Source organism: Lepus europaeus, chromosome 11, assembly GCF_033115175.1.
Source record: "Lepus europaeus isolate LE1 chromosome 11, mLepTim1.pri, whole genome shotgun sequence".
Lineage (NCBI taxonomy): Eukaryota > Metazoa > Chordata > Mammalia > Lagomorpha > Leporidae > Lepus > Lepus europaeus.
The window spans coordinates 104,109,085-104,388,438 of NC_084837.1; the positions used below are offsets into that span (position 1 = coordinate 104,109,085).

Sequence of the window (279,354 nt, forward strand, 5' to 3'; positions counted from 1 at the left end):
AAAGGCTCCTGGATGTCACCGACACATGCTCCCCCCCCCCCCCCCAGCCAGCCTCTGTGCTCCGAGAACCTGCACCTGTGCACGGGCCGGGGGTGTGGACCCAGGCTGGAGTGTGCGTCCGGATCCTGCCTCGGATGTGCGGGTGTGTCTACACGCAAACACACACCGGGGCACCAGGTCACTCATGGCGTTGGGATCATGTAAACAGGCACAGGAATGTGCACGCCTGCTCAGTCACGGGATCACCACATCACAGAACCAGGTTGGGAAAGACACGTAAATACACAGCCACACACGCTGCACCCCCTCCCCCCGCCAGACCCAAAGCCAGACGACAGTTTGTATCTGTTACACACATGGCACTTAGCACACGCTCACATAGGTCACCCAGACTGAGGTTAGCTTGTGAATACACACACACACACACACACTACTGCATTGGGATGTAGCCACATACAACCTCATTCTCCAGTGGCTCCAAGACATTTGCCAGCTGGTATCCACTGTACTGATGCCATTCCTCTACCCCCAGTAGACGGACTTCTGGCTGGCTTTCTTGGGTCCATGCTAAGCCTCTGTTTAAATACAGAGCTCCACGCACACACACACACATACACATGCATGCCTTCCGGGTCTCACTGGCAGGAGAAAACAGGAAAATTGTAGGCCATCCATAGGGCATCACGGTGTCTGCATTTCTTGGCCAGCTACTACCAGACAGACCCTCAGGATGAGCTGTGCAGGAGGGTCTCAGGGATAAGCCCTCACCCAGCTATGAACTGCGCTGTGAATTCTGTCCCTAGGAGGGCTGCAGGCTCCTCTGGGGCTCCGTCGGCCCCAGGCCTCCTGAGCACAGCGGGTAGCCCTTTCCTGGGTCTCTGCCTTGCAGCTTGCTCCATGGATAGAAGGGAGGTGTCTGGCCCTGTCCACAGCAGGCAGCTTCCCCCAGGACCCAGGAAAAACTCAGAAAAGCAGAGAGCAACCCGGGGCTGAGAGGCTGCACAACAATGCAGCCTTCTAACTGATCCCCAGGGCAGCAGGCCATGGAGAAGCCGTGAGTGCCCCGTGTCTGGGAGGAGGCAAACAGGGGCAGGGCAATCATCAGTCCCGGATGCTGTGGGGGAATGTGCATATTTAATTCAGCTCTTCTGTCAGACCCTGTACCCAGGGCTTGGAGTCCAGTGGCAAGTAACATAAAAGGCTGGCTTCAAAGGGAAGCCAGGCACACACGATTGGGTCTTGCCCAGGGAATGGAGTTGAGGCTGGCACGGAGTGTGAAATGGCATAATGGGTCTCTCTCTTTTAAAAAAAAATGTATTTATGTATTTGAAAGGCAAAGTGACAGAGAGGGAGGGAGGGAAAGAACGAGAGAAAGAGAGAGAGAGAGAGAGAGAGGTGGAGGGAAAGAAGTAGAGAGAGAGAGAGGTGGAGGGAAAGAAGTAGAGAGAGAGAGAGAGAGAGAGAGAGACCTTCCATCTGCTGGTCCCCACAAATGACAGCCAAAGCCCAGGCTGGACCAAGCTGAAGCCAAGAGCCAGAAACTCTATCCAGGTCTCCCATCTTATGGCAGGGGCCCAAGCACTTGGGCCAACTTTCCTGCCTTCTCAGGCACATTAGTAGGGAGCTGGATCAGAAGCAGAGCAGCTGGGACTCAACTGGTACTCCAATCTGGGATGCCAGTGTTGCAAGCAGTGGCTTAGCCTGCTGTGCCACAACACCGACCCCAGGGGCCTCTGTTTTCCACACTGGAATGTTGACGTCAGGGACTGGAGTGGGCTGTTTAACACTGTGGCAGCTTGCAGGTCGCCTGTTGGAGAAATGATGGATTTGCTGGCCTGCAAGGCCTCTGTCCACTCTGATGCCTGGACTGCCCCTCTGGACTCATGACTTTCTCACTGCACCGCCCTTCCCAAGGTGAGTGGTCACTCCCCAGCTCACTCTGCACAGTGGGCACCCAGGGCCTGCGCCAAAGCTATGCTCAGGTCTGTGGGGAGGACAGTGGCTGAGCCCCACTCAAGGTCCCCAGGAACAAGAGTGTGTGATGGATGTGCTTTGGCTAAGGCGTCCAGCAGAGGTCAGCCTCCTTCATGGCTCCTGGCTTTCTAGGGGTGAAGCAAAGTCTCCGGTTATTTTCCTCTTCCCTGTGGGGAAAAAAAAGTCCCCTGGATCTTACTAAACCTCATTCTTGTTCGGGTCTTTCTGAAGGGATAAGGGTGAGGATCTCAAGCTGAGAGGGATTTGCATGCTTGTCCCCGCCCCCAATTTAGCTGCCTTCCCAGTAAGATGGGGAAGCCATCTTACTCTCCCAACTTCTGGTGCCAGCAGCAAACACCTACCAGAAAACACAGTATTTCTCTGTAGAAAACAGGACCCAGGGTTAATTACAGAAAAAGGGGTGCTGTGAGGCCACTTCTGATGTCTTTGTTTTTGTCTTAGCACGGTGTTGGATGGTGCCATCTGGGGCACTGGGACAGTTCGTGGGCATTGTGGCACTGTGGATTAAGGGGCCACTTGAGATGCCCGTGTCCCATATCAGAGTGCCTGCTCAGTGTTTCAGCTGCTCTGAGCTTCTGATTCATTTCCTGCTAATGTGCCTGGGAGGCAGGAGATGATGGCCCAAGTACTAGGATTCCTGCTACCCATGTGGGAGACACAGTTGGAGTTCGAGTTCCTGGCCTTGTCCTGGCCTAGCCCTGACTGTAAAAGGGCATTAGGGGAAAGTGAACCAGGCAATAGAAGATTCTCACTCTCTCTCTCCTTTCCTCTCCCTCCCTTTCTCCCTCTGCCTGTCACTCTGCCTTTCAAATAAATAAATAAACCTTTTTAAGAAATCATGGAAAATGGAATTAAAAGATGAGTTTGGGGCTGGCATGTGTGGTGGAGCAGATAAAGCCACCACCTGTGGTATCAGCATCCCAAATGGACACCAGTTTGTATCCAGGCTGCTCCACTTCTGATCCAGCTCCCTGCTAATGTGCCTGGCTCAAGTGCTTGGGGGCCTTTCCACCCACATGGGAGACCTGAAGGCAGCTCCTGGCTTCCACCTGGCATCTAGGCATCTCTTTCTGTAACTCTGACTTTCAAATAAATCTTTAAAAAGATGAGTTTACTTTGATGCAAAAAAAAAAAAAATCCATGCATGCAAGGACTGTTTAAAAAGTTTGTGGACAGGCCGGTGCCATGGCTCATTAGGCTAATCCTCCGTCTTGCGGCGCTGGCACACCAGGTTCTAGTCCCGGTCAGGGCACCGGATTCTGTCCCGGTTGCCCCTCTTCCAGGCCAGCTCTCTGCTATGGCCCGGGAGTGCAGTGGAGGATGGCCCAAGTCCTTGGGCCCTGCACCCGCATGGGAGACCAGGAGAAGCACCTGGCTCTTGCCTTGGGATCAGCTCGGTGTGCCGGCCGCAGCGCGCCGGCGGCAGCCATTGGAGGGTGAACCAATGGCAAAGGAAGACCTTTCTCTCTGTCTCTCTCTCTCTCACTGTCCACTCTGCCTGTCAAAAAAAAAAAAAAAGAAAAAAAAAAGTTTGTGGACAAAGCATATTATTAAAAAAACCATGCATGGATTTCAGCATTTTTACACCAAAATTAACATACGTATTTAAATATGTATTTATTCATGTGAAAGGCAGAGTGACAGACAGAGAAGGAGAGAGAGCGAGGTCTTCATCTACTGGTTCACTTCCCAGATGGCCTCACTGACTGGAGCTGGGTTGGGCTGAAGCCGAGAACCTGGAACTCCATCTGGGTCTCCCTGTGAATGTCAGGGACCCAAGTGCTTGGGCCTCCATCATCTGCTGCCTTTCCAGGCACGTTGTTGTGAAGCTGGATTGGAAGTCTCTTCCCAAGTGGGACGCAGGCATTGCAACTCAGGCCTAACACCCTGCACCATGACACCCTTCCCTAAACCTATCTCACAATCCCATCTGCCCCTGGACTTTTACAGAAGTGCCCTACTACAGTGGCTGGGGGCCTGGGCTCTGGGTTACAACCCAGATTCAAAGCCTGTTACCAGCTGGGCGTGACTTGGGGCCTAGATGTCTTCTCCTGTTAAGTAGAGCTGGAAATAATCTCCACTGGGGCTGATGTGAGGGTTAAATGCGCTAACACGTGCAAAAAAGCCCCCCAAATGCCTTCGCATGCAGCAAGTGGTGACTGCTGGTGAATTCTCAGTAAATATTTGTTGGGTTTTCATTTTGTTTGGATTCAGGATAAACTTGTGAGAAAGCGAGGTCTTCCTGACCCTCTTTCCGCGGTAAGTGGCGGGAGGCGGGGATGGGGCTGGGGTGGACGGAAGGCACCCAGTGGTTTAAGGCTTGAGCCGGGGCAGGCTAATGTCGTTCCCGCGGTCGCCAGCAGGCGGCGCGCAACTTCCCATTCCGTGCCGGCCCCTGCCCGGGAAGCGGGAGCGAATTTCCACACCCTTGAGAGCACCTACCGTGTACAAGGCACCCGCCAGGCGCTGCGGGACACCTCGGCGACAGCACTGCGGGGAAGGTGGGAGTGCGCGGAGCGCGACGAGCATAGGTGGAGACCGCTGTTCCGAGTGCTCTGGTGCTGTCGCTGTAACCACGCTAGGGTTCGGATCCCGGGGGGCGCACCTGCTGCCTAGATCCAGGCTGCGGGCTGTTCCCTGCCTGCAACCCCCAGTCGTTGGCGACCTACGCTAGAGAGGGGCGGCCGTGTGCTTTGCTTCTGTGCGCCCAGGGATGCTGCCCCCAGCAGGTACCCCGTCCCACTGACCTGCGGGAGTCCCTGGGCTGAGGGGTTCTGTACAAGTGGCCCCTTTCACGGCAGTTTGGAGATGAGAACCCTACCCCGTCTCCCTGGCCCTATGCACACTCTAGAAGAGGTAAAGTCCCAACCCCACCTTGACAGGGGCGAGCACACCGCGAGGCCCCGGGCCGTGAGCAGGAGGCTCCTGATTCCACTTTGCAACCACCACGTGTCTCCTTGTCCACTGCCCGCCGGCAGCCGCAGAGGAAAGAGCTATTTCGGGAGCCCTGGGGTGTCCATAGGTCGGCATGCTTGTGTCTATGTACCTGTACCTGTATGACTGCTTTCCCGGAGATTTTAAAGTGTCACAGCTCCCTACGGTCCATCATTGCTGCTAATTAAAATCCGATTTTCCCTCGGCTCAGGATTGCCAGAGTAGGAAAGATGTGTGTGTGTGTGTGTGGGTGTGTGGGTGGGTGGGTGGAATGGGAGGTAGTTTCAACCTTGCCCCAGGCGACAGCTAGCTGGGGCAGAGGGATCTGGAGAGGGTGGCACTGGCTGGGCTCCCTTCACACCCAAGGGGGTCCAGCGTCAGAGCTGGGTGCAGGCAGCTCACCCCCACTGGCTTGGGTGGCTGGCTCCTTGCTTCCTGGAGGTTCTTGAGAGAATCCAGCCATGTGATGCTGGCCTCTCACTACTTCTTGGACTTTCTGAAGCCCAAATGTCAACCCCTCAACCCATGCAGGCCGTTTGGGGAAACTGAGTCCCCCAGTGAACCTCTGCCAGGACCTGGTGCTGGAGGCATTGCTGGATTTTTGTCTCATTTAACCTTCACACGCATCCACGGATGCTCACATTCTCCTCCTCCAGAACTTCCTGGAATGGAGATCTGGCCTTGGCAGAGGGAGAGACAGGGTAGCTACTGAAAGCTGAGGTCCCCTTCCCCTGGGTCTTGGTCTGAGGAGCCACGGTGAGACCCTGGGAAAGGCAGAGCTGGAAGGCCTCACTTTTCCCATCTATAAAATGGGTGTGAATATGTTTGCTCAGTCCCCAACAGAAGCCACAGGGACCTAGAGAGGTCCTGGGAAATGGGCTGGCTGGGAGGTGTGTGTGTGGGGTCTTCCTTATCTTTCCCTTCCCTGAGGACACTCACGTTGTAATAAAGAGGGACATTTGTCCGGGCTGCCAGCGGCCCTCTGGGGAGAGGAATTGCCTCCATCCACTCCTGTTTCTTAGGACACTGCGGCTGAGAGCAGTGAACTGAGAGTGACCCACTTGAGGCCATCTAATGAGTGAGGGGGAGAAGGAGCCTGGGCAGGGATGGTGGTCTGGCCTGATCTTCCCACCTAGAGCCCTGGTCCAGACACTTCCCCATGCCCGCATCTATCTCCTTGTCCCATAAGAGTGAGGCAGTTTAGAAGTTGGCACTTGGCCCACTTTAGGGACATAGCTAGGGGCTGGCGCTGTGGCATAATATGTTGGGCCTTTGTCTGCACCACCAGCATCCTATATTGGTGCCAGTTTGAGTCCTGGCTGCTCCACTTCCAATTCAGCTCCCTGCTGATGGCCTGGGAAAGCCTTCAAGTAGAAGATGGCTCAGGTGCTTGGGTCCCTCCACTCACATGGGAGACCTGGAAGAGGTCCTGGCTTCAGATCAGCCCAGCTGCAGCCATTGTGGCCATTTGGGGAGTGAACCAGCAGATGGAAGACCTCTCTCTGTCTCTCCCTCTCTTTGTCTATAACTCTGCTTCTCAAATAAATACATGTTTTTTAAAAGGGAGGGGAGACAAAGCAAGCTCAAAGAGCTGACCCCCTGCCCAGTGCAGGGAGTAGGGGCCAGGCCCCAGCATGGGGTGGCCATGTAGACCTGGGAAGTGGCTGAGAAGACAAAGATACAGGTCACTGTGGGATTTAGCACTGTGGGGCAGGTGCTGATGCCAGGGTGGGCCCCCAGTATGGTTTTCAAGGTTTCCCCAGGCCCAGGGTCTGGCTTTCTGTTCCCGCTCCTCTCTCTTCTTTGGAAAGTCTCCCTCGGCGGCCCCATCCACCTTCCCTGACCCCACTCATCTTAGAGATTGAGTGGGCGCCAAGGTGCCATCCCCAACTCCTGCAAAAGGAACGCTAATGAGCCCCAGATAATTCACACCCATCCAACACGATCAGGAGAAACTGGGTTCTGTCTCGCAGCGGCGCTGGAGAGGCCAGGCACACAGCTCTGCCATTGGAAGGAGCAGCTCTGTCCTGGTCGGGAATGACTGAGACTGGCTAGCTCAGCGCATTAGAGAAGCAGCTTAGATCTTGGGAGTTCGATCAGCAAAGGTGTAGCGCCGCCATGGTGCTGGACGGGGCTGCTCATCTCGAAAAGCCCCTCCCTCACCCTGCTGCCGAGGCTGTGACCCCAAACTATTTTCAGGGGCCTTACTCTTGGGCAGCCCCTCCCACTGGTGTCCCCGACGTACACTCGTCAGCGCTCACACAGTGATCTCCATTTTAGGGGATTAAAAATCAGAAGTTTTCTAAAGGCGAGGATTGCCTGAGGAAGGAGTCCAGGGCTCCCTCCCCTTCCGCCGGCCTCACCTGCAGAGGCTGGACTCCCGCGGGGACGGTGGGAGCTGTCCGTCCCGTGGTGCTGAAACACCGGCTGCCTGGGCAGAGGTCACCCACGGAAGTTCAGCCACGCGCCGGCTGACCACGGAGAGAAGTCGTCCAAGCCATCACCATCTGGCCCCCAAACCTTAGGAGCCCACTCAAAGGACTTTTGCCCCCTCAACCCATCTCTACAGCATGCCCAGTGGTCTTTTTTGATCATACTGGAAGCCCTCCTAGGACTTCCTACATCACTGAAGGTGAAACCTAAAGTTCTTGCCCTAGCCAGTGTGCTTCCTGCCCCCAGTGATCCACAGTGGTCTCTGCCTGCTTCTCCCACCTTAAACACCAACAGGATGGCAGTGATGGCTGAGAACCGGCTTCTTGCTGGTTTACTTTGAATATAGAGATGCTACGATTTGCTGCAGGATTGGAGGTAGGATGTGGGGGGAACAGTGGTGTCAGGGATTGTGGTGGAGCATGTAGGGTGATCAGCTGGAAGGCTGGAGTTTCTGTCCCCTTAACTGGGGAAAGTTGAAGGAGGAACAGAGTTTCTGGGGAGAGCAGGTTGGTTCTGGACGTGTTAAGTTTGACAGGCCTATTAGACAACTGAGGGTGAAGATCAGGCAAACTGAATGCATTGGCCTGGCATTCAGCGGAGAGGTCCTGGCTGTCAGCCTACATGAGGGGTCTTCCACAAGTTCATGGAAAATGCGTGTATGGAAAAACTATGCGTGGATTTCAAAAATTTTTGCACCAAATACACATCATTTAATTCTGTTTCGCAGGAACTATGAGACAAGATGAGGTCTAAGGGCTGAACACTTGGGCAATTTGATTTTAGGAGAGAAAGATGGGGAGAATCAGTCAAGACACTGGGAATCTTTGAGTAGGAGGAGAACAGAGAAAATGATGTCCTTCAGGCCAGAAAGAAAGAGCTGCTGTTGTTGTTTTAAAGATTTATTTATTTGAAAGGCAGAGCTACACACACACACACACACACTCAATCTGTCCATCCACTGATTCATTCCCCAAACATCCAGGATTGGACCAGGCAAAAGCCAGAAGCCAGGCACCCTGTCAGGTCTCCCACATGGGTGGCAGGGACCCAAGTACCTGAACCATCTTCTGCTCCTCTCCCAGGTGCATTAGTAGGGAGCTGAAGCAGAAGTGGAACAGAGGAGTCTTGAGCTGGTGCCCATACAGAATGCAGACACTGCAGGCAGTACAACCCACTGCACCACAACACCAGCTTCTAGAATGAGCTTTTTAAAAAGATTTATTTATTTATTTGAAAGTCAGAGTTACACAAAGAGGAAAGGCAGAGAGAGAGAGAGAGAGAGAGAGAGAGAGAGAGAGAGAGAGAGAGAGAGGTCTTCCATCCACTGGTTCACTCTCCAATTAGCCGCAATGGCCAGAGCTGTGCCGATCCGAAGCCAGGAGCCAGGAGCTTCTTCCCGGTCTCCCATGCAGGTGCAGGGGCCCAAGGACCTGGGCCATCTTCTACTGCTTTCCCAGGCCACAGCAGAGAGCTGGATTGGAAGTGGGATGCTGGCACTTCAGGCCAAGGTGTTAACCCATGCGCCACAGCACCAGCCCCTTCTAGAAGGAGTTTTAAGAAGGCAGGAGAAGGCCGGCGCCGTGGCTCAACAGGCTAATCCTCTGCCTTGTGGTGCCGGCACACCGGGTTCTAGTCCCGGTCGGGGCACTGATCCTGTCCCGGTTGCCCCTCTTCCAGGCCAGCTCTCTGCTGTGGCCTGGGAGTGCAGTGGAGGACGGCCCAAGTGTTTGGGCTCTGCACCCCATGGGAGACCAGGAGAAGCACCTGGCTCCTGCCATCGGAACAGCACGGTGCGCCAGCCGCAACGCGCTGCCGCGGCGGCCATTGGAGGGTGAACCAACGGCAAAAGGAAGACCTTTCTCTCTGTCTCTCTCTCACTGTCCACTCTGCCTGTCAAAAAAAAAAAAAAAAAAAAAAAGAAGGCAGGAGAAGATCACAGGTGTCCAACATGCTGACAGGGCTTAAGATGAGGACTGAAACTTGACCTCAGGATATGGCCTCATAGAGGGCTTTCTTTTGTTGTTAAAGAAATGGGATGAGGAGGGAGTGACCATAGAGAGCAGAGAAATGGTAGCTGGTATTATGTGACAAACTCAGGCCAACTGAGAAAGAGAAAAATGATCTGGGAGCTAGTGGGGAGGCCAAAAAGAACCCCAAAAGGTGGCAAAGGGCTGGCTAAGCATTTCTAATCGGGCCAGTGTCCATTGGTAGTTCCAGCCCTTGATCTTCTGCATGCTTCAAAAATCTGATTTAAAAACCTCTGGCCGGCGCCGTGGCTCAACAGGCTAATCCTCCGCCTTGCGGCGCCGGCACACCAGGTTCTAGTCCAGGTTGTGGCACCGGATTCTATCCCGGTTGCCCCTCTTCCAGGCCAGCTCTCTGCTATGGCCCGGGAAGGCAGTGGAGGATGGCCCAAGTCCTTGGGCCCTGCATCTGCATGGGAGACCAGGAGAAGCACCTGGCTCCTGGCTTTGGATCAGCGAGATGCGCGGGCCACAGCGGCCATTGGAGGGTGAACCAACGGCAAAAAGGAAAACCTTTCTCTCTGTCTCTCTCTCTCTCTCACTATCCACTCTGCCTGTCAAAAAAAAATTAATTAATTAAAAAAAAATAAAAACCTCTGTGCACAAAAATAAGATGTTGAGGATGCATAAGTCCAGGAGGGTTTACCTTTTCTATTTTTTCATTCCAGCTCAAGGCCTGGCTGGGGAGATGTTTGACATTTGCCTTCTGGGGTCACAGTGTCCTAGTCCCTTAGCCTAATTGGATCCAGCCGGCAACTCCAGAGCACAGGAGCTGGTTGGACAAGGGAGGCCAGGTGTGAACCCCCTGCTCTGTGCATGGGCCACACACGGCTCCGAGGCCCTCAGAGCACACTAGACCCTTCTCACCTTACTTTTCAGTTGACAGGGGCCAGCACTGTGGTGTAGCAGATAAAGCCACCATCTGCCCTGTCAGCATCTCATATGGGCACCAGTTCGAGTCCCAGCTGCTCCACTTCCAATCCAGCTCTCTGCTATGGCCCGGGAAAGCAGTAGAAGATGGCACAAGTGCTTGGACCTCTGTACTGAAAGAAGCTCCAGGCTCCTGGCTTCGGATTGGAGCAGCTCCAGCTGGTGCAACCATTTGGAGAGTGAACCAGCAGATAAAAGATCTCTCTCTGTGCCTCTGCCTCTGTGTAATTCTGCCTTCCAAATAAATAAATAAATCTAAAAAAAAAAAAGTTTTCAGTTGAGAAAGACGGAACTGCCCTTAACTCAGCCTGGCTCAGCTTGGCCGGCCTTGGATGCAGGAAGTGGCAAGCTTTCCTCTCAGGGACCCTGGACGCATCGAGAGGGCCACTTCCCCGACAGTCAGCGAGGACACCCCAGTCCCGGGAGCAGAGGCAATGGTGGCGAGATCACCGTCTAGTGGAGGACACCATGTTCCCCAGTCTCAAGGGCGAACCTCGCAGTCGGAAGTGCCAGAAGCCCTCAGAAAGGAAGCAGTTTGAGGACAAGGAATGGATTTGCTCGCGTTCCTGTGGCTGCGGCCTCGGCATCTGGACTTTTTGTGGCTACGCTGCGCCCCCTCTCGGCGTACTGACGAAACTGCAGGACGGTGCAGCTCCTAGACCTCACAGTTGGCGGTATAAAAGGGGGTTTTTGAGAGAGGCTCCAGGGAGCTGCCACTCCTTTGTCTCTGTCTCCAGTAGGCACCGCAGAAGAGGTGATCATCTAAGGAAAAGGGGGAGAGAGAAAATGGCATTTCCAGCCCAAGCAAAGGCATGGGGACAGGAAGCAGGTCTGAGAGAGTGTCACCAGGGGCTGGATGTGGCTGGGGTGAACGTGTGAGAACGGAGGGGGTCAGAGCCTGCGGTTCCGTGTCGTACAGTTGACGTGCAGGCTGCCGGCAGCAGGGAGAGTCCGTGAAGGACCGAGGCATGATGGGAAGCTGCAGGGTAGAGACAGCAGCCGGGGTGGCGGGGAGAAGGACTGGAGGTTTGTGGCAAAGCCTGCAGACCACCCCCTTCCCACACAGCTGCCCAGATGAGGACTGCATTTCCAGCCTCTCTTGGCACTGGGTGTGGCCATGTGAGTAAGTTCTGGGGGTGTCTGGAGGAGAAACACCATTATCTTGTCTTGCCTCCTCCCCCCAGCTGCAGTGGAATGTGGGGGCCAGACCTGGGGCTCCCAGTTTAGTCTGGCTGGGTGGAGGTGGGCAGGGCTGGGGCCATCTTTGTAGCCTGCCTCTCCCGAGCCTGTTGCCTGCCCATTCTCCAAGTGATGGCGATGGGGTCATCTCTGCCATGGTCCTGTTAGCTTCATCTTGGAGGAGCTCTTTCTGTGGGCCAGCTCCATGCTTGGGCAGCAGGGAAAGGCCGATCGTATCCACATAGTGAAAACATTAACAGCCAACATCTGCTGAAGACTCACTGCGGGCAGGCACCGTGGGTGGTCAGGTTCATTATCTCTTAACCTCCACGCTGTCTTGCCCCTGAGACCACGCGGGGGTGACGACAGCAGGAAGGTTCTGGAAGCTGGGAGTCTTTACTGAACAGAACTAATGAGGCTGTTCAGACCCCTGCCTCACCCCCAGCCCTCCCTGTCCCAGATGAGGGACCAGACACGTGAAGCAAATGGCTCAGGGTCACACAGATGGAAAGTAGCGGGGGGGGGGTGGTGGTGGTGACAATTCCAGGTCTTCACTGTGCTCAGAAGAAGAAGGGTGGGGGTCAGTGGGGGCTGTGGTGCAGTGGGTTAAAGCCCTGGCCTAAAGCGCCAGCATCTCATTTGGGCACCGGTTCGAATCCTGGCTGCTCCTCTTTTTTTCCAGCTCTCTGCTATGGTCTGGGAAAGCAGTAGAAGATGGCCTGAGTGCTTGGGCCTCTGCACCCACATGGAAGATGCAGAAGAATCTCCTGGCTCCTGGCTTTGGATCGGCGCAGCTCTGGCTATTGCAGCCATTTGGGGAGTGAACCAGCGGATGGAAGACCTCTCTCTCTCTCTTTCTCTCTCTCTAACTCTGTATTTCATATTTCAAATAAATAAAAATAAATCTTAAAAAATGAAGTGGGTGACTCTGTGAACCTCATCCCAGCCAGAGAACTACAAAGTGACTCGAGCTGGGCTGCCTGGGTTTATCTGTGCGTCTCAGCTGGCTTTTCTGCAGAAAATGAGTGATGAGGGGCCGGCACTGTGGCGCAGTGGGTTCAGCCGCTGTCTGCTCTGCTAGCATTCCGTAGGAGCTCTGGTTCAAGTCCCAGCTGCTCCACTTCCCATCCAGCTCCCTGCTAATGTACCTGGGAAAGCAGCAAAAGATGGCCTGAGTGCTTGGGCCCCTGCCACCCACAAGGAAGACCAGAATGGAGTTCCTAGCTCCTGGCTTTGGCCCCAGCTGTTGTAGCCATTTGGGGAATGAACACAGGGATAGAAGTTCTCTCTCTCTCTCTTGCTTGCACTCTCTCTCTGTGTGTGTGTGTGTGTGTGTGTGAGTCTGCCTTCCATGTACATATAAAATCTTAAAAAAGAAAGAGAGAAAATGGATGATGAGAGTGTATCCTTCACGGAATTTCTTGAAGATTAAATGAGATACTGCACAGACAGCATGGAGTATTACGGCTATTATTACGGCTGAGCCTCTCCTCTGGCCATGCTAGGGAGCATGAGCAGGTGGGGAGCGAAGCCAGGCCTGAGTGTTTTCTGCCTCACACTCATGCCAGAGAGAGAGCAGAGGGCAGAGGGCAGAGGAGGGGCTGCGTGCCCGCCTGGGCTGGCAGGCAATTTACCGGAGGAGCTCATTTGGTGGAGTTAATTAAAGATGGCCATTAGGGGTCATCGCCATGGTGACAATTAGGCCAGGAAGGAGCCTCATGAAGACACAGTTTTAATAAGGCCAGTGGTTCCCAACCTGAGATCCACGGGAAGGAGGGGTGTGCAGGCTGCTTCCCTTCCTCCCTGCACTGCCTTTCAGGTTCGTTTCTAGAGTCCCTGTTGAAGCATCAGCAGGCAACAGGTTTCTTCTTCCTGCGCTGCTCCTGTTTCTGGATGGATGCCAGCTTGGCAGGGGCATGGAGAGGGAGGAGAAGGTGCAAGCGATGTGGTCGGAGTAGGAGGTGAGGGAGGCAGCTTTATTTACAAGGGGGCTGGAGGTCTTTTCTGGAACTTGGATGTGTCACTTCTGACGCCCGATCTGCTTCCCAGGCTGAGTGGGGGGCACGGTGAGGATGGAGCCGAGACAGCATCAGTCCTGCCTCTTCTGAGCGCAAGGGGAAAGGAGGCGGCTCAAGGCCTCTCAGAGACTTGAAGCAGGACTGTTTGCTCTTACTGCCTTTGTAATATATGCTTCCCGAGAAAAACTAGACATCCCAGAAAAGCACAAAAGGAAGAGACACAAAAGACTTAACATTTTATTTAAAATATTTATTTGAAAAGCAGAGAGAGAGAGAGAGAGAGAGAGAATCTTCCATCTACTGGTTCACTGCTCAAATGGCCAAAGCAGCCAAGGCCAGGCCAAAGCCAAGAGCCAGGAACCCTAGCCTGGCCTCCCATGTGGATGGCAGAGACCCAAGTACTTGGGCCACTGCCTGCTGCCTTTCCAGGTACGTTAATTAGCAGGGAGCTGGATCAGAAGCAGAAGCAGGACTCAATCCCAGACCCTCCGATATGGGAGGCAAGTGTCCCAAGTGACAGCTTAACCCCCTGTGCCACACACCTGCCCTGATTTTACCCACAGGGAACTGGACTGAGGAAAAGGGGACGTATTTATTAGTAAAATATCAAACAAAACCAAGTTAAAGTTGGACATAATGTGACATTTTTCTATACAGTAAAATGCAGTATATATTTTTCTCTGTAGAAATAGAGGTCAGCTGATGCTGCGGCTCAATAGGCTAATCCTCCGCCTGCAGCGCCAGCACATCAGGTTCTAGTCCTGGTCGGGGCGCCGGATTCTTTCCCGGTTGCCTCTCTTCCAGGCCAGCTCTCTGCTATGGCCTGGGAGTGCAGTGGAGGATGGTCCAAGTGCTTGGGCCCTGCACCCCATGGGAGACCAGGAGAAGCACCTGGCTCCTGCCTTCGGATCAGTACCATGCACCGGCCGCAGCGTGGCGGCCATTGGAGGGTGAACCAATGGCAAAGGAAGACCTTTCTCTCTGTCTCTCTCTCACTGTCCACTCTGCCTGTCAAAAAAAAAAAAAAAAAAAAAAAAAAAAAAAAAAAAAGAAGGAAAGAAAGAAAGAAAGAGAGGTCATATTGTACCTATGATTTTGAAATCTGAGTTCATCACTTTGAGATAACAAGATATCTTGAATGCTTTTCCAGGATGTTACACTTTGTTTCTTTTATTTTGTCTTAATTTTGAGAGTGAGAGAGAGAGAGAGAGAGAGAGAGGAGAGAGATTACTCTCATCTACTAGTTCACTCCCAAAATTCCTACCGTGGCCAGAACTGGCCAGGGCTGGATCCAGGATCCAGGGACTCCCACTTGGGTGACAGGAGCCAGTGACTTGGGCCATCAACACTGCTTCCCAGGGGGTGTGTTGGCAGGAAACTGGGGTCACGAGCCAGAGCTTGGAAGCAAACCCAAGCACCCCAGTGTGGGCATGTGGGTTTTTACCGCTAAGTGCCCACCCACCCCCTTCCTGGCTTTTTAAAAAGCAGTTTGTAAAAATATTCAAAGCACACAATGGAAAGACAGGAAAAGCAATGGTCCTACCTGGGTCAACCAGACTCTTGGTTCCTGACCCCAGATGTAACTATTAACATCAGCTTCTTTTGCATTTGTCCAGAGATATTCTTTATTTAATTTAATTAATTTATTTGTTTGAGAGAGGCGGGGGGGGGGGAGAGAGAGAGAGAGAGAGAGAGAGAGAGAGAGAGAGGTCTTCTATCTGCTGGTTCACTCCACAAATGGCTGCAACAGCCAGAGCTGGGCCAATCCGAAGCCAGGAGCCAGGAGCTTCCTCCAGGTCTCCCACGTGGGTGCAGGGGCCCAAGCACTTTGGCCATCTTCCACTGCTTTTCCAGGCCACAGCAGAGAGCTGGACTGGAAGTGGAGCAGTTGGGACTAGAACTGGCGCCCATATGGGATACTGGTGCTTTAGGTACTGTGCCACAGCACCGTCCCCCCCTTAAGATCTTATTAATTCAGAGATATTCTTGATGGAGACAAGCACACATATCCCCATCTATCCATTCTGTGCAACAAAGTTGGCCACTGTGCACCCTCTTCTGCACTTCACAATATATCTTGGAGTCGGTTCCCTATCAGCACAGCAGACTGCAGTAGCTGGGAGTCTTTGGATATGAACAAGAGGTGGCCCTACCCCTTAGGGGACCCACAGGGGTGCATATCCTGCCGTGCCCATCACTGTCGTAGTGATCCGCTTGTACAGGCACTTGAGAAATGTGTCTGGATCCATGAATAGGTAAGTGTGAGTCAGAAGTCCCTTCAGTCCACACCCTGGAGGGACCCTGGTGAGCAGAGGGCCCTGCTCATCTGCAACAGGCGTATGAGTGAGACAGAGCTCAATGTTGTAACTTCAAGTCACTGGGACCCGGACTGGATAATTCCAAGCTCCTTCCAGATGTGCATAACAGGTGTGGTTCTGTCCAGCTGGCTTCTCTGCAGCTGGGTCCACTCTGGGTTGACCCAGGGGTTACTCAACCTCAAATTCTTGTGTAGACCTAGGTTCATAGACTTTCTATTACACCCACTTGGAGCCCCTCGTGCACTTCACAGAGGTAGGGAGAAACTACAGCAGGAGGAAGTCCGCTGCTGTCCCTTCTGAGATCTAGCTTCCAAGGGGATGCATTTGGCACAGCGGCTAAAGTCCACACGGGGGACGCCTGCATCCTGCCTCAGAGTACCTGGTTCGAGTACTAGTTACTCTACCTGTGGCCAATTTCATGCAAATGTGCACCCCCTGGGAGGCAGCAGAAGATGGCTCAAGTACTTGGGTCCCTGCCACCCATGTGGCCAGGGAATGGAAGATCTCTCTGTCTCTCTGCCTTTCAAATGAAGAATGAATAAGGGTCAGAAGCATGAAAGGTCATGTAGGCACCAACAGTAAGAGAAAGGAGAGCCCTTGAGGCCGGCGCTGTGGCGCAGCAGGTTAATGCTCTAGCCCAAGAGCCGGCATCCCATATGGGCGCTTGTTCGAGACCCAGCTGCTCCACTTCCAATTCAGCTCTCTGCTATGGCCTGGGAAAGTAGTAGAAGGTGGTCCAAGTCCTTGGGTCCCTGCACCTGTGTGGGAGACCCAGAAGAAGCTCCTGGCTCCTGGCTTCAGATTGGCACAGCTCCGGCCATTGTGGCCATCTAGGGTGTGAACCAGTGGATGGAAGACCTCTCTCTCTCTCTCTGCCTCTCCTTCTCTCTCTGTGTAATTCTGACTTTCAAATAAATAAATAAATCTTTTTTTTAAAAGAGAGAGCCCTTGCTCACTGGGGTTCCCTCTTTCTGAAAGGAACTCAGGCTGTGGTGCAGCTCAACCCCAGCCACTCAGACCATTCTACCTGGCAGTTGAGCCTCTGTCTTCCCCACAGAGACACTTATCTCACAGGCTGAAGATGCAGAGACAACACATCTGTGGACATGGTAGCATCAGGGCTCTGCGAGGTCACCAGAGACCCAGGGCGTCCATCCCGGTCCTCCATGCTCTCTCTGTCCTTGGAAGCAGTACCCTCAGCAGCACAAGGTCGCTGTCAGTAAGTGCTCTGGTAACCCGCGAACCTCTGTTCACCACGAGGGGGCGCCACCCTTGGACGGGCATAGACCAGCCATTCTCAATCGCCTTGGGCCCAGTGCCCCATTTCCATAGAAAGTATCACTATTCTAATTTCTAATGTAATTTGTAGAAAGTAGAACCTGCTTACACCTATAATTGCAGAAGTGTCATACTATGCCCTAACTATAAAGGAAAAACAGAAAGGAAATATGTAATATAATAAAATATCAGGTATTTCAAAATACATGCTCAAGCACAGTATTTTTTAATTTATTTTTTATTTTTATTTTTTGACAGGCAGAGTGGACAGTGAGAGAGAGAGAGACAGAGAGAAAGGTCTTCCTTTGCCATTGGTTCACCCTCCAATGGCCGCCGTGGCCGGCGCGCTGCGGCCAGTGCACCACGCTGATCCGATGGCAGGAGCCAGGTGCTTCTCCTGGTCTCCCATGGGGTGCAGGGCCCAAGGACTTGGACCATCCTCCTCTGCACTCCCGGGCCACAGCAGAGAGCTGGCCTGGAAGAGGGGCAACCGGGACAGAATCCGGCGCCCCGACCGGGACTAGAACCTGGTGTGCCGGCGCCACAAGGCGGAGGATTAGCCTGTTGAGCCATGGCCCTGGCTGCGTTTGGCATTCTATGAGTCTGCTGTGTGCTGGACCATCTTCTACTGCTTTCCCAGGCCATAGCAGAGAGCTGGATCAGAAGAGGAGCAGCTGGGACTAGAAATGGCACCCATATGGTCTGCTGGCACTTCAGGCCAGGGCTTTAACCCACTGCGCCATAGCACCGGCCCCAACCAACTCTTTGATATGGACTGCCAGTGTCACTGCAATGGGTGGCACCCACTGTGCCACATTCCTGGATGCTGGGGTCAGATTTTTTATCTAATTTCTGTCTGTCCAATGGAAGCTTTTTTGAAAAAGATTTATGTATTTATTTGAAAGGCAGAGTAACAGAGAGATAGAGGCAGAGACAGAGAGAGAGAAAGGACTTCCATCCACTGGTTCACTCCCCAAATGGCTGCAATGGCCAGAGCTGGGGAGATCCGTGGCTAGAGCCAGGAGTGTCTTCTGGATTGAAGAGGAGCAGCTGGGACTTGAACCAATGCCCACATGTGATGCCAGTACTGCAAGTGGCAGCTTCACCTGCTACTCCACAGTGCTGGCCCCTCCAGTGGAAATTTTTAAAAAGATTACTTTTTATTTGAAAGGCAGAGTGACAGTGTGGGGGAAGAGACACGGAGAGAGATTATCTATCTGTTGGTTCACTCCCCTAAATGGCCACAACGGCCAGCCAGGACTGCATCAGATCAGAGCCAGGAGCCCAGAACTCCATCCAGGTTTCCCGTGTGGGTGGCAGGGGTCCAAGCACTTGAGCCATTATCTGCCTCCCTGGGTGCATGAGCAGGAAGCTGGATCAGAAGGGTGGAAAAGCCAGGACTCCAACTGGCACTTGGGTATGGGATACCGGAGTCCCGAGCAGCAGCCTAACCCACTGCGTCACAACGCCCACCCTCAGTGGAACATTTGAAAGACATGTGGGGCTCAGGGTGAAGTTTTGTTATGCGTGACTGCCAAGAACTCCAGTCCCCACCTCTGCTCACACAGCTGCCACAATGCCCCCATTGTTATGACAACCAAAACTGTCCCACAAAAACTGCGACAGCAGCAGGGATGTAGGAGTAGCAAGGACACTGCTACTCTCCAAAAACCTCTGGTCCCTGTCCAACCAGAAGTGCTCTGATGGGCCTGGGGGGTGGTGGCTGCCTGAACAAAACTGGGGTTCTACTAGGAGGAGGGAACGGAGTGGGAAGCTTCCCACAGCGTCCACTCCAGGCCCCAAGCTCTGCTGTTTCTCATAGGGTTCATGGTCTCTCCTGGGATCTCTCTCTCTCTCTCTCTCTCTGTGTGTGTGTGTGTGCACCATTGTGCCAAAGGCATAGAAAATACATCCTCGGCCAGAGAGAGGAGGCTGAGACAGGCCAGCGCAGTCCTGGGCCTGCCGGGAGGGAACAGCCTCTTCCTCCTCAGGTTTTCTCAGGACGATGACCTGAGACCTGCCCCACCCTTCCCACCTCACAAAAGCCTCCTGTTGAGCTACTCATCTTTTTTTTTAAATGATTTATTTGTAGGAACTCTTTACGCATTCTAGGTATTTCTCATTCATTTATAATATGGGTGTTTTCTCCCACCTGTCATGTTTAACTTCGCATAAGGCATATTCATGTAGTTTTTTTCAGAGATGCTGTTAAAGTTTTTAAGTTTTTAACATTTATTAATTTTTTTGAGTGAGAGAGAGAGCAAGAGAGTGCTTCCACTTGCTCGTTCGTTCCCTGAATGACTGCAACAGCTGGAACTGCTCCAGGCTAACATCAGGAGCTTGGAACTCCATCCAGGTCTCCCATGTGGGGAGCAGAGTCCCAAGCACTTAAGGCACTGTCCACTACTTTCTCAGGCCCATTAGCAGGAAGCTGGATCAGAAGCGGAGCAGCTAGGACTCACAGTGGTGCTCCACTATGGGATGCTGGCATCGCAAATGGGAGCTTAGCCTGCTGCACCACAACACCAGCCCCAAACCCAGGTACGCCGAGGCGGGATGTGGGATGTGGATGTCTTGACCACTGTGGCTGAAATGCCCACCCTTCTGTGTGTTTTAATTCTGATGTGATCTACTCTGGAAATCCATGCTTCTTCGTGGACATCTGGACTCGGGGCTGGGTGAGCTGGTGGTTCTACAGGGGTGGCGTGGAGGAAGCCTGCAGGGAGGAGGGGCTCCCGAGCCACCTCAGTGCCAGCTGTCAGCCCTGGAAATGCAGAGAGGAAGCCCCACAGGGTGCCCCTGCCCCCAACACTCACACAGAACAAAGTGCACTCTGTGAATTAAGGGGCAATCGGCTGGTTGGCAGAAGTTACGTTCTGTAGGCATCTAATTAAACATTTCTTCATCTGGACTTTGCAGGTTTTTTTTTTTTTTTTTTTTTTTTTTTTTGTGACCAGCAGAGTGGACAGTGAGAGAGAGAGAGACAGAGAGAAAGGTCTTCCTTTGCCGTTGGTTCACCCTCCAAATGGCCGCTGCGGCTGGCGCTGCACCGATCCAAAGCCAGGAGCCAGGTGCTTCCTCCTGGTCTGCCATGTGGGTGCAGGGCCCAAGCACCTGGGCCATCCTCCACTGCCTTCCTGGGCCACAGCAGAGAGCTGGCCTGGAAGAGGAACTACCGGGACAGAATCCGGCGCCCCAACCGGGACTAGAACCTGGGGTGCTGGTGCTGCAGGCGGAGGATTAGCCAAGTGAACCACAGTGCAGGCCTGCAATTTTCTTTACATCCCATGTGGTTGCTGGTTTGAGTCCTGGCGGCTCCACTTCCAATCCATGTTAATGCACCTGGGAAAGTATAGGAGATGGCCCAAGTGCATGGGCCCCTGTACCCACATGGGAAACCTGGAAGAATCTCCTGGCTCCTGGCTTCGGATTGGCCCAGCTCCGGCCATTGCAGCCATTTGTGGAGTGAACCACAGATGGAAGACCTCTCTCTCTCTCTAACTCTTTCAAACAAATAAATAAATCTTTTTTAAAAATCTTGGGGCCGGCGTTGTGGTGTAGTGGGTAGAACCACTACCTACAGTGCCATCATCCCATATGGGTGCTGGTTCGAGTGCCGGCTGCTCCAATTCCTATCCAGCTCTCTGCTATGGCCTGGGGAAGCAGTATAGGATGGCTCAAGTCCTTGGCCCCTGCACCTGCATGGGAGACTCAGAGGAAGTTCCTGGCTCCTGGCTTTGGATCGGCCCAGCTCTGGCTGTTGTGACCATTTGTGGAATGAACCAGCAGATGGAAGACCTCTCTCTGCCTCTGCGTCTCTATAACTCTGCCTTTCAAATAAATAAACCTAAAAAAAAATCTGGAAACCAAACTTGGGTCTTCCATGCTCTTTATATTTTTGTAGCTTCAGGAAAGCCCGTCACAGCCCTGTGTCTGTCACCCCTGCTGGAGACCCAGGTCTCAGTGCACCTGCCTCCCTCCTGTCTCTTTCTCAAGGCCAGGGTTCCAGTTCTCTCTCTTTCTACAACTCTTCCTAAGCAGTGCAGCTACAGTGACTCTAGTCTGGTTTTTCTTATACAGGTTTTACAATTTAAAAAAAAATTATTTTTTATTTTATTTGAAAGGTGGAGTTAGAGAGAGAGAGAGAGAGAGAATCTTCCATCCATTGGTTCACTCCTCAAGTGGCTGTAATGACAGGAGCTGGCCCAGGCAGAAACCAGGAGTCGGGAACTCTCCTCTCCTGTCTTCTAAAGTCACCAATGATGGCGACCTGAACACCTCTCTGGGAGCACATCTGACCGTGAGGACCCTTGTGGGGCTCCCTGGTGTCCCGTCCCCTGCCGGGCCACCCCCTGCACCCCGGGGTCCCCCGGCCGCGTGCACCTGAGCCTCAAGGCTCCGGGGTCCGCGGGGCCCGGCGCGGCGCGAGGCGGGGAGCGCTTGGCAGATGGAGCTGCGTGGGAGGCGGGGATCGCTTTGACGCAGCGACCCCTCGTGGTAGGCCTCGGGAGTGCGGCGGGGAAGGAATCCTGGGGAGAGGGGAGGTGGGCGACAGAAGTGGTCCTCCCGGCTTCCTGCATCCCTTTCTTTCTCCTGTGCTTCCACTGCAGACCCGACCTTACCTGGCAGAGCCCAGCCCAGTGATGGACAGCTTTGGCCCTTGGCCTGGTGAGTGTGTGCATGTATTTACCAATGTATTTATTTGAAAGGCAGAATTACAGAGAGAGAATCTTCCATCCCCTGGTTCAGTCCCCAAATAGCCTCAGTGGCCAGTGCTGTGCTAGGTGGAAGCAGGGAGCCAGGGACTTCATTCAGGTCTCCCACGAGGGTGCAGGGGCCCAAGCACTTGAGCCATCTTCCGCTGCTTTGCCAGGCCACTAGCAGGGAGCTGGATCAGAAGTGGAGCAACCAGGACTTGGACCAGTGCCCATTTGGGATGCTGGTGCAGCAGGCATTGGCTTTACCAGCCATGCCAGCCCCGAGCTAGGAGTACTTGAAATTAACTGCCATATTTGAAGCCTGCATATTTATTATTGAAAACCCACAGATTAGGGGTGGCCATCTAGCTAGTGTGGTGCTTGGGATACTGGTTGGTAACCGACTCCAGCTTCCAGCTGATGGAGACCCTAGGAAGCAGTGGCGATGACTCAGTAACCTGAATCCTGCCACCCACTCAGGAGATCTGGATTGAGTTCCCAGCTGCAGACTGACCCAGCTCCGGATGTCCTGGGGATTTGATGAGTGAACCAGTGGATGGGAGCACTCTTTCTCTGCCTCTTAAATAAATACATAAAACGCTCATTTCTATATATTAATTTTTAAAGATTTACTTTGTTTATTTGAAAGGCAAACTGAGGTCAGGGCTGGTGCTGTGGTGTAGTGGATAAAGCCACTGCCTGCAGTGCTGCCATCTCATATGGGCACGGGTTCAAGTCCCAGCTGCTCCACTTCCAATTCAGCTCTCTGCTAATGGCCTGGAAAAGCAGTAGAAGATGGCCCAAGTCCTTGGACCCCTCCCTGCACCTCCATGGGAAGACCTGGAGGAAGCTCCTGGCTCCTGGCTTTGGATCAGCTCAGCTCCGGCTATTGCAGCCATTTGGGGAGTGAAGCAGTGGATGGAAGACCTCTCTCTCTCTTTCTCTCTCTCTGCCTCTCCTCTCTCTGTGTAACTCTGACTTTCAAATAAATAAATAAATATCTAAAAAAGAGAGAGAGAAGAGGGCAGACAGAGGAAAAGAGAGCTCTTCCATCCACTGGTTCACTCCCCAAATGGCCACAGTGGTCGGGACAGGGCCGGGTTGAGGCCAGGAAGCAGGAATTCCATCCAGGTCACCCACATGAGTAGCAGGGGTCCAAGCACTTGGACCATCCTCCTCCGCCTTCCTAGGCGCAGCAGCAGGGAGCTGGATCAGAAGCAGGGCAGCCAGGACTTGAACCAGTACTACAATATGGGATGCTGGTGTCATAGGCAGCTATACCACAATGCAATTATATATTAATTTTAATGTATTATATAATTGTATATTGTATTATTGATATATATTGTATTATTGTGTATTAATTTTTAAAAGATTTTATTTATTTATTTGAAAGGCAGAGTTACAGAGAGGCAGAGGGGGAGAGAGAGAGAGACAGAGAGAGAGGTCTGCAGGTTCAAGGCTGGAGCTGAGCCAATCTGAAGCCAGGAGCCAGGAACTTCTTCTGGGACTCCCATGCAGATGCAGGGGCCCAAGGACTTGGGCCATCTTCTATTGCTTTCCCAGGCCATAGCAGAGAACTGGATCAGAAGTGGAGCAGCTGAGACTTGAGCTGGTGCCCATATGGGATGCTGGCACTGCAGGCGGAAGCTTTATCCACTACATTGCAACGTCAGTCACTTATTTTTAAAAAGTCAACATATTCAGGCACAAAAGGAAAGATACTGTATGATGCACTAGTGTGATATAATCTAGAATAGACAAACTCCTGGAGACTAAGTAGAACACGGGTTACCTGGATCTAGGGACTGGGGAATACGACTTATTGCTTTATAGATACAGACTTCCTGTTAGGGATAATGAAAAAGACCAGGAAAATAGCAGTGATGGTTATAAAATAATATGAACCTACTTGATGTCACTGAATTGTACACTCATAATGTTTAAGATAGCGAGGCCAGCGCTGTGGCTCACTTGGCTAATCCTCCGCCTGTAGCGCCGGCATCCCATATGGGCGCGGGGTTCTAGTCCCAATTGCTCCTCTTCCAGTCCAGCTCTCTACTGTGGCCCCAGGAAGGCAGTGGAGGATGGCCCAGGCACCCCTGCACCCACATGGGAGACCAGGATGAAGTGCCTGGCTCCTGGCTTCGGATTGGCGCAGCGCCGGCCATGGCGGCCATTTGGGGGGTGAACCAACAGAAGGAAGACCTTTCTCTCTGTCTCTCTCTCTCACTGTCTATAACTCTACCTGTCAAATAAATAAAAAAAATTTTTAAAAATGTTTAAGATAACACCAATAAAAAGGAAGAATGATCAATATGATAAATTTTACTTTTTAAAAAATATATATATCCAAAATAAATAAATCAACAGAGGGCCAGCACTGTTGTGCAACAATGTTGTGCAAGCAAGTTGCTTGCAATGTCAGCATTCCATATCAGAGCAACGGTTTGGGTCCTGGCTGCTCTGCCTCTGATCCAGGTTCTTGCTAATGCGCCCAGCAAGGCAACCGATGATGGCCCAAGTACATGCATCCCTGCCACCTTGTGGGAGACCTGGATGGAGTTACAAGCTCCTGGCTTTGACCTGGCCCAGCCCTGGCTATTGTGGCCATTTGGAAAAGGAACCCAAGGATGGAAGACCTCTCTCTTTGTCTCTGTCTCTGTCTCTCTGTCTCTCTCTCATGTGCTGCCTTTCAAATAAATAAATAAGTAAATAAATAAATATTTTTTTAAAGAATCAGCAGGTTAGAATTAAAATCATTTGCTGAGGGGGAGGGGTATCTGACAGGGTTAAAGAATTGCATTGCCTGGTGATAAGAGGGTTGGAGATGAGTTTTACCGTGGCTGATTGCTTTGACTTCTGGACAGCTGATGCATCTGCCTGCCCCCTCCCTGGGCTGAATCTGCCTGACCCTCCAGCCCCGGGGATACCTGGTATGTTTCTCCTCGGGCCCATGGTTTGTTTCTCCCTTTTTTATTTTGTCTGAGTCTTTGTGAGGTATTGTGTCTTTGGGTTTCCAGTACACACGTGTCTCTTTGTCTATGCCCTGTGGAGTATATTTTTGTGTCTGTCTCCAGTGTGGTGTGGGAGGATCAAATGAGATGATACGTGTCAGTCTCCCATCACGATGCCTGTAAGGGTCCAGCGGCTATCACCTGCTGTATGCTTGCTCGTGGTGTCTCTGAGTCTCTGTAGATCTGCCCATGTGGAGTCTTGGCATCTGATGCACTCCCTCCCTCCCTCCCTCCCTTCCTCTCTTCCTCCCTTCCTTCCGCTTTATTTATTTGAAAGGCAGAGGTACAGAGGGGCAGAGGCAGAGAGAGAGAGAAGTCTTCTATCTGCTGGTTCACTCCCCAAATGGCCGCAGCATCTGGAGCTGGGCCAATGCGAAGCCAGGAGCCAGGAACTTCTTCCAGGTCTCCCACGAGGGTGCAGGGGCCCAAGGACTTGGGCCATCTTCTACTGCTTTCCCAGGCCACAGCAGAGAGCTGGATCAGAAGTAGAGCTTTTGGGACTTGAACTCGCGTATGTATAGGATGCTGGCACTGCAGGCAGCGGCTTTACCCCTAGGTCACAGCGCCGGCCCTGTGCACCTGTTTCTATATGTGTCTACTTGTCCTTGATTCTTCTCCTGCTGGTCACCTCCCTGGCTCTCAGTTCTGCTACTTGCAAAGTGGGCACAGTCACTCCAGTTGGAGCCCCTGCCCACCTCCCTCTGAACAGCCCAAAGCAGCCTGACTGCAATGCAAGCCCCAGGCTGGCAGGGCTCAGTGCTCAGAGCTGCGCGGGCACAGGTGGGAGGTGGGCTGGGGCAGGGCACCGGCATGGGGCTGACAGCAGACAGAGTCCAGGGCTTAGCTCCAGTGGGCGTTCACACACCCAGGGCCTGGCAGGCCTTGCCGAGGTGCCTGAGAAAGAGGGCAGTGACCTGGGCTTGCTCGTGCTGGGGGCCTTTCCTCTGCCTCTCTTAGGGGTCTCTCTGACTCCCTGCTCTGAGACCCCTGCTTTGTGGGAGGTGAGACAGGTGCGGGCTTGGGGGATGGGTGGGGACTTCTCAGTCTGGGTCAAGTGTGTGGGGTGGGGAAAAAAGCTGGGGATTCAGAGCCAGTCTCTGGGCCACAGGGAGCCCTGACCTGGGGTTGTGCACAAGGCCTCTCGGGTGCTTTTGGGGTCCCGGTTCCCGTCTGTGTGGCCCAGCGCTGCTCTGAAATGCTCCCTGCAGACTTCTGAGCTGGCAAGAAACCAGGGCAATCCCTCCCCAGCCTGGAGCTCACAGCCACTGATGGACTTCCTGACGGGGTAGAGTCGGAAGCATGGACAGGAGGCTGGTGTGGGTCCTGTGCGTGTGTGGCTCCTGTTCTCCCAGTGTAAATGAGCTGTGTCTTCGGAGAGGAAGCCAAGCCAGGGAAGCTTGGGACACCCCAGCCCACACTGCAGTGCCTGTGTTCGAGTCCCAGTGCCAGCTCCCTGCTAATGTGGACCTGGGGAGGCAGCAGGTGATGGCTCAAGTACTTGGGTCCTTCCCACCCATGTGGGATTGTGCTCCTGGCACTTGGCTTTAGCCCAGCCCAACCCTGGCTGTTGTAGACATTTGGAGAGTGAACCAGTAGCTAGGAGATCTCTCTCTATCTATCTCTATGCCTTTCAAGAAAGTAAAAAACAAAAAAGCAGAAAAAACAAACAAACAAAAAACACCACCCACAGAAAAGCCCAGAACAGGTGGCTAAATACAATGTGGTACCTGGACTAGATCCAAGAACAAAGGATTTTTCTAGAAAAGCTAATGTGTCTAACAAAGTCTGAGGTTCAGTCCAGTGTTGCAGCAATGTTAACTCCTCACTTGTTACAAAGATTGTTGGAAGCCTTATAAGGCTACTTTTGAAGGTTTGAGGAGGGTAGTGCTGTGGTGTAGCAAAGGAAGTCCATCAGTGACTGGGAGCCCCCTCACAGAGCTCCGGGCCGGGGAGGGATTGCCCTGGTTTCTTGCCAGCTTGGAAGTCTGCAGGAAGCATTTCAGAGCAGTGCTGGGCCACACGGACGGGAACCAGGACCCCAAAAGCACCCAAGAGACCTTGCAGCCTCTACCTGCAGCACCCATATCCCATATGGGTGCCAGTTCGAGACCTGATTGCTCCATTTCCCATCCAGCTCTCTGCTGATGGCCTGGGAAAGCAGTGGAAGATGGCCCAAGTGCTTGGGCCCCTGTACCCACGTGGGAGACCCAGAGGAAGCTCCTGGCTTCAAATCTGCCCAGCTCCAGCTATTGCGGCCATTTGGGGAGTAAAACAGCGGATAGAAGACCTCTGTCTCTCCCTCTCTCTGTGTCTGTAACTTAGCCTCTCAAATAAGTAAATAAATCTTTACAAATAATTTTAAAAAGTTAGAGGAATACAGAATTAAAAGGTAAGTTACTTTGGTACAAAAAACTTTGAAATCTTGGCCGGCGCCGTGGCTTAACAGGCTAATCCTCCACCTTGCGGCACCAGCACACCGGGTTCTAGTCCCGGTTGGGGCACTGGATTCTATCCTGGTTGCCCCTCTTCCAGGCCAGCTCTCTGCTATGGCCCGGGAAGGCAGTGGAGGATGGCCCAAGTGCTTGGGCCCTGCACCCCATGGGAGACCAGGAGAAGAACCTGGCTCCTGGCTTCGGATCAGTGCTATGCGCCGGCCGCAGTGGCCATTGGAGGGTGAACCAACAGCAAAAAGGAAGACCTTTCTCTCTGTCTCTCTCTCTCACTATCCACTCTACCTGTCAAAAAATAAAAATAAAAAAACAACAAAAAAAGCACTTTGAAATCCATGCATTTCAAGGGGCCTACAAAAAATTCATGGAAAAGCATGAATTTCAACACTTTTTTTTCCAGGAAAATATATGAATCTTTTCAATCCATTTTCCCTCCACACTTTTTGAAGTAGCCTGAGACCACTTTGGGGTACAACAAATGTAGAATTAGTGATGGTTCCTGGCACGGGGCCTAAGGAACATAATCGCCAGTTAGTGGATCATTCAGGTCAGGGCCTTGGTCCCCACCACCTCCAATGTCCACCCACTGGGGTCCTGCATCCAGAGCTGCTGAGGCAGGCTCCGCTGGGCAACCAGCCCTCCCCTCGTGCAGCCAGCAGGTAAGGACACGGGACAGCCAGAGGGAGCTGCTTCTTTTCCTTCTTTTTTATTTGACAGGTAGGGTTACAGACAGTGAGAGAGAGAGACAGAGAGAAAGGTCTTCCTTCCGTTGGTTCACTCCCCAAATGGCCGCTACGGCCGGCACTGCGCCGATCCAAAGCCAGGAGCCAGGTGCTTCTTCCTGGTCTCCCATGGGGTGCAGGGCCCAAGCACTTGGGCCATCCTCCACTGCCTTCCTGGGGCCACAGTAGAGAGCTGGACTGGAAGAGGAGCAACTGGGACTAGAACCCAGCGCCCATATGGGATGCCGGCACTGCAGGTGGAGGATTAACCAAGTGAGCCACGGCGCCAGCCCCTAGAGGGAGCTGTTTCTAAGCCTTCAGGCTGCACCCCATGTCTGGAAACCAGCGGAGGCTCCCTCAGCCCCCAGCTCCTGTGGCTGCGGTCCTGCAGTGGAAGAAAGAAGTATTTTAGCCACAATCGCCCTCTCCCTCCAATGCTGCCCTTGGCTGGGCTCCTCTGAGCCTCTCTGAGCCCCCGGCCAGATCTCACAGCACAGCGGCTCAGTCTGGGAGCGGGGAGGTGGGGTGGTGGATGGGGGCCCAGCTGGCCACCGCTCCCACCCCCACCCCGGGGAGGACGCCTGGGTGGGCGGCCCGTGAGCGTGAGCACTGGCTTCCCGGGGCCTCCCGGGGTGCTGAGCAGCGTGGCAACTTCCGAAGGCCCCTTTGTTCGTCCCTTTATCCAGAAGCGCGGCTGCAATTGTGCCCGCACAAAGCCCCTGCAGGATCTGACTTCCCACCCCTGCCTGTGGCCTGGCTGCGAGAGGGTTTCCCAGGCCCCCCGGATGGCAGCCTCCTGCCCCCACCTAGGCAGCTGGGGACCCAGAGCCTCTGCTTCTGGGCCCAAGATCTATTCATGGGCCCGCACAAGCTCCCCGCCACCCCCACCCCCCGCCGGGGCCCAGCCATTGACACAGGCGGGGGCTCGCTGCTCTTCGGTGGCATGCGGCAAGTAGTTCCCAGGCTCAATGCCACGGGCAGTGAGGGGACTCCAGGACGCTGCCAAGTGTGTCATCCCCACCTGCTCAGTGCACTTGCACAGGGCCGGGGGCTGCACGGGGCTGCTCCGAGAGGCAGCTGGAGAGCGGGGTGAGGGGTCAGGCTCAGCTCACCCACCCTCCCAGAGGACCTGTCGCAGCCCAGCGCCAGGCGAGGGACGGATCCTTTCCTTCCTCCCTGCTTCCTCCTTGTGCCTTTCAGCCTGGCCCCGGGCCCGCACTCCTGCAGGCTGCCCCATCTCCCAGACAGCCGGGGCTTCAAGGAATCAAGCAGCTTTCTCAAGGCTTCCCAGCTCATACGTGCAATTTGCGCTCTTACCCTGTGCTGTTAAACCCACACGCGTAGCCACGCTTCAGGAAGGAGGGCAGGGGAGGCCCGCCAGGGGCTGCAGCACGTGGCCCAGGCTGCCTCCTGTCTGCTCAGACTTCCCAGACACCAGGCATCTCCAGGCGCCCGGCCTCCGTTGGCCCCCTGCGAGCAGCCACCTGTGCTCTGTGGCAAGGGCTCAGGAACGAGCCCCCGAAGCCCTCTGCCCCGGCTGTGTCTCTTGCCTCCCACCTGCCTGTACCCGCTATGAGCAGTGGAAGGGGCTCCTCCTGGGCTCATCCTCACACCCTGGGAGCACCAACAACGGCTCCTCTGTGGCCAGCCCAGTGGCTCTCACCTGGCCTGTGTTCCTCTGGGCTGGGGAGGCGGGGCCCTGAGGTTTAAGGGCCTTTTCCTGGAATCCAGACCCATGTCCCCAGGCCAGGGGCCAAACTGGGGACATCAGGTGTCTAGGGAGGGCCAACCTCCAACAAGCCAGGAGTCCTTGAGGTTTCCCAAGAGCAAACTGACTTCCCTAGCGGGTACCTGTCAGCTCAGCTAAAGCTTCCTTCTCCTCGGCCCTGCCTCCCTTCTCCACGTCCTCCTGTTTCCTCCTCCTCCTCTTCTTTCCTTCCTTCCTCCTCTCCCTCTTTCACATCCTCCTCTTTCCTCCTCCTCTTCTTTCTTTCCTTCCTCCTCTCCCTCTTTCACTTCCTCCACTGCACCTCCTCCTCCTCCACCTCCAGCTGTTTCCACCTGTCCAGGCTCGCACAGGGCGCACAGCCTCCCTGTCATCCACCCAGAGGGCTCACAAATCACCACGCTCACCCCCAGGAAGGCCTTGGGCTCCCTCTGCTCCGAGCCCATTGTTTTATAGATGAGCCCAGGGAGCGTGTGCAGCTGGCTCCAGGTCCCTTCTCCCAGGGCACGGAAGTGCTGGACAGCCACTCGTCCCTGGGAATCCTGGGAATGTGCATCCTCCCAGCTGCCACTCACTGAGCACCTCCTGGACTGGGTCCTGAGCTCTAGAATTGGGGATGCTGTTCCTTTTGTTTTGCATCGAGGGACTGAAACATGGAGAAGGTAGAAGAACACAGGAGTCCAGCCAGCCAGATCTGCACAGCCCCGACCCCTGCTCACTTGCTCCAGCTGAGAACTCACTGAGGCTGCTCTGTGCGATGTCACACTGTCCCTCTGCCAGCCCAGACCTCGCTGCTGCCCGAGGTGATGCCACCAGTTCAGCACGGGACCCTGTTCTGCTTACTCAACCTCTACAAATCAGGGCAAGAGAGAGTCGTGGGGGAATGGCGGGCGGGGGTCCTGGAGCACCCACCCTCTCATCTGTCTGCCCCCCCAGGAGTCCGCCATCTGAGATGTCACGTGACTTCAGCTGGGCCAGCAGCTGAAGAGGGCTCAGAGCTGGTGGCGGGGGTGCTGTCTGGAAGCTGGGGCACCTCCGTCCCAGGTCAGCCCCTGCCTGATGCCATCTGCTGAGCCCGCAGGTCCTGATGGGGCGCTGGTGGGCAGCCGAGCTGGGCTACAGCACAGCCACTGAGTTGGAAGACAGGACCCTTCCCAGAAGCCCTTGCTCGTTTTGCTGGGTGGTAGCCATGCCCAGACTTCTTGCACCCCAGTAACCTGGCCCCACTGCACCCCCTCCTCCCTCTGATCATCTGCCCCACAGCGCCCCCTCCTGCTCCTCCCTCCTTCCCGTACTCTGAGCTCAGCTTGCCCGCAGCCCGCTGGCTGCCATCGGCGGCCATGGCGGCCATCGGAGGGTGAACCAACGGCAAAGGAAGGCCTTTCTCTCTGTCTCTCTCTCTCACTGTCCACTCTGCCTGTCAAAAAAAAAAAAAAAAAAAAACTACTGTTGGGGACGCCCACATCCCATTTTGGATTTGGATGGTCAGTTCGAGTCCTGGCTCCTCCACTTCCAATCCATTTCTCTGCAAATGCGCCTAGGAAGGCAGCAGCAGATGGCCCAAGTACCTGGGTCCTTGCTATCCATGTGGGAGACCCGGATGGAGCTCCTGGTTCCTGTCCCAGCCCTGGCTGCTGCAGGCATTTGGGGAGTGGACCAGAAAATGAAAGGTATCTCTCTTACCCCACCTCCGGCCCTGTGCCTTTAAATAAATAAATAAATAAATTGTTTTTAAAAAAGAACTGCTGTCATTTAATCAATGTAATGAGTGTGTCTTGCGTGCCAGACACAGTGCAAAAATGCCGTCCACGCAATACCACAGTGACTGCACGTGACCCCTTGTACGCTGTTACTAACAATTACTGACTGTGAGGGATGAAGACGAAATGGGCTCCTAAGCTTTCCACGGGTGAAGAAAGCCTCCCAGAGAAGTGCGGCACCTCCCTGCCAGGCGTGGGGCTGAGTCCTCCATGGCCTGCACTGCCCCTGGGCAAAAGCCAGTGGAATGAGCTGCCGGGGTCTGCAGGGAGGGGCAGGGACCACCCGGGAAGCTTCTCTCGCTGCAGCTGGAGGGCGGCACCAGGTCCCTGATCCCAGCAGGAGGGCTGTGTGAGCCTCTAGTGTGACCCTGGCTCCTGGGCTGGCTGCTCCGATGGCTCAGACACGTCCAGGTGTGAATGTGCTTTGAAAAGGCAGAGTTTCACATGGACAGAAAGCACTCTTTCATATCAATAAAAACACACTCCTTTGTCCATTGTCCAGAGGGTCCCTGAGCGGCCCCAGGCGCTGGCCAGGCTGGTGGCTAGAGCTGGTGGGCTCAGAGGGCAATGACATCGTGGTGGGGGTGACCAGGAGCTAGGAAGCTGCCCACCTGAGCCAAGGCAGCTGCGGCTGCCCAGGCTCTGTCCACATGCTGTGCCAGGGAGGAGGGGGCGGGGGAAGAGGGAGGGCACTGCTGGTACAGGTACAGCTGGCCAGAGGAGCAAGACTGCAGTCAGAGGCCTGGGGAGAGGTCTCGGGCTCCCAGATTCTAGTCCTTTTTCCCAGAGGCTGATCTACCTTCCTTCTACCTGGGCACAGGTAGGTGGAGCCAGGGGCGGAGCTAACACAGCGAGGGGTGGGGTCATCAGCAGACAGGGCTTGAAAAGGACTGGGAAGGAGGGAGTGAGCGGGTACAGAAGCTGAGCGTGTCATTCAGGGAGTCCACAGACCCAGGCACTCTGATAGGGGGTGCAGGCATCCCACGCAGTGGCTTGGCTCACTGGGCCACAACGCCCACTGCTACCATCCATCGCTTTTGATGGAGTTGGAGATCAGTTCCAGGAGGACGGGGATGCTGGTTTGATTCCCCGGTGTGTCCTAAGCACCTGGAATGACTGAAGGAAGATACGAATGCAAGAATGACTCCCACCAGGTGAGGTGGGATCCCAACCTCCACCCAGCAGCCAGGGCTCCTGCAGGGAAAGGCGGAGTCTCGGGTGTGTGGTTCAGTGGGACCATGGGGACAGGGAAAACAGACGGGGTTGGTGCCTGTGACCCACAGAGGTGCTTCTGGACGTAGTCTGGGCAGCCTGGGGGCTCCAGGTCCCGACTGCCTCCCACAGTCCCCAGGCAGCACTTGGTAGCATTGGCAGCTGGGCTGCCTGGAGGTGGTGGGGGGATTTGTGGGAGTGCCCTGCAGCTTGCCGGGCTGTCTCCCTGGGAGAGGCAGGGCATGGGTTCTGGGCCCTTTGGAGGCTCCTGGCAGCCATGGGCCAGTCTTTGGGTTGTCATGAACACTGAGAGGAAGGAAGGACCTGGCAGCATCTTTATTCTTCTATTTTTAGAATTTATTTACTTTATGTTTTTTTGAAAGGCATAGAGACAGAGAGAAGGGAGAAAGAGATTGAGAGAGATTGAGAGAGAGAGAGAGAGAGAGAGAGAGATCTTCATCTGCTCGTTCACTCTCCAAATGCCTGTAACAGCAGGAACTGGGCCAGGTGAAACCCAGGAGGCAGGAACACAATCTGGGTCCCCCATGTGGGTGGCAGGGACCTAAGTACTCGAGCCATCACCTGCTGTCTCCAGGGTGTGCGTTAGCGGGAAGCTGGAATTGGAAGCAGCGTCGGGATACAAACCCACGCGCACTCTAATGTAGCAAGTGGGTGTTCCAACTGGCGGCTTTAACAATTAGATCAAAGGCCCACCTTGTGGTTTTGACAAATGAATGGTAGCATCTCTTTCTCACAGGTGCATGGAAACTGTAATTGAAAAATGTATCTGGTTGTCCAGAGATACTTTTATTTTTAGCAGAATTGGAAGCAAAGTTGAGGCTTGAACACAGGCACTCTGATACGGTAGGTGGGCATCCAAGTGGCTTTTTAAAAAAGATTTATTTATTTATTTATTTGGAAGAGAGGAAAGACAGAGAGATAGAGATCTTCCATTTGCTGGTTCATCCCCAAATGACTGCAACAGCCAGAGTTGGACCAAGCTGAAACCAGGAACAGGAGCCAGGAGCTTCATCCGGGTCTCCCATGTGGGTGGCAGGGGCCACTTGAGCTATCTTCCACTGCTTTCCAGACACATTAGCAGGGAGCTAGACCGGACGTGGAGCAGCCAGGACTGAACCAGCGCCCATGTGGAACGCCAGTGTTGCAGGCTGCAGGTTAGCTTACTGTGCCACAGCTCCAGCCCCCCAAGTGCTGTCTTAACTGCTGAGCCTAAGGTCCATCTCCCACAGCATCTGTAAAGGGCAAGCGGCAGGGGCAGGTGGTTTAAAATCCAGCCTGTGCCCAATCTACGAGCCTTGCGAGGACCATGCCTGCCCCCAGGGGGCGCCCTTTCCTCATTTTCACAAAGGACTTGCTGGGCAGCCCAGCGCTGAGGGGACCGGGACTCTGTCAGAAGACAGGGTGGCCCTGCATCCCCTTCAACCTACCCTGGACCCAGGATAGGGTGCACAGAGCACTTTCCCGGGATAGGGTGCAGAGCAGGTGTCTGAAGCCAGCAGAGCCCTGGGTTGTACTCTGCCACCTGCCCCGTGATCTGAGTGTCACTTGGTGAGGTGGCGTCCCTCAGGCCCTCCTCTCCACCTTCCAATCCCAGCTCCCGTGTGAGGGACTCCCCTCCTGTCCACCAGCTCTGCTCTTGGAAAGGAGGACTCAGACAATAATGTGTTTTTAAAAAAGGATTTACTTACTTATTTGAGAGGCTGAATTATAGACAGAGAGGGAAAGACAGGTTCCCTCCCCAAATGGCTATAATGGCTGGAGCTGTGCCGATCTGAAGCCAGGAGTCAGGAGCTTCTTCCTGACCTCCTATGCAGGTTCAGGGTCTCAAACACTTGGGCCATCTTCTACTGCTCTCCCAGGCCATAGCAGAGAGCTGGATCGGAAGTAGAACAGCTAGGTCTTGAACTGGTGCCCACATGGGATGCTGGCACTGCAGGTGGAAGCCCAACCTGCTACACCACAGCACCGGCCCCAGTAGTAATGTGATCTCCTTCACGTTTGCCATTTCCTGGGCTAAGCAGAGTGTCAGAGAGTGACAGGCTAAAAACTGCTGCTTAGTGTGGTTCCAGGGTGGGGACGTCAAAGCAGGCCCAACCTGCTCTGGGTGCCTAAAATGCAATCAGTCAGTGCTGGAGGTGGCCACAGGAAAGTGGGGGGAGGTGGGAACTCTGCATTTAAAGGGACAGAGGCTGGAGGAGGCAGAGGGCAGGGAGGAGCCACGAGAAGTCAGCGTGGCAATTTTGAATCCAAGTCCACACTGGGGTTCTGTGGCTAGGGTCTCCTCGGCCCCACCCCCCAGGTCCCAAGGATTAGCATTCAATCCAATTTAGCAGCAGCGTGCCCTCAGGGCAGGAGCTGGAGCAGAGGAGGCTGGGATGGGTCACGCAGGCAGGTATCAGTCTGGCAGGAGGGGCTGTGCTAGCCGGGATTCCCTTGATGGTACTCCCGGACCAAGGCTGGGCGGGAGAGACCGGAAACCTCCTGGCAAGCTGGGTCTCAAGCCCTGGGTTGTTCTGAAGCTCATTCCAGCTCACATTTCTTCTGTTCAGACACAACTGAGTCACTCATGTTGATGGCGCTGGTGGCACCAGGCCCACCACAGTCTGGACTGAGGGCGGTTCGGACTTCTGGGGCTCCTCCCATACCAGTAAGGACCCCGCTGTGCTGCCAGGGCCCTCTCCTGGGACCCAGCGGTGCCACAGCTGCCACTTCTGAGCTGGGTAGCCGTGCTGTCCTCCGAGGCCAAGTGTGGCCGGGGTGGGCAAAGGCCAGATCCCGAGCCCCGGAAGCCGCTGAAGCCACAGGCAGCCTTCATCTTCATCGCCTGACCTTTTCGCCCCCTGAGGATCAGTAAATTAATCCACTAAAGAAGCTGGGTTGTTTTTATCTGCCTCCCAACACTGTGGCACGGCCCATCCTGCTTTGTGTACCCTTGGCGCTGAGAGACCAGAGCAGACTAAATCCACACAGGGGTCAGAGGGAGGGCCTGGCAATTAACCCCGAGTCCCCTGCAGGGTGGAGCTGGGGTCAGTGGGGTGGGGAGGCAGCTGCCTTCCGGGAGGAGGCCCCCAGGGGCACCCACAGGTGGAATTCCAGCCAGGCCTGTCAGGGGGCGGAGAGGGGCTGGGCAGGTCTGGGGTGGGGCTCCCCCTCCCGATCACGCCCAGGCCTCTGCGAAGCTTTTCCACTTCCAGGGGTGGGACCCCTGCCCCCCACGGGGTCTGAAGCAGCAGTGGTGCCCCCTCCCCACTCGATTTTCGGAGAATAACCTGTGATCATTTCTTCTTCTTCCTGGCAACTAATGGACTCCTTCAATAGCAAAAAATTGCGGCCTGTAATTAAGATCTTGCTTTTTAAATGATTAATCCTTGTAACCCCTTTGAGCGGAATCCCGCTTTCTACTCTCCACACATTGAAATGCAGATCGCTGGCGAGGGAGGGAGGTGCTCCCAAGCCACGGGGAGGAGTAATTAAACCTTCCCAGCTGTCACTCGCCAGCCAGCCGTGGTGGCCTGTCCAGACGCCTAGGAGCGCACAGGGCCCCTGCTCCGTGGTGGCGCCAGACTCGCCAGCGGCCTGGCTGGGGGGCACCGGCCCGTCTGCCTCCAGGCCTGACCCTTGCCCTCACGGGGCAGCCCGAGGCTGGCTCCTGGAAACTCCTAGGAAAGCCGACAGCTTTTTTGCTGGGCGCTGGGAGAGGGCTTTGGGGCCTGAAGGGAGCCCCAGCTCCACAGAGGCGCCCATTCACAAGGGCAGGCCGAGGCACCTAGGTGGGTTTTACACTTTCCCACGGTTGAGGAAGTCATGGGAAGCCTTGCACACACACACAGGCACACACACACGCATGCATATGCACACACAATTCTCTGAGTTAAACCTTTGCAAACAAGCACTCCCAGTTATCAGAAGTGTTTCCCAAGCCTTCACCCATTTGAGGTGATTTCAAGAAGGTTGTGAACATTGAAAGTAGAAGACCAGTTCCTTTTGGTGCAGACTGATTTTGAAATCCATGCCTGGTTTCTAGCTGCACGAACTTCTTGAAGATCCCTCAAAGGCACTGACTTTATTTTTTTTTTTCCACAAAAAGAAAAAAAAAACAACCTTGTCTTTATAAAACTAAAGCAATATTCTCTCTTCCTGTCCCTATTTATTTGTGTATTTGAGAGGCAAACAGAGAGAAATGTGCATTCACTCTCCAAATGCCCACCACGACCAGGCCCTGGGCAGGACAGGTGTCAAATCCAGGAGCCGGGAACTCAGTCCAGCCTCCCACAGGGGTAACAGGAACTCAGCCACGTGCGCCATCACTGCTGCCTCCCAGGGTTTGCATCAGCAGGGAGCTGGGGTCAGGAGCAGAGCCGGGAGCCAAACCAGGTCACGGGCATCCTAACTGGCATCTTAGCCACTAGGCCAGACGTCAACCCCCAATTATCTTTCAGTTGCTTTTTTTCATGAACATTTCAAAGTCCCTTGTATGTGTGGTGGTGAGGATTGGAGAAGAGACTTGGGTGAACAGAGCTGCCACACATGGGCAGCTGCGTGGATCCCTGCACAGATGTGCTGGGCTGGCAGGGGTCCTGGGCTGGGGTCAGGACCAGACAGCCAGCCTGCTACACACAGGAATCCTCTCTGGATCCACAAGGGAGACCTGATTTCCAAAAACAACACGTGTTACGTCCAGGCCTTAGCAGTTGGTAACCCCTCTCTTGTTCAGATCTTTTATGTATTTATGTATTTATTTATTTTTTACTTATTTGACAGGTAGAGTTAGACAGTGAGAGAGAGAGACAGAGAGAAAGGTCTTCCTTCCATTGGTTCACCCCCCAAATGGCCGCTACGACCAGCATGCTGCGCTGATTCGAAGCCAGGAGCCAGGTGCTTCCTCCTGGTCTCCCGTGTGGGTACAGGGCCCAAGCACCTGGGCCATCCTCTACTGCCTTCCCGGGCCACAGCAGAGAGCTGGACTGGAAGAGGAGCAACCGGGACAGAACCAGCGCCCCAACTGGGACTAGAACCTGGAGTACCGGTGCCACAGGCGGAGGATTAGCCTAGTGAGCCGCGGCGCCGGCCGTATTTATGTATTTATTTGAAAGTAAGAGTTACAGAGAGGGAGAGTCAGAATCTTCTATCCGATGGTTCACTCCCCAGTGCAGCCAGGACTGGGCCAGAGCCAAAGCAAGGAACCAGGAGCTTCATCCAGCTCTCCCACATGGATACAGGGGCCCAAGGACTGGGCCATCTTCTACTGCTTTCCCAGGTGCATCAGCAGAGAGTTGGATCAGAAGTGGAGCAGCTGGGACTCGAACCGGTGCCCCAAGGGATGCTGGCATCCCAGGCGACAGCTTAACCTGCTGTGCCACAGCGCCGGGCTCCCCTAGTTTAGGTCTTACAAGCCACAGATGATGGGTGGACAATGGCACCTGTCCCACAGCAGGAGATGTGGCTCGAGAAGCAAAGTCACGGATGCATTTATTTGCGCTTGGGCCCAGCCAGCCTCCCTCTGGGAATTTTTCCTGCTGACACACTCACGCTGCGACCCCCAACTTGCGCCAGGCTATTTGCTGCAGCGGCATTTGTGAAAGCAAAAGGTTGGAAACAACCCAAACGAGTCCCCAGGGAGGTGAGTTAAGACCATCCCACATCACTGCGCGAGAGAATGAGAGGCTCCCCGTGCGCCCGAGAGCCTGGGACACTGCGGCACGGAGAGGAAAATTCTGTCCAGGGCAGTCTGCCACCTTCCGGTCAAGGTAAGGGAAAGGGTCACGTGGCCTTCGGCTTCTTTATGTGCCTGGAGGCTCTGAGAGGAGGTGCACACGCTGATCACGGCCATGATCCTTTCGGGAGTGGTGAGGCCCAAAGACACCAGGGACGGTTTATTTTTGTACCAGATGAAAATGCCAGCTGTTTGAAGCCACCAGTACAAGTGATCCCACGTGCCCTGTTTGATCTCGTACACACTCGCACAAGCCCCTGCCAATGTCGCCTACTCCCAGCAGAAGAGGTCCCTGTTCGCTCAGGTGTGCAGGCCCAGCAAGCCGGGGGTGGGGTGTGTGACAATGCACCTGCTGCCCCTTTTCCTTCCCCAGAGACACCCCAGCTTCTTCATCCTCACATTTACCCGTCCTTGTGTTAGGGCTCATGCGGTAGCACAGGTGTGGTTCTGGGCTCCACGTGTTTTCTTAAATACCTATTTATCTGTTTGTTTATTTGCAAAACAGAGCCACAGAGAGAGTGGGAGAAACAGAGAGAAAGAGATAATTTTCCATAGGCTCATTCATGCCCCAAATGGCCACAACAGCCAACTCTGGGCCAGGACAAAGCCAGGAGCCTGGAATTCCATCCTGGTCTCCCACATGGGTGGTGGATCCTTGAGCATCTTCCGCTACTTTCCCAGGTGCATTAGCTGGGAGCTGGATGGGAAGCAGAGCAGGAGGGACTTGAATCGGCACTCCCATATGGATGGGAAGCCGATGCTGCAAGGGGCAGGGTTACCCCTCTCTTCGTCTTACGTGTTCACAGTAACAGGCAGGTTCGAGACTTCTGTATAGCACGTGTGCATGGACACCCACACACACACTATGCACTTGTCTGCACACGTGCGTCCCTGGGCACACACACTCACACTGGCTTTGCCTGGGCCACTTTGCCCGTCATTGAAGCCTGAGCCACCACAGGAGCAGAGGCCTGAGAAGCAGTGGGCAGCACCAGGTACAGAGGCAGGGGGAGGAGAGGACAGCATCGGCTCCTCCATCCCTGGACCCTGGCCTCACACAGGCGGGCAGCAAGGTCCATACCTCTCGACCCAGGACCCAGGACCCAGGACTCAGGGAGGCAGCCCATCTTGCACAGGCCCACCCTGGCTCAGACCACAGCTGTGATCCCGCCTTGGCGGGGTCAGGCATTGTCCCAGCATACAGCTTTAACCTTGGCACCAAGACATCCACGGGGCAGAGCCAGGACCACACTCAGGTGGGCCGGCTGCCTCTGCATCCCAAGGATGGGGCTTCCTCTGGGCTTTCGGGGTCTCCAGGGTGTTTGTGCATAAACACAGCCTGTCAGGGGTCGGGAGTGGCATGCACAATGGTGCCCGGGGAGCTTGAGCCCTGCTCACTGGTGGTCTGGTGCCGCCTGGCAGGTTTCCGGATGAGTTGCCCAGGGAGCCAGAGGTTGGGGGGCAGGGATCCTCAGGAAATACCTTTGCTGTCCAAGCCCCCTCCCCATCTGCCACCGTGGGGTATGCGATCTCCTGGGGCTCAGGCACTTCACCGTCACCATGATTTAGGAAGCAGCAGCCAAGTGCATTAGGGCCCTGCCCTGGGTCTTCAAGCCTATTGTGGCTTTGCCCCACAGTGGCTCTGAGCAGCCCGGCCCCTTCCTTCTCGGAACATAAAGAGCAGGAACATGGGCCCTGGCCTGTCCTCCCGTGTCCAGATGGGCTCGCACAGGAGCAGCCATGTTCGTCTCATGCAGCCCAGACTCCCCATGGCTCAGCTAGGTCGGCCTCTGCAGGACTTGAACCCCATGGTCTCTCAATGCCTATGCCCTTGACAATACATCAGGGGAAAGAACTGGGGGACCCTAACCCATTACATCCCGTAGCTGTTGGGGGGCCCTGGGCCATGTGACACCACCAAGGTCCTGGGAAGGGAACCTGAGTGACACAGGGGATTTCCATGGCTCCCAGATTACACCTGCATGCTACCAGGCAGGCTTGGAGGAGGGACGAATGGCTCCTTTCCATCCTGTGTGCCCGCGCCCCGCTCCCCAGCCCAGCCCAGACCCTGCCCGCGCTCCCTGAGCCTGTTCACAGAGTCGCCCGTTCAGGTTGCCAAAGGCATCCCCAGCCGGTTCTGCAAAACCGAGCAGAAAGGAGACGCATCTGCCACCCTCCCCCCGCCCCCAGCAGACGGCTTTATCCAACTGTAATGGATGTTTCACAGCCGTCTGTGGGGTGCAAAGCGGCAAATACTCAGCGCAGGCTGCCTCTTTATGTCAGAAGTGTAGGAGCCTCCTGGGCACACTTCACTCGGAAGCCTCGGGTGGACCTGCAGCTCCTGGAGCACGCTATGCTAATACGGTGTCAGCCCAGGCCCCTCCTGCAAATGGACAGGTGGCAGTGGGCGGGGACAGCTGCTGGGACAGGATAGCCCAGGGCTCTCCCAGAGAAGGGGCGCTCCAGGCAGTCAGGTTGGTGGCCGCCCAGCTGAACCCAGACTCAGTTGGCTGAGGCCAAGGTGGGGAAGGAGCTTGGAGCCCAGCAGGGGTTCTCAGCCTGGGATCCACAGCCCCTGGGAGGAGGGATATGTGAGCCTGTGAAATCCCAGGCCCACCTGTGCACAGGTCACAGTGCCAGACTCATCCAGTTGCCCATTTTGCAGAGGGGAAGGCTGAGGCCCACAAAGCAGGCATGTCTGCCCAGGTTCACAGGGTGAGTTGGGGCTGGACATGGGCTTCTACGTCCCACTCTGAGGATCCCTGTGCTCTGCCAGAGGCTGCACCACTGTGGGCGTACAGAGGCCAGGCAGGTGCCTGCCAGGGGACATCTGGGTTCTTGGAGGATGGTCCAGCCGACAAGGGAACACGCCATCCCCTGCCGGGGGCTCAGCGGCACGGCTGCAGCTTGGTGTCGCCAGGTCTTCAGGAGTTTTTCTTAGAGGTGAAATTCGCCAATCCTAAAATGCTGATTCACAGTTTAAAGCCAAAGGGCGGGGGCACACCTGGCCCCGGGACTGCTGAGTTTGCAACTTCGTAATTGCCTCACTGAGGTCCCACCCTCTGGTTTGCAGGCCAGGGAGCTTGAAAGTGGCGCGGCCGCTGTCCAGCTCCTTCCTCCAGTTCCCTTACCCGGAAGTCCAAAGAGCTGCAAGGCGGGGCTGGTGCCCAGGAGGCCACGCCAGTTCTCCTTGGCACCCGGGAGCAGCCCTGCCTCCCTCTGCCTGCGCCTTCTGCTTTTCCCTGTCGGTCCCAGCTGAGATGTCCCCTCTGCAGCGACTGTCATCGCTCTGCTGTTGTCCTGGCTGGAGGCAGGAGTGACAGGTTAAGGACAGTCTGTTTGGGGCCCTGTGTGCCCTGCCCTCCCCCTTGGGGCTTGGCATTGCTCCCTCCAGAGAGTGTGAGATGAGGGCGAGGAGACCAAGAAAGGGGCAGCCCCAGAGTGCGAGCCGGAGAGACAGACAGGAGACAGATGAAGAGGGGAGGAGGGAAGAGAGGCCTGGGGCGGAGGGAGGAGAGGAAGAGAGAGAAGGTAAGATCGGACAGACAGAAGTCGCCCTGCTTATCTCTGCACTTGCTGTCTGAGGTTTCAGTTCCACGGCCCAAAACTACTAAATAGAAAGTTCCAGAAATAATTGTTAAACTACATGGTGTTCTGAGTAGTGCCGGGGACGTGAACCGTCCCTTTGTCGAGCGCAGCCACGCGGTGTACCCTCCTCCGGCCCGTTGTGTGCCCAACCCCCATAGTCACTTGTAGGCACCTTGGTTATCAGATTGACTGTGGAAGTAGTGCGGGGCTTGTGTTCAGATCACCTTGTTCTGCTGAGTGACGGCCTCAGAGCGCAAGAGCAGTGGCGCTGGCCATTTGGATATGCCGAGGAAAAGCTGTAATGTGTCATCCTTTTAGGGAAAAGCTGAAAATCCCCCCCCTTATTTTTTATTAAAAAGTTGATTTTCGGGGCCAGCTCTGTGGTATAAAGGGTAAATCAGCTGCCTGCAGTGCCGGCATCCCATATGGGCGTGGGTTCGAGTACCCACCTGCTGCTCCATTTCTGATCCAGCTCTCTGCTGTGGCTTGGGAAAGCAGTAGAAGATGGCCCAAGTCTTTGAGCTCCTGCACTCACATGGGAGACCCAGAAGAAGCTCCTGGCTCCTGGCTTCGGATCGGCACAGCTCTGGCCATTGTGGCCAATTGGGGAGTGAACCAGTGGATGGAAGACCTCTCTTTCTCTCTCTCTCTCTCTGCCTCTCTTCTCTCCGTGTAACTCTGACTTTCAAATAAATAAATAAATCTTTAAAAAATGAAGTTGATTTTCTAGTTTTCCTTCTCAGTTTACTTTTCAGAAGGGATCTTATTTTTTTAAAGATTTATTTATTTATTTGAAAGTCAGAGTTACAGAGGGAGGGAGGGAGGGAGGGAGAGAGGTCTTCCATTCTCTGGTTTACTCCTCAGATGGCTGCAACAGCTTGGGCTGGGCCAGGCTGAAGCCAGGAACCAGGATCTTCTTCCAGGTCTTCCACATGGGTAGCAGGGGCCCAAGCTCTTGGACCATCTTCAACTACTTTCCCAGGAGCATCAGCAGGGAGCTAGACTGGAAGTGGAGGGGCCAGAACTTGTACTGGCGTCCACATGGGTTGCCAGTGCTACAAGTGGCGGTTTTACCCACTGCACCACAACAGGGACCCCTGAGGTGAAAGCTCTTGACTGAATAAGGAAAGAAAAGACTTGCATGCTGAGGTTGCTAAGATCGCCAGGAGGAATAAATCTTCCAGCCTTGGCATGGTGCAGAAGGAAAAATTCACACAAGTATTGCCGTTGCATCCAAACTGCAAGAGTTACGGCTGCAGTGTGTGCTAAGTGATTCCTTGAGATGGGAAAGGCATTAAGTCTGCATGCTTGTATAGGAGAAAGCAGTACATACAGCGGGCTTGGTGCTGTCCTCTGGGGCCTTGGAACTGATCCCCCATGGATAATGGGGTGACTACTGTGTAGAAGGGAAGGTCGGAGCACCAGAGGGGAGATAGAAGGGGCTGGGGGGGGACAGGGAAGAGAGAGAGGCAGAGACACAGAGAGAAACAAGACTGACACAGGCGAAGAGATGTGGTGTGAGGGAAGGAGAGGGAGAAGGCAAACCAAAACCAGGTGAGGGGCTAAGGTTGTGGTGCAGAAGGTTAAGCCGCTGCCTGCAAGCTGGCGTCCATGGGAGTGCCAGTTCAAATCCCAGCTGCTCTGCTTCAGAGCCAGCTTCCTGCCAATGCTCCTGGGAAAGCAGTGGCAATTGGAGACCTGGATAGAGTTTTGGGCTCCTGGCTTTGATCTGGCCCAACCCTTACCATTGCGGCCATTTGGGGGAGTGATCCAGTGAATGGAAGATATTTTGTCAAAAGAAAATGTTTTAAAGACGCCACTACTTTTGAAGAGGATAAATGAAAAACTGCTGAGCTGTACCAGCATAGGAGGGGGACAAGTGAAAACTCCTCCCCTGCAGTACCCCCAAGCACACACTAGGGGGCAGCACTTACAATACTATAGGCTCCCTTATCCTTTCCTCCCCGTGGCTGGGGACATGGAGCCATTGGTTGGCATTCGTGTCAGCTCCGCTTTCTGGACCCCACAGCAGCACCTCAGGAACATAAGGAAAGAGCAGGCCCTTCATGAAGCAGCTTTTCACAGTTATCCACAGGTACGCACGTGCACGCACACAGCTCGATCCAACTTCCAGGGATGGCTCCAGGTGTGTCCAGGGCATCCACTGAGTGGCCTTTCATTGCAGGTGGCGGCTGTTGGTACCAGAGAGGCAGGAACACATACTGGGCACTGGCGTGCTGCTCATAAGGTAGACGCGGAAGAAGCTCCTGGCTCCTGGCCTCGGATCTGCACAGCTCTGGCTGTTGCGGCCAAATGGAGAGTGAACCAGCAGATGGAGGACCTCTCCCTCTCTCTCTGCCTCTGCTCTCTCTGTGTAACTCTGACTTTCAAATAAATAAATCTTAAAAAAAATTCTGTACAAGGGTGGATGATGTGGTACAGTGGTTAAGCCACTGCTTGGGACACCCACATTGCATACCGGAGTGCCTGGTATTGAGTTCCAACTCCGCTTCCCATCCAGACTCTTGCTAATGTGCCTGGGAGGTAACATATGATGGTCCAAATACATGGGTCCTTGCCATTCATATGGGAGACCCAGATGCCATTCCTGGATCCTAGCTTCTGCCTGGCCCTGCCTTGGCTGTTGCAGGCATTTGGGGTGAGAATCAGTGGATGGAAGATATCTTTTTGTCTCTCTCTTTGTGTGTCACTCTGCCTTTCAAATAAATGAATCTTCTTTTTAAAATAAAAATAAATAGGGGCCAGCATTGTGTCACAACAGGTTAAGCCATCACGTGTGATGCCAACATCCCCTATGAGCACCAGTTTGAGTTCTGGCTGCTCCACTTCAGATCCAGCTCCCTGCCAATGTGCCAGCGGAATATCTGAAAAAGGTGGCCCAAGTGTTTGACCCTTGCCACACATATGGAAGACCCAGACGGAGCTCCAGGCTCCTGGCTTTGGCCTAGTCTAACCCTGGTTGTTGTGGCCATTTGGGGAGTGAACCAGCAGACAAAAGATCTGTCTTTCCTTCTCTCTGCAACTCTGTGTTAAAAACAAAAACAAATTCTAACCAATCTGAAATACAATAAATGGAAATACTATACAAGTGCATTTGAATATGTACTCTTTCTGGCATGCCCTGTATTAGGCAGCCGTTATACATTTATCCATGCACAGAGCTGTATACACATGCCGTGTATTCTAATTCGCTAGGCCATTTAAGTGTTCACCAAGGGTAATTTGGACTAAACAGTCATCTCTCGGTACCCAAGGGGAACTGGTTCCAGTTGGCCCTCCCCCACCAGATACCAATATCTCAAATGCCCTATAAAAATGGCCAAGTGTTTACACAGAACCTAGGCACATTTTCCAGAATATTCTATTTCCAGACTATTCTAAATCATTTCTAAGTTAGTGGTAATATCTGGCATGGCATAAGTGCTATGTAAGCAGTTGTCATAAGTTGTTCAGAGAGCAATGAAAAGAAAAATCTCTCTCCATGTTCAGGCCAGTGCAATGATTTTCTTCGAGTATTTTTGATCTGTGGTTGGTTGAATTCGTGGAGGCGAGGGCTAGCTGTACTGGAAGTTCACCTTGCCTACTGAGCACTTGTTTCTAACGCCCACAGGAGATCAGACCTGGCTGTACCTGATCCCACGTCTGTGCCACACACTACGCTGGGCATAGCTTGTGAGCGTGTTTTCCGGTTGGGGGAGTCCTATACGCACAGGCTGGGTCTGTGTGGTGACACATGCCATTTGGGAGGTGAAATTGACACCCAGAGGGCTTCATGGAGGAGGGCACACTGGAGCAAGTTATCCAAGTGGGCCTAGAGGTGGCTGTGGGCTCTGCAGGCCGGGCTCAATCTGTCGTGTCGCCTAACGTCCTCAGTGATGCTGGTCAACCAGCAGCTGCCATTTCTCTGTCATCCTTGCCGGCAGAGCCTGACTTTGTTCCTAGCCACAGCCCCAGCCCCCACTGGGGGTCATGGTTGCGGGAGGTTGAGGTCATTTGCCGAGGTCTCAGTGGTGGGATTGGGCACTGAAGTGTGTCATGCCATTATCTACCGCAGCCTAACAAACTTGGTCACAACTGACATCAACCATCATTGATCCTGCTCCATGGATCTGTAGCTGGGGCAGGACTCCGTGTGACTGCTGGGCTCTGTTCCCTGAGAGTCAGCCGGGGCTGTTTGACCAGGGCTGGAGGATTTGGTCTGAGGACTCGCTCGCCTGGCTGCCAGGCTGGTGCTGCCTCCCAGCTGGGGACCAGGGGCCTCGGCTCCTCCTTGTCTGGGCCTCCTCAGGCCGGGCAACCTGACTTCCAAGAGCTCAGCAGCTGAAGCTGACTGATGTCTAAGGTCTGGGCCTGGAAACCAACACAATGCCCGTTTTATCATATTCTGTTGATCCAGTTGTCACCGAGGTCGGGTAGGAGGGAGGGCTATGTCAAAGGGTTCAAACTGCTGGAGCCAATGGGACGAGGGGAGAAGCCTGCCGTGGGCCATTGCTGGGAAAGCTTCCTTTGCTATCAAAAAGAGATGTAAACATAACCGAGTCACAATTGAGAGACCACATAGGAAGCGAGACCACCCCAAGAAGAGCGAGATGATCAGCCACCTGCCCCCTGGTGAATCTGTTCATCAAATTCAGAGAAAGGAGATAACGCGTACAATGCCTCTCCCGGTTGTTGCCTCTGGGATCATTACAAAGCACGCCCAAATTGCATCTAATGGTGTGATTTTACTTAAAGCCCGGTAGGATCCCTCTGTTTGATGGGAAAACTCGATACGGTCAAGAGGTCAATTCTTCCCAGATTAAAGTGGATATTTGACGCGATAGCGTTGAGACTGGGGATGAGAAGGAGGTTGTAAGTTTCGCCTGGAGGAATTAATGCGAAAAATCAAACAAGAACATTTTGAGAGAGCATAAATACTTTCACAGGACACAAAACTGTGTATACAGGGGTGTCTCGTCACCTGAGTATTAATAAGAGATTGTAAGCAACTTGAATGTCTTTCAACAGAGAAGCAGTTACATAAGTGTGAGCAGATGTCCTGCCATGGTTTGGATCTTAGTATGGGTGCCTCCTGCAAGGTTCTTGTGTTAAAGACTTGGTCCCCAAAGTCTTACAAAAAAGACTTACCTATTTATCTGAATAGCCAGAGCCATGGAGAGGGAGAGGAAGGGGAGGGGAGGGGGAGGGGGAGGGGAAGAGGGAGAGGGAGAGGGAGAGGGAGATACCTTCCATCTGCTGGTTCACTCCCCCAGATGGCCACAATGGCTGGAGCTGAGCCAGGCTGAAGCCAGGAGCCAAGAGCTTCCTCCAGGTCTCCCATGTGGGTGGCAGGGACACAAGCACATGGGACATCTGCTGTCTTTTCCAGGTCATCAGCAAGGATGCTGGATTGGGAGTGGAGCAGTTGGACCTGAACCCATATGGGATGCTGGTGCTATAGGCGGTGGCTTCACCTGCTGATCCACAGTGCCAGCCCTGTCCCCAAATCTTACATCAGTGGTACTAGGAGGGTAGAAGTTTAATCCAATTGTGGTGTTAGAGGTGGGGCCTTTGACAGGTGATGAGGTTCTATTATGTTGTTAGGGTAGATATATCCTTGAGCAAATCACGGTGACTTTATAAGAGGCATAGAGCTGGTGTTGTGTTGAAGCAGGTAAAGCTGCCACCTGCAATGCTGGCATCCCATATGGACACTGGTTCCAGTATGGCTGCTCCACTTCCAATCTAGCTCCCTGCTAATAGCATGGGAAAAGCAGCAGAAGATAGCCCAAGTGCTTGGGCCCCTGCACCCACATGGGAGACCAGGAAGAAGCTCTTAACTCCTGGCTTCGGGCTGGCCCTGCCCTGGCTGTTGTAGCCATTTGGGAAGTGAACCAGTGAGTGGATGATCTCTGTCTATCTCTCTGTAATTCTGACTTTCGCCCTCTCTATCTGTAAGTCTGAATTTCAAATAAATAAATAAATAAATCTACAAAAAGAAAGACATAGACAAGCACGCCATATGGTCATGTGATGTTCTGTGTCACCCCCAGTGCTCTGCCAGCAAGAATCTAAGCACCAGAGGCCAAACCAATGGGTCTACCTGATCTTGGATGTGACTCTCCAGAACTCTGAGCCAAAAATAAACCTCTTTCCTTCACATGTAGCCTGTCCTGGGTATTTGGTTATAGTCAAGAAAAGCCTACTAAGGCACAGCATTTCTGCTAACCAGAGATCAAAGTCAACAGCAAGAGGAGGTTGGAGCCATGACACTCACAGGGAAGCAAAGCTGAATGGATCCATATCTGGAACCTGCAATGTTCCTGGGGTATTCTTTCTTTGTAGTGTGAATCAATAGTGTGGGTGTCCCCCCACCCAAGGTTCAGTGGGTCCACTTAGGACTTAGGCCATTTTTGTTGAGGTTCTCTGGCAGTTACTGATAATGATTTATGTGAGGTGGTTTGAAAAGAGTGAATGAATGCATGTCAGTGTATCTTCTTCTGGGCACGCCACAGCTAATAAAGTTCTTCCATCTTGCATCCTTTGCTCTACTCGCTCTGGAAAAGCCTCTGAGCTGGGCCATATTTTGAGGAAGCTGCAGATTCCGTGCCCTCCAGGTGCTCAGAGCCTATAAGGGAACCAACAAAAGCAAACACAGAAATGAAATGGCTCATGCAATTGGAAAATACAGGGATGGGGTGGTGGGGTCCCTGTCACCAGCAGCCTCTCTTTCACTGTGTCTCAGGTCTCCTCTTGGGGCGTCCCACTTATGTTTTCCTGCATGCAGTAGGAGAACATGGATTTTGTCAACCATCAGGCTTAAATCATTCCACCGGAGCAAGCTTAGAAGACTCCAATCAGCCTCCTGTCTCCATATGCAAAATCCCAGGGAAGGAGACTGATGGACCCAGCTTGTGTCATGTGCCCCTGGAGCACCACTCATTATGGCTGGGGGATGGAATCTCACACTTGGTCAAATGTGTGTGATGTATGGGTGTTTATACATATCATTTAAGACAAACATATAGAAAGATCGATCAATAGAGAGCTGCATAACAATATTACTACAAACTCGGCAGCATAAGACGCACATATTTGTTATCTCTCCGTTCCTGTGGGGCAAGAGAGCCAGAAGTGCTTAGCTGGTCCCTCGACAAGTCTGCAATGCAGATGTAGTCAGGGCCAGATCCTCATCTGGGAGCAGCCCTGGACGGATCCACTCCCAAGCTCATGCAACCCTCGGCAGAACCCAGTTCCTTGCACTTACAGCACTTGGGGCTCACTTTCTGTGCTTGCTGACAGCTCCGCTCAGTTTGCAGAGGCTGCTCTCAGCTGGGTCCCCCCACGGCTACCTAGCGCAGGGGAAAACTCCAGTGAGACAGGTGCTCCGCTCCCCATGTGACGTAGTCGCAGAGTTGTGGACACAGAAGCACACACATCCCATCACCTTTGCTGTATTCCATGGGTAGAAGTGAGTCACAGGTCATGCCAAGAGAAGCCAAAAAGAGATGGGGTTCTACCAGGGTATGGATGCCAGGAAGCAGGGCTCATGTGGGCACCTTAACAGCACACCACATAGAAGATATGCCCTGTCTATTGAATAGTTTAATACATCATATATATTATGTATATGTCTATTGAATACTTATATATAGACACATATACATATAATATTTGTGTCTTTCAAATAGTTTATAGGATATATGTAAATATATATGAGGGTTTTGCAAAAAGTTCAGGGAAAATGGAGTAAAAGTAAATTTATTTTTGGTACAAATGCTTTTTATTTATTTATTTTTTTTTTGACAGGCAGAGTGGACAGTGAGAGAGAGAGAGATAGAGAGAAAGGTCTTCCTTTTGCCGTTGGTTCACCCTCCAATGGCCGCCGCGGTAGTGCACTGCAGCCGGCGCACCGCGCTGTTCCAATGGCAGGAGCCAGGTGCTTCTCCTGGTCTCCCATGGGGTGCAGGGCCCAAGCACTTGGGCCATCCTCCACTGCACTCCCAGGCCATAGCAGAGAGCTGGCCTGGAAGAGGGGCAACCGGGACAGAATCCGGCGCCCCAACCGGGACTAGAACCCGGTGTGCCGGCGCCGCAAGGCGGAGGATTAGCCTAGTGAGCCGCGGCGCCGGCCCGCTTTTTAATTTTTTTAAAGATTTACTTATTTATTTACTTGAAAGGCAGAGTTGCAGAGAGGTAGAGGCAGAAGCAGAGAGAGGGTCTTCCATCTGCTGGTTCACTCCCCAAATGGCTGCAACAGTGGAGCTGGGCCAGGCTGAAGCTAGGAGAAAGAGCTTCTTCTGGGTCTCCCACATGGGTGCAGGGGCCCAAAGACTTAGACCATCTTCCACTACTTTTCCAGGGTGCATTGGCAGGGAGCTGGATTGGAAGTAGAGCAGCCAGGACTCAAACCAGTGCCCATATGGGATTCTGGTCCTGCAGGCAGTGGCTTTACCTGTTATGCCACAGTGTCAGCCCCTTTAATTTTTTTTTAAGATTTATTTTATTTATTTGAAAAACAGAGTTACAGAGAGAGGTAGAGACAGGAGAGAGAGGTCTTCTATCCACTGGTTCACTCCCAGATGGCCACAACCGTTGGAGCTGCGGTGATCTGAAGCCAGGATCCAGGAGCTTCTTCTGGGTCTCCCACATGGATGCAGGGGCCCAAGGACTTGGGCCATCCTCCACTGCTATCCCAGGCCATAGCAGAGAGCTGGTTTGGAAGAGGAGCAGCCGGGGACTAGAACCAGTGCCATATGGGATACCGACGCTTCAGGCCAGGGCTTTAACCCGCTACACCACAGCACCAGCCCTGCCCCTTTAATTTTTAATTTAAAAAATTTTAGTTAGTTTTTAACAGATTCAACATAGTTCATAGATACAATTCTAAGAATATAATGAGATCGCCTTTCCTTCTTTCCCCTCTCTCACCCTTCTTTGCCTTCCTGTTTTTTTCTTTCACCTTTTTTTTTTTAATTTTTGAGATAACAGATATTTAAAAATTTTTTTTTAAGATCTATTTATTTGTTTGAAAGTCACAGTTACACACAGAGAGAAGGAGAGGCAGAGAGAGAGAGAGAATTTTCCATCTGCTGGTTCACAATTAGGGAATTGACCGCAACGGCCGGAGCTGTGCCGATCCGAAGCCAGGAGCCAGGAGCTTCTTCCAGGTCTCCCACACAGGTGCAGGAGCCCAAGAACTTGGGCCATCTTCCACTGCTCTCCCAGGCCATAGCAGAGAGCTGGATCGGAAGTGGAGCAGCCAGGACTTGAACCGGATGCCAGCACTACAGGCTTTACCCGCTACACTACAGCGCTGGCCCCTGCAGGTTGCGGTTTTATCCACTATGGCACAGACAGCCACTTCAGTAAATTTTTATAATATTCACAGATCTATAAACTGTAGTAGTATAACAGAAATCTACAAATATAGATTTTATAAATCTATATACAGTTCTGTAAAACTATAGTAATTTTAAAAAATGTTATATTACTCATGGGAGACCAGGAGATGCACCTGGATCCTGCCATCGGATCAGCGCGGTGCGCCGGCCGCAGCGCGCTACCGCGGCGGCCATTGGAGGGTGAACCAACGGCAAAAGGGAAGACCTTTCTCTCTGTCTCTCTCTCACTGTCCACTCTGCCTGTCAAAAATAAAAAAAAAAAAATAAAAAAAAAATCTAAAAAAAATGTTATATTACTAAAACAGTAATAACAGTTATATTACTATAACAATAAAAAATTTATTTTATTTATTTGAAAGAGTTACAGAGAGAGGTAGAGACAGAGAGAGAGAGAGGTGTTCCATCCACTAGTTCACTTCCCAAATGGCTGCCATGTCTGGAGCTGGGCCAATCCGAAGCCCAGAATCAGGAACTTCTTTTGGGTCTCCCATGTGGGTGCAGGGGCCCAAGCACTTGGGCCGTCTTCTGCTGCTTTTCCAGGCGCATTAGCAGGGAACTGGATCAGAAGTGGAGCAGCTAGGACTTGAACCGGGTCTATATGGGATGTTGGCTGCAGGCAAGGGCTTTAACCCACTGCACCACAGCAACAGCCTCATAGTATAACATTCTTAACCATTGGTTTGACAAAGGTATGAAACTCCATTTGCAGCAATGTGATACACACAGTCCTTTGAGGGGGACTTTATTTTCCTTTTGTTTTTTAATTTTAGCTCCCACATACAAGGGAGAACATGCAGTATTTATCTCTCCGTGTCTGGCTTAGTTCATTCAACATTATATCCTCCATTGCATCCATTTTGATGCAAATGGTAGAATTTCTTTTTTTTTTTTTATTTGACAGCTAGAGTTAGTTAGTGAGAGAGAGAGAGACAGAGAGAAAAGTCTTCCTTCTGTTGGTTCACCCCCCAATGGCTGCTGTGGCCAGTGCGCTGTGGCCGTCACACCGCGCTGATCCGAAGGCAGGAGCCAGGTGCTTCTCCTGGTCTCCCATGGGGTGCAGGGCCCAAGCACTTGGACCATCCTCCACTGCACTCCCAGGCCATAGCAGAGAGCTGGCCTGGAAGAGGGGCAACCGGGATAGAATCCGGCGCCCCAACCGGAACTAGAACCTGGGGTGCCGGCGCCACAGGCAGAGGATTAGCCTATTGAGCCGTAGTGCCAGCCAAGGTAGTATAGACTCTTTAATGATATTGATTCTTCCAATCCATGAGCAAGGTATATCTTTCCATTTTTTTTGTGTCCTTGATTATTTCTTTCAACAATATTTGATAATTTTCATTGTAGAGCTCCTTCACTCCTTTGGTTAAATATATTCCTAAATATTTGGGGATTTTTTGTGACTATTGTGAATGGGATTTCTTGCTTGATTTCTCTTGCAGTGAGTTTATTAGAATATAAAAAAGCTGGCCGGAGCCGCGGCTCTCTAGGCTAATCCTCCGCCTTGCGGCGCCGGCACACTGGGTTCTAGTCCCGGTCAGGGCACCGATCCTGTCCCGGTTGCCCCTCTTCCAGGCCAGCTCTCTGCTGTGGCCAGGGAGTGCAGTGGAGGATGGCCCAAGTGCTTGGGCCCTGCACCCCATGGGAGACCAGGAGAAGCACCTGGCTCCTGCCATCGGATCAGCGCGGTGCGCCGGCCGCAGCGCGCTTACCGCGGCGGCCATTGGAGGGTGAACCAACGGCAAAAAGGAAGACCTTTCTCTCTATCTCTCTCTCTCACTGTCCACTCTGCCTGTCAAAAACTAAAAAAAAAAAAAAAAAAAAAAAAAAAAAAGAATATAAAAAAGCTACTGGTTTTTGTATGTTTATTGTGTAACCTGCAACTTCACTAAATTGATTTGTCAGTTTTAACAGCTTTTTGGTGGACTGTTTTGGTTTTTCCAAGTACATGATGTCATCTGCAAACATAGATAATTTGACTTTCTCTTTTCCAATGTTGATGTCCTTTATTTCTTTCTCCTCCCTAACTGCTCTTGCTAAAACTTCCAGTACTGTATAGAATAAGAGTGGTGACAGTGGACATCTTGTCTTGTTCCAGATCTGAGTAGAAATGCTTTCAGCTTTTACCCCTACAGAGTGATATTGGCGGTCAGTTTGTGATGTATAGTCTTTACAATTTTGAGGTATGTTTCTTCTATACCTAATTTGTGGAGGCTTTTTATCATGAAGTGGTGTCGAATCTTACCAAATGCTTTCTCTGCATCTGTTGAGATGACCACATAGTCTTTGTTGTTCATCCTGTGGTTGTGATTTATGATGTTATTGATTTGCAAATGTTGAATCACCCTTGCATTTCTGGAAGAAACCCCACTTGAAAATGATGTCGGATCTTTTCGATGTGGTTTTGGATTCAGTTTGCCAGTATTTTGTTGAGTATCTTTGCATCTATGCTCATTAAGCATATAGGTCTAAGACCTATTTTAATATTTTATCTTTGCAAAAATTGTAATTAAAGATGTTATTTAGGGGATGGCACTGTAGCGTAGCAGGTAAAGCCACCACCTGCAGTGCTGGCATCCCATCTGGGCGCCGGATCAAGTACCAGCTGCTCCACTTCCAGAGAGTACCAGCTCTCTGTTATGTCCTGGGAAGGCAGTAGAAGATGGCCCAAGTCCTTGGGCCTCTGCACCCATGTGGGAGACCTGGAAGAGGCTCCTGACTCCTGGCTTCAGATCAGTCATTTGGGGAGTGAACCAGTGGATGGAAGACCTCTCTTTCCACCTCTCCCTCTGTCTGTAATGGCCTGTCAAATAAACAAATAAAATTTTTTGTAAAAAAGAAAAAAGATGCCATTTTTAAAACATAAAAAAAAAGATATAGGTCTGTGGTTTTCTTTTCATGTCATGTCTTTCTTTAATTTTGGTGTCAAAATGACGCTGGCCTCATAAAAAGAGTTTGGCAGAGTCCACCCTGTTCAGCATTTTGGGATAGTTTGAAAGTATTTGTGTTCGTTCCTCTATACATGTTTTGTGGAATGCGGTATTAAAACCATGAGGTCTTTTCCTTGATGGAAGAATTTTAATTACTGCTTCGATCTCGTTGCTTGTTATAGGTCTGTTTACATTGTCTCTATCTTTTTATTTAATCTTGGTAGTTTAGATGTACCCAGGAATTTATACATTTCTTTGAGGTTTTCCAATTTATAAGTATATACTTTTTCATGTGAGTTTCTTATGATCCTTTGTATTTCAGAGTTGTTGATTGTAATGTCTCCTTTAAAAAAAAAAAAAAAACATTTATTGGGGCCGGCGCTGTGGCTCACTTGGTTAATCCTCCACCTGCGGTGCTGGCATCCCATATGGGCTCCGGGTTCTAGTCCCAGTTGCTCCTCTTCCAGTCCAGCTCTCTGCTATGGCCCCGGAAGGCAGTGGAGGATGGCCCAAGTGCTTGGGCCACTGCACCCGCATGGGAGACCAGGAAGAAGCGCCTGGTTCCTGGCTTTGGATTGGGGTAGCTCCAGCTGTAGCGGCATTTGGGGGGTGAACCAACAGAGGAAGACCTTTCTCTCTGACTCTCTCTCTCTCACTGTCCATCTGTCAAATAAATAAAAAAAATCTTAAAAAAAGTTTTACCTTTAAAAAAAAAGATTTATTTATTTATTGAGAGGCAGACAGAGAGAGAGAGAGGTCTTCCATCCTCTGGTTCACTCTCCAAATGGCTGAAACAGCCGGAGCTGCGGCCAATCCAAAACCAGGAGCCTGGAGCTTCTTCTGGGTCTCCAAGCACTCAGGCCATCTTCTACTGCTTTCCCAGGTCATAGTAGGGAGTTGGATCTGAAGTGGAGCAACCGGGACTCGAACTGGTGCCCATATGGGATGCCAGCACTGCAGATGGCGGCTTTACTCTACCCACAGCGCCAGCCCCATGTAATATCTCCTTTCTCATCTTTAATTTAATGAGGTTTTTCTCTTTTTTTCTTTGTTAGTCTGGCTAGAGGTTTATCTATTTTGTTTATTTTTTATTTTTTGTTTTGTTGATCTTTTGTATGGTTCTTTAGTTTCAATTTCATTTATTTCTGCTTGGACTCACATTATTTCTCACCTCCGACTTCAAGATGTATCATCAAATCTTTTTTTTTTTTTTAGAGTTTTTTTTTTAACAGGCAGAGTGGACAGTGAGAGAGACAAAAGGTCTTCCTTTATCCGTTGGTTCACCCCCCAATGGCCGCTGTGGCCAGTGTGCTGCGCTGATCTGAAGACAGGAGCCAGGTGCTTCTCCTGGTCTCCCATGGGGTGCAGGGCCCAAGGACTTGGACCATCCTCCACTGCACTGCCAGGCCACAGCAGAGAGCTGGCCTGGAAGAGGGGCAACCGGGACAGAATTCTGGCGCCCCAACCGGGACTAGAACCCGGGGTGCTGGTGCCGCAGGCGGAGGATTAGCCTATTGAGCCATGGGACCAGCCCGAATCATCAAATCTTTAATTTGAAACAGTTCATTTTAAATGTAAGCACTTAATGCCATAAACTTCCCTCTTAATACTGCTTTTGCTGTATCTGACAGGCTTTTTTTTTTTTTTAAGATTTATTTATTTATTTGAAAGGCAGAGCTACAGAGAGGCAGAAAGAGAGAGAGAAAAAAAGAGAGAGAGAGAGAGAGGTCTTCCATCTGCTGGTTTACTCCCCAAATGGCCACAATGGCAGGAGCTGAGGCAATCCAAAGCCAGGAGCCAGGAGCCTCCTTGGGTCTCCCACAAGGGTTTAGGGGCCCAAGCACCTGGGTCATCTTCTACTGCCCTCCCAGGTCACAGCAGAGAGCTGGATTGGAAAAGGAGCAACCAGGTCTTGAACTGGCACCCATATGGGATGCCGACATTGCAGGCGGTGGCTTCACCCACTACGCCACAGTGCTGGTCCCTCTCACAGGCTTTGGTATGCTGTTTTAATTTACTTCAAGAAAGATTTTTATTTCCTTTTTTTTTAAAAAATATTTATTTATTTATTTGGAAAGCAGAGTTACAGAGGGACAGAGGCAGAGACAGAGAGAGAGATCCTCCATGTGCCAATTGACTCCCTAAATGGTCGCAAAGGCTGGAGCTGGGCCAATCCAAAGCTAGGAGCCAGGAGCTTCCTCTGGGTCTCTCATGTGGAGGCAGGGACCCAAGCATTTGGACCATCTTCTACTGCTTTCCCAGGTACATTAGCAGAGAGCTGAATATGAAGTGGAGCAGCTAGGACTCGAACTGGCACCCATATGGGATGCTGGTGCCACAGGCAAAGGATTAACCTACTGCACCACAGCGCCACCCTTCATTTCCTTTTTAATCTCTTCAGTGACCCATTGATCATTCAGTAGCGTGTTGTTTAATTTCTAAGTATTTATGAGTGTGCTGTTGTTTTTCTTGATGTTGAGTTCTAGTTTTATTCCTACATAGTCCGAGAAGATACACAGGATGATTTCAATCTTTTAAAATTTACTGACACTTGATTTGTGGCCCAATATGTGGTGTGTCCTAGAAAATGTTCCATGTGCTGATGAGAAGAATGTGTGTTCTGTAGCTGTCGGGTGAACCATCCCGCCAATGTCTGCTAGGTCCAATTAGAGTAACAGCAGACTTCTCAGCAGAAACTCTACAGGCCAGAAGACAGTGGGATGACATGTTCATGGTCGTAAAAGAAAAGAGCTTCCTACCAAGAATATTATATCCAGGGAAGCTATCCTTTAAAAGTGAAGGAGAGGGGCCAGTGCTGTGGTGCGGTAGGTTAATCCTCTGCCTGTGATGCCAGCATCCCTTATGGGCACCAGTTCAAGTCCTGGCTGCTCCACTTCTGATCCAGCTCTCTACTGATGGCCTGGGAAATAAGAAAAAGATGGCCCAGGTCCTTGGGCCCCTGCACCCATGTGGGAGACCTGAAGAAGCCCCTGGCTTCAGCCGTTTGGGGAGAGTATCAGCAGATGGAAGACCTTTCTCTCCGTCTCTCCATCTCTCTGTCTATAACTCTACCTCTCAAATAAATAAATAAAAAATCTTTAAAAAAAAGTGAAGGATAAAAAAAGTATTTTTCAGATAAGCAAAGACAGAGAATTCACCACCATCAGACTGCCTTACAAGAAAATCCTGAAGGGAGTCCTGCATTAGAAGTGAGCATCATAAAATTGCATGACACTGGGACCAGTCCTGTGGTCCAGCAAGTAAAGTCACCACTTGCAGCACTGGTATCCCATACGGGCACCATTTCAAGTCCTGGATGTGCCACTTCCAATCCAGCTCCCTGCTAATCTGCCTGGAAAAGCAGTGGAAGTTGGCCCATATGCTTGGGCCCCTGTACCCACATGGGAGCTTTAGAAGAAGCTCCTGGCTCCTGGCTTCCCAGCCCTGGCCGTTGCTGCCATTTGGGGAGTGAACCAGTGGATGGAAGATCTCACTCTCTGTTTCTCCCCCTCTATCTGTAACTCTGACTTTCAAATAAGTAAACTTAAAAAAGAAGAGAAAAGAAAAGAAAATTTGACACCACCAAATTCACGAACAGAGCAGGTATATCAGTGTCCAATCAATAAAAGGACAGGTGTTGGTTCTTATCTATTAATCCTAATCTTGAATGTAAATGGATTAAATTCTCCAGCCAAAAGACTTAGGTTGGCTGATTGGATAAAAAACTACAGCCTTTACTATATGCTGCCTACAAGAAACTCACTTCACAAAGATACACACAGACTGAAAGTAAAGGGCTGGAAAAAGATATACCAGGCATGTGGAAACCCAAAACAAGCAGGAGTAGCTATCCTGGTATCAGATATAACAGACTTTAAATCAAAAACTGTAAAAAAGAGACAAAGAAGGACATATCTTGATAAAAGGTTTAATTCAGCAAGAAAATATAACATCATAAATATTTATGCACCCACACAAGACCGCCTAGATATATACAGCAAACACTATTAGACCTAAAGGGAGAGACAGACTCCAATACAACGATAGTGGGTGACTTCAACACCCCGCTCTCATCAATGGTGCACAAATTTTTTTGACAACATGCATTTTTCATAATACACAATTTCTATGAGTTGTGATTTGTTCTAGACAAATCCTGTAGTAGCCTCCCATCAAATGTGGCATGCTAGTTAGCATCTGTTGCCCAGTAGCTGTGTGCTAATTACCCGCTTTAATACTCAAAACCCTGAGATAGATACTATTTTCCAAGTTTTAGAGATTAGAAAACCGAGACTCAGGGAAGCCAAGTGAACTGCCCAAGATCAGATGCCTAAATATTGGCATAGAGAGATTTAAGTGTATCTGACTGTAACTCATCCACTGCTTCTCCTCCATCAAGGTGCTAACAGATAAAGCAAGACCCCCCCCCCCCAGATGTTGCCTGGTGAAGCCAGCTGTCTGTAGGCTTATACATGAGTGACATCTCCTCCCGTACCTGCCACTCTGGGCCACTGCCCATGACACAAGTGCCATTGAGCCCAAGTAAACAGCTTTCACTCCCTGTCTTCCTCCCCACCCCCCATATTGTTCTTTGGTTCCATTCAGATGGGTGCTGTACTCAGCAGGCCTCCCTCATCTGACTCGTTCCCACCAGCCTTAGTAGAACCTGGGTGGGTCCCTGCTGTGCCCTTGGCCTCCAGCCTCACCACTTCTGAGTTAGATGCACTGTCACCTCCACGAAGTTGGTCCTTCCACCCCCAGTCCTTTGCCTGAATCATTCCCATGGGTTCTTCAGGATTCAGCTTCAGCCTCTGGAAAGCTGGTCTGGGTCTTCTCCTGTTTGTCCCTTCAAGGGCTCCCTGGAGGTTTTCCCCACAGGACAGCTCAGGCCTTCCGCGCAGTCAACTGTGTGGCCTCGGGCAAGTGCCTCAATGTCTCTGAGCTTCAGTTTCTTCCTGAAGTGACACGGGGATGCTAACTGCATCCACCTCCTAGGGCTGTGACTGAATAAATCAATTTGACTTGAAAGTGGCAAAGCATGCGTGGAGCCTGGCACAGTCTTCCGTCTTCACCTACCCTGACCAGTTACTCTGTCACCGATACTGGTCTCCCCCCACCCCACCCTCTGCCCTGGGAAGGGCTGTAGAATCTTCTGGTCCAGTTGCCTGGGCCCCTCACACCTGAGCATCCTGGCACCAGGCCGGCAGAGGACACGAGGGAACTCTCTGGCCGCCATCCCCTAATGGTAATGGATTCTGGCTTCTTCTCCCAGTTAGGGGGTGAGGGCTGTGGCTGCTCTCCCTCCCCAGAATCTTTCTCTCTCTCTCTCTCTCTCTCTCTTTCTCTTTCTCTCTCTCTTTCTCTTTCTCTCTCTCTCTCTTTCTCCAGGTGCCTCCTGCCAGCTTCCAGCAGGAGCAGCTCCCAGCAGCCTGGCCATGGAGCTGTGGGCAGGCACTGGAGGTGGGGGCAAGAGGAGGGGAACCAGGCAGCGGCTCCAACAAGCCCCTCAGGTACGGTAGGAGGCGGCCAGATAGGAAAGGGCCCCATGATCTGAGACACAGAGGTGCTGGGGGTGCCACCCCCCGGGGCATGGGCACGATCCTCAAGTGCTAACAGGGGCCCGGGGAGGTAAGGAGGCGCTCTCTGGGCAGCCCAGCAGGCAGAAGCGGGTCCCATGCTGTTCTGACCTTTGTTCCAACACTTGACCCTTCTTGGGGCTGGCAGTCCCACACTGAGCGTGCTCAAGGTCCCCAGGACCCTCCTTGGCCATCTGAGTCCTCCGCACCTTGATGCTTCATTCAGGACTGGGTGGGGCAGCCAGCGCCCCGTGTGCGGGCTGGAAGGAGGAACAGAGCCCCGTGCCAAGGGGGCGGAGGGATCGGAGCTGGGTTCAGATCTCTTGCTCACCCAGAGCTGTGTGGTCTTCAGCCACCTGGCTCCTCTGAACCTCAGTGTTCCTGTTTGTGCAATGGGCCACTCGGTGCCTGCCTCCCCTGGGTTGCTGTCAGTGAGCCGCTGCATACAAAGGGTGGCACAGTGACAGGTGCCTGCACGCGGGCGCAGAAACTGGGAATAACCTTCTCTGGAGTCTGCGTGTCCCTGGGTGTTGCATGGTGCAACTCTGGCACCCTCCAGGTCCCCTGATGCCTGCCTCCAAACTGCTCAAGGCTCAGCCTGTGCCCCAAGGGGACCAGTACTGGGGACAGACAACTGTCCACTTGAGAGGACCTGGAGGCCGCCTCTTCTGCCCAGCTCTCTCTCTGGGGGTCCTCTTCATCTCAGCCAGCCTAAAAGGACATCCAGAGCACCAAAAAAAAAAAAAAAAAAGCTGGAATTTTCTGGAATTTTGGGGGGAAAGCCCCACACTGGTGAAGGGAGGACTCCTGAGGCCTGGGTGCCCCATTTCCCTGGGCCAGTCCCTGGGATGTTCCCAGGCAGAAGGCCTGTGGGTTCCCACATTACCACATGAATGGGCCACAGGCTAGCAAATTGAAGTAATTATGGAGAGACAAAGGGGGAAGAACGCTGTCCCCCCCCTCCTGCCCCCCAGTGGCGGCTCCCACTGGGAGCTTTGTGAGTGGTAGTGTGGGGGGGTGTTGTGGGCCGGTTGCTCAGGGCTGATTAGAAACCTCCTGGCCTTCTCAAGAGCCCTAAGTGATTGGTCCCGTTAATCTGATTACAATTTGCCGAGCCCCTCCAGCCGCTCTGAAGGGCTGTTCTTGAGCACACACTCGCACACGCACACAAGCACGCACATGCTCTCACAGCACCCACGTGGGCCTGCTGGGGGCGGCCACCACTTCCTCACCATGCCTCACCCCTACAGAAACCTCTGGCTTGTCCCAGCTGCTGCCCCAGGCCCCACTCTCCACACCTCAAACCTCAGACACCCAGGGCCGACGCAGCCCAACACACAGCAGGGTGGTTGCACATACAGCACCCCCATTCTTCTGGGGGTGGCTCGGGCGTGGCCGTAATCCTGGGGCTCCTTGGGCCACAGCTCCCAGGGGGGATTAGGCACAGCAGGCGGCCTGGACGCCACCAGGCACAGGCTGCTCCCCGCTTGGGAACTCAGCTCAGCCCTCCACACGCTGTCTGCAGCGCCTAACCCCTGGGCTGAGCCTCAGTGGCTCCTTTTCCCATACTTGCTCCTGGCTGGAACCAGCCTGGCCTGGCCTTTCACCCCAAGTGCAGCACCCCTGGGTGGTAGCTCCGGCTCAGGGGTGGGTGGGCTCAAGGCTGGAGTCACTGCAAACGCAGAGGCCCCGAGGGTTAGCCAGCCACCCCCTACCCTGGAGGTGAGGGTTGGGACACATGACAGGGATGCGGAACATGTTATGGGGGTCCCCTGCATGACTCCCCAGCCTGGCCGTATTCTCTAGTTAGGATGCCCCCCCCCCTTTCCTAAAACCATCTGCGGCCAGGAGCCGGGGGCAGGGAACATGGAATGAGCCTCACCCTAGCACCATCCTTGGGAATGCCTGTGACCTTGAATGCCTTACTTAGCCTCTCTGGGTGTTTCCTCACCTGCCTGGGAGGGTAAGTGACTTGGGGCGGTCAGTGCCCACTGCGTGGCTGCTGTCACCATAAGGGAGTTGGGAACAAGAGGCGGGCCAGGGCACAGCCACCAAACACACAGGGCTGGGGGGGGGGGGCAATCTCTGGGTGGCGGCCACTCCAGGGTTTGCAAGGCAGTCCAAGTGCGAGCTCCTCCGCCCCAGTTGCCAACAGCTGGAAGAGCTGTCTGACACAACGCGGGTCCCCCAGGGAGGGACTGGGCCGGACTCTGGGTGCAGCCCGGATACTGCCCGGAGGCGGGGCGACTGCGGGACCCCTGCCCTCACCGCCCCTGCGGCGTCCACGCCAGGGTCCGGGTCACGTGGTCGGGGAGGGCCCTGGCTCGCCGCTCCCGACCCCCGCCCGGAGCCTCGAGACCTGGCCTTGGCGCGCAGACAGCGGCGGCCTTGGGGCGCCTCGCGCCGGGCGGGGTGGGATCGGCCGACATCAAAGCCGCCGCCCGCGCCCCGCCGCGCCCCTCCTCCTTTGTCACAATGTTTTTCAATCCGGCGGAGCAAACTGTCCAATTAGAGCCGCGGCCTCCGGCTCCATCTCTGCCGACGTTTAATTAACAAGCTCCTCTTGGCAGCTGCTGACAAGTTCCAGAAACAGGTCGTAAAGGGTTTTTGTCTTTCCCCAGCATGGAAAATGAGGGGTGTTCCACCGCGGGGACATGAAAAGGTTGCATTTCGACGCCCCGCCCCGCTGGGCGGGACTCGCGAGGGGCGGGGTAGGAGGGGCGTGGTCTGAAGCGGCGGCCCCGCCCCCCTAGGCAACCCTGCTTCCCAGGAGCCTTTGCTCCGCCGAAGCTCCCGGTTCCGGGCCCGTTCTCGCCTCGCCAGTCCTGCCCGCGGCGCCCGGGGCCAGAAGGGCGCGAAGCTCATCCCGCGCATCCCAGGTGGCCGCGGCTCTGGGCGGCCAGCCGGGCACAGGCTGCCTCTCCGCCGGCCACACCTGCTAGGGTTGTGTGGGTTCTGCTTGTCGGGTTTGCCCCAAGACTGTGCGACCCCTGGGGGCGGGGACCACGTGGGCAGGGCGAGGAAGGAGAGAAAGGGCCGGAGGACGGGACACGGGCCCGAAGGAACCCACCCCGCGGAGCGTGGCTGAGTGGAGGGCACAGCCGTGCTGGCAGCCGTCTCAGGAGGGGCTGGGTGGTTCTGGAACAGTTACTGTGAGCTGCGGGGGCGCCAGATTCAGCACCCTGGGAGGGTCAGGAGGCCAGGCCCCTGGGGTCATTTTCTCCCTGTTGGAGCAGTCACACGCGTTTTACAACGGGGATGTTTATTCACGGAGGCGGCCACCTCCAAGGCACTGAGCAGCATGGGGGGTGCCAGCATGGGGGGTGCCAGCCCGGGGAGTGGCGGCTGCTGGTTCAGTTGTCTCCGGCCAGAGCGCAGGTGCACACAGGCCTGCTTTTCTCGGCAGTGTGGCCACCAAGGCCCCAGGCGGAACTGCCCTGCCGCAGCCACATCTTGGCTTGGATGCCCCCTTGGTTGGCCGCCGAGCCCTCCTTCCCCACCTGGGATCATACAGGGGGCAGAGGGGAGGCGCTCTGGGCCCCGTCAGCAGACGGGGTGCTGCCCACTTGGTCTTGAGTCCCCCGCTAGGTCAGCGTAGCCTGGAACAGTCGAGCCTGCAAGGAGAAGCCGACAGCACCGGGTCACTGCCAGGGTCTGGCAGCCTCGGTGTTCTGTGGGCTCTCCTGGGTGGGAAGGGACTAGCCACAGCCTCGCTTTCCTCTCCCTAGAATCTCACGTCCTCTCCTGCCTTGGCACCCAGCCTCTTGCTCCCAACCCAGCTGTGGCCTCCAACGAGGTCAAATAACAATAAAAACAATGACAGTGACCTGCAGAGACCCCACTCCCTCCACTTGCCAGCTGTGTGGCCTTGAAGAGCCTGAGTCTCTCTTGGCCTTCATTTCTTGTCTATTTAAAAAGGGGAAAGGGCCAGCGCTGGGGTGTGTAAGTTAAGTCTCCGCCTGCGGTGCCAGCATCCCATATGCGCACCGGTGCTATTCCTGGCTGCTCCATTTCTACAAACTTTTTGAAGACTCCATATATGCATGGATTTCCAAATTTTTTGCATCAAAATAAACACCTTTTCATTTCATTTTTCAACAAGCTTTTAAAAGTTCCCACGTGGGGCTGCTGTGCATCATCGGTTCGAGTCCTGATTGCTCCACTTCCAATCCAGCTCCCTGCTAATGCACCTGCGAAAGCAGCAGAAGATGGCCCAAGTGGTTGAGCCCCTGCACCCATGTGGCAGATCTGGATGAAGCTCCTGGCTTCAGCCTGGCCCAGCCCCAGCTGTTGCTTTTTTAAAAAGATTTCTTTTATTTACTTGAAAGAGTTACAGAGAGAGAGAAAGAGAGGCCTTCCATCTGCTGGTTCACTCCCCAAATGGCTGCAATGGCTAGAATAGCCAATCTGAGGTCAGGAACCAGGAGCTTCTTCCAGGTCTCCCATGTGAGTGCAGGAGTCTAAGGACTTGGGCCATCCTCTGCTGTTTTCCCAGGTGCATTAGCAGAGATCTGAATTGGAAGTGGAGCAGCCAGGACTCAAACCTGCACCCATATGCGATGTGGGTGCTGCAGGCTGGGGCTTTAACCCACAGCGCCAAGGCACCAGCCCCTAAAATAAAACTTAAAACAAAAAGTTCTCTCTATTCCCTCGTGTCCAGCCTGCCTTCTGCATATGCCTGTGTCTGCTGTTTGCCCCGAGGCCCTTTCTGCCGGACACTAGTGTGCTCCCTCCCCTCAGCTCACACCCTCAGTTCTGAATGCTTGCTTTGCATCACTCTCTGGTGGCATCTGATTCTGAGAGCTGGGTTCCTGCTAAGAGAACCTGTCCATCATCCCCCCAAGCCAAACCCATGCTCACTTGTGTCTCCCCTGCCCTAGGACCTTAGGGTGCCAAGGTTGCTGAGGATGTAGGCTGTTCCACAGGTTCTGTGGGAACCGAGGGCTTGTGTGTGTGGTCCTCAGGACTGCTACTCTTCTCTTCATGCATCTGCAGAGAGAGGAAGCAACTCTGAGGGCCCTGTCCCAGGCAGGCAGTGTGTCCCCGGTGGAACTGGAGCTGCGGGAGCAAGCCAGGAGCTGCAAATGGTGTGTGGCGAGCGCCACCTTGTGATCACCGTGCAGACCGCAGGCCGCGGAGACCACAGCCGTCCACTCTGTCCTCAGGCACAGCAAGGTCGCCGCGGGAGCCTTGCCGGGAGAGAACAGCGGTGAGGCAGTCACGTGAAACATTCAGTTGGCAGGAGTAGTAAGTGCGCACAAGAGGATTCTGGGAGGTTTTGCTGAGCCCGCTGGGAAAGCCCAATAGGTGTAATCCAGGTGAGAGGCAGCTTGGGGGGCACCCTGAACTAAGGACAGGTCCAGAACCGGGCCAGGGAAGTGCCAGGCCAGAAGTGATTGGGAAGGAGAAGGGGGTGGGGCGACCTGCTCATCTCTGGTCCCTGGAACTTCTCTCTCTCCTCTGGGTTTTGGGAAGCTACCTTTGCCCCAGGTAAACCCCTGCAGGACCTCAGGGACCACCTGATGGTGTTCACCTCCGTTGGCATAGAACTTTGTTCCTCCCAGCTCCTGAAGGTATCTCGCTGAGACAAGGTGTAAGCTTGGAATACAAAGATCGAAACAGAACCCAGAGGAAATTTCTACATAAGGGAACTGATCCCATTCTGATCCGTGTCTACCATAGTTTACCTTCTGACTTTAAATACAGAATGCAAACAATGCTGTAAAATAAAAAGAAGGAGGAGGAGGAGGAGAGGAAGAGGAAGAAGAAGCAGGTTCATTAAAAATGTAATAGCGCTGGAGCCAGAGTTGTGGTGCAGTGGGTAAAGTCACCACCTGCGGCACCAGCATTCCCATACGAGCACCAGTTTGTGTCCTGGCTGCTCCAGTTCCGATCCAGCTCCCTACTAATGTGCCTGGGAAAGCAGTGGAAGATGGCCTGAGTGTTTGGGCCCCTGCTACCCACTTGGGAGACCCAGAAGAAGTTCTTGGCTCCTGGCTTCAGCCTGGCCTTAGCTCTGGCCACTGCGGCCATCTGGGGCATGAACCAGCAGATGCAAGATCTCCATGTGTCTCCGCCATGCCTCTGGAGGCTGAAAGGAGAATGTATGTTTGTGCACCACAGTGGCTTGGGAGCTTGTTCACCCGCAGAGCCCCTGGCTGGAGTCTGTGAAGCACTGTTGCAAGGTCTCCAGGTTTGTTTTGCATTTGAAAGGCAGAGACAGACAGAGCTCTCTCATTGGCTGGTTCAGTCCCCCAGGAACACTGCCTCCCGGGGTGTGCGTTAGTTAGCAAGCAGCTGGAGTTGGACCTGAACTTAGGCACGGTGACATGGGAAGCAGGTGTACTAAGCTTAAGCACCATGCCAAGTGCCCAGCCCCCCAGGTGGCTCTTGTGGAGACTGAAGTTGCACACTGGGCTATGATTCTTAACCCACCTAGGAACCTTTAAAAAGATTTCATCTCCAGGCCTCACCCCAGGCCAATTACAGCTGGGCCTCTGTGGGCTGCGGCCTGGCACTGAAGTGCCACTCAAGTTGCCCGGGGCACTCCAGCCCTGGTCTGGGGCCGCTCTAATGCATTTGCCATGGGAATCACCTGGAGTCCTTGTTAAACACTGCGCTGGGCCCCGTGCCCTGAGCTCTGGATTCAGGTCTGGGTGGCACTTGAGAATGGGCGTGTCTAGTAAGTTCTCTGGCTGATGCCTGGTGCTGCTGGGGCCACAGCTTGGGAGTCACTTTTCCAGAATATAGCCGACTGAGGTCTTTAGGGAACAATGCCAGTGGCGGCCCCCCGTATAGGCTGCTTCTGTGACCTCCCCTCCACACCCCGACCCCCAGTATGTGCACACTGCCCCCCTGTGAGCCCGGGGGTCCACAGGGGAGGGAGGGAGAGGTCTTCAGCCTCCCAGATAAAGGAGCAGGGTGACAGTGGCGCTGGCTGTGTCTCCCACCTCCAGCTTCTGGCTCCCCAGACCTCAGCTCAGCTGATGGAGGGGCCCGGGCAGAGGGGATGCAGCTGCCCTGTGCAGGAGAACAGAGTGCCCAGAACTCACCTCCCAGTAGACGGAATCATCAAAGCAGTCCTCGTCCGTGGCTTGTCCCCAGAAGGGTAATTTCAAAATGAGCCCTAAAGACAGCTTGGAGGTCACCAGAGCCCATCACTGGCCCCAGCCCTTCCCCCCCAGCCGGGGAGATCCCAAACCTCCCCAGGCTCACAGCCAGCCCCGCAGCCCAGGCCCACTTCCATTACGTGCTCTTGGGTCTCCCACCCCGGGGGGCTCACAGTGCCCCCACCTTTCTCTGGCCTGGCCACTCACCCATGATGGTGCCACCCACCATGGCCATGGCCAAGGTCAGGAGGAGGCCAAAAGCCTGAAACCTGCCTTGTACTTTTTCATCCTTTTCATTGTGGAAACCAAAGGGATACACAAACCTGGGGTGAAGACAAGGGGCAGGTGAGGGTCCCACAGAGAGGCCAGGTGACCCCTGGCTGCCATCCCACAAATGTGCGTTGGCACCAAGGCTCATGGAAATGTGGGCCCTCCACCTCCCCCTCAGTGGGGGAATGGGCAGGTCAGCTGGTGTCTAGAAGACCCCCATGGAGGGCCAGTAGGAAGGAGGGGTGTGGGAGGATGCAGGCAGCCCGCATGCCCTGCTCCTCTCACGTTTACCCTCGATCTCCATCAGGGCTGGCGTAGGCTGCTGTCACGGCACCCACGATGGCGCCGATGATGCCAGGAATGCCGTGCAGGTTGTGGATGCCACACGTGTCCTGGATCCGCAGCCGGGACTCCAGGAATGGCTGGGGAGGGGAGGTGGGTGCTGCTCAGGCTGGTGCAGGGGGCGGCGGCAGCAGGGGCAGGGGGGCAGAAGTCGAGAGACCCTCAGAGGCAGAGACTCAGACTTCAACAGCCCTCAGTCCCCTGCTTAGGGGAGCCCCCCCACTCTCCACCACTTTTGGGAACACCGAGACCCCAGCATTCTCCAGCCCCCAGCCCCCTGCCTGGGGCCCCTCACCGTCAGGTACACAAAACCCAGCGTGGAGACGGCGCCGCAGATGAAGCCGACGATGAGGGCGCCGTAAGGCATCAGCATCATCTCGGCAGCGGTGCCCACGCCCACCCCGCCAGCGAGCGTGGCGTTCTGGATGTGCACCTGCGCAGGGTGGGTGGGTGGGGGGACTCAGTGCCTTCCCTGGGGCTCTGGCCGCATGGAGCTTGTGGGCTGCACTAGGGTGGCACCTGCACCCCAAGAACCAGGGATGGCTCAGAGTCCAGCTCAGCAAGCCAGCAGGCAGAGGGCTCTGGCCATGGCAAGGCAACCCCTGCATGACCACCACCCAGTCTGAGTGCCCTGCACTCACACCACCCACCCCAGGTAATCTGGGTGTTTCCTGTGTGCATGCTGGTGAGCCCTGCTGTCTGCACATTTCCTCTCTACCTTCAGCCCAGGCTCTTGTGTCTATAAGTTCTCTCCACACACGTACAGCCACGTCAGGTGCCTGCAGGACCCACACATACCCAGGCACAGCTGGTGCTGATCACAGCTGTTGCTGTCTGAGTCAGGTGCCGTGCTGCTGGCTGTGGGCTGAGCTCAGGCATCCCCACAGCCAGCCTGTGAGGTCAGCAGTTACCTCTCAACAGGTGCAGATAAGGAAACCAAGGAGCAGGGAGTTTAGATGACTCCTTGATGATCAACCGAGCCCGCCAGAGGCAGACAGGTGTCTTGATCCAGGTCTGTGTGGATCCAACCCCCCTGTCCTGGACCCTAGAGTGCGTGTGGGTTTGGCAGAGGGGTAAGTGGTCCCGCAACCTGGCTGGGCAGGCTTGATACTGTGCTAAACACCCAGGCTCAGCGGGAGAACGAGGCAATGACGTGGCAGAAACTCAGACAGTCTGGCTGTGGGCTCTGCTGAAAATCAGCTGTGTGATCTGGACAGACCATGTGTCCCCCAGTCTTCGTTTGTTCATTTGGGCAAGATGGGGCCAAATGCTGCCGGCCCCGTGGAGCTGTTGGTATGGCGCGGTGCTGGGTGCCCACCAAGCACAGGCAGAGGTACCTGGCACCCCCTGCTTACCATGTCCAGCTTGCCTTTCTTGTGCAGGACGCTGGACATGGCCACGGAGGTGAGCACGCTGGCTGCCAAGGAGCAGTAGGTGTTGATGGCAGCCCGGTGCTGGGCATCCCCGTAGTTGGACATGGCAGAGTTGAAGCTGGGCCAGTATATCCACAGGAAGAGGGTGCCTGAGGCAGAGCAACAGGGCCAGGGAGCCCCGGGGAGAGGCATTGCGGGGGGTGGGGTGGGTCCAGGGGTGCAAGGTGACCTGCACATCCCACTGCTTCCCACCCCTGCAGATGAACTCAGGTGGGGGCTCTCCCTGGAAGGCCCTCCCTGCCTCACTACCCACCCAAGTCCTACTTAGTCCTCCAGTCGGCCCCAGGAGTCTGTCCTGACCCCCAACCCTGGGCGAAAAGCTGCACCGCTACGCGGATCCTAGGACGGCACTGGCGGCTCTCCCTCCCACTGCACAGAGTGGTTTGTGGGGGCAGGGCTGGGTTTGAGGAGGCCCTGTGGGCGTGGTCAGCGTGTTCATGCTGGAGAAATGGACAGCGTAAGTAGAAGTGCACCCCTCTTGCCCTCACTCAGGCACGAAGCAGCTCGTTCCGGGTTTCCACCATGTGCACCAGGCACACATTTCCCAAAAGAGCCAGTAGCCACCTGCCAGGGCCCCTGGGGATCAGGTGTGATGGTGACAGCCCTCACTCACCACGGCCCCACCTTCCCCCATCATGATGACCCTCACCACCCACCATGGCTGCCCTCACCAATCATGGCAAACAGGTTCGAGTGGTACACAGAACTCTGCCTCTCCTTGCTATGGTCTAGGTTGTGTCGGTAGAGAATCCAGGTCACCGTGAGCCCAAAGTAGGCGCCAAATATGTGGATGGTGATGGAGCCCCCTGCATCCTTCACCTGGAATGCAAGGGACCTGTCAGGGTCTGGCACTGTCTCTCCCTCCCTCTCCCAGCACCTTCCATGCCTACACACACACACACACACACGTCCAGCTGTCCCTGACTCCTCGGGCTGCAGGAGGGAGGCTGGACCCTCTACCAGCCAGACAGCTGGGGAGGGAAAGAAGGAATCCCAGTTGCAAGCCTGTTCGCCAAACACCAGGGCACCCCCACCTAGCCACCACGGTCATTTCCAGAGGCGGGGACCTGGCTTGGAGGGGGACTCACTCAGGTACAGAGCTGGGGGGGGGTGCAGGGTTGGAATCCAGGGAGCCCCCAGCCCTGTCTAGTTTGTCACCCACTGGCCTCCCCTTATGTTAACCCATAGAAACTCTCCTTCTCCCTGTGGGTCTCCGCCTCCACACCCTGCCACTCCCCTTGCTCACCCATCTCCCAGCCCCTCCCACCCCCGGAAGTCAGAGCAGCAGACTTGGGCGCCCCATCCGTCCCTTCCTGAGCCTCCTGTCCTACGTGACTCTGCACGCCTTTAGGTGGGAGGTGGAGGGACTGAGCAGGGTCCTTGTCCAGGTTGAACTAGACCTGGAGGCCTGGTCTCAGGCCCCTCCCCCACCCCCCTCCTTCAGCCTCCTCTTCCTGCCCACTTGAGATAGTGCCGTGGTCCAGTCGTGTCCCCCCAGGTCCATGTGTGGGAGACAGTCCTACAACACAACGGTGTTAACAGGCGGGTCCCCTAACAGGTGACTAGGTAGTGAGCGCACCAGAAGACTCCCGGGCAGCAGGCAGGAGAGAGCTGCAGAGGGCCAGAGCAGCCCCGCCTCCTGCCGCTCAACCTGTTTCAGATCAGAGGTTGGCCTCACGGCCTGCCCTTCAACTGACGACTACGTTCCCTCCCACTCGCCTGTCGCCAAGGCCTAGGTATGCATCTCCTTTGTGTCTCTCTAATCATCCAGTCCCAGTCCCCAGGGAGACTAGCACAGCCTCTCAGCTGGACTCCAACTGTTCTTGTCGTCACAGCCAAACCCCTAAACCCTCCCTAACCTCCCTAAACCCTCCCTAGCTCCCCACTGCCCCATGATGGGTAAGATTCCTTTACACACTCTCCAGGAGTCTGGATGACCAATGCTCCTCCCCTAACCCCTGTTCCCTGGAAACTATCTGCCCCCCAGCCAGCCCCAGTCCTGGAGATGCCTCACTGTGTGTCTTTCCCTGGACCTGTGGTCTCAAATGCCCTTGCTCCCCCACTGCCTGGCTTGGCCCACCTCCCCAGCCCGCCAGGCTGACTTAGGTGTCTTCCTCTGGGCCACAGCACAAGGTCGCTGTCTGTTTACTTCCTGTTCCTCTCCCTGGAGCGTGCGCTCCTCGGGGTCTCCGTGCCAGCCCTCCTTGCCTCTGTGTCCCTGACAGCTCACACACCTGACAAATACTTATTGAGACCCGTGGCTCTGGGACAGGTGCTAGGGGGACACGGGTGGCCCAGCCCCGTGAGGTGTCCTGGCCTTGTCACCCACGGAAAAGCGCCATGAAGAAGTTAAACCCAGGCCACGAGAGAGATGGTGGCTGGGGGCCAGGAGTGGGAGCACCAAGGCAGGGGGCCCTGGCGGAGCCTCAGGGCGGAGGGAGCCGAAAGGCTCTGAGATGGGCCCACACCTTTGTGTCTGAGCAGCAGGCAGATAGGGAGAGGCAGGCAGGGGCTACGACCTGGTGGGGAGGAAGGGATCGTGACAAGTGTGGCGTCTATTCTAAGTGAAACTCTTAGGACTGCCGACAGGTCCTAACCAGGGAAAGGCCACCTTCCAATAACTCGGCTGGAGGGCGGAGGCCTGAGCAGGTGGGCGGGGCAAGGGCCAAGGCAGGGACAGGAGTCAGGAGCAAGAGAGAAGGTAGCTGAGGCAATGACACAAGGCATGATTGAATTTAGGGTGCTCTAAACCCCTTCTGAGCTGCGCTGGTTCTAAGCAGAGTCAGCTTAGAAATGGGTAGGGACCCCTGAATGACACCCCCAGTCCCAAGGCACCAGGAGCTAGAATCAGAGGTGCAAGGTGCATCTTACCTGAGCCAATGAACTAGCCAAGCCCACCCTACCTGGGACAGCATTTCTTGCAAATGGCACAACCTGGGCAGCTGTCCCGGCCACCCGGGCCACTCTCCTCTGGGAGCCTTCCTCATAGATTGGCCCCCTCCAAACACTGGGTTTCTTGGCACAGAGTCTAGGGGCGTCATGTGTATTGCATGGTCAAGTCATTGGCCCCTTAATGAATAAGGGTTCCCTTAAACCTCTGATTCTAGCTCAGAAATCTCCGCAGTGGGGGCTGGCGCTGTGGCGCAGCAGGTTAAGCCACTGCCTATGACGCTGCATTCTATATGGGCACTGGTTCAAGTCTCAGCTGCTCTGCTTCTGATCCAGCTCTCTGTTATGGCCTAGGAAAGCAGTAGAAAATGGCCCAAGTCCTAGGGCCTCTACACTGGTGTGGGAGACCCAGAGGAAACTCTTGGCTCCGGCTTCAGATCGGCTCAGCTCCGGCCATTATAGCCATTTGGGGAGTGAACCAGTAGATGGAAGACTCCCTCTCTCTTTCTCTCTTTGCCTCTGCATCTCCGTAACTCTGCCTTTCAAATAAAATAAATAAATCTTTAAAATAAATATTTTTTTCAAATAAATCTCCACGGTGTCTTTGAGCTGGGGGCTGCTTTTCTGGTGCCACACCCATTTCTTCACCTCCTCCTCTTGGACATTTGCAGTGTGGGAAGAGAAAGGAGGGAAAGACCAATATTCCAGGAATCTCACTCTGCCCAAGCACTGGGCTGGTATTCTGGGTGAATTATCACACCTGCATGGCAGGTGTCATTATTCCCACTCTACAGATGAGAAGAGCGAGACTCCGGAGGTTCAGTGCCAGGTTACCGCATCTCCCCGGATCTCTCTGCTCCCGTGGTGTCCCCCACAGGTCCCCATGCTGAGCCCTGCTCACCTCTAGCACGTGCAGGAGGAGGAACTCGTTGGCGGAGAAGAGAGCCACTTGGAAGAAGGTCATGAGGAGCATCTGGACGGGGCTGACTTTGCCGAGAACTGCCCCGAAGGCCACGCAGACAGAGGCCACGCAGCAGTCGGCGTCGATGAGGCTGTGGGAGGGGCCAGGGCAACAGCAACACATGACGCTCCAAGCGCTGTGCTCGAATCTGGGCCTGGGTCACCTACGGATTCGGGCTTGTGGCTCCAGCTTTCTGAGCCTCGGCTTCCTCATCTGTGACAATGGGCACACAGCAAGGGCTACACCTGCCTTTGTACCCCCAACCCTGGCAGACAGCATGTGCTCAAGGCACCATGTGGGCAGCTGCTGTTGCTGAACATGCTCCAGAGTCGGACGTCTGTATCTTCTACCCATCCTTCCAGAACTTTCTCTCAGAGCCTCTGGTTTCACGAAGCTTTCCATCATTCCCCCATCTGTGGTTCCTGCCTCTAGACCCTTGGTGCTCACTCTATGCACACCTCTCTCTTTCTCTGCCCAGGACCTTGCTTGCGTGTGAGCTATTGGGACCTTCCCTCTACCTCACCTGTGAGTGAAGACCTGTGTCTGGGGAGAGAGAGGAACCAGGGCGCTGGGTGGGCCTGGGTGGAAGGAGGAGGCTCACAGAGAGGCTGAAGGCAAAAGGGCAGACTCCAAGAGTCTGGACCCTGAAGGCCCAGCCGGAGGCTGACACAGGCAGGGGGCGGGGTGAGTGCTGAGTGACAGAAGCAGGTGCCTACATTACCTGGATTCCAAGGGAGACCAGGAGTACGGCTTCAGCGAGTTGTTAGTAGGGTGGGTATAGGGACAGGGGCTGCTTCCTCAAGGCTGCCACATTTAGGGGAGAAGCCTCCCACGCTCAGGCTGTGTGTGTGTGTGTGTGTGTGGATCAAGGGTGAGTAAGAAGAGCACTAATTGTAGGGCCAGTTTGTGCAATGGGGATGGAGTCTCCCCCAGGCAGAGGACATCCACTAGAATGTCCACTTCAGCGTGGACTTTATCCCCACTGTGACCCCAGGGCCAAGCTGAGCGAATGATAGTGGACACTAAATGCCAGGCAATGGGAGGTCTGCTCAGTACCACAATGCCCAGACCGAACAGGACAGGCACCAGCGTTAACCACACAGAGATGGAGATGGAGGCCTGGAGGGGCCACGTGTTTGCTCAAAGTCCCATAACTGCATGTGATGGGAGTGGCCACCAGGAAGGAGCAAGAACCGGGAGCCCACTCCTTGGGCCATCAGCATCTGGGAGAGGAAGAACTGGGTGCCATGTCCCAGGAGGGCCCAAGGAGGCCTGGGCAAGACCTGCAGAAGGGCACTGCCCTAGAGTGGCTGCTAGGACGTGCAGTGCTCAACAGGGACAGGAGAGAGGACTGGATGAGGGGCACGCATTGTGGCGCAGCCGGTTAAGCTGCCACTGGTGATGCCAGCGTCCCATATTGGAGTGCCAGTTGGAGTTCCAGCTGCTCTGTTTCTGATCCAGCTTACTGCTAACTGGGCCTGTAAAGGCAGAAGATGGACCGGGTGATTGGGCCCCTGCTACCCACATGGGACACGAAGATGGAATTCCTAGTTCCTGACTTCCACACGGCCTGGACCTGGCTGTTGGGAGCATTTGGGAAGTGAACCAGCAGATGGAAGATCTCTGTCTTTCTCTGTCTCTGTCTCTCTCTGTGTTGCTCTGCCTTTCAAATAAATAAATAAATCTTAAAAAAAAAAAAGAGGTGGAGGAAAAAGAAGGATGAGGGTCTATGTCTGAGTTCACAAGGTCAGATCTGGAGACAATCAAGTCTCCAAAAGCCAGTTTGCCAAAACCCAATTTATCAAGTGGTCAAGTTCTTGACCACCTGGTTCACCAATAATTTGTTAACAAAACATTTGACATAATTCCCTTTGCAGATTTTGTAGTTTTTTTTTTTTTCTCATTTAGCCATAGCTACTTTGCTGTGGTGGCTGCTTAAATATGCTCAGGCATTTCAAACTTTGGGTCTATGGCTTTGGGAATGAGAATTTCTTGTGTATCTTGTGTTTCAGGGCGATGAGCACATCACGGATTTTATATACAAAAAGGCTGAGGTATTGGTTCCGACACATATTCCATCTGGTCAGCTGTCCTTTCCATTCCATCTGACTGATGGAGTCATTAGCTGCTTTGGGCAGATGTGTCTTCTGCAAAGACTGAGCGTGGGTTTTTGGTTTCAGACACGTGGCCTGGGATACCTGGTTGGTGAGCTGTAGGTGACAAGCAGGGATTGGCCCTTGAAATGTGGTTTTAGACCAGTTGACTTCTAAGCCTCTTCTGTGGATTTAAGCTTGAGAGAGGACCGTGAGTGTCCGTTTTCACACATCAGTGATGATTTCCTCAAATTAAAACCATTTTTCCCCACTTGCCAAAAGCATTGCATGTCAGCAGGAATAGAAGGCCAGCTCAACTGGACTTGACCTGGGACTCAGATCAAACATTAGGGTTAGGGGTTGGGGTTAGGGTTAGGGGTTAGGTTAGGGTTAGGGATTAGGGTTAGGGTTAGACAAAGAATCCCCTACAAAGTAAAACTTGGCTACCATGGGGACATCTGAGGTTTCCTAAGTCGCCATGAAATAGTTCGTTAAAAGAGTCATTCAGGAAGCTGGCTGCTGTGCTGTTGGTTTTGGGTGACTTGGTTTCAGGTGAATTAATTTTATATCTGATAGTGTGTGTGTGTGTGTGTGTTGAGGTTGGGAGGAGTCCCCCCCCCCCCCCCCCCGGAACGCAGCAGAGATCTGAGCTACCCCATGGGAGAAGCAGGTGCTATTCATCAGAACCTAAGTTACCAAAGAAAAAAGTCCTAGAAGAATGGAAGTCAGAAGAAACGAGGACAGAGTGCCCCCAGTCTCGGAGGCTGAGGCAGGGGAGGGGTCTCCCAACCCTTGTCACCCCCAGCTGTCTCATGGGTCTCTCCAAGGCCTGTGTCCTGGGGACAGCCGAGCTGGGTGGGGAGGGGCGCCATTGGGCTGCAATCCCCATTCAATGCTCCCTCCTCACAGAGATCTCCTGGCTCCCACCTGTGTCCCACCGGCTTCTGGCTCTCAGGGTTCGAGGGCTGGGCGATTTTGACGTATCAGGGAGGAAGAGGGAGAGGGAAGGGGGAGGGGAGGGGGGAGGGGGACGAGGGAGGCAGAATGTGTCCGCCCTGCCCCATGGCCTCGCCCCGCCCCCGGGCTCCAAGCCCCGCCCCCGAGACCGCCCTTCGAGCCTTCCGCGCCCGGCCCCGCCCCTTCGGTCCCGCCGGGGTCCCGCTCTCACTTCTTGATGCCCAGGAGGATGCGGCGATTCTTTGTGTACTGGAACCAGCCTTGCATGAGCAGCGCCCACTGCACGCCCAAGGCCGCCAGCAGGAAGTTGAAGCCGAGGGCGCAGTAGCCGTAGCGCTGCAGGAAGGTCATGAGGAAGCCGAAGCCCAAGAAGACCATCACGTGCACGTCCTGGAAGCCTGCGGGGAGAGCGCAGCGGCGGGGCTCGGCGGCCTGGCGAAGGCCGGCCGTGGCCCAGGGCGCCGCCTGGTCTCCCCGATGCCGGCCGGGCCGAACCAGGCCCCCCAGCCATCTCCTTGCTCCACCCGCCTTCGGGCACTCCACACACATACACACAGCCCGTGTCACAAACGCCGCCAGGACCTGGGAGGGCACGAGTTCCCAGCGCCGAGAGAAGCTCCAGGGCCATCCTTGGCCGACAGCTCCTCCCCGGAGGGCTCTGCCGGCCTAGGGTGGGCATGGGCGGCTGAGTATCTGAATCTGGGGCCAGACCCCGGGTTACACCCAGGGCTTAGGGCTGGGGCCGGGACTTTCTTACCCCCTCCACCACGTCCCTCATTTGCTGTGGACGCCCAGTGCTCCTCTGGCCAGGCAGGGCCTCAGGTCGAGCACCCCACATCCCCCAAACACACTTCCCCTGTCACTGAGACAGCTGCCCTCTGTCCTGGGAGACGACTCTGGGGAAGTACTTGGACCCAGCACTCTGGGTGAGCCCCAGAACAGCTGCTCAAAATGCGCAGGTGCCAGTGTTCTTTCCAAAGCACTCTCTTCTTAAATATTTACCTATTTATTTACTTATTTATTTTATTTGAAAGGCAGAGTTACAGAGGGGCAGAGAGAGAGAGAGAGAGAGAGAGAGAGAGAGAGAGAGAGAGAGAGGGCTTCCACCCTCTGGTTCACTCCCCAAATGGCTGCAACAACCAGAGCTGTGCCAATCTGAAGCCAGGAGCCAGGAGCTTCTTCTGGGTCTCCCATGCAGGTGCAGGAGCCCAAGGACTTGGGCCATCTGCTGCTGCTTTCCCAGGCCATAGCAGAGAGCTGGACTGGAAGTGGAGCAGCCGGGACTCGAACCAGTGTCCATATGGGATGCCGGCACTATAGGCAGTGGCTTTACCCACTGCACCACAGTGCCAGTCCCCAGGTGTCATTATTTATTGCCAATCAGGCATGGCCTGATTCTGAGTTCGGACCCAACGTCTGATGTTGCAGCCTTGGCAAGCCACCTCCCCTCTCCATGCTGAAACTAAAAGGGATAGTTTGCAGTGAGCTCAGCTGTCCTCCCAGCGCTAACACTGCATGGTCCCAGAATCCAAGAGAACAGCAGAAGGCAAAGAGCTGTGGGTAGAGTTACTGCAGGTGTCATGGGGCAAGGGCCAGCCTGCACGCCTCTCCCTGGCCGAAGCTGGAACGACTCGAACACCAAGATCCTTACGTGCAATGAAAAAGCTTCACGAAGTGTGCGGAACATGGGATTAGAAGATACGTTCAATTTGGTACAGAACAATTTTGAAATCCATGGTTTTAAAAATAAGACACATTTTTCTCAGCGTTTTGATGAGCATTCATGCATGGGTTTCAAAATTGTCTTGCACCAAAATAAATGTAACATTTTAATTCCATTTTCCATTAACTTTTTGAAAGATCCTCATGGGATGAATTAAGACCATTAGGAAATAGGGCTTTGGAAGTCCACACTGACAATAAGTAGGCCAGGGAATAAATGGGGAGAGGGAGGCCTCTTGCTTACAGAGGGCTGAGCGCTGGAGCTGGAGAACCAGCTGCTTCACAGTGCAGATGCCATCAGCAGCTGCTGCGGGAGGGGCATTTTGACGAGGAGCAAACATCTGCACTGTCTTAAGGAGTCTCCCTGTAGACGGCTTGCTAGTTGTGAGAGGTAGGAAACCCCTGTAATTGTACAGTAGACAAATCGGGCAACATCTTGACTGGGTGATGCGAATTTACATGACAAAGGAGGGGCTCAGAGACTCTGTGTGCCCCCAGATGTCAAACCCTAAAACGGACACATCGCTGCATATTGCCTATGTTGTATTCCCATTGGGATTGCATAACTCAATCTCATCACGAGAAAACACCAGGCATGGAGCTGGCACTGTGGTACAGCAGCCAAAACCGCCGCCTGCAGTTCCAGCATCCCACTTGGGCACCGGTTCGAGTCCTGGCTGCTCCACTTCTGATCCAGCTCTCTGCTATGGCCTGGAAAGGCAGTGGAAGATGCCCCAAGTGCTCGGGCCCCTGGAAGAAGCTCCTGGCTCCCACATTTGCATCAGCACAGCTCCAGGGCTATTGCAGCCATCTGGGGAGTGAACCAGCAGATGGAAGGCCTCTCTCTCTCTCTCTCTCTGTCTCTCTGTAACTTTGCCTTTCAAATAAATAAATAAATCTTTAAAAAAAAAAAGAAAAAAGAAACAAGGCATCAGACAAACACACATGGAAAAGGTGTGAGGCTGCATTCTTGGAAAACATCAAGGTTGTAAAAGACAAAGACCCTTGAAATGTTCCAGACTAAGACATGCCAACTAAACCAAACAATTCTACTCCCCCTGGTGGGTGGGGTGCCCTTCAGTATTGGATCGACTGGGAAAACTGGATATAAACAACAGGTGAAGGTGTTGTATTCCTGTAAATCTATGACATTGATTACTGTGATTAAGAGAGAGAATGCAGCCGGTGCTGCAGCTCAGTAGGCTAATCCTCCGACTGCAGTGCCAGCATCCTGGGTTCTAGTCCCGGTTAGGGTGCCAGATTCTTTCCCGGTTGCCCCTCTTCCAGGCCAGCTCTCTGATGTGGCCCGGGAGGGCAGTAGAGGATGGCCCAAGTGCTTGGGCCCTGCATCTGCATGGGAGACCAGGAGGAAGCACCTGGCTCCTGGCTTCAGATCGGCGCGGCCCGTTGGCCGTAGCGGCCATTATGGGGGTGAACCAATAGAAGGAAGACCTTTCTCTCTGTCTCTCTCTCCCACTGTCTAACTCTGCCTGTCAAAAAAGAGAGAGAGAGAGAGAGAGAGAGAGAGAGAGAGAGAGAGAGAATGCCCCTGTTTTTAGGAATAGATCAGCATTTAAGGGTAGAAGGCTCTGATGTACATAACAGGCCCTCAAAGCTCAGGAGGGCAAAAGTGCGTGTATTTTTGGTGTCTTTTGCAACATTCAAGGAAAATGAAATTAAAAGATAAAGTTTATTTGGGTGCAAAAGTTTTTGAAATCTATGCAGTGTTTGAACTTGTTGAAGACCTGTCCCATTCACAGATTTCAAAAATTTGTTTGCAGGGGCTGGGGCTGCAGCACAGCAGGGTAAGCAGTCACCTGTCAGTCCCTCGGCTCCATTTCCAATCCAGCTCCCTGCTCATGAGCCTGGGAAGGCAGTGAAAGATGGCCCTAGCGCGTGGGCCCCAGCACCCATGAGGGAGCCTGGATGGAGTTTCTGGATCCTGGTTCCTGCCTGGCTCATACCCAGTTCTCACAGCCACTCAGAGATGAGGCCAGTTCTAGGCTGCCCTCAGCACCTGCCCCCCCTTCCACCCCACCCCCCTCTACCCAGCTGTACCAGCCTCCCTCCTGCTCCTCACTGCCACTCCAGGATCTCTGCCTGCAGCATTCCCTCCACCTGGGGTACTGTCCCCAAAGAATGGCCAATGAACTCCTCTTCCTATGGAAGAGAGGCCTTAGAGAGGCCTCCCCACTGCCCAGTGTCAAGGAGGCTTTTACACATGCCAGCCTCACTACAGTTTCAACTTAGGTGTTTATTTGTTTATCTAGCTCATTAGGCCATACAACTCCAAGAAGACAGAACCGTTTCTGTATTGATCACCGTGGTGATCCTACAGGGGACCAAGGCAGACTCTCAAAAAAAAAAAAAAAAAAAATCCAAGAATGAATGAATGAATGTCTTAGCAGCACCCAGGCATACCAGCTGCATGGCAATCTGGAGCCCCAGGTGGGGCTGTACAGGCAGGTGGGCCTGCAACAGCTCCCCTTCATCCACCCCTCCTCCCCACAGGGCTGTGCCCACTGCAGCCGGGCAGAGGTAGCAGGGAGCGATGCCCATGCAGCCCCATCTCCCCCTCCATCTCCCCTCCAGGCTTCCACTTTCTGTGCAGCATTTATACAAACGCATGCATCTCGGCTCAGGTGTCTCAGCGTGGGCAGCTGACCCCCCCTTATTACAGCGTCTCGTGGTTTACCACGTCCCCGCTGTGGTGGGCAAACGCAGCCGCTGTAAGTGAAACCCGGTTATCGCAAGGAGAGGGAGGAGCGACCCCTTCAGGGGAGGGGGGGCAGGGCAGCAGGGCTGCTGGCAGAACCAGGGTCCAGGGAGGGACGAGGCTGCTGGGTGCATCCGGTCCTGGCTCCTGTGACATTGAGATGACCATGGCGGTGGGGGTGCAATAGAGAGGACAGCCTGGCTGTGGGGGTCAGAGGTTGCAAAACTCGGAGCTGGAAGTTGGAAGGTGGGAAGGAAGAGAGGGAGAGACACAGGGAGAGAATGGGCCCAGCCTTGAAGCCTGCAGGCAGGACAGCGAAGGCAATGGCGGGCAGGTGGGAGGGACCTGCCCTGGGAAGGCGGGACTTCTCAAAGAGGGGATTGTCACTCAGCTGCTGGCAGCCCAGCGGGGGCCCCGGGGGCAGGGGCAGAGCTGAAGAGGCCCGAGAGATCCACAGCTGGTGGAGGGAGAAGGGACCCGCAGTCTGGAGGCTGCCTTTTTCTTCCTCTGTCTCCTGTCTATCTGTTGACTGATTTCTGCTTCACAGCCTTGGGTGCTCCCTACAGTGAGTTAAGAGCGGCGACGTGAGGATGCAAACGCTACAACTGTCCCCCCCACAGCTTCCTCCTGGGCAGAGAGGGCTGTAGCAGTGGTCAGACAGTGCCCACCCCAGAGGCCTGTGGCACTCACTTAATGAGGACCCAGAGCCTAGATCTAGCTCTTGGGCAACTGCTCAGTCATATTAGTTATCCCCCAGCCCCTCTCCCCAGCCAGAGGCTGCTTCCTCCATGGGGAGGGCTCAGATGGGGGCAGGGCTGGCACAGTGGCCGCCAGTACAGGGAGCTGTGGCCAGGGGACAGCCCAAGCACAGCCCTTGGCATTCTCCCCTTCTCAACTCCGGCCACCCTCTTCCCTCTGTCTGGTTCCCACTTCCTCCCTGCACAAGTCCCCCATGACTGGCTGAGGCTCTGAAATCCAAGCACCAAGCGTTCATCTGGCATTGACGGCCACTGCAGGGCCCTCCCCTCTGCTGCGTCAGCACAGGACCCGTGGTGCCCTGCAGGGAGCACCCTGTTCCCTGGGGGCCACTTGGAGACCTACTGCCCAGCCTCCCAGTTCCTCTGAGACTCCAGGCCCCATGTTCCCCACACCAACACTGCAAAATCTGCTGGGGGAGAAGGCGAGCGGGCAGCTGTGCCTCAGGGGGCCGTGGGAAGCAGGTGGAGAGAATGGCGGGAGGACCTGGCTTCCTCCCTTCCCACGCCAGGCATCACCTCGGTTTCCTGCACTATTAAATGGAAAGGAGGAAAGCCCCGGCGAGAGCATCGCGACACTGAGATGCTACAATCGTGCACACCAGGGCTCAGGGAGACAGTCCTGGGCCACGTCTCTAGCAGGAGATGGAGCCTCACTGCCCTCCGAGGAGCCCCCCACCAGCACTCGCTGTGTCCCGCTTGATGTCATGAGTCAAGTGCCCTCAGCTGCCTGTTGTCTGCTTTAAATAATGTCCCCACTTCACAGATGGGCACACTGAGGCTCGGAGTGGTTAGGCGGTCGGCTCACTCCAACCTTTGTGCAGTCACTGCCCTGGGTCACTTCTGTTCAGCATCAGGTGCCTGCACCACAGGCCTCCCAGGACACTGCCAGGCTGTCGCAGCTGGCTCTGTGCCCGCTGCCTGAAGAGGGGCCCTCCCGAGCCACCTGGAGCTGGGCTCTTCTGGAAGCTGGATTTAACCAGTTGGCTCCACTAGCCCCCTGGGTAGGAATGAGGTCTGCATGGAGCCAAGAGCCGGGGCCTGCCCTCAGCCCACAGCCCAGCATTAGCTCACTGCCCAGGAACTGAGGCCCAGGGCCTCAGCTGGGCCAGAAAGCCCAGTGTGCTCTAGTTCTGAACCACTATGACCTCGTGGGCTGAAAAGAGTGGGGCAGGGCAAGAGGGAAGGGTGAGGCCAGAGCAGGGAGCAGGGGCCCTGATGCGCAGGACTGCTACCCCGACTCCTGGTTTCCTAGCTGAGTGGTCTTTGCAAGGCTCTTCTTTCTGGCCATAGTTTCCTCATCTGTAGAATGGGGCCATAGTAGTGCTTCCCTCGTTGGCTGTAGTGATGATCAAAGGAGAGGGTGCACATTTGGCGGGAGGGGCTGCAACTGCAGCAGTTCCTGCCCTGGCCAAGGAGACCTGAGGCCAAGGTCCTCCCCTCTCCTCCCCTCTCCTCCCCTCTCCTCTCTTCTCCTCTTTCTTCTCCCTCCCCTCCCTCCCCCTCCCCTCCTCAGCTCTCCTCTCCTCTCTTCACCTCTCCTCTCCTGGCCTCTCTTCTCCCATCCCCTCCCCTCTTCTCCCCTCTCCTCATCTCCCCTCCTCACCCTTCCTCTCCTCTCCTAGTCGCTCTCCTCCCCTTCCCTCCTCACCCCTCCCCTCTCTTCATTCTGTTCTCCCCTCCCCTTCTTTCTCCTCCTTTCCTCTTCCTCCCCCCTCCCCTTCCCTCCTCACCCCTCCTCTCTACTCTCCCTCCCCTCCTCCCCTCTCCCCTCCTCTTTCTCTCTTCATGCTCTGATGGCCAAGACCCCCCCAGCATTCACAGGGGAAGTAGCTGGAGACACTCGAAGCTCTCCTTGATGGCTGGAGTTCTCCCATCTAACAACTTCCTCCACCCCTTTCACAACCATAATGGTGAGGGTCTCAAAACCCTACCTGAGCCACTCACCCCTACCTCTCAGCAATCCCCTTAGTAGGGCCCTGCAGCTGCCCTGCTCCTCCCCCCGCCCCCATCTTCTACCTGCTAAGGAGTTCATCACAGATCTCGTCTGCAGGAGCACTTGGCCCCCCTGGGCCCCAGGTGTCCACCGGGTGCACCTCTCTGCTCCCAACAAGTCTGGGAGGGAAAGGCGTGGCTTACACCTGGGTCCTGGCAAGTTAGCATCAGCATCTCCCTTCTCTCTCTGAAGTGCCTTCCTTAGGATAATACACACGTGGACATCCTAGAGACAAGTGCTTGAAGGAGGAGCAGGAAGGAGGGTGGTCGAGTTGGAGGGCGATGTGAAGACAGCACCCCCTACTGGTGAGATTCTGCCACTGCTGTCACAGGGCCGATAAGCCCTCCACCACCCTGGACACTGGGAGGACCTACCCATCCCCGGGACGGCCTTGCTCCTCATGCTTTCCTGAAGCCAAGAGGCGAGAAAGAACCGGTGGGCTGCAGAGGAACAGGTGTCAGGTGCACCTGCCTCACTGCTTGCTTGCTCAGCTCCCCGCCGAGGACAGGATGGAGAGTCTGAATCCCAAGGCCATGGCTGTCAAGATCTCTTTTTACAACATGGCTCTAAGTGGAGCCCAGGAGAGATTGTGGAGTTACCTCCTCCATCACCTCCCTTCTTCCAGGGATCAGACATCTATTAATGTAGTCAGTGATAGCCTTGGCTTTGGGGGCAATATATAATATGGCTGCTTGCACTGAGCCTGCAGCCCCGAAACCCCAATCTTCTGTCAAGCAGATTGCCATTCTGAATGGTGTGGGTGTTTGTTTGCACCTAAGGAGAAGACTGTGTCTGGAGGTAGCAGCTCAGGTTAGAAGCCCTAGAGGAGACACTAGCGGATGTAGGTGGCTGTTGGGGGTGAGCTAACAATCCAATGCTAACAATCCCTGACTACGGCAGCCGCAATAGTTAAAACTGCCACTGATGGCCGGGAGATAGGGTGGAAAATCAAAGCACCAGGGCATGGAAAGTCCTGGCCTGGAGTCCCAAGGCTGGGGTGCTGGTGATGACCCTGGACCAGTTCTTCCAGCATCCCAAGGCCCAGGCATCAGAGCCAGAGAGGATTGCATGCCCAGCACTGAACTGGGGCCCCACGGGCACTGTCTCATGGCAGCCTCCTCCCACTGAGGCGAGTCTGGTCCTCTTACTCTCCTCACTGGCTGGAGGAAGAAACCAAGGCCCAGCGAGATTGCCACTAGCCCAAGGCCACCCTTGGGAAATGGCAGAGCTGTGATAGAAGGGAGTTCTGTGCCTCGAAGACCACGCTCAGAGCGGCTCTCCAGTCCCAGCCACCAGAGGGTGCCCAGGCCTCCTTGTCCCCCAGGCTGGCCATCCATGGGGCCATCTCTGTCACTCTCCACCACACCTTCTTTGGAGAGGATGGGCACAGCTGGACACAGGAACCCAGTCGCAGGCTGGCTGGTGGAGTGGGAGGTGGGGCTCTCCTGCAGATGTGCGGAGACCCCGGATGGCTGGGGGAGCTGTGAGACATACACCTTCCCCGGGGCTAGCGCTCCCTACGACCTTTCCCAGGGAACAGGCTGCACATCTGACCGTTTCTCAAGCGTGATCTGCGGCGCAGAGGGCCGGGCGGTGCAGCCGCGTGGCGATCGGCAAGGACCCGCCTCCGGTGGGCATGCAGGGCCGGGACTTACTCGGGTAGCGATAGTAGAATTCGTTCTCCAGGTCGCTGGTGATATTGCCTTTCCTCTTCTCGTTGCTCCAGCGGTTGTCGGCGTCGGGGCTGTAACGCACGAACAAGCCAAAGAGCACCACCATGGCCACCTCCAGGACCAGGCAGAGGAGCGGCAGCCGCCAGCGGAGGTTGGTGTTCCAGGTCATGCTGCAGGGACGGCGGGCGGGCGGCTCTCACCCACCGAGGCCAGCCCGGCTTATAAAACCCGGGAAGGAGGCGGGGCGGCCGCTGGGAGCCGCGGAACAGTGAGCCCGCGCCGCCCGCGCGCTCCCCAACCGGCGAGGGGACCCGCGGGCCGCGCTCGGCCGCCGTCGGGGCGCGGCCGGGCTCCCGGGCTCCCGAAGCTCCCTGCGTTGGAGCTGCGGGCAGGGGCCGAAGCCCCGGAGGGCGGCGGGCTGGGGCCGGGGCTGGGGCGTCCCAGCCTCTGTGGACCCCTTGGCGATCCGGCCTTTTTCCCTTTGGTGACCCGAGTAAGGAGGGCGCGGGGATGCTAGGCACCCGCACCCCTACCACCACCGAGATCAGGATGCAGGAATTCCAGGCATTAATCACCACCACCATCATCATCCCCTTTCCCTGATCGCAGAATTCCTACAGGGTCCACGGAAAAACAAGGAATTCTGGAAAAAACTAGCTCAGACCAGAGAAGCTGGGACAGGATGTGGGGGCAACTCCGCGGGAGGTGGTACGCTGGACTGGATCTTGGACCGGGAGGAGATTTTAAAGGTGCCATTCAAAGGAAGTCCAGTTGGGTGAATGGTGCTACAGCCAGGGTGATTCTCAGGACAAAGGAGCCGACTTATGGAAGATGCTAACCTCAGAGTCAGCTGGGTTTTTGCAATTTTCTATAACTCTAAAATTATGCCAAAATAAAAAGGATATTCAGAAAGAAAAACACATGTAAAAATTGTACGTGAATTTTTCACAAGTATACTCACTGATGATCAGCAATAGTCTTTTGGTTAATACATGTGATCTTCACATGACTTAGCCACAAGATTTAAATCTATGCTTGGTCTGTATTTTGTCAGGTTTGATTTTATAATTTTTCTTTTTTTTAAAAGATTGATTAATTTATTTGAAAGGCAGCGTTACAAAGGGCGGGACAGACAGAGCTCTGCCATCTGCTGGTTCACTCCCCAGTTGACTGCAACAGCCAGGGCTGGGCCAGGCCAAAGCCAGGAGCTGCTTCTGGGTCTCCCTAGAGGGTGCAGGGATCCAAGTTCTTGGGGCCATCCCCTGCTGGTTTATCAGGGAGCTGGATCGGAAGTGGAGCAGCCAGAACACGAAACGGCACCCATATGGGATGCCGGTGTCCCCCTTAACCTGCTAGGCCACAGCACTGCCATAAATTTTCTTAAATATCTTTTCATCTTCCCGTTTTCGTCTTCTACAGCTCTCTCTCTCTCTCTCTCTCTCTCTCTCCCTCCCTCCCTCCCTCCCTCCATGTTTCTTTTTCTTTCTTGAGGAAGAGAGAGCAAATGCTCACATCTACTGGTTCACTCTCCAAACGCCTACAACGGCTGGGCTAGGCCAGGGCCTAAACTGGGAGCCAGGAACATAACCCAGGTCTGCCATACAAGTTGCAAGAACTCCTTTACTGGAGCCAACATCACTGCTTCCCAGGATCTGCATTGGCAGGAAGCTGGAGTTAGGGAGAGAGCTGGCACTCGGATGTGAGATGTGGACATCCTTACTGCTAGGCTCAGTGCAAGTTACCAACATCATTTTAAATAGGATGATATCATGCTTCATCTAGCCAACCTCTGGTGTGCCACAACAAGTTTGCTTGTTTTTAAAAATTTATTTATTTGACAGAGTGACAGAGAGAGGGAGAGATAAGTCTTCCATCTGTTCTTTTACTCTTCAAATGACCACAACAGCTGGGGCTGGGCCAGGCTGAAGCAAGGAGCCAGGAACTGCATCCAGGTCTCCCATGAGTGTGGCAGGGGTCCACGCACTTGGGCCACCTATCACAGCCTGCCAGGCACATTAGCAGGGAGCTGGATTGAAAGCAGAGCAGGTGGGGCTTGAACCAATGTTCCAATCTGGGATGCCATCATTACAAGCGTATAAATAACACTGTCATGAACATCCACAGACATCAGTCCTCATACATGTTTTTGTGAATCCCTGGAGGCAAGGGTTTTACACATTGCTAAATCCCCCACCCAAAGATTCTCCCAAGCAAACCATGTACCCCACGAGCAAGGTGTGCATGGGCTCTCCCAGTACCTTCATGAATGCTGGATTTAAAAACAATCCTTACCAAATAAAATCCCAGTTGCTGAGCCACCTGAGGCTGAGCACCCAAGCAGGGGGCTTGCAACACAAGTGTGGCCCTGCCATGCTGGCACAGGGCCTCAGGGTGTTCTCACCCCCTTGCCAACAAAGCAGTCAGGAACCTCCAGAGCAGTAGCAGCGGTAGTGACCATGAATCAAGTGTCTACTGTGGCCCAACCCTTTCAACATAGGTTTGAATGCTCAACTAAATGCTTGCAAGGTGGCTTGTGTAGCCCTACACTCTACATGCAGACTTGTCCACCCACTTGCCATAGCACCGCCCCAAGGATAAATTTTTTTTAAGATTTTTTTTTTGAAAGTCAGAGTTACATAGAGCGAGAAAGAGGTGGAGAAAGAGGGAGAGAGGTCTTCCATCTGCTGGTTCACTCCCCAGTTGGCTGAAATGGCCAGAGCTGGGCTGAGGAGCTTCTTCCGTTCATGTAAGTACTTGGACCATCTTCCACTGCTTTCCCAGGCCACGCTGAGAGCTGGATGGGATACTTCCTGGCTTCTTTTTTTAGGAGCTTTTGGCTTAGGGTTCAGGGCCCGGTCAGGCCCATGTTACAAGATGGAGACCTATTCTAAAATAGCTGCACCTCGATCCAGGCTCAGGTCTCCCAATTTCTTGGCCAACAAGTCAAATTCCTCTAAGTTGCAGTCCTTTAATACTTTAAGACAATTTTCTGCTCCCTCCCAGCTTCCTCTTCAGCTCTGTCCCTCCCACTCAGCACTGAGGGCACTGGCCCCAAAGTACCCTCTGTCTCCCTGGAGAATCCTATTGTGTACAGTCCCTGGGGAGGAGGCCCCAATTCTCATTAGGAAAATAGGAGGTCCTGTTGGCTTCTCCCTCTAGTCACACTGGTCCAATCAGAAGACAAGCATGTGAATCAACCAATCAACTCCCTGCTTTCCAGGGGGTCCCGCAAGAAGCTGGTGCTGGGAGGTCTCACTTGTTCCAGCAGTGGTGGCCCAGGCTGTCATGACCTGACGGTCCCTTGCTCTCTTCTTTGTGGGGTTCCTGCTGCCCAGTCCTCCTGGGTCCTGGCCCATTGTCCAACTTCCATTAATTCTGTGAGCCCTAAAGGTCTTCTAATAGGTTATCCTTGCCTAAGTTAATCAGAGCTTAAGCAGGAATTCTGACTGCTAAAGGCCCCAACTTACAAATGCACTGGGAGGGCCCTCACTGTGGCATAGTGGTGCTGGCATCCTATCTGGGTGCCAGTTCAAATCCTGGCTGCCCAACTTCCGATCTATTTCCCTACTATGGCCTGGGAAAGCAGTAGAAGATGGCCCAAGTCCTTGGGCCCCTGTACCCTAGTGGGAAACCCGGAAGAAGCTCTTGGCTCCTGGCTTCAGATTGGCACAGCTCCAGCCATTCTGGCCATCTGGGGAGTGAACCCGCAGATGGAAGACTTCTCTCTCTTTCTCTGCCTCTGCCTCTCTGTAACTCTGCCTTTCAAATAAATAAAAAATAAAATAAATTTTAAAAATGCATCTGAGAGACAGATGGTACTCTCCAAGATGGTCTCAGTAGTTTCTCCCTCCTTTGCTGCTGGCCAACAATATAACCTTGCCATTCCTTGCCAGGAGAAGTGAGGTCTACGTCCCTTTCTCTTGGATCTGGACAGGCTCCATGAACGAAGCATGGCAGAAGTGATGGCGTGTGACTTCTGAGACCGGGTCATAACAATCCATGCTCTTGCTGTGGGGGGAACTGAGCCCCCACAGTAGAAATCCGACTGCCTCAAACGCATGCTGGAGAGATGCATGTGGGCGGGTCAGCCGACAGTCCCAGAAGGAGCTCGCAGCTGCAGCTGCCGCCACCTGCTGGCCGTGTGGGGAACTGCCCTGCACCTCCAGCCCAGTTGGTCCTTCAGATGGGGACAGCCCCATCCAACACCTGACAGCCGGCAAGAAGTGACCCACAAAATCACGAGCGAAGAATGGCTGCTTTAAGAACTACGTTTGGGGATCCCTTGTTATACAGCTATGGCAACTAGGAAATAAAAACCCTTGCTTGCTTTCTTACCCTGCCCCACAGACAACGGCATTCTCAGCAATCGGGTGGGGCGGGAATTTTGCCTGCAGTTAAGCTGCTCCTGGGGATGTCTGCATCCCATTTCCAGCGCTTGGGGTAAAGTCCCAGTTCTGCTCCTGTTTCCAGCTTCCTGTTAATGCACACCCGGAGAGTCTCCAGTGGTTGGGACCACGTCCTCCGTGTGAAACACCTGGATTGTATTTCTAGTTCCAAGCTTTGGCCCCAGCCCAACCCTGGCTTTTACAGGCATTTGGGGGAATCAACCAGCAGATAAGAGTTTCTGTCTGTTTCTCTCTCTCTCTCAAAAATAAATAAATAAATAAATTAATTAATTAAAATAAAAAAGAGGGGCTGGCATTGTGGCACAGCAGGTTAAGCCACCACCTGCGACACCAGCATCCCATACGGGCACCAGTTCAAGTCCCGGCTGCTCCACTTCCAATCCAGTTCCCTGCTGACATGCCTGGGAAAACAGCAGAAGATGGCCCAAGTGATTGTGTCCCCGCATTCACATGGGAGACTCGGATGAAGCTCCTGGCTCCTGACTTCAGGCTGTTGCAGCCATTTGAGGAGTGAACCAGCAGATGTAAGATTCTCTCTCTCTCTCTTTCCCCCACCCTCCTCCCCTCCCTCTCCCTCTCTCTAACTCTGCCTTTCAAATAAATAAGTCTTTAAAAATACAAATAAAAAGAAAGCAAGAATCCTAAAAGAAGAATGAGAAGTCCAAGAAGTCTGCATTTATTTCTACTAAGGTCTGCCACAGGACAGATTCTTTTCTCTATAGCGGCCCCTACAGTCCTCACAATTTTAATTCCTTTGTCAAAGAGAAGTCAGGTTCAGAGGGGTCAAGGCTGGAGCCAGCTAAGCATCAGATGGCAGAGTCAACATTCTCTACGCTAGTGTAGAGCCCCTGATTCGACCACATGAAGGTTATTGAAGTTAAGTGGTCATTTTAAAGGAATTACAGTGGTCCACTTACTTTACCCACGCGGTTTCCTGGTCTTTGCAGTTAGAGGGTGGGACAGACAGGCCTCCACACTTGCAATCCACCCCACTTGGCTGTCAGTCAAGCTCTGTGAAGCCCTGGGCTGAGCCCCGCAGGCGACTAGCTTTAGGATGGGGACATGAGTCGTCCTGGTGGTTTGGGCACAGCAGGGCAACAACAAGTAACCAGAGCAGCTACTGTCTACAATGGGTTAACACATTTCAGGATAACTAGAGGAGCAGAGTGGAGAGCTCCCAACACAGAGAAATGATAATATGAAGGGTCTTCAAAAAGTTGGTAGTGGAAAGTTGCATATTATGAAAAAAAACAAAACAAAACAAAACAAAAAACGGAGCCGGTGCTGTGGTATAGCTGGTAAAGCAGCCACCTGCGGGGCCGGCACCCCTATGACTGCTGGTTCGAGTCCCGGCTGCTCCACTTCCAATCCAGCTCTCTGGTGATGGCCTAGGAAAGCAGTAGAAGATGGCTCAAGTGGTTGGGCCCCTGAGAGACCCAGAAGACGCTCCTGGCTTAGAATCAGCCTAGCTCTGGCCACTGCAGCCATTTGTGGAGTGAACCAGCAGATGGAAGACTTCTCTGTCTCTGTCTCTCCCTCTCTCTGCCTTTCAAATAAATAAATAAATCTTGAAGAAAAAAGACTGGGAGGGGGGGCTTTGGCATGGAGGTTAAGATGACTCGGCATGGGGGCGCGGGGGCCCAGAGCTTCCGCAAGAGAAGCTTTAGCAGGCTCGCTCCTGCCCGCAAAAAAAAAAAAAAAAAAAAAAGATGATTCTTGGGAAGCCCATATTCCATGGTGAAGTGCCTAGGTTTGAGTCCCAGCTCTGCCTCTGATTTCAGCATCCTGCCAATGCAGTCCAGGGAGTCACCGGGTGATTGGTCAAGGACTTGGGCCCCAGCCACCCATGTGGGAGGCCCAGATTGAGTTCCAGGCCTCTGACTTTGGCCTGGCCCACTCCTGGCCAGTTGCAGGCAATTGGGCAGTGAATCAGTAGATGAGAGATCTGTCTGTGTCTGTCTTTCTTTCAAATATAATTTGAAACAATTTCTGACTTCTTTTTGTAAAAGGGGAAAAAACTATGCATGAATTTCAAATATTTTTGCATCAAAATAAATGTTTAATTGTTCATATATTTTTAAAAAAATGTATTTATTGGAAAGGCAAAGCGACAGAGAACTGCCATCTACTGGCTCAGTCCCCAAAATACACGCAAGGGTCTTTAGATGGGGCTGAAGCTGGGAGCCTGGAACTCCTTCCGTGTCTCCCACGTGAGTGGCAAGAGCTTAATTACTTGGCCTGTTGCACAGTAAGGGTCAGCATTAGCAGGAAGCAGGAGTCAGGAGTGAGGCTGAATTTTGAACCCCGGTGCTCTGATACAGGCCAGGGAATCTTAACTAGTTCACCACACGCCCGTTCCTAACCTGATCTTTTCATTCCATTTTCCAGGATCTTCTGGAAGCATTATCCTAATCTGATGAGATGCAAGTCTTAATTAGCCTGATTTTGTCATCACACATTGTATCAAATTCCAATGCTGTATGCCATAAATATGTATACATGTTATATGTCAATTAAAAATAATCAATGAGGGGGCGAGTGTTGTGGCGCAGTGGGTTAAGGCACTGCATCTCATATTGGAGTGCCTGGGGTTGAGTCCTGCCTTAACTTCCAATCCAACTTTGTGGTAACATACCTGGGAAGGTGGTTGATGATGGCTCAAGTACTTGGGTCCCTGCCACCCATGTGGGAGACCAGGATGGAGTTCCTGGCTCCCGACTTCAGCCTGGCCAGCCCTGGCTGTTGTGGGCATCTGGGGAGTGAACCAGTGGTTGGAAGATCTCTCTCCCTTCTCTCCTAGTCAATCTGCCTTTCAAACAAATTCATAAATATTTGTAAAGAAAAATAAGTAAATAAAAAAGATGGAGAAGTAAGAGGCACAGTAACACCGTGGGGAGCTCCTGCAGTGAGACAAACACTTCGTCCATCCTCTCTCATCCTGCAACACTGATGTCATTGGCCCTGAGACAGATGGAGTGACAGTCACAGGTGATCACAGTCCCACATGCCACACAACCAGGAAGTACAGTCAAAGATGGGGTGTGTCTCGAGAGGAGCAAGCAGTGAGAAGGCAGGTGGACAGGCAGCGAGTTCCTGGCGGCACAGAGCCCCCGGGGCACAGACATGAGACCCCAGCCCTGGGCTCCTGAGAGCTGTGGCTCAGATAGGAGGAACCAGCAGAGGTGGGGGGTCAAAGACTTCGGAGAAGGAGCTGGGTCCTTATCCCCCAGGCACAGCGTCTCAGGTTCATTTACTCTCCCAAGATCCCACTCCTCGGTGCAGATGGAGGCGACTTCAACCAGACAGCATAGGGGCGCACGCCCAGTCCCCCAGTTGTCAACAACAGAGCAGGACGGGAAACTCCTCCTCCGTCCTCTGGGCCAGTGCCCTCCCCAAGTCACCTTTCTGCACTCTGGGATCAATCATGGGCCTTGCCAAGGGTGACCCTTGAAATCGACCACCCAAACTAGGATGAGAGGGGGCATTAGCAACCATTACACCAGGACAGCAGGTGTACACAGGCCCGTCTGGGCAAACGGGGCACACAGCCACCCTGGCCCACCCAGGCCTCTGCATGGCCTGTGGCTGACGAGACCTGAGACCCTGTCATCACCCTCCATACCAGGTGAGCAGCCAGAAGACACAGCAGCTCCAAGGGTCTGGCCTCGCCAGGGGTCTTCTGGAGCTCCACACCTGGCCTCTGCCCCAACCTGGGATCGAGTACATGCAAACACAGCTCCCACCTGTGCTGGCCCCACCTATCGGAGGGCGAGCACCCTGCCGAACCCAGCAGAATTCCAGTTTCAGGCGCTCCCCTCCGGGCAACAGCCACTGACCCATAGCTGTCCGCATGGAGGCGCTGGGATGTGGGGCCCCCCTGCCGGGCAGCAGGCTGTGAGGGACGGTCTCTCCGGGCCTGGCAGCCAGTTCACGGCAGAATCTTCTGGAACACGAGAAGCACACCCAGTGGCCGGGTTGGTTGTGCCGTTTCCTTCCCCCTCCCTTACACGTCTGCCCTTCCCATTAGTCATCAGCTTCTCAAACTACTGTATGAGAGCCCCTGGGATCTGCTTAGACTCTATACCTTCTTCTCCTTCTTCTTTTTTTAAAGGTTTGTTTATTTATTTATTTGGAAGTCAGAGAGAGAGAGAGGTCTTCTATCTGCTGATTTATTCTCCATATGGCCACAGCAGCCTGGGCTGGGTCAGGCCAAAGCCAGTAGCCAGGAGCATCTTTCTGGGTCTCCCACATGGGTGCAGGAGCCCAAGCACTTTAGCTGCTTTCCCAGGCTCCTTAGCAGAGAGCTGGATTGGAAGAGAAGCAGCTGGGACTTGAACCAGCATCCATATGGGACACTGGCATCACAGACAGTGGCTTTACCTGCTCTGCCACAACGCCGGCCCCTATGCATGGATTTAGAAAAAATTGTATATATATAGATAAATAAATATGCACCTGTCACAGATGCAATGCTTTGGTGCCGAGGACAGGTTTAGTCACCCTTCCTAGAAGACAAGGATCTTGGAGTGTGTCTGGTTGTGCCCAGTTGGGGAGACTGAGTCCCAGAAAGAGGAAGTGGCTGGTACCAAGGTTATACAGGTGAGGCTCAGAGCCTGGGACAAAACCCTGGTGTTCCGGTTGAAAGCCAGCCGTCCTTTCCCCTCCCAGCCTGACTCTGGCTCCGGTCCAGGGGTGGACAGTGAAAGACTCCAGGCAAGGACCCGGTTCTTTAACTCCCACCCCTACCCTCACCCCACTTCCAGGCAAGGCTTGTGCCGTGAGCAATGCTGGTGACCTTGAGCTGGGGCCCTGTGGAAGGAGGTTGTGATGGCTCAAGATAAGGTGAGCTCTGAGGGGAGGAGAGGCAGCCAGCTGAGACTACCACATCTAGAAAGCAGCCCACCAGGCTCCCACCCACCCTGGGCAGGAAGAGGGCAGAGACAGAGGGAAGGGTGGAGGAGAGAGAGGCGGAGTGGACAGTCCTGGGGCCAGAACCTGCAAATGGTCCCTACACCAAGGCAGGTGGGGGCCCTGGGCAAAGTCAGGGCCTCTGGAGCCCCTCTCGACCCTCCCTCCCCATCTGCCAGACCCCATCCCCACCCCCACAGTGGGTGAGGGAGAGGGCTGCTGGGAGCCGACTCAGCCCGGCTCCCAGGAGGCAGCTTGGGGAGCGACCATAGTGTAGGGTCCTTGAGAGCATAGGCAGCTCTCCACACAGTCACCTGTGTGGAACTGTGTGACTTGGAGCAAGACTAGGGGGAGCTCTGGGGTGTGTCAGTCATTTGGGTAATGCTTTACTTCTCAGGCTGGGTGAATCCACAGGTTTTTATTACATAATTCTGAACCTACACATAAAGTCTTAGAAATAATAAAAGAGGGGCCGGTGTTGTGGCTTAGCAGGTTAAGCCACTACCTGCAATGCCGGCATCCCATATGAATCCCGGCTGCTCCACTTCTGGTCCAGTTTGTTGCTAATGTGCCTGGGAAGACAGTGGATGATGGCCCAAGCACTTGGGCCCCTGTCTCCCATGTTGGGAGACCCAGATGGAGTTCTTGACTCCTGGCTTCACCCTGGCTGTTGCAGCCATTTGGGGAGTGAACCAGCGGATAGAAGATTTCTCTCTCTCTCTGTGTGTGTCTCATTTTTTCTGACACTTTGCCTTTCAAACAAATAAATAAAACTTTTAAAAACCAGACTCTGCAAAGGCCCATGCTGGTGCCAGCTCCAGCCCTGATCCACAGCTGGAGGACCACTTGAACCCAGCCCGGCTTGTCCTTTCCCTCTTGGCTCCCTCCTCTCCCCTCTCTCATCCTCTACTTCCTAGTTCATGGTTAAGGTGGGGCTGTCCCCAGCTCCCTCACTGGTTTGTCTCGTCTGTATCCCCCACTTTTGTTTGTCTTTCAAGACATGCAAGAGGTGGCTTGTGTCCTGCCAGGGCCTTGGCTGCAGGCCAGTGCTGTCTGGTGACCTCTGCCCTCCCCTGATCCTCAGGGGTTTCTACCATCTTCTCACAGGACTGCTCCAGGCAGCCTGGAGCCTCTCCATCTGTCCTGAGCGCATTCCATGGGAGCTCATGCTGGTGTGTGATACGGATGATGGGGAAGATACTGTGCATCTAAGAAACTTACATGGCTCTGTGTAAGCGCTCTACGTCATCTTCACAGCAGTATTCGTGCTGTCGCCAGTCTAACCCACAGAGAAGGACACTGGGACTCCAAGGGGTCACGAGAGGTGCCACATCTGGGCAGAGGAGAACCAAGATGCCAGGTTCCTCGTGGGCGCTTGTCCCCCCAGGAGTTGCAAGCCATGAGGATAGTGAGAAAAGGCCCCATATGTGGTCACAGAAAGTCCAGAGCAAAGTCCCCACCCTCCAGGCCTTCTCAGAAGGGACCCCACCCCACCCTGCCATAGGAGTCAGGGCACAGTCCTACAAACGCCTTCCCACTTTGCTTTCCAGCCCAGTGAGAGAACGGGCAGCAGGAACACAAGAATGATCTTCCGTCTGCTGCTTCAATTCCCAAATGGCTACAACAGCCAGGGCTGGGCCAAGCCAAAGCCAGGAGCCTAACACTCCATTTGGGTCTCCTATATAGGTGCCAGGGCCCAAGCACTTGGGCCATCTTCCACTGCTTTCCCAGGCACATTAGCAAGGAGCTGGATTGAGAGGGGGAGCAGCCAGGACACAAACCTGTGCTCAAATGGGATGCTGGTGTCACCTGCAGGGTCACAACACCAGTCCCTCTCTGTTTCTCAAACTGAGAAGGTACTGGTACTGACCTCATGGAGTTCTTGCGAAAGTGAAATGGTAACTCACTGCCATTCTTAAACTAGGCCATAGAAGAAGCACCATCTAAACTGTGGTCATTACTGTTTTTTTAAATTATTATTATTACTTTTTTTTTTCAGAGATAAAGTTTTCCTTCCATTGGTTCACTCCCCAAATGGCTGCAATGGCTGGCGCTGCACTGATCCGAAGCCAGGAGCCAGGTGCTTCTCCTGGTCTCCCATGGGGTGCAGGGCCCAAGCACTTGGGCCATCCTCCACTGCCCTCCCAGGCCACAGCAGAGAGCTGGCCTGGAAGAGGAGCAACCGGGACTAGAAATGGTGCCCATATGGGATGCCGGCACCACAGGCGGAGGATTAACCAAGTGAGCCATGGCGCCAGCCTCGGCCATTACTGTTAAGTCATTATTCTTTGCAGTCCTCATCACCAAGGGACATCACCCGTGGCTGGTTGCTGGGTTGTCTCCACGTGTGCCTAGGAGGTTAGGTTCCAGGTTCTAGCCCCTAGGGAGGCAGGAAGATGCCTTTGCCCAGCCGGTTAGCAAGGCGGAGTCTTCCAAGCCAAGACAGGAGATCGCCAAGGTGGGCAAGAGGATGCTCTTCTCGGAGACTTCTCCAGTGGGGCAGTGGCTGGCTCCCTTAGCAGTCCCCCTGCTGATGCCTGCCCAGCACCCTGCACCCATGCACACCCCAGCATCTCACTGGGGGCTGATTCCCAAAGTGACTCAGGATCCGGGAAGTGGACAGCCTGGGTTCCAGGCCATGTTCCCTCTTCCACTCTTCACAGTAACAGGCCAAATGGATTGTGCAAACCAGAATCCAACTGAGGAACAAGATTTGAATCTGGTTGGTAGGTGTCATCAGTGTCTAATTTAGAGATTCTCACTGGTTTGGGTCTTTATTTTTTTTTTTTTTAAGATTTTTAATTTGAAAGTCAGAGTTACACAGACAGAGGAGAAGCAGACAGAGAGAGAGAGAGGTCTTCCATCCGATGGTTCACTCCCAAATTGGCCGCAACGGCTGGAGCTGTGCCAATCCAAAGCCAGGAGCCAGGAGCTTCCTCCAGATCGCCCATGTGGGTGCAGGGGCCTAAGGACTTGGGCCATCCTCCACTGCCTTCCCAGGCCATAGCAGAGAGCTGGATCAGAAGTGGAGCAGCCAGGTCTCAAACCGGCGCCCATATGGGATGCCGGCGCTTCAGGCCAGGGCGTTAACCCACTGTGCCATGGCGCCGGACCCTAGATCTGACATCTTGATTAAATCTGGGCTAGCATTTTGGCAAGAATATGTCCCAGGTGAGGCTGGCTGCTTAACCCATCTCCTTGAAAGGCCCAGGATGCCACATTTTGAGAATAGTAAGAGGTTATCTCCGGTGATTATTTCAATTTCTTCAATTGGCTTACCCATATTTCCTAAATTTTCTGTAAGCAATACAGAGATGAAAAGAAACTGGCAGGGGCCAGCGCTGTAGCACAGCAGGTTAAGCCACCGTCTGCGGCACCGGCATCCCATATGGGCACTGCTTTGAGTCCCCAGCTGCTCTGCTTCCAATCCAGCTTTCTGAAGACCTGGGAAAGCAGTGGAAGATGGCCCAAGTGCTTGGGCCCCTGCAGCCACATGGGAAACCTGAAGAAGCTCCTGGCTTTAGCCTGGCCCAGTCCCAGCAGGTGAAGCCATTTGAGGAGTGAACCAGTGAGTGGAGGATCCTTCCCTCCCTCCCTCCCTTCCTCCCTCTACTGACTTATAAATAAATAGAAATAAACTAAATTAATTTATAAAATAAATTCAAACAAAGAAATTAGGATAAACACACAAGGACACTCAACGAATAACAGCACGGGTGAGGAAAACAGGAGCGGTGCTGACCAGGAGCACAGGCAGGAAGTCGGAGATGCTCAGCTGCAGGGACACCAGGCCCACAGGTGCACCCAATCCTCCACTTTGACCCTTGCAGCGGTCCCTGTCGTGTCCCAGTGGATCCTGACCACATGGACACCACTCACAGCCACCCCACTAATCCCAGGGTGGCGATGGGAGGCCGGGCAGGCACAGGCTGACCAGGACCACTGGCCCTGAGCTGAAAGCACCTTGTCATCGTAGTCTTTAATAATGAGCCCTTTCCCAGCCAGCTCTGTCCCCACACCCACCCCTGCCAGCTCAGGCTGGTCCCATCCGCTCTCAGGTTAACGAGGCGGTCACCACCTGGCAGTAAAAGCCAATGAGGTGGGGCGGGGTGGCCATGATGGGGAGGGTCCCCTGGCCTGGTGCTGGGACCCTGGGCTTCCGCCTTGCTGCTTCTTGGTTGAACAGCTAAACACAGCATCACATAGTTAGCTGATAGCCAGAAACTCAATCCAAGTCTCCCCCATGGGTGGCACTCACTTGAGCTCCTCCCACTCACTGCTGCCTCCCAATGCCTGCACAGAGGAGGGTGGAGTTAGGAGCCATATTTTGATCTGGGACGTGGGTATCTTAACCACTAGGCCAAACACCCACACCTACCACCATTACCACCCATCAACTTTTTAAAAAACATTATTTATTTATTTGAAAGGCTGAGTTACAGAGAGGCAGAGGCAGAGGCAGAGAGAGGTCTTCCATCTGCTGGTTCACTCCCTAGATGGCCACAATGGCCAGAGCTGGGCTGATCCGAAGCCAGGAACCAGGAGTCAGGAGCCAGGAGCTTCCTCCTGGTCTCCCATGTGGGTGCAGGGGCCCAAGCACTTGCACCATCTTCTACTGCTTTCCTAGGCCATAGCAGAGAGCTGGATTGAAAATGGAGCAGCAGGGACTCAAACCGGCACCCATATGGGATGCTGGCACTGTAGTGCCAGCCCTGCTCCCATTAACTTTCTTTTTTTAAAGATTTATTTTATTTATTTGAAAGAGTTACAGAGAGAGGTAGAGACAGAGAGAGAGGTCTTCCATCTGCTGGTTCACTCCCCAAATGACTGCAATGGCCAGAGCTGAGCTGATTCGAAGCCAGGAGCCAGGAGCTTCTTCCAGGTCTCCCACATGGGTGCAGGGGCCCAAGCACTTGCACCATCTTCTACTGCTTTCCCAGGCCATAGCAGAGAGCTGGATCGAAAGAGGAGCAGCAGAGACTAGAACCTGCAGGGTGCGGGCACTTCAGGCCAGGGCTTTAACCTGATGTACCACAGCACCCCCTCCCCCATTAATTTTTAATTGAAGATCCGCTCTGGGCAGGTAAGTCTTCTCTCCTGTTTCTTCTTGTGCTTCTAGCACAGTGCCCTGGATCCTGACCTGGGACACAAAGAACATGCTGTCTGCTGGTGATGACGCGGCTCTCCCAGCCCAATGCCTACACTCTCCACTGCAAACATCACTCCCCCTCGCACCAGCAGTGGTGCCTTGAAATGGTCCATTAGTCCTAACACAGGGAAGCAAAAACACCTGCCAGGCCAGGACCTGGCTCACTGGCTCAGGGGTTACAGTTAGCCCCAAATGTGAAGGAGGTTCAAAAAGTTCATGGAAAATGGAATTAAATGATAAGCTAATTTTGGTGAAAAGAAAAGGTTTGAGGGGCCGGTGCTGTGGTGCAGTGGGTTAATGCCCTGGCCTGAAGTGCCAGCATCCCATATGGAGCCGGTTTGAGACCTGGCTGCTCCACTTCCTGTCCAGCTTTCTGCTATGGCCCAACTCCTTGGGCCCCTCCCACATGGGAGACCCAGAAGAAGCTCCTGGCTCCTGACTTTGGATCGGCGCAGCTCCAGCCGTTGCGGCCATCTGGGGAGTGAACCATCGGATGGAAGACCTCTCTCTGCCTCTCCTCTCTCTGTGTAACCCTTTCAAATAAATAAATAAATCTTAAAAAAAAAAAAGGTTTGAAATCCATGTAGTCTTCTTTTTCATAATACGCATTTTCCAAGTTTATGAAGATCCTTTCTATGCATGAATTTCTGTCTTTCAAACAAATAAGTAATTTCTTGCAGCAAAATAAACTTATCTTGGGACTGGCGTTGTGGCACAGCCATATCCCATATGAGCATCCTGGATGCTCCACTTTCAATCCAGGTCCCTGCTAATGCACCTGGGAAGACAGTGAAGATGGCCCGAGTGTTTGGGCCCCTGCTACCCATGTGAGAGACCTGGATGGAGTTCCACAGCTCCTGGCTTCAGTGTGTCCAGTCCCAGCTGTTATAGCCATTTGGGGAGTGAACCAGCAGATGGAAGATCTCTCCCTCCTCTCTCTCCCTCTCTTTCTAACCCAGCCTTTCAAATAAATACATCTTTAAAAATAAAATAAACTTACCTTTTTTAAAAAAAGATTTATTTATTTATTTGAAAGTCAGAGTTACACAGAGAGAAGAAAGGCAGATAGAGAGGTCTTCCATCTGCTGGTTCACTCCCCAGTTGGCAGCAATGGCTGGAGTTGGGCTGATCCGAAGCCAGGAGCCAGGAGCTTCTTCTGGGTCTCCCGCGTGGGTGCAGGGGCCCAAGGACCTGGGTCATCTTCTACTGCTTTTCAAGGCCATAGAAGAGAGCTGGATTGAAAGTGGAACAGCTGGGACTTGAACCGGTGCCCATATGCGATGCCAGCACTGCAGGCAGCAGCTTTACCCGCTATGCCACAGTGCCGGCCCCTAAACTTATCTTTTAATTCCATTTCCATAAACTTTTAGAAGTCCCCTTATGTTGCTGGGAAGGAGAGAGAGAAAGGGGCTTGCACTGTGGCACAGGGGGTTAAGCTATCATTGTGCCACTGGCATTCCATATCAGAGTTCCGGTTCAAGTCCCAGCTGCTCTGCTTCTGATCCAGCTCCCTCCTAATGCACCTGGGAAGGCAGTGGATGATGGCCCAAGTGCTTGGTCCCTTGTCACCTTCCTGGGCCATCCAGATGGAGGTCCAGGCTCCTGGCTTTCACTTGGACCAGCCCTGATTGCTGTGGCTATTTGGGGAGTGAATTGGCGGATGGAAGATTTCCCTCTCTCCTTCTCTCTCTGTCACTCTGCCTTTCAAATACATAAATCTTGAAAAACAAAACAACAAGGAGACAGAGAAGCCTACCTCATGGACAGCTGGAAAGAGCAAGGAGAGAGGCTCTCGGATCAGGCTCTCTAGATTCCATTTCTAATGCAAGGACTGGTTGTTTTGAGCTTTGAGGAAGAGATAAGACAACGTATCCCCCCAGAATCGGGTCAGCCCCAGCCTGCAGCTGTTTTATGGGCATGGAAACCACTTCTTAGCCTCCAATGAGACAACCTGACACACTCTCTATGCTACCCAATTTCATCTTTTTATTATTATGGTAAAATAGACACAAACAAAATATCCCCTTTTAACCATCTTTCAGTGGACAGATGAGAGCATTAAGCACCTTCATGGTGCTGTAACTGTCACCACCACCCACCTCCTGAGCTGACCCAGCATCCACCATGGTTTCATCACATAAAGTACTTTCCATCTGAGCCGATGCTCCTGAAGATCCCTCAGCCTCCACACCCACACCCCTGGGCAGCCGTGGGGTTTGTGGTGACAGAAGTCAGGGCTCAGTCCTGCTCAGCACTGCCCCAGGAGGCAGCTCCGAAGGGGCTGGGCAGATTCCTGGGGGTAGGGGCCTCTGCTCCCATACTTGCTTCTCCCTCTGGCCACCCCCCAAACCCTCTGAAGTCTCCATTCCTTCCTTCCCTGGGCCCCACAACTCCCCTAAGCCTCTACAAGCCGTTCCAAGTGTAGTGAGGGGAATTTGAGCCCCTTTCACCAAAGTGAGGCCACGACCCCCACTGGGTGGAGTCAGAGGTAATGGAGGCCATGGGAGTGATGATGGTGGCTCCTGTCCCCGGCAGCAGCCTCAGTTCTCTGCAGCCCAGAGAAGGAGTTTGGTCTCACCAGGATCCAGGTCTCACCCGATCCCATCCACTTTAGCCCCATCTGCTATGGGCTTCCACGAGAAACTTATATGAGATGCTGGTGCCGCAGGCGGAGGCTTAGCCTACTATGCTACAGAGCCAGCCCCATAGGCTGATTTTAAGTTGAAGATTTTGTATGGTCTGTGAGTGATGTTACCAAGATCCAAATGGCTCTTAGCAGAAAAAAAAAAAAAAAGGTTCCCCACCCCCAAATGTGATATCCAGCAACTTGCTTAACCTTTTTGCGCCGGTACAAATGGGGATTTGCAGCTCCCTGCCGGTGGCCTGGAAGAGCAACGGAAGATGGCCCAGGTAGCCCCTGCTACCCACATGGGAGACCTGGAAGAAGCACCTGGCTCCAGGCTTTGGCCTGGCCCAGTGCTGGCCTTTGTGGCCACTTGGGGAGTGAACAAGCAGATTGAAAAGTCTCTTTCTGTCTCTCCCTTTCTCTCTGTAACTCTGCCTTTCAAAAATAAATTATTTTTTTTTAAAAAATGGGGGTTAGGGCCGGCGCCGCGGCTCACTAGGCTAATCCTCCACCTTGCGGCGCCGGCACGCCGGGTTCTAGTCCCGGTCGGGGCACCGATCCTGTCCCGGTTGCCCCTCTTCCAGGCCAGCTCTCTGCTGTGGCCAGGGAGTGCAGTGGAGGATGGCCCAAGTGCTTGGGCCCTGCACCCCATGGGAGACCAGGAAGAGCACCTGGCTCCTGCCATCGGATCAGCGCGGTGCGCCGGCTGCAGCACGCCTACCGCGGCGGCCATTGGAGGGTGAACCAACGGCAAAAGGAAAACCTTTCTCTCTGTCTCTCTCTCACTATCCACTCTGCCTGTCAAAAAAAAAAAAAAAAAAAGGGGATTAGGAGGCCGGTGCTGTGGCATAGTATGTGAAGCCTCCGCCTGCAGTGCTGGTATCCCATATGGCACCAGTTCATGTCCTGGCTGCTCCACTACTGATCCAGCTCTCTGCTTATAGTCTGGGAAAACAGTGGAAGATGGTCCAAGTGCCTGGGCCCCTGTACCCACGTGGGAGACCTAGAGGAAGCTCCTGGCTCCTGGATTTGGATTGGCTCAGCTCCAGCTGTTGTGGCCATTTGGGGAGTAAACAAGCAGGCGGAAGACCTCTCTTTCTGTCACTCCTCTTTGTCTGAAACTCCGCCTCTCAAATAAGTAAATAAATCCTTAAAAAGGGGAGGGAGTTAAAAAAAGGAGTAACTCAGAAGGTTTCTGTTTTCTCTGTAACAGCTGCACACATGCTGCTCAGCCTAGGCACACTAGATGCTCCCGAGGCAGCCAGAAAGCCACTGGGGTTTCTCCATGCCCAGGATATTGCCACAAATGGATGGGTGCCCGAAAGGCCACCAGCGGCTCGGGAGTACTGAGTCCCTGGGCAGAGCAGGCATGTGGGCAAGGGGCAGCGCAGAGGGGAAACAAGGTCCCCAAAGACCTGCGCTGGGCTCAGCCTCACCAAGGCGCAGGTTCTCAGTGCCATTGGCCCTACGTCTTCTCAGACCCAGGCCTTCAGGCTCCCTGTCCAATGGGAGCTGGGCTTGTCCAGATATCTCTGCTAATCTTCAAAGGAGAATGACATTTTTTGTCACAGTGACCCTTAAATAGAAATCAGAGGTCTTAGAACAAAGGGAGAGTTTATTCACACACTCAGACCGTACCCCAGCCCAATTCCACTGAGATCCTTGGGCACAGAGCCAGCTGTGGATTTTTTTTAAATCCCCAAATGTTTCTAATATGTAACCAGGGCTAAAAACTGCTGGTCCGTTCCAAATTCCTCATTGTACATATAAAACACACAGGGAGGATACAATAGTCCCCAGAAAGCTTAAAAAATAAAATAAAATAGTTGGGGCAGGTGTTATGGTGCAGCAGTTAGGCCACCCCTTGGGACACTCATATCCCTGGGTTCAAGTCCTGCCTCTGCTTCAGATCCAGCTCCCTGCTAATGCACACTCTGGGAGGCAGATGGCCCAGGTACTTGAGTCCCTGCCACTCACATGAGAGGCCCAAGAGGAACCAGGAGTTCCTGGCTCCTGGCTTTGACCTAGCCCTGTCTCAGTTGTTGTGGGCATTTGGGGAGTGAACTGGCAGTTGATAGCACTCACTTGCTCTCTCTCTCTGCCTTTCAAAATAATAGAAATAAATGAATACAATTTGAAAAAAAATTAAATAAAATAGTTAAAGTGACAGAATACAGTACTAAGTAGGTGCCCCAAAGATGGCAGCAACTGATATTTCTTTTTTTCTGTTATTGCTCCAGACAGGGCTGGCTTCATAGACACTCGCCTTGTATGGACCTGTGCACCTGCCCCAGCCCTGTGCTCAGATTAATGTTCTCATGTTCTACCCTAGAACTCTATTTTTAAAGGGCCTTGTATTTTCTTTTTTAAAAGGATTTATTTTATGTATTTGAAAGGCAGAGTTACAGAGAAAGGGAGAGACACAGAGAGAAGGAGATCTTCCATCCAGCAGTTCGCTCCTCAGATGGCTGCAATGGAGAGATTGAGCTAGGCAGAATCCAGGAGACGAAACACCATCCCCATTTCCCACATGAACGGCAGGGGCCCACCTACTTAGGCCATCCTCTGCTGCCTTCCCAGGCGCATTGGCAGGGAGCTAGATTGGAAGCAGAGCAGCCCCAAGGTTGCAGATGGTGGCCTACCCTGCTGTACCCCAACATCACTCCATTACAGAAAAGCATGCTCAGAGTTCAGAGACTTGCTGGGTGGGGTGTGGGCCTGGGTATGAGGTGGCAGCATTCGCTACTTACTGGCCTGGCCCTCTGTTACCACCATGCTGGCCCTTCAGCACTCAGGGAGGTCCCTTCCCTCTCTGCTCAGCCAGGGGGCGAGGCAGGAAGCAGCGGGAACCAGGGGAAAGAGACTGGAATCACTGGGCCCTGCGTCAGACCCTCCCTGTCCTCTCACCAGCTGTGAGAGGCAGGAAGTAACGCCAGCCTTGCAGAATGACCGTGAGGAGTACCCGGCACTGTGGCTCTCCCACAAAGTGCTTGGAATAAGTGAATTGTCTTCTCTTCACTGGGGGCTGGGGGAGTGTGGGGGACATCCTTTTGCTAAGTGTGTGTATATGTGTGTGTGTGGTGCAGGCCCCAGAGCTGTGTGTGTGTGTGTGGGTATGGTGCAGGCCCCAGAGCTGTGTGTGTGTGTGTGTGTGGTGCAGGCCCCAGAGCTCTGTGTGTGTGTGTGTGTGTGGTGCAGGCCCCAGAGCTGTGTGTGTGTGTGGGTATGGTGCAGGCCCCAGAGCTGTGTGTGTGTGTGTGTGGTGCAGGCCCCAGAGCTCTGTGTGTGCGTGTGTGTGTGTGGTGCAGGCCCCAGAGCTCTGTGTGTGCGTGTGTGTGTGTGGTGCAGGCCCCAGAACTGTGTGTGTGTGTGTGGTGCAGGGCCCAGAGCTGTGTGTGTGTGTGTGTGTGTGGTGCAGGGCCCAGAGCTGTGTGTGTGTGTGTGTGTGGTGCAGGCCCCAGAGCTCTGTGTGTGTGTGTGTGTGTGGTGCAGGCCCCAGAACTCTGTGTGTGTGTGTGTGTGTGGTGCAGGCCCCAGAGCTCTGTGTGTGTGTGTGTGTGTGTGGTGCAGGCCCCAGAGCTGTGTGTGTGTGTGTGGGTATGGTGCAGGCTCCAGAGCTGTGTGTGTGTGTGTGTGGTGCAGGCCCCAGAGCTGTGTGTGTGTGTGTGTGCGTGGTACAGGCCCCAGAGCTCTGTGTGTGTGTGTGTGTGGTGCAGGCCCCAGAGCTGTGTGTGTGTGTGTGTGGTGCAGGCCCCAGAGCTCTGTGTGTGTGTGTGTGTGGTGCAGGCCCCAGAGCTGTGTGTGTGCATGTGTGTGTGTATGGTGCAGGCCCCAGAGCTCTGTGTGTGTGTGTGTGTGGTGTGTGGTGCAGGCCCCAGAGCTCTGTGTGTGTGTGTGTGTGGTGCAGGCCCCAGAGCTATGTGTGTGTGTGTGTGTGTGTGTGGTGCAGGCCCCAGAGCTCTGTGTGTATGTGTGTGTGTAGGTATGGTGCAGGCCCCAGAGCTCTGTGTGTATGTGTTTGTGTGTGGTGCAGGCCCCAGAACTGTGTGTGTGTGTGTGTGTGGTGCAGGCCCCAGAGCTCTGTGTGTGTGTGTGTGTGGTGCAGGCCCCAGAGCTCTGTGTGTGTGTGTGTGGTGCAGGCCCCAGAGCTCTGTGTGTGTGTGTGTGTGGTGCAGGCCCCAGAGCTCTGTGTGTGTGTGTGTGGTGCAGGCCCAGAACTGTGTGTGTGTGTGTGTAGGTATGGTGCAGGCTCCAGAGCTCTGTATGTGTGTGTGTGTGTGTGTGTGGTCCAGGCCCCAAAGCCCTTTGTAAGGGTTGTTGCTGTTTCCCTCTAGTGGTCACTGTACAAATTCCCAACTTTGTGTTTGGAAATACTAGTAAATGCTTGATAATGTTACAATACAACTTTAAAAATAATTTATGTGGGCCAGTTCAAGTCCCGGCTGCTCTACTTCCGATCCAGCCCCCTGATAATGCACTTGGGAAAGCAGACGATGGCCCAAGTGCTTGGGCCCCTGCACCTACATAGGAGACCCAGAAGAAACTCCTGGCTCCTGGTTCCAGTGGTTGGAAGATCTCTCTCTCTCTCTCTCTCTCTGTGTGTGTGTATGTGTGTGCGTGTGTCCCTCCATGTTTCTCCTTCTCTCTCTCTAACTCTGCCTTTGAACAAACCAAATAAAATATTTTTAAAAAAATTTATGAAGTATGTATGCTCCTAGGCACCAGAGATATAAAGACCAATGAACTCACAGTTCCTAGACAATCTCTCTCTCTCTTAAAGATTTTATTTATTTGAGAGCTGGAGTTACAGACAGAGAAGGAGAGACACAGAGAACCATCTGCTGGTTCTCTCCCCAAATGGCTGCAACAGCCAGAGCCGACCCTATCTGAAGCCAGAATCCAGGAGCTTCCTCCAGGTCTCCCATGCATGTGCAGGGGCCCAAGGACTTGGGCCATCTTCCACTGCTTTCCCAGGCCACAGCAGAGAGCTGGACTGGAAGAGGAGCAGCCAGGACACTAAGCCAGCACCCATAGACAATGCTGGCACCACAGGCAAAGACTTAGCCCACTACACCACAACGCTGGCACCTACAGGCAATCTCTCAAGCAGATTGCTTGAATATAGCCGAGTGGGAAAAGTTACAATAAAATACAGTACCTCTCAGCTGCTGGTTCCAGGAAAGGTAGAGGGGATGCATTTATTCCTATTTCTACCACCGAGTAACACTAACGGCGCCCCCCAATCAGATACTGTAAATTCACAAAGACTCTGAAAGGTTGAGAGAAGAGGAGACTGGCCTGAGCCCCGGGAAGCCAAGGAATGGTGTGGCAGTAAATTCCCTGCATTTTGCTTCTGCCTGGGTCCAGAAGAAGCTGGTGACGTAATCCAGCGAAGGACACAGCCCAGAGAAGCGTCCAGGGATGGGAAGGGGCCAAACCCTGCAGACATCAAATGGGTAGTGAAGGAACACTCAACAACTCTCCACATGTGCATTTGACAACTCAGAAAAAAATGTACCAACTAAGATACAAACTAGCACAACTCACCCAACACAAACTAGAAATCTGGGGTTGGGCATTTTGTACAGCCATTAAGATACTGCTTAGGATGCCTGTGTCCCATGTCGGAGTGCCTGGGTTTCAGTCCTGGCTCTGCTTCTGAATCCAGCTTCCAGCTCATGTGCACCCTGGGAGGCAGCAGGTGGGTTCCTGCCATCCTCGTGAGAAACCCGGATAGAGCGCTCAGATCCTGCCTTCAGCCTGGTTCAATTCTGGCTGTTGTGGGCACTGGGGGAGTGAATGAGTGAATGGAAAAATCTCTCTAGACCCAGATGGTTTCACTGGAGAATTCTACCAAATGCTTAAAGAAAAAACCAATTCTATGCAAACAATTTTAGAAAATAGAAGAGGAGATACTCTCCAACTCATTTTATGAGGTCAGTATTGCCTGAAACTAAACCAGATAATGACAGTATTAAAAACAGAAGAAAAAGCTACAGAACAATATCCCTAATGAATACAGATGCAAAAAATATTTGGAGCTGGTGCTGTGGCATAGGGGGTTAAGCTGCCTTCTGCAGTGCCAGCATCCAATATGGGTATCAGCTTGTGTCCTAGATGCTCCATTTCCCATCCAGCTTCCTGTTGATGCACCTGGGAAAGCAGCTAAAGATGGCCCAAGTCCTTGGGCCCCTGCACCCACATAGGAGACCTGGATGAAGCTCCTGGCTCCTGGCTTCAAACCAGCCCAACTCTGACAGTTGCAGCCATTTGGGGCATGAACCAGTGGCTCGCTCGCTCGCTCTCTCTCTCCCTCCCTCCCCCTCCAACTCTGCCTTTCCAATAAGTCTTTAAAAAGAAAAGCACCTCTCTCTCACTCTCTGCCTTTCCTCTCTCTGTGTAACTCTGGTTTCAAATAAATAAATAAATCTTTAAAAAAAAATTATGGGTGAGGGGCCGGCGCTGTGGCACAGTGGGTTAAAACCCTGGCCTGAAGTGACAGTATCCCATGCGGGCGCTGGTTCTAGTCCCAGCTGTTCCTCTTCCGATCCAGATCCCTGCTGTGGCCTGGGAAAGCAGTGGAAGATGGCCCAAATCTTTGGGCCCCTGCACCCATGTGGGAGATCCAGAAGAAGCTCCTGGTTTCGGATTGGCACAGCTCCAGCCGTTGCGGCCATCTGGGGAGTGAACCAGCGGATGGAAGATCACTCTCTCTGTCTCTACCTCTCTCTGTAACCCTGTCTTTCAAATAAATAAAATAAATATTAAAAAAATTTGTGATTAAAAAAATAATATTAGCAAATAGAACTCATCAGTACTCATACGTCATAGAATTATACACTATGACCAAGTGGAATTTAGTCCAGGTATGCAAGGCTGGTTCAACACTCAAAAAACCAATCAGAATAATCCACCACAAGGGTGGGGAATCTGCCAAGGGCCATTTGTATATTTATAACATCACTCACAGACAAGATAAAATCATCAACTTAAAAAATAGCCTGCTATAGATTCACAGAATTTCTTTTTTTAAAAATTTTTCTTTAACTGAAGGTCAGAGTTAGAGTTAGAGTTCCTTTTAAAGATTTATTTATTTATTTATTTGAAAGGCAGAATTATAGAGACAGAGAGAGAGAGAGAGAGAGAGAGAGAGGTCTTCCATCTGCTGATTCACTCCTCAGATGGCCACAGTGGCTGGAGCTGTACCCATCTGAAGCCAGGAGCCAGGACTTCTTCCAGGTCTCCCACGCAGGTGCAGGAGCCCAAGGACTTGGGCCATCTTCTGCTGCTTTCCCAGGCTATAGCAGAGAGTTGATCGGAAGTGGAGCAGCTGGGAGTCAATTGTGCCCATACGGGATGCCGGCACTGCAGGCGGCAGCTTTACCACTACGCCATAGTGCAGCCCAGATTTACTGAATTTCAAGTCCCACCCGTGGTTGCCGTGGCAGGGTCAGTCAGACCAAAGGATTTCACAAACCTTACAAGGCCTGTGGACTAGATATTCTCCATCCCTGAAACAAAGTCACACGATCATATCAGTAGTTCCAGAAGATGCATTTGAAAAACATTCAACACCCACTCATGATTAAAAAAAAAAAAAAGCCTTTCAGAAAATTGACAGAGAAATCTACAAAAGCCTACAGCTAACATCAGGTTTCATGATGAAAGGTTTAACGCTTTCCCCCTAACCTTGCTGCTTCCATCACTCTTATTTAACATAGTACAGGAAGTCCTGGCTATGTCAATAAGACTAGAAAAAAGGAAATAAGAGGTATACAGATTAGGAAGGAAGAAGTAAAACTGCCCGTGCTTGCCAAAGACATGACCCAGAAAGTCCACAGAATCTACAACAAAACAAAACCACAACACCTTTGTACCTAAGAAGTGAATTTAGCAGGGTTATAGGATAAAAGGTCGACATGCAAAACTGATTGTAGTGAAAGTACAATACCATGGGTGGATGTTTGGCCTCCCAGTTAAGACGACATTTAACGTACCTGTGTCCCATACCAGAGCACGTGGGTTTGATGCCCACTGTCAGTCGCTGACTCTGGCTTCCTGCTAATCAGACCCTGGCTCAAGTACTTGCTTTCTGCCATCCACATGGGAGCCCTGCATTGACTTCCTGGCCCTTGGCTTCAACCTCAGCCCAGCCCTGACTGTCGTGGGCATATGTAGAGTGAGCCAAGGGATGGGATCTCTCTGTCTCTCCGCTTCTCAAAATTTTGTCAAAATGCAATGATATGAGACTGCGCTGTGGCGTAGTTGGCTGAGCCTCTGCCTACTGCAACAGGCATCCCATATGGGTGCCGGTTCATCTCCTGACTGCTCCTCTTTCAGTCCAGCTCTCTGCTTATAGCCTGGGAACGTGGAGGATAGACCAAGTGCTTGAACCCCTGCATCTCAGTGGGGGACTCGGAAGAAGCTCCTGGCTTCAGATTGGCCCAGATCTGGCTAATGCAGTGATTTGGGGAATGAACCAGTGGATGGAAGACCTCTCTCTCTCTCTCTCTCTCTCTCACACACTCTCTCTCTCTGCCTCTCAAATAAATAAAATCTTAAAAAATAAAATGAGGCCGGTGCCACGGCTCACTTGGCTAAACCTCCACCTGCGGTGCCAGTACCTCGGGTTCTAGTCCCAGTTGGGGCGCCGGATTCTGTCCCAGTTCCTCCTCTTCCAGTCCAGCTCTCTGCTGTGGCCCAGGAGTGCAGTGGAGGATGGCCCAAGTGTTTGGGCCCTGCACCCGCATGGGAGACCAGGAGGAAGCACCTGGCTCCTGGCTTCAGATTGATGCAGCGCGCCAGCCATAGCAGCCATTTGCAGGGTAAACCAATGGAAAAGGAAGACCTTTCTCTCTGTCTCTCTCTCACTGTCTAACTCTGCCTGTCCAAAAAAAAAAAAAAAAATACAATGATATACCATAGCTCAAAAAAAAAATGGAATATTTTAGGTATAAATCTAGCAGAACACACATAGAATTTGTAAGTTGAAAGCTACAGAACACTAATAAAATAAAGAAGATATGAATAAACGAACACACACATTTATATATCAGAAGAACCATGGTAAAGATGTCCATTCTTCCAAAATTGATCTATAGGATAATGAGATTCCAGCAAGATTATGTCTAGACTTAGAAAAAGACAAAGGAACAGGATAGCTAAAACAACTCTGGGGGCGGGGAAGGAGTGTGTAGGAGGAATCACACAGTGGGTTTTAAGATTTTCTACAGAAGTAAATCAGGACTGTAATTGGTGGTGGAACAGACAAGAGATCAATGGAATGAATAGAAAACCCAACAGTAGACCACATAAATAAGCCGAATTGATTTTTTCCCTTTGCTCAAAGTTTCTTTTTCTTGTGATAAGTACAGATAGATAGCATACAATTTACCACTTCAACCATTTAAGAACTTGTGCTGGAATGTATGTAATACAAAAGGGGCCAATTCAAGCATGAGATTCAGTGGTGCCATCACCACCACATTCATCTCCAGAACTCTTTCCTCTTCCCAGTCTGAAACCCTGTACCCATTAAACAGTATCTCCCACTCCCCTTCCCCAAGTCTGGCCACCACTATTCTATTTTCCATCTCAGTGAATTTGAGTAGAAACCTCATATAATTGGAATTATATAGTATTTTTTAAAAGAATTATTTATTTATTTGAAAGTCAAAGTTACACAGAGAGAGGAGAGACAGAGAGAGTCTTCCATCCGTTGGTTCACTCCCCAGATGGCCACAACGGCTAGAGCTGCGCCGATCCAAAGCTAGGAGTCAGGAGCTTCTTCCGGGTCTCCCATGTGGGTGCAGGGGCCCAAGCCGAGACTAGAACCAGTGCCCATATGGGATGCCGGTGCTTCAGGCCAGGGCGTTAACCCACTGCCACAGCGCTGGCCCCGGAATCATATAGTATTTTGGGACCTGCACCCAGGCACTCTGATACGGGACGTAGGCAACTTAACCACTCTACTAAATGCCCAGTCCTGATTTTCATTACACACAAAAGCAGTTCAAGGAAGGAATGAGAGTTTTTTTCAACAAATGGTGCTAGATCATTTGAACATCCATAGATTAAAAAATCAAAACTTGGGGCTGGCGTGGTGTACTGTATGAGCATCGGTTTGAGTCCCTGTCCTTGTTAATGTGCCTGGGAAGGCAGCAGAAGATGGTCTGAGTATTTGTGCCCTTTCCACCCATGTGGGAGACCCAGATGGAGTTCCAGATTACTGGCTTTGGCCTGACCCAGCTCCAGCCATTGCAGCCATTTGGGGAGTGAACCAGTGGATAGAAATTCTCTCTCTCTCTCTCTTTCTCTCTGTCCTTCTCTCTGTGTAACTCTGCCTTTCAAATAAATAAATCTTTTTAAATAAATTTTTAAAAAAACTTGATCTATAAGTAAAATCAGAAGTTAAAAACAAATCCAGCACAACCATCCCATGTTATCAGCCAATCGAAAGTGGCTCTCACACAGCTGGGACAGGGACTAGTTAGGTGGAAGAGTGGAGGGATTCTGCACTCCCGGGCCAGACAATACCAACAGCCTGATGGGAAGGCACCTGGGGTCTCACCAGCTGCTACACCCAGCGTGGGATCCTGGAGTTCCCAGCACACTGTTTTTCAGATGGAGTTTTGTGATTTTTTTTCATGCTACAATATGTGTACAGAAACACATGTACACCATGTTAAAATCTATTTGATTGCATTGAGCTCCAAGGATAATGTTTTTAAAAAGATTTATTTATATGAAAGGCAGAGAGACAAGATAGAGAGAGAGGAAGACAGACAGACAAGACACAGATCTTGGGGCCGGCGCTGTGGCGTAGCAGGTAAAGCTACCACCTGCAAATACTGGCATCCCGTATGGGCGCCGGTTCGAGTCCCAGCTTCACCACTTCTGATCCAGCTCTCTGCTATGGCCTAGGGAAAGCAGTGGAAGATGGCCCAAGTCCTTGGGTCCCTACACCCACATGGGAGACCAGAAAGAAGCTTCTGGCTCCTGGCTTCGGATCAGCCCAGCTCCGACTGTGTGGCCATTTAGGGAGTGAACCAGCAGATGGAAAACATCTCTCTCTCTCTGCCTCTCTGTAATTCTGCCTTTCAAATAAATAAATAAATAAATAGATCTTAAAAGAGAGAGAGAGAGAGAGAGATTTCATCTGCTGATTCACTCCCCAAATGCCACAAAAGCTAGGGCTGGGCCAGGCTGAAGTCAGGAGCCAGGAACTCCATCAGGGTCTCCCATGTGGGTGGCAGGGACTCGAGTATTAAAGCCATTATCCATTGCCTCCCAGGCATATTAGCAGGGAGCTGGATGGGAAGTGGGGTAGCCGGGCACTAACTGAGGCCAAGATTCAAACCAGCACCCTGACATGGGATATGGTTGTTCCAAGCAGCAGCTTAACCTGCTGTACCACAACAAGTATAATTAAACCTGTCAACCTATCCTGGATACTTTTTTTTTCTCATCTTAAGTATTTTATCAGCTAACTGAGGCAAAAGCACATGATGTGCTCCCTGAACCCTGCTTTTCTAGCATTGAAAACAATTTTAATCCAATCATTAGACTGTTCTTGATTAGAAAGATGCAATGGGGTGGGGGCAGGCTAAGTGGCCTGTAATGCCAGCACCCCAGATTGGAGCACTGGTTCCAGTCTTGGCTGGAAATCAAAGGATACTGGGAATACAGGAGGGAGGGGAGAGGGAGAGACACAGAGAGAGAGAGACAGAGAGAGAGAGAGACAGAGAGAGACAGAGAGGTCTCCCATCCACTGGTTCACTTCAGAGCTGGGCCAATCCCAGGCACATTAGCAGGGAGCTGGATTGGAAGTGGAGCAGCCGGGACTCAAATCTGCGCCCACATGAGATTTCAAACCTCTCATTGCCATGCCTCCATCTCGTTCCTCTATGTCTCTCAGCTCCGCCTCCTTCCTCAGAGAGAAGTTGGCAGCATCAGGAAGGTGTACTTCTTAGACCTGAATTTGATTGCACTCCTGGTTCTTCTGTGTGTGAAGTCTGAGTTTGACAGTAAACCTTAAGAAGTTAGCTGGGATTGGAAGGCCTGCCTGCCCCGAGGCCTTCACAGTCACCTTTCACTCTTTCTGGAATTCTCCTGCAGACCTCCTGGTGACTTTCCTGAAACTTTCCTCTTTAAGGTGACACACCCTCCCTGCCCATTCCTTGTGCCTTTTTTCTGCTAAATTTTCCTCCACTGTCCTTATCACCACCTGACTTCTTTTGCTTATCTATGTTGTTTATTGCTATTTTACTATCTTGATACATTTTTTTTTTTTTGACAGGCAGAGTGGACAGTGAGAGAGACAGAGAGAAAGGTCTTCCTTTTGCCGTTGGTTCACCCTCCAATGGCCGCTGCGGCCAGCACATCGTGCTGATCCGAAGCCAGGAGCCAGGTGCTTCTCCTGGTCTCCCATGGGGTGCAGGACCCAAGCACTTGGGCCATCCTCCACTGCTTTCCCAGGCCATAGCAGAGAGCTGGCTCAGAAGAGGAGCTGCCGGGACTAGAACCGGCGCCCATATGGGACGCCAGTACTGCAGACACTGGCTTTACCCCCAGGTAAAGCCGCTGCCTGCGGTGCCGGCGTCCCATATGGGCGCCGGTTCAATCTTGAGAAACACTGTTGTTCCCCGTGGGCGTTATACCACACTTCACCGAACCACTCCCAAGCTGTTTCCAATTTTTCTAAAGGTAAATAAACAAACTCTACGCTGTGCATATACCTATTATCTGGCTCCCTGACTACCTTCCCGATTGGATTCCTAGAAGTTACTGGGCAGAGGGTGTGAAATTTGATTTTTAATAGTTCTTTAAAATTCACAGAAAATCCAAGCACTCGCCATCGGATTCTACTCCCTGGGCGGTCTAGAGAGGTTTCGAACCAGTTCGGCTCCAATTATCCCTAACTTCCTTCCGGTTCTAAATTCTCAAATTTTAGTAAATCTCTTGGCCCCTTCCCGCAGACCGCACCCGGCACCCGCGCCTGCGCACCATCGCCCTGAGGCCGGCCTTCTTCCCAGCCCGGAGACCTCGCCACACGCCCTCCGGCACCACCTCGTTAAATTTTAAAATGAAGTCTCGAGCCAATCCGTGTTAAGTTTCCCCCGGAACACAGATCCCCGCCCACAGCCGCTCCCTCCACCAATCAAACGGAGGCTTCTCGCTACCGCCCTTCCAATAGGCTTCAACGATGGAAGTCTTCACGTAACTTACGTAAGGCAGATAGCCAATAGCAAGCGGCCTTGGGAATTAGCTCCGCCAATAGCAGCCACTCGTGGAGAGCGCGGGAACCTTTAGACCGGGGCTCCTCTGGGAAGCCGTGGATGCCGCTGTTTCGCTGAAGCGGCACCCAGGAAAGAGCGACGCGGCCCGGGACGGAGCCCCGGCGCGGCCGACATGGCCTGCTGCCACAAAGTAATGCTGTTGCTAGACACCGCGGGCGGCGCCGAGCGCCACAGCCGGGTCCGGCGGGCCGCCCTGCGCCTCCTCACCTACCTGAGCTGCCGGTTCGGCCTGGCCAGGGTCCACTGGGCCTTCAAGTTCTTTGACTCGCAGGGGGCGCGCAGCCGGCCCTCCCGCGGGTGCGACTTCCGCGAGCTGGGGGTCCGCTCCTGGGAGGACTTCGAGGAGGAGCTGGAGGCCCGGCTCGGCGAGCGCGCCCCCGGCGCCCACCTGCCGGGCCCGGCGCCCCGGGCCAGCCTCACGCACAGCGCGCTGCTGGAGACGCTGCTGGACTACCAGTGGGACCGGCCGGAGATCACGTCGCCCACGAAGCCGGTGCTGCGCAGCAGCGGCAGGAGGCTGCTGGACGTGGAGGGCGAGACCCGGGAGGCCGAGGCCGCGCCAGGGGGCTGCGTGAACGCCGTCTTCCTGCTGGCCCCCTGCCCGCATTCGCGCAGGGAGCTGCTGCAGTTCGTGTCCGGGTGCGAGGCCCAGGTCCAGCGCCAGCCGCCCACGCCTAAGCAGGTGACGGAGAAGCTGCTGCCCAAGAGAGTCCAGGAGATCCTGATCGCCCGAAAAATCCGCCTCTACTGGGTGGACACGACCGAGGCGTCCAAGGTACGGGGGTGGTGGTCTCGCTGCGAACGGGGGGCCCGGATGGGGCTAAGTCCCGGGGGACGCCAGCGAACGGGGACAGTTTTCACAACAAAGTGGGTCGGCGTTCTGATGAGGGCACTTCCAAAAAAAAGGAAATAAAAGATAAGTTTATTTTGATGCAAAAAAATTGAAATCCACGCATTGAGGGATCTTTAGAAAGTTCATGGAAAATTCATATTATGAAAATGTGCTGTGGATTTCAAACTTTTTGAGTGGCAAACAGATAAGGTTAACGGATTAAATATCTAGGCAATTAGGTGATAGGATTTCCAATCATGCCCCGAAGCAAATAAGGCTGGGTGTGAAAATAATTTGTTTCTAAAGAAAATAAAGCTGTTTGAAAGCAGGTGGGGAGGAGAGTGAGTGAACTGTATGTAGAGTGCTGGTCAGGAAAGGTCTTTTTAAGCAAGGAATCGAATGGTTCGTGGAGGAAGAATGTGAAGTCGGCAAAGAACATTCTGGGCATAGAGAAGAGCGGGTGTAAGGCTTTGAGCTGAAAGGGAGTGTGGTGTTTCAGAAACAAAAAAAGCCCAGTGTGCTGAGACCTTAAGGCCAGGGGTAAGCAGTCCAAGAGGAGGTTAGAAAGTAGGAGAGGTCAACCCACAGGGCCGAGGTGGTGAGGATAGTTTTGTTGTCATCATTGGAAAGTGGTTTGGAAGGTGGTTCAGCCTGATGAAGGATGTGATTCCACTTGTTGGAAATAAGGTGTCAGTCACTATACAAAGTGTCTGCTATAGGTATCATCAAAGAAGTAGGTTACAAGACAAGATGGAGAAATAAGCCTGTACTTAAATAATGATATAGTGCTAACATTTCCAATAATGTTTCCCATAGAAAGCCCAAAAATGACAGCATCTCAAAAGAAGGTAGTGGTGGTTTGTCAAAGAAATGACAAAAGTTAAGGGGATGGTAAACACTTGATAGGGAGAATAGAAATCCTAGAAATTAAAACGTGCTAAGGCCTAGTCAAATGTTGCACACAGTACAAAACACCTAAATGCTTGATTTGGGGTAATTCCTAATAAATCACATCAAAGTCTATGGGGGCCGGCACTGTGATGCAGCGGGTGAAGCCCCAGCCTGCAGAGCTGACATCCCATATGGGTGCCTGTTCGCCAGTGCCGGCTTCTCCACTTCCAATCCAGCTCCCTGCTAATGCGCCTGAGAAAGCACTCAAGGACCAAGTCCTTGAGTCTTTGCACCCACATGGGAGACCCAGAAGAACCTCCTAGCTCCTGGCTCCAGCCTAACCCAGCCCTGGCTGTTGCTGCTATTTGGGGAATGAACCAGTGGGTGAAAGAGCTGTCTCCTCTCCTCCCCCTCCCCCTCCCCCCTCCCCCTCTCCTCAACTCTGCCTTTCAAATAATAATAATAATAAAAAAGACTTTATTCGGGGATTGTATTGTATCAAATACCAGTAAGAAATAAGTCTTAGCAGATGGGGGCTTGGAGATTCTTTTTCCTTTTGGAATAGCATTAAAATAGCTAGGTAGGGGTGGGCTTTGTGGGGCTTTGTGTGCTGCGTGAGCTACCCTCATTCGGTATTAGAGTGCTGGTTCCAGTCCCAGCTGCTCTGCTTTCTTTCACAGCTTCCTGCTAATGTACACCCTGGGAGGCATTAGATAATGGCCCAAGTACTTGGTTTCTTGCCACTCACTTGGGAGATCCAGAAGGAGTTCTTGGCTTCTGCTTGTCCCTGCCCTGGCTGTTGCAGGCGTCTAGGGAATGAACCAGCAGATGGGAGATCTCTGTCTCTCCTCTCTGTCATTTTGCCTTATAAATAAGAAGGTGATTGGATCTTTTTAATAATCACTTCCAGTTCTGAGTGACTACTGTCTGAGGGATGGTTCTGCTCAGAGATTGCCCTTCCTGCGTCTGCTTTATTGTTTCCCCTAAGAAAATGCCCATCAGATAATCTCAAGTTTTTGTGGAATTGTTTTCTGTTGTTTTCCTATTCAAAAGCCTTTGCCCAGTTCCACTGTCCAGACAGAGACTTAGGCCCTGTCCTTGGAGCGCTCACAGTCTGGGAAGTAGAACTGGGAGACACATAACTTGGACTGAAATCTGAATTCACATTTGCATGGAAGATAAGAACCCCCTGACTCGTTTTAATAAATAAAGTTCCACCTTTCATTTGATAAGTAGAGTTGACTTGATTAATCAAGTTGGGATTTTTCAGGCTCATAATCTAGCTGAAACAAAATTTTTTTTTTTGATAGAAAATCCTAATTGGGCCCTATTGACTAGCCCACTGTTCTCCCTGATAGCAGTGAATGCAGGCATGGACACATGGGAAACACTAAGTGTTTATTATAACATTTTCCAGATTGGTATTCGTAACTGAAGCAAAAGTTTCATGATACATTTTTTGTCTTTGATACATATTGTGCTCTAATATTTTCATCAATTTAAAAACAAATGTGATCATAACCTACTTAATTGGTCCATCACAGGATCACAAAAGCACTGTCCAAGGCTGTCCAGGGTTGTTTGATCTACTTTTGCCTTGCTGTGATTGGTGGGCATTTTCCTGCCCTCTTTGAACTTGAATGTAATGGAAAGTTTCCAATGACCTAGAAGACCTTGAAGACCCATTAGTTCTAATACCCCACATTCATGTAGTAATTCGTAGTTTACAGTTTTTGCCAGCACAATGACATTCTATATATGATCTATATTCTTCATAGTCACATACTGGCTGAATGTTATATTGTGGTGCTGTTAAATGTTTCATGTTATTGCTGTTTGACTCAGCCCATCCCGTCTTTTAAGATTCTAGAAGGGGTCAGCGCTGTAGTGCAGCGGATTACAACCCTGGTTTGCAGCGCCAGCATCCCATATGGGTGCTGGTTTGAGTCCCAGCTGCTCCACTTCTGATCCAGCTCTTTGCTAATGCTCCTGGGAAAGAAGCAGAAGATGACCCAGGTCTTTGGGGCCCTGCAGCCATGTGGGAGACCCAGAGGAAGTTCCTGGCTTCGGGCCAACTCAGCTCTGGCTGCTGTGGCCATTTGGGGAGTGAACCAGCAGATGGAAGATCTTTCTTACTCTCTTTACCTCTCTCTGTAACTCTTTCAAATAAATAAAATAAAAATCTTTTTTAAAAAATTAACTGTGAGAGGTAAACATTTGAAAAAAAAAGATTCTGTGTGTCACATGGAAGTTGCTCAACAGCAGTTGATTGAAGCAAGGTTGACTGATGAGTGAGTTATGTGTGAAGCAGTGAGGGCTTGTAGAAAGCAGGATTGGAGCTACAGAAGTATAATGAGCATTCAGCTGGTAGAGAGGGAAGGGGAGGCACAGAAATGTGAGTAGAAACAGCAAAAGCATGGCAGTATTATGAAGTGTGACATACTCAGGAAGTAGCAAATGGCTCAGTGCCTAGAAGGTTGAGATGGGCGAGCGAAATAGAAGATAATGTGTTTAGAGGTTGAGTTGCGAAAGGTTTACGGTTATGCTGAAGAGTCACTTCTGTCCTGGAGGCACACAGCCTTGGAGATGAGAGGTTCCAGTTAAAGCAGAGAATATAACAGAGAAGACCTGTCTGGTTCCTGAGCAGACCTGTGATGGCAAGTCACCGTCTAGAGAGGTGCTCCTGCCTTACTGCTGTGGTACCTGCTTGTCATTGTTTTAACTTGCACAGCACAGACTTATTTGGGCTAATGTATAATGGTTTTATGTTCCTTCTGATGGGCATTTCATGATTTTTAACTAGTGATTTGCATCACTTCTGTTCATTGACAAAAAACAAACTAGTATTTTCACTAAACAGATGCTTTCATGAAAGTCTGTTATGTAGTAGTATGGGTACTGCACAGTAACTGGATGCTGGCCATTATTTGTGTTTGGTTCAGTACATACATTAATTGTGTAATCTGATCCTTTCATGTGGTTATCAACTTTCTCCTGATTTCCCTTGTCTTTATTTATTATTTACAGTAACCTAAGGTTGTCATTTTTATTTTAGTTGTGGGAATCTCCAGACCACCTGGGGTACTGGACAGTATGTGAATTGCTCCACCACGGAGGAGGCGCTGTCTTGCCATCCGAAACGTTCAGCCGGGATTTTCCTAAAGCTGGGGAGACACTGTCAAGTGAGCCTCATCTCTCTCCCTGGATTTCAACTCTGCCGGCAGAGGCCACTTTAAACCGTTTGCTCTATAATTCTCCTGAGTATGAAGCCTCATTTCCACGGATGCAGGGGATGTTATTTCTCCCTGTGGAAGGTAAGCAAACTATTATTCTCTTCATATCTTTGTTACATTAATTTCTTCAAGGCAGGTCCATGCTTATAACTTTTTTTTTTTTTTTAAGCTTTATTTATTTGAAAGGCAGAGTTAGAGAGACAGGGAGAGGGAGAGACAGAGAGATCTTCCACCTGTTGGTTCACTGAGATCTTCTATCTGTTGGTTCAGTCCCCAGATCGCCGCAACGGCTGGGAGCTGGGCCAGGCGGAAGCCAGGAGCCAAGAGCTTCTTCCAAGTCTCCCATATGGGTACCAGGGTCCAAGCACTTGGGCCTGCCTTTGTTGCTTTCCCAGGTGCATTAGCAGGGACAATGGGAAGTGGAGCAGCCTGGATTTGAACTAGCACCATGTGGTGCTACCAGCACCATAGGTGACTCAACCTGCTGCGCCACAGCACCAGCTCTGCTTTTAACTTCTTAAGCATTTCCTGCAGCATAAGCATTTAATTAATGTTTATAGTTAAAAGAAGTCTAAGTAAAATCAGAGATACCACGGAAAAGGAAGGAACTGTACTCCAGTACCGCTGAAAGTCTGTTCACAGAAAGAACAAGTGCTTGATTTTAGAGTTTCCCAGCTGTTCCCCAAGACGGGTAACGTTCAGGTGTCCAACATATGGGTGGTGAAGATTTCTTTGTCTCAGGAAGAGGCTGATAGATTGAAGACCCTAGAGGAATAGTGACTTAGAGAGGAAATAAGTTAGTCTACAGAAGTCAAAAATTATGTTTGAGACTAGGAAAAACCAGTGTTGGAATCTTATTAAATTTGCTTTACCATGTGACTCAGCATTTGGTGACTCTCTAAGAACATTATATATTCACAGAGAAATAACACCATACAGGGATGTATCCATAAATATGCTGTATCCTATACACAGGTTAAGGAATTCTCAAGGAGTTTTTTTCTTTTAATTATTTTTTGAGAGGCAGAGAGAGAGTGAGAGACAATTAAAGGGACAGAGCACTACCATCTGCTATTCACAACGGGGAGAAACTGGGAACACAATCCAGTTCTCATGTGGGTGCAGCCATCCCTGCTGCCTCCCAAGGTCCATGTAAGCAGGAAGCTGGAATGGAGAGCTTCCTACAGTCTCTAGAATCTGACTTCATAAGGTTTGATACACCATGTTTGATGGGCTTAAGAACTGATATCTTCTGGGGCCGGCGCTGTGGTGCAGCGGGTTAGCACCCTGGCCTGAGGTGCCAGCGTCCCTTGTGGACACCAGTTTGAGGCCCAGCTGCTCCACTTCTGATCCAGCTCTCTGCTGTGGCCTGGGAAAGCAGTGTAAGATGGCCCAAGTCCTTGGGCCCCTGCACCTGTGTGGGAGACCTGGAGGAAGCTCCTGTCTCCTGACTTCGGATTGGCGCAGCTCTGGCCGTTGCGGCAAATTGGGGAGTGAACCAGCGGACGGAAGATCTCGGTCTCTCTGCCTCTCCTCTCTGTGTAGCTTTTTCAAATAAATAATAAAAAAGAGAAGTGATATCTTCTTGTAAGTAGTAAGCTTTGCTTGAATATTTCTTTCTAAGTGAATTCCTGAAAAGTTCTGACATCACATCTTGCCTTTGCAAATGCTGTTTGTGTATGGTTTTTCCCATAAAACTAGTAGCTTTTGCTGGCATGCTGGCAGTAGAATTAGGGTTGAAGTGTGAACTAGGTGACAATACTATTACCTCTCCTGACAAACTTTTTTCTCTAGTGAATGTATTTTTAGTATTTATTGTACTCCTTACAGTAGAATTATAATGTATTTCATTTCTAACAGGCCAAGAGAGTCAAGAAACATGGACAGTCACCTTGGAGCCCTTGGCTATGCACCAGAGACATTTTCAAAAACCAGTCAGAATTTTTCTGAAAGGCTCCGTGGCCCAGTGGTCCCTCCCGCCCAGCAGCATTGCAGGCACTGACAGCTGGATGCTGCAGACTCCAGAGGAGCACACGGCGACCCAGAGGCTGTTCCAGCAGCTGGTGAGCAGGCTGGTGACTGAGGAGCTGCATCTGGTGAGTGTCATCCATGTCTGGTTACTGACCTCTGTCTCACTGGCAAAGTGAGATAATGTGTTCACTGAGTGCCAGGGAGCACCCTGTGTGCCCGTGTAATACAGTCTCAGTAAAGCTGATGATGTGTTTGCATTGTAGTGTTATGTCAATAATACCCATCAGTGAAGAAACCCTTTATAAAATTGCATGAACTCTGGCCAGTTATGTTATAGTCACATAGGGAAAAAGGCAGTTGGCCAAATGGGATAAGTGTATTAAGCAGTACAATGAGGAAGATTTGTTATTTTTGAAATGCTGTGTTATTTATTTATTACTTTTATATAAGTAAAAATAAAGTTAGATATGATAGCATTACCCAATAGAATTAGAAAATAATTAACACAAATGAATAAATGTCTCCCAGAAGAAACTTGCCTTATTCAAATTTGGTTTAAAGATATGGTGGGTGTGGGCTCATCATTTAAGTTGCCTACATCCCGTATTGGAGTACCTGAGTTTGAATCTTTATTCCATTTCCCATCTAGCTTCCTGCTAATGTGCAGCCTGGGAAGCAGAGATCAAGTACTTGGGTCACTGAAACCTGTATGGGAGACCCAGATTGAATTCCAGGCTCCTGGCTTTGACTTGGCCCAGCCCCAGCTGGTGTGGGCATCTGGGTAGTTAAACAGCAGATGCAGTATTTCTGTTTGTCTCTCTCTGTCTTTCACATACATTTCTTAAAAATTTATAAAAACATTATACTTCCTTTTTTTTTGACAGGCAGAGCTAGACAGTGAGAGAGAGAGAGAGAAAGAAAGGTCTTCCTTTTTCCGTTGGTTCACTCCTCAAATGGCCGCAACTGCCAGAGCTGCGCCGATCTGAAGCCAGGAGCCAGGTGCTTCCTCCTGGTCTCCCATGCATGCGGGTGCAGGGCCCAAGCACTTGGGCCATCCTCCACTGCACTCCTGGGCCACAACAGAGAGCTGGACTGGAAGAGAAGCAACTGGGACAGAATCTGGCGTCCCGACCGTGACTAGAACCCGGGGTGCCAGTGCCACAGGCGGAGGAGTAGCCAAGTGAGCCGCGGCACCGGCTATACTTCCTTTTGAAACTATCAGCAGATTCTTTACCTTTGCCTTTTGCCCTTCTAGTCTCAGGAGCCATTGGGAAGCATTCTAAAGAAAAAGGGGGGTAGTGATTGAGTAGTTACCACTCTAAGAATTGTATGCCCTGATGAAGAGTGCTGGACTGGGAATCAGGCAATCTACATTAGGTCTCAGCTCTTTTGCTCATTGTCTATTGTGGATAAATTCCTTAGATGATAGTGTTGTCTCATGGTTAATTGAATGCTTTTGTTTGTCTTTTAATATTAAATTTATTTGAAAGGCATAGTGACAGAGAGATTCACTCCATACGTTGCCCTAGTAGCCAAATCTAGGCTAGGCTGAAGACAAGAGCCAAGGACTTCATCCTGGTCTCCCACATGGGTAACAGGGGCCCAAGTAGTTGGGCCATCTTCTGCCTGGTGCTTCAGCGGGAAGCTGAATCAGAAACAGCAGCTAGGACTTGGGACTCTGATATGGGATGTCAGCATCACAAGCTGTGTCTTAACTTGTACCACAGTCCAGCCCAGACTACACAGGTTTTAAAGTCAGATGAGCTTGGATTCTCCTCTTACTAAGTGACCTTAAACTGGTTACTTCTTCGTTGAGCCTCAGTCCCACTATAGAAGGGGATGATAATCATCTGTACCTCCTGGCATCCAGTGTAGCAGCCACATCTTCCTGCAAGCTTCGAGTGGGCACATGTGGAGCGCGTTCTGCTTTGAGATACCTGATGGCTCCCACCCTTCTCCCTGGAGAGCAGTGAGATGAGAAGACCCCGTCCTCAGGCCTTCACTGGTAGGCTGGCTGAGGCCCTAGGAGCCCAGCTCGGCTGCCCAGAGAACAGCTCTCATCCCACAGTTGCTGCAAAGCTCTTCTTTCTCCCCATCATGGGCCACACCGAGTCTTAATCCTTTGCACCATTTGCTCGTGGGGTTCTTTTGGGAGAAGACCCATGTAGGATTCCTTCAAGGCTGGCCTCTTAGTTATAAACCCTCCCTACACTGTGTGCCGATAAACTTTTCCACCATGAGGGGAAAAAAAGTTTTTCTTATTCATGAATTGAAAGATTAGGACTATATAATTAATAAATTCTCTTCTACCTCTAATAGCTGTCAAGTCTATCTTTTCCTGTTTTCTCTTTATCTTAGTAATCATTGAGGAAATGACTCTTTTACTAAGTTGCATTCTTCCTGCATGTTTACAATAACATTCTCAACTAATTCACACTTTTTATGTAGGTTGTCAATGTGGACCCTGGAGAAGGCTGGCCCCTGGTCACCGGAGTTATTTCCCCGCTCTCTGCCAATGCTACAGTTCTCACTGTGTTCCGCACTGAGGAGGCTGTATTTCAAAACCATTTCCTCCAAGCAGCTGTGGCCCAGGGCCCCCAGGATACAGCTTCCCTTTTCCCAGATGTTGTGGATGACGTACTGAATCGGTTTCATGATTCACTGGAAAATCCTGCTGCTTCTGGTAAGCTTCTGAGCCAGCAGCCAGCATAGTGTGGAGTGGTTGGCAGGCATCTCTTGCATCGAACTTTCTTAAATAGAAGCCGAATATTTTTTGTTTGTTTGTTTTGTAAAGATTTATTTATTATTTATTTGAAAGGCAAAGTTACAGAGAGAGAGGGAGAGACAGAAAAAGATCTTCCATCCATTGGTTCACTCCTGCAATGGCCGGGGCTGGGTCAGCCAAAGCCAGGAGCCAGGAGCTTCTTCCAAGTCCCCCATGTGGGTGCAGGAACCCAAGCACTTGACCCATCCTCTGCTGCTTTCTCGGGCACATTAGCAGGGAGCTGGATTGGAAGTGTGATAATGGAACTTGAACTGGCACCCATATGGGATGCCAATGCCCTAGGCAGTGGCTTAACCTGCTATGCCACAGTGGCAGCACCAAAACTTTTTATACCAAAATAAAGTTATTTTTTCATTCCATTTTCCCATGAACTTTTTGAAATAACCTTGTGTTTAATAAAGACTGCATCTAAGACTGTAGTGATTCTATTTTGCAATCATTGCATTGTTACAAACTATTTAAGCTAGATAGGTTTAGATATAATCAGCTTGATATTTCTTCCATGCATTCATTAATTCAACAGAGTTTTTGAGTGCCCTGCTCTCTACCAGGCACTGTTCTGAGTACTGGGAATATATCAGAGACCAGAACAAAGGCCTCTTATGGAGCCAGCCATCTAATCAGGGGAGACATGACAGTAAACTAAATAAGGCAACGATATAGTATATTTGAAAGAGATAAGTGCTATAGTAATAAAGCAGAGAGAAAGACTAGGGAGTGTTGGGGTGGAAAGAGTGCAATTTTCAATAGGGTGGTTGGGAAGGCCTTGTTAAGATGATACTGAGGTGCCGGCACTGTGGCATAACACATAAGGCCACCACCTGCAGTGTTGGCATCCCATTTGGGCGCTGGTTCAAGTCCCGGCTGCACCACTTCCAATCCAGCTCTGTGCTATGGCCCAGGAAAGCAATGGAAGATGGCCCAAGTGCTTGGGCCCTGCACCCGCATGGGAGACCCAGAGTAAGCTCCTGGATCCTGGCTTTGGATCAGCACAGCTCCGGCCATTGGGGGATATCTGGGGAGTGAACCAGTGGTTGAAAGACCTCCCTCTATGCCTCTGCCTCTCTGTAACTCTGCCTTTCAAATAAATAAATAAATATTTAAAAACCAAGAAAAGATGATACCGAACAAAGACAGAAGTGATGGGAGAAGTCGCTGGTCAGAGGGATAGCAAGGAAGCCTGTGGCTGAGGCTGGAAGGAAAAAGAGTGGGTAGGAGTTGAGGACAGAGGACACTGTAGTCTTCACCGACTGTTGAAAAAGACTTTGGCTTTTTCTGCGAGCAGGAAAGGAACCCTTTGGGTGGTTTTCCACAGTGACGTGATCGGACCTTAAGTTTTAGTGGCATTGCTTTGGCTGCTGTGTTGAGAACTGGCTATGGAGAGGCAAGGAGAGAAACAGAGAGATGACAGATATATTGTAGGAATCCAGGCAAGAGGTGATGGTAGCAATGCAGAACTTAGAAGTAGTTGGAGCGTTTGGATATATTTTGAAAGTAAAGCCAACAGGATTTGCTCTTGAATCAAATGTGTGGTGTGAAATATAAGGGAATTGAAAGTGACTAGAGATGTTTGGCCTAAGCTACTAGTAGATTACAGTTGCCTTCTGAGATGGGGAAGGCTGTGGGAGAAGCAGGGGACTGGGAGGGCCAGGATCAGGGCTTTGTTTTGAACATGTTAAGTCTGAGTTTTCTGTTAGACATCCAAATGCATTTCTGAGTAGACGTCAGATCCACGTGCCTGGAGTGTGGCTGGTCTGTCTGCACTGGAGATGATGGGAGTTGTGAGTGACGTTCAAAGCTGTGAAATAGGGCCAGTGAGGTTGTAATGAGTAAAGCCACTGCCTTTAACACCAACATCCCATATGGTTCAAGTCCCGGCTGCTTCACTTCTCATCCAGCTCCCTGCTAATGCACCTGGGAAAGCAGCAGAGGATGGCCCAAGTGCTTGGACCCCTGCATCCATGTGGGAGACCCAGAAGAAGCTCCTGGTGCCGGCGCCATGGCTCACTAGGCTAATCCTCCGCCTACGGCGCCGGCACCCCGGGTTCTAGTCCCGGTCGGGGTGCCAGATTCTGTTCGGGCTGCTCCTCTTCCAGTCCAGCTCTCTGCTGTGGCCCGGGAGTGCAGTGGAGGATGGCCCAAGTGCTTGGGCCCTGCACCCGCATGGGAAACCAGGAGAAGCACCTGGCTCTTGGCTTCGGATCAGCGTGGTGTGCTGGCCGCAGCGCACCAGCCGCAGTGGCCAATGGAGAGCGAACCAACGGAAAAGAAAGACCTTTCTGTCTCTCTCTCACTGTCCACTCTGCCTGTCGATAAATTAAAAAAAAAAAAAAAAAAAGAAGCTGCTCCTGGCTTCAGATCAGCCTGGTTTTGGCCGTTGTGGCCATTTGAGGAGTGAAGCAGTGGATGGGAGACCTCTTTGTCTCCCACTGTCTGTAACTCTCTCTCAAATAAGTAGATAAAATCTTTTTTTTTTTTTTTTAATTTATTTACTTGCAAGTCAGAGTTACACACAGAGAGAAGGATAGGCAGAGAGAGATAGAGAGAGGTCTTCCATCCACTGGTTCACTCCCCAACTGGCCACAACGGCTGGAGCTGCACTGATCCGGAGCCAGGAGCTTCTTCCAGGTCTCTCATGTGGGTGCAGGGCCCCTAGGACTTGGGCTATCTTCCACTGCTTTCCTAAACTACAACAGAGAGCTGGATTGGAAGTGGAATAGCCAGAACTCGAAACGGGACCCTTGTGGGTTGCTGGCACTGCAGGCAGCGGCTTTACCTATTATGCCACAGCACCAGCCCTAATAAAATCTTTTTTAAAAAAGAGATTTATTTATTTGAAAGGCAGAGTTGGAGACAGAGGGAGAGACAGATCTTCCATTTGCTGGTTCACTCCCCAAATGGCTGCAACTTCCAGGGCTGGGCCACCTGCTGCTTTCCAAGGTGCATTAGCGGGGAGCTGGGTCTGAAGTATAGCAGTAGGGACTCAAATCAGTGCCCACGTGGGATACTGGCATTGCAAGCACTGGCTTTACCTGCTGTGTCAACAATGCTGGCCCTGTTAACGCCACTTTTAAGGAATACAGATATAGAAAAACAACTTATTTTTTGACCTATTTTAGAGGAGTGTTTCAGAAATCAATTAGGGGATTTGTTGCTGATAACAAGAACAGAAAACCTTCAAATTGTGCTTGTATATTACCAGAAGTATTTTTCATAGGCAACCTAGGCCTGTAGGAGTTGGTAGTATGCACAAGCACAGGTTGTTTTTAGGATGTCGCTTTGTACATTCTTTGGAGGGAAGCTAGCAGTGTAGGGGGGGCATGAGCACAGGGATCTATCTGCTCTAGTTGTAATGCCTCCTTCCCTCTGTTCCTTTGTTCCTGCAGCTCCTCCTGTTCCAGAGTGGGCCCAGCAGGAGCTTGGCCGCACCGTCGCCTGGAGTCCCACCATTGTGGAGAATTGGTTTCCTTTCTCAAACACCAGTGGTGCCAGTTCAAATCTGATGGAGTCATTCTGGTAAAACTTTTCTATTTTTTTCTGGATATTGGTTATTAAAATCAATTCTCAATTATCTGCATTTTTAACCACATTCTCTTGGGTATAACCCAATATTAAAAACTAACTTCAAAAATAAAGCACTCATACTTAGTACATATTGTGAGATTGTTAGATAATAAGTAAATATATACATGCTGAGATTCTTTCAAATGACCAAAGAAATTTGTCAAATTAAATATAAATTAAATACCCATATTATAGATATCTGAAAATATTTAATACTAAGTATCAGTTAACATAGGAAATAACAAACTTGCAGCTGAATTTATACTTAGGCTATATTGATAGGCTTAAAATATTTTTATTAAAGTTAAAAACCACTTACTAAGAATATAATCCAAGTAAGTAAGAGTTACCCTCCATTCTCAAAAGAAGAAAATCAGTTATAAAGAACAGAAATTAATAGAAAACAAAGAATAACATTATCAGCAAAATCAACTTTGAAAAGCAAAATAAAATAATTATAGCAAAATTAAGCTTTTTTTAAGAAAGAAAAACGACAATATTAGCAATGTAAAAGGTATAACAAAAATTCAAACTACTATTAAGAAGTGAGGTGGAGGTTTAATTTCTGTGTACTGATATCCAGTTGTTCCATTACCATTTGTTAAAGGATGATCCTTTTCCCATTGTGCTACTGTGGCATCTTTGTGAAACATCAGTTTACCATCATTGTGCAGATCTATTTCTAGATGGACTTAAGTCTGGAAACTATAAATACCACATGCATTAATATGGCTTTACACACACATACTGTAGTACCACATACTTTAGCTTTGTAGTAAAGTCTTTGAATCAGGTAGTCTTCTCAACTGTTTGATTCAGATTTCTTTGGTCATTCTAGATCTTTTGTATTTCCACAGAGTCAGCTTCTCAGTTTCCACAAAAAAAGCCTGTTGGAATTTTGACTGTGAGTCTGTTGAGTCATAGATAAATTTGGGAAGATCTGATATCTTAGCAATGTTGAGACTTCTGATCCATGAACATGGTACATCTCTCCATTTAATTTCTCACAGCATTTTGTAGTTTTACTGTACAAATATGGCCCATATTTTAAAAATACATCTATTTTCATGAAGTATTAATACTGACATTTGAAAATAGTACAATTTTCATAGAAAATCCGGAATATTCTACAGGCAAATCATTAAACTGATAAGAGACTTCAATAGTGTTGGTGTATACAAAAGTCAGTGTATAAAGTAAATAATATGCCAACAATAATTAGAAATTGTAATTCACATAAATGTATATAATTTATGTTAAATTATTAAGATACCTTTGAATAAAGGTTACAAAGGTAGATAAGAATAAAGGGCCAAGAACAAAACAAGTATACATCCTCTGGTGAGATATCAAGATTTGCCATGAAGTTTTAGTAAATAAGGCAGTGTGGGGCTGTGTGTGATGCAGTGGATTAAGCCACCACCTGTGACTCAGACATCCGGTATCAGAATACTGGTTCAACTGCTTCTTGGCCTTTTGGCTGAGATCAAGTAGCAGAATGCTGGTTTGACTCCCAGCTGCTTGCTTCTTATCTGACTCCCAGCTAATGCACCTGGGAAGGCAGCCAAAGATGGTCCAAGGACTTAGGCCCCTGCCATTCATGTGGGAGACCAGGATGGAGTTCTGGCTCTTGACTTTGGCCTGTTTATTGCGTCCATTTGGGGAGTGAGCCAATAGATGGAAGATTTCTTCGTCTCACTGTTTCTGTCTCTATCACTTTTTCAAATACACACACACATAAATTTGTCTTTAAAAATATAATAAGGCAGTATTGCATTGGTGCAAGGATTGACCAGTAGACCAGTGGTAGAGCCCAGAAAGTGGCCCACACATGTATGGCAACTTGGTATATGACAAAGGTAACATCATAAATCAGCAGAGAAAGAATAGATTGAGCTGGGGCAGATGTTTGATGCAACGACTGGGACATCTGACTCCTATATCAGAGTACCTGTGTTTGAGTTCCAGTTTTGCTTTTGATGCTAACTGACTGCTAATGCTCACCCTGGGATGTGGCAGAGGATGGCTTTAAAGTAGTGGCCCTTTACTTAAAAAAAAATTGAGTTTACTATATAGTGATGATGATTGGCTATTTACAAGGAAAAAAGACAAAAATTAAATTTTTACCTCACAGAATATACAAAGGTACTTCAAAAACTTCATGGAAAATGGGACTGAAAGGAGTTTATTTTGGTATAAAAAAATCTTGAAGTGTTTCCATAGTTTTTTTTAATAATATGCATTTCCATGAGCTTTTTAAAGACTATGCATATACTTGGACTTCAAAATTTTCGCACAAAAATAAAACTTATCTTTTAATTTCATTTTTCCACTCTTTTTGAAGTTATCTCTTAAAGTAAGTTTCTAATAGATAGGTAGACCAAATGTGAGAAGCAAATGTTGAAATTGTTAGAAGAAAAAAAAAAAAAAACTAGGAGAATATCAAGGTAAGGATGACTTTCTTATTCAAGACATAAAAAATTCAAACCATAAAGGAAAACACTGGTAGTTTCACAATAATTAATTTTAAAAGTTTCTGGATTAAAGTACAAAGGCAGGGGGCCAGCGCTGCAGCATAGTGGGTTAAGCTGCAGTCTGCAGTGCTGACATCCTATAGGGGTGCTGGTTCGAGTCCCAGCTGCTCCACTTCTGATCCAACTCTCTGCTCTGGCCTGGGAAAGCAGTAGAAGATGACCCAAGTCCTTGGGCCCCTGCACCCATGTGGGAGACCTGGAGGAAGCTCCAGGCTCCTGGCTTCACATTGGCCCAGCTCCCACCCTTGTAGCAATTTGGGGAGTGAATCAGCAAGTGGAAGTCTTCTTTCTCCCCCTCTCTCCCCCTCTCTCCCTCCCTCTCCCTCCCTCTGCCTCTCTTTAACTGTGCTTTTCAAATAAATAAATCTTTAAAAAATTAAATACAAAGGCAAATCCTGCACTTAAGGCAGCTGCAAGCCATATAAACAGCAAAAGATTAGCATCCAGTTACTAAAGAACTCCTAAAAATTTATGAAGAAAAGAGATCCAGTTAAACACCGGTGAAACAGTATGAACAAGCAACTCACACCTGAGCAAATATGATAGGATAGTCATTTGAAAAGAAACTCAGTTCAGGCAGATGGAAATTGAAACTACAGTAAGGAAAACCACATATTCTGCTTTCTATACATTAAATTGTCAGAAATTAATAAATCTAAGGATAGCAATAGAGACGTGAGAACTGCAAATGATAGAATTTTAACATTTTAAAGAACAAACAACTTCACCTACTGTGACACCCTGCAATTCTCCTTCTACGCTAGAGAAATTCACAGACACAAGGAAAATTACCTAAATATTCATTGCTAGTCATTAATTGTGAGACAGTGCAAAGAATAACAGACCTTTAGAAGGGAAATGGATAAGTAAAGTATTGTATATCATTTAGTAGAATATGATACATTAGTAAAAATGAATAAATGAACTACTTCAATACATACAGAAAACAAAAATATGTGGAGGGCAAACAAAATTGTATCATATCATTTATGTAAAATTCATGACATGTTATTGCATTTGTTTGTCTATAATGCTAGAATACTGGGAGGAAGGGATGGGAAAAAATGGGCTAAGGCTTTAGTTGTGTGTGTAATGGGACATTTCGTTAAAAAAAGACCTGAAGCAGTATGGCAAACTACTGACAAGTATTTTATCTTGGTGAGAGGTACATGCTTGTCTGTTTCATATTGCTTTCTGTACTTTTTCTGAGAGGTTCATATTTTTAAATATTAACAGAAAAAAAAGAAAACTTTCCCCACTGTTGCAGGAAACACTAGCTGTTAGGGAGAATCAATCTACTACATGTGTGAAGCTGACAGCCCCAGCGTGTATTCTGATCTGTTCACCTCATGTCACCATAACTTTCTCCTGTTTTATAATCAGATGATATCAGATGATAGAAAATATTGAAATACAAACAGTACATTTTGCATGTTATGCCGTTTTCATGATTTCCTTAGTGACTCGTATTTATTTATTTAAGTCTAGATGGAAAAAAAAAAATCATTTCACCTCCCCCACTTCCTCCTCTTGGCAATCGAACCTTTGTTTATTTCAATGGTAAAGAATTATTCAAGGACTGTTGCAATACCTATTACACTATATTACATTGTAATGTATTTTAATGTTTTTTATAAACTGAGTAAAAAATAACTGTGGAAGCCTCAACTAGAAACTGTTGAGATAATTGTTAGATGTGTCTCCTAATACATGAAAAACCCTGTTAAGCCAGTACTGGGTGTGATCTTGTGAACAAGGCAGCTTTGTAAATAATGGCAGTAGGGACATTTTTCTTCCTGAGAAAAGTTATTTTTGGAGTTAGTTTTAAAAAGATGATAGATTTGCTTCTGCTGCTTTGTTTATTTTTTAAAATTCTTGGAAAATTAGAATTTTGATTTTATGCCGGACATCTTCACTTTCCAGGTTACTACAGGCTGCCTCATGTAATAAGGAAGAGGCTTCCAAAACCGAGAGTGAATTAACCCGGGGCCTCTCGGAGCTCTACCAGAGAAAATCCCGTGAAGAATCCACTGCAGCTAATCAAGAGGACAGCAGAAAGAAACGTATGAACATAGAAGGCCTGTCTCTAGGCTACTTTGATATCATGTGTTTTAAAAGATTGACGTCTGGAGCGACCATTTGGCAAAGTGGTTAAGCTGCCACTTGGTGTGCCTTAATACTATATATCACAGTACCTGGGTTCAAGTCCCAGCTCTGCTGTCTGTGATAGCTACCTGCAAATGCACCCCCTAGGAGGCAGCAGGTGATGGCTCAAGTATTTGGGGGACCTGAATTAAATTCCTAGCTCCTATCTTCAGCCTTGCCCAGCCCTGGCTGTTGTGGGCATTGGGGAATGAACCAGCAGATGGAAGGCCTCTCTCTCTGTTTCTCACTTTCTGTCTGTCTACCTTTCAAATGAAGTGAAAATAAATAAAAATTAAAATAATGGACATTTCCCGGAGTAAGGGTTTAATGGTAACTAAATGAAGAAGGGAAAAATTCTTATTTCAAATTTGAAAAATTTACTTTAGTTCAATAATGGTAAAAAAATACATGAATAAAATACTTTCATTTTTAGTTATAGCAGAAATGTAAGTTACAACTTTGTATTATACATATTTGTTCATCTGGTGCCTTGCATTTTCAGTTATTCTCGTTTATTGCTTAACAAAATTTACAAAATTTTTACTTTGTTGAACGTTTAAGTTTTCTGTTTTTTTCTTTAAGATCTATTTATTTGAAGGGGAGAGAGAAATAAAAGAATCAATCTTCCATTCTCTGCTTCACTCCCTAAACAGCTACAACAGCCAGGGCTGGGCCAGGAGCCCAGAGCTTCACCCAGGTCTCCCATTGGGGTGGTAGGGACCCAAGTACTTGGGCTATTCCCCACTGCCCTCCCAGGTGAGTTAGCACAGAGCTGGATCTAAAGCAGAGCAGCTGGAACTCGATATGAGATGCCGGCATTGCAGGCAGCAACCTAGCTCACTGTGACACAGTGCTGGCTCCTGGTTTTCTGTTTTTAATTATAAATAATACCACAGTATACATCATGTAAAAAATATGATCTTTGACTGATTTTCTAAGGGGAGGTTTCCAGGAACAAGTTACTGTGTCAAAGGCTATGAAAACTGGCCCCTGATGCAGATTGCTAGGTCATCCTTTGGAAAAGTTTCATCCCAGCCTAATAGGTGATCCCAGAATGTATGTTTGGCAGTTGCCTTACAGAAAACTCATCACACTGAGATGTTTAATTTCTTTCTTTCTTTTCTTTTTTTTTTTTTTTTTTTTATTTATTTGAAAGTTGAAGTTACACAGAGAGAGAAGGAGAAAGGTCTTCCATCTGCTGGTTCTCTCCCCAGATGACTACAAAGGCCAGAGCTGAACTGATGCTAAGCCAGGAGCTTCTTCCTGGTCTCCCATGTGGGTGCAGAGGCCTAAGGACTAGGGCCATCTCCTACTGCTTTCCCAGGCCATAACAGAGAGCCAGATGGGAAGTGGAGGAGCCGGGTCTTGAACCAGCGCCCATGTGGGATGTCAGCACTGCAGGCGGCAGCTTTACCTTCTACACTACAGTGCCGGCCCCGCAATGTTTAATTTCTAAAGTTTTTTTTTAAAGAAAGGCTCTTTTCACCCTGAATAGTGGGGAGAAAACCACCAAATCAGATCATTCTGAAGGGATGTACTTCAATATTCTTTCACAGTAATTTGAATTAAAGTAGTTCTTGGTTCCACAGAAACAACACTGACTGACTTTTCTTCCCCTGATGCCGTTTTTGTAGGAGGTGTCCCTCGCACTCCAGTGAGGCAGAAGATGAATACCATGTGCCGTTCCTTGAAGATGGTGAACGTTGCCAGGCTCAACGTAAAGGCTCAGAAGTTACAGCCGGATGGCAGTCCAGACGTGGCTGGAGAAAGGGGGATCCCAAGGATAGCTGGTGGAAGAGCAGCAGATAAGCTGGAAGACAGAGGGAGAACATTAAGAAGTTCTAAACCCAAAGGTACTCCTCCAGCCTGTAGCATTCTGATGTCTGCGTTTACTCCTTTATATTCTGCATGTTTTAAAATAAGCCTTCGTATCTTGTCCCTTAATTGATTGCTTGGATATCTGCCTCGTGCCCCAAAGTATGTTATGGCAAATACAATGAAAGCATCCTATCCTTAGATTTCTGATCTAACTGTAGAGACAAAACTGATGAACTATCAGTATCTAGAAGAACCACGAATCTAAAAGAGGAAATACATGCCCATGTGGGAAGTCAAGACCAGACTGGGAGCCGACAGGGAAGGTCGAAGGTCAGGGCTCAGATCGACAGAGAAGACTTCTAAAACACCGTGGAGGTCAGGCTGCACTTCCAAGAATGAGCAGCAGTTAGAGGGCAGACAGGTTAAAGAAGAGTGTTCCATCTGCAGGATCAGCTAAGCGGAGTCCCTGAGACTATGGCTTGGCCATAGGACAGTGGTTAAGGAAGTCTTGCTTTTGTGAGTAGAGGGAGAGGGAAAAGGTTCTTGAATGATCTAGGGCTGGGCTTTTTTGAGGTCTTACAGAGGTGGGCAGAAGAATTTAGTTGGGCTGTTTTTACTTTCCTATTTGCTGTTTTTTCTTGGTAAATAGATGGAATTACAGTGTGTTTCTTACTGTCATTGTACATTCTTAACTCAGTGATAGTGCCAGTCCTGTGGGATGAGCGTGAACATAGCTTGTAAACTGGCAATGATGGTATGATGCCACCTTTGAGTTCTTTTGGAAATTCCAGAGTGTAGGTTTCTGCTCCTTTAAGGGTTCTTCCTGAGGCCAGTGCTATGGTGCTGTGGGCTAAGCCTCTACCTGCAGCGCTGGCATCCCATATGGGCACTGGTTCGTGTCCCAGCTGCTCCTCTTCAGATCTAGCTCCCTGCTAACATTCCTGGGAAAGCAGTGGAGGATGGCTCAAGTACTTGGGCCCCTGTACCCACATGGAAGACTTGGAAGAGCCTCCTGGCTCTTGGCTTCAGATCAGCCCAACTGTGGCTATTGCAGCCATTTAGGGAGTGAACCAGGGGACAGAAGCTCTTGCTCTCTGTCTCTCTTCTCTCTGTCTGAAACTCTGCCTCTCAAATAAATAAAATCTTTAAAAAAAAAAAAAAAAGGTGCTCCCCTCTGTGGAGCACTAGATCCACAGAGGATAATCAACTTGAATAAGATAGAGCATCTTTAATGAGCTGGTCTGGTAAAGGTAGGTGAGAATCTGGGTGATTGATAGATAACTACCTGCAAGGGAGAACAAGCACAGCAGTATTAAAGATAAGGTGGTTTTCATGTAACTTCTAAACTAGATCCAGAAATAAACCTACACAACAGTGGTAAAATGACAGAGGCACCCCAGTAATTCAATAGGAAAAGGTTAATCTTTTTACACATGATGCTAGAACAACTGGATATCTATGGAAAAAAATTTGACCTTCCTTCTTATTAGTTATCTGCTTTTTCTCTTTTTTCCATTTCTAACATTGTTTGTTTATGACTTTTTTTCCTCTCTCCATTTTGTTTAGCTTATCTTTTTTGAAAAATGTTTTATTTCGGACTGTGTTCAGTGAATGTGATCTGTAACATATTGCTTCTTTAATATTTGCTGCAACCTGGCCTCGTATGTGGTCAAGTTTTAATATTCCATGTGTAGTCGAAAGTAATGTGTATTCTCTAATTGTTGAGCACTTGGTTATTAATGTTTGAATATTCAATATTCTTGGCCATTTTTCTTTTATCCATTACTGAGATGGTTATATTAGTCTTTCTCCATGTATATTTGTCAGAATTCCCTTGTGATTCTTACATCAGATCTTTTGAGACTTTCTTGTTAGGTTCATACGAGATCATAATTATTTGTATCTTCCTTGCTCTTATGTCTTTTGCCAATGAATAATAACCACTTTATTTCTTTTTTTTTTTTTTTTTTTTTTTTTTTGACAGGCAGAGTGGACAGTGAGAGAGAGAGACAGAGAGAAAGGTCTTCCTTTGCCGTTGGTTCACCCTCTAATGGCCGCCGCGGTAGCGCGCTGCGGCCGGCGCACCGCGCTGTTCCGATGGCAGGAGCCAGGTGCTTCTCCTGGTCTCCCATGGGGTGCAGAGCCCAGACACTTGGGCCATCCTCCACTGCACTCCCTGGCCACAGCAGAGAGCTGGCCTGGAAGAGGGGCAACCGGGACAGGATCGGTGCCCCGACCGGGACTAGAACCCGGTGTGCCGGCGCCGCAAGGCGGAGGATTAGCCTGTTGAGCCACGGCGCCGGCCATAACCACTTTATTTCTAATAACTTTATACCTTAAGGTTATTAACATTTTCAGTGTTTCTTTGTCATTATGTTTTGGATATATCTTTGTAAAAAGCATACATTTTAAAAAGTCCAATCTGATAATTTCTTCTTAACTATAGCAGGTTTTTCAGTAAATGTTCACAGTCATGATTACTGACTAGTTCAGTTGTATTACTAGTATGTTATTTTGTGCTTTCTGTTTATCATGTTTCTTTATTTCTTTTTTGATATTCTTTGGGATTAATCAAGTTTTCTTTATTCTTTTGTCCTTCTGCCAGGTTTAGAAGTCACAGTTTTTCTTTTCCACTGGTGGTTATCTTTAATGTTTTAAAATAGATTTTATTTTTTTAGAGCAGTTTTAGCTTCACCATAAAATCAATGAAGTATGAAGAGTTCAGATACACCCCTTGACCTTCCCTGCACTACCACAGACTTGCTCACTCTCCACCTCCTACACAACAGTGGCGTGGGTGTCACTATTATCTGAAGTCCATAGTTTACATTAGGGTTTGCTCTTGGTGTTATCAACACTGGGTTCAGAAAAATATATTATGACATGTACCCACCCTCATAGTATCAGAGTATTTTCATTGTCCTAAATGTCAGAAATCTTCTGTGCTCTGCCTGTTCATCCTTCCCTCCCCTGAACCCCTGGCAACCAATGAGAGCTTCCATTCACTGGTTCACTCTCCAAATGGCCACAATGGCTGGAACTGGGCTGATCCAAAGCCAAGAGCCAGGAGCTTCCTCCAGGTCTCCCATGCGTGTGCAAGGACACCCAAGCACATGGGCCATCTTCTGCTTTCCCAGGCCATTAGCAGAGAACTGGATCAGAAGTGGAGCAGCTGTGTCTCAAACCAGTGCTCATATGGGATGCTGGCACTGCAAGCAGTAACTTTACCTGCTATGTCACAATGTCGGCCTCAGGGCCTTTCTTTCTTTAAGATTTGCTTATTTATTTGAAAAGCAGAGTTACAGAGAGAAAGAAAGAGATCTTGCATCTGCTGGATCACTCCCCAGATGGTTGCAACGGCTAGAGCTGGGCTGAATCCAAGCCAGGAGCTTCCTTTGGGTCTCCCACATGGGTGCAGGGGCCCAAGGCCTTGGGCCATCTTCCACTGCTTTCCCTGGCCATAGCAGAAAGCTGGATTGGAAGTGGAGCAGCCAGTTCTTGAACCAGCGCCCATATGGGATGCTGGCACTTCAGGCCAGGGCGTTAACCTGCTGCGCCACAGCGCCGGCCCCAGCAGCAACTTTTTATTAAGTGAAAGTTATCAGGTATAGGAGCTAATAAAGTCGGACTGGGTTGGGAACAATCTTTCTTTCTTTCTTTTTTTTTTTTTTTTTTTACAGGCAGAATGGACAGTGAGAGAGAGAGACAGAGAAAAAGGTCTTCCTTTTTGCCGTTGGTTCACCCTCCAATGGCTGGCGCGCTGCGGCCGGCGCACCGTGCTGATCCGAAGGCAGGAGCCAGGTGCTTCTGGTCTCCCGTGGGGTGCAGGGCCCAAGCACTTGGGCCATCCTCCACTGCACTCCCTGGCCACAGCAGAGAGCTGGCCTGGAAGAGGGGCAACCGGGACAGAATCCGGTGCCCCGACCGGGACTAGAACCCAGTGTGCCGGCGCCGCAAGGCGGAGGATTAGCCTAGTGAGCCGTGGCGCCGGCCGGGAACAATCTTTCAAATTTATATATAGAAAAGAAAGAGTATGTCTGTTTTTACAGATTTTTTTTTAAGCTTCAGGGGAGGGGGCTCACTGAACAAGATCCAAGTTTCATCTTGTACTTCATCTGTTCACTTTGTTTCATCTCCTGGTCTCAGCTCTCATTCTTTCTGGACCCTTTTTTTCCTGAGTATGTAATGGTAGTGTATGTAACGTTTCCCAACTGAGCAGGAATTCTGAAAATGAAAAATTGAATTAGGAAGCTCCATTATAGGAATGAAAGAGTTTATTAAGGCAACTTGCATACTGGATTCCAGACCAGAATGGCAGGTAGTTTGGACAGAGCTGCAACAAGGCTTATTCTACATGGAGCCCTTGAAAAGGCAAGCCTTGGTGCTGGTGTTGTGAAATAGCTGGTTAAGCTGCCTTTTGTTATACCAGCATCCCATATCAGAGTGTTAATTTGAGTCCCAGCTGCTTCACTTCTTTTTTTTTTTTTTTGACAGGCAGGGGGACAGTGAGAGAGAGAGAGAGAGACAGAGAGAAAGGTCTTCCTTTAGCCGTTGGTTCACCCTCCAATGGCCGCCACGGCCGGCTTGCTGCGGCCGGCGCACCATGCTGATCCGAAGGCAGGAGCCAGGTGCTTCTGGTCTCCCATGTGGGTGCAGGGCCCAAGCACTTGGGCCATCCTCCACTGCATTCCCGGGCCACAGCAGAGAGCTGGCCTGGAAGGGGGGCAACCAGGACAGAATCTGGCGCCCCGACCGGGACTAGAACCCGGTGTGCCGGCGCCACTAGGCAGAGGATTAGCCTGTTGAGCCACGGCGCCGGCCTGCTTCACGTCTGATTCAACTCCCTACTAATGTGCCTGGAAAAACAGCAACAGATGGCCCAAGTACTTGGGTCCCTGCCTACCATGTGAGAGAGACTAGGATAGAGTTCCTGGCTTTGGCCTGGCCCAGTCTTGACCGTTGCAGCCATTTAGGAAGTGAATTAGCAGATGAAATATATTTTGAAATATTATTATTTGAAATAACTAAATAAATCTTAAAAGATAAAGCAAAGTATTATATATTTACAAGTTAATGGAAAGCTGGGGTAGGAGCTTTGTATTTCAACATTCCTTTACTATTCTCTACGTATAGCCTTTTAGGCAATCTACCTTTTCAGAAAGGTTTGTGATAGTACTTAAATCTATGGCTGGAGAGTGGCACCTGGTAAGCTGGCAGGAGGCCAGGGTTCTGTAAGAGGATGAATAGTGATGGCAGGGGAGACTCATCGTGGCAGTACTGTGGTTTGCTGCCACACACACTGAGTTCTTAGTCTACTTTGGCAATATCTAATTCAATATTTACTAAGCCACTCTTGAGGAAGCAGTGACAATAGGTAATAACATGGCCATTGGTGTTAAGAGCCTCTGGCCCACAGACAGATAAGCATGGTGGTAGACATGGGAGACCATGGAAGGGTGTGGAGTGCTCTTATTGTGGACCTGATTTATGATTACAGTCTTCGGACATGAGCCAGTCTTCAGTATGTTTTCCAGATAATTCTTGGAAAGTTAACTGGAGAAGACGATAGAGCAAAGTCTGGAAGAACATGTTGTGCTCCTTCAGTTAGAAGTATTTGAGTGAGTTGGCACATTTAGCCCACTGTAAAGATGAGTAAAGCCTAGAGGGACATTGAGAACAGAAGCTTCTCAGGTGCACTTAGAATACTGGAGTTTGCAAACAGATGACCTCGGGAATCAGAATAAGCCACTAAGAAAAATGGAAAACTCCAACATTACAAGAAACCTACACACAGAGCCCGGTCATTCAAACTGTTAACTTATAGGGAGAAGTAAGAGTGTGGTTATAATTGTTTGGGTTTTGCTTGTGCTGTTTGTTTCTTTTCTTTTTTATTTTTTTTTAAAGTCCCTGGCCACTTGCCTGTACTTTGTTTGTTTGTTTATTTTTGATTGATTGATTGATTTGAAAGAGTTACACAGAGAGAGAAGGAGAAGCAGAGAGAGAGGTCTTCTATGCACTGTTTCACTCCCCAGTTGGCTGCAATGGCTGGAATTTGCCGATCCAAAGCCAGGAGCTAGGAATTTCCTCCGGGTCTCCCACAAGGGTGCAGGGGCCCAAGGACTTGGGCCATCTTCCACTGCTTTCCCAGACCACAACAGAGAGCTGGATCAGAAGTGGTATAGCCAGGACTCGAACTGGTGCCCATATGGGATGCTGGCACTGCAGGAAGCAGCCTTACCTGCTATGCCACAGCACCAGCCCATGTTTGTTTCTTCAGATTCCATTCCTTTATCAATTTTCCATGTGTACTTTTTGGTGGAATGTGCAAACCCACTTGGTAAAATATCCTAGCCTTGTTAACGATCATGATAGGTGCACTTAAATGGACATTTGGGAGAATAAAAGTGACCATATCTGAAAAAAAATGGACAAATGACCTGAACAGACATGTCACTAAAGATACAAAGGTAGTGTGTGTTCAACTTCGAATGTCATTAGGAAATTGCAAATTAAAACAATGGGAAGCCACCACAGACTTAAGAGAATGGATAAAATACAAAACACTGACACCCAAATGCTGGTGAGGAAGTGGGACAACAGGAACTCAATGGGATGCTGGCATAACTAGTTTTGTTTTTCACATGTAGATCTGTGATCCATCATGAGTTAATTGTTGTGAAAGATCTAAGGTCTGTGTCTAGATTCATCTTTCGTTTTCTTCTCAAATGGAAGTCCAGTTCTAGCACCATTTTGCGGCGAGCCTTGACCAGCAAGGCACAGAATTAACGGCACGAAGATCCTTCTTCGATCACGGTTTATTGAGACGCCACTCGGTTGTCAATACAGATGTAGGCGGAGAGGCGCCAAACACATTTCTTCCACTGCTTATATACCCATCCCCCGTCCCAGCACATAGTTAAACATCATCTTAAGTCTAAACATGGCGAAAGAGCAGCACAATACAAACCCATAAAAGCAGGAAGCTTCAGAACAAACATACCTTACCAGGAACGCAGAAACTGGCCTTGTTAAACATTAGTGCCTATGCATAGACACTTATCTAAGGCTGTTGGGAGAGCACACAAGCAACCTTTACTCCAGCACGTAGGCATGCAAGCAACCTTTACTCCAGCACGTAGGCACCCTGCCTTACAGGCCTCTCAGCCACCACAGTTCCCCCTTTTTGTTTGTTTACAGCAAATGAGGTCTTATCCCCGATCAGGCCTTCACCTCATGATGTGCTGGCCGATCAAGGGGCGCCTGTGCTCAGGGATACTCCTATTCCGGTGCAATGAGCAAAAGCTCTCGGAGTGCTAAGGCAATATCCCAGATGAAAAGAATTCCTATCAGGTGCAATGGCACTATGGCCCCTGAGTGCAAGGACATTCTTTTAAGCTTCTTTAAACATGCTGAGCCAAACTGCGGGGGAACTGCCTGCCTCAATTGCGGCCATTGCTTGCAGGAGAGCAATTCTTTCGCGCTTGCGGCTCCGTACTAATCGGAAAAGAACAAAAAGAGTACACAATAGCCCTGATAGTAATACAGTTCCGAACAATCCAACCCCCACCCATTCTTTGAACCATTGTAACCCCTGTAATATATAATCAGAAAACCCTTTCAGAGTGACAACAGATGCTCTAGTTTCATTCAGCTGCAAAATCATGATAGTAAGATTTTGCTGAAGTTCCCCAAATTCCATAGACCAGTTCCCTGATAGATAAGACCCAAGTTTTCTTGACTCATTTAGAGAGGCTGGATATGGCGTAACACACATATGGTGCAGTCTCTGAACGCAACCTAGGCTGGTGACTTTAAAAAGATCTTCCATAGCTGCTTGCAGCAAGTCCATGCGTTTATTTAATAGTAGCACCCCCGAAGCCAGATGATCATTTATGCGTTCCTGGACAAATAGAGCGTCTGATGATCTTTTTACGACGTCATTAATAGTCTGCACAGTTTGGACAGTGGAAGCCATGGCCACTCCCGCCGTAACAGCCGCTGCGGCAGAGGCGACAATTGCCGTTACAATGGCTATAATCCCAAAGTCCCGTGGCTGTCGAAACAAGACTGCTAGAGGAAATTCCTCTGGGTCAGTCACTACTGGTATAGGAACATAGGTAGGTACACGCATTACTACCATAGTTTTCTGAGTTCCATTCCAACACTGGGTTAAATAGCATGTATCATTTCCTGCACATTCTATTATCGTCCCATTATCTTGTTTATCTCGTGTTCTCTTGTCGTTCCTCTTTTTTTTTATCTGTCACTCTCCTTGTCAGTCTTTCTGGAATCCAGATCGGGTCTGGTCGTTCCTGCGGAAAAACACAAATTGCTCCCCTGGATCTCTGTATCACAGGATCCGGGCCATACCATTTGTTATCTAGTACATCTTTCCACATGACCTTTTGGCTAGTTTGTACAGGATTTTTTGTATGCCTCATAGCCGCTGATTCATTCTCTGTATTAAAATGTAAGAAATTGAGAGTGTATAATGCAATAGCGAGGCGTTCTCTGGGGGTCGCATGGAGTGCAATTCCCCCTTTTTGTTTTTGCAATGTTTCTTTTAGGGAGCGATTAGCGCGCTCCACAATGCCTTGGCCTTGAGGATTATACGGTAGGCCAGTTTTATGAGCTACTTGCATTTGTGACATAAAGGTAGCGAAGCCTTTTGAAGTATAAGCGGGCCCATTGTCAGTTTTTATGAGGGCAGGCTTTTCCCAAGCTGCCCAAGCCTCAAGACAATGAAGTTTTACCTGTGCTACACGTTTCCCAGACAAGGAAGTGGCATGAATGACACCAGAATATGTGTCCACTGAGACATGTACGTATTTTTGCCTACCGAATTTTGGGATGTGTGTAACATCCATTTGCCATAAGGATAAAGGTTTTAGTCCCCTAGGATTAACACCAGAATGTGGCGGATGGAGGAATATTGCACAATCTGGACAGGCCTTTACAATTTGCCGAGCTTGTTCTCTGGAGATATGAAAGCGCAAGCGCAGCGTATTAGCTGGAACATGATAAGAGGCATGAAAGTTTTTTGCTAGGTCAACAGAAGTCAGAGATACAAAGACACTATTACGGGTTGCAATATCTACCTTGGCATTAGTTTTACTCATAGGTCCAGGGAGGCCAGAATGAGCTCTTATATGGCCAATGAAAAAGGGCATACGTCTAACCAGGATAGCTTGCTGGATTTGTCGAAATATTGGGGCTACCGTGCTGTGCGACTGTATATGAGCTACAACTTCTAGTGAACGGACAGCATTTACCACATATTGGGAATCTGAGATAATATTAATGGGTTTATCTGAAAATGTGCGAAATACTGTCAATACCACTAAGCACTCTACCACTTGAGGGGCGTTAGGGCGAAAATGAAGAATCACAGGCTCCGAATCAGTTGTAGCATACGCTCCACGACCAGTCTTGGAACCATCAGTGTAAATAGTTGTCGCAGCGGGAATGGGTTTGCTCTTTGTAAGTTTAGGAAAGTAAACTAAATTTTGCTGCACAAAAGTTAATAATTTGTCCGCTGGCAAGTGATTATCAATTACACCTGAGAAGGCAGTTAGAACAATAGGCCAAACATTAGTGGTACCGGCAAGAGTCTCAATTTGCATCTGAGTATAAGGCACAATCAGCTCATCAGGATGTTTACCAAAATGCATTGTGCAAAACTTGAGACCCAGAAGAGCATAATGAGCTACTAATTTAGGATAATACCGCAATGTTTTTACACCCGCTGAATTACCATGTATCCACCATAAAGGAGCATTTTGCCACACCACTCCAGTAGGTGTAGTGGGCGTAGCAAGAATGCATAGTAGTAATTTTTTAGATGGATCGAACCTACATAGTTGGGCTTTACTAATGGCCTTTTCTACGAGTTGCAAAGCTTTAACGCCCTCAGGAGTAAGTTGACGAGGAGAGGCAATATTTGGATTGCCCTCCAGAATAGAGAACAAAGGTTGCAGGTCGTTTCGGGTCAGCGGTAAATATCCACGTAGCCAATTTATGTCCCCTAGCAGTTTTTGAAAATCATTCAGTGTGTATAGGTTTTGAGTGTTAATGCAGAGCTTCTGTGGCCGAATGGAAGTTGTAGTAATTTTTGCTCCTAAAAATTGTACCACATCAGATTGTTGTATTTTTTTGGGGGCAATAGAAAGACCATATGCGTTAAGGCAGGAGGAGAGCAATGCAAAGGCCTTATCTACTAATTGCTGTGAATGAGCTGTGATAAGAATGTCGTCCATATAATGAATGATACGGACTTGTGAAAACTGTTTTCGTACTGGTGCGATAGCCTGATCAACATATAATTGGCAAAGAGTAGGGCTATTAGCCATGCCTTGAGGCAACACTTTCCATTGATACCTTGCGTCAGGTATTTCATGATTTTTTGAAGGGAGAGTAAAAGCAAATTGCTCTCGATCTAAAGAATGTAAAGGTATGGAAAAGAAACAATCCTTAATGTCTACCACTAGCATAGGCCAGCCCTTTGGAAGGGAAGACAGAAGAGGCAGTCCTCTCTGTACTGGTCCCATCAATTGCATCTGTCTATTGACTGCTCGCAGATCATGCAAAAGCCTCCATTTGCCTGATTTTTTCTTTATGACAAAAATTGGAGTATTTCAGGGTGATACTGAGGGCTCCATATGTTCTAACATTAGCTGCTCTTGCACAAGTTCTCTAGCGGCGGCGAGTTTTTCACGACTGAGGGGCCACTGGGGCACCCACACTGCCTTATTTGTATTCCAGGGAATACGTAATAGCTTTTCCTCAGTGGCCCCTAGGAAAAACCCACGCCTTTGTGGTCTGTTTTTTGAACTAACTCCACCGGTTCTGATATACCCTGAAGATTTTTCCCTAACCCTTTATTGGGCATATATCCTTGTCTTGCCATGATATTTTTGCTAGTCTGCGAATACTCATTAGTCAATATGAGTTTCATCTGGGTTTGTATATTCCTACCCCATAAATTTATAGGTAAATCTACCACAAAGGGACGAAAGGTGCCTTGTTGTTTATCGACTGTCCAGTGGAGTTCCTTAGAACTTATTTCTGGAGCCTGTCGATATCCCAATCCTACCAAGTCTTGAGAGGCATGCTGCAAAGGCCATCCCTTTGGCCAAAATTGTTTACTCATAACGCTACGATCTGCTCCTGTATCCACTAAGCCTGAAAAATGTTTACCCTCCACCTCTATCTGTAACATTGGTCGGTCATCTAATTTCATGCTTAGACATGCGAGATCGATTCCTGTAGATCCAAAACCAGATGCACCGCGGTCATGTGACCGGGCGGGGTATTTTTTATGACCTGATTGCAGTATTAGAAGTTGTGCTACGCGATCGCCAGGGGAAATGGAAATTATTCCAAAAGGGGAGTAGCACATTACTTTAATAACACCCTCATAGTCAGGATCAATTACTCATGGTAAAACAATTAACCCTCGTAGCGTTGATGATGATCGTCCAATGATTAATCCTGCGGTATTCTTTTCTAATGGGCCCTGCATGTCTGTATCTATTATCTGTACTCTCATGCTCTGTGTTAATACCAAGCCGGAGGTGGCACGGAGGTCCAGCCCTGCGGAGCCCGCGGTTGCTCTGCGGACTTTGGGGGTGGCTGCATGGAAGGTTCCTGTAGTGCCCCATATGCTTTCGGGCCCTGGGGACGGGGGCCCCGATATCCGTTTTTTGACTCCTTTTCTATCGTCTCGAGGGGTTGTCCGTTAATGTCTTTTACTGACCTACATTCATTAGCCCAATGCTTCCCCTTTTTGCATCTGGGACAAGTGCCAGGTATTTGTCGCACAGGATTGTTATGCTCCTTTTGTTCTTTACAATTTTTCTTAAAATGACCAATTTTCCCACACTTAAAACATGCACCATTATTGTTATTACATTTTGTTGCAGTTAAAATAGCAGCAGCAAGCCCAGTATTAGTTAATGGTCCCCCAATTTCCCTACATGCCTTCAATCAGGCTTCTAGCCCTTTTCCTTTCCATGGAGTTATGGCTCGTTTGTAATCTTTAGTAGCTTGCTCATATATAAGCTGCTGAATTAAGGGCATTGAACTCTCCACGTCCCCAAAAATTTTTTCCGCTGCTTTCATCATTTTACCCACAAACTTTGAAAAAGGCTCATTGGACCCTTGAATAATTTTTGTTAAATTTCCCGAGACCTCACCTCTTTTGGGTAAAGTCTTCCAAGCCCTGAGATATATGTCATTAATCTGTCTGTATACTTCAAGGGGGTAGCGAGTTTGATCAGCCGCCCATTGTCCTTGTCCTAAAAGCATATCTGCTGTCCAATGCGGCTGACCATCCCGCACATTTTGTCTAGCCTGTGTATGTGCAGCATCGGTAACAATGGATCTGTAATCGAGATATTGTCCCGTGCTGAGGCTGCCTCGTGCAATCTCAAACCAATCTGAAGGTGTCATAGCATTAGTGGTTAATCGTCCTAACAAAGTTAAAGTATAGGCGGCATTGGGACCAAATTGGCGAGCGGCCTCCACTAGATCTTTTAACTGTTTATATGGTATAGGCTCATGAAATCGGCGTTGAGTCTGTTGTTCCTCAAATACCGGGAAGGCTGATGCCAACTGGGCCCACGTTTCCCTTTTAATAAAATGGCTGCCTTTACTGTGCTTAACATAAGGGGGAGGGCGCACGCTAGCAGCCTGAACTTTATTATCTGTATCCTGTTCCTCAGTCTCAGTGAAATCATCATCCAAATTTTCTTCATACTGCTCCTCTTCTGCCAATCTAAGATCCTCAAACTCACTTAAGGCGGGGTACAAAGGTGCTGAAGGTTTTTCTTTTTCTGAGCTCAAAAATTTCTTCATTTCCTTGCGAGATCTCTCATCTTTTACCTTGCCTTTTCTTTTGGTATGTTCCCTCTCCTCCGTAATACTTTGTTCCGACCAACTATCCTGCTGGTCAGCTAGTGCTCTTCTCCCTTGTTTGATAATTTCCACATTTTTACCAGTTTGTAAGCAGGAATGTACCAATTTCCAAAACGGAAGGGTTCCTGCCCTAAGCGACCCCTTTTCTTTAGCCTGCTCCAAATCCTTTCCTAATTTTTCCCAACATTTCAAATTAATATCTCCAGTGTAAACAAACCAAGGGGCTTTCCTGTCTATATCTTCTAAAATTGTCTTTATTGTTTTTGTGGAAACTTTTAATCCCCTTTCTTTTAACAATGCTTGTATGGAATCCACGAAATTTTCACTTTCATGACTATTGGTAGTACCCATATCTATGATTCTAAAAGGCACTGTTTCCTTTTACTCTGGGCCGCACACAACTTTAGAACTATAACAGCGAGTATTAAAACAATAATAAGAGAGAAGGCAAAAAATGATAATAACCAGGAGAAATTCTTCTAACATACCCTTCCTCGACGTCGACCCGTCTCCCGTGTGAAGTTCTGGACCTTACCTCTCCAGTCGTGCAATGTTACGCGTCTGGTTCGAGTTCCCGGGTTTCGGCACCAGCTGCGGCGAGCCTTGACCAGCAAGGCACAGAATTAACGGCACGAAGATCCTTCTTCGATCACGGTTTATTGAGACGCCACTCGGTTGTCAATACAGATGTAGGCGGAGAGGCGCCAAACACATTTCTTCCACTGCTTATATACCCATCCCCCGTCCCAGCACATAGTTAAACATCATCTTAAGTCTAAACATGGCGAAAGAGCAGCACAATACAAACCCATAAAAGCAGGAAGCTTCAGAACAAACATACCTTACCAGGAACGCAGAAACTGGCCTTGTTAAACATTAGTGCCTATGCATAGACACTTATCTAAGGCTGTTGGGAGAGCACACAAGCAACCTTTACTCCAGCACGTAGGCATGCAAGCAACCTTTACTCCAGCACGTAGGCACCCTGCCTTACAGGCCTCTCAGCCACCACACCATTTGTTGAAAAACTATCTTTTTATCCATTGTATTCCCTTTCCCCCTTTGTCAAAGACCCATTGGCTGTGTTAATGTGGCACTGTAATCTGTTCCATTGACCTGTTTGTTTATTCTTTTGCTGATACCACACTTCGGTAGCTTTATATAAGTCGTGACGTCAGTCCTCCAACTTTGTTATTCATGTTAGTGTTGAGTTAACTTTGCTGGCTGGATCTCTGGCCTCTGCATGTAAACTTTAGAATCAGTTTGTGGATCTATAAACTAACTTCCTGAAAGTTTGATTGGGAGGGCATTGAATCTGTAGATCAAGTTGAGAAGAACTGAGATCTTGACACATTACGTCTTCTATGCACGAACATGCAACCTTGTTGTGATTGCTTGTTAGTTCCAGCAGTTGTTGACTCTTGGATTTTCTATGTAGATAACCATGTCATCTGTGCACAAAGACAATTTTATTTCTTCCTACCCTTACATTTTTTACTAATACACTTGATTTGCAAAGCCCTAAACTAATCACCTCCCTCCGCACTTTCTTAATCTCAACATTGCAGACATTTTGGGCCAGATACTTCTTTGTGGTGAGGGCTATCCCACACCTGTTGGATGTTTAGCTCCCTGACCTCTACATAGTCAATACCAGTAACAGCCACCACGCCTCACCACGAGCTGGGATAATCCAAACGTAGCCAAATGAGCCCTAAGAGGCAGACATCTCCCCTAGTTGACAACCAGTGGCTTAAATTAAATAAAAGGGCTTGAGCTGGATGCTGATAATCAATTTTACCTTTTTTCACAGATTTTAAAACTGAGGATGAACTACTGTCTTACTTATAAAAAATAAGGATGAACTACTGTCTTACATACATGAAAATTACCAAAAGACTGTGGCCTCAGGAGAAATCACATTGTGTTCGTGTGCTCGGAACATAATCTCCACCATTAAAGTGTTCCTGAAATCAAAAGGCATCAAGGAATTAGAAGTAAGAGTCCAGGTGTCGTTGCCTGTTATAGATGCAGTAGTGGTTTGCTTCATACATGTTGGGGGATGTCTGTTATACTGTGTGTGATGCAGGGATGATAAGATGAGCAAGGGAGTGATTGTAGCTCCAGATCCGAGAAGGTGAACACAATGACTGGGAAGGCAGAGATCAAAGAAGTGGTGTGACTGCAGACAGTTACATGTCTTTTTCTCCTAAGGAAAGCTGTTTTGCTCATGTGAGTGCCATTGTGTTTTGTTTTATTTTTTTATTTATTTATTTTTTTAAAATCCCAGCTGTACTTTAAATTCACCTGGAAACTTTTTTTAGAATGTTGATGCCGGGGGCTGGTGCTGTGGTGCACTAGGTTAATCTTTTGCCTATGCTGCCGGCATCCCATATGGGTGTGGGTTGGAGTCCCGGCTGCTCCTCTTCTGATCCAGCTCTCTGCTATGGTTGGGAAAGCAGTAGAAGATGGCCCAAGTACCTGGGCCCCTGCACCTGCATGGCTTCTGGCTTCAGATCAGCCCAGTTCCTGCTGTTGCAGGCATTTGGGGGAGTAAACCAGCAGATGGAAGACCTTTCTCTCTCTCTGTAACTCTACCTCTCAAATAAATAAATAAAGCCAGGCCTTCCTCCAGATGAACTGAAACAGATTTTGCATTGAAACCAGACAGCTATGCTTTGAAAAAGCTCCCTAGATTCTTACACACAGGATTTTCTGCACCACTCTTTTAGACCATGTTATTATCGTTTCTGTTCATGTTTAGTGGTGAAAGCAGAAAAGCAGGGCTCTTTCTGTGTGATGAGCATAAGGAGTCACTACTTTGTGGAATCTTTCTTTTTAAAAAAAAAAAAAGGCTGGCACTGACACACCGGGTTCTAGTCCCGGTCGGGGCACCGGATTCTGTCCCGGTTGCCCCTCTTCCAGGCCAGCTCTCTGCTATGGCCAGGAAGTGCAGTGCAGGATGGCCCAAGTCCTTGGGCCCTGCACCCCGAATGGAAGACCAGGAGAAGCACCTGGCTTCTGGCTTTGGATCGGCCCAGCGCACCAGCCATATCGGCCATCTGGAGGGTGAACCAACGGCAAAGGAAGACCTTTCTCTCTGTCTGTCTCTCTCACTATCCACTCTGCCTGTCCAAAAAAAAAAAAAAAAAAAGATTTATCTATTTTTTTTTTGAAAGGCGGAGTTACAGAGAGGGTGGGAGAGTCAGGGAGATTTTCTTTCTTTTCTTTTCTTTTCTTTTTTTTTTTTTTTTTTTTGACAGGCAGAGTGGACAGTGAGAGAGAGACAGAGAGAAAGGTCTTCCTTTTGCCATTGTTTCGCTGCTGGCGCACCGCGCTGACCCGAAGCCAGGTAGAGAGCTGGCATGGGAGAGGGGCAACCGGGACAGAATCCGGCGCCCCGACCGGGACTAGAACCCGGTGTGCCGGTGCCGCAAAGCGGAGGATTAGCCTAGTGAGCCGCGGCGCCGACCGAGAGATTTTCCATCCTCTGCTTTACTCCCCAAATGGCTGCAACAGCCAAGAGCTTCATCTGGCCCACGTGGATGTAGAGGCCCAATTACTTGGCCGTCTTCTGCTACTTTCCCAGGCACATTAGTAGGGAGCCAGATCAGAAGTAGAGCAGCTAGGACTTGAACCTGCATCCATATTGGATGTTGGTGACACAGGTGGCAGCCTAACCTACTACACCACAAAACTGGCCCCCGGAACCATCCATTTAAGATAGTTTAAATCTACAGACTTGCTGTATCCATGCATATTTGCTCAAAAATACTTTTTTGCAATTTTTTTGAAGATCTAAAAAGAAGAATATTTGTTTCACTATTCATCCAAATGAAAGAATAGAGAAATTTGTAACATACTTCCCATTTTAAGGAGTTAGTCAAATGTGAAAGAAATTAAAAATAGCAAGTAACTTACTATTCAATTAAAATTTTATATTTTCAGGTAACTTGTCTGAATCAAGTAAAAAGTAACTTCTTAAAAACGAGCAAAAGTCTTCGACAGAATCTAGGGAGAAAGCTGGATAAAGAAGACAAAGTCAGAGAGTAAGTTTCTGCCTTTTAACTCTTTTAATATTGTCCTGAGGGGCCGGTGCCATGGCTCACTTGGTTAATCCTCCGCCTGTGGCACCGGCGTCCCATATGAGCACCGGGTTCTACTCCCGGCTGCTCCTCTTCCAGTCTAGCTCCCTGCTGTGGCCCGGGAGTGCAGTGGAGGATGGCCCAAGTGCTTGGGCCCTGCACCCGCATGGGAGACCAGGAGGAAGCACCTGGCTCCTGACTTCGGATCGGCGCAGCGCCGGCCGTAGCAGCCGTTTGGGAGGTGAACCATTGGAAGGAAGACCTTTCTCTCTGTCTCTCTCTCTCACTCTCTGCCTGTCAAATAAATTTTTAAAAATCTAAAAAATTTAAAAATAAATAAATAAATATTATCCCGAAACAGAGCTCTGAGGTGGTGTGGGTCAGTTTAAAATTGATTGCCCTTTGCTGGTTTTTTGTGATACTACCTAATGACTGCCTCGGCTATTAGAGGAAACAGTGGTTCTTTTCCTTTTTAACTCTTCCTCAAATAAATAGATGCATGCGTAAGGAAGGCGCTTTTAGCTAAGTGGCATTCATGGTAGATAACGACCAAATATCCTGCCCAGGTGCCAGCTCCAGGTGTTTCTTCGTTTGGAGCTGTGTGTGCAGTGCCCTTCAGTACTTGAAAGTCCTGATGATATGGAGCACATGGTGGAGGAGGCAAGTATAGAGCTCAGTGCCCTCGGGAATGAAGCCTTGGGCTTCTCTGCAGAGGGCATTCGGTGACTTCTCAACTTTCCACCAGGTGACAGATTTGCTGCGCATGTTGTGTCTCACTGAGGACGCTGCGTACCTGTCCAACTTTCTGGAGGAAGTTTTGAGACTGTAAGTTGTTGGCGACCACCTTTTAGAATTGCTTTGCTGAATAAGCTACGTGTGCTGTCGTCTCAGCATTGTGGGATTGTCAGGGGTATTTCTAACGCTGCGTGATGGAGGGAGGAGAGCGGGTGAGACGGTAACTCTGTTCCACGTTTCACCCATCTGTCCCACAGGTACATTGACTCGATCCCAGAGACGCTGGGAAACCTTTACAACAGCCTCGGGTTTATGATTCCTCAGAAGCTGGCTGGCGTCCTTCCTACAGACTTTTTCAGCGATGACTCCATAACACAAGAGAGCAAATCACCGCTTCCTTCCGTGCCTCTCCTGCCGAGTTCTCACAGATCAGTGTCGGGCAGCACCGAATCAGACCAGCTGGAAGAGCTGCGAACCAGATCAGCCAAGAAGAGAAGGTGAGTCGTATGTGTCTGTAACCCTGATTGAAGGGCGCAGAGAGCTAAAGCGGTCAGACGTCCTGCCTCACTACACTTTACAATGACCTGTAGGCCTCTCTAGCACTCTTTGAAACTGTTAACATTTTTTTTTAAATTTATTTGAAAGAGCACAGAGAGGGAGAGAAAAATACAGGTTCCATTCGCTGGTTTACTCCCTAAATGGCCACAATGACTAGGACTGGGCCACGCTGAAGCCAGGAGACTGGAACTCCATCCAGGTCTCCCACATGGGAACAGGGGCTCAAGCACTCAGGCCATTCTTCACTTCTTTCCCAGGCACATTAGCAGGAAGCTGGACTGAAAGTAGAGCAGTTGGGACTTGAACCACCCTCGTGTGCAATGCTGACATTGCAGGGGCAGGTCAACCCACTAGGCTGCAGTGCTGGCCCCTGAAACTCTTGTTTTAGACTAGCCAAGACAGCTTCCCCCCTTGTTTTTTTCTTTTTTAAAGATTTTATTTATTTATTTATTTGAAAGGCAGAGTTAGAGAGAGAGGTCTTCCATCTACTAGTTCACTCCCCAAATGGCCTCAACGGCAGGAGCTGGGCTGATCTGAAGCCACTCCTGAGCTTCTTCTGGGTTTCCCGCACAGGAGGGGCCCAACCACTTGGGCCATCTTCTACTGCTTTCCCAGGACATAGCAGAGAGCCAGATCTGAAGAGGAGCAGCTGGGACTCAAACCGGCGCCCATATGGGATGCCAGGGCTGCAGACAGAGGCTTAGCCCACTATGCCACAGTGCTGGCCTCAACAGCTTTCTTCTTTACCATCACATTTACAGAGGTCTTGGCAATATCAGTGTCATAGATAGGTGACAGTTGTTAGCTAGAAGGACTAGATATTAATTTTTTTCCCCTAAAGATTTATTTATTTGAAGGGCAGAGTTAGTAACAGAGGAAAGACAGAGATCTTCCATCCTCTGGCTCACCCCCCAAATGGCCACAATGACCAGGGTTGGGCCACCTAGAGCCAGGAGCTTCAACTGGGTCTCCCATGTGGGAGCAGGGGCTCGAGCATTTGGGCCATGTTGCCCTGCTTTCCCAGGCAGACACATCAGCAGGGAGCTGGATCAGAAGTGGAACATTTGGAACTTGAACTGGTGCCCATATGGGATGCCAGTGCTGCGGCTGGTGGCTTAACCTGCTGTGCTACAGCACCGGCCCCTATATTTTTTTTAGTGAAATAAATCTGAGTCATCTGAAAGAGTAATATATTAACCCAAGAAGCTCATGGAATCAAGCGAATTATTTGCACTGTTAGTTATAATTCTGACGATGTCCAGTTGTCTTTGTCCATTGGGTGTATCGATTTAGTAGTTGAATCACAGACGCTAACTGTGGAGTTGCTAACACTGCATCTGACATTCCCGTGTACTCTAGGGAGTGCATGACATTTATGTTGTAGTTCACAAAGCCCTTCTTTACCATCCTCATGGGGTCTTTCAGCAACTGGGAAGAAGCCTCTTATCTATGTGCAACTTGTAGCTAGTGTGTCTTGACTGTTTCTTTCTATTTTTAAAGGAAAAATGCATTAATAAGACATAAAAGCATTGCAGAGGTTTCACAGAATCTTCGGCAAATTGAAGTTCCCAAAATGTCCAAGAGAGCTACAAAAAATGTAAGTAATCTCTTGTAGAGGTGAAATGGCACTTGGCAGTTACTCCTTCCAGCTCTAGTTGACACAATAAACAAGAATGAGAAGCAGTTTGTCTACTTTTTTTTTTTTTTAAGATTTTTTTATTTATTTGAAAGAATTACACACAGAAGAGAGGCAGAGAAAGAGAGATAGAGAGGTCTTCCATCTGCTGGTTCACTCCCCAATTGGCTGTGACGGCTGGAGCTGTATTGATCCGAAGCCAGGAGCCAGGAGCTTCTTCCGGGTCTCCCATGCCGGTACAGGGGCCCAAGGACTTGGGCCATCTTCTACTGCTTTCCCAGGCCATAGCAGAGAGCTGGATTGGAGGTGGAGCAGCCGGGACTCGAAACCGGCGCCCATGTAGGATTCCAGCACTGCAGGCGGCTTTACCCGCTATGCCACAGCACCGACCTTCCTTGTCTGCTTTTAAGAAATAGCAAAAATAGGGGCTGGCACTGTGACGCAGTGGGTTAATGCCCTGGCCTGAAGCACCGGCATCCCATATAGGCGCCGGTTCTAGTCCTGGCTGCTCCACTTCTGATCCAGCTCTCTGCTATGGCCTGGGAAAGCAGTAGAAGATGGCCCAAGTACTTGGGCCCCCGCACCCATGTGGGAGACCCAGAGGAAGCTCCTGGCTTAGGATTGGCTCAGTTCCGGCCGTTGCGGCCAAATGGGGAGTGAACCAGCGGATGGAAAACCTCTCTCTCTCTCTCTCTCTCTCTCTCTCTGCCTCTCCTCTCTATGTATAACTCTGACTCTCAAGTAAAAAATAAATAAATCTTAAAAAAAAATAGCAAAAATAATGCCAGTATTTTTTATGAAACTGTATAAAACTCGAATCTGAGGAATAAACAAATATAAATTTGTTAAGAGATTAACCATTTTATCCAGAAATGTGATAGAGGAAATATGAAGAAAAATGACAGTGAGTAAATTAATTCAGAAATCTTTAATGTGAGCAAACTCCCAAAGCAGTAACTAAGCAGAGAAGTCACTGAAGTAATGTACAGTTACAAAGGACTGTGATTACCTAGCAGGAAGTCCTTCTCAGTACTTTATGTTTTATTTCAATAACAAGTTTTTAGAAAAAGAAGATCGTCGTGAAACCAGGTGGTCATTGGGTTTTCTGTGGAATTGAGGATTTTACTGGTTGCAAAGAAAAAGAAAAATAGCTGAGATCAGTTGACTGAGTATAATTAATGTCTTGCAAAGCAGAGAAGGGAGACTAAAAATGACACCCGGGACCTATGTGAGAAGGGTTAAATTCTCTGAGAATCAGCAGGACAAGCATTAACCACCTCCGTAGCAGCTGGTTCTGTGTTTCTAGCTGTTTAGAGCTGCTCTCTGGAGTTGGAGGTGGGATTTCTCTGAGTCAGTGGTGTTCACTTTCGTACTACCCCTTGTCCATGAATAACATGCACGTTTTGGGTGTTTTGTAATCCTGATTGAAGGATGCAGAATCCAAAAGTGTACAGGAACAGTGGTCAGACCTCCTTTCTCACTGGGTTTCATAAGTGAGCTGAAGTCCTTTCTAGCGCTCTTGCAGACTTGTTTTAGACTGGCCAACACAGTTTTATGATCAGATTTACTGAGATCGGGGTTTAACTTTGGTTAATAAAGAATGTTTTTTTCCCGTGTCCAAGTCAGTACCATAGATAAGTGCTAGAATCGGAATGACCGGATGTTAAGTTGTTACAGACTAAGTCCGAGTCTCTGGAAGACCTGTACAGTAACTCAGGAAGCAGTGAGATCACAGCATAGGTGTAGACGCTTACGGTTCGTTACGTCATATATATAATTCTTTTGCATATCTTAACTTCAGAAGAGCACAGTGGTCTTCAAAAGATTTGATTGTGCTACTCCAGTACCTCCAGAAAGTACTCACTTAGGTTTTCTTTTGGTTATATGGACTAGCAAGCTTTGAGAAACTTTTTCTGTAAAGGACTGGATAACAAGTGTTACCGTCTTTGTGAGCCATGCATGTGTGTCACGCCTACTTGGCTCTCCTGTTGCAGGGGAGAGCAGCTAGAGACAACATGTAAACTAAGCAGTGTGACTGTGTGTCAGTAATACTTATTTTCAGAAATAAGAGTGGCCCAATTTGCTGTACAAGCTGTAGTTTGCCGATCTCTGTTTTAGGGAATCTGGTGTGTGACATATTTTCATAGTTGTAATTTACCTTTTTAAAACAGTTATTGCCAGGCAATATAGATAACTGAGGATTATTACATGACATATCTTAGCAGCAAGACCTTGGTTTTGTATCACTAAGGTCAATTAACTTTCTCTGTGTATGAAAGTTCTTCAACTATTACAATGGCAAATTGAATACACATACTATTGCCTTGTTTAGGTGTGTCGGGAGTTCAGACTCTGCAGTCTTGCACTATAGTAGCTAGTAGAGAACAGTTGCATATAGAGCTGTTCCTGAGTGTATAGTCACCTTCTAACTAGTCTATATGACTCTCCACTCTTTTACAGGCAGCATGGGGAATAAAAAATACACATGATCATCATTAAAAAGTTAGTCATTAAGTTAAAGTCAGAGTGCTCTTCTCCATCTATTCTTCAGAAGTAATCCCTTTAGACAGTGTTACGTGTATCCAGATCATGTCCTGTATAGACCAGTAGCAGGAAGATTTACACACATCTTATCACACACATATTCAAAAATATTAAGCGATTTTGGGGGCAGCGTTGTAATGTAGCCGGTTAATCTGCTGCCTGCAATGCCAGCATCCCATATGGGCACTGGTTCAAGTCCTGGCTGCTCCAGTTCCAATCCAGCTCCCTGCTAATGTGCAGGGAAGGCAGTGGAAGTAGGTCCAGGTGTTTGGGCCCCTGTACTCATGGGGGAGACCCAGAAGAAGCTCCTGGCTTCAGCCTGGCTCAGCCCTGACTGTTGCAACCATTTAGGAAGTGATCCTGCAAATGGAAAATATCTCTGTCTCTCCCTCTCTCTAACTCTACCTTGCAAATAAATAAATCTTTTTAAAAAATGATTTCATCTACTATGCTTAGACTTGTTAATTTGAAAGAATGACAGAGAGGGAGAAACGAAGAGCTTCCGTCCACTGATTCGCTCCTCAAATGACTGATCCAGGCCAAATGCAGGAGCCCAGAACTCCATCTGGGTCTCCCATGCGGGTACAGGGGCCCAAGCACTCGGGCCACCTTCCACTGCTTTCCCAGGCACATTAGCAGAAAACTGGATCAAAAGTAGAGTAGCCAGGTCTTGAGCTGGCATTCAAATGGAATGCCAGATCACAAGTGGAGGCTTGGAGGCTTAATCATGCTTGTGGTCCCCTTTCCTTATGTGTGTGTGTGTGTGTGTGTTTTGTTTAAAGATTTATTTATTTGTTTGAAAGAGTTACAGAAAAGGAGAGAGAGAGGTCTTTCATCCACTGGTTCACTTCCCAAATGGCCACAACGATTAGAGCTGAACTGATCTGAAGCCAGGAGCCAGGATCTTCTTCCAGGTCTCCCACGTGGGTGCAGGGGTGGCTTTACCCGCTACCCCACAGCACCAGCCCCTTCACCTTTTAATATCTGCACCAGAGAGATGTATAATTTATTTCACCCTTTATGGACTTTTATGGTATTTTTTATTTTTTATTATTAGAGTGTAGTAACGACCGTCTATGGGACATATTTCTGTGTGCTTTACTCTTTGTTTCATGATTCCCTATAGGTGGGGTTTTGTGTGGAATTTTTACTCTTATTTTCAGTGAATGCTATGTAAATGTTCCTACTGGATTTTCTCATCTTCCAGGAGAGCACTTGCCCTGCCCAGCAGCCTCCGCCTCCAGGGAAAGATACAGGACAAGGTAGGCTTTGTTTTCTCAGCATGTACCTGATTCACAAGAATGACACATTTACCTTTATTACATGTATTTAAGCAACTGAATTCAATTATAAATCATTGGTTAATAAAATATGTCCAAATATCATGCCCTTTGAGAATTAGACATTCATATGTTCTTAACATGTTACACTACAAAACAGCCTGAAATCTTTTTTTTAAATATTTATTTTATTTATTTGAAAGATGGAGTTACAGAGATAAGTAGAGAGAGAGAGGCCTTCCATCCGCTGGTTCACTCCACAAGTGGCTGCAACAGCCGGAGCTGAGCAAATCTGAAGCCAGGAGCCAGGAGCTCTCTTTCAGGTCTCCCACATGGATGCAAGGGCCCAAGGACTTGGAACATCCTCCGTTGCTTTCCCAGGCTCATTAGCAGGGAGCTGGATCGGAAGTGGAGCAGCTGGGACTCGAGCCGGCACCCATATGGGATGCTGGCACCGCAGGCCGGGGCCTTTACCTGCTGCACCACAGCATCAGCCCCACCTGAAATCTTTAAGAACAGCAATATCCTGAAAATTTAAAAAAAAAAAAAAAAAAAAAAAGCAATGGACTTGCATTTGTTTTTAAATTTTTTATTTATTACTTATTTGAAAGGCAGGCAGACAGAGATGGCCTATCTGCTGGTTCACTCTAAATGCATGCAACAGCCAGGCTAAAGCCAGGAGCTGGAAACTCAATCCAAGTCTTTCATGTGAGTGGCAGAGACTAAGTACTGGAGCCAACACCTGCTGCCTCCCAGGATGCAATCAGCAAGAAGCTGGAGTTGGAGTGCAGCCAGGAGTCAAACCCAGGCACTCTGATATGGAATATGCGTGTCCCAAGTGGTGTCTTAGCCACTATGCCAAACACCTACAATTCCCAATTGGAACTGTTCTAGGTGAAAGGCTTTCAAGTATGGAAACGAAATGTACTCCAGGGTCCCTATTTGGATCTTAAATTTAGGGGGGAAAGCCATAAAAGATATTATTGAAGCAAATAGGGAAGTTTAGGAAGGATTGCATGCTTGGTAATATGGTATCAATTAAAAGTGTTTTTAAAATTTTTACTTGAGGGAGAATGCTCATCCTCTGGTTCACTTCCCATGCTGTCCACAACAGCCAAGGTAGAGCTAAGCCAGGGCCCTAGCCAGGTCGCGTATGTGGGTGAGAGGAGTTATTTGAGTCATCACCACTAACTCCCAGGTTCTGTGTTGGTGGGAAGCTGGAGTTAAAAATCAAACTTGGTGGGAGTCGGCACTGTGGTATAGCAGCTAAAGCCACCGCCTGCAGTCCTGGCATCCCATATGGGCACTGGTTCGAGTGCCGGCTGCTCCACTTCCAATCTAGCTCTGTTATGACCTGGGAAAGCAATAGAACTGGCTCAAGTCCTTGGGCCCCTGTACCCACATAGGAGACCTGGAGGAAGCTCCTGGCTCCTGGCTTCAGATCAGCACAGCTTCAGTGTTTGCATCCATCTGGGGAGTGAACCAGCAGATGGAGGATCTCTCGCTCGCTCTCTCTCTCTCTCTCTCTCTTTCTCTTTTGTCTGCCTCTCCTTCTCTCTGTGTGTAACTCTGCCTTTCAAAATAAATAAATCTTTAAAAAAAAAGAAAATCGAACTCAGGTACTTAACTACTAGGTGAAATGCCCACTTACCCAGGAAGTAAGGAGTTGTATTGTCCACAGCTAAATCTCCAGTGTCCTGGGAAAAACTGTACATGTGGACAGAGATGCAGGGAGAAAGCAGATGTTGACAACTGGTGAATTTTCGTGATGTCTGTGTTTTGTTACTTGCAATTTTCTGTGGGTATTCAACTTTTCAAAATGTTGGGGGATAAAACTGTATAAATACAAATACAACACATCTAGGCAACCTAGATGTGTTGGACATATTCCTGGAAGGATACTAACTACTGAAAACAGACGAGAAGACATAAGAAATCTCAATAAATAGATCTATAACAATTTAAAGGCTTTACTTTGTTTATCAAAAGCTTCCCACAGAGAAACACCAGGACTAGATGGCTTCACTGCTGAATTCTACCCAACATTTAAAAAAGAATGAACATGCTAGCGTTTAGTGTGGTCAGTTGATTTGACCGGGAGGAGCCAAAGCAATTCATTAGGAATGAATAATCTTGACCAACTGGTACAGCAATTAAGTCCCCCGTTGGGATTCTCACATTTCATATCAGGGTGCCTGGTTAAGTCCCAGCTATTCCGCTTTGCATTCCACTTCCTGCTAATGCGTACCCTATGAAGCGTCAGGTGGTGGCTCAAGTACTTGGGTTCCTGCCATCCACTTGGGAAACCCTTATTGAATTCTGAGCACCTAGCTTTGGCCTTGGCCCATTCCCAGCTATTGCAGGCACTGAGGGAATAAACCAGCAGATGGAAGATGGCTCTTTGTTTCTTTGCTTTGCAAATAAAATGAAAATAAATTTTTAAAACAAAAACAATAGTGCGGAGACAATTGGATATCCACATACAAAAGAATGACATTGGTCCCCTACCTCGTGCAAAAATAAGACACAAAAATCATAATTTTTTGAATTTGTAAGATTAATTTTAGTACCCTGTGGGAGAGTACTATTTAAGGAAAGCTTAATAGTAAATGTGAATGTAACCTCTCTTTGGATAACAGCTCTCTGTATTATTGTTGGTAATGTTTGGTGATTTCTTTTGGGTGTGTGTGTTTATGTGTTTGTGTATGTTTCCAGAAGTCACCAAAGTTCGGAGAAATCTCTTCAACCAAGAAGTACTATCTCCCTCAAAAAGATCTTTGAAGCGGGGGTTGCCCAGAAGCCATTCGGTATCAGCTGTCGAAGGTCTGGAGTATAAACCGGACAGAAAGGCCAGAGGTACCGTGTTTCCGTTCGTCAGAGAGGAGGAGCCCTTTCTGTAGGACAGTGGTAGTGCTCCCTCTTCCATTCTTGGCTGAGTGATTTGAGTCTTCTTCGGGTTTCTCAGTTTTGTTCAGCCTTTCAGTGAACTCGCTTTTGGTTTCATTGGATTTTCTCTGTTATTTATTAATCTTGATTTCCTTCCCTCTACTTGCCATGATTTTTAGCTTGTTCTTCTAGCTTCTAGGTGAAGGTTTAAGTTATTGATTTGAGATCTTTCTTTGTTAATACAGATGTTAACAGCAACAAATCCCCCTCCAAACACTGCCTTAGCTGTGTCCTTTAGGGTGTGGAGTATGTGTTCTCTTCATTTTCATTTCATTTCAGAATATTCTCTGACCTCCTTTGTGATTTCCTCTCTGACCCACTGGCTATCTAGTAGTGCGTTAGTTTCCATGTATTTGAGTTTCCCGCATTCTCTTCTGTTCCTTGATTTCTGGTCTCAGTCTTTTCAGATTTATTAAAACCTGTTTTATGGCGTGACTGCTACATAGCCAATGGGTCAGAGAAGAAATCACAAAGGAGGTCCTTACCATCTGGTCTGTCTCGGAGAGTGTTCCATGTGTGCTTGGGAAGAAAATGTGTTCTATTCTTCCTGGGTAAAATTTCTAGAGTTGTGTGTAGATCGAGTTGTTCATGGTGCTGTTTCAGGTCTTAGGTCTCCTTATTGTTCCCGTTGTTACTGAAAGTTGAGTATTAAAATCTCCAGGTATTACTGTATTTCTCCCTAATTCTGTCAGATTTTGCGTATATATCATGTATTTTTATTTCACTCTGCCAATTTTTTTTTTTTTAACTTTTATTTAATGAATATAATTTCCGGCCGGCACCGCGGCTCAATAGGCTAATCCTCCGCCTTGCGGCGCCGGCACACCAGGCTCTAGTCCCGGTCGGGGCGCCGGTTCTGTCCCAGTTGCTCCTCTTCCAGACCATCTCTTTGCTATGGCCCAGGAGTGCAGTGGAGGATGGCCCAAGTGCTTGGGCCCTGCACCCCATGGGAGACCAGGAGAAGCACCTGGCTCTTGCCTTCGGATCAGCGCAGTGCGCCGGCTGCGGCGGCCATTGGAGGGTGAACCAACAGCAAAAAGGAAGACCTTTCTGTCTCTCTCTCTCTCACTGTCCACTCTGCCTGTCAAAAAAAAAAAAAATGAATATAATTTTCAAAGTACAGCTTATGGATTACAATGGCTTCCCTCCCCACCCCCCCCCCCATAACTTCTCTCCCACCCCACCCCCCGCTCTCTCTCCCCTTCCATTCACATCCAATTTCTGGTTTTGTTTTTTGTTGTTTTTTTTTTTTAATTAATTTATTTATTTATTTTTGACAGGCAGAGTGGACAGTGAGAGAGAGAGAGAGAGAGAGAGAAAGGTCTTCCTTTTGCCGTTGGTTCACCCTCCAATGGCCACCGCGGCCAGAGCGCTGCGTCCGGCACACCGCGCTGATCCGATGGCAGGAGCCAGGTGCTTATCCTGGTCTCTCATGGGGTGCAAGGCCCAAGGACTTGGGCCATCCTCCACTGCACTCCCTGGCCACAGCAGAGAGCTGGCCTGGAAGAGGGGCAACCGGGACAGGATCGGTGCCCCGACCGGGACTAGAACCTGGTGTGCCAGCGCCGCAAGGCGGAGGATTAGCCTAGTGAGCCGTGGCGCCGGCCCAATTTCTGTTTTTTAACTGCAATGTTTAATCTGCATTTAATATGTTGACTAAAGAAGAACTTAGCCATTTTATATTTGTTTTCTGTGTTCTGTATTCTTTGTTTCCTTGAATAGATTGTGATGTGTTAGTCCTGACAAGTGAGCACTATTTATGTTCTCGGGATTGCTTATTAGAGAAATAACTTTATAACATTTTCACATCAGCTTCTGCCAGTGATCTCTGATAGTGTTGATAAACTGATCTAGTATGTTGACTGAGTCCTGTGAGCCCAGAACTTAGCCAAATACGGTTCAGACCCAGCCTAGCTGGGTAGTAAGCTTAAACTGCTCCCTCCACCTTGCTGCCACTTCTTGATGAGGTTCGATTAAATTTATAACTGAAACTCCTTTTACCTTTTAGGTTATCACAAACTGCTGACAAAGAGTGTGGCTGAAACTCCAGTACATAAGCAGATCTCCAGAAGGCTGCTTCATAGACAGATCAAAGGCAGGTGAGGGACACCACGTCGCCCTCCTCACCATCTTGTGGTCCGCTGTGGCCTTCTCTTGACCTTCAGTGACTTAATTCTGAGTTGTGTGGCTCATCGCCAAATAGCGTCCCACAAGCTCTCACTGATGGCGGGAGAACCGTACAGGACATGCCGTTGTCAGGCCAACTGCACCCACCATAATTCCGTGGCGCCTGACCCACGTTGTTGCCATCGTCAGTGGTTCCTCCCTGTTTGTTGAGTAGTGTTCTATCGAGTGGATATTCCACACTTTGTAAATCCATTCACGTGTGACTCAGGGAAGGTGGCTCCTTGATGGGCAAGGCTGGAAGTCTGGGTTCCTGAATAGGCCTCTGCTGTTGGGACGTGGGTGGGGCTGTAGGTTTTCTATGGCGATCGGGTGGCATAGGGCAGTTATTGTCTCAGGATTTTCTGTCCTGCTTTGACTGATCTAGGCCTCTTGCCTGGTTCTTTGGTTCAAGAGAGCTGTCTTTACGTGGGTGCTTTGGGTTGTCTGCTTCTCCAGCCCCCAGTCTGGGAGCTAACTGCCCTGCTCTCCTGGAGCCCCATGCTCCCCAGCCAGGCCACCTTCTTCTCACCGCCTTTCAGAGATGTCTTATGTTTGTTTTGTGTATGACATCTGGAGTTTTATTGATGCTTTCAAGACGAGTAGAGAGGATGGCATCTATTGCAAGGCTCTGTCTTGGTGCTATTTGTATATGTAAATTGCAAGAAATTGGTGGGTCAGGAGGCATGTAAATATCTAATTAATTTCTGTATAAAGTTCTTGACAGATGGGCAGAAATTAAGGCTCTTGTCCAAAAACTTGAATGTTCTGCTCATTGTTGTGACAGTCCAACATTTAGTTATAAGTTTTTTTTTTTTTTTTTTTTTAAATTATCTATTTATTTTGAAGGAGTTGGAGAGACACAGAGAGAGAGAACTTCCATCTGCTGGTTCACTCCCTAGATGGCCATAATGGCCAGGGCTGGGCCATTCTGAAGCCAGGAGCCAAGAGCTTCATCTGGATTTCCCATGTGGGTAGCAGGGGCCTAAACACCTGGCCGTCTTCTGCTGCTTTTCCCAGATGCATTAGCAGGATTGGAAGTAGAGCAGCCAAGATACAAACCAGTAGTACCCTTATGGGCTGCCGGCATCACCGGTGGTGGCTTTACCTGCTGCACCACAAAGCCAGCCCCACCATTTTGATCTCTTACCACTCTCTTACTGATCCTGGCATTACCCTGTTGAATGAGACGTCGTCTCTCTGTTTAATGGGTGCTAATCATGAGGGATACTGAAACTTTGTGCTTGTTTTTCCTTGAGGTCCTCTGATCCTGGCCCTGATATTGAAGTTGTTGAAGAGTCACCTGAAAAAGGAGAACAAGGTGAGGGTACTGACCTTTTTTTTCCCTCCAGTATCTTTGTATGTATGTATGTGTGTATTTGAAAGAGTGACAGAGGAGAGAGATCTTCCATTCTCTGGTTCACTCCCCAAATGCATGTAACAGCCAGGACTAAGCCAGGCTGAAGCCAGAGCCAAGAGCTCCATACAAGTCTCCCATGTGGATGGCAGGGACCCAAGTACTTGTGCCTCCCAGGCACATTAGCAGGGAACTACATCAGAAGTGGAGGCATGGCTGGAACTCTGTGTGATGTGGGGTCTGATACGGGATATGGGTGTCCCAAGCAGTAGCTTAACCCACTGCACCACAATGCCTTCCCCCTCACTGCTTCTGTTCCACCTTCTGCTGAGCTGCCGTGGAAACCTTTGCACACTTATTGCTCAGCACATGCTAAGGTGTTTTGTGGAAGTTGTATTGGCTCTGGTTGCACTATGTAGTTCAAGTATTTGAGGTGAATGTTCCTTTATACACAATCTACTGAGAGAATTTCTGGAGAAAAAACTGTTCTTATGAAACAGAAATGGGATTTAAGATGAGGGCTGAACAACTGTATTATACAACATGCTATGACCTATTTTAAAATTATATATGATGACAAAGGGGTTTTGGAAAACTTTTTTGTTAGTTGCTCAGGTAATTCATGTTTGTTGTGGAAAAATCAAAGTGTAGAGAAGCCACAATTTCAAAAATCATTTGATGGGGTAAATGTTCTAGTGGTTAAGACACAGCTTGAGATGCACAGGAGTGCCTGGGTTCAAACCCTGGCTTCCAATTGCAGCTTCCTGCTAATGTGTACCCTGGCAGGCAGCGGATGATGGGTGAAATCTCTTAAAACTGAGCCATCTTGTGTTTGGACATGAATGTTGCCCATTTCTGACACAAGGCAGAATGTCAGACTTGTACTTCTCCCTGCTCACTGCGGTTCTTGTTTTGCAGAATTAAATTTGAGAAGGAGTCCTCGAATCAAGCAGTTGTCATTTAGCAGGACACATTCTGGATCCTTCTATTCTTTGTCTCAGCCAAAATCCCGAAGTGTGCAAAGAGTCCACTCGTTCCAGCAAGGTAAGTCAGCAACCCAAGGGCCGTCCATCTTCACTGGTCCGTGCTGATCAGTGGAAGGAGCAGCATGAAATTTGACATTTCCTGACACTGAAGAGGAATGGTCGTGTGCAGTCAAAGTTCAGGGCAGTGACCAGAGGAATAATCCGTGACCCTTGGAATCTGTCACCTTTGGATTTCTACAAACTGATCCTCCACAGTCGTTATGGGTAGCTTGCTCACTCAAGAGGAAATTGCCAGGGTAGCCATTGTGGTACAGCAGTTTAAGCTACAGCTTGTGACCACAGCATCCCATATTGGAGTGTCGGTTGGAGCCCATGCTGCTGCTGCATGTCCAATCCAGCTCCCTGCTAATGTGCCTGGGAAAATAGCAGGTAATGGCTCAAGTATGTGGGTCCCTGCCATTCATGTGGGAGACCACATAGAGTGCCTGCCTCTGGCTTCAGCCTGGCCATTGTAGCCATTTGGGGAATAAAGTGGATGGAAGATCCTGTCTCTTGACGTCTCATTCTTTCTCTCTTTTTTAAGATTTTTATTTCTTTATTTGAGAGGTAGAGTTATAGACAGTGAGAGAGAGAGAGAGAGAAGTCTTCCATCTGCTGGTTCACTTGCTAAATAGCCGAATGGCCAGAACTAGGCCGACGAAGAGCCAGGAGCTTTTTCTGGGTCTCCCACATGGTTGCAGGGGCCCAAATACTTGGACCATCTTCTGCTTTCCCAGGCCATAGCAGAGAGCTGGATCAGAAGTGGAGCAGCCAGAACTAGAACTGGCGCCCATATTGGATGCTGGTATGCAGGTGGAAGTTTTAGCCCACTAAGCCACAGTGCCGGCACTCTCTGCCTCTGTCTTTCAAGCAAATCTTAAGAAAAGAAAAGAGGAAACTGCCCGTAATCTCCCTCCTGGGACAAAATCCTACACGTGAATTTCCCAGGTGGAAGCTGATACGTGTTCATATGTTCTTTATTCTTTTATCCACAATTAATTAGGTTGGCTAATACATGCATGTTTTTATGTTTGTAAATTAGCTTATTTCAGTTGCCTCCGTTTCCTGACACCAGAGCTGGGGTTAACATGAAGTCTTAATGAAAATTCAGGACAGCAGCACTCATTGTCGTCTTTCCTGAATGGACTGGCTGTTTGAATAGTGTTGAGAAAGAATGCAAGGTTTGCTGTTCTTGGTTTACAGGCCAGAGAGGAAATTCTCCAGTCCGAAGTATTCGATCTCCCAAAAGGCTTCTTTTTGGGGCAGTATCTGGGATGACCAGCCCCTCAGAAAAGGGTTCAGCCCGAACTAAAAGGTCTTCAGGAAACATGTCCAGGTCTGAGATACGTACGGCGTACCAGGTATAAATCTCTATAACATTTACAGCACTGTTGTCTCAGGGAACATAGAAACATCAGACAGTCAAGCAGCTGATGGATCCCTACGCTGAGTGGAGGTGTGGGCAGCTGGGGTGAGCCACTGGGAACTTAAAGCAGCAGGTTCGGCCAAGGCCTAGGTGAAGGCAAGGAGACACGGATGATCTTGTGTAGGCTGTGGGCTTTTTTCACCGTGTCTGTTATTCTGAAATACGTACCAACATCCATCTGTGTCTGCTTGGTAGCCCACTTGATCGCTCGTTAAAAACCTAGGAGTGATGCCCAGCTGCTCCCTCCCATAGGGCACGGCCAGTCGACCCATTCCTGCCCATTTGACCTGCTCTGTCTTGTGTCTGCCTTTCTTGCTCACCCCTGAGCTCATGTCTTTGGTCAGTTCTGCCTAGAACATTCCAACAACCTCCCCCCATTGCCATCTCCCAGAGGCTCCGGCTATCCTTCTGAAACACTCATCTGTTTAATGTGTCCTTAGCTCGAAGCTCCAGAGACTCCCCCATCTGCTAATGTTTGATTTTCCAAGTTTCTCTAAAATGGAGCCTTGTGTTTGGAATCCCAGCAAGCTGCTCAGAGCGAGGGGGCAGAAGCAGAGCCAGGGAAGCGCCTGGAAGGCACAGCCCTACTACAGGACCAAGATTGCTGTCTTCCCTCAGGCTGACCAGGTCCTCCGTGGTTGGGTCCCTGCCAGCCTGGCTGGCCTCAGCCCTAGCCCTCCCTGCCTCACTCCACCTCCCCAGTGCATCAGGCTGTGTGTGCACTGTCTTGCACACAGCTGCGGCTTTTCACACTTGCGCTTTTACTCGTGTTGTTTTCTGTGCCCACAGACCCTCTCCCCAACTTTTCCAGCCTTTGCCTTTCCCAGCTGACGTCCATTCCTGAAGATCCGCTTCCTCGCTACTCCCCTGCCCCACCCCCCACCAGCTTAGACTGCCCCCTTGTGCCCGTCCCTGTCACCGCCTTGTCCACACTGTATTACCCATCTGTATCCCGCTGAACGTGGGACTTCCTGAGAGCATCCGGAAGGCTCTGCAGGAGACAGGCGTTTGACCTCCTTACCTGTTGCAGTTTTTTAAGTACAGTTTTTTTTTTTTCTTGCAAGAAGGAAGGGAAGTTTTTGTTTTCTCTGAAATGTTATCTTTGCTTCTGTGCCTTATGTATCTGTATATTCCCTCCCTCGCTCCACCCCATCCCCCCACGCACATCACCTGGCTCACAACAGGGGTTTAGTAAGCACACGCGGGATGAAGCTGAGCACAGGAGGAGCAGGTGAACAGTTGTGATGATGCAGCTACAGGCAAAGCGTAGCTTAGCCTTGGAGCGCAAGGTATGGAAACTGTTCTTAGGAGAAGCAACTGGTAGTGGATCCAGTGCTTGGTCGTAGAAAAGTGGACAAGCAGAATCTGAGTGGTGTTTTTTAGAGGGAAGCTGGTCCCTGTTTGAGACTTCCAACTTCAGATCCTGCCTCTGGCTGACTAACCTTAGAGACGACTACAGCACTTCTTTAGATAATACGGGTTATAATATTCCAGCACTGAGATAAACATTTTTTCTCTACAGACTCCCAAAAAGAGTTACCAGAAATCTCCAAGTTTTCCTAGAACCACACCGGGGAGGTTCCCGCGCACGCCGCAGACTCCGCCGTGTGCTGCTGATGGACTGCAGGTGCCCCCTGCGGAGAAGGCACCTGCAAAGCAGGCCGCTCCCCAGAATCCCCTAGGAGATTCCTCACGAGGCTGTGATCCGCGGGGACCCAGAGGGACTCCTGGGAAAGGATTCTCCCTGGCAGGAGAAGGTGCCTTTCTTGAAACAAAGTTACCAAGAACTCCCAGGAGGCAAGGTGCTCTTCCATCTGAGTTTTTGCCCAGTTGTTCTTGGCCACATTCAGTGAATTCCAGTCCTGAAAGCCGACCCCAGCATCCAGCATCCCCACCTCCATCGACCGCCCACCCTGGAAGCACGTGTGCGACCCCCAGCAGATACTTTCTTAGAACACCACCGAGGGCAGAATGTGCGGGCTCACCTCCGAATCAGAAGCACCCACAGCTCAGCCCTGCAGCTGCTCGGTCAGAGGAACCAGCGCAGAGACCAAAGGACTATGCTGTCAAAACCCCGAAGAGATCAGGGAAGGCGACTGCGAATTGTTCCCCACCCACTTCTCCAAAGAAACGCATTCAGCCTCCTCTATGTGATGTTTCCAAGAACAGTCTGTTTAGGAAACCAACAGAGTCTCCTCCCCCTGAAGAGCTGGATTGGAAAGAGCTCCCAGCGTGTTCCAGTGTAGCCCCACCCCTCTCTCCTGTGCCCTCGACTCCCTGCAAAACCTCCCGGGCAGCTGCTTCTGACGTCCCCCCTCCTCCACCCTCCAAAACTGGGAAATGGTGCAGAAGGACCTCTAATCCCGAAAGAAACTTCCTGCAGTGCCAGCCTGACACCCCTGCGTCCCCTGTGGTGGGGACCGACACCCTGGCAACCATCACAGACTGTAGAAGGGGCCAGAAAGAAGTGAGTCTCTGTCCCCAGTCTCCACCTGAGGGTCAGAGTTCCCTGGGCACTGGTTTCGGGAGTGACTGGCACAGGTCCTCTCCTTTGTTTAGTTCCAGCGACACAGAATGTCTTACTCTTGAGGAAGCTGATTGCCAGGGCAGTGATAGCTTGAAAAGTACGATCTCGCCAGTGGGGGAAGGGGAGGGGCTGAGGACCTCCGCTGCTGGTGAGAAGCCGTCTGCGTCTGACCCCGGGATTCCTCTGACTCCTCCTTCCTCTGGGCCCCTGTCTCCTCTGATGCCATCATACGACCTGCGCTGCACAGCCGACAGGAGGCAGCGCCAGGCTGTGGCGCAGCTGGAGCAGCTGCAGGCCTCAGCTGAGCACCCACAAGCTGCTGCCAGCCCAGAGGCCTACGAGGTTGAGCTGCAGATGCAAGCCTCTGGCCTTCCCAGGCTTCGGATTAAAAAGGTCGACGCCGGCTCTTTGTGTGAGGCTGAGTCCCTGAGAAAGGAGGAGAGCGGCCTGGGGGAGGAGAGCCCCTTCCCTGCTCTCAGCCTGTCCAAGGCCAGCAGGTCGTCTAGCAAACCCGAATGCACCTACGTGTCGCCCCCCTGCCTGCGGCCTTCACACAGCACACCCGGCAAGGGGGGGGGACAAACCTACATCTGCCAGTCCTGCACCCCCACCCGCTGCCCCTCTAGCACCCCTTCCCCATTCCAAACCGATGTCGGGGTTCCTTGGACACCATCCCCCAAGCACAGTGGGAAGACCACTCCCGACACAATTAAAGACTGGCCCCGGAGGAAGAGGGCGGTGGACTGCAGTGCTGGCCCCTCTGCTGGGAGGGGCGAGCTCGGTGTGGACCTTCCTGGTGTCCTGCCACCACTTGAACCTGAGGCAAAGGAGCGGGGCCTTGAACTCAGCTTGCACAAGACTTCCATCCTGGGCGATTTTGAGCTTGAGGGTGTGTGTCAGCTGCCAGACCAGTCACCCCCGAGGGACAGCGTGCCCAAGGCTGAGGACACCTTCTCGTGGGGACAGTTTGGGCTGGGTTCCAGGAAGAGACTCTTGTCCAGCAAGGAAGATCCTGATTATCGAACCAAGAGGGTCTGTGCCGGCCCCAGAGAAGACCCAGAAGAGGGGCAGAGTGAAGAAAGGTCTCCGAGCTGCAGTGGGCGACCACTCTCCTCCATGGGGGACGACGAGGTGTTTGTTTCTGGTGAGTTTGTTTCTCTTGGGCAGTGTAGAGCATGGGGCAGGGAGGCCTTGGGATGGCCCAGGCTTGCTTCTTGGTGTGTGGAGCTAACTGACACGTGGCATCTCTGTAGGCTCCACCCCACCTCCCGGCTACGCTGTGCGCAGCTGCCTGTCTGCCAGCGGTCTCCAGGCCCTGACCCAGTCCCCGCTGCTGTTCCAGGGGAAAACGCCATCCTCTCAGTGCAGAGACACCAGAGGTAACTTGTCTGTTACAGGTCCTGGAGACTCCCCCCGGGGTGACCCCCTGCAGTTAGCCCAGGGATGCCAGGCATGGGGTAGATGGTTTTGTGCCAGTATGTCATGTGTCCTTCCCAGAGAAACCCTGCCTTAGAAAATCTGCATCAAACAGACCTCCAGCTCCTGAAATGTTGCAGTCTCTCGACAGGGACAGCAGAGGGTCAGTCGGCGCCAGCCGCCAGTCGTGGTCTTTGACTCTGGGCAGGAAGGTGTTTTGAGCAGCACGAGTGATAGCTGCTGTGTTCCAAGCCAGCCACAGCCCACGGTGGGCTTGCACCCACGTCTTCACTCTCAGATGAGCGCCGACCGCAGTGGTCAGCCTCAGACTCTGGCACCCCTCCTCACTCCCAAGTGTAAAAGCCTTGGACTTGGCCCGTGAATGGCACTGTTTGGGTGTGTTTCCGCCTCTGTGCCGCACTGCAGGGGAGCACGGGGTGGGGGGAGCTCTTGTGGTTCTCTTCCCTGGAGCCCCTGATAGAAATCAGACAATAGCATCAACCCCACAGACCCAAGACCTAAACAGCACTCGTCCCACGGTGCTGTGCGTTCTTGCAGAGGCTCGTTGCTGTCAGGGAGGAGGGCCTCGTACGAAGCGTGGCTAACATTTCTGCAGGATGAGCAGACCCCTAGGCAGTGCCGAAAGCGAGAGAGCTGGCTCCCGAGTCCGTGTTTGCGTGTGGCCCTCTGCCGTTTAGGCCTTTTGCTCAGTCCTCAGTCACTGGCTGCTAAGTCTCCCTGCCTTTCCTTAGATGAGGACGCGGATGTGTTTCCCTCCAACGCCGAGGAATCTCCCTTCAGCCGAGCACTCTCCAGGAGGCGCCCCATTGGCAGAACTTACACGCGGAAGAAGCTCCTCAGCTAGCCAGGGAGGTGCCGGGCGAGGACTCAGGACTACGGACTACACACACTACTGACCCCGTCCAGATCCGCCGCCTGTCCCAGGCAGTAGTGCTCTGAGCGTGGTTCTTCCGGATGCACGGGGGACTCCACGCTCGTACCATAAAGGAATCCTAGCGGTTTGTCCAGAAACGGTCGTACCGCAGCCTGATGGGACGAGAAAGCTGGAAAGATGCGGGGAAGTCAGCTAGGTCCCACGGGCATGGAGAAGTCTGGGACCTGGTCGGCTTTCCGATTCCCTCGGTGTTAACGTCCCCCTCCTGCATTCACCCAGCCCCAGCCCAGCTGTGCCTTGGGCAGTTGGGGAGCAGGAGACCAGACAAGGGTCTGAGATGGGACCACCATGCCCTGCGGTGAGAACAGACAAGGAGCCCTGTGCCAGGTGCTTCTCGGAGCTGCTGCAGACGGCATCGAGCAGCAGGGATTTTCTGCATCCCCTGAGTAACAATAAAACCACCTCTGCTTACTCGGTGTTCAGTGCTTCTCTCTGTAATGCTCCAGCCTGTGGCTAACTGACCACGGTCCAGCTCTAGGGTTCCCAAGCAACCACATCTCCAGGTGTGCCCTGAGAGCCAGCCCGTCCCGGGCACAGTCCCGGCCCAGTCACAGAGCCCAGCACCTGGCCAGAGGCTTCCTTCCGGAGCGCCCCAAGGAGCAGCAACCGGCCTGGCTGTTGGGTCTGGGACAAGGGCCCGGCCGGCAGTGACAGCACTGAGGACTGCATCACAGTCTCCAGAAAGGGGACCAAACCTGGTTGTCTTGTAAATCAAACTCTGTAGTGGAATGAGAAGGCCATGCCAAGGTGGCCACTGGCAAGCGAGCGTCAGTTAGTCAGGAATGGCTTTGAAAACTGCCTGGCGACAGGCTGTGATTGGATGGCTCTGGAAACTGCCTGGCAACAGGCTGTGATTGGTTGGGGTATAGACCGCCCCTTGACCAGATTGGCTGGTCTTGGCTATAAAAGCTTTGTATCAACTGTAATAAACGAGTCTGCAGGCTGCTCGCCTCAAGCCTGCTCTCACCGGACTCCCGGGGTCTGTGTGTTGACTCCGCGCCTCTTGCCCCCACCACGCTGCTCTTCTCAGTAACGAACCCAACTGCCACATTGTAGAGAATTCAACGGCTACAAAACTCCAAGTGAAAACTCTGAGATTATTCTTGTTTACTATTAAACGGTTTAAAAAAAAAAAAAATGTGCTCGGTTTCCCAGTCCCCCCATGTACATAAGACCACTTAACCCCAACCCTGCTGCTGCTAGACGCCATTCAACAAGCCTCACTGAACCTCAAAACTGCGCACGGAGGCTCAGCCTGAAGCCCCAGAGCAAGGCAAAGGGACCAGGTCCCGCAGCTGCAGGGCCGGGGGGCGGGAGAAGTCTGTTCCGCTTTTACGGGAGTCCAGTTCTTTGGGGCTGTGGCCCTGCTGACTGCCCTAAGTGTAAAGAGGAGGAGCTGGACTCGGGGTGAGGCGAGCACCCTCCACAAAAGCAAACAGGACCGGGAAGCTTCCCCGAGGCAGCGGCCACCAAAGGGCCTACAGGGGGTTTATGCGGACATCAATCATTCCTGGGCTGGCTCTTCGTGGCTCCCGCCGGGCCTTGGGCAAAGACCCCAAGTTCCAGGGCAGGCCCACCTCGCCCAGGGGTAGCACCCGCCCCACCAAGGGCTCGGCCACTTCCCGCTGCCTCAGCTCTTCTGGAGAGCCCTGCTCCTCGCCACACAGGCTTGATCGTTTCCACGTCACGGGCAATGGAGCATGGACCAAGTCCCGTGTTTCCTCCCGGGCGCGGGGCGCTGCCTCGCTGAGTGGGGACTGCCAGAGAAGCTCGGGCGCTGGCTGGGGTTCATCTTCGTTTCCAGGGGCTTGTCTGTTCTCCAAGCAGAGGCTCCTCCTCTCCCCACCTGTCACGGAGAGGAATTGTCAGAGAGGGAGGCGGCCTGGCTTCCTAAAGTCCCGGCTTTCCAACGCTCCAGGACAACAGGAGGGAACTTTGAAATGTTTGTGGTAAAATGGAAATTTCATCTATTCCCATACCAGCCTGAATGCTCCCGATCTCGTCTGATCTCGGAAGCTAAGCAGGGTAGGGCCTGGTTATACTTGCGTGGCAGAGGGAAGTTTCAACTGGGAAGGGGGCATTTGGCCCAGGAGTTAAGACCCTACTAGGGACGCCCACATCCCATATTGGAGTGCCTGGCTCCACCTCCAATTACAGCTTCCTACTGGTGTGCACTCTGGGGGACAAGTGATGGCTCAAATATTTGGGTCCCTGCTAACCACATGGGAGGCTTGGATTGAGTTCTGGGTGCCTTATTTTTAAATTCCATGAACTTTTTGAAGTCCCCTCGTAAGCTGAGAAACGCCCCATAAGATCTTAAGTGAGAGTGGTTCCTGGGCTCTCCCCCAGACAAAGGAGTAAGCCTGACTCCAGGCCACGCGGGCCACACACGGCCAGCTCTCGAAGAGAGCAGAAGGACGTTACCCCTGCCCTGGCCTGCAGTGTTCCCGCCGCTGAGCTTCTGTTTGAGTTCCTGGTTGATCCACATGTGGCGGCTCAGCTCCTTCTCCAGAGCTTGAATCCGGGCCTCATACTGCCTCTTGCTGTCTGCTAACCCCTCGCCAAGGTGGTCTATGGTGGAAAGGCAGAGAGGAGCGGTGAGGGGGTGCGAGCAGCCCCCCGACCCGACCCCCGCCAGGGCTCGGCTGGGCCTCGGCACCTCGGCTCTGCTGCAGCAGCAGCTGCACGTGCTGCTCGTGCTCCTTCTGCTGCAGGGTCAGCTGCCGGTCCATCTCCAGGCGCTGGCGCTCCAGGGCCACCTCCAGCCAGTACACCAGCCTCTGCTGCTCCTCCAGCTGCATCTCCAGCTCCGAGAAGGCGATCTGCTGCTGGTGCTGCTCCTCTCGGAGCGTCACCACCTGTCCCGAGACCCAGCCCGGCTCAGCCCCCGTGCCCCCGGGAAGCCTTGGCGGGGACGCCAACTCCTGGCCAACGTGCCCCCACAGCAGACGCCACCAAGAAATCCCCGGGTGTTTCCTGCTGAGCCAAGGTGTGGCCTCCGACACCAATGGTGCTTTAGGCAGCCAGCCCCGAATGATCATAGCTGGGTCTCAGGGTGGCATTTATTGTCTCCTGCTGTGAACCCTGTCCTGCCCACAGCCTACTGAACTTCTAGGCGGGCCCTCAAGCTGCAGAATGTCCTCCAGGTCAGGTTTCTCAACCTCGCGCATCCGGAGCAGGTGGTTCTTGGTTGTGGGGCCTGCTCTGCATGTTAAAGGATGTTTAGGGGACCAGCACTGTGGCGCAGTGGGTTAACGCCCTGGTCTGAAGCGCTGGCATCCCACATGGGCGCTGGTTCGAGACCTGGCTGCTCCTTTCCGATCCAGCACTCTGCTGTGGCCTGGGAAAGCAGTAGAAGATGGCCCAACTCCTTGGGCCCCTGTACCCACATGCAGGAAGAAGCTCCCGGCTTTGGATCGGTGCAGCTCCGGCCACTGCGGCCAATTGGGGAGTGAACCAGCAGAAGGAAGACCTCTCTCTCTCTCTCTGCCTCTCCTCTCTGTGTAACTTTCAAATAAATAAATAAATCTTAAATAAATAAATAAATGATGTTTAGGATCCCTGGCCTCCATCCCTACCACTGTGACAACCACGAGTGTCACCAGACATGGCCCCGGGCTCTGGGAACCACTGGACAAGGCCACCCTGAAGTGGACCAGACAGGAAGACGGGGTGGAGGAGGTTGGGTCTTAACTTCACTAGGGAAAACCGGCTTTGAAGACTAGAGCCAGGCAGCCCTGGAGGTGGGCATTAGTCCTCAAGAGTGGCAGGAGGAGGAGGCGAGGGGCTCTGGACCCACCTTGTCAAAATACTTGCAGAGCAAGGCTCTGGTCTCTGAGGACGAGAGGTAGCTGAGTTTGGCCATGAGGTTCATCTCACACTGGGACAGCAGCGAGGCCGAGGCCCGCAGCACCCGCTGGCGGCACGTGATGGCCTCGTTCTTGTACTCGATGGCAGCGTCCAGGGCCTCGATGGCCTCATCCAATTGGAACAGCGTCCGCTCCTCCTGTGGGGACAGGGACACGCGTGTGTGTGGGTGTGTGGGTGGGTGGACTAGAAAGGCACAACTGAGCCTCAGGGGTCCCTGCCCTGAGCACATTGGGAGAAAAGCTCCCCCTCCCCGCTCATCACAGCAGCAGGGACATGTCAGTCACAGCTCGGCCCTGGGGGAGGGCGGGCCCTGCTAAGACGCCGTCTTCTCAAGCACAAGTCCCTGGGTGTGAGCTACACTCAGGAAGGTGGATCCCCTGCACTGCACAGAGGGCGGCGTTGGGACACCCCAGGTCTGCTCTCCGCTCAGGCAAGGCCGTGCAGGCCGGCCGTCGGGGCCGCACCTCGGGCGAGAGCAGGCTGCCCTGCCGCAGCTTGCCGTCGATCTCCAGGCGCTGCTTCAGCAGCGAGTCCTTCTCCTGGCGCAGGCTGTCGATCTCGCCGCGGATCTGCTGCTGGCTCTGGGCGCTGCCCTGCCGCAGCTGCCCGCTCTTCTCGGACAGCTCCCTCTCCAGGTGCTCCAGCCGGCTGGATACCCGCACGATGTCCTCGTTCAGGGCCTGTGGGCGGCACGGCCAGCGATCAGGGACGCAGCAGATCCTGTCCTCACGGGCTGGCGGTCCCTGGATGCTAAGGACCACCCGGGGCCTTCCCTCAACAAACCTACAGCCCCGGCAGCCAGGCAGGCCCAACTCTTAGTTCCCAGAAGCCTGGGGGGGCAGAGGGGCCAGGGTGGCCAGGCAGGGGCCCCAGAGGAAAGACGTAGAGGGCTCAGACCCCCTGGAGGAAGGGATGTACCAGGGCTCACCTGGCTGGACCGCAGGCGCTTGCTCTCCAGCCCCGTCTTCTCCTGCATCAGGGCCTCCTTCTTGGCCAGGATGGCCTCCCGCTTGCGGAGCTCCTCCCCCAGCTCCTCCAGCGCCCGCCGCTGCTGCAACACCTTCTCCATCTCCTGGTCCAGCCACTTCTTCTGCTCCTCGATCTTCTAAGGAGGCGGGGAGGACGCTCAGTTCCCCCGGGCCGTGGGGCTGCCTCCCGGGGCCCACCGGGGAGGCGCGGCCCCACCTGCTGCTGCTCCAGGCTGACCACGGAGCCGTTGCTGCCGCTGCGCCGCTTCCTGTGAAAGGCCGCGATCTCCTCCGTCTTGATCTTGAGGATCTTCTGCTGCTGCTCGTGTTTCAGCTCCAGCTCCTGGGGGAGGAAGCTCGGTGGACGGGGCCACTTGCGGTGCCGGAGTCTTCCCAGGGCCTGCCAGTGACGCCCAGAGGCCCACGGGAGCCCCAGCCGGCCCTGGGGCGCGTCCTCCCGGTACCACCTGCCACTCTCTCTGGGCCCAGCAGGCAGACACAGCACGGGTTATCCAGTCCCTCCGTGGTGCCAGCACCTGCTCCCCATCACCCCGCTGACGTCTCCCCCGGCCTCACGTCTCTATCGCTCCCCAGCGTCTCAGCAAAGACCACAGAGAGGCGAGGGGACCGAGCAGCGCCCTGCCCGGGCTTCGCGGCCGTGGGCCTGACCTTGACGCGGTGCTGCCGCTTGCTCATCTCGCTCTCCAGGCGCCGCTTCTGCTCCGTCTCCTCGCGCAGCCGCCTCTGCAGCTGCCCCTGCTGCTGCCGCATGAGCTGCACGTTCCGCTCGAGCTCCTGCAGCCGCTTCTCGCTCTGGGCCGACAGCGACACCAGCCGCTCCGTCGCCTGCTTCTTCTCCTTCAGCACCTGGGCCACACACGGGATAGCGCAAGCCTGGCACAGCGCCTGGCACTCAGCGCTGGGCAGGACGGAAGGACGGATGGACAGGGCGACAGACAGAAGTGCAAGGGCCAGTGCGTGCCGAACAAACAGTAGCGATGACAGAAGGCTAGTAACAGTTCTACCAAGACTTTCACTAAACACCAAGCACTGTGCAAAGTCCTCCTCTGTGTACCAAGTGAACCTGAACAACCCAGTCAAAAAGAATGAGGGGCCGGCGCTGTGGCGTAGCGGGTAAAGCTGCCGCCTGCAGTGCCGGCAGCCCATGGACACCAGTTCGACTCCCGGCTGCTCCTCTTCCAATCCAGCTCTCTGCTATGGCCTGGGAAAGCAGTAGAAGATGGTGCAAGTCCTTGGGCCCCTGCACCCATGTGGGAGAACCGGAAGAAGCTCCTGGCTTTGGATCGGTGCAGCTCCGGCTGTTTCGGCCAATTAGGGAGTGAACTAGCGGCTGGAAGACCTCTCTCTCTCTGCCTCTCCTTCTCTCTCTGTGTAATTCTGACTTTCAAATAAATAAGTAAATCTTCAAAAAAAAAAAAAATGATGAGTATTAGCTCTCATTTATAGAGCAAGGAACAGAGAGGTTGGGAGACCTGACCAAGAACACATAGCCATGCTGCGGCATTCTGGGACCCAAACCCAAGCAGCTGGGTTGCAGAGCCAGGCTCCCAAGCATCTAAGCCACACTAGCTCTGACAGATGGACAGCTGCGTGGAAGCGTGGATGCTCGGATAGGTGGGCAGTCAAAAACAGGATGGACGTGTTAGGGGCTGAGCGCCTTTGTGGGAGCCCCACCCCCTGTACACCTCAGGACGTGGCTGAATTTGGAGACAGAGAATGGCAGGTGAGAAAGATTGGTGCCTGGTGCCCTTGTGAGCAGAAGGGGACTGCATGGACGCCAGGGCACAGACACCAGGAAAAGACACAGTGGAGAAGCAGCCACCTGCGAGCCAGACAGAGGTCTTGAGGGAATCCAGACCCGCCACCCTCTTGACCTTGGACTCCAGCCTCCATGGCGGGAGGCTGCCCGCACTTGGTGATGGCAGCCAGGGCAGAGCCCACAGAGAGCCCACACGTCCATGGGCAGGCCGCATGGACACGCAGATGGACGGACGGACACGTCCACTGACAAAGGTGGAACGGATGGGTGGGTTAGATGGACACATGATTGACAGGTAGGCAGATAGGGGATGGGTGGAAGAGGGACAGGTGGGCAGGGCAGAGTAGGGCTGCTCGGCTGCCCCTCCCCAGGCAGCATCAGGCAGGACTGGCCCCTCTGCCTCTGTGTCGGAAGCTGAGCCAATGCCAGGTCCTACACAAAGCTCACTGATAACAGCCTCGCTCCAAGATGCCAAGAGGGAGCTGGCGTCACCAGCCAGAGAGCCACAGTGGGCTTGGGCCCCACAGTGCCTGTGCCCTGGCTCCAGGGACTGCAGCCTGGAGGCCAGAGCCAGCACACCCCCTCCCCTCCCCCCACCGCCCCACGCCATCCCCTAGCCCCGACACTGACCTGCACCTGGCTCTGGGCGGCGGCCACCCGCTTGCGGAACTCCTGCAGCCGGGACCGCTCGCTGGCGTCCTGGGGCTCCTTGCCCTCAAGCTCCCGCAGCTGCCTCTGGCCTTCGCTCAGCTCAGCCCGCACGCGCTCCGCCTCCTGCTCCAGTTCCCGGATGCGCTGGCTGTGCTGGCGGTTCAGGGCCTGGGCTGCTTTCCCTGAAAGCCAGTGGGGAGCGCATTGGACAGGCAGCGCCCCCACCAGCCGCGTCAGCCATGGAGGCCTGCGTGTTCCCTGAGCCGTGCTACCGCCACACCACGACTGACTCAACCTGTTCCTCCGGTCCACTCATTCTTTATTTGTTCATTTGAAAGACAGACAGCGGTGGGGTCGGGGGGAGGTCTCCCGTCCAGTGGACCACTCCCCAAATGCCTGCAATGGCTGGGTAGGACTGGGCCAGACTGCGAGCTGGGAACTGGATCCAGGTCTCCCACATGGGTGGCAGGGGCCCACCACTGTGCCTTAGGGAGCTGGGGTCAGGAGCTAGAGGCGGAGTGGGATTTGGGACAACGAACTGGCAGGCCAAGCTCACTTTCTGAATGAACCTCATCCACGGCAGTGACCCAAGCAAATTACAAAATTACCCAGCTTTGTGGTTCACTGACACATGCTGTATAAGGACCCAACTTTTTAACTCGCACACCATCAAGCCTCTAGAAACAAACTCACGTGTAGGAAACAAGGGAACAGAGGGCTAAGTTAAATGGCACCACAAGGAGGCAGGAGACAGACCTAAACAACTAGAGCTGGCCACGGGGTCAACACATGGGGACTTCCTGAGCAGCACACCAGGGGGTGGAGGGAGCCACTGGCTGCCACCTAAAACTGGCCCGCTCCTATATTCCTGTCACCTGCCGGCAGCAGGTGCGGTATGGTCTGGGGACACGTGGTACCCTGTCACACTGTGTAACCCAGAGATTCTGTGCACAGCGTGCCTGGATCGCGCCAAGCACTCCCTGACACGAGCTGCTCGCTGAGAGCTCTCCTAAGCACTTCAGCGGAACTGATCCATGTCGCCTTCCCAACAACCTGTGATGCTCACCCCATTTCAGAGATGAGAAAACGAAGGCTTGGAGGCCTTTCGCTGCTTGCTCAAAGGAAGGTGAGGCTCAAACCTTGGCCTCCTGGCCCCTGCTCCTCAGCCCTCCACCCTCGAGCCGGCTCCAGAACGGGGCAGGTGGGAAGACATCCCCAGGCGGCAGGCCTGACCCGGTGCTCGCCACTCACCTGTGCGCACCAGCTCGCCAATGAGCTCCTCCTTCCTGCGGATGTTGATGGCCAGCTCGCGGATCTTCTGCTGGGCCTGGGCCAGCCGCCACTCAGAGGCCATGGCAGCAGGGGCCTGGCAGGTCTGCACCTTGCTCCCACCAGCCACTGGAACAGGCAGTCAAGGTCAAGGTCACCACCCCAAGTGAGGGTGCGGGAGGTGGAGGAGTGGGAGGGAGCAGCGCTCCCAGGGACGGTGTGGATGGGCCCAGGGTGGCTGTCCCAGGGCCACGTTGGGACCCAGCTTACCTCTGGACCCAGGGACAGCTGTATCCAGCTCTTCAAGGTGGGGCTCCAGGCCCTTCCTGTCCGATGGACTCCCTGGGCGGGCTCCCACCCTCTGACTCCAGTTGCTGATCCCATTTCTGGAAGGTGGAAGCAGGCATCTGTACCCCCAGCCCAGCCACCTCCCAGGCCAGGCGAGAGGAAGAGAGGCCACCAGACTTTCTGTCCCCAGGCTCAACGTGACCCCAGGTGTCTGGCAGAGCAGGGCGGCTGGTGGGGGACACTGAGGGCTGGGGTGCAGGCTGAGACCTGGGAGGCCTGGGCTCACCCCACATCACACCCACCCAGGGATACCCCCTGGTTCATAGCCCATAACCACTGGCCTGCTCTCCCCACAAGGGGCTGGCAAGGGTGATGCAGGTGAGGGCGCCTTGAGACCCGAGGGGTCTCCCCACTGCTGTCAGGAGAAGTGCTGGTCCTTGTCTGTGTGCAACGGGTCCCACTCACCTGCGCAGGTGCAAGGCCCTTCTGGGTGGCTCCTCCTCCTCATCTTCTTCCTCGGATGCAGCTGAAGAGCCACTTCCTGGCTTCTCCCCCTCTGCCCGCAACTCTGCTCCAGCCTCCCTGCCATCCGTCACCTGAAGGGGGCGCATCACAGTCCATGAGCCATCTCCCATCTCCCACGCCTCTGCCCTGTGTCCAGCCCTCTTCACATCCCTGCCTCCTCAAGCCCTCTCTTCCTCCAAGGCTAAGCTGACCTCCACCCAGTCCACATGCTCTTGGGCCTCAGGGCTGGGATAACCCACAGCTTTCAGGCCTGAAAGTGGCAGAACTGGGACCAGACCAAGGCTCAGGGAGACAGGTGAGGGCTCACGGGAAAGTGAACCTGCAAAGCAGGTGGCCTTCCAGGGGTGAGTTCCCCATCTCTGGGGGTATGCAAGCTTCCCATCTCTTACCAGAAGCCAATCCTCACTCCAAGTAACGCCCAGCTACCCCAGAGACGCCCAGCGGCACCAGCCCCTTATGAGAGGCCCCCAAGCCCCCAACTCCAGACCCTTCCTCTATAGCTGGGCATCCCACATCTCACAGGCGCTCCCACAAGAGCACAGCATACCCCCAGCCTTGCCGCCGTCTCCTCACCTCTCCCCACTGCTCGGGGCCAACTTCGTCTCCAGGAAGGCAGGCGGGGGGCACCATGCCCAGCACATGGTTGTGGGCACCCGCCAGGGGGGCTGTGTGAGGTCGTGGCACAAAGGAACCAGGAGGCAGGCCCTGCAGGAGCCCCGGGGCCCCCCAGCCAGGCCGAACCATCTCCAGCCGCAGCCGCAACTCCACCATCTCCTCCTGCTGCTCACGCAACCGGTCGCTCTGTGAGACACAGGCCACACGCCGAGCACAGTGAGGCGGCCAGGAGCAGGGGTGCTCCGAACAGGTGGAGGAGCAGAAAGCTTAAGGACAGGTCTGAGACCAGCAACTCTCTCGGGGTGGGAGGCAAAGCTTAAGAGAGTCGCACCCTGACCTCCTCCCGTCCCGCCCCCCAGCCGCCCACACACAAACACTGCCCAGCGCAACCCCAAGCTCTCGCCCACCCTGCCCGGTCCTCATACTCCTACCGTGCCAGGCCGCCACTTCCAGCCTCTGCCACCAGGGGGCGCACGGCTCGGGGCTGACCGAGCCGTGCCCGCTGCGCGCCCAGTCTCTCCAGGGCCTTCCCGGTACCCTGCCCCGGCTGTCTCCCTCTCCTCCTCGGACAGTCACCGCAGGCACCCGCTCCCCTCCTCCATGAAGCCTTCCCTGCACCGTGTAAGGAGCTCCCCACCTGCAGTTTGTACTGCTCCATGGCGTCCTCCAGCGCCGCCAGGAAATCTCGGTTCTCCTCCTCCAGCCGCGCCACCTGGCTCTGCAGGGTCAGCAGCTGCTGCGTCCCCTCGTCCTCCTTGTGGGACAGAGAGGGGCTTCAGGCTGGGCGGGGAGCTGGGGCACCCCGGCCCTTTCTCCGCCGCCGGCTGGCCTGGCCCTGCTTTCCCCTCTGTTCCAAGCAGAGCCTGCACTGGGGGATGGGAAGGGCTCTCCCAACCCTCCCCCCAACCCCGGCCTGGGGACCCCGACGCCGTCTCTCATTCCTTGGCCTTTGGCCCTCCAGGCACGTATAGGTATTAAGGTTAGCAGTTTGCTACAGATGAAGCCCTGGGACTTGGTGAAGTTAAGGAAGTGACCACGGTCACCCGCGCGAGCGACTCGGACTCCCGGCCGCCCTGCTGGCAAACAGGGAGCAGAGGCCCAGCCTGCTGCCCAAAGACCCTTCTCCTTCCCCCTGCCTGCCGGGCCCGGGGCCACACCTTCCGCCCGCCGTCGTCGGCGGTGGCGCTCTCGATGCCGCTGTCGGGCCCCGAGGCGGAGCTCAGCGCGCTGCGCTCGCCCTCCACGGCGCACAGCCAGTCGCGCACCTTGCGGGCAGCGGCGCCGGGCAGCCCGGGCTCGGCCTGCAGCTCGCGCAGGAGGCTGTAGGCCGCGTGGGTGCGGGCCCGGTAGCGCGCGCACTCGGCACCGAGTCGGGCGGCGGCCGCCGAGGAGGCGGCGGTGGCGGCGGTGGCAGCGGCGGCGATGGGGCCCGGGGCGCGCCGGCCGCGGTGGATGATGCGCGTCTCCGAGCGGTGCCGCGGGGGCGCCCGCGCCCCGGCCGCCGCCTCCTCGGGCGGCCGCTCGGCCTCGGGCCGCCAGTTGACCGTGGCGCGGTTGCGGATGTTCTGGGCGCGGCTGGCGTAGTTGAGGGTGTTGAGGGTCTCGTCGAAGTCCGACGAGGAGGGGCTGACGCAGGCGATCATCACCGTCTGGGCGTTGCCGCCCAGCGAGTCTTTGAGGATGCTGAGGACGCGGGGGCCAGGGTGTCAGGGGCCCCGCTAGCCAGGCCTGGACCGGCTCCCGGGCGTGGCCGCCTGCGGGCCGCAGACGTTCCGCGCCTGGAAGGCAGAGGGGGACACCCCACAAACCCCGCGCGCGCGTGCTCCCGCACCCAGGGTCTCCCGCACCCGGGCCCTGCTCACCGGGTGATCTTGGAGTCGCGGTAGGGGATGTGGCTGCCGCGGCGCTGGGGGTCACCCAGGGCGCTGATGACGTTGCTCAGCGCCAGGAGGCTGCTGTTGATCTGGATGCTCTCCTTGAGCCGCTCGCCGGTGCTGCCTGTCTTCAGCACCCTCTCCGAGCCCGCCAGGTCCACGAAATGGAACTTGGACACCAGCAGCTGGCCGGGGGCGGGGCGTGGCAGGCGGCTGGGGGCGCGGCCCCGCTGCTCCAACGTCACGGTGAAGACCGTGTGTGAGCGGCTGGACAGGCGGTTGAGGTGCGTGGCCCCCGTGTGCCGCGCCGCGTTGCCCATCTCCAGCAGGCTCAGCACCTCGTCCAGGCCCTCCACGTCCACCTCCTTCACCCCGCACAGCACTGTGGGCACGGAAGACTGTGAGCGAGCCGTGCGCAGTGCCCAGACCCGCCAGCAGGTGCACAGGCAGCGCTGGGCAGGCAGGAGGAGCCCCGCACTTGCTCCTCCTGACCCAGGTGCCCCCTGGGTGTGGTGTGGGGGGCTGCCCATCTCCGTTAGGGCTTCCAGGTCTTCTGCTTCCTCCCACGCCCAGCGCAGTGCTGCTCACCCTAGGTGCAGACTCAATGCAGAGAAAGTAAAGCAAAACCACGCAGGGCCCGGGGCTTCCCTAGAGGAAGTGCTCTGCCCTGACAGGTGCACCACCCCTGAAACCTAGCTCCCTGGGGAATCCTTTGATACAAGACACCAGCAGGCCCTAGTCTGCCTCCCTTAGCCAATCAATATCCTATGAAAACTAACTCCCTGAAGCAAGGGGCAGGGTCCTGGATCCCCAGACTCAAGAGCCCCTGATCCTGGCGCTGTGGCATAGCAGGTAAAGCTTCCGCCTGCAGTGCCGGCATCCCATATGGGCGCTGGTTTATGTCCCGGCTGCTCCACTTCTGATCAAGCTCCCTGCTGATGGCCTGAGATAGCAGTAGAAGATGGCCCATGTCCTTGGACCCCTGCACCCACGTGGGAGACTGCAAAAAGCTCCTGGCTCCTGGCTTTCCTTCCACCCCACAGGCAGTGATCGGCTTGCTGCCTGTCAGCAAGCGGGCGTGCGTTCTGGGGGAATGGACGATACCCGCTCTGAGCTAGAAGCCTTCCCGAGCCCCGCGCCCCGCTCGCAGTCAGCTCCTCACCAACATTGCCGCGATCGTCTTCCCGCAGCTGGATGTCACGGCTGGCAGTGCCCACCTCCAGCAGGTCTCGGAACTCCTCCTTGTACACCTCCAGGTAGGAGACGTGCACCAGGCAGTCGAGCAGGTCGTTCTCGTCTATCAGCTTGAAGGCCTCGGCCATGGCCCTCGGGATGATGCCCTGCTCGTCCTCGTGGAGGGAGGCTGCGGAGACACCACGGGGCCTCCTGCCGCGGCGCCTTCAGCTGGACAGGGCACAAGGCCCCTAGGGCCCTGGCAGCAGCTGGGGCCCGGGGCTCTGGCATGGAGAAGTCAGCGAGTGGCAGAGGCCCACCTAGGAGGGGCAGGCTGAGGCCAGCCATGCTCTGACGTGGTCAGGCAGAATCACAGAATTTAAGAGCTGGCAGCTGGGGCTGGTGCTGTGGTGTAACAGGTAAAACCACTGCCTGCAGTGCCGGCATCCCATATGGGCGCCAGTTCAAGTCCCAGCTGCTCCATTTCCCATCTAGCTCTCTGCTATGGCCTGGGAAACAGTAGAAGATGGCCCAAGTGCTTGGGCGCCTGCACCCGCATGGAAGACCTGGAAGAAGCTCCTGGCTCCTGGCTTTGGATTGGCGCAGCTCCGGCTATTATGGCCAACTAGGGAGTGAACCAGCAGATGGAAGACCTCTCTCTCTCTCTCTGCCTTTCCTTCTCTCTGTGTGTAACTCTTTCAAGTAAATAAATAAATCTTAAAAAAAAAAAAAGAGCTAGTAGCCACTTCTCATGACCTCCACCCCCACCCCAGCATCCCCTTTACCGCATCCAGGACAAACTATCAGATAGCCCTGGCTTGCTGATTCCAGAGACAGGGCCTTTGTTTTCACAGTCCACACTGTTAACGAAAGCATCTCCCAAGGAAGTATTCAGTATCTATCCTGAACTCTAACTGGATACTTCCTTAGAAATAAAATACGTGGGGGCTGGCGCTGTGGCATCATAAACGAAACCTTCCACATACAGGTGCCAATTCATTTCCCAGCTGTTCCTCTTCCTATCCAGCTCTCTGCTTATGGTCTGGGAAAGCAGTGGAGGATGGCCCAAGTGCTTAGGCCCTGTACCCACGTGGGAGACCTGGATGAAGCTTCTGGCTCCTGGCTTCAACCTGGGAGTGAACCAGTGGATGGAAGATCTCTCTGTCTCTGTTTCTGTCTCTCTATAACTCTGCCTTTCAAAATCAATCAATCTTGGGGCCAGTGCAGTATCTGAGCCTCTGCCTGCAGCGCTGGCACACCAAATGAGTGCAGGTTCATGACCCGGCTGTTCTACTTCCGATCCAGCTCTCTGCTTGTGGCCCAGGAAAGCAATAGAAGATGGCCCAAGTGCTTGGGCCCCTGCACCTGCGTGGGAGACCTGGAAGCTCCCCCAGAACGCAGATCTGGCTCTTGGCTTCAGATCGGCCCAGCTCTGGCTGTTGCAGCCATTTGGGGAGTGAACCAGTGGATGGAAGACCTTTCTCTCTGTCTCTCCCTCTTTGTGTCTGTAACTCTATCTCTCAAATAAATAAATAAAATCTTTAAAAAAAATCAATAGGAGCCGGCGCTGTGGTGCAGTGGGTTAATGCCCTGGCCTGAAGCACCACATCCCAGATGGGCACCGGCTCAAGTCCTGGCTGCTCCACTTCCCATCCAGCTCTCTGCTAAGGCCTGGGATAGCAGTAGAACATGGCCCAAGTCCTTGGGCCCCTGTACCCACATGGGAGACTCGGAGGAAGCTCCTGGCTCCTGGCTTCAGATTAGTGCAGCTCCGGCCGTTGTGGCCAATTGAGGAGTGAACCAGAGGATGGAAGACCTCTCTCTCTACCTCTCTCTCTCTCTCTCTCTCTCCCTCTCTCTCTCTCTGCCTCTCCTCTCTCTGTGTAACTCTGACTTTCAAATAAATAAAAGTAAATCTTTAAAAAAAAATCAATAAATCTTTAAAAAGCTCACAAATAACAGGCATAATATAATTCCGTTTTGAAAAGTATAACTTTCAGAAAGAAACTGGAATCCAGGGAGGGTGAGTGACTTCTGAAAGGCAGAAAGCTTTACTTTGTGCACCTGTTTTTCTGCACCGCCTACAGCAAACACTGATGCTTTTGAAACTGCTATGATGTGGATGTTTATGTCTCCCCCAGTCCCTGTCCTGAAATCAACACTCCCCATGGTGAGGGGAGGTGGGGCCTGGGAGTGGAGGCATGAAAGACATGGGAAGACACCTCGGGGGCCATGCCTTGCTCCCAGCACATGGGCTCAGGGCGGGGAGGAGGCTGCCTGGGAGCAATCAGCCCCTGGAATCTGCTGTTGCTGACTCCAGGGTAAGTTTCTTCTGTGCATAAACCACCCAGTCTGAGACGTTCTGCTACGGCAGCCCAACAGGCCAACACAGGAGCTGCTGTGGCTTGACTATGTCAGAGGCTTGGCTCCCAGGGTGGCTGTGTTGGCCCTTTTAAGAGGTGGGGCCCAGGGGGAGGTCTCTGGGTCACTGAGCATCATCACCCTCAGAGGGGACTAAGGTAGCTCTTGAGGGGCTCCAGTTAGCGCCCCCGCCTGACCCCTGAATCTCTCTGGCTTCCCGCCTCATCATGTCCCCTGTCCTTCTGACACCGGCTCCTGCCACGCTGCAGCCCAGCCAGATGGCCCTCACCAGGGGCTGAATGGGGGGGCCACCCGTTCTGAGACTTTCAGCCTCCAAAGCTGCAAGGTGCAATAAAGCTTTTGTTCTCCATAAAATACCCAGGCCCCAATATTTTTTTTATTTTTATTTTTTTGACAGGCAAAGTGGACAGTGAGAGAGAGAGAGACAGGGAGAAAGGTCTTCCTTTTTGCCACTGGTTCACCCTCCAATGGCTGCTACAACCGGCACATTGTGCTGATCCGAAGCCAGGAGCCAGGTGCTTCTCCTGGTCTCCCATGGGGTGCAGGGCCCAAGGACTTGGGCCATCCTCCACTGCCTTCCCGGGCCATAGCAGAGAGCTGGCCTGGAAGAGGGGCAAACGGGATAGAATCTGGCACCCCAACCGGGACTAAAACCCGGTGTGCCCGTGCCACAAGGTGGAGGATTAGCCTGTTAAGCCACAGCGCTGGCCCCAATATTTTTTTTAATAGCAATGAAAAACAGACTCAGACAGCAGCCTAGGAGCAAGCAATTCATGTTACTTAAGAGGAGGCTGTTCCTTCCACTGGTCCAAAGCATTCTTGTGGCAGCCAGGACAACAGCTCGTCCAGGACAAACCGTGCCCATTCTCAGCTGCTCCCCCAAGGTCCCCAGGACCAGGTAGCATGGCCCCATCTCCATGGAGTGTAGAAGCTCTCCAACGAATGACCCGTCTTCCCTACCCTGCCCCGCCCCCTGACATGGCTGCAGCTTCCCAATGGGAAACCTGCTCCCCTCCTCCAGGGTCCCCACCTCCCACAGGAGCAGAAATTCCAGAAGACACTGAGATCCCTCAAAGGGGGCCTGCGGTCATGGTCAAGGTCACTCACCCACACTGGCCTCCCCCATGGTGTAGGTCTTCCCAGAGCCCGTCTGGCCATAGGCGAAGACGGTGGCGTTGAAGCCCTCAAAGAAAGCTTCGAGAAGGGGCTGCACGCAGGCCTGGTACACAGCCTCCTGCCCGGTGTCCTCGGCCAGCACCACGTGGAAGCCAAAGTGGCGGTCGCGCCCCAGGGTGACGCGGCCGAGAGCCGGCTCCACCTGCAGGCAGCTCTGATGCCCGTGCAGCAGCTCCTTGGGGAGCAGCGGGCGCACGCGCAGGGCCACCCTCACCGGGGCCTCCTCCACCGCCGGCAGCTTCGGAGCCTCCAGCCCCATGTGGAGGGAAGACTGGTCCAGGCCCTGTGGGGAGAAGCTTTGAGAGGCCCTCAGCCATCAGCACCTGCACTCCAAGGCCAGACACAACCCTGCAGGTGACCAGAGGCCAGATCCTGCCTCGCAGGTGTCCTTAGGGCCCACCCTGAGGCCCGGGTGCTGAGCAGCCTGATACAGCCTTATACAGTCACAAGTCACAGCTGCCATCACTGGCCAGATGAGGCCCGACCGCTCCACCTGACAGCCAGAGGCCTCTGTGTGCATTTCCGCAAGTCACCACCCCAAGGAACTCCTTTCCCGAACACCACAGCCTCTGCCTTTATCACATCACCGCTGCAACCCGCTCCCCTTTTCTTCAAAACAATCAACAGATTCGCCAAGACCCAGCTCCCACCACCGAATCCTGCCCATGTCCCTCTCCTCAACAGTTCTCACATCCACCTGCTGCTCCCCACCCTGCGGCCAAGGCCCTGGTCCTGGCTGTGACAGTTTTGGTGGCATGAGTTTGCCCAGCCTTCCCTGCAGGCCTCAGTCTCCCCTTGTGCTCCAACCTGGCAACCAGGAGGCATTTTTTTTTTTTAAACAGGCAACCACAGGGGCTTAGCAGGTAAAGCTGCCTCCTGCAATACCAGCATCCTATACAGGCGCCGGTTCAAGTCCCGGTTGCTCTACTTCCGACCCAGCTCTCTGCTATGGCCTGGGAAAGCAGTAGAAGATGGCCCAAGTCCGGCCGCTCCACTTCCAATCCAGCTCCCTGCTATTGCACCTGGAAAGGCAGCGGGTGAGGGCTCAAGTGCTTGGGTCCCTGCCACCCATGTGGGAGATCTGGATGGAGATCTAGGCTTATCCAGCCCCAGCTATTTTATCCATCTGAGGAGTTTAGCAGCCAATGGATCTCTCTCTCTGCCTCATCCTCTATGTCACTCTGCCTTTCAAATAGGTAAATACATCTAAAAATAGAAATAAAAAAAGATAAGCCTTAAAATAAACTGTCTACCTTAACCACCCACCTCCTGGGCCCCAGACTTTGCTTCGAGCTCTCTCTCTCTGCAACGTTGGTGTCCCCAAGCCTCCTCAGCCTCCCGGGGCAGGGGTGCCCCCTTTCTCCAGGGGCCAGGGAAACACCGCTGCTCGGCGCACCCACGGCAATACACACGGCCCCCTCCACTGACCACTCGGGTGCTCATGTCCGCCCACCTCCCAGGCTCCCCTGCCGGCTGGGTCCCCAGCGCCCAGCACAGGGTCCGACGCTGCCCAGTACACAGTAAGGAACAATCCCCATCCAAGGAACTCGCTCCGCCCCTGCTCCTCGGCCCGCACGCCTCAGTCACGCCTCAGTCGGGGACCCCGCCCGCAGCACCGATCACTTCCTGCGGAACAACTCGGCACCGCAGCCCTTGGTCCGTTCACTCACTCAGTGCACGGCTTTGCACAGCAGTGTCGGGGCGGGGGTGCAGCCCGGCCCGGGGAGACTCCTCCGCACCCCTGCTCGCTGAACAACTCCACGGCGCGATCGCGCGATCCCGGCGGGCACGGGACAAGGGCGCCGAAAAGTTTTTATAAGTGACTACAAACAAGGACTGTCCCCCTGCAGCCTCGGCGCTCGCTCCTCCTGGCCAGGCCCGGGATGCCGGCCTCCGTCCCCAGATTTAGGGCTGGGGGGCGCTGGCCTGCCCAAGGAGTGGCCACCAGGAAGCCGGGAGTAGGGGAGATCAAGGCTGGGGAGCCGCTCGCGCCGGGTCTAGACTTCCCCGCGCGGGCCTGCGCAGGGGTCAGCGAGCGCGCGCTTCCCCCACCCGTCCGGGTCCTCGCCCTCCGCCCCCTCTCGGCCCCACACCCACCTGCCTGGGCGCGAGCACAGCCCGAGGTCTTGCAGTCCAGGCTCCCAGCCCCGGCGCGGCGCGCTCCGATGCCGTCATCGGGACCCCCGCCCCCCAAAACAGCCCTTCCCCGCCCGCAACTCCGCCCGCGCGCGCGCTCGGGGGCGCAGGCGCTGGCCGAAGGCGCCGCGGAGTCGGCCCGCAGCCGGGGCGGGGCGGGGGCGGGGGCGGGGTCTGGGGCTGGGGGGCCGGGCCTGCACAGGGAATCCCCCGCAGGGCTTCCCCTCCGTAGGGTTTGGACCCCAGGCGATCGTGTCCGCAACTCGGATCCACTTCTTCACCCATCTATGTTTCCTCTCCAGGCCCAGGGCGTCCCCCCTTGCCAAAAACCAAGGCATTAAAATAAGTACTTCCTCCGTCCCAAGTCTCGTTTTCCCGCTTTTTAACATTTCTGAAATCGAGCTCCCTCTTAGAGGCTTTGTCGAAAGAAACTTGGCACCAGCAACGGGACAGGTGGCCCCGTGATGTGCGCACCGGGCACTAAGGAGATGGTGTCTTCCCGGTGACTTGTGACAGATTGTTTCCATCGGGTCCACCGCCCGATTAAACTGTATTTTAATTAAAATTTGGAAACGTATTTGTCATTTCAAGTGTCATTAGAAAAACCTGGGGCCGGAGCTGTGGCGTAGTGGGCTAAGCCTCCGCCTGCAGTGCCAGCACCCCATATGGGCACCGGTTCTAGTCCCAGCTGCTCCACTTCCAATCCAGCTCTCTGCTATGGCCTGGGAAAGCAGTAGAAGATGGTCCAAGTCCTTGGGCCCTTGCACATGTGTGGGAGACCCAGAAGAAGCTCCTGGCTCCTGAGTGGTTCGGCTCAGCTCTGACCATTATAGCCATTTGGGGAGGGAACCAGCGGGTGGAAGATCTCTCTCTCTCTCTCTCTCTCTCTCTACTTCTCAAAGAAATAAAGAAAAACTAAACCTAAAGTAGTAGCAAAACTTAGTTTATCGTGTATGTAGAAGATTGCCAGTTAATAGGCAACATAATTAAAGGCTACAGAAATGGCCAGATCTCTTTGAAAGCTTTGTGTTAGAACCCTCTGAGCCTCAAGAAGCCATAACTGGACATGACTTGAACAATGAGGCCATTTGTGATCCTGGCTGACCGTGGGGCCCAGAGCAGGGAGAGCTGAGGCAGGATGAGTCGGGGGTAATGGCACCACCAAGGACCTGGCTTTCCTCACTGGCTGGCTGTGTCCCCAAGGGACATAAACACGCAGAGGGATGGGACAGCGCTGTGTTGTGTGGCACGCACTATGGACCAAGGACCCATTCTGTGAACCACTTTCCCTGACATCTCTTGTACCACACGGTTTACACCTGTCCACAAGCAGAACCACTGGGAAGTTTGCCACACACACACGTGGGTGAATACTGGGAGGTCATCCACAGTGTCCCCAACCACGTCCCAGAACACTCAAATAGGAGAGGCTGCCAACTGACTCTTGCACTGCTAAGGGCCATTATTTAGGTACCAAGTATCTACCTGTAGGAGGCTGCAGGAGCTGCCGGGAGCTGTGGTTACTTTTATATACAATGCAATGTCAAAAGCTTGCCGAGGGGCCGGCGCTGTGGCTCATTTGGTTAATCCTCTGCCTGTGGTGCCAGCATCCCACATGGACACCAGTTCTAGTCCGGGTGCTCCTCTTCCAGTCCAGCTCTTTGCTATGGCCTGGGAGGGCAGTGGAGGATGGCTCAAGTGCTTGGGCCCCTGCACCCGCATGGGAGACCAGGAGGAGGCACCTGGCTCCTGGCTTCGGATCGGCGCAGTGCACCGGCCATTGCGGCCATTGGGGGTTGAACCAACGGTAAAGGAAGATCTTTCTCTCTGTCTCTCTCTCTCTCACTATCCACTCTGCCTGTCAAAAAACAGACACTGTTTTTTGCACTCCGGGCCACAGCAGAGAGCTGGACTGGAAGAGGGGCAGCCGGGACAGAATCCAGCACCCCGGCCAGGACTAGAACCCGGGGTGCCGGCGCCGCAGGCAGAGGATTAGCCTATTGAGCCGAAGCGCCAGCCGTGGAGGCCATGTTTTAAAGTGGTGTTTCTTTAAAAGAAAAAGTAGCTGATCTCACATAATAGGTTAAATGGAATAAATTTTTGTGGTCAGAAAATTCAGATGCTTTTTAAAAAATATATGTTTATTTATTTAAGAGACAGAATTTTAGACAGAGGGAGAGACAGAGGTCTTCCATCTGCTGGTTCACTCCCCAGTGGCTGCAATGGCCAGAGCTGGGCCAATCCGAATCCAGGAGCCAGGAGCTTCTTTTGGGTCTCCCATGTGGGTGCAGGCGCCCAAGCACATGGATCATCCTCTGCTGCTTTCCCAAGCCACCAGCAGTGAGCTGGATTGGAAATGGAGCAGCCGGGACTCGAACCTGCGCCCATAAGGGATGCCGGCACTGCAGGCAGAGGCTTAACCTACCGCACCACAGCACCATCCCCCCAGATACTTTTAAAATGTGTTGTAGACCTGAAAGGATGAAGGGCTTCCAGCAGCTGACTTGAGTCCATCTGACAGAAAACAATCAGTGTGAACTGGAAGAAACTTAGCCCCTAGAAACTCCTTTTGTGGAAGCTGACTTGCTGATTTTACTACTTAGATGGAAAAACAAGACACTCAATGTTGCAAAGACAGCCCTGCGAGGAGGACTTGCCTAAGCAGATGGAGGAGACCCCAGTGGGAGGCTGGATCCCTGGCAGAGCTGAGAGGAAGATCAGTGGAGAAGGCAGACTGTTCAACCCACAAGACAGAGCCTGGTCCCTGGCCCCTGCTCAGTGCGAGACAGCACTGCCATCCGCAGGCCAGAAGCTTCCAAGAGAACTCTGAAAGGCCCTGCCGTAAACAACCCAGGTTTGCAGAAACAGAGCTTCAAGCAGCTGAAGTCTTCTCTACGGGAAAGGAGAATTTGGATTCCTACTTCAACCATCCACGAAGGTCAATCTCATGTAGAAAACAAAAGAACAAAAGTGTTAGAAGAAAATACAGGGAGGGGCCGGCACTGTGGCATAGCAAGTTGAGCCTCTGCCTGCAGAGCCAGCATCCCACATGGGCACGGGTTCAAGTCCCCGCTGCTCCACTTCCCATCCAGCTCCCTGCTAATGGCCTGGGAAAAGCAGTGGAAGATGAAGATGGCCCAAATGCTTGGACCCCTGCCCACACGTGGGAGACCTGGAAGAAGCTCCTGGCTTCAGTCTGGCCCAGCTCTGGCCGTCGCGGCCATTTGAGGAGTGAACCAGTGGATGGGAGATCTTTCTCTCTGTCTGTAACTCTGCCTCTCAAATAAATAAGTAAATCTTTTTTAAGAAGAAGAAGAAAATACAGGAGAGAGGCAGGCATTTGGCACAGTGCTGGCATCTGTGATCCCATAAAAGGAGCACCTGGTCCAAGTCTCTTGGCTACTTCATTTCTGATCCAGCTTCCTGCTATTGTGCACACGGGGAGGCAGCAGGTGATGGATGAACTCCTTGGGTTCCTGTCGCCCAGATGAGAGACCTGGACTGTTTTCCTGGCTTCTGACTTTGACCCATTTCATGCATTTGAGGAGTGGGTGGGCTCTCTCTCTTTTTAAATATTTATTTATTTGAAAGGCAGAGTTACAGAGAGGTAGAGAGAGACACAGAGAGAGGTCTTCCATCTGCTGGTTCACTCCCCAAATGGCCACAATGGCTGGAGCTGCACCAATCTGAAGCCAGGAGCCAGAAGCTTTTTCCAGGTCTCCCACACGGGGACAGGGGCCCAAGGACTTGGGCCATCCTCTACTGCTTTCCCAGGCCATAGCAGAGAGCTGGATCAGAAGTGGAGAAGCTGGGACTCAAACCGGCGCCCATATAGGATGTCAGCACTACAGGTGGTGGCTTTACCCACTATGCCACAGCACTGGCCACTCTCCCTCTTAAGTAAATAAACAAGTTTTTAAATATAAGAACTTTTCTTCATTAAAAGCAAGCATAAAGAAAATGAAAAGATAAGCAACAAGCTGAAAGAATATATTTGTGACACAGAACTCGTACGAATCAATGAGAAAAAGAGTAGTCAACAGAGAGATGCTCAAAGGTTTTGACAGATGGACAGACACAGAAGAAGAAATCCTAGTGTTCACATCAGATGTGATGGATGCTGCCCAATGCCATTGCTGCTCTGGGAATAACAGCCCAGGGAGACCCCAAATAATACCCATCGAATCTACAGAAGCTGCAATTAGACAACACCAAGAGCTGATGAGGAAGCTGAACAGAGGTCGAGGTCTCACGCTCTTCTGGGGAGAATGAAAATCAGAACAACCACACCAAGACACAATTTGTCAAGCTCTTGTCACTGTATGCTTTAGGAATTTCACTCTTATTGGCAATACTCAGATAGCCTTGAGAGAGTGCACCTGCCACAAAGTAAGAAACAGTAAACAATGCACTCAAGCAAAGGCGGGAGAGGCTGCAAAGGTGGCAGAGGCTGCAAGCGGCCACCTAGCCCTGGGGGCTACTTTCCTGCCTTCCAGGACCCCTGATCTTCCCCAGTGTCCTTTTAGGCTAGGTGTGCCCATATGGGTGCGTTTTCCCCGGCGACAATAAGCAGGAGTGGCCTGTTTGATTTTGGGGATTGGGGGAGACGGGGTGCTGTTTTCCCTCCCCTTACTTTTTTTCTGCAATTGGAAAATGGAGTTTCTGGCAGGGCCTGGAAGTCACTTTGGCCCACGCATCGACTTCAGAAAAGCAGATCAGAGCAGGACGATGAGACAGGAGGAGGTTCGGTCCTTGTCACTGTGCGCCCCTTGTCCTGGGGCCTTTCCCCGAGACAGACTTAACTCGCTATCATCTTTAAACTGCTGTGGGATCCCAACCCTTGGGACGCCCGCATCCCATCTCAGTGCTGGGGTCCAAGTCCTGGCTCTGCTCCCAATTCCGCTTCCTACCAATGGAGACCCTGGGAGGCAGCAGGTGATGGCTCAAGTCCTTGCCACCCCATGTGAGCGACCTGGATTTAGTGCTTGGCTTCCAGCTTCATCCTGGCCCAGCCCAGGTCTCTGCGGGCATTTGGGGAGTGAACCAGAGAGGATGGGAATTTTCCCAGATGCTCTCTCTCAGAGAGAGAGAGAGAGAGAGAGAGAGAGAGAGAGAGAGAGAGTCTGCCCCTCAAATAAGTAAAAATAAAAAACAAACACTCTCTTATGAAAATGAATCTCAGAAAAACAATTTTGAGTGAAAAGATGCAGCTCTTAGAAGAACATATATAATTCCATTTAAATAAAGGTGAGGCCTCCCAGGACACAGACGCCACATGGAGCCTGGAACCAAGAAAGTAAACTTTTGCCACTTTGTGGAACTGTTGTGTCCTTGGTTCTGGCCAAAAGGTGGTCAGAAATATTGAGCACCAGGCTCCCATCACTAAAAAGGCTTTCTCTCTCTTTTTTTTAGACACTATGTCTTTTTTTTTTTTTTTTTTTAAGGTAGATCTATCTATCTATCTAACTAAAAGGCAGAGTTACAGAGAGGCAGAGGCAGAGAGAGAGTGAGCACTCCATCTGCTGGTTCACTCCCCAAATGGCCACAACAGCCAGGGCTGGGCCAGGCTGAAGCCAGGAGCCAGGAGCTTCTTCTGAGTCTCCCATGCGGGTGCAGGGGCCCAAGCACTTGTCACAGAAACCTGAGGTGGGAAGACCGCCTTCGTTCAAATAGGCCCCACAGACAGTGGAGGATCCGAGCGGTGTGTTGATGCCAGCGGGCTCGGCTGGAACTATTTCCCGAGAGCTGAGCAACAATGCCGAGTGTCTTACCATGTTTATAGGTTCGTCAGCACCACACCTCGGCCATTACGGCATTGGTGGCTTTACATTGCAGCCTGCGTGATGTAGGACCACACTTCCAGTGGTCGGTGGGCCTGGTGTGTTTGTAAGAGAGATACCAGGGGCAGATTCATTAGATCAGGTTTACGGGTGGAGTTGACAGAAGCAGAAATTGGACGTCTTCCTCCCTAGACAAGGTCACAGTGGGCAGCTCCCTCACTAGTTAACTGAGAGCAGCCACTCTTCAAGGTTTGTGCTGGGAGGAGGGGTCTGCTTCTCTTTCTTTGTCTCTGGTTGTGGCCATATATCCTCTACAGGGCCATCTTCCGCTGCTTTCCCAGGCACATTAGCAGGGAGCTGGATCAGAAGAGGAGCAGCCGGGACTCGAACCAGCGGCCATATGGGATGGCAGTGCTGCAAGTAGCGGCTTTACCCACTACACCACTGCGTCAGCCCCAAAAAGAGACTCTTGCAAGTACGATGTTGGCCCCTGGGCTGTCCTGGTCCACAGCCTGGCCCCCAACACCCCAGCTGGGGCCAGCACCATTCTGGCCTCGCTCTTAGGGCTTACTGGCATTGGAGCAGTGAGCACTTGCTGAGACTGGCCCAGGGAGACCAGCTGCAGGACAACGGAGGAAGAAGACAGGAGGGCTGGTAAGGCCTGGAAAGGTGGGTGCTCCTCTCTGCACATCTAGCCTGAGGCCACTTCTCCAGCAGCTGCCCTGGAGCCCTGTCAGGGTGAGCCTGGGCTCTGACTTCCCAGCCTGGCCATGCTAAGGGGCTGCTCTTGCTGGATCCACACTCCTCCACCCCCAGAGAACAGCTGGGAGTGGGGTGGCAGGCATCCTCAAGGTGGGGAGGCCCTGTTCATGCCTGCCAGCCATGTCCCCCATTCTTGGCATCTTTAGACTCCGAAATCACATATCAAGGTCCATAACTCACTTCACCAAAGGTCCACCAGAGTCAGTTTCAGGGAGCAGGGCTCTCGGGTGTGTGCCAGAGTGGGGGCCGGGGGGTGCTCATGGTCTGTGAGAGACCCTCGAGGGAAGGACGGGCTGGGGCCTTGTAATTATCTGTGCACATTTCTGTAGCTGCAAATGAAAAAAAAAAAAAACAAAAAACTAAAAACAGGGTTTGGTTTGGAAGGCTTTGGTTTGATTTATCAATGTTTAAAATGCACATACTTGTTCACCCAGCCTGTCTTAGTTACAAATAACAGCTTATTGGGCCGGCACTGTGGTGCAGTGAGTTAATGCCCTGGCCTGCAGCGCTGGCATCCCATGTGGGCGCCGGTTTGAGTGCCGGCTGCTCCACTTCCGATCCAGCTCTCTGCTATGGCCTGGGAAAGCAGTAGAGGATGGCCCAAGTCCTTGGGCCCCTGTACCCGCGTGGGAGACCTGGAAGAAGCTCCTGGCTCCTAGCTTTGGATCGGCACAGCTCTGGCTGTTGCGGCCAATTGGGGAGTGAACCATCGGATGGAAAACCTCTCTTCTCTCTCTGCCTCTCCTCTCTCTGTATAGCTCTGACTTTCAAATAAATAGATTTTTTTGTTAAAAAAAAAAACAAATAACAGCTTATCCCAGAGTTATATTCACATATGTGCATGAGACATTTTTGACAAGGATTTTTTTTTTTAAGATTTATTTATTTATTTGAAAGTCAGAGTTATACAGAGAGAAGGAGAGGCAGAGAGAGAGAGGGAGGTCTTCCATCTGTTGGTCCACTCCCCAATTGGCTCAATTGGCTGCAATAGCCGGAGCTGCGCCAATCAGGAGCCAGGAGCTTCTTCCAGGTCTCCCACACGGGGACAGGGGCCCAAGGACTTGGGCCATCCTGTACTGCTTTCCCAGGCCACAGCAGAGAGCTGGATCAAAAGTAGAGCAGCCAGGTCTTGAACCGGCGCCCATATGGGATGCCAGCTCTGCAGGTGGTGGCTTTACCCACTATGCCACAGAGCTGGCCCCAAGGATCTTTACTATAGCAGTTTGCAAGAGTGGAAGAGTTGGAAACAACTAAAAGTCTATCATGAGGAAGATTGCTAAAGCGAATGCGGCACATCCATATTGTCCAGTGTGTAATAATAGTGCTAATATGTGGCCACTCAAAAGAGCAAGTAGGGGACAGGTGTTTGGCCTAGAGGTTAAGGTACCGGTGAAGGCACCTGGGTCCCTTATCCTGAGGACTTGGGTTCAATACCCAGCTCCGGTTCCTGATTCCAGCTTCCTGCAAGTGAGAGACAGCAATGATGGATGAAGTCACTGGGTTCCTGTCATCCGCACGGGTGACCTGGATTGCTTTCCCGGCTTCTGGCTTCGGCTCAGTCTGGTCTCAGTCACTGCGGGCACTTGGGAAGTGAACTGACAGGTGAAAGTGCTCTGTCACTCACTCTCTCTCTCTAATATTTTTTGAAAAGAAGAGTAAGTTGGGGACCGACACTGTGGTATAGCAGATAAAACTGCCATCTGCGATGCCAGCACCCCACGTGGGCACCGGTTCGAGTCCTGGCTGCTCCATTTCCAAGTTAACAGGGAGCTAACTCGGCCTGGGATAACGGCTCAAGTGCTTGGGCCCCTGCTACCCTTGTGGGAGACCCGGAAGAAGCTCCTGGCTCCTGGCTTTCCTGGCCAAGTCTTGGCCATTGTGTGCCATTTGGGGAGTGAAACCAGAGGATGAAAGATATCTCTGTGTCTAAGTAAATAAAATATACTTTTTAAAAAGCAGGGTGAGTTGGAGAGTTGGATTTACAGATCTTGACGATGGCAAAGCAGATCAGTATGACAACTCACAGCCGTAAAAGCAAAGGTGGGAAGTGGACAGCTGAGCAGGTGCACGTGGGTATTCTGGGATGGAAAGACACACCAGAGGCCCTACCACGGTTGTCCTTGTAAAGGAGAACTGGGTGGGAGTAGGGGTTCCGGGAGGAAAACACACATCCTTTTGCAATGTTTGAATATTTTATTTATATGTATGCATTTCCTAGATTGACCAAGTACTAACATTTCCAAAAACAGGATTTGGAGTGGAGTGTAGAACCTCTATATGTGGCCCACACAGTACAGATTACACTGGGCGAAAGGACATCCTACCGGCGTTCCAAGGACAGACAGGGGACGAAGTGAGGATGATGCGAATGCGAGTGCGGCTGTGGGCAGGGGGTGGCGCTAGAGAGGCCAGACCTGGGACTGGGCCTGCGCAGGGCAGCGACCCTCGGAGAGAGCAGTGCTTTAAATAAACGCTCCCTGCAAAGGCGGCCTGCAGAGAGCAGACAGCCTAGGTCATCAGAGGGTCTGGGCGCGACGCTAATAATAATAATAATACATTTTTTTAAAAGCCACCGAAGCTGAGATGGCCCGTGGCCCTCGGAGCGCTGGCTCGGCTGTGCTGCAACACTGATGCGTGCCTCAGCGGCAGCACCCGAAAAGACGAGGCCGGGGTCCCCAGGGGCCGCTCTGAATTCGCCCGGCGCTCCCCGGGCAGCGCGGGTGCCGTTCGCTGGCGGGGGACGGCGGCCCCGGCCCCGGCGCGGGCGCCGCGGCCTCAGCTCTTCTTGCGCAGCTGGCTGTACTGCGCGCGGCCCAGGATGGGCTCCAGGACGCTGGGCCGGAAGAAGCTGTCGCTGACCCTGCGCGTGGGCTTCTCGCGCGGCGCGGCCAGGAAGCCCGAGCGCGGCGGGGCGAGCGTCTCCGCCTTGTCGTCCAGCCCCGGGCCCCGCGCGCTGCGCAGGCCGCCGCGGGGCGGCGCGGGGCGCGGCGCGGGCTCCGGGCTGGCGGGAGGCGCTGCCGACCCCTTGCGCTCCGGCTCGGCCGGCGGGTTGTCGATGTCGCGGAACTCGCTTTCGGGCTCCATCAGCGACAACCTGGGGAGCTGAGGGCCCGGCGGCCGCGTTAGGGGCCTCGGCGTGGCTCTAGTCCCTGGGTCTCCAACCCCCTTCTGCCCACCCCACCCCCCATTCATTGCCACTCCCGGAGCGGCCATTGGGAAGGCACAGGCTGGGGTGTGGGACAGCGTGAGGGGGTGGGAGTGCAGGGAGACCCTGGAGGTGGCGCCTGCACTGAGCCCTCCGCGGGGGAGGCCCTGGTACCCGATTCCCAGGTCCCTTGGGCCTTCCTAACTCTTCTTGGGCCAGAGCTGCAAGCCGCGTGGTCTACATACTGACCCCACCCAGGGGCCAGGGTTCTGTCTGGTCATGTTGGGGTGGGGGGCGGCGAGATGCAGGGGCAGCCATCGCCCGGGCAACCTCTGGGGTGCAGAGACTGAGTGATGTAGCTCCTTGCTGGCTCTAACAGCGCCTCCGGCCCTGGCCAGCCCCCACCAGCCTGCACAATGTGACTTGCTCTGGGGATGGGCCCCAAGAGATGGCAATGCTGTCCTCGGGGTTTTTCCTCTGGGTGACAGTATCGGAATAGACTCCACTGGTAATCCTTGGAACTCGTGCCCCACCTGTCCCGTGTGGTGCAAGACTCCTCCAACCCCTGCCTGGGCAGCAGCCCCCAGACCTGCCAGGTTTCAGCTGGGGGCTGGGGGAAGCTTCAGATGGATGGTGGGAGACTCCTGCTGGCACAGTGACCAAGGCCATGGGCCACGCTGCTCCCCGGGGTTGGGGGAACCCCGTATATGTGAATGTTCCCAGGGCACTGAGGCTTGCAGGGGGGTTAGTCCTGCAAGGAGGGTCTGCAGCCCCTTCAGTGAAATCTATCATGGAGAGAGTGCCTGCTTAGCCCGGGGTGAGACTCACCGGCACATAGTGAACCACAGTGTCCACCACATTGTCAGTAACGCCCTTCAGAGCGTCCGAGAGGGACATGGCCCTGCCCTTGGTGGAGGAGGCAGCGTGGGCGGGCGTGAGGTGCAGCATCCTCCCTGCCGTGCCCAGCACGGCCCTGGGTGCCCACGTCACAGCCGAGATGGTGCCGTACAGGGTTTTCTGCAGGGTGTGCGCCACGCTGCCCAGGAGGCCTTGCCGGCTGGGCAGGGCTACTACCTGCGGGCCAGAACGGGGTCAGAGACTCCCCTGTCCACACCCCCACACACACACACACACCTCTCCCCGCTCCCCGGGCCGCCCTAGAGTCATGTGGACGTCAAATTGAAGATACTTAGGGCCTGCTCTGGCACAGCTGTGTGTCCTTAGGATGGTTCCTCCCCCTTTTCTGCCCCTCAGTGCTTTGATCTGTAAAATGGGCCAAGACTCCCCGCCCTGCCTGATTTCCTGGGGGTGCCGTGAGGGATGGCTGAGAGTGACAGGGAGGTCCTGGGCGTTTGGGGCGGGGTGAAGCGTGCTGCAGCCATGTCCCACGGCCCAGGGCTGCGGCAGAGACCCCTACTCCCCCCTCTGCCTCTGCCCCTCCCCCCGTGGGCTGAGGGACCTTGAGCTCCCGCGCGCCCCCCCACCTCTCTGAGTTTGTACTCCTCCATCTCCGATTCCGACTCCTCCTCTGTCTCCTCTCCCTCTGTGTCTGTCTGGTTGGCGTGCTGCTCCTCCTGGGCCGCAGCGAGATGGTGCAGCCAGGGCACGCGGACCTCGCTCCGCCTCCGGGACACCACCTGCATGGCCGCCGTCGCGCCCCACTGGGCCAGGCTGCTCTGAGGGCGGGACGGCAACGTGTCACTGGTGAGGCTGGCGAGCCCCAACAGCCAGGGCCCCTGGCCCCAGGGTCAGAGCAAGGTGGGGCCCTAGCAGGATGTTCTTTAACTTTTCGTTGAGTGGTCACTTCCACAGGCTACAGTGCACCCTTCCTTTTGGGCACACAGCTGTGTAACTACCGCAGGCCAAGGCGGAGAGCACTGCCAACACCCCAGGGAGCCCCAGTGCCCCCACTCATCCACACTCCCACAAGAGTGGCCAGGGATTCTGACCCCTTCACCATGCATTGCTTTTGCTTATGCTAAAACTTTGTGCAAATGGATCACACAACGTGCATTCCCCCATGATAGTGTCTGCAGCTCCATGGAATGGCATGACAGGCACCCCTGTTGCTGCATACGTAAGTAGTTCCTTTTTTTTTTTCTTTAAGATTTATTTATTTTTTTTGAGAGGCAGAGTTACAGAGAGATAGGTCTTCCATCCGCTGGTTCACTCCCTAGATGGCCACAATGGTGGGAGCTGAGTTGATCCAAAGCCAGGAGCTTCTTCTGGGTCTCCCACTCGGGTACAGGGGGCCAAACACTTGGGCTATCTTCCACTGCTTTCCCAGACACATTAGCAGGGAGCTGGATCAGAAGTGGAGCAGCCAGGACTCGAACTGGCGCCCATATGGGATGCCGGCACTGGAGGCAACTGCTTAACCTACTATGCCACAGCACTGGCCCCAGTTCCTTCTTTTTCATGTGTGTGTGATATTCTATGGTGTGCAATCACTACAGTTCACCCCTTCTTCTACTGGTGGACACTTGCATTGTTTCCAGTTCTTGATGAAGGATAAAGCCAATTGGAATGTTTCTGACATGACGTAAGCGTTCATTCTGCAAACCAGGGTCTCCTTGCACAGCTTTCAGGATCACTGTTCTAGGGGAGTGGTAGCACCTGAGACTCTGCCCCCACTGGGCCAGGGGCAGGGGTGTGTGTGTGTGTGTGTCTAGCCCCCTCCAGGCCAGGGGGAGGGGTGTGTGTGTGTGTGTGTGTGTCAGCCCCCTCCAGGCCAGGGGGAGGGGTGTGTGTGTGTGTGTGTATGTGTGTCTCAGCCCCCTCCAGGCCAGGGGGAGGTGTGTGTGTGTGTGTGTGTGTGTCAGCCCCCTCCAGGCCAGGGGAGGGGTGTGTGTGTGTGTGTATGTGTGTCTCAGCCCCCTCCAGGCCAGGGGGAGGGGTGTGTGTGTGTGTGTGTGTCTCAGCCCCCTCCAGGCCAGGGGCAGGGGTGTGTGTGTGTATGTGTGTGTGTGTCTAGCCCCCTCCAGGCCAGGGGGAGGGGTATGTGTGTGTGTGTGTGTGTGTCTAGCCCCCTCCAGGCCAGGGGGAGGGGTATGTGTGTGTGTGTGTGTGTCAGCCCCCTCCAGGCCAGGGGCAGGGGTGTGTGTGTGTGTGTGTGTGTGTGTGTCAGCCCCCTCCAGACCAGGGGGAGGGGTATGTGTGTGTGTGTGTGTGTGTCTAGCCCCCTCCAGGCCAGGGGGAGGGGTATGTGTGTGTGTGTGTGTGTGTCAGCCCCCTCCAGGCCAGGGGGAGGGGTGTGTGTGTGTGTGTGTGTGTCTCAGCCCCCTCCAGGCCAGGGGCAGGGGTGTGTGTGTGTGTGTGTGTATGTGTGTCTCAGCCCCCTCCAGGCCAGGGGGAGGGGTGTGTTTGTGTGTGTGTGTGTGTGTGTCTCAGCCCCCTCCAGGCCAGGGGGAGGGGTGTGTGTGTGTGTGTGTGTCTCAGACCTCACTGGTAAATGATTCTTAACACAGAGGACAAAAGGGAACGAGAGGCCACAGCATCTGGCACACAGTAAGTTCTCAGCAGACAATTGCTGGAATGAGTGATCCAGGCCCGGCAATGCTTTTAAAAATACTCAAGGGGCCAGTGACATGACATAGTGGGTTAAGCTGCTGCATGCAACGCTGGCATCCCATATCAGAGTGCCAGTTCGCGTCCCGGCTGCTCCACTTCCAATTCCTGCTAATGTGCCTGTGAAAGCAGCGGAAGATGGCCCAAGTGCTTAGGCCCCTGTCACCCACCTGGGAGACCCAGATGGAGTTGCTGGCTTGGGGCTTCAGCCTGGCCCAGCCCTGGCCATGTTAGCCATTCGGGGAGTGAATCAGCAGATGGAAGATCGCTCTCTCTCTCTGTCACTCTGCCTTTTGAGTAAATAAAATAAGTGAATCTCAAAAAAAAAAAAAAAGTACCATTCCTATGATGACTGAAAAGTGGTCATCTTGTTTGCTGACCTGCATGCTTTGATGTTTTTATTTCCTTTTTTGCACTTAGTTTCTTATGAATGCATGGAGAGGTGAGGGTGGGGAGCAGTGGGGTGTCAGCCCTCCCTGGACCTGGGAAAGGCAGCCTCTTCCCCTTGGGTGCAGTGCAGATGGAAATTAGAAGCTTCTAGAAGGGAAAAGTCAGGGACACTGGCCAACTGGGTGCTTGCTGCACAGGATGAAGCCTCATGCTTTGCTTGTTTAAGGATGGCACAGCCAGGTGCCTGGGTACCAGGTGGGAAGGCCCACAGCAGGAGGCCCAGCTGTGGGGGGTGAGGATGGGGGGAGGACCACCCTAGCAAAGCAGGCTGGAGAACCAGCCCCACTCCTCCAGACTCTCATCCTCAGATCGCAAGTCCCAAGGCTGGAAGAGAGAATATTCCCAGGATGGGTGGGGGCGTGGGTGGGGGACAGGAGGAACCAGAGGTCCACAGGTCCCTGGGATTGGGGGGGGGGGCAGGCGAGACTGAGCTCAAGGCAGACACTTACCAGGGGCGCCACACCCGGGATCCACATGGCCAGGGCATGGCCCTGCTTCAGCGCCCAGGCAGTGGTCTGCATGCCTTGTCGAGAGAGCGTGTTGGCCAGGGCCCCCACCCTGCTCGCCAGGCTCGGCTTGGCCTTGGGAGGCTTCTGGCCTTGCTGGTGTCCGGGAGCAGCAGCTGGGTGGGGATTTGTGGGGAAAGAGGAAAAGAGTTCAGAGAGGGCTGGGGAAAGCCTGGGGCTGGAGGCAGTGGTCGCAGGGCCATCACCAACTCCCTCGGGATTGTGCCACTCACCCCCCCCCACAGGTGGGGAGGGGCCAATGGCCGGAGCATCCACCTGGCAGTCCCGCTGGGCCCTTCCTAATCCAGCCTCCTTCACCTCCCTCTGACTCCCGGGCAGCAAGAGTAAGTTGTGGGCCCTGAGACGGCAGGTACCTGTCTCTTCCTTGGCCTGTGGCAGGAGGTATTCCACCACCTTCTCAATGCCACCCAAGGCCAAGTCGGCCCCGCCAGAGGCCAGGCGGCCAGCCCGGGTGCTGGCAGCGTACTCGGCCGTGTCTCGGGCCACCCCCCAGGCGAGCTCGCAGCCAGCCAGCGCGGCTCCCAGGACCTTGTCTGAAGTGCTGGCGATGGGCACGCTGATGCTGTTCCTGGCGCTGCGGAGGCGTGTGGAGATGCTGTCCTTCAGCTCAGATGCGATCTGGGGAAGTCGTGGCGGGAGGGGCTCAGGCCACCCTCTGGGCTCAGCTCCCTAGCCTGGCCCAGGGTACTGGGCACCGGTATTTGGGTCCCTGCATTATGCTGGGCCCTAGAGGGAAAAGGCTCCCACCTCACTGTGCCAGCCTCATGGACTTCCTGGCCCCTTCACACCCCCATCACTGCTGTGGCTTTGAGGACAATCTCCAGGTCTTCCTCCTGGGCTGCACCTGACGCCCTCATGCCCACAGGGCCTCTCTGCTCATAGTCCCATCTGCCTTCCTATAGGCTGATAGCCATGGTTGATCTTCCTGCCACAAGTTATAAACGGAAATAATTTGCCTTTCTCTTCATTAACCTGGGAGCTCCTTTGTGACAAAGATACTGCCCTTTACCTGGAAAGATGGGGGAGTGGAGAGCACAGGTCCCAGGCAGAGGTGCACCTGCCGGGCTCCACTGAAGGTGGTTGCCTCTGAATTCTGGGGACGTAACCCCTTCCCCAGAGGGTGGGCAAGGGGGTCAGTGGGAGAGCTCATGCCGTGGGGCTGGGGGCTCGGACAGTGCCTGGGTGGGTGGAGTGGATGAGGTTAGAGACGGAAGCTCACTCCCCCATGGGCAGCTGCCCCGTGAATATGGCTCCCTGTGAAGGGACCTGCTCGGGCTCTGGGCCGTCAAGGCTGGGAGCTCTAGCAGAGACACTGCAATTCTGTCTTCCCTATGCGTATGACTCCCAGAGGGCCCCAATCTGACTTCCTGCTTGAGTTTGCCTTTGGGCTTGTGCCTGCTGCTCCGGGAAAAACCTGTGTCCATTTGGCTCCAAGGGCAGGGAAAGCGGCCACCGTGCGGCTGTAGGGGCCTCCCCCAGCCTGGAGGGGGCTTGCTGCAGAGTCTGGCACCGGTGCACCCGAGGGCGAGGCAGGCACTGGGGCCGAGCAGGGGGCTCACCTTTTCCGGAGGGTACTGGAGGGCGGGGATCCTCTCCTCCAGGTGGTCCAGGCCTCGGCAGGCCAGCTCATTGGCAGCCGTGACTGGAAGGGAAGGACCATGTCAGGGTGGGGTTGGGGGTGGGGGTGCGGCCCCACTCTAAGAACCTAGCAGTGGCCTCTGGGCCAGAGGCAGCTCCTCAGAGCCCTGGGGGCCCAGCCCTGTTGCCTCCCAGGTGTCCTTGACCCTGAGCCCTTTGCCATCAGTAGCCCCGACCTGCGCTGGGACAGGCCCACACTCCAAGCTCAGCTCCCACCTCCACGCAGTGTGTGGCCTCAGGTGAGCCACAGCCTGTGTGTGCCTCGGCTTCCTCGCAGCCCCCTCCCTCCCTGGCTGCCCAGGGGCTTGGTGTGGGCGGCAGGAAGAGGCAGCACGGAGGTGTGGGTGGGAGGCGGGGCCTTGGTGGCGCCAGTCTGGGCCTGCTTAGTGCTAGTGGTGGCACTGCCAGCAACAGCTGCCGCAGCCCCAGGTTCTCCACACTTTTAATTTCACCACCTCGTATGGGGATGGTCACCAGTATGGCGAGAGCCACAGGGAAAAAAAAAAAGGAGTTGCAGCCCCGAAGGAGCGAGGCCAGCTCCAGGGATGCAGGTGCTTGGAGGGGACGCAGCCTGGGGGCTGCTGAGGACGGAGACTCTGCGAGCACGGCTTTAAAGGATGCTCCTATAAGAGATGCTTTCATACATGCCTTCTCGGGCATCTTATCTTCCTTCACAGAAAGCTCAAGCCCTGATGACTGGACTGTCTCAGGACTGGGAAAGGATGGAGGGAAGGAGGCCAGCCCAGGGCCGGGGGCCTTCACCCCTCTCTTCTCCTGTGGGCTGGGTGAGAGCCTCAGATCCCCCTCGTTCTCCAGCCAGCAGCGAGGAGGGAGCCGGACTTCTCAGCCACGGCTTGGAGAATTCACTTCAAGTGGGGCTGAGCAATTTGAAGGGACAGGGCTGCTAGGGCTTGATGGACAACTGTCTTCTCGTCCTGGTTCCTGGCTGGTGGCCCTCTGCTGCCCCCACGTGCCAGGAGCTGGTATCACCAGCTGTGGGGCCCAGCCAATGTCCCCCATTCCCAGCCCTGGTGCCCACCAGTCCTGCTGTTAGAGCCACTGGATTCATAGTGAGAGCGGGTGTCTGATCTGCCACAGGCCCCATCATCGCCACTTAGCCCCGCCCACCCCTTCCCCTGCCAGTTCTTTGCCCGGTCATTGTCATCCCAGGTGACAGCCAGCTGGGTGATGATGGGGCATCCACAAGTACAGGGAGCTATATTTATATCTTTGTGTCTCTATGTGAGAAGACCGTGGAATGGGATGTAGGCCTGGGTAGGCGGTCGGGTAGACAGACAAGCAAGTTATCAGGTGATGGGACAGACAGACGGGGGACAGTCAGCCGCGAGTGGCAGTGAGGACTCACACTGGGTGGACAGCCTGCGGACCACTGGCTCCATACTCCAGGCAGCCAGGCTGCTGGCACCCTGCACGCCCTTCTCGTAGGCATTGCACACGGACGCCACCAGGGGGTGGGCTTCCTTGGTGCTGGCGTAGGTCTTCTGGAAGCACTGGCACGTGCCGCTCACCACCGGCAGCTGCAGCACCCGCTGTAGCGCGTTCTCTTGCTCCTGCCAGGGAAGGAACCCATTCGCGTTGTTGTCGCACCTCTCTCTCCAGCCTTCCCGGAAGGTGAGCTCAGGCGGGGGGAGCCCATAGTGAGTCACTGAGCCTAAGTGACCTGGGAGGAGCCAAGGCCAAAGAGGTCTCCGGATGCCAACAGTCACGGGGACACGGGGAGCCCACAGGGAAAGCAAGACGCACCTGCAGCACCTCCTGGTCACGAGCCAGGTTCTGGAGTGCTGCAGAGACAGAGGCAGCCCTGTCCTCCTCCCTGGCCACCCCTCCTGACCTTGGCAGGAGAGAGAAAGTGTTGCTGCCGTACGTGTCTGGTGTTTTGGTTCACCTGGCACTGGTGGCCTCACCTGAACACTTGTCCTGTTGTCTGGGACACTGCCCCCTGCCTGTGTGCCCTGGCCCCGGCATCTGTGAGGCTCACCCTCCATCCAGGTCCCCCTCTGCCCAGCCGTGCCCTTTCCCGCGGGACCCAGCTTGGCTGTCACTGCCCCTTGAAGCTCCCGGTCCTCGTCCTACCCAGCTGCCCCTGGACGGTCACCCTTGGAACCGCCGTGCTGTGGTTTTGTGTATGCCTGGCCCTCTCTCCCAGTGCCTGTCGCTGCTATACCCTGAGATGGCCTGGCCCATAATGTCAGCTCAATAAAGCCGGACTGCGCGGGGCAGAATGGGAAAGCTCAGATCTTGGGCCTCCAGGGGGCGTGCAGTAGGAAGCCCCACCCACCCCCCTGGAAGGCTCCCGTCTCTTGGAGGGGAGGGGAGCACTCGTCCTCAGAGAGAGAGGCCTGCGCCCCTTGTCGGCCAGCTCTGCGGGCCCGAAATCCACCTGCAGCCCTCAGCCCACCTTCTGCCCCTGGAGCAGCACTGGGCAAGCCTATTTCATCCCTCGTGGTTGGCTCTTCCCGTAGTTGAAGCTAAAAGTGTCGCCCGTAAGAGGTCCCTTCTCCATGCTAAGGAGCTCCAGGTCCCAACCTGGTTTTTTTTGTTTGTTTGTTTTTTTGACAGGCAGAGTGGACAGTGAGAGAGAGAGAGAGACACACAAAGGTCTTCCTTCACCGTTGGTTCACCCTCCAATGGCCGCCCCGGCTGGCACACTGTGGCGGCGCACCGCACTGATCCGATGGCAGGAGCCAGGTGCTTCTCCTGGTCTCCCCTGTGGGTGCAGGGCCCAAGCACTTTTTGCCATCCCCCACTACCTTCCCGGGCCACAGCAGAGAGCTGGACTGGAAGAGGAGCAACCAGGACAGAATCCGGCGCCCCGACCGGGACTAGAACCTGGGGTGATGGCGCCACAGGCGGAGGATTAGCCTAGTGAGCCGCGGCGAGGCCCCAACCTGGTTTTGTGGGCAGTTCACCCCATGGTCTGGTGGCCATCTCTGCTGGACGGACTAGTCTGGAGCTGTCTTTCAAATCTAGCACACAGACTTAAAGGCAGCCTGCAGGTGGGAGTGGAGCGTGCCGGCTGTGGCAGACCCACAAGTCTTCATTATCGGGGCACAGTGCTCTTGTTATCGGGGCGCTGTGTCCTTGTTATTGGGGCGCTGTGTTCTTGTTATTGGGGCACAGTGCTCTTGTTATCGGGGTGCTGTGCTCTTATTATTGGGGCGCTGTGCTATTAGCACACTTCGGCAGCAGTCACATGATTCAACTTTAGCTCACTCTTAGCCACACAGAGGGAACCCACATTGACTGCCTAGGGGACAGTGAGCTCCAGGCACTGGCCCGGGTGCCTACAGTGACCCTCTGGCGCCACCATTGGCTGATGAGAGACTGAGACTCAGAGAAGTGAAGTGACTTCCGCAGATTGCACAGCTAGTACATGGCCATGCCGGGATTCCAACTTAGGTCTAAAATAGCATTACATTAAATTCTGTGTGTGTGTGTGGGCCGGCGCCGTGGCTTAACAGGCTAATCCTCCGCCTTGCGGCGCCAGCACACCGGGTTCTAGTCCCGGTCGGGGCACCGGATTCTATCCCGGTTGCCCCTCTTCCAGGCCAGCTCTCCGTTGTGGCCTGGGAGTGCAGTGGAGGATGGCCCAAGTGCTTGGGCCCTGCACCCGCATGGGAGACCAGGAGAAGCACCTGGCTCCTGGCTTCGGATCAGCGCGATGTGCCGGCCGCAGCGGCCATTGAAGGGTGAACCAACGGCAAAAAGGAAGACCTTCCTCTCTGTCTCTCTCTCTCACTATCCACTCTGCCTGTCAAGAAAAAAAAAAAAATTCTGTGTGTGTGTGTGTGTGGAGGGGGGTAGGTGGCCAGCATTGTGACGCAGGGGGTTAAGCTGCCACTTGCGACACTAAATCCTCTATGAGTTCAGCTCAAGCGCCAGCAGCTCCACTTCCCATCCAGCTCCCTGCTAATGTGTCTGGGAAAGCAGCAGAAGATGGCCCAAGTGCTTAGGCCCCTGATACCTGCATGGGAGACCTGGATGGAGTTCCTGGCTCCTGGCTCCCACCTGGCCCAGACCTGGCCATTGGACTATTTGGGTAGTGAACCAGCAGATAGAATCAATCTCTCACTCTTGCTCACTCTCGCTCTGCCTTTCAAATAAATAAATCTCAAAAAAAAATTCTTGTGTCTATTGTGAGCATCAAGAATTCTCTGCTGAGGTCAGGCTCAGCTGCTCAGCTGCCTCTGCAGCTTTGAACCCGACTGGGGCACGATTCTACTCTGCAGGAGAGGCCCTGGCCTGTGCTGTCTGTAGGCGACCGAGCTGGAGGAGCCCCCAGGGACACCCGCGTGTCCATTAGACAGAGCAGGCCACGGTGTTTTAGCTTTTCATCTCGCAGGTGACTTGGAAATGGGAACTGGTGAGACACCGTGAATTTAAACAAGTAGATATTTTCTTTAGCATTTTGGATAGCGCCTTCAGGGGTTGTTTTCAAAAGCAGAAACAGATCCTGGGGCGGGAATAAGCGGCTCTCTATTAGGACAGCTCCACCAGGAGTTCACTGTTCCTTCCGTCTCCGGGTTCTGAGTCAATCAACACAAAACTTCAAGCAGCCAAAGTTGGGACCAGATGGTTGTTGTACAGGTTCATTTTTTTTTTTTTGGACAGGTAGAGTTATAGACAGAGAGAGACAGAGAGAAATGTCTTCCTTCCGTTGGTTCACCCCCTAAATGGCTGCTATTGCCGGTGTGCTGTGCCAATCCGAAGCTAGGTGCTTCTCCTGGTCTCCCATGGGGTGCAGGGCCCAGGGACTTGGGCCATCCTCCACTGCCTTCCCAGGCCACAGCAGAGAGCTGGCCTGGAAGAGGAGCAACCGGGACAGAATCCGGCGCCCCAACCGGGACTAGTACCTGGGGTGCCGGTGCCGCAGGCAGAGGATTAGCCAAGAGAGCCATGGCGCCGCCTAGGTTCATGGTTCTCAAGCTGCACTGTCTGAACAGTGCCCAAAGCAGGAAGGCCCTGCCAGGAGTCATCAGGCACACTTGAAATTATCAGGACCCAGGGCCGAAGCTGTGGCACAGCAGGTTAAAGCCCCGGCCTGCAGCACCAGCATCCCTGGTTCTAGTCCCGGCTGCTCCACTTCCAATCCAGCTCTCTGCTATGGCCTGGGAAAGCAGTAGAAGATGGCCCAAGTTCTTGGGCCCCTGCACCGGCATGGCAGACTCAGAAGAAACTCCTGTCTCATGGTTTCAAATCAACTTAGCTCTGGCCATTGCAGCCATTTGGGGAGTGAACCAGCAGATGGCAGATGGAAGGCCTCTCTCTCTTTCTCTCTCTGGCTCTACCTCTCTCTGTAACTCTTTCAAATAAATAAAGTAAATCTTTTTTAAAAAAGTATCAAGACCCCTTCTGGTCATAGCAAAAACCAGATCAGAGCTATACCACGGGACACACTGAATGTCCAGCCCATGCCCACACACAGTGGCACAGGCTGCACACTGCTCAACTCCAGGCAGTGTCTCACCACACGAATGACACTGAGAGTGACAGAATCTAGTGGCTCTGCAATGAGCAGATGAGGGGACTTCAAAAAGATCGATGGAAAATGGAATTCAAAGATAAGTTGATGCTGACGCAAATATCTTGGATAGTTTTTCCATGACATGAGTTCTCCATGAAGACAAATGCATGGATTTCAGAAGTTTTTTGCACCACGATAAACTTTCCTTTCATTGTGCTTCCCACAGACCTTTTAAAGTGCCCCTGTGTGGTCAAGCTGGGGGGTGCAGCAGGGTGCAGGACACAGCAGCACCCATCCCCTCCAGCCCTCCCCCCACCCCCAGCCAATACGACCAGCCTTTCTCTAGGTTCTTTGGGCATCTTTCCCACCCAGATCCTCCTGCGGATAGCAGTGGGCTCACACATAGCGGGCAGTGGGCTAGGACCGCAACTTAGACACATCTTCCTGTGGTCCCAGGACTTCCCTGCCCTGGCCCTGCCCCTCCCGCTCCCTCCACTGTCCATCCCCACGTCCTGCAATCCCAGATCACTTACCGGGAGGTCTCCATCCAGCAAGGTCAGGCCCTTGTTCACCGCCATGCTCGCTTGTCACGCTGCAACACACAGAGTCCCAGGTCCACCAGAAACCCTCGGGCCTCAGCTCCACAGGGGCAGCTCCCCCCGCCACCGTCTCACGGCCACCAGCTGGGCCCAGGCTTCCTGAGAGCTCGACTGCCCAGCACAGAAGTTTGAAGGGTGAACGTCACGTCCAAGGCCACCCCTTAAGGTCCCAGAGCAGGGAGGCGCTCCACGGGCTGTTGGCTCAGATGGACGTTTTCTTAGGAGGGGCCGGGGAAAGAAGTGAGAAACTCAGGCAACCATGGGAGAGAAAAGTCTCAAGGCTCTTAAATGAGGGCCCCAAGGAGGCTAAAAGAATGTGTGCAGCCACTCTCAAGGCCAGCTGCTCCAGCCGCCTCCGGGAAAGGCTGGGGTCGCAGGTCCCCCACCCGCTTGCATTCACCTGGCGCTCCCCCTCACTTTCCCCAGAAGGCCTTGACCCCCGGCCCCCACCTCTTCCCTTTCATGCCATCGACCCAGGAGCCCCAACTCACTGCGGCCGCCTGTTGCCTCTGCCGGAGCCCAGGCTGCAGTGCCCCCGGAGAACACACAGGTCCAGCCACTCCAGGGAGTCTTGGGCAATGTGAGTCGGGCCTCCCAGCTAGGGGAGGGCGGAGGGCCAGAGGGGCAGAGGAAGCTGGGCCGGCTGCGGCCACAGGTCTGACCCAGGGTCCCCTGGGCTTATATCCCAACTTCTGTAAGGACATTTAGCCAACAGGGAGGGAGAGCACAGAGCCGAAGGCGATGCTCGTGCAGAGGCCTGCTGATGGCAGGCCCTTGCAGGCATCCATTCTGAAACATTTCTGGCCCTCCATTTGCAAAAGGAAAAAAAACCAAAAGCCCACCCTGCTTTCTGGAAAGGACTGGGCTACACATTGCTAATGTGTTGCTAATGGCATTGTGGCACAGCAAGCTAAGCCGCCACCTGCGATGCTGGCATCCCATACTGGAGTGAGTTTGAGGCCTGCTCTTCCAGTTCTGATCCAGCTCCCTGCTAATGCTCCTGAGAAAGCAGAAGATGGCCCAAGTCCTTGGGCCCCTGCCACACACGTGGGAGACCAGATGGAGCTCCTGGCTTCAGCCTGGACCAGCCCCAGCTGTTGTGGCCATTTGGGGATCAAGCTGGGGGATGGAAGATCTCCCTTGCCCTCCCCCTGTGTGTCTCTCTGTCTCACCATTTCAAATAAATATATAAATAAAATAAAACCACAGGCTCTAAAGTTCCAGAGAGTTCCATCGTCTTTGAGTCCTTCCCAACAGAGCCTCCCGGGGGGAGGGGCGATTTTCAACCCATTTCCCCATCCTCAGTTACTAGCGAGAGTGAATCCTAAACAGCATGAGTTAAAGCCACAGAGGGCCAGTGACAGGGTGGACCAGGAGTCTGTTCCCATCAGCAGCACCGCCCTTGGCAAAGACTCAAGCACAAGCCCAGGTTCTAGTCCCTGACTTCAGAACCGACAGGGCACTGTGGTGTAAGCCACTGTTTCCCGCGAAGGATCCTGGGAAGGCAGCACTTAACAGTCCTCGCAGCTGGTGGACTTGTACACGCGATGGGCTCTGCAAAGCCGTGAGCCGTGGGCGACAGGAGAGAGAGGCAGGGGTGCAAAGAAACAGTGCGTACGATAGATCCTCGGTGTTCAGTCCTGTGTGTGTGATGCAACAGCGACTGTGCCACTGTGACTACGTAGCCTCCCAGCCTGGGCTCCTCACGTACAGGACAGCCACAGAGACAGAGGGAAGCATTTAACAAGTGGCTCCCCCCTCTCCGCAAGGGTCAGGCCAGATTACATTTGAGGCTGTGTTTGGACAGCAACCCGGGCCAAAGGGCAGCTTCCAGTCCCTGGAGCAGTGGCTCTGGGCCAGAGGTAGTATCGTACAGGGCTCTGCTGACAAAGCTGGTCCTTTGGCCGCTCGGGCTGGGATTCCAGAATGTGGGTGAGAGGTGAGAGGCGGTGAAAGGGCCCCGAGAGTCCCTGGGGAAGAGGGCAGGACAGCTCGCCAGCAGCGGCTTGCGGGACACGGTGCTCTCTCCCTTCCTTTCTCCCCAGCCCCCCACCACAAAATTAGGGTCTGGGTCATCTTGTTCACAGGCGGATTCCCAAAAGCAAGCACAGCACTTGGATGCTAGTTGAGAAAACCGATTCTGAGGCTCCAAATCCACCAGGATTCTAACTCCACCACAAGTTCCTATGGGCTTTGGTGTGCATGGGGGCTCAGCGGTGGGAAAGACACACAGGGAGGCGGCTCAGGGCCCCCATGGAAGTCTCAGTGCCCTCCAGAAGACAGAGCGCTTCCCAGGCTGCCCATCACCACCCTAACCTGCACGAGGAGACAGGCGCCGTGGTACCTCCAGGCAGAGCAGCCAGCCAGACAGGGCTACCGTGGCCCCCTCCCAGGGGCAGCGATGGTGTGGCTGAGATCTCCTTGGAGGTGCCTCTCGCCCCAGCAGCTCTGCAGCCGGATCTTTCCCCACGTTCCTCCTCTGCCCAGAGCTCCCTCTACCAGCGGGGCGGTCGGGGTGGGGGTGGGGGTGGGGTGTGCCCCACTGCTCCATTCCCACAACACCTTCGCAGACACCAGTCAGTTTGTCTTGAAATTTATTGGACATGATGAACCTGTTACAGTGGAGGATCTGGACAAGGCAAACACAGTCATTTAAACTTTATCTGCCCGGGTCCAGCACCTTGCATCTCTCTCAAAGTCCCCAAAATGTTCTTTTCCAAATCCCGGACCTTGATTGATCACTTAAGAGACAGAGAGAGAAGGACCTGAGTCTGTTTTTCAAGAATCTTAATCACATCTATGGGAATTTAACCCCTTCAGTGCACACTTCTTTTCCCATTCCCTTCCAGGGGAATGACAAGGCCTTCCTGGTAGGACCGACACTGGCCCCGAGCTGCTGGCGTCCTGCCTGCCCACCTCACTTCCCTCAAACTGAAGGATTCGTCATCACAAAACCCAACACCCAGAGCGCAGGTAAATGTCTGCTTCCTTGGCCCCTGCCTGCTCTCTCCCACCTCCCCTAGCCACCCCACAGTGAGAAATCTGATTATCAAAGCAAATTATGACACTTTTCACAGCATACATTTTGGTGAAAATTAATGCAGAATTGCCCAAAGTGTTATATGGCTTTGAACAAAAACAATCTGGCTCACAAGTCTATAAGGTTTTCATTTTTTGTAGACTAGAACAGGAAGCATGGACCAATGAAAGCATCAAATTTGGGCAAGAGAAGAGACAACACAGAATTCTGGAGGGTCTCACACGTTCACTCTGCCAGGAAGGCAGTGAGAGACCACCGGCCAAGGGGCTGGAAATTGGAAGAAGGAGTTCTGCTTGTTTTTCTGAGTCGGTTTCCTTATCTGTCATGGGCTACATGACAGGCAACCACTGCAACCTTCCACCTGTTGTCACCTCAAGTCCCTTCTGTCTGTTTCTGATTTTTGCAGAGTCATGGCACTGCCTAATGCCCTCTGCCCCCAGACACGATTTCTAACATGAAGGTGCACGGTACTTTTCTGCTTCTACTTTGGACACAGCAGGGACGCAAGTGCAGCGCTGTGAGGGCCAACAATTAAGCAGCTCCAAGCCCAGCTCCCACTGTGCGTGGCTGACATCCATAGGTGGCGGTGGGGTACAGTGGGCCAGATCCCAGAGTGCTGCAAAACCAATGGGTGGGCCAGCGCCGTGGCTCAACAGGCTAATCCTCCGCCCTGTGGCACCAGCACACCGGGTTCTAGTCCCAGTCGGGGCGCCGGATTCTGTCCCGGTTGCCCCTCTTCCAGGCCAGCTCTCTGCTGTGGCCCAGGAAGGCAGTGGAGGATGGCCCAAGTGCTTGGGCCCTGCACCCCATGGGAGACCAGGATAAGCACCTGGCTCCTGCCTTTGGATCAGCACAGTGCACCAGCTGCAGCACGCCGGCCACGGCGGCCATTGGAGGGTGAACCAACGGCAAAAGGAAGACCTTTCTCTCTCTCTCTGTCTCTCTCTCTCTCACTGTCCACTCTGCCTGTAAAAAAAAATAACCAAAAAACAAAAAACAAAACAAAAAACAATGGGTGACACACCCCAGAGTGCCCACAGCCGAGTGCTCCGTCACCCTGTGACCGGGCCATTTGCGCTTGGTTTTCCTCCTGATCGTGAGTCAGGGGACAGACGCTAAGCTCCCACTGTGCACGTAAGAGACGCTCACTGAGTGTTAGATGACGGAAGGTATTCAGAAATCCAGAGGTGACTCCAGCTCTCCGACAACCACATGTGAGTTTAAATCCACACTCCCCTTCTGCAGCCTCGGCTCCACTCTGCCCGCATCACGGGCTGCTCGACGCTCAGGGGAATGGGAAGCTAAGTGTGGCTCGGCCTGGCCTTAGTCCACACCTGTGAGGGCAGGGTCTAGTCCTCGCCTGAAGGCACCCTAGCGGGTCCTGAGCTTCATCTGAGGATACGCCACAGTGATGATGCCGGCCACCGAGGACACGAGCCCCCCGAGCCCGATGATGCCTGCGTTGGACTTATAGATCCCCAGCTGGTCCAGGGGGATCAGGATGTCACAGAAGTTCTTCACCGTGTCGAGGAGCAGGGGCGGGTGGCGCTTCAGGGACCGGAATAGGAGGAGGAGGAAGGACTGCAGCCACTCTGTCTCCTCGTCCGCCACGCTGTACGCAGGGGGGTCCCGGGAGGACGATTCCTTCCTCCTGGCTCTGTCGCGTGCCACCCGCCCCATCTGCAGGGAGATTTCATACACGTCCCTGACCAGGCTCAGCAGGAGGAAACAGCAGTAGTGGCGGGCGGCCCGTCGTCGCCACGTGTCTTTGTTGATGCCGGAGGCAAGACCTACGCTCTTCACCCAGAGGACAGTGTCACAGACGAAGTAAATCACGCGGTTCAGGTTGGCTAACGTCAGGCACAGGCGAGGCACTGGGTCGGTGGCCCGGATGCTCTGCTCGGTCGCCTGGACAGCGTGTACCACGTTGCCGAGCCTGAACCCTGCAGGGAGAATCCACATGATTAACGGTTATCCATCAATACACAGTGTGAAGGCAGAAGCCCTGGATCGGGGTGAGGAGTCGGCACTGAGCAGTTTTTTCCCCCTATAATTTTTGTTTACTTGAAAAGCAGAGAGACAGGCAGAAAGGGAGATCTTCCTTATACTGGTGCACCCCCAAATGCCTGTAACAGCCAGCGTGGGGCCACGCTGATTCCAGGAACTTGAAACTCTGTCTGGGTCTCCCACGTGGCTGGCAGGGACCCGACAACCTGAATCATCTGCTGCCTCCAGGAAGCACTGGCAGGAACCTGGCCGGGAAGCAGAGTCGCCGGGACCCGGATCAGGCACGCCAGGGGGGACGCGAGAGTCCCAAGCTGCCACGCTGAGTGCCTGCTGGTGTTTTAATGACTGCTGTTCATTTAAGGCTCAGCCTTTGCTCAGGGAAGGAGAACAGCCGGGTACATCAGGTACCCCGACAACGATCCTGGAAAGCATAAAGATTAATTACATTAATCTTCTCCAGCCCCTCTGGCCCTCGGGGCTGGGATGGAGCACACTCACGCCGAGGTCGGTCACCCCCAGGCCATGCTTCTCCAGGAGAAAGGTGCTGTGACACGAAGCCTGGGTGCCATCTGTCCCTGGGGGTGTGGCGTCTTGCATTTCATTTACTTTCCAGACAAAAGATTGCCTTATTTTTTTTGACAGGCAGAGTGGACAGTGAGAGAGAGAGAGAGAGACAGAGAGAAAGGTTTTCCTTTACTGTTGGTTCACCCCCAAATGGCCGCTGCAGCTGGTGTGCTGTGGCCAGCACACCACGCTGATCCGAAGCCAGGAGCCAGGTGCTTCCTCCTGGTCTTCCATGTGGGTGCAGGGCCCAAGCACTTGGGCCATCCTCCACTGCACTCCCGGGCCACAGCAGAGAGCTGGCCTGGAAGAGGGGCAACCGGGACAGAATCTGGCGCCCCGACCGGGACTAGAACCCGGAGTGCCGGCGCTGCAGGTGGAGGATTAGCCTATTGAGCCGCGGCACTGGCCAAAGATTGCCTTTTAAAATAACACCACTATCGTCTTGCGGTTTATTTAGTCCAGCTTCCTCTTGGCTCCACACTACTACTTCTGGACAAAGTGGAGGAACAGGTGTTGGCCCTGGTGGTTAAGACACACACCCGACACTGGACTACCTGGGTTTGCCTCCTGGCTCCGTTCATGACTCCACTTTACTGCTAGTGTAGACCTAGAGGCAGCAGTGATGGCTCGAGCATTTGGGTCCCTGCCGCCCACGTGGGAGGCCTGGATGGAGTTCCTGGCCCCCAGCTTTGGCCTGGCCAAGGTCTAGTTACTGTGCGCATTTTGGGGAGTGAACCTGCAGATGGGAGCTGTTTCTGTCTCTTTCTGCTTCTCAAAGGAAAAAAAAAAAAAGTCACACACAAAGTAGAGACAGCAGGACTCAGTAGACAGGACAATTAATGATATTGTCGGCTTACATCTTAGGCTCAGTATGTGCTCAAAAGCAGTCACTTTCAGAAAACTTATAACCTCACAAGAGTGCCTTGCATTCATTCTTCTACTGCAAGTAACACAAAAGAGGATATGGTTTCTGGGTTCCAGCTCTGGCTATACCGCTAACTGAAGGACATTGGATAAGCCCCTTCTGGATCTCAGGGTGACCTCTAAAAGATGTCTGAGGGGCCAGTTAAGTGCCGGCCAGTTAAGCCACCACTTGCATGGAGTGCCAGTTCAAGTCCCGGCTGCTCCACTTACAATCCAGCTCCCAAGATGGCCCAAGTTCTGGGTCCCTGCTACCCATGCGGGAGAACTTAATGAAATTCCTGCCTCCTGGCTTTGGCCTGCCCCAGCTCCAGCTGATGCAGCCATTTGAGGAGTGAATCAGCAGGTGGAAAAGATTTTTTTTTTCTCTTGCTCTCTGTCCCCCTCTCCTTGTCACTTTGTCATTCAAACAAAAAAAAGTCAATCTTAAAAATCTATGACAGAATTTCTAACCTTGGCCTTCAAAGCCACCAAAGAAAAGCTCACGCCACCCTTCCCATTTCTCTCTTTGACAACCTGAAGCTCCCTTCCCTGTAAGACCAGCTGGTCTGACACTGGTTCAGCAACAACAGGGTGCTCGCCACCCTCCCTAGCCTGAACTAGAGGCACCCACCCTCCTCCATCTTTCCAACCACACCTCAAGCTCCACTCTTGCAAAACACCTCTCTCTTCCTCAAGCCCAGCCAACATGTTCCGCCCTAAACCTCTCATCACCATCACAGCGTGACTTCCTCTCTAGAGCCCAGGACTGCGCCTAGATGAAGCAGGTGCATAGGAACAACGGATGGACGTGCCCGGGGACACCTGCTTCTCGTCACAGCGAAGACTCAGGCGTGCAATTGCTACGACAGCATGGGACTTCCCAGGCTGATTTACTGCTGGAGTGAATGAAGTGAGCACGAGACCCCACCTTCGCTTTGCGCCTTTGACCTGAAAACCCCACAAACGGCTAAGAAAAACGCTGCCCAAGGGAAGAAAGGGGAAAGGCAGGTGGTCTGGGACTTAGCTACTCTGTTCTTCTACAGGGCAACAGGGTTCACGAGAGCAGAAGCTCAGGAATCGGATGATTCTGGGAGCAGTGTGACCTAATACTTCCCGTGCCCCTGGTTACAATGGCGTGGGGAGACGTGGTGTCGCCCCAAACACAGACACGGAGGGTGGTGCGAGAACGGTGTGCTGCAGGACACCCGCATTTTGGGTCTGGTGGCTGCGCTGGCCGACCACACCGCCAAGCCCGACTGCCTGGAGAGCGGTGAGCTGTAGGGGCTGAGGGTTTGAAGCCGACAGCCGCTGCCCTCCGCGAGACAGGGTACTTACATTTACGGCCAGTGCTCACACTGGACTCCAGTTTCTTGAGCTTCGTGACCACCTCCTCTTTGCCAGCCTTAGGCTCTAACAAATATGTAAGCAACATGCATGTGTACTGAGTGGCTCTGCAACGGAAAACAACACGGGGAGAATGATTGACAAATCAAATAAAGCTGGAGTCGGCAAGGAGGGGAAGAGAAACGTATCTTGCTAAAGGCAACGTTTCTAAGACAATTGCTCGCATGGCAGCTCTTACGAGAGCAAAATTCTGCCACAGGGATTCCACAGGTGGGCAGAGGGTAGAATACGAGATGGAAATGCGACACACAGGTTATGAAAGAGAACTCTGCGATCATGCAATGAATAGCCCTCCAGGAGGCTGGCACTGAGAAACGCCACGGTCAAGGTAAGAAAGTGAGCCGAAGTCTGCTGGTGTTAAGGGACCCATAGTCTGCATTTTCTCCAGGGTACTTTTCAAATTTCTAAAACGAACTTTTCTGCCATGTAGTTAACCTACTCTTTATGTGACAGAACACAAACTCAAGCCAGAACCAAAGCAAAAGTCCACAGTTGGGGGGCTGGCGCTGTAGTGTAGCAGGTAAAGCTGCCACCTGCAGTGCTGGCATCCCATAGGGGCGCCAGTTGGAGACCCGGCTGCTCCACTTTCAATCCAGCTCTCTGCTGTGGCCTGGGCAAGCAGTAGAAGATGGCCCAAGTCCTTGGGTCCTGTTTAATGATGCTATCTATTCAAAAAAGTGATGACTGCCCTGTCTGTAATGATGACTCACTGATAAATGCAATAAATGAGGAATTTTAGAACACAAACACCCCAATGCTTTTGGCAGTGCATTTAATAAAGCACCTGCTTCCTACTGTCCTGTGACTGCATTGAATCTCTTTATGCTGTAAATTTTATTTTCAATAAAAACATGGCACATTTTCCAAAGTGGTGAACCTAATGTTGGGCATGAAGTAAAATGAGAAGACAGGAATCAGAAACAATTTAAAAAAGAAATCTTCCTAGCTTGATGGCTCAAGCTGGGCACGGCACTGCACCTCTCTCTTTAAAAAATTATTTACTCTCATTTTATTCGAAACGCAATGAGTCAGAGAGCTTCCATCTGCTGGTTCATTCTCCAAATGCTGCAACATCCCGGGTGGGAAAAGCCCAAAGCCAGGGGCCCTGAATTTCATCTGGGTGCACAGCAGCAGGGAGCTGGATCAGAAGCAGAGCAGCCAGGACTCGAACCAGGCACCCTGAAACAGGACACAGACCTCCCAAGGGGTGACTCACCCACTGCACCAAACAGCTGCCCCCGCCCCTCCCTTTCTCGGAGCTCATCTAGCAACAGGAGTGGGTCCCAAAGCAAGGCATTATTTTACAAATGCCAGTTTGTTCACAGAGGTTATACATATAATAAAGACGGTTGGCATAGGAAAGCTAGAAATCTCAGATCTTGCTGAATAAGTATGGGAGTACTTCAAAACATTGTTGGAAACATGGGATTAAAATATAAGCTCATGGGGCAGGTGCTGTAGGCTGACAGTTAAGATGCCCACAACCCATACTGGAGCACTTAGGTTCCGTAATGGGCTCTGGCCTTGAACTCCATCTTCCTGCTAATGTAGACCCTGGGAGGCAGCAGTGATGGCCAGGTTTCTAGACTGAATTTCAGCTCCCACCTGAGCCAGCTGTTGAGGGTATTTAGGGAGTGAACCAGTGGATGAGAGTGTATGTTCTCTCTCTCACTCTCTCTCAAATAAATAAATTTTAAAATAAAACATGTTTTATTTTGGTGCAAAAAATTTTGATTTCCATGCATATAGTTGTTTTTCATAATATGCATTTTCAACAAACTTTTTTTTTTAAAGATTGATTTTATTTATTTGAAAGATAGAGTTACAGAGAGACAGGGAGAGAGAGATTTTCCATCCACTGGTTTATTCCCCAAATGGCCACAATGGCCAGGGCTGGGCCGGGTCAAAATCCAGGAGCTTCCTCCAGGTCTCCCACATGGGTCCAGGGGCCAAAGTACTTGGGCCATTTTCCACTGCTCTCTCAGGTGCAGGGAGCTGGATTGGAAGTGGAACAGCCAGGGCTTGAACTGGTGCCCGTGTGGGATGCTGGCACTGCAGGCAGCTGCTTAACCGGCTACACCACAGCACCAGCTCCTCAACAAACTTCTGGAAGAGCCTGTATGGGCATGAATCTCAATATATTTTTGCACCAAAATAAATCTGTCTTTGGACAAATGGAATTACCATTTTCTACGAACTTTCTAAAGATCCTCTTGGACAAGCCTTGCAAGGCACTTTCTGGGTACACTGGGCCAATGACGCCTGTACAGGATGCAGCCACTCTGAAAATCTAACAAATGAATCGGAGAGGGGGCACGGCTTGGTTAAGAGGTGTGCATTGGGGTGGACCGTGTGAACTGGAACAGTGCGGCTCTGCCACTTGGTATCTATCAACCTCCTGCTTCTGTTTGCCCATCTGTGAAATGGGGACTTCAGAGCATCTACCGCATAGGGCTGTGATGAGGGTTAAATGACCGCAAGACACTGAGAACATTCTTGGCTTCCAAGTGGCTCCCAAGCCTCCCCCCGCCCCCCGGGGTGGGGGTGGGGCTGTTCTTACTGGACTCTTTGTATTTGTACACCAGAGGGGAAGGTACAATCGCAACAGTAGCTGTTTTTCTTCCCCAAGCAGATCACCCACATCTCCAGGAGGCACATCCTGAACCGGTGTCCGGATTAAAGCCACCATCTCCGACAAGCGAGGGGCTGCGAGTCCTTTCGGGACAGACACTACCTGTTCCCCGGTCTACAGCGCTGTTCCACATGCGGGTCGGCACCAGACAGACCGGACACCATGCAGTGTCAAGACAGGAATCAAACTGTCTCCCCAGCTGCTTGCACCCTCGGGGTGGAGTGCTGCCTCGGCCAGCTCGAAGGGAAAGCCCTCCGCGGACCGGGGGGCGGAGGGCGCCCCGAGAGGATCGGCCCGGCCCCACGGAACACGGGCCGAGGCGGGGCGCGAGCGTCGAACTCCCTCCGCGGCCCTTCGACTCGCCGACGTTCGCCGCCTTCTCCTCGGGGTGCCCGGGAGCGCGGGAGCCGCGCAAGGGCTAGGGGCGAGAAGGGCACCGGGCTCACCTGAAGAGGCGGTCCCGGCCCTGCGTCTGGTTGGTGAAGCGGGTGAAGGCGTCCATGGCAGCCAGCCCACGGCCGCGCGTCCCAGCGCGCTCGCTCGCGGGTCCTCCGGGGCGCCCCGGTCCCGGGGGGAAAGTCGGTCTCGCGACGAGGGCAAGGTGGGCGGGGCCCGCATCGCTCCGCCCACGTGGGCGTGGCCGCGCCTGCCGGAGGGCGGTGGGCGGGCTTCCGGGCGGGACCGGAAGTGGTGGTTACTAAGGCGACGCCAAGCCGCCGGCTCTGGTCGGCCAGACTTGGGCTTCGGAGGCTGGGCTGCGGCGTTTCCCGCGGGTGTCCTGGGGAGGGGTCTTCCAGAGGACGCTGCGAGGGGGCTGCCTCCTCAGCCTCCGGCGTGTCCCGCGGAGCCCAGCACCCGGGACCGCAGGTGGGTTCCGAGTGGTCCCTTCATCCCGAGAACTTTCCTGAGCTTTTACTCCGGACTTGAGCAGTTCCCCAGTGGTTAGAGTTCAGGGAGTGCGAACCTAGCTTGAGAACGGGCTAAGGACAGAGTTTTCCATGAAGAAAGCCGAAAGGCTGAACCCTGAAAGTTGATGTTACCCGAGAAAAGCCCCCTAAGGCCAGCGCGAGGATATGTAGGTCTGTAATCTACTTTGGAGTTAATTTTTGCACGTGGTACAAGGTATGGCTCAGAGCTCATTTTTTCCCATATGGATGATCCCAGCACTATTTGTTAAAAAAAAAAAAAATTATCCGTATCCTTTTCCCACTAAATCATCTTGGCATATTTGTCAAAAATAAGATGTCCGTATACTTATGTATCTAAATCTCAACTCTGGTTTTATAGATGTTCATTTTGTAACCAGTGCCACATTGTCTGCATTATTGTGGCTTTACAATAAATCTTTTAAAAAAGATTTATTTATTTGAGAGGCTGAGTTACAGACAGAGAAAGGGAGAGACAGAGAGAAAGGTCTTCCATCCGCTGGTTCACTCCCCACATGGGCCCAACGGTCGGAGCTTAACCGATCCAGAGCCAGGAGCCAGGAGTCTCTTCTGGGTCTCCCACATGGGTGCAGGGGCCCAAGGACTTGGGCCACCTTCCACTACTTTCCCAGGCCATAACAGAGAGCTGGACCGGAAGTGGAGCAGCCGGGACTAGAACCAACGCCTATATGGGATACTGGTGCCTGGTATCAAGAGTACTGAGTAATAGGATCACACAGCACCTATCAAACTGGTTGCTTTCATTCAGCAATTCAGTCGCGGAGATTCATCCATATTGTTGTGTGTAGCAATAGTTTTTTCCCTTTCTATTACTGAGTAGACTTGTATTATCTGAATATACCACAGCTTGTTTATCTGTCCCACTTGGGGCAGCTGCTGTGAATATTTGTGGACAGGCTTTTGTGTGAGCCTAAGCTCTCGTACTCCTAGGAGTGAGATTGCTGGGCCATGTGCTAAGTACATGTTTAACCTCATAGGACATTGTCGAATCCTTTTCCTGAGTAGCCGTACTGCTTCATGTTTGCAAAAGCAGTGTATGGGCGGTCCGTTGCTATGTGTCTTCACCAGGGCTTAGTATTATCAGTACTTTTAAAATTGTAACCCTTCTACTAGTTATGGAATAGTGACCCATGGCCTATTAACGAGTGTATTGTTTATTGTCTTAAAAGTTGAGATTTTATATACTTCTAAACATCTTTGTTATTGATTTCTAAAATCTGTTGTCAAGAGAGAACATATTTTGTATGACTTAAATTCTGTTAAATTTATAGCCCAGAGTATGGTTTGCTAAATGCTTCCAAAGGACTTGTTGGTGGGTGGGATGTAGCTGTCAATCAAATCAAAGTAGTTAGGAGTAGCGTTCAACTTTTTTTTTTTTAATCTTTTCTGACTTTTCTGTTCTATAAATGTCTACAGGTTCTAGAAATTATAGGCGTACTGTGCAGATAGTGTAGGTTTGGCTCCAGACCACCACAGTACAGTGTGGTAAAGTAGGAAGCAATTAAGTTACTTAGAAACAGTCTGACGTCATAGCTTCTAAAATTTGGTGAGTTCTCAGAGCAGCATTTACAGTAGGACTGTTATGTCTCACCACTGGGGCAAGATTCTTCCAGGTATGCTACCCAGTGCCTGTAAATTAAGAGGTGGGTTTTCCAGTTTGGTGATGGGGAGAGGCGTTGTTCCTGGCTGTGAGTGAGCTCGGGTTACTGTCCCCACTCATCCCGTCATACACTTCTTTCTCCATGGTCATCTCTGGTCGCACTCGTGCGGTGGCCACATGACAGATGACTCAGCAGGAGAGGGACGGGGGTGGTAGTGGGGCTTGGTAAGACATCCATGGGCCTCTTGTGGTGCGGGCCCCTGCGTCACCCCAGATCCAGCAGCTTCAGCTGTATCCCATGTTCCTTTTTTTTTTTTTACCATAACATTTGAAATTCTTTTTATATACACTATTGTATTTCTTTCTTTCTTTCTTTTTTTTTGACAGGCAGAGTGGACAGTGAGAGAGAGACAGAGAGAAAGGTCTTCCTTTTTGCCGTTGGTTCACCCTCCAATGGCCGCCACGGCCGGTGCGCTGCAGCCGGCGCACCGTGCTGATCCGATGGCAGGAGCCAGGTGCTTCTCCTAGTCTCCCATGGGGTGCAGGGCCCAAGCACTTGGGCCATCCTCCACTGCACTCCTGGGCCACAGCAGAGAGGTGGCCTGGAAGAGGGGCAACCGGGATAGAATCCGGAGCCCCGACCGGGACTAGAACCTGGTGTGCCAGCGCCGCAGGCGGAGGATTAGCCTACTGAGCTGTAGCACTGGCCACTACTATTGTATTTCTTAAGCACAGATTTGTCTTCTTTTCAAGTTGAACTTTATACACACATACACAGAGGGAAGCCCATCACTTTTAAGTGTTTTTATTTATTTATTTATTTATTTATTTGACAGGCAGAGTGGACAGAGAGAGAGAGAGAAAGGTCTTCCTTTTGCCGTTGGTTCACCCTCCAATGGCCGCCGCGGTAGGCGCGCTGCGGCCGGCGCACCGTGCTGATCCGGTGGCAGGAGCCAGGTGCTTATCCTGGTCTCCCATGGGGTGCAGGGCCCAAGCACTTGGGCCATCCTCCGCTGCACTCCCTGGCCACAGCAGAGAGCTGGCCTGGAAGAGGGGCGACCGGGACAGAATCCGGTGCCCCGACCGGGACTAGAACCCGGTGTGCCGGCGCTGCAAGGCGGAGGATTAGCCTAGTGAGCCGCAGTGCCGGCCTGTAAGTGTTTTTATAACTATTATTTACAGAATAATAATTTGTGGGATTTTTTTAAAAGCCAATTTTTTTTTCCATTTCTCCTCTCAGACATTTCTGGTGGCCCTGAACACTGTACCTACAAAACTCCTGGGTGGCAACAGTGGGAAGGAGAGCAGGAAACACATCAGACAGCAAGGATTGCAAGTCCATGAACCACATCCGACTGGGGATGACTGAGACGGGTGGCTTGTTGCCCGGCTGGCCCGAGTGTAGCCGTTTGTAGACAGAGAACCCTGAGAAGGCAGAGGTGAGGGAGGTGAAGGGTGAATTTCACTAGGGACAGGTAGACAGCTGCTCTGATTCGGAGACGGAGAAACACAGCATGAAGATGGCCAATTTCTCTTCTCCATCACAGCACGTGTTGTTGTGGTTGGCTTGCAAGGTTCTGCCTTCTCTAATATCCTTAGTAATACAAAGACCAAATCCTAAAAATACAGTCCCAGTCTTGTGATAGGCGAAGTGAGTGCCAGTCTCTGGAACCCCCCTCTGCTGATGTGCTGGGGGAGGCAGTGGGCTGGCTACCCGTTGCCTCCCTTTTTCCTGTCTGAGTTCCTCTGCTTGCTTTCCGGAGTCTCACTGAAGTCCCCAGGGCCACCAGCTGTGATGGCAACCCTCAAGGGAGGTCGGACTCCGAAAAGGAAGCCACCTGTTTCCGCACCAAAGGGGCCCCTGGAGGTGCCACTGCCCACGGAGAAGGACTGGCCTGAGGACCATGACGCGGATTACGTCCTCAAGGACCCGGATCAGGAGCTGGAGTCCCTGCCCCAGCCTTTTCGGATGATCAGCAAGCTGGTGACCCTTCTGTTTGAGCAGACTTGGGAAGCTATCGAGGAGAGGGATGCGCTGAGGGAAGCCGAGCGCAACCGGGTGCAGCCCACCGTGTACCCTCCTGTCGCAGAAATTCAGGTATGGAGCCCCTGTCTCTCTGCTGAGAGTTAACACCCGACCCAGGGAGGGGTCCCGACCGGGAGCCTGCACTCAACACGACAGGTGCCTTTTTCAAAGGCTCCGGGATTCAAATGGGATTTGGTAAGGGCCAGAAATGGGGTGCTCTGGTTAACGAGAGAGTATACAGAAGGCCTCAGCTGTTGATAGTTGAAGGCTCTCCCTTAAGGTATTTATTATTCCACTCTCTGGCTCGATGGTTGAGAGTCTGCCAGTGCCTTGGCTGCCATTCTTCCCACAGTGCACTATGTAAAGAAAGCACAGAGCCTGCGGGCGTGCTTAAGGCAGGTGACGAGCCAGCGCAGGAGAGCAGACACGGGCTGTTCCAGAAACCGGCACTTTTCCTCACTCACAAGATTGTTCCTGTGAATGTGCATTTATTCCCGTTGGTTTTCTCCACCTTCTTTCCCCTAAAAGTGGAATGCTGTGACTTTCCTGGTTACTGGGCCCGAGTTTTAGGTGAGCACCATGTTTGTAGGAAGAGCCCTCAACCGTCTTTGAAAAGTTAGCTTCATTACTTGAAGACCATGACAGCTGAAGGTAATTCCTTTTTTTCTTTGTTTTTGTTTTCCCAGCTCAACAAAATACCCAATTGTATGGCTATTTCCCAAGACTATCTGTTTATTGGAGGAGCCAAAGGATTCTCCATCTATAATCTGTACAATGCTAAACGAATATATGTTTGGGAGAAGTTTAAGGTTGATGTCACGTCCATCTGGGCCACGGATCTGGGGAGCGAGATGCTCATTGCTCCTGTGGATGAACTGGGTATTTGTTCTTCCTCTTCTTGTTAAACCTCACGCGCACGTGCCTGTTGAGTGTTCACTTGAATCTCCTCTCCAGGTGCGGGTGGGTCCAGGCATGGGAAGTTCTCTGGTGCCTGCTGCAGAACAAGTGTGGTGTCCTAGACCGTGTTGGGACATTGCACAGCTATAAGCCCATTGGATCTTCACCAAAGCCCTGGGAGGGAAGCACAGACTTCCATCCCTCAGACGAGGCGTCTGAGGCGTGCTGGTTAACTAACTTAGGGAGTTAACACGGAAGAAGTATTGCAGGCAGGCAGGCTTCAGAGTGGGCAACATAGCCCCAGGGTCCACACCTGTCCAGCACCCAGAAGGTGTGCCACCCGATTGAACCAGAGCTTACCTTTTCCCATAGCGTGAGGATGAAGCAGGCCTTCATGGGGTATGGTGTAGAAAACCGTAGACATTGTCCTGGGTAGATGGGCTGTCATGCTTAGCTGCCCCCAAAAGCTTGTCCTTATGTTTGAGAATCTAAACTACTGCTCCTCCATATGGGGAGCTTGTCTGCTTCGTGGGAGATGGGAAGGCAAGGGTCAGCGTTGGCCAGGAAGTCAGGGAGCTGACCCTGTGACGGTGGGCCATGTGGAGCCGGAAGCACTTGCTCACCTTGAGAACTCTGCAGGAGGGTGGCCTGGCCAGCCTGGCATGTTAGGAAGATGCCCTGACAGGGGTGTGAAAAAGTGCAGACACAGCGGGACCAGGAAGCACTGTTACGTTCATTAAGGAGAGAACTTACGAAGGTCTGAACCAAGGCAGGGGTCGTTAAAGTGAAAAGAAAAATCATCCAGTGGTTGTGTAAGATGTTAATGTTAGGGGAAGCCAGATGAGGGATCTGACTAGGAGGTTCTTTATTACTATTTTCTGCAGTGGTTTTGTAAGTCTAAAATTAGTTCAAGCTAAAGTGCTTTAAAAATGAAAAGGAAAATATAATGGAAAAACTTGGTGAGGGGTGGAACCCGCGTATGGAGTGCGGAGGTGTGCTGTGGCAGGATGAGGAAGGAGGATTCTTCCTGCCCACCTTGGTCAGCTGGGCGAGGATGAGGCCGTTCCTTGCTAACAAGGATAGGCAGATGGGTCTCAGGGGTCTGTGAGTTGAAGAATTCCATTTGAACATGCAGACTTGAGGTGCCTGGAGCATATCTATGTGGGAATGTTGACATCTTGAAGGATTGGTTCTAAAGGTAGGATCTTGTGTGTGTGTGTGTGTGTGTGTGTATTTATTTTATTTATTTGAAAGAATTACAGAGAGAGGTAGAGCTAGAGTGAGAGAGAGAGAAAGAGAGGTCTTCCATTCCACTGGTTCACTCCCCAAATGATTGCAATGGCCAGAGCTGTGCTGATCTGAAGCCAGGTGCCAGGAGCTTCCTCCAGGTCTACCACATGGGTGCTGGGGCCCAAGGACTTGGGCCATCTGCCACTGCTTTCCCAGGCCATAGCAGAGAGCTGGATCGGAAGTGGAGCAGCCGGGACTCAAACTGGCGCCCATATGGGATGCTGATGCTGCAGGCTGGGGCTTTAACCTGATGAGTCACAGCACTGGTCCTGGATCATGTATATATTTTTAAAATTTGTTTACTTGAGAGGCAGAGAGACAGGATTCCCATCTGCTGGGTTACTCCCCACGTGTCAGAAACCAGGAACTCAATCCAGGTCTCCCACGTGGGCGGCAAGGACCCAGCCGCTGGAGCCATCATCTGCTCCCTCCCAGGTTCTGCACTGGCCAGCCGCTGGAATGGGGAACAGGCACCAGGCACTCCAATACAACATGCAGCCATCCCAACCAGCATCTGAACTGCCATGCCCAGTGTCCCCCAAGGACCAGACGTACTGTCGTGCTGCGTTATACCTGTAGTCTGGCATCTGTAACCCTCCATACAATGAATTAGAAGGCGGACTGCCTTGGTGTCCCTAATGTTCACTGGCTTGGAGCAGATACCCCCTGAACCTTTATTGGATGGAGTTTGACTTTCACAAACAGTGGGCGGGATGCCTTTGCACAGTCTATACTGTAGATGTGGAAGCAGGTTGCAGATATCTGGGAGAAATACCTAAAGGCCGGCCCTGTGGCTCAATAGGCTAATCCTCCGCCTTGTGGCACCTGCACACCAGGTTCTAGTCCCGGTCGGGGCGCCGGATTCTGTCCCGGTTGCCCCTCTTCCAGGCCAGCTCTCTGCTGTGGCCCGGGAGTGCAGTGGAGGATTGCCCAAGTGCTTGGGCCCTGCAACTGCATGGGAGACCAGGAGAAGCACCTGGCTCCTGCCTTCGGATCAGCACGGTGCGCCGGCTGCAGCACGCCGGCCGTGGCGGCCATTGGAGGGTGAACCAACGGCAAAGGAAGACCTTTCTCTCTGTCTCTCTCTCACTGTCCACTCTGCCTGTCAAAAAAAAAAAAAAAAAAAAAAAGAAAAGAAAAGAAAAGAAAGAAAGAAAAGAAAAAGAGAAATACCTAAAGAAAGAATTCCTTAGTCATGGTGGGTGTTAGTCATACTGGGGCTTAGAATGACAGAATTATTAACTCAGCAGGATCAAGTGCGTGCGGAGCTTGTTGGGGTTGAGTGGTGAGGCACATGTGCTCCTTTCCCTCAAAGAGGCTAAGAGCCGGCAGGAAGAACACACTGGCTAACAGTGGGGAGCAGAGTGGATGACACGCGAAAACAGAGCTAAGAGTCATGGTGCCGACTGCTATGGCTGATGTGCCCCAGGAGACTACCAGGGAGGCAGGTAGGGCTAGGGTAGGTGGAGAGGACCCAGGAGGGAGAAAAGATGAAGGTCTCAGGTGACGGGGAAGAGGGCAGGGAGAGCAAAGCAACACAAGCCGTGGAGAGCCCAAGGGAGTCCTGAGAATGGGTGCACTTACGATGATCAGGTTTTTTTTTTTTTTTTTGATGGGCAGTGAGAGAGAGAGAGAAATGTCTTCCTTTTCCGTTGGTTCATCCCCCAATGGCCGCTGTGGTCGGCGCACTGGGCTGATCCGAAGCCAGGGGCCAGGTGCCTCTCCAGGTCTCCCATGTGGGTGCAGGGCCCAAGCACTTGGCCCAGCCTCCACTGCCCTCCCGGGCCACAGCAGAGAGCTGGACAGGAAGAGGAGCAACCGGGACAGAATCTGGCGCCCCGACCGGGACTAGAACCTGGGGTGCCAGCGCCGCAGGTGGAGGATTAGCCTATTGAGCCGTGGCGCTGGCCGATGATCAGTTCTGAAAACTCTATCTAAAGTCTGGGGCAACCCTGTGGGCTAGGTTCAGACACCCACATCAGAGCACCTGGGTTCAGTTCCTGGCTGAGCTCCTGACTCTGGCTTCCCATTAATGCAGACCCTGGGAGGCGGTGGTGACAGCTCGAGTAACTGGGGACCTGCCACCCATGTGAGACCCATGGGTTGAGTTCCTGGCTTCCAGCCTTGACCCCCACTGAGGTCCCTTGTGGGAGTGAACCAGTGGGTGGGAGCTCATGCTCTGACTCTCTGTTTCTCTAGTAAGTAAATAAGAAATAAATAAATAAATAAATAAATAAATAAATAAAATTCCAATTCCTCTTTGGCTCACTTGTCTGTCTTACATTCCCACTTGTTTTCCTGTTTCAGGTGTCATTAGACTGTTTTATTTGTACAAGGATGGTCTTTTCCTAATCAAAGCCATTAATGAAGCGGTGAGTTTCTGTTCTTTCACATTTGGTTGAGCCAAAAGCTGTAGCAAATGAAGTTGACTTTTAGTATGGAGGCAACGACAGCAGTCCTAAGTTGGAAAAACAAATTGAGACTTCCTCCTCTGAGAGCCTCTTCCCAAATAGCCAATTCAGGGATCCCTCACCACTAGAGGGGACATGCAAAGGCCTTGGGTTTGTTTGTCCTGTTGTCAAGAGAAGAAAGTTACCAAGGAACTCCAGTCCAGATTTTTCCCTGGAGCATCAGAGCAATGAATCCGATGAGTGTTTTGGATTTTTCCTGGTAGACCCAAGAGGAGCTGATCTGTGCTTCCCACGTGCTGCCACCAGGTAGAACAGAGTTTCTGTCACAGATTCTGCACCCTCTGTGCCTGGCTACATGAGCGCTCTGCCTCTGGGTGTAAGCCCAGGTCTTACTTACCTTTGGATCCCTTATCTCTAACATGCTGCATAGCAGACTAGACTGTAGGTTCTCACAGAGTGTTTATTATGAAGAGGCAGAGAAGGACAGAGATAGACAAAGATCTTACATCCACTGGTTCACTCTCCAAATGCGTGTGACAGCTGGGGCAGAGCCAGCCCAAAGCTAGGAGCTAGGAACTCAGTCCAGGTCTTCCACATGGGTGGTGGGGACCCAAGTACTTGAGCCTTCACCTGCTGCCTCCCGGGCTGTGTGTTAGCAGGAAGCTGGATCAGAAGTAGAGGAGCTAGGGTTTGAACACAGGTTTGAACATAGGTATTCTGGTAGGGGATGCAAGCACCCCAAGTATCATCTTAACTGCCATACAACACACTAGCCCTAATCTCAAAAAGAGAGTATATTATTTAGAGTAGGTTTTTTCTTTTTTTTAAAAAAAATATTTATTTATTTGAGATGTAAAGTTACAGACAGAAAGAGGAAGAGACAGAGAGAAAGTTCTTCCATCCACTGGCTCACTCCCTAAATGGCCACAACAGCTGGAGCTGGGCTGATCTGAAGTGGCATAATAGGTAAAGCCGCTGTCTGCAGCCCCGGCATCCCATATTAGTGCTGGTTCGAGTCCCGGCTGTTCTGCTTCTGATCCAGCACCCTGCTGATGCACCTGGGGAAGCAGCAGAGGATGGCCCAAGTCTGTGGGAGACCTGGAGGAAGCTCCTGGCTTCAGATCAGCCCAGCTCCGGCTGTTGTGGCCATTTGGGGAGTGACCCGGTGAATGGAAGTCTTTCTCTCTCTCTCTCTCTCAACTCTGAATTTCAAATAAATGAATAAATCTTAAAAAAAGCAAAAAATAAAACCTCATTCCTCATGCCACATACAAAGCTTAACTCAGAATGGATCCTATACCTATATGTAAGATCTAAAGGTAGAGAATTTTTAGAACAAAACAGGAAAAAGTTTTTGTGACCTTGAGTTAGGCAAAAAAAATTTAGATACAATACCAAAAGCATAATTTATAAAAGGAAAGATTGGACATCATGAAAATTAAGAACTTTTGTTCTGGAAAAGGCACTGGTAAAAGAATGACAAGACTAGGAGAAATTGCAAATCACCCATCTGATAGATGACTTGTATTCAGAGTATATAAAGGATTCTTGAGGATCAAAAATAAGAAAACAATGTAATTTTTTTAATGGACAAAGATTTGAAAAGACAGATCACCAGGGTTGGTGCAGTGGTGCAGTGGGTTAAAGCCCCAGCCTGTGGCACCAGCATCCCATATGGGCGCCAGTTAGAGTCCCGGCTGCTTCACTTCTGATCCAGCTCTCTGCTATGGCCTGAAAAAGCAAGAGAAGATGGCCCAAGTCCTTGGGCCCCTGCAACCGCTGGGAGACCCAGAAGAAGCTACTGGCTCCTGGCTTCAGATAAGCTCAGCTCTGGCCGTTATGTGATCATTTGGGGAGTGAATCAGTGGAATAGAAGACCTCTGTCTCTCTCTAGCTCTACCTCTCTCTGTAATTCTGTCTTTAAAATAAATAGAATAAACCTTTAAAAAAAAGAAAGAGAAAGGAAGGAAGGGAGGGAGGGAGGAAGGAAGGGAGGGAGGGAAGGAGGAAGGGAGGAAAGCAGGGAGGGAGGAAGGGACAAAGGGATGGAGTGAAGGAGGAAGGGAGGAAGGGAAGGAGGAAGGGAGGAAGGAAGGAAAGATGGGAGGGAGGGAAGGAGGAAGGGAGGGAGGAAGGAAGGGAGGAAGGAAGAAGGGAGGGAGGGAGGAAAGAAGGGAGGAAAGGAGGGAGGAAGGCAGGGAGGGAGGGATGGAGGGAGAAAGGGAGGGGGAAGGGAGGAAGGGAGGGAGGGAAGGAGGAAGGAAGAAAGGCAAGGAAGGAAGGAGGAAGGAAGAAAGGGAGGGAGGGAGGGAGAAAGGGAAGGAGGGAGGGAGAGAGTGAAGGAAGGAAGGAGGGAGGGAAGGAAGGAAGGAAGAAGGGAGGGAGGGAAGCAAGAAGGGAGGGAGGAAGGGAGGCAGGGAAGTAGGGAGGGAGGGAGGACGGGAAGGAGAAAGGGAGGGAGGAAGGGAGGGAGGAAAGGAGGGAGGGAAGGAGGGAGGAAGGGAGGAAAAGAGGAAGGGAGAAAAGGAGGGAGGGAGGGAGGAAGGCAGGAAAGGAGGAAGGGAGGGAGGGAGGGAAGGAGGAAGGAAGAAAGGGAGAGAGGGAGGGAGGGAGAAAGGGAAGGAGGAAAGGAAGGAAGGGAGGGAGGGAGGGAAGCGAGAAGAGAGAAAGGAAGGGAGGAAGAGAGGGAGGGAAGTAGGGAGGGAGAAAGGGAGGAAGGGAGGGAGGGAGGCAGGGAGGGAGGGAGAGGGATGGAGGGAGGGAAGGAGGGAGGGAGGAAGGGAGGGAGGAAGGGTTGGAGGGAGGTAGGGAGGAAGGGAGGAAGGGAGGGAGGGAGGGAAGGAGGTAGGGAAGGAGGGAAGGAAAAAGAAAGGGAGGGGAGAGAGGGAGGGAGGAAGGGAGGGAGAGGGAGGGAGGGAGGAAGGGAAGGAGGGAGGGAGGAAAAGGAGGGAGGGAGGGAGGCAGGGAGGGAGGGATGGAGGGAGAAAGGGGAGGGGAAGGGAGGGAGGGAGGAAGGGCTGGAGGGAGGGAAGGAGGAAGGGTGGGAGGGAGGAAGGAAGGGAGGGATGGATGGAGGGATGGATGGAGGAAGGAGGGCAGGGAGAGAGGAGGAAGAAGGGAAGGAAGGAGGGAGAAAAGGAGGGGGGAAAGGAAGGGAGGGAGGGAAGGAGGAAGGAAGAAAGAAGAAAGAGAGGGAGGGAGGGAGAAAGGGAAGGAGGAAAGGAAGGAGGGAGGAGAGGGAAGTGAGAAAGGAGGAAGGAAGGGAGGGAGGGAGAAAGGGAGGAAGGGAGGGAGGAAGGGAGGAAGGAAGGGAAGGAGGAAGGGAGGGAGGGAAGAAAAAGAAAGGGAGGGAGGAGAGAGGGAGGGAGGAAGGGAGGAAGGGAGAAAAGGAGGGAGGGAGGGAGGAAGACAGGGAGGGAGGGATGGAGGGAGAAAGGGAGGGGGAAGGGAGGGAGGGAGGGAGAGAGTGAGGGAGGAAGGGAAGGAGGGAGGGAGAAAAGGAGGGGGGAAGGAAGGGAGGGAGGGAAGGAGGAAGGGAGGGAGGGAAGGAAAAAGAAAGGGAGGAGAGGCAGTGAGCAAAGGAGGGAGGAAGGAAGGGGGGAGGGAGGGAAGGAAGGAAAAAGAAAGAAAGGGAGGGAGAGGGAGGGAGGGAGAAAGGGAGGGGGAAGGGAGGGGAGGGAGGAAGGGTTGGAGGGAGGGAGGGAGGGAAGGAGGGAGGAAGGAAGGGAAGGAGGGAGGGAGAAAAGGAGGGAGGGAGGGAAGGGAGGGATGGATGGAGGAAGGGAGGGGAAGGGAGGAAGGGAGGGAGGAAGCAAGGGAGGGAGGGAGGGATGGAGGGAGAAAGTGAGGGGGAAGGGAGGGAGGGATGGCGGGAGGAAGGGAGGGGTAAGGGAGGAAGGGAGGGAGGAAGGAAGGAAGGAAGGGAGGGAGGGATGGAGGGAGAAAGGGAGGGGGAAGGGAGGAAGGGAGGGAGGAAGGGTTGAAGGAGGGAGGGAGGGAAGGAGGAAGGGGTGGAGGGAGGAAGGAAGGGAGGGATGGATGGTGAATGCGGTGGAGGAAGGAAGGGAGGGAGGGAGAGAGGGAGGGAGGAAGGGAAGGAGTGAGGGAGGGAGAAAAGGAGGGGGGAAGGAAGGGAGGGAGGGAAGGAGGAAAGAAGAAAGAGAGAGAGGGAGGGAGAAAGAAAAAGAGGAAAGGAAGGGAGGGAGGGAGGGAAGCGAGAAGGGAGGAAGGGAGGGAGGGGAAGTAGGGAGGGAGAAAGGGAGGAAGGGAGGGAGGAAGGGAGGAAGAAAGGGAAGTAGGAAGGGAGGGAGGAAGGGAGGGAGGGAAGGAAAAAGAAAGGGAGGGTGGGAGAGAGGGAGGGAGAAAAGGAGGGAGGGAGAGGGAGGGAGGGAGGGAAGGAGGGAGGGAGGAAGGGAAGGAGAGGCAGGGAGGGATGGAGGGAGAAAGGAGGGGGAAGGGAGGCAGGTAGGAAGGGCTGGAGGGAGGGAAGGAGGAAGGGGTGGGAGGGAGAAAAGGAGGGGGGAAGGAAGGGAGGGAGGGAGGGAAGGAAAAAGAAAGGGAGGGAGAGGGAGGGAGGGAGGGAGGGAAGGAGGAAGGGTTGGAGGGAGGGAGGGAGAGGGAGGGAGGGAAGGAGGGAGAAGGAAGGGAAGGAGGGAGAAAAGGAGGAAGGGAGGAAGGGAGGGAGGGGATGGATGGAGGAAGGGAGGGGGAAGGGAGAAAGAGAGGGAGGAAGGGAGGGAGGGAGGGATGGAGGGAGGGAGGGAGGGAGGGATGGAGGGAGGAAGGGAGGGAGGGATGGAGGGAGAAAGTGAGGGAGAAGGGAGGGAGGGATGGAGGGAGGGATGGAGGGAGGAAGGGAGGGGTAAGGGAGGAAGGGATGGAGGGAGAAAGGGAGGGGGAAGGGAGGGAGGGAGGAAGGGTTGAAGGAGGGAGGGAGGGTTCAAGGAGGGAGGGAGGGAGGGAAGGAGGAAGGGTGGGAGGGAGGAAGGAAGGGAGGGATGGAGGGAGGATGGGGTGGAGGAAGGAAGGGAGGGAGGGAGAGAGGGAGGGAGGAAGGGAAGGAGTGAGGGAGGGAGAAAAGGAGGGGGGAAGGAAAGGAGGGAGGGAAGGAGGAAAGAAGAAAGAAGAAAGAGAGAGAGGGAGGGAGGGAGAAAGAAAAAGAGGAAAGGAAGGGTGGAGGGAGGGAAGCGAGAAGGGAGGAAGGGAGGGAGGGAAGTAGGGAGGGAGAAAGGGAGGAAGGGAGGGAGGAAGGGAGGAAGAAAGGGAAGTAGGAAGGGAGGGAGGAAGGGAGGGAGGGAAGGAAAAAGAAAGGGAGGGTGGGAGAGAGGGAGGGAGAAAAGGAGGAGGGAGAGGGAGGAGGGAGGGAAGGAGGGAGGAGGAAGGGAAGGAGAGGCAGGGAGGGATGGAGGGAGAAAGGGAGGGGGAAGGGAGGGAGGTAGGAAGGGCTGGAGGGAGGGAAGGAGGAAGGGTGGGAGGGAGAAAAGGAGGGGGGAAGGAAGGGAGGGAGGAGGGAAGGAAAAGAAAGGGAGGGAGAGGGAGGGAGGGAGGGAGGGAGGAGGGAGGGTTGGAGGGAGGGAGGGAAGGAGGGAGGAAGGAAGGGAAGGAGGGAGAAAAGGAGGAAGGGAGGAAGGGAGGGAGGGATGGATGGAGGAAGGGGAGGGGGAAGGGAGAAAGAGAGGGGAGGAAGGGAGGGAGGGATGGAGGGAGGGATGGAGGGAGGAAGGGAGGGACGGAGGGAGGGATGGAGGAGAAAGGGAGGGACGGGATGGAGGGAGGGTGGAGGGAGGAAGGGAGGGGGAAGGGAGGGGTGAGGAGGGTTGAGGTGGGGTGGGTGGGTTCAAGGAGGTGGGTGGGAGGGAAGGAGGAAGGGTGGGAGGGAGGATGGAAGGGAGGGATGGGAGGTGGATGGAGGGTGGAGGAGGAAGGGAGGGAGGGAGAGAGGGAGGGAGGGAGGAAGGGAAGGTGTGAGGGAGGGAGGAAAGGAGGGGGGAAGGAAAGGAGGGAGGGAAGGAGCAAGGAAAAAAGGGAGAGAGGGAGGGAGGGAGAAGGGAAGGAGGAAAGGAAGGAAGGGAGGGAGGAAGTGAGATTGGAGGAAGGATGGGAGGGAGGGAAGTAGGGAGGGAGAAAGGGTGGAAGGGAGGAAGAAAGGGAAGGAGGAAGGAAGAGAGGAAAGGAGGGAGGGAAGGAAAAAGAAGGGAGGGATGGAAGGGAGGAGGTGAGGGAGGGTGGGAGGGAGGGAGGAGGAGGGTTGGGAGGAGGGAAGGGAGGTTGGGAGGGAGGGGAAGGAAAAGAAAGGGAGAGAGGGAGGAAAGGAAAGGAGGGAGGGAGGGATGGAGGGAGGGAGGGATGGAGGGAGAAAGGGAGGGGTAGGGTGGAAGGGGAGGAGGGGGAGAAGAGAGGGGGAAGGGAGGGAGGGATGGAGGGAGAAGGGAGGGAGAAGAGAGGGAAGGGAGGGACAGAGGAGGAAGGGAGGGAGGGAGGGAAGGAGGAAGGGTGGGGAGGAGGGAGGAAGGGAGGGATTTTGGGAGGGATGGGGTGGAGGAAGGAAGGAAGGAAGGGAGGGAGGGAGAGGGAGGGAGAGAGGAAGGGAAGGAGGAAGGGAGGGAGTAGAGGGGGGGAAGGTTGGATTGAGGGAAGGAGGAAGGAAGAAAGGGAGAGAGGGAGGGAGGGAGAAAGGGAAGGAAGGGAGGGAGGGAGGGAAGTGAGAGGAAGGAAGGGAGGGAAGTAGGGGAGGGAGAAAAGGAGGGAGGAAGGGAGGGAGGGTGGGAAGGAAAAAGAGAAAGGGAGGAAGGGAGGGAGGGAGAAAAGGAGGGTGGAGAGGGAGGGAGGGAGGGAAGGAGAGAGGAAGGTGGGAGGGAGGGATGGATGGTGGGAGGATGCGTGGGAGGGAGGGATGGGTGGAGGGTGGAAGGAGGGAAGGAGGTAGAGAGGGAAGGAAGGAGGTAGGAAGTGTGGAGGGAGGAAGGGAGGGAGGTTGGGGAGGTGGTAGGAAGGGAGAACTGGAGGGAGGGAGAGAGGGAAGGATGGTGGGAGGGTGGGAGATTGGAGTAGGGTGGGTGGTAGGAGGATTGTGGGTGGGAGGGATGGAGGTAGGAAGGGAGGTAGGAAGGGAGGGATGGGGGTGTGGGGTGGGTGTTGGGTAGGAGGGTGGGAGGGTGAGGTGGAGGTTGGGTGGTTTTTTGGGTGGTGGGTTGGAGATGGGAGGTGGATGGTTTGGAGGGTGTGTGGGAGGTTGGGGGGTGGAAGGGAGGAAGGGGGGTGGAAGGGAGGAGGAAATAAGGGAGGGAGGAAGGGAGGGAGGGAGGAAGGAAGCAGGAAGGGACTAAGGAATGAGTGAAGGAGGGAGGGAGGGAGGCAGGGAGGGAAAAAGGAGGGAAGCAGGAAGGGAGGAAGGGAAGGAGGGAGGGAGGAAAGGAAGGAAGGAGGGAGACAGGGGTGGGATGGAGGAAGGATGGAGGAAGGAAGGGAGGGAGGAAGGGTAGGAGGGAGGGAGGGTGGAAGGAAGAGAGGTATGGAGGAAGGGGGAGGGAGGAAGGGAGGGAGAGAGGGAGGGATGGAGGAAGGAAGGGATGGGGGAAGGGAGGAAGGAAGGAAGGGATGGAGGGAGGGAAGGAAGAAGGTGGGAGGGAGGGAGGAAGGAAGGGAGGAAGCAATTAAAGGAGGGAGGAAGGTAGGAATGGAGGTGGGAGGGAAGATGGGAGGGAGGAAGGAAGGGAGGGAGGAAGGGAGGGAGGGAAGGAGGACCAAAGGGAGGAAGGAAAGAAGGAAGGAAGGGATGGAAGGAGGACGGAAGGAAGGGAGGGAGGGACAGAAGGAGGAAGGAAGGAAGGATGAGAGGGAGGCAGGGAAGGAGTGAAGGTGGAAGGAAGGAAGGGAGGGAGGGAAAGAGGAACGGAAGGAGGGAGGGAGGGAAGGAGGAAAGGAGGATGGGATGATGGGAGGAAGGGGGGAAGGGAGGAAGGGAGGAAGGGAGGAAGGGAAAGGCAAGTCACCAAAAAGTACTGACCATAGTAAATATTAGCAAAGATATGGAGTAACTGGAACATTCACACTGTTATGGTCAAGAATATTGGTCCTTGGCTGGCGCCGCAGCTCAATAGGCTAATCCTCCGCCTGCGGCGCCAGCACACCAGGTTCTAGTCCCAGTCGGGGCACCGGTTCTGTCCCAGTTGCTCCTTTTCCAGGCCAGCTCTCTGCTGTGGCCCGGGAAGGCTGTGGAGGATGGCCCAAGTGCTTGGGCCCTGCACCCACATGGGAGACCAGGAGAAGCACCTGGCTCCTGCCTTCGGATCAGCGCGGTGCGCCAGCTGCAGTGCGCTGACCACAGCTGCCATTGAGCCAATGGCAAAGGAAGACCTTTCTCTCTGTCTCTCTCTCTCTCTCACTGTCTACTCTGCCTTTAAAAAAAAATAAAATAAAAAGAATATTGGTCCATCTACTTGGGCAGTTTCTTAAAACGTTGAATACACACTGACCGTCCGATCTAGCCATTTCATCTGTGCAGAAATGACAGTGTGTGTCACCACAGAGACGTGGACGTGAGTGTTCATAGCAGCTTTATTTGTTATGGCCCCAAACCAGAAACCACCTAAATAGCTCATTCCTTTGACGAGCAGTATCCTGGCTCCATTCCCAATTCCAGAATTCCTGCCACCCGCAAGGGAGACCTGGATTAGATTCCCATCTCCCTGCTTCATCCCTGGCTCCCGGGTCTCAGCTGCAGCCTTGTCCCAGCCCCAGCTGTTGGGGCACTTAGGGAGTGAACCAGCAAACGAGAGCTCTCTCTTCTTCTCTGCCTCTGAAATAAGTAAATAAGTAATTTTAAGCGCTTAATATCATTAGTTAACAAGGAAATAGAAATTAAAATCACAGTGCACTACCACTGCACATTATTGTAATGGTTAAGAGGATGGGCAGATGCTTGGCCTGGTGGTTAAGATGCCAAAGGGGACACTCAAGTCCCATATCGGAGTGCTGGGGTCCTAGTCCCAACTCTGATCTTGGTTCTAGCCTCCTGCCAATGTGCACTCTAGTTGACAGTGAGTGATGGCTGAAGTAGTTGGGTTACTGCCACCCACATGGGAGGCCTGGATTGCACTTCCCGCTCTCAGCTTCATCCTGGCTCATCCCAACCATTACAGGCATTTGAAGAGTGAACCGACAGATGGGAGTTCTGTGTGTGTCTCTGCCACTCAAATAACTTAAAGATTTTATTTATTTAATTATTCATTTATTTGAAGTCAGAGCTCGAGAGAGAGAGAGACAGAGAGAGAGAGAGAAAGAGAGATCTGCCCTCTAGTTCACTCCCCAGATGGCTACAACAGCCAGGCCAAAGCCAGGAGCTTCCTCTGGTCTCCCAGGTGGGTGCAGGGGTGCAAGTGCTTTCCCAAGCCCATTAGCAGGGAGCTGGATTAGAAGTGGAGCAACCGGGACTTGAACTGCTGCTCAGATGGGATGCTGGCGTTGCAGGCTGCAGCTTAACCCTCTATGCCACAGCAGCAGGCCCTAGCCTCTCTAATGTTGCCCAAAAGTTTTGCGGGCAAAATTTTGCCCTAGTATTTTCTCATGCTGATTTCATACTGGGTTTCCATTCAGTGTTTACGTAGTCTAGATAGAAGCTCTGTCCGGCAGCCACCAGAGCCTCAGTGTCCTGCAGCGCTCTTTTCAGATCATTTGAATGCGGACCAGCTCAGGCTTCCAGACTGTGTATCTGACCCAGAGATCCTATAGCATGCCACAGATCATCGCCCTGTTTAAGAAACCAGGAAGTAAGTCCAGAAACCTTCACACAGAAAAGTGGCTTCTACTTCTTTACATAGCGCCTTGTCCGGGCACGTACAAACATGTGAAGCAGCTTTCACATCCCAAGCTGTGAAAGTCTTCTGCTCCAGGGTTGACCCACAGAAGGCCCTCTCTACGCAGGCCTTCTGCGCCCCCAGGCGGAGCTCACCATGTCAGCCCGTTTGCTTTCCAGGATGACGCCAGCAAGCAGACCACCTGTATGAAGATGGAGCTCTCGCAAGGAGGGGACTTCGCAGCCTTCCTTCTGCAAGGCAAGATCAGCCAGAGGCGATTCAGACCGCAGTCTCTCCCAGGCAACTGCAGGAATAATATCAGGTTACAGAAGAATTGCAAAACAGTACAGAGAGCCCCCTGTGCCCTTCCACCAGCTTCCCTGATAGCAACATTCAGTGTGACTGTGGTTCGTTTGTCAAAGCAGGTAACATTGGCACCACGCTAGTAACTACAGATTGTCTCTAGTTCTCCCAGTCATCAAATTTGTTTGCCCCAGGATACCCCACGTGTCCTCAGTCTGCTCCTGTCTACCCCAGTTTCTGGGTCTTTCCTGTGTCATGGCCTTGACACCTCTGAAGGGTACCCCTCAGACTTCTTGTGGGTTGCCCGTCAGTTTCCATTTGTCTGACAGTTTCCTCCTGATCCAGCTGGGGTTAAGGATCTGGGGGGAGTGCTGCTCGCTTCCTGCCAAGAGGAGCCTGATCTTGTTGTTCAGGTGGTGTCTGCCAGGCTCCTGCACCGCTCCCTGTGAGAACAAGTCACGAAGTCCACAGCTCACTCAAGGAGGGGTGATCACGGCGTCACATGCAGGGGCAGAGAGTGACGGATGTCCCGTCCGCCCTAACTGATGATGGGGAGATACTTAGGGACCATGCAAGTATCTGTTTCTCCTTTAAAGTTTCAACACTGGATCTTGCCTGCTGCAGTTACTGTGGTAACAGGACGTATCTTATACTAATGTTTATCTTGACATTCATCTGTTTAGACATACGGTACATGGGCCTCTGTGTATACCCTTGCCTGTGGCCTCAAGAGTTAGATGCCTGAGAAAGAGAGATTGGAGATGTGATAATGCTTTGTGCTGAAGGAACACTTCTGTACTAGCTGTGTTTGTTTTCCAAGGTTGCCTTCACAAAGCACGGGACTGAAAACGAGAGACGTTTATTCTCTCACAGTTCTGGAGGCAGAAGTCGAATTCAGGTGGCAGATGATGACTCCGTTAAGGAGACATTTGGCTGAGAGCCACACCGTGGGAGAACACCTTTCCCAAGCCGACAGGTGTTCAGTACAGATGCTGAACCTGTCTCCATAAGATAAGGTCCCACAGGCATCCCACAGGTTGTCACCTCCTCAGATATTGGTCAGAAGAATTATTTGGAGGTATCCCTTCCGACTCTAACCCTTCCCTGTCCCCTACCTCTCTGCTGACTCTACCTGAGCCACCTTCCTTCCCAGACAGGCTGTGACCATGAGGCAAAATGTCAGCGCAGTTTGCCATTTGCATCGAAGAAGACATGGGGCAGGGCAGAGCAGGCAGTGTGGCTGGAACTGTGTTGTGTGCGAGAGCAAAGCCCACGTCCCTTGCACAGGGACTTCCCTGGGGGAGTGAGGACTTGCCGAGCCACCTTTCCTCCGTCTGTCGAGGCTGCTGTCCCACTGGTGCCGGCGGCAGGGGTGGCTGTCTCCGTGCCAGCGCTTCTGAGAAGACAGGCCGCTTCTCAGGGGAAACGTGCTGCCTGCTTGCTGTTGCCCAACGGTTCTTCGGTTTCCCAATGCAGGAGGTGGAGACGTTTGGCTGGATGTGTATAAATTGCCCAAGGACTCTTGGCTCAAGGAAGTGGAGCACTACCAACTCACGCAAAACCCAAAGAAGAAAGTCAGACAGCTGCAACTGGTAGGGACCAGCTGTGTTTTCAGCCAACCCTTGCCCCTACCCTTGACCCACTTCTAGCCTACACTTCCCCTGGATCTCCAGGCGATTGAGACCGCTTGAGAAAACAGCAGGAGCGCTGTCCAGGCCTTCCATACTGACTTGCGTTGGTTAAAGCCGAATGTTAAAACGTGGATGTGTCCTCCATAGTGGGCAGCCCAGCGTCTCCTCTGGGAGTGGCCTCTCCACCAAGACCACTCTCAAGCACTTCTCTGGAGGGAGGGGGCGTGTTCTGGCCTGATGCTAGGTGACTCCCTCTGGCTGGAGTAATGCTTCCATGCCTCAGCTTCCACTGGCTTCCTCAGGCTGTGGTGTAAGGGGGTTGCTCTCAGTACGCAGGAAGATGTGTCTTCTTTATATTATTCTTAGAAGGTACGAGCTCTGCCGTTTCAGTTTAATGGCATGCGATGCCTGAGCCTTGTACTGTGTCTTTAAGATATAGGTCCTCAGGAAATAGTAAGACAAATTGCTTATTTATATGATGTGAGTCTTATTATTTTCCTTTTTTTAATTGAGATTTTATTGATGTTGAGAATCAGTACACAGACATTGCAATCTGTACACAATTCTTTATGTATTGAAGTCTTAAAAAGCCATGTATTGTGATGGTCTTTAAAGTTATCCCTGCGATTTCCAGCTTCAAATTTGGAGGAAAATTTTCCTTAGAAGACTCTCAAGTACCAATACCTTCCAAGGTTGATACGCTGCTGCTGCTACATAATATCCCGCCGATTCACAGTCTAATATCATATACGTTACGAGCTCACATTTTCAGTCTTTCGCAGCACGTTATCGAAATTATTAGAAAACTAGGTCATAACCAAAGGTGTTGCAGAGCGCACCCGGTTCTGATGAGACAGCCCTCGAGGCGTGGGTTTCTGTGGGCAACGATTCCATAGACAGCTACGTGGGAGCAGGAGTGGTTGAAAATGTTCGGTGCACCACTGTGACTCCAGATTGCCATTTAGAACACTTCATGTTGTGGAGTATGAAACCCCACCACCACCTATGAGTGGTCAAGGTGACGCCCAAGACAGCCCAGGCTTCCTGTAATTCAGTATCCCATCACTTCCTGATTGTACCAGAAATCAAGCAACTGAAAAGCGATGCTGCCACCTCTTTTAAAAAAAATCGTCATGGCCACTTTGTCCTCTCCTCCCTTTTGTTTGCATTTCTCTATCCTAGGACATGTCCTCTGCTGCCTTTTTTGGCTTTCTTACCGCCTAGCCACCAACCCCGCTGGCGGCCTCTCCTCTCGGGCTTTCCCCCCGCCCCACCCGCGCCCCTCGGCCTAGCTGACCTCCTTGTGGTCATCTTGACAGCAAGGCAGGTGTGCTGAACGCCTTCACAAGGCTGGGCTGCCTGGCTGCTGCTGCTTCTCCCACTGCCCAGACTAACTACCTTTGAAGATCGGGACAATCGGCATTGTATGCTAAAATCCAGTATGGATCCGCCGTGTCTGCCTCATGAACTCGCCGCTCACACGAGGGACTGGGGCCAGAATGAACGTCTCAGAGGATTGAAGGGGGAGGAGGGAGCATGCGATGAGCCCACTGCGAATCAATGTCTCGTTTTTCTCCGCAGAGCACACTCGGTCCCATCACTCCAGATAATTTAGAAACGGTAAGAAATTTTAAAGAAAGATTCCAGAGAGACTTCAGTTGCCTTTTAGAGATTTTCATCTGTACTTGAAATTTCATCAACTGTACTAGTAAAATGTGCCGCCGGGACGCGGTTTTCAGGTCCTCTGACTTCACCGTGTATCTCATCCACTGATGACGGCCCCTGACTTGAGGATGACGGCCCCGTGTCCCTCGTCCGGGGTGGGTCTCCCCTGTGGCCCCTTCCGAGGCCCAGCCTGTGTTTTTGGGTTGCCTCAGAGGGCATGGCTGCTTCCTGGCTCCCGCTCTGCGACACGGAGTGCACCGTGCTTTGCTTAGCTCTGGAAGGACAGGTGAACTTCTGAAAGGGAAGCCTCCATCAGAGCCCCTTCTTCTTCCTTTTTGAATTAGATTATGTTTCATAAATAGTATAGGAGCACTTCCCTCTTGGAAGGGTCAGGTCTCCAGCGGTCATTGCCATTGTTAACTGGGTGTGTGTTTTCTGGATCTCAAGGATGCATTTGTATTTTGCTTTTATTTGCTTATTTTCTTAAACAAATTTATTTATTTGAGAGGCACAGTTACAGCCAGAGAGAGAGGTTTTCCATCCACTAGTTCACTCCACAAATGGCCACAATGGCTGGAGCTGGCACCCAATTAGGATGCTGGTGCAGCAGGTGGAGGCTTAGCCTACTGTGCCACAGTGCTAGCCCCTGCTTATTTTTTAGAAGATTTATTTATTTGAAAGGCAGAATTAGATGGAGGGGGTTTCCATCTGTTGGTTCACACCCCAAATGACTGCAGTATCCAGGGCTGGGCCAGGCTGAAGCCAGGAGGCAAGAGCTTCTCAAGTCTCCCATGTTTGTGCAGGGCCATCTTCTGCTGCTTTCCCAGGTGCATTAGCAAGGAGCTGGATCAGAAGTGGAGCAGGCGGGACTCGAACTGGCACCCATATGGGATGCCAGCACTGCAGGCAGCAGCTTAACCCATTGCACCACAGTGATGGCTCCTATTTGCTTATTTTGAAAATGTAGGGTGTTTTGGGGGAATTGTTTTCCAGCATAAATAACATTATCCTGTGTCTGTTTTGGATTTTTTTTTTTTTTTACTCATCAATCTGTGGGCACAGATTTCCTGTGTCAGATAACCCTGCCTTGTCTTCCTAGCCTGCTGCCCGCATGTGTACTTCGTATTATAGATACTTCAGAGTTTGTACAGCTTAGTCTCTGAGGGAACTTCTAAAAGGTTTTTTGAAAATGAAATTAAAATACAAGTTTATGGTGCCAACGTTGTGGCACAGGGGGTTTAGCCTCTGGCTGTGACACCAGCATCCCATATGGGCGCCAGTTCGAGTCCCGGCTGCTCCACATCCAATCCATCTCTCTGCTGTGGCCTGGGGATGCAGTAGAAGATGGCCCAATTAGTTGGGTCCCTGCATTCACGTGGGAGACTTGGAAGAAGCTCCTGGCTCCTGGCTTCAGATCGGTGCAGCTCCAGTTGTTACAGCCATTTGGGGGAGTGAACCAGCGGATAGAAGACCTCTCTCTGTCTCTGCCTCTCTATAACTCTGCTTTCAAATAAATAATTTTTTTTTAAAAAAGGAGTTTTTGTCTGTTAAGGAATTTGTTTTATCTCAGTTTCCATATTCATTGGCTTAGAGTGGTTCGTAATAGTCCCTTATTATTATTCTGTTTTCTCTTAAATTTGTAGTAATGTCATTTTTCTCATTTCTGACCCTGGTGATTTGTGTCTCCTCTTTTCTTTTCTAAATTTCCCTGGCCAGCAGTTTGTCGATTTTATTAATTTTCTCAAAAGTGCAAGCTTTTGATTTCATGTATTTTTCTCTCTCGTTTTCTGCTTTCTATCTTACTGCTGTCCAGTATCATTTGTATTATTTTCCTTGAGTTGCATGCCTTGAGTTGTTTTTCCCTTGTCTTCTAGTTTAAGTAGAAGCTCATTGATCTGAAATATTTCCTTTCTGATATGTGTGTTTAGTGCTATAAATATATAAGGTCTGCTCTAGCTTCATCCTTTACGTTTTGATAAGTTTTCAATCAATTCAAAATACTTCCCAAATGCTTTTTTAAATGATTTTTCCACAGAAACCTTTTATTTAAGGAACATAAACTTCATATATTTCATTACAACTTTAGGAACAAGGTGATTCTTCCCACTGTGCCCACCCTGCCACCCACACTCCCACTACTCTTCCTCCTCCCTCTTCTATTCCCACTATTTTTTTTTACCAAGATCTATTTTCAATTACTTCATACACATATGATTAAATCTATGTTAAGTAAAGTGTTCTACAAATAGTGTGAAAAAAAAAACCTGTCCCTTAACAGTTGAGAGCAGGGCTGTTGAAGGTCATTGCTCTCAAAGTGTCAGTTTCACTTTTAGATGCTCTATTAGTTATCACAGGTCAAGGAGAACAGATGGTATTTGTCCCTTTGGGACTGGTTTATTTCAGTTTCATCCATTTTATTGCATATAATCTTTATTTTTTTACTGCTGTGTAGTATTCCATGGTGTATGTATCCATAATTTCTTGATCCAGTCTTCAGTTGATGGGCATTTGGGTTGATTCCATATCTTAGCTATCGTGAATTGAGCTGCAATAAATATGGGGGTGCAGATAACTCTTTTCATCTGCTGATTTCAGTTCCCTTGGGTAAATTCCCAGGAGTAGGATGGCTGGGTCATATTGTAGATCTATATTCATATTTCTGATGTATCTCCATTTCCACTGTGGCTTTACCAGTTTGCATTCCCACTAACAGTGAATTAGTGTGCCTTTTCCCCACATCCTCACCAGCATTTGTTGTTTGTTGAGTTCTGTATGAAAGCCATTCTAACAGGAGCAAAGCGAAACCTCTTTGTGGTTTTGATTTGCATTTCCTAATGGCTAGTGATACTGAGCATTTTGTTGGCCATTTGGATTTCCTCTTTTGCAAAATGCCTGTTGAAGTCCTTTGACCATTTCTTAACTAGGTTGTTTGTTTTGTTGTTGTTGGGTTTCTTGAGCTCTTTATATATTCTGGTTATTAATCCCTTATCAGTTGTATAGTTTGCAAATAATTTCTCTCATTCTGTCGGTAGCTTTTTCACTTTGCTGAGTGTTTCTTTTGTAGTAAGAAGCTTCTCAATTTGGTGTAATCCCATTTGTCAGTTTTGGCTTTGATTGCCTGTGCTCTGGGATCTTTTCTAAGAACTCTGCCTATGCCAATGTCTTATAGGGTTTCCCCAATGTTCTCTAATAATTTGAAGGTATTGGGTTGTAGATTTATGTTTTTAATCCATTTTGAGTGGGTTTTTGTGAGAGGTGTAAGGTGGGGGTCTTGTTTCATTATTCTGAATGTGGAGATCCAGTTTCCCAGCACCATTTGAGAAGAGACCATCCTTGCTCCAGGGATTGATATTTTAGCTCCTTTGTCAAAGATTTTAGGCAAGGATTGTAGGCAAAGATTGTAGGTTGTAGATGCTTGGGTTGCTTTCTGGCATTTCTATTCTGTTCCATCAGTCTATCCATCTGTTTTTGTACCAGTACCTGGCAGTTTTGATCATAACTGCCCTGTAGTATGTCTTGAAATCTGGTATTGTGTTGCCTCCAGCTTTGTTTTGTTGTATAAGATTGCTTTAGCTGTTCGTGGCCTCCCGTGTTTCCATATGAATTTCAGCACCATTTTTTCTGTATCTGAGAAGAATGTCCTTGGTATTTTGATTGATATTGCACTGAATTTATAAATTTCTTTTGGCAGTATGGACATTTTGATGATATTGATTCTTCCCGTTCATGAACATGGAAGATTTTTCCATTTGTTGGTATCTTCTTCTCTACCTTTCTTTAATGTTTTGTAATTCTCATCGTAGGGATCTTTGACATCCTTGGTTAAATTTATTCCAAGGTATTTGATTTTTTTTGTAGCTATTGTGAATGGGATTGATCTTAGAAGTTCTTTCTCAGCTGTGAGATTGTGTATACAGAGGCTATTGGTTTCTGTGTGTTGATTTTATATCCTGCTACTTTACCAAACTCTTCTATGAATTCCAATAGTCTCTTAGTGTAGTCTTTTGGATCCCCTATATATGTAGGATTTTGTCATCTGCAAATAGAGTAGTTTGACTTCCTTCTTCCCAATCTGTATCCCTTTGATTTCTTTTTCTTGCCTAATGGCTCTGGCTAAAACTTCCAGGACTATATTGAATAGTAGTGGTGAGAGTGGGCATCCTTGTCTGGTTCTGGATCTCAGTGGGAATGCTTCCAATTATTCTCCATTCAATAGGACGCTGGTCATGGGTTTGTCATAATTGCCTTGATTGTGTTGAGGAATGTTCCTTCTATACCCAATTTTTTAGAGTTTTCATCATGAAAACTGTATTGTATTTTATCAGATATTTTCTCTGCATCTATTGAGATAATAATAAGGTTTTTGTTCTTCAGTTTGTTAATGTGGTGTATCACATTGATTGATTTGTGAATGTTGAACCATCCCTGCATACCAGGGATAAATTCCACTTGATCTGGGTGAATGATCTTTCTAAGGTGTTTCTGGATTCAATTGGCTAGAATTTTGTTGGGGCCAGCACTGTGGCATAGTGGTAAAGCTGTCACCTGCACTGCCGGCATCCCAAATGGGCGCTGGTTCGAGTCCTTGCTGCTCCACTTCTGATCCAGCTCTCTGCTATGGCCTGAAAAAGCAGTAGAAGTGGCCCAAGTCCTTGGGCCCCTGCACCCATGTGGGAGACCCGGAAGAAGCTGTTTCCTGGCTTTGGATCAGCGCAGCTCCAGTTGCAGCCATCTGGGGAGTGAGCCAGCAGATGGAAGACCCCTCTCTCTCTCTCTCTCTCTCTCTCTCTCTCTGCCTCTCCTTCTCTCTCTGTGTAACTCTGACTTTCAAGTAAAATAAATAAATCTTTAACAAAAAAAAAAAAGAATTTTGTTGAAGATTTTTGCATCTATGTTCATCAGGGAAATTGGTCTGTAGTTCTCTTTCTCTGTTGTGTGTTTTCCAGGTTTAGAAATTAAGGTGATGCTGGCTTCATAGAAAGAATTTGGGAGGATTCCCTCCTTTTCAATTGTTTTAAATAGCTTCAGAAGAATTGGAGTTAGTTCTTTAAATGTCTGGTAGAATTTAGCAGTGAAGCCATCCAGTCCAAACCATCCAGTCCTGGGCTTTTCTTTGTTGGGAGGGTCTTTTTTACTGAATCAATTTCCATCTTTGTTATGGGTCTGTTTAAATTTTCTGTGTCTTCATGGCTCAAATTATGTAGGTTGTATGTGTCCAGGAATTTATCTATATCTTTTGGGTTTCCCAGTTTGTTGGCATACAGCTCTTTGTAGTAATTTCTGATGATCCTTTTTATTTCTTTGGTGTCTATTGTTACTTTTCCTCTTTCATCTCTAATTTTATTGATTTGGGCTTTTCCCTTCTTTTTTGGGTTAATTGTGCCAGTGATACGTCAATTTTGTTTATTTTTACAAAAAAAAAAAAAGCTCATCATTTTGCTATCTTTTGTATTTTTTTTGTTTCATTTTGTTTATTTCTTCTCTAATGTTAATTATTTCTTTCCTCCGACTGATTTGGGGTTTGGTTTGCTGTTGTTTTTCTAGATCCTTGAGATGCATTGATAGCTCATTTATTTGGTGCCTTTCCAATTTCTTGATGTAGGCACCTATTGCTGTAAACTTTCTTGCTAACACTGCTTTTGCTGTATCCTGTAAGTTTTGATATGTTGTATTGGCATCTTCATTTGTTTACAGAAATTTTTCTTTTGATTCCTTCAGTGACCCACTGTTCATTCAGCAGCATGTTGCTCGGCCTCCATGTGTTTGCGTATGTTCTAGAGATTCCTGAGTTGTTGATTCCCAGCCTCATTCCATTGTAGTCAGAGAAGGTGCATGGTGTGATTTTGATTTTTTTGAATTTGCTGAGACTTGCTTTATGGCCTAGCATGTGGTCAATCCTAGAGAAAGTGCCATGCACTGGTGAGAAGAATGTGTATTCTGCAACTGCAGGATGGAAAGATCTGTAGATATCTGTTAGGCCCATTTGGTCTGTAGTACCAATTAACTCTGCTGTTTCCTTGCTGATTTTTTGTCTGGTTGATCTGTCCATTATTGAAAGTGGGGTATTGAAGTCCCCCATTACTATTATATTGAGTCTGTATCTCCCTCTAGGTCCATTAACATTTTTTTTAAATAGCCAGGTACCCCATAATTAGGTGCATATACATTAATTTTTTTTATTTTTTTAAAGATTTATTTTATTTATTTTCAGATAGAGTTACAGAAAGAGAGGTAGAGAAAAAGAGAAGGGTTTTCCACCCACTGGTTCACTCCACAGATGGCCACAACGACCAGAGCTGCGCTGATCCAAAGCCAGGAGCCAGGAGCTTCTTCTGGGTCTCCCACGTGTGTGCAGGGTCCCAAGGACTTGGGCCATCTTCTACTGCTTTCCCAGGCCATTGCAGAGAGCTGGCTAGGAAGAGGAACATCTGGAACTATAACTGGCGCCCATATGGGATGCCGGCGCTCCAGGTCAGGGCTTTAACCTGCTGCGCCACAGCACCAGCCCTGGTGGTGCATATACATTTTTAATAGTCACATCTTACTGTTGAACTGATCCCTTAATCATTACATTTGTTTCTCTTTTTTAAAAAAGATTTATTTGTTTATTTGAAAGACGGAGTTACAGAGAGGCAGAGGTAGAGAAAGAGAGAGAGAGAGGTCTTCCATCTGATGGTTCACTTCCCAGATGGCTGCAATGGCTGGAGCTGCGCCGATCTGAAGCCAGGAGCCAGGATCTTCCTCTGGGTCTCCCGCGTGGGTGCAGGGGCCCAAGGACATGGGCCATCTTCTACTGCTTTCCCAGGCCTTAGCAGAGAGCTGGACCAGAAGTGGAGCAGCCAGGACTAGAACTGGCACCCATATAGGATGCCGGCACTGTAGGCAGCAGCTTCACCTGCCACGCCACAGCGCTGGCTCTTCTTTGTTTCTTTTAACAGTTTTTGTGTTAAAGTCTATTTTGTCTGATATTAGGATGGCTATACCAGCTCTACTTTGGTTTCTGTTGGCATGGAATATCTTTTTCCATCCTTTCACTTTCAGTCTGTTTGTATCTTTCTTGGTGAGATGTGTTTCCTGTAGGCAAAAAATAGATGGGTTTTGTTTTTTAGTCCACTCAAGCCAGTCTGTGTGTTTTAACTGGAGAGTTGAAGCCATTTACATTCAAGGTGACTAATTTTTTAAAATATATTTTTATTTATTTGAAAGACAAAGTTATAGAGGTAAAGACAGAGAGAGAGAGGTGTTCTATTCACTGGTTCACTCTCCGGATGGCTACATTGGCTGGAGCTGTGCCGATCCAAAGCCAGGAGCCAGGAGCTTCTTCTGGGTCTTCCACATGGGTGCAGGGGCCCAAGGGCTTGGGCCATCTTCTACTGCTATCCCAGGCCGTAGCAGATCGGAAGAGGAGCAGCCGGGACTAGAACCAGTGCCCATATGGGATGCTGGCGCTTCAGGCCAGGGCTTTAACCTGCTGTGCCACAGTGCCAGCCCCTTAAGGTGACCATTGATAGTAATGACTTTGCCCTGCCAGCTTAATGCTTTTTAATTTCTTCTTTGACCAGTGGATTACTAGGTATGTTATTTAATGCCCAACTACTAGAGATATTAAAGATACCTCTCCTTTATTGGTTTAATTCATTAAAATTATAATTTAATTTCATTATAATCGGAGAACATATTTCATATATCTGAATCCTTTTAAATTTATTGAGACTTATTTTATACCCAGAATGCAGCTTGTCTTGGTAAGTGTTCTACGTGTTCTATGTGTATTTTAGTGTTGTTGGCCAAGTTATTCATGTGTTCTGTATCTTTGCTCTCTTCTCACTGACTCACTGTTTATTCTGTCAGATATTGAAAGAGGTATCTCCAGCTTTGTGAATTTTATCTGTTTCTTCTTTTATTTCTATGAATTTTTCCTTTGTGTATTTTAAAACACTGTCATTATATGCATAGTAATTTGAATGTTATGTTGGTTTGACCATTTTATCATTAGACACCAACCCTTTGATACCTGGTAATTAGTATTTTTTTTCTAGAAATGTAGGTATAGCCACTCTTGATTTCTTTTGATAAATTTTTAAAATATTTATTTATTTAAAAGTCAGAGGGTTAGAGAGAGATTGAGAAGCAAAAAGAGAGAGAGCTTCCATCCACCAGTTCACTCATGAGATGGTTGCAGTGGCCAGGGCTGGGCCAGGCTGAAGCTAGGAGCCAGGAGCTTCTTCTGGGTCTCCCATGTGAGTGGCAAGGACTCAAACACACAGGCCATCTGCTGCTGCTTTTCCCAGGCTATTAGCAGGGAGCTGAATCAGAAGTGGAGCAGCTGGGACATGAACCTGTGCCCATATTGAATGCTGGCATCACAGGCAGCAGCTTTACCAGCCATGCCACAACTCCGGCTCCTCTTTTAATTAATTTTAACAAGATGCATATTTTCCTATACTTTAAGTATAGTAGTGGAAGATGAAGATGGCCCAAATGCTTGGGCCCCTGCTCCCATGTGAGAGACCCTGAAGAAGCTCCTGGCTCCTGGCTTTTGCCTGGCCCAGCCTCAGCCATTGCAGCCATTTGAGGAGTGAACCAGCAGATGAAAGATCTCTTTGTCTCTGCCTCTCTCTCTCTAACTCTGCCTTTCCAATAAAATAAATCTTTTTATTTTTATTTATTTGAAAGTCAGAGTTATACAGAGAGAGGAGAGGCAGAGAGAGAGAGAGAGGTCTTCCATCCGATAGTTCACTCCCCAGTTGGCCACAACAGCCGGAGCTGCGCCAATCTGAAGCCAGGAGCCAGGAGCCAGGAACCTCCTCCAGGTCTCCCACGTGGGTGCAGGGGCCTGGGCCATCTTCTACTGCTCTCCCAGGCCATAGCAGAGAGCTGGACAGGAAGTGGAGCAGCCTGAACTTGAACCGGCGCCCAAATGGGATGCCGGCGCTTCAGGCCAGGGCACTAACCCACGGTGCCACGCACTGGCCCCAATAAATAAATCTTTTTTAAAAAATAAATACCAACTTGCTGTTTAGTTTTTATTTGCCTCATATGTTTTTTTCTCTTTCCTCTTTTTCTGCCTTTTAGAATGAGTGGTTTTAATGATTTTATTTAGCCTCCTTTTTTGGCTTATTAGCTATGCATTTTCCTCATTTTTAGGATATGAGTATGTCTTTTAAAGGAGACGTTAAATTGAGTTTTCCAATTCACATAATGAAAATCAAGCCACCGAAGCCCATTGCAGGTAAGGGTGACTCAGCTAATACTCTGCTTTTGCTATCAACTTCTCTGTTTTTTTTCCTCCTTTGCCTTTCTCCATCCCCCCCCCCACCCAGTTCATAGCAGCGATATTTAAATTATAAGATTAGTTCTGAAGAGGAAATTGTTAAAAATTCATAAAGCCACACAACACACATGGTAGCAGCGTGCCGTTAGCTAACGGCATTGTAGTCAGGAAGGAGACGTCTCTTCTGATTGTCAGCTGGAGTTCCGCTGTGCCCATACTCCTGCGTCCACACATTCAGCGGTGTTTGCTGAGTGGTGACCGTGACCCCAGGTACAGAGGCCGGGAAGGGCGGGAGGGAGCCGCCAGAGCGGGGCGTGAGGAGGGCAGCATCGAGGGCCATGCAGACACACAGCAAGGAGACTCTTCCTGCCCGTGGAGGGGGCGGGGGAGGAACGGACACTTGGGCAAGGTTGTACAGAGCAAGTGAGTTAAGTCAAGAGGGTGGGCGCTTAGCCCAGTGGTTAAGACACCTGGGTCCCATATCAGAGCACCTGGGTTTGCTGACCAACTGCAGCTCCCGATTCTAGCCCCCTGCTAATGTGGGCCTGGGAGGCAGCAACAACTGGCTTCCTGCTACCCGTGTGGGAGACCTGGAGACTGCATTCCTAGCTCCCAGCTCATTTTAGACATCTGGGGAGTAAACCAAGGGATGGGAGCTTCCTCTCTGCATCTCTAAAGTAAGTAAATGAATAAATAAATCATTGAAAAGAACAAAGAACTGAGGGGACAGCCATTTTAGACAGAGAATGCAGGGTGTGTGCTGTTAGCCTCATGCATGGTCTCAAAGGTACATCTGCAAGGATGCTCTCTGTAGCATTATTCAGAGAGGCAAAAGGTTAGCTACCTCACACGGAACACTCACGTAAGGGAACGCTTGGCCACCACTGAAGGCCGAGAACAGCCTGTTCACTGTGCTGAAGAACGTGGTACCTAGACTTGCTGTCAGGACTCACTGCAAAGCCGCATAAAAATGAGAAAGTAACAGCAACATAGATAATAGAGAACCAGAGACGGAAAAGTAGAGGCCGGAGCATGAATGACAGAGGTGGGGCCACCGGGCAGGGGGAACCGCGGTGCTGACTGTCCAGGCGGAGAGAATGCAACTCCACCCCTGCCCCACAGCAGACACTAAACCAAATTCCAGATAAACTGTAGGAGTGAGTACGGAAGGCAAAACAATATTACTACAAAGTAACGTAAGTACTACCTGTATAACCTCTAAAAAGGGAAGACTTTTAAAATAAGACACAAAAGGAACTTACAGGGACCCGTGCTGTGGCCCAGAGGGTTAAGCCGTTGTCTGCTGAGCCAGCATCCCGTATGAGCACTGCTTCGAGTCCAGGCTGCTCCATTTCCTATCCAGCTCCCTGCTATGGCCTAGGAAAGCAGCAGAAGATGGCCCAAGTGTTTGGGCCCCTGCAGTCATGTGGGAGACCCAGAAGAAACTCCTGGCTCCTGGCTTCGCCCTGGCCCAGCACTGGCCATTGCAGCCATTTGGGGAGTGAACCAGCAAATGGAATCTCTCTCTCTCACTCTCTGTCTCTCTTTCTCTCTAACTCTGCCTTTCAAATAAAATAAGTAAATATTTTTAAAAAACTTTCAGCAAAAGGGACCTTGGATGAACTTGACTACATTAAAATTAAGAACTTTTAATCATCCAAAGACCTAGTAAGCGCATGAAAAAGCAAGCTACATAGTGGGAGAAGATAGTTGCAAAAACCATGAAGCTCACTGGTGGTCCATATCCACAGTATGTTTAGAAAGAACTCCTACAAATGGTTAAGAGGAAGAGAGCGAATGCAGGCAAAACGTGCAGGAAATACAGCGTGTCATTGCAACTCCCAGACTTGAGCTGTCCCCAGCTCACTCGGAAGGCTCACTAAACCAGACTGCGGGCCCCGCTGCAGAGTGGCTGTCCTTGTGGGTCTGGAGCAGGACCTGAGAATCTTTTTTTTTTTTCTTCAAGGTTTAATTATGTGTTTGAGAGGCAGACTTACACACTAAGAGAGCGAGAGACAGAGAGGTCTTCCATCTGCTGGTTCACTTCCCAAATGGCCACAATGGCTCAAGTTGGGCCAATTCGAAGCCAGGAGCCAGGAGCTTCCTCTGGGTCTCCCATGTGGGTGCAGGGACCCAAGGACCTGGGCCATCTTCCACTGTTTTCCCAGGCCATAGCAGAGAGCTGGATCGGAAGTGGAGCAGCTGGGACTTGAACCGGTGCCCGTAAAGGATGCCAGCACTGCAGGCAGTGGCTTTACCTGCTATGCCACAGTGCTGGCCCCAGAAAGGAGGTTTTTTAGAGGGAGGTGATTGGCTGAATGCCAGCAGAGGAAGAGCCTGAGACTGGGCCTTCAGCAGTCGCTGAGAAGCAGTGGTCACTGGTAGGCTGGGGACTTTGCCTGGCTGGGCAGACAGCAGCAGTGACACACGGTCTCCGCCCGCAGAAGGCTGGAGATGTAGAAGGAAGAGGGAGGGTGGCTGCCCTCTGCCGGGGCCCAGTGGGCGGGTGGGGTGGGAGCAAGGCCAGGAAGAACATGAACGCCTGAGCTTACTGACCCCCGAGAGCAGGTGGCTGGGGATGATGGCTTCTAGCCGGGAAGCATAGGTGCAGCAGGGGACGTCAGGATAGGGGGTCCAGCTGCCGCGACTGATTCTGGATCATTCTCAACCTAGGCACCCTGTTTAAGAGCCCTCTGGAAGCCTTCGCAAAGATCGAGGACTGCCATGGGCTGGGCTCTGGGCAGAATCACTTCATCAAGGACAGCCAGTGGGAGCAGCAGGCAGAAATCTTCAACACTTCCTACAAGAAGTTCCTGGATGGGGAGGGGGAGGAGGAGCCTCTCAGGTAAGCCCCCCTCCCTGGGAAGCCTGGGGAGCCCCACATCTCCCAGCACAGGCAGGAGTCAGCCCGAGGACCTGAATTAACACACAGTCTAAACGTTCTTTCTGGTGTGGGGGATTTCAGAAAACTTGAGTAGATCTTTTGAAGTGGTGCATGGACATTGTTTAAATATAGTTAGAACAAAGGGTGATAATATGGATTTTTATTTTATTCTATATTTATTTAATTTGGGAGAGAGGGAGCAAACGAGCACGTGAGAGAGTTCTCATCCCCTGGTTCACTCCCCAGATGACCACAATGGCCTGGGCTGGGCACGGCCGAAGCTGGCGGCCAGAAACTGAATCCAGGTCTCCTCTCTGGATGGTGGGAACCCAGGCACTTCATCCGTACCCACTGCCTCCCAGGGTCCTCGTCAGCAGCGAGCTGGAGTCAGGGGCAAAGGCAGACACAGTCCAGGCACCCCAGTGTGGGCGTGAGTGTCTACCACCAGGCCAAACCCTGCCCTGATAACATGGATATTAAGGAAGAGAATCTATTTTATAGTTTTATGTGATATGTATTTCAACATTTTCCCCAAATTATCTAAAAAACACAGAAGATCCTAAAGACAGAAGTAAGTCACTACTATGGAAGCCAGCACTGTGGCGTAGCAGGTAAAGCTGCCACGTGCAGTGCCGGCATCTCATGTTGGAGCTGATTCGAGTCCCGGCTGCTCCACTTCCAATCCAGCTCTCTGCTATGGTCTGGGAAAGCAGTGGAGGGTGGCCCAAGTCCTTGGGCCCCTGCACCCGAGTGGGAGACCCGGAAGAAGCTCCTGGCTTCATATCAGTTCAGCTCTAGCCATCGCGGCCATCTGGGGAGGGAACCAGGAGATGGAAGATTCTCTCTCTGTAACTCTGCCTTTCAAATAAATAAATAAATCTTTTTTTTTTTAAAGTCACCACTATTACCATTATTCTCCATTTCCTTCCTGCCTTTCTAAGTGTCTTGCAGATGTATAATTATTAGAAAGCATCGCTGTGCGTCAGTCCATGAAAAACTGAGCCCAAGTGTTTGGAGTGTCCTTTATTGGGCTGATTTTAGGAAAGAGCTCTCCGGGCGGCTCCTGTGGGTTCTTATTGTCCCTGGGAAGTGACACCTCTTGTCTTGCTCTCAAGTGGGCTGGAAGTCGCTCACTGCGGGACACCACTTCCCACTAAGCCCTAACAGCAGCTGCACCATTGAAGAGTTTGCAAGCCAGTGCTCAGTGCTGTTAGCTGTCCACTGTGGGAGAACTGACAGCCTACGAATCGGGGCCTTTTTTCTTTAGCTCATAACTGGCCTTTTTTTTTTTAAAGCACAGCACTTGTATCGCCCCCAGTAGGAGAGCATTAATGCAGATCACCCAGGTTGGCTTTATGGGGTCTTCCCTAGGACAGAGGGGCCTCTCTGCCCTGCCCCCTCCTGGCCTGGGGGTACTCCTTGTTCCCTGACCCTCCTTGTACCAGCGCCCAGGGGCTGCTCGTCCCACCTGGACCGGCACCCAGAATGTAACTTACCTGGCGGCCCCGTGCCCGGGGAGGCCCCTCCCAACTGCCCATCTCTCCGCCGTGGCTCTCACTCCCTCGCCTTTCCTTCCCAGCATGGCCACGTTCCACTTCTTCCTTCCCAGCTGCGTATTTGCTGTGCCAATGGAAGCCAAGAGCTCCTTTGCCTCAGGTGAGGGTGCAGCAAGAGGTGGTACTGGGTGAGGGGTCGCTCGGGGGAGTCCCTCCACACAGAGACCTTCCACGCATGAGCTTGCCTGGTGGGAGGGGATGGAGCCACAGCTTCCTGGTTTCTGTTTGCACCTGTGGCTCCTGAGCCTGGACTCACTGGCTGCCAGGCTGCTTCTGGACGCATCTTGTAGAAAACGTTTCAAATGTGAACAGCCAAGTGGGCATGAATTTTCTAGAAGATATGGAAGCAGCCCAAGGGCTCTTGCCCTGGAAGGAGCAGCCCTTCTTAGGGGTGCCCAGTCCTTCTTCCTTGGGAAGCTCACCCATCAGCACAAACTGCTGTCCCTTAGAGCAGGTCCCTAAGACTACAGACCAGCTGCTGCTTGAGTGGGCACCTTCCACGCAAACCAGAGGCCACCCACGCTCGTCACTTGACACCGTGCCTTCTCTCCTTCCCCAGGAGTAGCCTGTGTCCTCGGCGTACGTTGGACTGGAAGTCACAATTTCTTCCTCTACTCGCTGAACCGAACTCTGAAGGATAAAGTTGGTACTTGCCGGCTGAGACGGGTGTCGCCGTGTCCTTCTCTAGGGTCTTTTTAAGGGGACCACAGTGTGCAGGCAGAAATGGGGGCTCGGTGGCTGTGGCACGACCCCAAGGATCTGTCCCTGAAGTGTCACGTTTCTTAAAGACAACAGGTCCCTGGGGGACACAGCCCACAGTCAGGCCCACAGAGCTCCTCCAGCAGCCAGGAGAAAAGAACAGAAAACAGGCTCGGCTTCTGAAGCCCAGTGCTGGTCCCTGCCCAAGGGTCCGCCAACTCTGCCGTCTCAAGGCGGCCTCTTCCCGCCCCGACCCCCAGTGCCCCGACCTGAAACAAAGAACAGACTCATCAGCCCATGCTGTTGACTGCTGTGGACAGCAAAACCCAGGGCCTTTCTGTCTAGGAAAGCTCTTTGCAATGGAAAGGCGCTAAGGGAACAGGAGCTGTGGTGGTGGTACAAATCCGTGGAAGGATTTGCGTGAGCAGCTGCACGCCTATGTTTGGTGTACACTTCAGAAGGGACACTGGAGCCTGTCTCCCCCTGCCCCCGCCCCCAGCAGCCCACTGCTTTCTCATGTCTGCTCCTGTACTGACTGGCTGCAAACAAGTCACACACACACACACACACCGTCCTCAGGAGCCTCGCGGGTAACATGGGGTGAACCGCAGCACCTCCTCCCCAGAGCCCTTGGGCCTGACACAGCTTGAGCACCTAGGAAGTACTCGCTAATGCTACTGTAACCACGGTGTGACTTACTCTTGAGTCATCCCAAGAGAGAGCAGAGCGCTGCATACTGGGTGGGGGTGGGGGGAGCGAGTCCAGACAGGAGCTGCTGCTGCTGTGCCCCGGAATGGCTGTTGGGTCTGGGTCCCAGGTGCTCGGGGCTGGGGGGGTGGGGGGGTTGGGGGGAGGTGATGGGCAGGTGCAGGGTTCTGGGGAGAGCCTGGTGTATCCTCCTCCTAGACCACGAGGGCGTGTGGCCCTGTGCTGCGCCCATCACAGTCTCTGAGCTCAGCTGCTCCTCCTCTTACCTGGTGCTGGCCTGCGAGGACGGCGTGCTTACACTCTGGGACCTGGCTGTAGGTAAGGCCCCTGTGCGCCTCAGCTCTGGAATCCCCGAGGCCCCGGGCCCCTGTCCTCCTCAGCTCTGGGATCCCCGAGGCCACGGGCCCCTGTCCTCCTCAGCTCTGGGATCCCCGAGGCCCCGGGCCCCTGTCCTCCTCAGCTCTGGGATCCCCGAGGCCACGGGCCCCTGTCCTCCTCAGCTCTGGGATCCCCGAGGCCCCGGGCCCCTGTCCTCCTCAGCTCTGGGATCCCTGAGGCCCCGGGCCCCTGTCCTCCTCAGCTCTGGGATCCCCGAGGCCCCTGTCCTCCTCAGCTCTGGGATCCCCGATGTCCCGGGCCCCTGTCCTCCTCAGCTCTGGGATCCCCGAGGCCCCTGTCCTCCTCAGCTCTGGGATCCCTGAGGCCCCGGGCCCCTGTCCTCCTCAGCTCTGGGATCCCCGAGGCCCCTGTCCTCCTCAGCTCTGGGATCCCCGATGTCCCGGGCCCCTGTCCTCCTCAGCTCTGGGATATCCGAGGCCCCGGGCCCCTGTCCTCCTCAGCTCTGGGATCCCCGATGTCCCGGGCCCCTGTCTGCCTCAGCTCTGGGATCCCCGATGTCCCGGGCCCCTGTCCTCCTCAGCTCTGGATCCCCGAGGCCCCGGGCCCCGTCCTCCTCAGCTCTGGGATCCCCAAGGCCCCTGTCCTCCTCAGCTCTGGGATCCCCGATGTCCCGGGCCCCTGTCCTCCTCAGCTCTGGGATATCCGAGGCCCCGGGCCCCTGTCCTCCTCAGCTCTGGGATCCCCGATGTCCCGGGCCCCTGTCCTCCTCAGCTCTGGGATCCCCGATGTCCCGGGCCCCTGTCCTCCTCAGCTCTGGGATCCCCGAGGCCCCGGGCCCCTGTCCTCCTCAGCTCTGGGATCCCCAATGTCCCGGGCCCCTGTCCTCCTCAGCTCTGGATCCCCGATGTCCCGGGCCCCGTCCTCCTCAGCTCAGGGATCCCCGAGGCCCCGGGCCCCTGTCCTCCTCAGCTCTGGGATCCCCGAGGCCCCGGGCCCCGTCCTCCTCAGCTCTGGGATCCCCGAGGCCCCGGGCCCCTGTCCTCCTCAGCTCTGGATCCCTGAGGTCCCGGGCCCCTGTCCGCCTCAGCTCTGGGATCCCCAATGTCCCGGGCCCCTGTCCTCCTCAGCTCTGGGATCCCCAATGTCCCGGGCCCCTGTCCTCCTCAGCTCCGGGATCCCCGAGGCCCCGGGCCCCTGTCCTCCTCAGCTCTGGGATCCCCGAGGCCCCGGGCCCCTGTCCTCCTCAGCTCTGGGATCCCCGATGTTCCGGGCCCCTGTCCTCCTCAGCTCTGGGATTCCCGAGGCCCCGGGCCCCTGTGCGCCTCAGCTCTGGGATCCCCGAGGCCCCGGGCCCCTGTCCGCCTCAGCTCTGGGATCCCCGAGGCCCCGGGCCCCTGTGCGCCTCAGCTCTGGGATCCCCGAGGCCTCGGGCCCCTGTCCGCCTCAGCTCTGGGATCCCCGAGGCCCCGGGCCCCTGTGCGCCTCAGCTCTGGATCCCCGAAGCCCCGGGCCCCTGTCCTCCTCAGCTCCGGGATCCCCGAGGCCCCGGGCCCCTGTCCGCCTCAGCTCTGGGATCCCCGAGGCCCCGGGCCCCTGTGCGCCTCAGCTCTGGGATCCCTGAGGCCCCGGGCCCCTGTCCTCCTCAGCTCTGGATCCCCGAGGCCCCGGGCCCCTGTCCTCCTCAGCTCTGGGATCCCCGAGGCCCCGGGCCCCTGTCCACAAAGCTCTGGGATCCCCGAGGCCCCTGTCCTCCTCAGCTCTGGGATCCCCGATGTCCCGGGCCCCTGTCCTCCTCAGCTCTGGGATCCCCGAGGCCCCGGGCCCCTGTCCTCCTCAGCTCTGGGATCCCCGAGGTCCCGGGCCCCGTCCTCCTCAGCTCTGGGATCCCCGATGTCCCGGGCCCCTGTCCTCCTCAGCTCTGGGATCCCCGAGGCCCCGGGCCCCTGTCCTCCTCAGCTCTGGAATCCCCGAGGCCCCGGGCCCCTGTCTTCCTCAGCTCTGGGATCCCCGATGTCCCGGGCCCCTGTCCTCCTCAGCTCTGGGATCCCCGATGTCCCGGGCCCCTGTCCTCCTCAGCTCTGGGATATCCGAGGCCCCGGGCCCCTGTCCTCCTCAGCTCTGGGATCCCCGAGGTCCCGGGCCCCGTCCTCCTCAGCTCAGGGATCCCCGATGTCCCGGGCCCCTGTCCTCCTCAGCTCTGGGATCCCCGAGGCCCCGGGCCCCTGTCCTCCTCAGCTCTGGGATCCCCGAGGCCCCGGGCCCCTGTCCTCCTCAGCTCTGGGATCCCCGAGGTCCCGGGCCCCTGTCCTCCTCAGCTCTGGGATCCCCGAGGTCCCGGGCCCCGTCCTCCTCAGCTCTGGGATCCCCGATGTCCCGGGCCCCTGTCTGCCTCAGCTCTGGGATCCCCGATGTCCCGGGCCCCTGTCCTCCTCAGCTCTGGGATCCCCGAGGCCCCGGGCCCCTGTCCTCCTCAGCTCTGGGATCCCCGAGGCCCCGGGCCCCTGTCCTCCTCAGCTCTGGAATCCCCGAGGCCCTGGGCCCCTGTCCTCCTCAGCTCTGGGATCCCCGAGGCCCTGGGCCTGCTGTGACGTCTGTGTGCTTAGTCACCGTTGGGGAGCTGGTCCTGGTCTCATCCACTCAGCATTTGCGGACCACCGTATCCCGCCAGCCCCCCTTGCCCGAGCGTTTACTGGGTGCTTGGCAGCGAGGTACCTTCCAGACCTGGCTGCTCTCCGCCTGAACACTCGTGGTTATCTCAGAGGGGAGGCTCAGATAAACATGGCCACGTGTCATGTACTGCCCAGCAGCCTTGCTGTGAAGGTGCAAGACCGCTCATGGCAAGAAGAGTGGTCGTGGCTCCCCCAGCCCCTGGCCAGTTCTTCTCCTCACTTCGGGAGATCTTGAGACCTCCCTGTTGGGTTGCACATGCGTGCCCCTTCCTTTTCTGAACCCACACGCCTCTGCCTCCCGTGGTCAGTCGCAGGTCAGACTCTGGGTGCCTGCTGCTTGCTTGCCCTCGTCTGTGGGTCTCCTTGTCCCCAGCCCCGCTCCACACGAAGGCTTCCTGGGAGTGGCTGCTCGCGGCTGCTCCAGGCTTGGATGTCCCGCGAGTCGCACACGCAGGCGCGCCCGCCCGTGGCCAACTCCCCCTGCCCCTTTCCGACTTGCTTCTGCATCACTCCCTCTAGGCTTCTCTTTTGGGGTCGTCGCTCTTCCCAAGGGGTGCGTCTGCCAAAGCGTGTACTTCCTCAAATACTTCTTGGAACGTGACGGACAGAACGTGTACCCCGAGACGCCAGTGAAATCCCAAATGATATGCGTGGTGCTGTGCACCGACTCCTCCCTCTACCTGGTGACCGCCAGAGGGACCCAGGGACCCTCCCTCCGCGTGCTTGTCGAGAGGTGGGTGGCTTGAGCTGGCCTCGGGCCGTCCAGCTCTCCCCGCCCCCGGGAATGCCTCTAGATCATGGCGTCACAGACAGGGACGGATTTTCCCAGTGTCGTGTGACGCCCCAGGGACTTCTTTCACACCCCAGAGGAGGCAGCCGGGCGCCTGTCTGCAGAAATAGCCACTCATCCGCTTCCCTCGAGACCAACACTCTTTCCTTTGTCAAAACGTTTACATATCTCATGCCTGTGTGGGAAGTCCAAAAAGTTCATGGACATGGGAGTTAAAAGATCCGTGTTTTGGTGCTGGACAGTTTTGACATCCATGCATAGCTCTTTTTCATAATACATATTTTCCATGAACTTTTTGAAGACCCCCCCTTACATGGATTCCAAAAAATTTTTTGCACCAGCAATGCATATCTTTTCGTTCTGTTTTCCATAATGAGATCATCTTCAGTTCCACCGAGTCTCCCGCACACCTTTCCCTCGTCACCTCTTCTCACTCCACCCCACAGATAACCACCTTGTTAATTACTGCTACTCCAGCAAAACCACCCCCAAACGTGGCTTAGTCCCTGGTGCTGCAGGTCAGCAGTGCGGGCTGCACTTGGTCCATCTTCTCTTGGTCTCACACCTGCCCCAGCAGGCAGCTGGGCAGGGGCCCGTGGTCCAAGACAGCCTCACCCACACCTGGCAGCATTGGCTGGGGCACCTCCCTCCAGCAGGCCAGCTCAGGCCTCCACACGTGGTGGTCCCAAGGTCCCCAGCAGCAGCCACATAGGGGTGAGTGCAATGACACAGCGGGTTGAGCTGTCACTTAAGGTATTACGGTGCTCCGCCGCTTGGGGCACCTGTATCCCACGTGGGAGTGCCTGGTTGGAGCCCCAGCTAATTTGTCTCCCATCCAGCCTCCTGCTAATGTGCCTAGGAGGCCACGGGTGATGGCCCAAGGACTTGGGTTCCTGCCATCCACGTGGAAGGTCTGGATGGAGTTCCTGGCTCGTGGCTTCAGCTTGGCCAAGCCCTGCTGTTAACAACCATTTAGGGGAGTGAATCAGCAGATGGAAGCTCTCTGTCTCTCCCTCTGTCTTTCTCTTTGCCTTTCAAGTAATTAAATCTTTAAAAATTCTTAAGATTGGGGTAGCAGGTTAAGCTGTCGCTGCACTGCTGGCATCCCATGTCAGTGTTGGCTCCAGTCCCAGCTGCTCTGCTGCTTCCTGCTAACACTCCAAGGAAGGCAGTGGATGATGATCCAAGTAGCTGGGTCCCTGCTCCCCATGCGAGAGACCCAGAGGGGAGCTCCAGGCTCCTGACCTCAGCCTGGCTATGGTGGCCACCTGGGGAATGAAGCAGTAGGTAGAAGATGTCTCTCTCTGTCTCTCCGCCTTTCAAATAAATCTTTCTTTAAAAAAATTAAAAACAAAGACAATTAAAAAAAAAAAAGAACCACATTTATCAGGAGCCTTCCAAAAGTTCATGGGGGTGCCAGCGCTGTGGCTTAGTTGGTAAAGCCAACGTCTGCAGTGCCGGCATCCCTTATTGGTGCCGGTTCATGTCCCGCTGCTCCACTTCCAATCCAGCTCTCTGCTATGGCCTGGGAGAGCAGCGGAGGATAGCACGAGTCCTTGGGCCCCTGAGCCCACATGGGAGACCTGGAAGAAGCTCCTGGCTCCTGGCTTCAGAGAGACCCAGCTCCAGCTGTGTAGCCATTTGGGGAGTGAACCAGCAGATGGAAGAGCTTCCCTCTGTCTCTGTCTCTCTCTCTCTCTAACTTCCCTTCAAATAAATAAATAAAGCTTTTTTAAAAAGCTCATGGAAATGCATATTATGTAAAAAACTATGCATGAATTTCCAAAATTTTTGCAAGAAAATTAGCCTCTCTTAATTTTACTTCTTCGTGAGTTTTTCATGAACCCTCATACACGTTCAGCTGTGCGGATTTGGAAAATGTATATATGAAAACAGTCTCTGCTCTCTCCCTCATGTTCAGTGCTGTTTATTCTGTAACTTGCTCTGCAACATTGTTCATGAGTCACGCTGATGCCGGTGGGTCCGGATTCTATATCTTCTTTGCTGTGAGTTTTCCTGGTGTTCACCATCAGGAGTTTCCCCCAGGATACGTGCCTGGGAGAGGCCCAGAACATTTGTGCTTTGTTTCTTGTAGGCCTGAGAAGCACCTGGATGAAGCTATCTGTGCGGTGGCCCCGGTCCGAGCCCTGCCTGGTATGGTAGGTCCCCCGGGCTCCGCAGCCCTCTGCCACGCACGGCTCCACCTTGGCTTCCACACACGTTTGTTCAAGGCTTACTACGTGCCAGGCGCCCAGTCTAGCTTTTCGGTGAACAGACATAAAAGAGAAAGCCCCAGCCTCCTTCACGGAGCTCACAACAGCTACCCTCGCGCGTGGGAACTCCTGCAGGGGATGCATGGAACAGAGAGGAGCCGCCCACCCCCGCTGCGGATGCTGGCAGGGCGGGGCGTGTGCTCGCCCAAGCAGGCGACAGCTGAGTGGGGCACTGGGAGTCCAGTACTGAGCGGGGTCGAGATGTCGCAGCGTGAGAGGCAGTGGGGTGTGGAGAGGGGGCCGGGTGTGCAGGGCCCTGAACGCTGGCAGGATACAGGCGCATTCTGCCACTCTGGGGCTTGAAGCATAGAGAATGTGGAGTGGAATAGGCGGAGAGTGCCGAGAAGGGCCGGCCCCATAGCCTGGCTCCTGTGGCTGCAGCGGGAGGGAGCTCCCTCCGCCCCAGACGTCCCTGCAGAGCCCGCTGACCGTCACAGCCTGGAGAGAAGGTCTGGGATTCCTGGGGTAGGGGGCCTATAAGACCCCACCCCCGGATCTCTCTCTCATAGAGCCTGGGGCTGAAAACACAGATTTCCTGCCCACCAGTGGGCACCTGCAGACGCCCTGCGGGCAACACCATCAATTACAGGGTGATGAAAAACCGAGCTCAAAAGGGACTGGGAGGGACACGGAAGGAGGCAAGAGCACTGGGGCCAGGGCAGGACAGTGCGGAGGGAGTGCCGTGGCCCCTGGCGGAGGGTGGAGGTCGAGGCAGGCTTTCGAAGCACGCGTTCTGGGCCCAGAGAAGGGGCTCAGGCAGGAGAGAGGCCCCTCCGAGACCCAGGCCGGGAGTGGCTGTTGCATTGGGCAAGGTGCCTCGGGGGTGGGGCGGGAGGAAGGAGGGCGCTGGGAGAACCAGTGAGGAGCTGGAGGGTGGCCTCGTGGACAGGAGCTCTTCAGCAGGGTGCTGGAAAGAACCAAAAAGAAAAGCCAGGGCCAGAGGGCAAGCATATGGAAGGGGCCCTAGCGGAGCCAACACGAGTGTGGCTGCGGCTCCCTCAGCAGCGCCAGGGGCCAGGAGCCACGCGTGCTCTGTGTCTGTCCCACGTCCAGCCCTCACTGGATGCCCTGGGCCCTCTGCCTTCCTGGGAAGGACAGAGTCCAGTCAAGGTCCCCACGCCCCGCCCCCTTGCCTCCTAGGTGCTCATCTTTACCAAGAATGGTTCCATGTCCCTCATGAACGTGGCCAAGTCTGAGGTCGTCTGTGCCTTTGCTCCCCCCAGGCCCCACCGCGTGGCGGTCCCCTGGAAACCTGTGTTTCTTGTGTCCATACAACTTCCATTTTTCCTGCTCCAAGGTACGGGGGTGCCCCTGAGCACCTGCGGCTGTTTCCCCGACTTCTACAACCCCGGCATCCAGCGGCCCCACCTGGGATCCATCCCACCCTGTGTCCCCAAAAGACACCATGGCTAAGGCCCCACAGGGGGCCTTCATAAAACGCCAACAAGGACATCTCTCTGGGCTCCTGCTCCCTCAGATCACGGGAGCCCCTCCCGACTCTACGCAGGCACCCCCCACCTACCCCGCGTCCCCACCCAGCCGCGGTCCCCAGGAGGGCAGCACTATACACAGTGCTGTGCTGCTGTCACGGCAGGAGACCGTCCGGATGATGCGAAGTCCGAGGAGGAGGCTGGCGACACCCGCAATTCTGTTTTCTACTTTAACTTCGAGGCCTACCCACTCCTGGAAAACCTCTCCAAAAATTGCACCATTCCCCAGGAGGGCCTGCTGGAGACCGTGGCCTTCCCCGAGGCACTGCCGCTGGAGAGAAGGTGTGAGCTGCTGCTGCAGAAGAGGTAAGGGCCCCGCCGCAGCCCAGCCCAGGGGCCAGCCCGGGTCCCCCTGCAGGTGGCAGAGGAGGTGCCGCTAGTTCCCCCTGGTAGAAAAGGCTTCCACTTGCTAGTTTCTTCCTGCTGAGACCAGAGACACTGAGCCAGACAGGTAGGAGAGGGTACCCCACGCACTGGTTCACGCCCCCAGATGCCCAGGGTAGCCGAAGCCTGGAGCCAAGAACTCAATCCAGGCATCCCACGCCTTGAGCCTTCACTGCCGCCTCCCAGGCTGTGCGTTAGCAGGCAGCTGGAGTTGGGAGTGAAGCCAGGACTGAGACGCGGGCAGCTGGGACTTGGGCATCTTGTTGATGGTTCCCGCCGTGATGGGACCACCATGTGGGCTGGAATGGGGCCATCAGTGGAGCACTCCAGAGCCGGCTGATGTGCCAGATGTCCTCGTGTCCTGGGACCTCCGAGTCGCAGCCACCTCCCCTTCCGCTGACTCCTGCCACAGAAGGAATGAAGGCGAATGCTTGGAGCTTCAGGTTTGAACTCCAGCTCTTCCTTCGCCTCTCAGGGCCCCATTTTGCTCAGTCATTCAAAAAACACTGCTGTGTGCCAAGCGCCTGTGAGGACGTTTTAATAGTGCCTTGTGCCTGTGGCATGTGCTGTGTCCCCTTGCTGCTATCCCAAGTGTCACCACCAGGTGGCGCCAAGGGCCCCTCTGCTGTCTCCACCCGTGTTACCTGCTCCCTCCCTGTTAGAGTCTTGGTGGGTCCTTTGCGTGGCTGTCAGCGTCTCCCAGACAGAAGCGTCCCTGTTCATCAGGACAGGAATGTGGTCCCGTGAGTGTCAGGAGAGAGGGCCAAGCTGAGAGTGGTGGACATTGTCCTAAAGATGTGCCGAGAACAACCGCCCTTGCTCCTCCTGAGCCCTGGGGCCTGGCTGGCCTTGCGGTGCAGGGCTGGCCAACACCCGACATCCGGCCCGTGGACCAGGTGAGGCTGGGAGATCGCTGGGTCTGGCCCTGCCAAGGCACCAGCAGGCGGGACTTGAAATTCAGTGCGTCTGTAGCAGGCTCTTTTTGACACTGGCAGTTTTGTATGGCCCACAGATGATGTCGTAAATACCCAAATGGCAGAGGAAGGCTCCCCAGCCACAGCGGGCAGCCTGTCCAGTGGTCCAGGAGAACTCTGTGGCGAGACACATGGTGAATGGGTTAACAGCAGTGAAATCAGGGACTTCTGGAGAGGGAGGGAGGGAGGGAGTGAGAGAGGGAGAGAGAGAGAGAAATTGTTACCTCTTCCTGGATTTGAAATTTCTCAAGAGGAAAAGTTGTAGGATATTTACAATGTAATCCTGATTTTGAGTGAGTGGGGACCGGCAGGGCGTACAACCATGGTAGCGCTGGCTACGTCTGGGAGAGGCAAGCGTGTGTGGTTTTCCTCTTTGTGTTTTCCCTGTGTGTGACTTTTCTACCGACAGTGTGTGTGGGGAGTGTGTAGTGGTGTGGGGTGAAGCTGCCTCTGGGGCTCCCACACCCATCTCAGAGCGCCTGGGCTGAGTTGCTCCTCCGCTCCCGGTCCAGCTTCCTGCTGGTGTGTTCCCAGAGAGGCGGCGGCGGTGGCGGCTCAAGTATTTGGGTCCCTGCCACTCGTGGGAGATCTGGTGTTCTTGGCTTCTGACTTTGGGCTGGCCAAAACCCCAGCTGTTGTGCGCATTTAGGGAGTGAACCAGGGGATGGAAGACAGATCTCTCTCTCTCTCTCCTTTTCAAATACATGAAATTAATAAACCTTTTAAAAATGGTGAAATGTAAGCCAGCAGTATGGTGTTAGATCGTGGCCGCAGGAGCAGTTCCCCTGGGGAAGGCCTGGCCCGCAGCTCGCCTGTGCTCTTGACAGAGGCCCAAGACCTTGTTTATTGAACTTGCTGTGGACTCTGGCCACACCCCGCCCTTTCCTGTCTACAGAGCCAGAGGCTGCCCTCCCGGTCATTGGCCGAAGCCAGCGGCTGCAGCCCTGGGCAGCTCCCTCCCACCTCCCCGCCCACTAGCATCTCTCACCCACCCACCCCGTGACCGGACATCAGACACCTGTTGAACCTGCTCAGCTCTGGGAGCTTCCTTCAGGCCCAGAGTCCCACACTGTAACCCCCTGAGGAAAGCAAGTTCACTCTTTCCAAGTTCTATATGAACTGGCAGAAATTTGGAAAAGCAGGAAAATACAGCCACAAAGTGTTTATCAGCCTTAGCACTTCTACCAGAAGACTGAGCACTGCCGATACCGCGAGGGGTAATGCATTTAAAAATAACGCATTCCACACGTGCTTTTAAAAAAATGTATTTGCTCCCACGTCATTTGAAAGGCAGAGATCTTCCATTTCCTGGGTCACTCCCCCAAATGTCCACAGCAGCCAGGGCTGGGTCGGGCTGAGGCCAGGAGCCCGGAACTCCATTCAGGTCTCCCCCCTGGGGCACGGGCTGAGGACTTGAGCTGCCACCTCCTACCTCCCCCCCCCGGCGCGGTGGCAGGAAGCGAATCAGAAGGGAACTGGGACTGGAACACAGCGCTCAGACACAAACCTGAGTGTCTGGGCGACACCTTCACCACTGCACAAGACGCCCACCCTCTGTCCACTGTTTATAGATCCCGTATCACACGCCCCTGTGGGACTTCACTTTTCCCTGGGGGACTCCGCAGGCGGTGGGAAGAGTCCCTGTGTCCTGACTTCCCTGCTCTGGGCCACGAGGCCCCTGCCAGCCCCTCACTTCCGTGTGCCTGGCTGTCTCCCAGCTGCCTCCTGGGAAGGGCGGGTGCCGAGGGGAGGAGAGCTGGCGGCCATGTAGGGCAGGGTGGGGGGGCGTAGAGGGGCAGGGCGGGGGGCTGAGAGGGGCAGGGGCGAGCTTTGGGGAGGAGACAGTGCATGGTGGGCACAGGCCAGGCTCCTGGTTACCTCAGCCTGGACCCGATGTACCATCTACGGGGCCCTGATGGTGAGACGCGAATCCTGTGCCCGTGGCAGCCGCGGGTGACCTGGGAGCACCGTGCTGCAGTCGGTGCCTGGGCCTTCCCAGAGAGGTCCCCGGGTGTTTCATGGGGGATGTGCCTGCAGCCAGACCCTCACTGGCAGCCAGCCACCAGAGGTGGGGGTGGGGGTGGAGGTAGGGGTTGGGGAGGTAGAGAGAGTCCCAAGGGTTTGCTCCCCAGCGTTTTCTTCCCATTTACTCCTTGTGTCTAAAATCGCGTCCTTGGCCCTAAAACTAGGTGAAACTATAAGGCCGTGGGTCTGTGTAGCAACAGATGGAAAGTTCCAGACCCACAGTGGCCAGCCAGTCAGCAGCCAGTGGGCCGCCGCCCCACCCCGCCCAGCTGCCCCGGCCCCCTGGCGACGTGGCTGGCTCTGGCCCATTGGAACTTGTGATCACAACGGGACAGAAGTTTCAGGACCCCATGGGACACACAGCAGCAGACTCTTGGCCCATAGTCCCTCTGGCGTGCTAGGGCCAGCAAGATATAGGCCCTACCCATCTCGCCTTCGGGGGTGACCCCATGTGTTTTCATCAAGTCTGGGGGTGAATTACTTGCTGACCCATAGGCACAGAGGTGCACAGAGCCAGGTTGAGGTGGCTGCCCCGCGCTCTCCACGTGGCAGCGCCCCCTGGCACCTCTGCCCCAGCTGGCAGGGGCAACCTCGCCTCCAGCTGCCTGGCGCACACCGCCCCTTGGCTGCTCTCACCCTGGCAGTCCCCTCTGCCCGCCGGCTCGTGCTCACCACGGCCCGTGTCAGCATGTCCCCATGTCAAGCACCCGCCTAGCTCCAGAGCTGTGGTGGGAGCCACAGGGCAGGCTTCACCTGGGCGGCGGGCCCGCCCTGCTCCCAGCCCGGCCGCCCCTCGAAGCCATGCTGGGGAGTTTTCCCTGATGTTCCCGCAGCCGGGTTCTTGGGGGTGGCCTCCAGGCTGCGGCAGGGGCACCGGGGGCAGTGAGCGCATCCCACCCTCCGTCTTGCACACAGGACGTGGCCAGGCACTCAGGGAAGGGCTGGAAGCCACTCGCTCGGTGTTGGGTGAGCTTGGAAAGGCGGGCGCACTGGAGACCCCTCTCCCCTGTGGACGCCCATTTCCTCCCCGGCAGGACGTGGTCACTTTTCTCGCTTTGGGTTGAAGTTATTTTAATTATGTCAACCGGGCAGGAAATCAGCCTAGTCAAGAGAAAAAAAACTTCTATTTGAGGCTAGTTAGGATTGCAGTCCAAGAAAACAGATTCAAGGGGCCATGAAAATGCGCTCTGAGACTGAACTGAATGGCAGTGGTATTTAAAGTTTAAAATCCCCAGCAGGTGGGGGTCCCGTGAGTTATTTGTCAGGAGTTGTGGTGGGCACCCGTGCGGGCTGGGGTCCAGGCTCTTGCCTTGCACAAAGATGAACCTTCCAAGTGCAGGCACAAATAAGGTGCAGAAACTGATAGAGAAATTCTGTTCACATGACGGGAACACGAACCCACAGGCACACATGAGTGTGGGTTGACCACACACATGAAGGGTGGGCAGTGGGCCAGAAAGGAGGGGGTAGGGGAGGGGGAGAGAGGGATTCCCGCCCCCCCCCAACCCTTCCACCCCACCCCCCACCCAGCCAGCAGCATCTCCAGCCATGGTCTGTGGTGGAAGAGCGAGAGAGAACAAGAGAGCTCCTGGCCTGATGTTGGCCCCTTTATGAGGGAGGGGGCGGGGCCTCTCCAGGTGTGAAGCCACCTGGGGATTACCTGGCAGCTCCACAGGTTTCGTGGCATACCCCCCCTTAGGTCCTGAATGAAGCAAATGCATCCAGCAAAGGGGGCATTTTGATTGACAAGTAGGAGGGTAGGAGGGTAGAATTACACATGGGGACCTCCAGCTCAGCAGACCTAAACCAAGCCCCGCCTGCCCCCGCTCAGGACTAACAGAGTAGTGCTGTCTTGTAAGAGAGGGACTGGGTAGGTCTAAGACCATAGGGAATTGGGGCAGCAGGGGGTTCCCAAAAGCCAGGGCACTGCAGTTTGGGCCACCCCAGAGGTCTGCATGCTGGCTCCACTGCCCAAGCGCATCTCCCATCCTGGAGTGTCTGGATTCGACGCCCAGCTCCTCGCTCCAGTTTCCTGCTCATGTGGACCCTGGGAGGCAGCGGTGATGACGCGGGGTTCCTGCCACCCGTGTGAGAGCTGGATGGACTGCCCAGCTCCTGGCCCTGGGCCATTGCAAGCATTGTAGGAAGGAGCGATCTGATAAAAGCGACTGTCTCTCCCCTCCTCCCCACTGCCTCTTTAATTTTTAAGTCCAGCTGCAGATCCGTCTGAAACCCGATTTAAGCGGCCTGCAGACTCCATTCTAAGGACTGGAACCAGCGCTCACTCTGCTGCATTTTGGTTTTCTTCCCCACCACTGCTTATTCAGCTGGCCGGATTGTCAGTCTTCTCCCCGGGGCTTTGCTGCTGCGCCTCCGCACCGGCCAGGCTCTGGCGCCCTCTGGTGGTGCGAATGCGCAAACGCTCTAGTCCTGTGGGTCCTGTGTCCACAGCACTTTCGCGAGGCGTCTTTCACCGCACCTCTAGAGAAAGCCCTCCTCCGGCCAGCGTGGTGTTTGAGAAGTCACCCGTTCTGGTCGTTCTTTTAGACCATGATCTAGTTCCACCTAATTACCCAGCTGCCGCCTGCACGGCCTCCGGTTGAAGCAGTGCTCCACTACCTGCAGTAGCATCTTGCTGTTCGGCCTTTCCTGGACTCCCTGCTGGGTGCTCCGTGGGTGCCATCCTCACCCCTCCCCCGTGCAGATGGAAAGCAGAGGCTTTTGGAGGCCAGATCACCCACTGAAAGGAGCAAGGTTTTTACTGTTTTGCGATTTATTTGTTTGAAAGGCAGAGTGATGGAGGGAGAGCATAGGTGCTTGTCCGAAAAGGAGCAGCCGGGACTTGAACCAGTGCCCATATGGGATGCCAGTGGTGCAGGCTGTGCCTTCATGCCGGCCCGCCAGGAGCAAGGTTTGCATGCGGGCGGCGTGAATGAGAAGCCTGGTTTTCTGACCTGCACCCCACTCCTAGCTGCCCGCCCACCACGCTCCCCCGACGCGTGGGCCAAGCCCGGCACTGCAGCCCCGACCCTCCCAGTCCTTGCCGGGAAGACTAAAGAGTACGGCAGGTGTGTGAGGGCTGCCCAGGTGCTACCAGGATGTATTTCACGTGAAGAGCAAGAGCGCACAGCGCCTCTTCCCATTTCCAGTTTTCAGGATTATGTGCATGTCCGTACTCGTGTGTGAGCATTTTAAAAGGTGTACTAGGTGTTGTTGGCACCAGTGTTGTGGCACAGTGGGTTAAGCCGCCACCTGTGACGCCAGCTCTCCATCTCAGAGCGCAGGTTCAAGTTCCAGCTGCCCTGCTTCCAATCTGGCTCCCTGCTGATGCATCCGAGAGGCAGCACTTGATGGTCCAAGTACTTGGGTCCCTGCAACTCCCGGAGGAGGCCTGGAAGGAGTTCCTGCCTCCTGGCTTGGACCTGGCCCAAACGTAGCTACTGTGGCCCTTTGCGGGGGGTAAACCGGAGAATGGGAGATGTCTTTCTCTCTGTCTCATCCTGTCTCTGGCACTCTGCCTTTCAAATACATACAGTACATCTTCCCAAAAACTCTATTTTTTAAAGATCCAACTGAAACGTCTTCAGGAAAGCAGAACCCTTGTGGTGTGTCCTTGTACCTGGCTTACGTCTCCTAGCACGGTGTCCCCAGTGTTCCACCAGGTTGCCATAGGTGTCACGACTTCCGTTATTCGGGCTGAACAAGGCTCCCTTGTGCGTGAATCCCACCTTTTGCTTGCAAATGGACTTGGGGGTCCTCAGTTCACTTCCACCCGACCCCATGGCCCGTTCAGTGAAAGCTGTCTGAGTGTCTACTCCGGCTGGCCGGAGGCCTCATCCCGGGCAGAAGATGATGTGGGAGCCGCAGGCCTGGGGGCCGGGAAGGTGGGGGGTGCCTCACCCCCAGCCCTGGCCTCAGCTTTCAGATGCTGGAGAAGAAGCAGCAGCAGGTGCAGGAGCGCGAGCACTGGACCCGACTGCGGAGGTATTCCCTGCTCCTGCAAAGGGAGAACTTGGGAAGCGACCCCCGCCGCCTGGGAGCGCTGTGAAAGGGTCCCGCCCGTGAGGCCGCTCCCCAGGACGCCCCAGCGGGGACCCAGAGGAGGCGAAGGTGCATTTGGGGGACCTTGCCGTGCAGGTGTGTCACCTAAATAAACAGTGGCATTGTCTCCCAGTGCTGGCATTGCTGTGGTGTGTACCTTCATGCCCCCAGTCCAGACTCCACCAGGCCCAGCTGATGGTTTCTGTTAAAAAAAAAAAAATCAGGGCCGGCGCCGTGGCTCAACAGGCTAATCCTCCGCCTTGCGGCGCCGGCACACTGGGTTCTAGTCCCGGTCGGGGCACCAGATTCTGTCCCGGTTGCCCCTCTTCCAGGCCAGCTCTCTGCTGTGGCCAGGGAGTGCAGTGGAGGATGGCCCAAGTGCTTGGGCCCTGCACCCCATGGGAGACCAGGAGAAGCACCTGGCTCCTGCCATCGGATCAGCACGGTGCGCCGGCCGCAGCACGCCTACCGTGGCAGCCATTGGAGGGTGAACCAACAGCAAAGGAAGACCTTTCTCTCTGTCTCCCTCTACTGTCCACTCTGCCTGTCAAAAATAAAAAAATTTAAAAAAATAAAAAAATAAAAATCAGGAGGCTGATGCTGTGGCACAGCACATTAAAGCTGCTGTCTGCAGAGCCAGCATCCCATATGGGCGCCGGTTCGCATCCCGGCTGCTCCACTTCTGCTCCAGCTCTCTGCTAGTGCACCTGGGAAAGCAGTAGAAGATGACCCAAGTGCTTGGATCCCTGCACCCATGTGGGAGACCTGGGTGAAGCTCCTGGCTCCTGGCTCCAGCCTGGCCAGCTCCATGGCTCACTTGGTTAATCCTCTGCCTGCGGCGTGCACTGGCATCCCATATGGGCGCCGGATTCTGTCTCGGTTGCTCCTCTTCCGGTCCAGCTCTCTGCTGTGGTCCAGGAGGGCAGTGGAGGATGGCCCAAGTGCTTGGGCCCTGCACCTGCATGGGAGACCAGGAAGAGGCACCTGGCTCCTGGCTTCGGATTGGTGCAGCATCGGCTGTAGTGGCCATTTAGGGAGTAAACCAACTGAGGGAAGACCTTTCTCTCTGTCTCTCTCTCACTGTCTATAACTCTACCTGCCATATTTAAAAAATTTTTTTAGAAATTCTGTAAAAATCTTCATTTATTTGAAAGGCAGAGTTTCAGAGAAAGGGCCAGAGAGAGAGATCCTCCATCTGCTGGTTCACTCCCCAGATGGCCACAGTGGCCGGGGCTGGGCCAGGAGCCTGGAACTCCATCAGGATGTCCCATGTGGGTGGCAGGGGCCCAGAGCTTGGGCTGTCTTCCCAGGAGCTCCCAGGTGAGGAATGTGGCCTGAGTCCAAGGGTGGGTTGCGAGGGAGGGGACAGGACACCCCCCTATGGCGCTGATTCTGACTGGCTGAATGTGCCTGGGTGAACAGGGCCCCACCCGAGATGCCCCAAGTCTGACCGAAGCCGCAGGGGCCGCTGTCTGCGGAGGACGGAGGACCTGGGACTGTGGCCTTGGCTCTGCACAGTACCTGGTGACGTCGTGTATTTTACCCTGAAGCCTGTGTGGCCATGGGACACACGGATGCTATCACCGTCCCCAGGTACAGAGGGGGAAACTGAGGCTGGAGTTACTCAGCTTAAGTGCCGGAAACCCAGCTCAGACCGGTCGGGGCCTAGGTATGGAAATCTTTATTCCAGGTTCTTGCTCCAACCCTCAGAGATGAGCAAGATTTATTGAAAAGGGAGAGGGTATGAATGTACAGTCACACGTGGGTGTCATCCACCCCAGGTGGTGAGGTGCCCATCATGCGTGGGCCAGAGGGCTGCCTGTGAGCAGAGACCAGAGGACGTGCAAGCAGGAGCCAAAGCCCTGCGCGACAGAGGGGGCGGTGCCCTAACTGGGTGCTTTCATTTCCACATGGCCATCGTGGTGTCCCCTCTTTCCTGGTCCCAGAGGAGACACAGGTGCATCTCTGGACAAGTAGGCTGCACTAGATGGACAGTTAAGGGGCAGTGTGCGGGCCAGCTGCACCAGTCCAGCGGAACCTGAGGGAGGGAGAGGGACTGAAAAGAGGGACAAGAGATCGCAGAGAATGGAGCCAAGACAACAAGGCTGATCAAGGCTCATTTATTCCAATGTCTCGGTGGTATTTATACATAACCAGCACAAAGAAGCACAAAAGATAACATACATAAGCAACTTATCGGGGCCTCCAGTGGCTCGGATAATTTTAACAGAGCGTTCTTGATTATCATCCTCCTTCAGGATGGGAGTATGTGACTTTCTTATCTCAGGAACTCCACAAGCCAAGACTGGCCTTGATTTGTCCAAAGGCTGCCTACAGGGCAGGAGTGACCACGCAGCACTGGCAAAAAATTCCAGCTCATGCATTCCCACCCGACACCCTGCCTGGTTTCCCCATATCAGCACGCCTCCTGCAACAGCAGATGTGTGGGGTCCGGTGGGCAAGCGGTGCAGTTGGAAACAACACCCAGAGACCTCCCCCACCTCTCTGCGTCCCCTTACAGGCAGGCCTCTGCCCCAGACCACCCGCAGCAAGCACAGTGCAGCTCCCGTCCTCAGTGGCCGGGACTGCTAGCCCTCTGGCTGGGGACCCAAGTGAGTGGGCCAAGACCCACGGGAGGCACAAAGGGGAAGGGGCCCACACTGGGTGGCCAGGATGCCAAGGCTGCAGGCCCTGGGTGATGGAGCAGCTGGGAAACATGGGAAGTGTAGGGACTGGGGCGGGGTGAGCAGGTGGCCAGGTGCAGCCCTTGGGGGTGTAGACAGATCGGCCTCGGCCCAGCCCTGGGACAAGCAGGGGCTCTGTCCTCAGACCACGCCAGCTCAGGCCTCGGGAGAGGACTGCCGTCACCCACTGGCTTGAAGGTGGTCCCAGCTCAAGTGGACAACTG

General features: G+C 52.6%; 6 protein-coding genes across 10 annotated transcripts; 2 read left to right on the forward strand and 4 right to left on the reverse strand.

Annotated features, from left to right (window-relative positions):
- Window positions 1-63,182: 63,182 nt before the first annotated feature.
- RHCG (Rh family C glycoprotein) lies at window positions 63,183-115,537 on the reverse strand. Of its 2 annotated transcripts, none has more exons than XM_062206245.1 (11): window positions 115,437-115,537; window positions 76,188-76,374; window positions 72,867-73,017; window positions 69,748-69,895; window positions 68,999-69,165; window positions 67,939-68,076; window positions 67,593-67,723; window positions 67,239-67,354; window positions 66,975-67,048; window positions 64,783-64,911; window positions 63,183-63,536 (listed from the first exon to the last, which is right to left on the reverse strand). In XM_062206245.1, exons 2-10 carry the CDS (start codon window positions 76,352-76,354, stop codon window positions 64,807-64,809), a joined length of 1,197 nt encoding a protein of 398 aa, XP_062062229.1. In that variant the 5' UTR covers window positions 76,355-76,374; window positions 115,437-115,537; the 3' UTR covers window positions 63,183-63,536; window positions 64,783-64,806. The 2 variants fall into 2 exon arrangements, with proteins under 2 accessions (XP_062062229.1, XP_062062228.1); XM_062206244.1 differs by lacking the exon at window positions 115,437-115,537 and adding an exon at window positions 84,821-85,007.
- TICRR (TOPBP1 interacting checkpoint and replication regulator) lies at window positions 115,257-173,668 on the forward strand. Of its 2 annotated transcripts, none has more exons than XM_062206239.1 (23): window positions 115,257-116,000; window positions 120,004-120,262; window positions 122,042-122,277; window positions 124,601-124,835; window positions 128,324-128,453; window positions 132,959-133,098; window positions 134,815-135,033; window positions 149,727-149,738; window positions 149,771-149,910; window positions 151,862-151,962; window positions 152,565-152,658; window positions 152,744-152,823; window positions 152,991-153,230; window positions 154,792-154,888; window positions 158,679-158,733; window positions 161,467-161,607; window positions 163,706-163,796; window positions 165,120-165,181; window positions 166,136-166,261; window positions 167,446-167,603; window positions 169,191-171,339; window positions 171,449-171,574; window positions 172,364-173,668. In XM_062206239.1, the coding sequence occupies exons 1-23, from the start codon at window positions 115,338-115,340 to the stop codon at window positions 172,474-172,476; spliced, it is 5,667 nt and encodes a 1,888-aa protein (XP_062062223.1). In that variant the 5' UTR covers window positions 115,257-115,337; the 3' UTR covers window positions 172,477-173,668. The 2 variants fall into 2 exon arrangements, with proteins under 2 accessions (XP_062062223.1, XP_062062224.1); XM_062206240.1 differs by having other exon boundaries at window positions 161,470-161,607.
- On the reverse strand, window positions 173,651-191,312 carry KIF7 (kinesin family member 7). Of its 3 annotated transcripts, none has more exons than XM_062206242.1 (19): window positions 191,235-191,312; window positions 189,069-189,420; window positions 185,569-185,769; window positions 184,395-184,788; window positions 183,690-184,215; window positions 183,170-183,286; window positions 182,491-182,718; window positions 181,858-181,988; window positions 181,375-181,490; window positions 181,087-181,233; window positions 179,815-180,017; window positions 178,074-178,271; window positions 177,622-177,747; window positions 177,365-177,538; window positions 176,901-177,116; window positions 176,366-176,572; window positions 175,226-175,424; window positions 174,991-175,137; window positions 173,651-174,412 (listed from the first exon to the last, which is right to left on the reverse strand). In XM_062206242.1, the coding sequence occupies exons 1-19, from the start codon at window positions 191,310-191,312 to the stop codon at window positions 174,045-174,047; spliced, it is 4,128 nt and encodes a 1,375-aa protein (XP_062062226.1). In that variant the 3' UTR covers window positions 173,651-174,044. The 3 variants fall into 3 exon arrangements, with proteins under 3 accessions (XP_062062226.1, XP_062062225.1, XP_062062227.1); XM_062206241.1 differs by having other exon boundaries at window positions 177,365-177,541; XM_062206243.1 differs by having other exon boundaries at window positions 177,365-177,541; window positions 189,069-189,433; window positions 191,235-191,251.
- A 9,278-nt stretch (window positions 191,313-200,590) lies between these two features.
- Window positions 200,591-213,205, reverse strand: PLIN1 (perilipin 1). Its single transcript, XM_062204829.1, has 8 exons — window positions 213,161-213,205; window positions 208,509-208,713; window positions 207,064-207,146; window positions 205,858-206,122; window positions 205,427-205,599; window positions 202,445-202,636; window positions 201,789-202,034; window positions 200,591-200,917 (listed from the first exon to the last, which is right to left on the reverse strand). The coding sequence occupies exons 1-8, from the start codon at window positions 213,203-213,205 to the stop codon at window positions 200,591-200,593; spliced, it is 1,536 nt and encodes a 511-aa protein (XP_062060813.1).
- A 2,601-nt stretch (window positions 213,206-215,806) lies between these two features.
- Window positions 215,807-224,360, reverse strand: PEX11A (peroxisomal biogenesis factor 11 alpha). The gene is made up of 3 exons (XM_062206247.1): window positions 224,223-224,360; window positions 221,076-221,191; window positions 215,807-218,209 (listed from the first exon to the last, which is right to left on the reverse strand). The coding sequence occupies exons 1-3, from the start codon at window positions 224,276-224,278 to the stop codon at window positions 217,638-217,640; spliced, it is 744 nt and encodes a 247-aa protein (XP_062062231.1). The 5' UTR covers window positions 224,279-224,360; the 3' UTR covers window positions 215,807-217,637.
- A 3,758-nt stretch (window positions 224,361-228,118) lies between these two features.
- On the forward strand, window positions 228,119-276,453 carry WDR93 (WD repeat domain 93). Its single transcript, XM_062206670.1, has 16 exons — window positions 228,119-228,421; window positions 229,036-229,228; window positions 232,844-232,908; window positions 242,921-242,999; window positions 244,521-244,636; window positions 246,257-246,295; window positions 255,488-255,572; window positions 258,288-258,459; window positions 260,078-260,154; window positions 260,614-260,700; window positions 261,660-261,779; window positions 264,989-265,202; window positions 267,355-267,418; window positions 268,673-268,829; window positions 269,127-269,328; window positions 276,324-276,453. The coding sequence occupies exons 1-16, from the start codon at window positions 228,119-228,121 to the stop codon at window positions 276,451-276,453; spliced, it is 2,103 nt and encodes a 700-aa protein (XP_062062654.1).
- The last annotated feature ends 2,901 nt before the right edge of the window (window positions 276,454-279,354 follow it).

Excerpts from the sequence above, each read along its gene's own strand:
- RHCG (XM_062206244.1), bottom strand. The coding sequence starts at position 85,007 with ATGACCTGGAACACCAACCTCCGCTGGCGGCTGCCGCTCCTCTGCCTG. Across the intron at positions 73,018-76,187 it reads ATCCTCCTGGGCATCAAGAA|CCTCATCGACGCCGACTGCT; the intron begins GTGAGAGCGGGA and ends CCCCTCCCACAG. Across the intron at positions 67,724-67,938 it reads TGGGTTTTGTGTACCTGACG|CCATTCCTGGAGTCCCGGCT; the intron begins GTGAGGGGCCCC and ends TCCCCTCCCCAG.
- TICRR (XM_062206239.1), top strand. The coding sequence starts at position 115,338 with ATGGCCTGCTGCCACAAAGTAATGCTGTTGCTAGACACCGCGGGCGGC. Across the intron at positions 124,836-128,323 it reads GGAAAATCCTGCTGCTTCTG|CTCCTCCTGTTCCAGAGTGG; the intron begins GTAAGCTTCTGA and ends TTGTTCCTGCAG. Across the intron at positions 165,182-166,135 it reads ACCTGAAAAAGGAGAACAAG|AATTAAATTTGAGAAGGAGT; the intron begins GTGAGGGTACTG and ends CTTGTTTTGCAG.
- KIF7 (XM_062206241.1), bottom strand. The coding sequence starts at position 191,312 with ATGACGGCATCGGAGCGCGCCGCGCCGGGGCTGGGAGCCTGGACTGCA. Across the intron at positions 189,421-191,234 it reads CTGTGCTCGCGCCCAGGCAG|GGCCTGGACCAGTCTTCCCT; the intron begins GTGGGTGTGGGG and ends TTCTCCCCACAG. Across the intron at positions 182,719-183,169 it reads TGGAGCAGTACAAACTGCAG|AGCGACCGGTTGCGTGAGCA; the intron begins GTGGGGAGCTCC and ends TGTGTCTCACAG.
- PLIN1 (XM_062204829.1), bottom strand. The coding sequence starts at position 213,205 with ATGGCGGTGAACAAGGGCCTGACCTTGCTGGATGGAGACCTCCCG. Across the intron at positions 205,600-205,857 it reads ACAGGCCAAGGAAGAGACAG|CTGCTGCTCCCGGACACCAG; the intron begins GTACCTGCCGTC and ends ATCCCCACCCAG. Across the intron at positions 200,918-201,788 it reads CTGTGGTTCACTATGTGCCG|CTCCCCAGGTTGTCGCTGAT; the intron begins GTGAGTCTCACC and ends CCGGGCCCTCAG.
- PEX11A (XM_062206247.1), bottom strand. The coding sequence starts at position 224,278 with ATGGACGCCTTCACCCGCTTCACCAACCAGACGCAGGGCCGGGACCGC. Across the intron at positions 221,192-224,222 it reads GGCCGGGACCGCCTCTTCAG|AGCCACTCAGTACACATGCA; the intron begins GTGAGCCCGGTG and ends TTTCCGTTGCAG. Across the intron at positions 218,210-221,075 it reads TGTGAGCACTGGCCGTAAAT|GGTTCAGGCTCGGCAACGTG; the intron begins GTAAGTACCCTG and ends TTCTCCCTGCAG.
- WDR93 (XM_062206670.1), top strand. The coding sequence starts at position 228,119 with ATGGCAACCCTCAAGGGAGGTCGGACTCCGAAAAGGAAGCCACCTGTT. Across the intron at positions 229,229-232,843 it reads TGCTCCTGTGGATGAACTGG|GTGTCATTAGACTGTTTTAT; the intron begins GTATTTGTTCTT and ends TTCCTGTTTCAG. Across the intron at positions 260,155-260,613 it reads CAAGAGCTCCTTTGCCTCAG|GAGTAGCCTGTGTCCTCGGC; the intron begins GTGAGGGTGCAG and ends CTCCTTCCCCAG.